Source organism: Pleurodeles waltl, chromosome 5 (assembly GCF_031143425.1).
Source record: "Pleurodeles waltl isolate 20211129_DDA chromosome 5, aPleWal1.hap1.20221129, whole genome shotgun sequence".
NCBI classification, from domain to species: domain Eukaryota; kingdom Metazoa; phylum Chordata; class Amphibia; order Caudata; family Salamandridae; genus Pleurodeles; species Pleurodeles waltl.
Window position 1 is genome coordinate 92,282,165 of NC_090444.1, and position 288,358 is coordinate 92,570,522.

The 288,358-nt window shown below is 46.5% G+C and overlaps 1 protein-coding gene across 1 annotated transcript; it reads left to right on the forward strand.

Moving 5' to 3' along the window:
* The first annotated feature begins 45,544 nt into the window (after positions 1 to 45,544).
* Positions 45,545 to 188,648, forward strand: LOC138295402 (fucolectin-like). Its single transcript, XM_069233670.1, has 4 exons — positions 45,545 to 45,628; positions 50,713 to 50,780; positions 163,492 to 163,795; positions 188,193 to 188,648. The coding sequence occupies exons 2-4, from the start codon at positions 50,714 to 50,716 to the stop codon at positions 188,353 to 188,355; spliced, it is 534 nt and encodes a 177-aa protein (XP_069089771.1). The 5' UTR covers positions 45,545 to 45,628; position 50,713; the 3' UTR covers positions 188,356 to 188,648.
* Positions 188,649 to 288,358: the final 99,710 nt, after the last annotated feature.

Sequence of the window (288,358 nt, forward strand, 5' to 3'; positions counted from 1 at the left end):
GCTGACACCTCCCCTGGCAGCACATTAAGCGCAAGTTAGTTCCTGTCCCCACCCTGATGAGATTTAATTTAGGAAACATCCGGTAGACGAAGCAGAAAGGAGACAGAAGTTGGGGAGAGCAAGGGGGTGGGGTGAGAGAGAGCGAGACAGAGAAAAAGATATGGGGAAATAGATAAAAGGGAGATAGAAAGAGAGAGGCAAAGAGACGAAGGTGTCAGCTTCCATGAGCCAGTGGTCCACTGCCCCATCTACATAGGCCACATGTACGAACACATTTTCCCATTGACACAGAATAGCACAAACCCTTTGATACATCTGGCCTTTTACATTCTTTTAATTAGGGTGACCTGTGTGAGACATCAAATAGCAAACAGGGCTCAGAAGAGGGTTCTGTATATTCAGTAAAATAATGCCACTTGAAATATTAACTTTAAAAAAATGCGGTCTAAAAAAAAACATGCTCAACACATATTTTTATGTGAAAAATATAAAAGCAAAGAACAGGCAAAGCGGACATTTGCAATGTGCCCTACCTCTGGGGGGGCCTCCTTGTAAAGTGGTCAGCTACTGTGCATTTTGTTACTCATTCTTTGTGAATCAGAGCCTGGATAGACAGGACAGTAACCAACGGTGCCTGTTTAGGGGCCAGGGTCTTGAGAGAGCGTAGCTTATATAATCTATATTAACATGAAATGTTTATGAATTAATGTGTGATGCTGCCGCATAGAAACCATAATAATGGTGATTTTGCATAGACGTACTCTTGAATAGTGACCACGATGAGTGGCCACCAATGTATACGCGAACTAATAATGATAATCAAAATGTTTTAATTACGTTTAAATAAGTCTATACTAACATTTGCGTTATTAAATCTGAATTGAAAACCTCATAGGCCTTAAGTTAGCATGAGCCGAAGCTTAGCTGCCTGGCTCTCATATTAAATGTATTTTTCTATTTTCCAGTGTGCTGACTCACAAGGGGCCATGACCCTGTTTATTCTTTTTCCTTCAACTTGGAAGATGAATGTAACCATGTTAGATCCGTTCTCACCATCTCCCCTCGTCCACAGACTGGGGGGGTCATTCCGACTCACTGCTGCCCGCCTGGCGGGAACCGCCATTTGGCCGCCACGCGGCCAAAATAGCGCTGCCCCCATTCTAACCTTCCCGCTGGGCCGGCGGGCGCTAACCATGTTAGCGCCCGCCGGCCCAGCGGGAAGGAGGCCTGCAACACAGAAGCCGGCTCCGAATGGAGCAGTTGCACCCGTCGCGCTTTTCACTGTCTGCTAAGCAGACAGTGAAAAGCTTCATGGGGCCCTGTTAGGGGGCCCCTGGACACCCGTTCCCACCAGCCTCTTCCTGGCGGTGACAACCGCCAGAAACAGGCTGGCGGTAAGGGGGTCAGAATCCCCAGGGCAGCGCTGCTTGCAGCGCTGCCCTGGCGGATTCGCCCAGCCGGGGGAAAACCGGCGAGAAACCGCCGGCCCCGGTTTTCTGACCGCGGCGGTAATGGTCTTGGAAGCATCGCCAGCCTGTTGGCGGTGCTTCCGTCATTCGTGGCCCTGGCGGTCTTGGACCGCCAGGGTCAGAATGACCCCCTAAATGTTAAAAGTGAATTGAAACAATGTAGATTATTGTAATGTACAAGGTCATTCAAAACGGTGAAGACAATGGAACTGCTGACCAAAAGATGTGCAAAGAATTACAGAAGGATGAAATCACACCGGACGTGCCACCTCTGAAGACGTCAATTACGAAGACCAATCAAAGACTTGTAAAATAATATGGGGTGAAGAGTTAGATTACCTAATGTACTTTCTGATAGGTTAAAGATAGTGGGGTATAGCAACTGTCCATTGGAATTTGGGGGGAATGTAAAACGAAAAAGGGATAAAAACCCATGTCACGTGGAGTCATTTAGAATTAGGTAGGGAATGCTATTGATTTTATCCAGAAACTCTGTCACTCTGTTTGGTGACTTGGTGGGTTACTTAAAACCATCCTCGCCCTTAGATTGCTCATTTTGGGCCTGATGTAGCAAGCCTTTTGCGCCTCGCAAACTGCGAAAAACACAAGGTGCAAAAGGCCTTACGCGATGCAGAGTCACATTTTGCGATTCGGTACTAACTCACAAAATGTGATTCCGACTCGCAAATAGGAAGGGGTGTTCCCTTCCTATTTGTGACTGCATCGCGATGTTGAGTTGCTTTGTGACCGCAAAAGCGGTCGCAAACCAACTCGCAGTTACCATCCACTTCAAGTGGATGGAAACTCATTCGCAAAAGGGAAGGGGTCCCCATGGGACCCCTTCCCCTTTGTGAATGCCACAAAAAAGTATTTTTCAGAGCAGGCAGTGGTCCTATGGACCACTGCCTACTCTGAAAAAACCGAAACTAAATGGTTTCGGTATTTTTTCTTTTTGCAGCTCGTTTTCCTTTAAGGAAAACGGGCTGCAAATAGAAAAAAAAAACTGCATTATTTAAAAGCAGTCACAGACATGGTGGTCTGCTGTCTCCAGCAGGCCACCATCCCTGTGAGTGCCTAGACTCGCCTCATAAATATGAATGATAGCATTCATATATGTCTGAGACACCTTTCTGCATTTCATTTTGCGAGTTGCAAATTGCGAGTCGTTAGTACTCGCAATTTGCAACTCGCAAAATGAAACCTACCTACATCTGGCCCTTTGTACTTTACCTCCTTATGAGGAAAGTGCCCTTTTGCCCCAGAGCCGAATTCTGACTGATGGCGATTTGACTGATGTCCTGAAGACGAAGACTGAACCTTTGCGCTGACCCAATCCTTGGAGGGTAATTATGGCAATGCAATTGTAATGCTTGCTTTTCCTTTCTAGGTACCATCTACTTGCTTTTGACAGAGACCTTAGCTAGATGTTTTCCAAATTGGTGTTCTAAATTGTTTTGCATGAAGCCCAACATGCGAATGCTAATCAGTGGTTAGGACAGGGGTTCATCAAACTGACGCAAATAGACAAACGACCGAGATTATGTTTTGTTGAACTGACGCGTTATTGACACTCTGCTAAATTGATCTATATTCACGCCGTGTTATGTTCTGATGTTTCTGATTCTCGCTTTAATGAAAGCTTATCAAAGTTGCCATATCGTGACTATGCTATTATGTTTCTTGGTGTTGAGGTTAACGCATTTGCTATTAGATTGTAATTAATAGGGAATAAAACTCATAAAATTCTACTAAACATGGTGTGGTTATTCATGGTTGAAAGGTCATGGCAGCATCTTTGAACTGATTAATGATTTTGACTAAAGTGAAATGCATTGTCGTGATAAATATTGATGCCATTATTGATGTATTGATTGATATATTGATTAGCTATCTCGTCCTGAGGTGTCTCTCAACTGGGTCAAAAGATTCATTGGCCTAAAACGAGTCCTGATGTGTAATAAAATATCATAAAGGGACGCGTTATCAGTCTCAAGCAACAACCAAAGCACTGACATTGGCAGAATGTGGGGAGATTTTACAGATGACAATTTATTTTGCAGAATTTTTTATTATCAACTACACGTGATGATATTGGAAATTGTGCCTTGTAACCCTTTAGCTGCTGATGCTTTTCCTCCTTTCACATGGCCTCCCATTTGATCAGTTCCTGACGCGGGCACGTGGTCCAGACACAATAGATGGGAACTGTTTTTATTGAGGAAAGTGTAGGAACTTCGGGTGGTAAGAATTGTGTAGACCCCGCAGTTTGTGGAAGTGTCTCTCATAGAAATATGAGGAAAATAGGAGATTTGAGCCAAAGTTTGTGGTTTGCAGAGCATTGTAGGTAAGAATAGTTAGGGCCTGATTACGAGTGGTTCGGTTAATTCATAAACACATATTTATGCACTGGTTGGAATTACGAGTTTAGTTTTATTTAACACCTCTGATGATTATTAGATGTGTTAAATAACTCAGCATTTGTTACATTTTGGCAGGTCAAACCTGCTGATATTTAATGGGGGAGAAGTATACATTATTTGCCTCATCATGTGGATTTTGGTGCATTGAAAAACAAAATCCACATGCTACTCCCCAGAAACCTGTAAGAGGTGCTATTTATTGCACCTGATAAATAACAAACCCTGTGGTACCAGGTATGATAAATAGCACCTATCTTTTAATCAGGCCCTTAGTGGGATCCATGCAAGTCATACCACTTTTGACTCCCCTGGGTAGCTAGCTTTCATAAATATCTGGGTTTAGTAGAGTTCCCGGGCTGCCAGGTGAACCTAAGCCTCAATAGTACAGCTGCCCGCCACCACTTCTTTTTCGTAACATTTTATTTTCCCTGGGGCATAATAGCTTTTTGTCCCAAGAGGGGAATATTGGAGTGAACATCCCCTACCTCCACTTAGTGGGAGCAGAAAAACTGTTGCTTCCCTTCTGATATAGGAGCATGGCATAACGCTTGTATAGGACACTCCACCACTTATTTTTGAGGGATTTTATCTCCCTGTGTCTGGTGGCTTTCTCCCTTCCTGTCTAATGGGGAGGGGAATGGGGATTACCCCCACATTTGCCCCCTGGGGGCAGAAAGACATTTGTGCCTAGGGGGGAGTTCTGGTATTTGACAACCTGCACATGCCCGATGATGGTCTTCTCCAGGTGTTGGAAACCGAAAAGGTCTAATGTGGTAATTCACACTGGCTGAGGCAGGGGTTACGGTTAGTTTGAGCAGAACTAAGGGGATATTGTATGTGGAAGGTCATAGGCTGCCTTAATAGCTCAAGAATAAAGGTTAGAAATTATAGCTAATGAGCACCATTTGCCAAAATGATGCCCTCATGGTGCTGAGGATTGTTTAAGAGCATTGTTTTTAGCTGGGGCCACAGTCTTGCATGTTCTTATGTCCATTGCCCTGGGTTTCAGGTCTTCCGGTCTGTCCCCAGGGCCCTGTTTGTGTCCCTTTGTCTTCTGGTCCCAGTTTTGGTGCCTTTATACGTCTTAGTGTCCCTGTCGGTGACCCAGTGTCGCTATAGCCCATTTCCCTATGCCACTTTCTAAATATCAGTGGCAGTCACAATTTCAGTCTGTCAGTGTCCCTATCTCAGTGTACAAATTGTAATATTCATGCATTAGTGTCAGTGTCCCAATCTCTATGATTCATTTTGCCAGTTTCAGTGCCACTGTGCCAGCGATCAAGTGCCACATGTGGGTTGATATTAATACTTTCTTATGTAGATCATAGGTAAACATATTATTCATCCTTGTATAGTTGTGGGTCAGTGTCACTGCTACACTGATAATTTTTTGATCTGTTGCCCTGCTGCTTGAGTGAGAAGGACGGAGCCTGTATTTTGAACCGAGGACCACCAGAGTGACTCCAAGCATTAGTTGCCTGGCCTCCTGAATAGATCCTCAGGAACAGAACAGACTCCAACAACCTTGCACCCAGCACCTGGACTCTGTCAGCTGTGAGTCAACTGCTCCCCATTGATGCCACCCCACTCCCGGGTCCTTGGAAGTGGGCCTGAAGGTGCTCTGCCAGCCCTTCTGTGGTCTCAGCAAAAACCAACACAGACCAATGCATTGCCTTGCCAAACTCCACACTGGAACCACTGTGTGAAGCATCTCTGACACAGGACTTCGCATCGCAAGCCCATCGTCAACCGCATCCTCAGCGACAACACAGGACTCTGCATAGCAATGCCCACAGCTTCTACAGAGCCAGCCGGTGCACTACGCATATTTTTCACAAGATTTGCATCGCAAGTCCCCTGTCGACGGCAAACTTGACAATGACGCAGGACCTCTCATTGTCTCGCTGCGCAATTCATCTTCAACACAGAATCTTGCAATGCTCCACAACCAGGATTTAAGGTACTCTTGTTAAGCAGAACTAACGTGGTCCCTGGATCGAACTCGCGCTCCATCGTCGTTCTAACTTTGCTCCAGTCAGACATGACCTGATAGCCACACTTGGGGCTTTGTGGTGTTAGGCACTGTTTTCACTTAGATTACACATCTCCAGTTTTATGATTGGATTTTTGTCATTTTGGGTCCCAAATAACTTATTAAATTGACTCTATTTTTCTAAATTGATCTGGGAGTTTTCTTGTGTTTTCATTTTATTACTGTTTGAAAGGCTGCATAAATTCTTTACACATTGCCACTAAGTTAGCCTGACTGCTGTGTGCAAAGCTACCAGGGGGTTCACCACAGATTAATTTGGGGTTTGCTTGTGACTTTGCTATGACAAAAAATTGAGGTTGCTACTTGAGTAGGGTTCCTCCAAAGAAGCAGTAACCCAATTTGGTACACAGAGGTGTCACTAGACTATGGAGCATTCGGTATTTGATGTGTGGTGCCACTCTGAAGCAGTGATTAAGCTATCCAGTGGCTACTTCTGAACCCCAGAGCCCATGATATGCACAAATAGGAAGATGTTGACTATCATTGTGATATTTTCTGAACTTCAGGCCCATCCAGGAGGTAAAACATAGTTTACTTGGTAGTATGCTTTAGGAAGCACAGAACCCACAGTAGTGGGTCTGCGTGGCCCATCCATCTGTCAACTTATACCTACTCATGTAAAACCTTTTGATGAACAGAACGCACAGCAGTAGATCTGTGAGGGTCAAAGAGATGTAAAGTTATGATTACCATAGCAATGCTTGTGAGACATGAAGTAACTCTACAATGAGGTCTTTACCAAGTGGTAAGCTTACATAGGTGTATTTACAGCTTTTACATCAAGTATTATTACATCGCATGTCAATACATCACCGCCAAGAGAACTGCCTTCAAAGACCGAATCAACAACAACGCACACAGCCACAAGGAGCTCTTCAAAGTCGCGAAGGAACTCTCCAATCCCAGCTCCAATGCCACCGACATCCCACCATCCCAAGACCTCTGCGACTCCCTAGCCTCCTACTTCCACCGCATGATTGCAGACATCAACAACAGATTCAGCACCCAGACCCCCCCAGCAACCACCAACACCACAGATTCACCTCTGACCAACCTCCTGCTCTCCTGGACCCCCATCAACGACAACGACACCATCGAAACCATGAACACTGGCTCTCCATCTGACCCATGCCCTCACCACATTCTCAACAAAGCAATCTCCGTTATTGCATCCCAACTATGGAAGATCATCAACAGCTCCTTCGAGTCTGCCACCTTCCCGGAGAGCTGGAAACACGCTGAGATCAACGCCCTCCTCAAAAAACCCAAGGAGGACCCAAAGGACCTCAAGAACTTCCGGCCTATCTCCCTGCTCCCCTTCCTGGCAAAAGTCATTGAGAAGGCTGTCAATAGACAACTAACCCGCATCCTCGAGGAGAACTGTACCCTGGACCCTTCCCAATCTGGATTGTGCAGCAACCACAATACCGAACCTGCCCTCATCATCGCCACCGACGACATCAGAACCATCCTGGACAATGGCTAAACCACGGTCCTCATCCTCCTGGACCTCTCGCCAGCATTCAACACAGTCTGCCATTACACCCTACGCTCACGCCTCAGCAATGCAGGAATCTGCAGCAGAGCCCTGGACTGGGTCACCTCCTATCTCACCGGCAGAACCCAGAGAGTCTGCCTCCCCCCTTTTCATTTGGAGGCCACCAAAATCATCTGCGGCGTACACCAGGGCTTGTCCCTCAGCCCAACACTCTTCAACGTCTACATTGGCCCCGCTTGCTAACATCGCCCAATCCCACAACCTCAACATCATCTCATACGCCGACGACACCCAGCTGATCCTCTCCCTCACCAAGGACTCTGCCAAGACCTACCTCCACGAAGGAATGAAGGCCATCGCCGAATGGATGAACAGCAGCTAACTCAAACTCAATTCCGACAAGACGGAAGTCCTCATCTTTGGCTCCACTCCTTCCGCATGGGATGACTCCTGGTGGCCTGCCCCTGTCAGAGCCGCTTTGACTCACACCGACCACGCACGTAACCTAGGATTCATCTTGGACTCCTCATTATCCAAGACCCAGCAAGTCAACGCCATCTCCTCCTCCTGCTTCAACACACTCCGCATGCTCCGAAAGATCTACAAATGGATACCCACCAAAACCAGAAGAACAGTCACCCAACCCCTCGTAAGCAGCAAACTGGACTATGGCAATGCCCTCTATGCAACTCCAGAAGAGGCTGCAACACATCCAGAATGCCTCCGCACGCCTCATTCTGGACATCCCCGCCACTGCCACATCACAGACTGCCTGAGAAACCTTCACTGGATCCCAGTCAACAAGAGAATCACATTCAAACTTCTCAACCACGCTCACAAAGCACTGCACAACACGGCTCTCCTTCTACACCCTGACCAGACATCTCCTCTCCGCCGACCTCGCCCTCACAATCGTCCCACATGTCCGCAGAACTACAACCAGCGGTAGATCATTCTCGTACCTTGCCGCCAAAACATGGAACACTCTTCCCACCCGCCTGCATTAGACCAAAGACCTCCTTACCTTCAGGAAACTTCTCAAAATGTGGCTGTTCGAGCAGTAGCAGGACATCCCTCCTTCCCCCCCCCTCAGCGCCTTGAGACCCTCACGGGTGAGTAGTGCACTTTACAACTTCTTGATTGATTGATTGATTATAATTATAAGAACATATACAATAAAAAATTGTACAATTATGCTTATTTAATATTAGTTTATGGGGAATTTTAGAAAAGATTAGTGTATTAATTGTTGCTACTTTAGAAAATAACAATATATGTTTAAGAAGTACTAACATAGTTCACAAAAGTTTAATGACTAGTCCATAATTATCAACAATTTAAAAAAAAAATATTTTTAGTTTTGAAATATAATTTAGAAAACTAATTCCTGAGGGAGTTTTAGACACGTTGTGTAGGAAAGTGCCCTTTATGGCATGGTTACTCCCCCTCCACTTTTTGCCTTGTATTGATGCTGACTTGTCTAAGAGTATGCTGGGATCCTGCTAGTCAGTGTTCTCTCCCTAAACTGTACCACTATTCCCACAATTGGCACACCTCTGGCACACAGCTAAGTCCCTTGTAAAAGGAAACAGTGGTCCCCAGTGCTCTGTGACAAGGGAGGGTTCCTAAAGGCTGCAGCATGTATTGTGCCACCCTAAGGGACCCCTCACCAAGCACATGCACGCTGCCATTGGAGATTGTGTGTGCTGGTGAGGAGAAAAAGGTAAAGAGAACATGGCATCCCTTGCAGGGTGCAATGCCCGCAAACCACTGCCTGTGGCATAGGTAAGTTACCCCTCTAGCAGGCCTTACAGCCATAAGGCAGGATGCACTATACCAGAGGTGAGGGCATAGCTGCATCAGCAATATGCCCCTACAGTGTCTGAGTCCATTCTTAGACAATGTAAGTGCAGTGTGGCCATATTAAGTTCATGGGCTGGGAGTTTGTCATTACGAACTCCACAGCTCCATGATGGCTTCACTGAAGGCTGGGAAGTTTGGTATCAAACTTCTCAGCAAAATAAACCCCCACTAATGCCAGTGTTGGATTTATCGTACAATGCACCCAGAGGTCAACTTAGAGATGCTCCTTGTACTTTGGTGCACGTCTGACAAGTCTGTGACAGCCTGCCACTAAAAGACAAGTTTCGGACCCCATGAGGTGACAGCCTTTGTGCTCTCTGGAGTCAGAAACAAAGCCTGCTCTGGGTGGAGGTGCTTCACACCTCTCCCATGCAGGAACTGCAACACTGGGTGGTGAGCCTCAAAGGATCAGTACTCTTGTTACAGTGCCCTATGCCATTCCAACTAGTGGAGATGCTGGCCCCCGGACGAAGCCCCACTTTTGGTGGCAAGTCCGGCGGCAAAAGTAGGAAAAAAAGAGGGAGTGACCACTCCAGCTAGGACCACCCCTAAGGTGTCTAGAGCTGAAGTGACCCCCCTCCCTGCAGATTCCTCCATCTTGGTTTGGAGGACAGGTACCAATAGGGTTAGGAATGTGCCCCCTCCCCAAAGGGAGTGGACACAGAAAGGGTGTGGCTATCATCAGGGACAGTAGCCATTGGCTACTGCCCTCTGAGCCCTGTAACGCCCCTAACCCAAGGATTTAAGGGCACCCCTGAACATAACTCACCAGATTCCTGGAAACTTCATGAAGAAACAAAGAAAGAAAAAAGAAGAAAGACTTCTAAGCCAACCCCAGCAGAGAAGACGCCAGACACCAACTGACTTGGTCCCAGCCCTACCGGTCTGTATGCAGCTTCACAGACGCCTGCGCCAAAAAGGCGACGCAGCCTGCAGGACCTGCGACCGCTACAAACCCCCAGAGGACTGTCTGCCTAGCAGGGGGCCAAGAACTCCAGAGGACAGCAGCCCTGTCCACAAGAAACTCCAAGAAGGACTCCAGAGCCACGCAGGACCTGCAAGTCCTGCCCTCTCTGCACCCAACACCCACAGCCTGTGTCTAGGTCTCCCACTGGTCCAGAGCAGGTCCCCATGTGATTCTGACCTTGTGTCCACTCTGGGTTGACCCCTCTCCTGGGCAACACAATGATGCCTGCAGCATGAAACCTGAGGACCCCCCTGACTGCAACTGGATCTGACGAGGATTCCAGATGCCTAAATGTACCCCTGCACCAGCAGCCTCCAGGCTTTGGTGAATCCGACCGACGGTCCAGCGACATTCAGCAGGAAGCCCTCCTCCTTGTCCAACCTGTGGTTTTCCTGAACCTGCCTGCAGCATCTTATGTGACCCCAAGGATCCCCCTATTGGAAGCATTGGGTGCCCAGTCTTGTGTTTCTACACCCTGTACCCGGCCGCCCCTGTGCTGCTGAGGGTGTGTGAGTGGTGCCTACCTGTGGCCCCCTCACCCTAGTGCTCACCTAAATCTCCCAGGTCTGCTCTCCTAAGATGCAGGTACTTACCTGCCAGCAAGCACCCCCAGTCCTCATAGGATTCCATTACAAACCTGATGCCAACTCTGACCTCTGTACACAACCAGCCTCGAGTTGCTGGTGGTGCCCTTTTGCGGTCAACATAAACTTCGACTAATGGACATCCTAACCTCCAAAGTTTAAAGTCGTAAGTTGAGTACTTACCTGTTTTCTGTGCTAACACCCCCCCACCCAATGGACTCCTATGAAAAATTTCACTGGGCCAACTTTTGAAATAGAAAATTGCTACTTATTGTAAACTGTTTTATCTGCTAAAACCAAACAAAGTACATTTGATACATATGCTTAATACCTACTTACAACTGTACTTACCTCCAATAAAGTTCTTCTAGTTCATGTGATAAAGTATCAAAATATATTTTTGCTACATAAAACAGTTGCCCTTGAGTTAGTCATTGAGTGTGTGCCTCATTTCGTGACTGTGTGTGTGTACAACAAATGCTTTGAGCTACCCTCTGATAATCCTAACTGTTCGACCACACTACCACAAAGGAGCGCATTAGTATTATCTACTTTAGCCTTTGTTAAGCCTTGGGGACCCTCTGGACTCTGTGCACACTATGGCCCTCATTTTGACATTGGCGGGCGGCCTCTGCTGCTCGCCAATACCATCCCGCCATCAGGCCGCCTGTGCGGCCTGAACCCAGCTGGCACTATTAGGGCTTCCCCGCTGGGCCGGGCAGCTGGCTCCTAATTGAGCTGTGGCAATGTGGCGGTGCAGCGGGTGCAGCAGCACCCTTCGCGCATTCTACTGCCCGTAATTGGGGCAGTGGAATGCGCGATGGGGCCCATTGGGGCCCCATGAGGCCCCCATTCTGCCAGCCTACACCGCCATGGACAGGCTGGCGGATGAGGATTCGTAATCCCCAGTGCAGCGCTGCTTGGCGGTGTCAGTGGTTTGACTGTGGCGGCTCTGCCACTGTCATAATGTCCCCTCGGACCACCACTCTGGCGGCTGTCTGACCGCGTCCATGACCCCCCTTATCTCCTATTGATATAGTATATACAGAGCCAGCTTTCTACTTGTTGTTTTTCAAAAAATGTTAAATAAGTAATGTTGGACTTTTTTGCTTATGCAGGGTCATCCTCAATCTTTTTGCCTCCTGCCTCCTATTTTTTCTGACCTGTTGCTGTTGGCTTTTGAACTCTGAGCACTTTACCACTGCTAACAAGTGCTAAAGTGCATATGCTCTCTGTGTGAATTGTATGTAATTGGTTTATCCATGATTGGCATATTTGTTTTACTGTTAAGTCCCTAGTAAAGTGCACTAGAGGTGCCTAGGGCCTGTAAATCAAATGTTACTAGTGGGCCTAATTTTTGACGCCCATTCGGCGCAAACAGAGTATAAATATGCACCTGAGTACTTACCAAAATGAAATGCATGGCTTAGTGTCAGACACCAAGCCACACACAATGACTGAAACATGATTGAGGTGACTGATAGCTATGTGGACTGACAAGTTATTTCTGAGTCTCTCAAGCATGTCATGCAACAGGCAGCATGCATGTATTGTAATGGCTTGTATGATATACTACATAAGTGTCTGGGAAAAGCTAGGATGGTAGCACCAATACAACATTGATTTGACAACCAAATTATGCATGTGTAAGACAGTGAGGGGCAGCCATGATTGTGCCATTATCAATTTCCTAATCTAGGGGGAGTGCAATGACAGCAACTTTAAAAAATATGCAAGTCTCATTACTTACCAACCCAAAGAAATGGTGTAAGATAACCTGTTTTGGGATGTGTAATCATGCACATGCAGCGTGTCACATATATTGCTGAAGAATGTCTTGAGTAGCTGATGTGATACCATTGCCAACCTGACAACTACTTGGCCATAGGGGAGACACATAGGGGGTCATTTCAACCTTGGTGGTCTTTTCCCAAGACCGCCAAGGGACCGCCGTGCTGAAGACCGCGAGTGCCAGCGGTTTTCCGCTCGGCGAATTATGACTGCTGGCAGCCCTCTGTCCTTTTCCAGACAGAGAGCTGCCAGCAGCCATACTGGCGGTCGGCGGGGAAGTGGAGGTTGCTCCACCTCCACTGCCCGTCAACAGAAAGTTACGTGATTCGGCGTGGCGGTGTTCTGTTGACGGGGTGCTGGTGGCGGAGCAGCCCCCATGAATCCCGTCCCCTCCCGAACGATCAAAGGACCAGGTAAGTTGATCGTCCGTTAGGGGAGGGTTGTGGGGGGGGTTGTGTGTTGTGTGCGTGCATGGGGGGTGTGTGTGTGAGTATGAAGAGGGGGTGTGTGAGTGTGTGTATGCATGCAGGGGGTGTAGTGTGTTTGGAAATGTGTGCGTGTCTGCCTGTATGTATGTCTGTATGGATGTGTGCGTGTATGTCTGAATGTGGGTGTGTGTGTATGACTGTGTGTGTGTCTGTTGGCATGTTTGTTCGTGTGTGTGCGGGTATGTGTGTTGGTGGTGTCTGCATGCGTGTCGGGTGTGTGTCTGTGTAGTGATGTCAGGGTTAGGAGTGGGGAGAGGGGTCCTGCCACCTTTGGTGGGTAGCAGGGGGGTGGTGGGTGTTGGGGAAGGACTCGGGGTGGGGTGGGGGGGTGGGGGAGACCCCTATCAGTGCCAGGGAAGGGAGTCCCTGGCACTGATAGTGCTTACCGCCATGGATTTCATGGCGGTTCCAAACCCCTATGAAATCCATGGAGGTCAGCCGGGTCATGATGCAGGCGGTTTTGTGACGGCCGCCGGGTTGGAGACCCAAGTCTCCAGCCCAGCAGTCGTCTCCGCCCTGGCGGTCGGTTCAGAGAAGTGGCGGATGACCATGGCGATAACCGCCATGGTCATAATTCCAATATTTTTACCGCCAGCCTGTTGGCTGTAAGACCGCCACTTCTCCACCAACCACCAGGGTTGTAATGAGGGCCATAGTCACACATGTAAATAACTACTGGTTGCAAACCCAAAGGCATGTGTCTAACCTCACCTGTTCAGACATGATACCACCCAGACAGTTAATCATGATGGAGACCATATAGTGGTAAACAACTAGATTTAATAATACAACCAATCGATCAGTGGTTTTTAAAGCATCGCTAGTCACCCGTAGTGTCTAAAGGTGGTGTGTGTGGGTATGCTTCTCAATCGAAGAGCCAGGTCTTGAAGTCCTCTTTGAACTGCTTCAGGGATGTGATCTGCCTGAGCTTGAGAAGTAGCGTGTTCCATGTCCGAGCTGCGAGGTAGGAGAAAGATCTTCCTCCTGCTATGCTTTTCCAGATCTTGGGAACGGCTGCGAGGGCAAGCTGGGAAGAACGGAGATGTCTGTTGGGTACGTAGAAGGCGAGGCAGTGGTTGAGGTATGCCGGTCCTATGTTGTGTAGTGCCTTGAAGGTGTGAATCAGGGGTTTGTATGTGATGCGCTTGTTGACTTGGAGCCAGTGTAGGTCTCTGAGGTGGGAGGAGATATGGCTGTGTCGGGGATGTCCAGGATCCATCTGGCTGCTGAATTCTGCATTCTTTGTAGTCTTGATTGTAGTTTCTTGGTGATGCCGGCATAGAGTGCATTGGCGTAGTCTAGTTTGCTAGTGACAATTGTGTGGGTGACTGTCTTCTTCGTGTCAGAGTGTATCCACTTGTATAACTTTCAGAGGATTCAGAGGGTGTGGAAGCATGACGATGAGGCGGCATTGACTTAGCAGGTCATGGACAGAGAGGAGTCCAGGATGATGCCCAGATTGCATGCATGGTCCGTGGCAGCGGGGGCATTTCCCAGTGCAGTGGGCCACTGGTAGTCTTTCCAGGTGGAAGGGGTGGAGCTGATTATTAGGATCTCAGTCTTGTCTGAGTTGAATTTGAGGCAGCTGGCTTCCATCCTGCCGGTGAATGGTCTCATGCTGTTGTGGAAATTTCTCTTGGCCTTTGCAGAGTCATCACACAGGGAGAGGATCAGTTGAGTATAGTCGGTCTAGAGGACTATGTTTAGTCTGTGTTGTTTGATCTTGGCTCTCGGGCCATGTAGATGTTGAAAAGTGCTGGGCTGAGTGATGATCCTTGGAGCACTCCGCAGCATGTGTCTTTGGGTTCTGATGTAAATGGCGGTAGTCTGACACGTTGTGTTCTTCCCGTGAGGAAGGACCTGATCCAATCCAGTGCTTTATCTCAGATGCCGGCGTCGTGTAGTCGGGCACAGAGGGTGGAGTAGGAGATGGTGTCTCACGCAGCGGAGGGGTCGAGGAGGATGAGTGCGGCCTTGCCTCCGTGGTCAAGTATGATTCATATGTCATTGGTGGCTGCTAGGAATGCTGTTTCGGTGCTGTGGTTGCTTTTGAACCTGGATTGGGATGGGTCTAGGATTTGGTGTGTCTCGAGTAATTCATCTAAAAATCACTACTCACTAACTTACCTACACTAATCTAACCTAACCTATACTATCTTATCAAACCTTAACCCTACAGCTAACTTATCTTATCTTCTACTATACATGTAAAGGCACATGATAAACATCACCCTCCAACCCCCTGAACCACTTAGCTGTTGGGCCTTTTACCCCCCAGTGCTGAGCACTTTGTTTTGGCTATTTGGGGTAGATTGCACTTAGGACCCCCTAACGTTTAATCCACATAAGTTATCCATGCCAAATTGTGCCCTTTTTTTCCTTCCAACATTCTGGTGATTGTAAATGTACCCTGAGTTTGGAGGAGACCAAGAAATTAGCCAAAATACAGCGAAAACTTTTTTTTTTTTTAAAGTGGTAAGAAGTGCGGCAGAAGAAAGCATCTGTTTTTTTTCCTGCAAATGGCATCAACAAAGAGTTTGCAGTGCTATAATCACCATCTTCCCGGCTTTCGGAAACAGGCAGACTTGAATCGAAAAACCAAATTTTTCAATGCAGTTTTGGAATTTTACTGGGACATACCCCATTTTTACTATTTCTGTGCTGTTACCCTCTTTCCAACTAGTGAAAGAAATGGGTTTGAAACCAATGGTAGATCCCGGACAGCTAAATAGTTCTGAAAAGTAGACAAAATTATGAATCCACTAAAGGGTCATTTGTATAGATCCTACACTATTTCCTTATAGAAAGTGGCAGTTAAAAGAAAGAAATATTGAAAATGAGTTGAAAAAAACTGCCATTTCTGTCAATGTTTTCTTCCATAGCTTTTTGGAACTATGGGAGATTTTTTAACACAATATACTGTTACGTCTGCTGGACCCTTCTGTTTTCGGGGATACATAGGGCTTGTAGGTTCATCAAGAATCCAAGGTACCCAGACCTAAATGAGCTGCACCTTGCAATGACTTTTCATTGTACACCGGGTATACAGCAATGCATTTGGTAAAATTGAAAGAGTAAAAAATAGGTATCAAGTAAACCAATCTATTTCCGAAATGGGCACAGGATAAGGAGTTTAGAAGCAGTGCTTATTTTGCACATCTCTGAATTCGGGGGTCCCCATATTAACGTGAATTACAGGGCATTTCTCAAAATGACTTCTTTCTTACACACTGTCTTACATTTGGAAGGCAAAAATGTAGAGAAAGATATGTTTTTTTCTATTCTGTATTTCCCAGAGTCTCCCTATAAAAATGGTGCCTCACTTGTGTGGATAGGCCTAGTGCTCGCGACAGGAAACGCCCCGAAATGCAACATGGACATCACATTTTTCTATTGAAAACTGACGTGTTTTTTTAAAGTGCCTAGCTGTGGATTTTGGGCTGTAGCTCAGCCGGCACCTAAGGAAACCTACCAAACCTGTACATTTGTGGAAATTAGACACCTAGGGGAATCCAGGAAGGGGGGACTTGCAGGGCTCTCACTGGGTTTTGTCACCCAGAATCCTTTGCAAATCTCAAAATTTGGCTAACAAAACATGTTTTCCTCACATTTCGGTGCTGCAAAGTTCTGGGTTCTGAAGGGAGCCACAAACTTCCCTCCACCCAGCATTTCCCCAAGTCTCCCAATAAAAATGGTACCTCACTTGTGTGGGTAGGCCTAGTGCCCACGACAGCAAATGCGTGTTTTTTTGCAAAGTGCCTTGCTGTGGATTTTGGCCTCTAGCTCAGCCAGCACCTAGGGAAACCTACCAAACCTGTACATTTTTAGAAAGGTAGATATCTAGGGGAATCCAGGATGGAGTGACTTATGGGGCTCTCATACTCAGAATCCTTTGCAAACCTCAAAATTGAGCTAAACGACACTCTTTCCTCACATTTCAGCGTGGCAAAGTTCTGGAATCTGAGGGGAGCCACAAACTTCCTTCCACCCAGCATTCCCCCATGTCTCCCAGTGAAAATGGCACCTCACTTGTGTGGGTAGACCTAGTGCTCGCAACAGTAAATGTCCCAAAACACAATGTGTACACATCACATCTTTCCAATGAAAACGGATGTGTTTTTTGCAAAGTGCCTAGCTGTGGAAAAATGTTACCTCACTTGTGTGGGTAGGCCTAGTGCCCGCAGTAGGAAATGCCCAAATGTACTGTGGCGATAATGATAACTGAGGTGAGTGCACTAATTAGTCCGAGGAATCTGGAACCATTTAGGGAAACCTACCAAACACAGGCATTTCTAAAAAATTGACACCGAGGGGAGTTCACGGAAGTGTGGCTTGTGTGTATTCCCTAGAGTTTTTTGTACCCAAAATGCCCTGCAAAGGGGAAATGCTGAATAAAAACAGGATTTTTTCTTGCTTTTCTGTGAAGTAAACCACAGGAATATGCATGGATCCACAAACATTTAACCACCTAGTGTTCCCCAACTAGTACCGATAAAAATGCTACCCCACTGGTGTGCCTGGTCCTAGTGCCAATGACAGGAATGGATCACACAAGGGTCAATGGTAATCCTTGCATGAGGGCTACTGTTGACCCTGGAGCGATCCATTCCTGACGCGAGCACTAAGCACAGGAACACAATTGGGGCTGTATTTTTATCAGGCCGCTGAGCCCAGGAGCAAAGACATAGGTGACAGTCTTACAAAACCAGGCTGCTTTGTGATAAGTAATTTTGATGTCTCCACAACACGTTTTGGGCACTTCACTGTAGTGGTCACTTTGCCACCCACAAAAGTGAGGCAATGATTTTCTCTGGAGACTCAGGGGAACGCTGGGTGGTAGAAAGTCAAGGAAATACATAATACTTCCTGTGGTTGTCTGACTATAAACAACATACGCATTGTATGTTGCCATCTGGAGCAGGTGGGTAGACAGTTTTACTTACCAAGTGCGAGTTTTAGGACATGCATTGTATGGTTGAAGAACCAGTCATTCTTGTCCACTCCACCCATGTACTTATTGTAATCAAGTATACTGGTGGGCATGGGGACTTATACTTCAGCCATCTGACCCCAAACCGTGATGGGGGAAGTGCTCTCATCATGAATTGTACTGAGCACGTATGCCTATCCGAGAACTTGACTGCAAGCAATTTTTTGGAATACAACGCAGTACTCTGGGATTTCTGGAGCTTCTTACAAACAAGCTCCTGCAGGAATCCTTTGTGGTTACAACAAACTGTACTGCAGGGCTCAGTGCAAGCTTTGTAGAGCTCACTGACCAGCTCTACTCCTGTATAGAAATTGTCCACATAAAGGTTATAACTTTTGTGAAGGAGTGTCTTCACAAGCTCCCATACAATCTTCCCTGTGACCCCTAACATAGGAGGGCAACCTACAGTGCTTAGCGTGGAGTCCTTCCCTGTATACACTCTCAAGCTCTACATATACCCAGAAGAGCTCTCACACAGCATGTACAGCTTAATGTCATAGCAAGCTCTTTTGCTCGCAATGTACTGTCTAAACAGCAGCCTCCCTTTGTACAGGATCAAGGCCTCATTGATTGCTATATTCTTTCCAGGAGTATAGATCTCTGGAAATCTGGCAGACAAATGTTCTACGACAGGCCGAAATCTGAACAACCTGTCATGGTCTGGATTGTCCCAGGGCAATGCAGCAGAATTGTCATTGAAATGTAGCATGCACTGCAATAGCAAAAAACTATCTCTGCTCATGTACGGTGCGAAGATGGGTGTTACCCAAACCGTGTGAGTTGTCCAGTAGGACTGAAAGGTGGGTTCCTGCACTAACCCCATTTTGAGCGTAAGGCCCAAAAATATCTTCAACCCCGCCAGCGAAGTGGGAGTTCACTGGTATGCCCTAGCGTGGGGCCCTAGAGTGCCTCAATGCTCCCTTAGAAATTGTTTGGCACGCAAATTTGTTTGCTGCACAATTTGCTGAAAGAAGTCAACATCCAAAAAGAGATGGACATAGTCAACTGGCAAAAAGTTGGCTGCATCAAATTTACATCCAGCGTCACCAGTAAAAGGTAGAAGTTGGGGCTGAACTATTTCGGCGGGCTGGCAAGAGAGCATGCTCCCTGTGCTTGCCGGCGCACACACCTGCTTTCTGGGTTGGGCTAACCCGCTGTTGTCCCACTGTACAGACTGTGCTTGTGAAGGGCCAGTCCGATTGTCCTTATCGTCTCCCTCAGAATCACTGGAACAAGTGTCGTCAGATGGGACTCAGTCGACTGAAAAATGACCCCCAAATTCTGCTCTATTGTCCTCTCCCTCAGATGCTGTCTCAGTATCTGCTGCCTCAGTCTCTGATCCTGCCTCAGAGCTGTCCTCCATAACCCGAGTTAGGGCTTGAGCAGCAGTCATCCAACGAGATGCCATACCTGCTACTGGCTAAACTTTCTCTCTAGAAAGGGTCACAAAATTGTTGGTGGGTGTGTGTTTGTGATGTGTGATGTGTGCAAAAGTAAATGTCAGTCACCTTACCTTTGCTGCTTCTCTCAATCAGCAGATTAACGGAAAGACACAGAAAAAAACAAAAAAACACACTATTACTTCCCCTTGCCACATAGCCATCATCAGAGCCTTTAGCACTGGTGGTGCCCAGTGTGACAGTCATTTTTGGCGCTCCCGTCCCATGACCGCCTCCTTGTATTCCCTCATTACCACCCAGTAAAAGTGCCCTTTATCTCTCCACAGCCCCCTCGCACATCCATTTCATTTGTTTTAAAGCACATGGCTGGCTTTACTAATCCAAACAACTACTCCTATATAATACAGGTTTGTTCTCTGCAGCAGACATATAAACCTTCTTTGCTACTTTATGACGTCAAACCTGCCACTAGACAAAAGTCCAATCACTTTCTCTAGCAGGAACATAATCACAAGTGTTATCTTAACATTTTTATTGTTGCCTGATGTTGCAGCCTATTTTTCTTATTTCCCCTCATTTTGTTTTATTATTTATTTGCATTTTTTGTTGTCTCTGTTACCATGTAGATGTCACCTTCTTTGGTAACAATGTCAATTGTTCCATGTGTATTTCTTGTTATTGATGAATAAAGGATTGAGCCATTCAAAATACCAGAGCTTGGATATTATTAATTAACCTGCAAAAGTTATGAGTGAAAGGTCAGATATGCCAGTTGTTTTCCCCTTTAGCACTTTAACACCTTAAAGGAGGCCGTTTCCCTTTTGACAAAGCAAAGTGAGTTCCTTGACAGTCCGTTTTAGCCACTCCAAGATGGCCGATCCTTTTTTAGGTTCTTTCTTCGGCCTTTTCAAATTAATCGTTAAACTGACGCGCCGCATTTCCTTAAGCGCTGAGACACTTAGCGCGGCTTAGTAAGTGTGGATTTGAGGTTCGCCAGCCGCGCGATTCCCCACGGCTACATGAGGAGAATTAATAGAAAAGCACCGGGCGGACTCTGCGCGCAGATTCGCGGCACGCTAGAGCTAGAGGACTTTATATAATCCATTATGACAGTAAATACGGGGCATGACCAGTTTTGAACGCTGGGTATAGACAAGCTCTGGCTAGCCCCTTTGATTTCAGTTGTTCATTTCACTTTAGTTGTTTACACTTTATTCAATCTCAGTCGTTTACCTTACTTGAGTGGTGCCTAGCAATATGGTTGTTTGTTATATCCCTATGTTTAGGTTTTCCTCGGATGAGGAACTTCACGACTGCCATAAATTCTAGAAACAGTGAAAGTAAACGACGCTTTGACCCAGCGTCCAAGTATTTTCACTTTCATAATCTGTTGAGCATGTTTGAGGGGACCGTGAGTGATGATTTGAGATCCTGTTAAGCACCCCGTACACAGCATGGCTATGCAGACTTACACGTCTAGGGATTTAGTTTGTCACATACTTTGCACCGGATGGCCAACTGTTTGGCATTTTAAGTATTTTTTAGTGCTTGAAGTCTATTTTGTATACTTTGGTTTATCATTAGGCAACATTGTCCCTTGGTCTCAGACTCTTTTGGTGGCCGTCCATGTGGAAATGCCCACCAGGACCCTGATGCTTTCTCCCAGTTGTAACGACGGCCCAACTTCCGGTAGGCGTGTAGCAGTCTCTTCTTTTTTCAAAGGCCCGCTTCTGTTCTGCGTTCATGGAGGGTGATTAAACATGAAGGGAGCATGTTATTGAAATGTGTGTTAGGCAGAGGAAGAGAAAGTATTCAAAAGGAACAGCATCCTCAGATGACACACATTGGCCAATACAACTCACAATACTATTCTGAAGGCCAAAGACAATACACATCTGCATCACAACCATCTTCTACACATTCTTCATGTTCAAAACTTGTAACATCTCCTAAGTACTAGGCAAACAAGGTTGGTCACACTCATCATGCTGGATAGCTCATGAATGTCCCTCTGCACACATCAGTTACCTAAGAACCATAGGAATGTACCACACTCATCAGAACAAGGCCTGCAACTCATATGTGGACTCAAAAACTATGGTGCTTCTCCACAAGGCCCTTGAGCCAATGGTGCACACTGTTTCCCATATAAAAAGGGATGCACCGACAGCGCAATTGCCTTGTGAGGAATCCCCTATGTTCATGATCAGGCAAGGGCATGTGTCTGGGCACACTGCTACATTGATTCTACATGTGACATGTATTGTATGTGAGAATGTAAGGTCGATTACTCCAATATCCACTCAACTCACTACATGATGAGCTGTGCCGCAACAACATGCATAGTCCTAATGCAACTTGATATGTCACACTATGCTGCTCAGTGACTGTATATTTGGCAATAAATTCAGGTCAGCGTGTTACACAACAAAATTCAGCAACACTATCTCATATGTGGGTGCATGCATGCCCCACATCTTATCAGCACAGTGATCTTGCAAACAGCACTGGGTGATCCAGCTCATTGTGTGGAGCTGTTTGCATTACATCATAGGACATACTCAGGACCTTAACTTTTTGAAAATGTAGTGAGTTAATGCATGCCTCATAAGGATGTTGTATGGAGATCCCTGATGTTATATGCGCATGTCAAGATCTAAGAGGATAACATGAGTTTTTTATGTTGCTACATCAAACATAGAGTATGGGGTATAACAAACATGTGTGTGCCAGTCAAAGTCAGTGTTCACATGTAGTATGATGATCCTTGGCCTGGCTATCAGAAGTACTTACTTAGGAGCCACTTGCACTGCCGGTGTGTCACTTTTCATAGGAGAAAATGTGAAGCACTGGCGGCGCAAGCGGCACTGTGATGAGCCCCTTAGTGAACTATTCACAGGGTCCCTATTTCTTACATGCCCTGCGTTGCTGTGTGCTACGTGTGACACACAGAGCTGACTAATGTACTGTGACCAACGTATTAGCACCGTACATACATGTTGTTAAACCAGCACTTCAAGCACGTCTTGACTCACAGTACTGAGTTTGTCTGCATATATACCTATTTCAACAATCACAAGGCCTTTGCAGCATACAAAGGCAGCAATGCATCATGTTGTACTCCACATAATCTACATGACATCCGACACACTGTCAATATCCAAGGATAGATAATGGCGTCCAAATTGTCACACATGTTAATTGGACATGCCATTGAACACATTATACAACATCACATACAATCCTTGAATTACACATTAGACATACAGGATGACACTATCAGGTAGTATCGGGGTCCGCAAAGCTTTCTACCTTACTAACAGTGTATGGAGTGGGTCCACCTGCGAGACATGATATGAGACTTAGTACTGCAAAGGTTTCACTATGGACAACATGGACAAGGACATGGACCATGGACAAAAGTTACACATCACACATGTCGTTTGGATGGACTTAGGAGAGTCCATTTTGGAATATTCAAGTGAGTTCTAGCACATGTCTATTTGACAAGCATTGGAATGCCAAGCAAACATGTTCAGATATGTACTTGAATAATACATACTTGTCTCTGTTACACTGGTAACATTTCCTAGAGGACAGTCCACTGACACATTTTCATAAACATAGCACATTGTTGTATCACTCTGCACATGCATGAATCATGGCACACTCATCCATTACTACCTATACTCATGCGTCATGTTTTCCATCACATGTAGATGACCATGCAACATTCCACATTGAGCAAGCACTTGATGGACATAGACAGTTGCGCCTGGTAGCCATGTACCCTTGCACCATGACACATGTGATTTGGCTTTGTGGCACTTTAAACACAGGGAATAAAGACAGGAATATGCCACATCTTCTGACTGATGGTGCATTGCTGCCCTTCTCATGAATGCATGTTGGTGCAGACACATAACTTGCAATTCTGGTCTTTGTCATGACCTGGTGAAGTTACTCCTTGTAGGAGGCTGGACTGGCTTGTAGTGAGTACCAAGGGGTACTTGCACCTTGTACCAGGCCCAGTTATCCCTTATTAGTGTATAGGGTGTCTAGCAGCTTAGGCTGATAGATAATGGTAGCTTAGCAGAGCAGCTTAGGCTGAACTAGGAGACGTGTGAAGCTACTACAGTACCACTTAGTGTCATATGCACAATATCATAAGAAAACACAATACACAGTTATACTAAAAATAAAGGTACTTTATTTTTATGACAATATGCCAAAGTATCTTAGAGTGTACCCTCAGTGAGAGGATAGGAAATATACACAAGATATATATACACAATAGCAAAAATATGCAGTATAGTCTTAGAAAACAGTGCAAACAATGTATAGTTACAATAGGATGCAATGGGGAAACATAGGGATAGGGGCAACACAAACCATATACTCCAAAAGTGGAATGCGAACCACGAATGGACCCCAAACCTATGTGACCTTGTAGAGGGTCGCTGGGACTATTAGAAAATAGTGAGAGTTAGAAAAATAACCCTCCCCAAGACCCTGAAAAGTGAGTGCAAAGTGCACTAAAGTTCCCCTAAGGACAAAGAAGTCGTGTTAGAGGAATAATGCAGGAAAGACACAAACCAGCAATGCAACCACTGTGGATTTCCAATCTAGGGTACCTGTGGAACAAGGGGACCAAGTCCAAAAGTCACAAGCAAGTCGGAGATGGGCAGATGCCCAGGAAATGCCAGCTGCGGGTGCAAAGAAGCTTCTACTGGACAGAAGAAGCTGAGGTTTCTGCAGGAACGAAAAGGGCTAGAGACTTCCCCTTTGGTGGACGGATCCCTCTCGCCGTGGAGAGTCGTGCAGAAGTGTTTTCCCGCCGAAAGAACGCCAACAAGCCTTGCTAGCTGCAAATCGTGCGGTTAGCGTTTTTGGACGCTGCTGAGGCCCAGGAGGGACCAGGAGGTCGCAAATTGGACCAGCAGAGAGAGGGGACGTCGAGCAAGACAAGGAGCCCTCTCTGAAGCCGGTAGCACCCGGAGAAGTGCCAGAAACAGGCACTACGAGGATGCGTGAAATGGTGCTCGCCGAAGTTGCACAAAGGAGTCCCACGTCGCCGGAGACCAACTTAGAAAGTCGTGCAATGCAGGTTAGAGTGCCGTGGACCCAGGCTTGGCTGTGCACAAAGGATTTCCGCCGGAAGTGCACAGGGGCCGGAGTAGCTGCAAAGTCGCGGTTCCCAGGAATGCAGCCCAGCGAGGTGAGGCAAGGACTTACCTCCACCAAACTTGGACTGAAGAGTCACTGGACTGTGGGGGTCACTTGGACAGAGTCGCTGGATTCGAGGGACCTCGCTCGTCGTGCTGAGAGGAGACCCAAGGGACCGGTAATGCAGCTTTTTGGTGCCTGCGGTTGCAGGGGGAAGATTCCGTCGACCCACGGGAGATTTCTTCGGAGCTTCTGGTGCAGAGAGGAGGCAGACTACCCCCACAGCATGCACAAGCAGGAAAACAGTCGAGAAGGCGGCAGGATCAGCGTTACAGAGTTGCAGTAGTCGTCTTTGCTACTATGTTGCAGGTTTGCAGGCTTCCAGCGCGGTCAGCAGTCGATTCCTTATCAGAAGGTGAAGAGAGAGATGCAGAGGAACTCGGATGAGCTCTTGCATTCGTTATCTAAAGTTTCCCCAGAGACAGAGACCCTAAATAGCCAGAAAAGAGGGTTTGGCTACCTAGGAGAGAGGATAGGCTACTAACACCTGAAGGAGCCTATCAGAAGGAGTCTCTGACGTCACCTGGTGGCACTGGCCACTCAGAGCAGTCCAGTGTGCCAGCAGCACCTCTGTTTCCAAGATGGCAGAGGTCTGGAGCACACTGGAGGAGCTCTGGACACCTCCCAGGGGAGGTGCAGGTCAGGGGAGTGGTCACTCCCCTTTCCTTTGTCCAGTTTCGCGCCAGAGCAGGGCTAAGGGGTCCCCTGAACCGGTGTAGACTGGCTTATGCAGAATTGGGCACATCTGTGCCCAACAAAGCATTTCCAGAGGCTGGGGGAGGCTACTCCTCCCCTGCCTTCACACCATTTTCCAAAGGGAGAGGGTGTCACACCCTCTCTCAGAGGAAGTTCTTTGTTCTGCCATCCTGGGCCAGGCCTGGCTGGACCCCAGGAGGGCAGATGCCTGTCTGAGGAGTTGGCAGCAGCAGCAGCTGCAGTGAAACCCCAGGAAGGGCAGTTTGGCAGTACCAGGGTCTGTGCTACAGACCACTGGGATCATGGGATTGTGCCAACTATGCCAGGATGGCATAGAGGGGGCAATTCCATGATCTTAGAAATGTTACATGGCCATATTCGGAGTTACCATTGTGAAGCTACATATAGGTAGTGACCTATATGTAGTGCACGCGTGTAATGGTGTCCCCGCACTCACAAAGTTCAGGGAATTGGCTCTGAACAATGTGGGGGCACCTTGGCTAGTGCCAGGGTGCCCTCACACTAAGTAACTTTGCACCTAACCTTTACCAGGTAAAGGTTAGACATATAGGTGACTTATAAGTTACTTAAGTGCAGTGTAAAATGGCTGTGAAATAACGTGAACGTTATTTCACTCAGGCTGCAGTGGCAGGCCTGTGTAAGAATTGTCAGAGCTCCCTATGGGTGGCAAAAGAAATGCTGCAGCCCATAGGGATCTCCTGGAACCCCAATACCCTGGGTACCTTAGTACCATATACTAGAGAATTATAAGGGTGTTCCAGTAAGCCAATGTAAATTGGTAAAAATGGTCACTAGCCTGTTAGTGACAATTTGGAAAGAAATGAGAGAGCATAACCACTGAGGTTCTGGTTAGCAGAGCCTCAGTGAGACAGTTAGGCACTACACAGGGAACACATACATATAGGCCACAAACTTATGAGCACTGGGGTCCTGACTAGCAGGGTCCCAGTGACACATAACAAACATACTGAAAACATAGGGTTTTCACTATGAGCACTGGGCCCTGGCTAGCAGGATCCCAGTGAGACAGTGAAAACACCCTGACATACACTCACAAACAGGCCAAAAGTGGGGGTAACAAGGCTAGAAAGAGGCTACTTTCTCACACTCCTATTGACTACATTCATGCAAATGCAACATTTCAATAAGAAACATATGAGCTGTACTTATTAACAGTTCTGCCAATCTCTATTCGCAGGTGATCCAGGAGGTCCTGTTCCTGGGAAATCAGGTCTGCCCACCAGTGCTTGAGCTGGTGGTCGGTCCGCACAACATCAAAGATTCTGGTCAACACCCTGCCCCACCCCAGCTTCTGTGCCTTCGTACTGTACCGCTGTATCACACACCCACCCATGGCCACTATATTTGGAAGGTAGTGGCAGACCAGCCAAATGTACCCACCCAGTTCCTCTGCACTTATCTTCCTATCCCTTCAATTTCCCTGACATTTTCCACCCAAAATCCAGTGCAAAAAAGAACTCAACTAAGCTAACAAACTTAACTACCCCAAAAATAAATACTCAACAATACATAGCAAATCACAGGACAAAATGACAACACTGCAAAACAGCAGCAGACTGCACAAAAGACTCAAGAACCATCACTCCTCGCACCAGCACCATACAACCTCTCCCATGCACAGAACAAAAAGACTGTAAAGGAAAAGTAAAAGTAACTCCACTCTACCATGTGTTCAACAAGAAAGTGCTATTGCATTACTTCCCGGGCAAATGCATCACGTTTTGATGTAATGCATAATTTGTTTTGATGCATGATGGCCCTGCGTGTTTCTTGGAGGATGGCTGACAGGGCATAACATATGAAATGTTGATGCACAGGTCCGAAGCATCATTTTGTTAAAAGGCATTTGCTGTAATTACCACATGTGTTTTTTTTTGTTTTTTTTCCCCAAGCGGTGAAATGTGTTTCTTTAGGTAAGTTGGTTTGTGGGAGGAGTGATATTTAGTGCAAATGTACATGTTTTTGACACAAAGTCCCACATGCATGTATCCACAGCTGCACAATGTGTGTACTGTGAGTGTACATATGTGAGGAAACTTTCATTCTTGGTCTTACACAATGCAGTTCGTACATGTCCACTGTTTCACCACACAGATTCTGAAAGCTGGCCCATGTGTGAAACATGTTCATGCACATGTTACCCTTGCCAACAGTATAACTGGGGATGCTGGGGATGTAGATAGGTATATGATTAGCTGACACAGATCTATGTAGGTGCATGTGTGTGACAACATATGGTGTGTACCAAGGGCTTGACATCATGATGTAATGCACATTGTTTAAAATCCAGTTTCCCATGCATGCAAATTTCTGGATATTTTGGAGTGACGTGTCATTCTTGGAATTCATGTGAAATGTTAGTGGATGGACTGTGTTCATCATGTGTGATTAGTAATGCCTACTACAGTGGTGTCTTCAGGGATGTAACTTCTACAAACTTTGGAATCATTTATGTGTAAATGGGCACCATTGTAGCAAAATACTTTACTCATAGCAATGGTTAACATATTTCCCTATGTAGATACATGTGCAATATATCTAAAAGTTAAGAATTGTTCATTCTCAAACAGCATGCCATATGTTGCCTGATTTCAGCTGTAAATGCGCTACATTACAGGCCCCACAAAGGCTGGCCCACGTAGAGTGGACATGTGGGCATTACTGTAGTGTGAATTTTGTTATCACATACACTTTGACTGCACAATTACTCACCATGTAGTTTTGCACGACTTCCCTTTTACGACACAAGGTGCATGACAACGCTGCTGTAATACAGGGATGGCAGGCGACTCATCATTGCACCAGTGGCATTTTCAACACCCCCACAGCCCCATTGGTGCGGGTGTTGGCCCAAGATTAAGGTTGCCCCCCTCAGCACAGATCACTGTGCACATACGGCAGGCCCTTGGCTATGTACAGAGTGGATGGAGCCACCTCTGGGGAATTTGTGCGATTGGGTCTTTCATCCTCAAGTGACATATTAGCACTGCAGTGCACAGTCAAGCCAAGAAATCCAACAACACCCGAAGTCCCCTGCCCCATTATCTGCAGGGGACCTACAGGGTGTTGCTGTCAGCCTTGCCCTATTACTAGGACTTGTGTTATCATTTTTTCAGAATTAGCATGACTACGTTTATTTTGTGATATTTGATCCTTCTATGCGTTGTTAGATAATTGGTAGATATTGGAACAGGGGCATGTCTGTAGACCCAGGGTACAAATGGTGTCCGTTGCCAGTCAGTCACACTTGTTTATGCTGGTCAAGCACATAGGTGTAGTTGATGGAAATGTGACTGGGATATTTACTATCCTACACAATGTGTGTGAATATGTGCCTGGACTGACATGTCTCCAATGTGTTTTTGGTACAGTGATTTTGGACAATGTGTGATCATTCACACACATTGAAGCCAGACTGTCTGAGGCAGGCTTCTAGGTGTACGTTGCTGGCACAGTTTGTGAAGATTTTCCTTGTTACTCTTCTACCTTATCCTCACTGTCCAATCCTTCATGCACAAAATGGTACTTTATACTTGTGAAATTTACAAAACGTTATTGCTTCTTCTACAGGTTAAGCAATATGTGCCATACCATTTGCATTGTTTGCAATATGGGATGGCTGAGCCCTAGACTTCCCTCTACCCCAGCCACAGCACTTGTGTGTTGTCCAAGTTACCTCCACATATTGGCTTGCAAAGGTATGTATAGGAGTGTCTCAGCTTTCCTTCCACATTTGTTTGTTTGACATGAGCACTCACACAGAGCTTCATTCACCATTCATTGTCGCATGCACTTCAAGTGTGTTTGGATTGTGTTAATACTACTGACAGCTATGAGTAGACCATGCATGTCTCAATATGTCTGCCCCCTTACTCACATGTCCAGTTTGTCAAGGCTTTGTGGATTGATTTGACATTGCTTGACATTAATGCAAGATGCCAATTGTATAGAGCCAGGCAGGCCAAGACATTCAGGTATTTTTTCTCTGTATTTAACTCTCCGTTAGTCATGCATGTGAGTGCCACTGAGGGGTATGTTGTAAGTTGCCAAGTGTGATTGTGACATTCAGACATTTATTTTTAACATAGCAGACAATGACCTACTATTGTTGTTACTGACTAGTCTTGTCCTACCTAGGCTAAACACCTGAACAGCAGTAATCGCATATTTTATGTGCGTGGCTGCTGTCAAATGTCTACCAGACACACTTGTGTGATACGTGTGTTGCAACGTAGAAGAGTTCAACAACAGCCTATGCATACATTTCACACACACACATTCATTTATCTGTGCAATGTGCGTAGTTGTTTCCTTTTCCTAAATGTGTTCCTATTTGTTTTCCAGTTGTTGTGGCATAGTCGTGCATTCCGAGATGTGGAGTTCATAAAGTAAGCAAAAGTGAAAAAAAATACTCCAAGACAAATCTGTGCCCAAGGGATTTATTTGCAAATTTGTTCTCTGTGATAATTTAAGTATAGTCTCTAAATGAAGAAGTTGTGCACAATAGTGTCCCTTCTGCATGCTCCAGCAGCAGTATTTTGTATTTCCCCATCCACCACTTATGCATCATTGTCATCATGTTCCTCCCTGGGGACCTCGACCTGTTTCTCCCAAGGCACACTGGTGCGTACACAGATGTTGCGCAAAATTGCACATAGTAGTATGATTTTGCACAAAGGGGTGGGGCATATAGTAGTCTTCCACCAGATAGATCTAGGCACCTGAACTTTGGGCTAGGCTGGGCTGCAATCATAACACCAATAACATTGTCATATTTTACAATATTTCAGTTTTTTTAAGGACATTCTGTACCATCAGGGATTTGTTGTTATATGTGGTAATAGTTCAAGAATTATCTTCCACATTGTCAGTTCTGCCAACCTCCTCAAATAACACATACTCATGTAGCTTTTCAGATGCCAACTTTTGTCCGACTCAATAACCCATGGGGGGTATACCCGTTCTAGGAATCTCTTAGTCATTACTGTTAGCTCTGCTTTAAAGACTTAAGTGGAACTGCAATGTTTTCTGGCAGGAAGCATTTCCCCCTGGGGCATGCCCCATTTCAAAGGTTGAGGATGGCTACTGCATGCATGTGAACGAGTATTCCTTGATGTCTTTTTGCAAAGGAGTTTAGTTTCTCAATTATCTTAATTTACAGTCACTTGTACTTCAAGGAAAGTAATCTGTTTGGCGCTGATATGACAGGTACGTTTTAAATTGGCTTTGTTCTGATTCAGTGTACAAACAAATTCACATGCTGAAGCTGTGGTACCTCTCCAAATTACAAACAAGTCATGAATATATATATGAGCCACAAAATGACTCTACCCATATTTTCATGATGTTGAGGTACATTAATTAAAACTTGTATCTTCCCCATGCCCTGCTCATACCCTTTTATATTAGATTACTTATATCATGTTAAATTATAGCTTTTATAACAAGACTCCTGATATCTCAAATTACATCATTTTGTGAGAACAGCGTGCATGGTAGAGTGCCAAGTTATAGTTAATGTAGTGTGGCTATCAAGTGCACAACACTGTGTATGGAGGTGCACAAGTTATAGTATGCTTCAACTGGGGCACAAATCGTAACTGTAAGTTATTACTATAACTTTAGAATTTCTAATGTTTGTGTAGTTGAAGTTTGTTTTCTCCAGAAAGAACAAATTGTTTCCCTAACCATAACATAGCCTGAACCTTTGCTTTTTCATTGAACTTAAACAGTTTTTAAATAAAAATGTGCTTGAAATCGTAAAGTTGAGTGTTGTGGAGTGGAGTGTTGTGAAATGGAATTTCGTCAAATGCACAGTCGCCGAGTGGAGTGTCGAGGATTAGAGTGTTGAATAGTGCCACGTAGTGGCGTAGAGTGTTGTATATTGGAGTGGCATAGAGTGGAGTAGAGTGCCGTAGAGTTAAGTGTCATTGTTTGAAGTATCATAAAGAATCAAGGAGAGTGTCACAGTCATGGAGAATAGTGTTGTAGATAGGAGAGTTGTATAGTGGGAGGATATAGAGTGGTTTGTCATACAGTGAAGTCGAATTTTGTAGAGTGAAGTGATATGCAGTGTTGTAAAGTGACGTGGCATAGAGTGGTATCGAGTGGGGCGGGGTAGAGTGGAGTAGTGCATCATACAGTAGAGTTGATTAAAGTGACGTGGATTGGCATAGATAGAGTTTCACAGATTTTCAGAGTTTGGAATAGAGCGTCGCAGAGTGCCACAGAATAGAGTAGAATATCGTAGAGTGGAGTGGCATGTAGTGGAGTAGAGTGTGATAGAGTGGAGAGGCATTTAGGGGGTCATATCAACCCTGGCGGACGGTGTTAAAGCTGCGGAAATACCGCAAACAGGCCGGCGAAAATAAAAATGGAATTACGACCCTGGGGGTAACCGCCAACAAAGACAGCCACTTTAACACACCGCCCGCCACGGCGGTACAGACAAACACCCTGGCGGTCACCGCCAACAGACAGACGGAAGACAATGTACCGCCCACAGTATCATAACCTACCAATCCGCCACCTTTTCCGGGGCAGATTCTCCGTGGATAAAAACACGGCGGAAACAGCTTTTGCTATGGGAAAACGCTCACCTTAACACACTCCACGAGGAACGACGACTCCATGGAGCCGGAACTCCAAATCCTACCTGCCCTTGTCTTTCTGCTCCTCTACGAACAACAGCGATGTAGGCGCAGAACATACCGGTGAGTACTGCATCTACGACACGGGGGGGAGGCAAAAGTTAGGGGGACACCCACTAAACACCCCCACCCTCGCATATCACAACATACACACCAATGCAGTCAAAAATATCATATTAACAACCCACAATTCCCCCGGAAGAATGCAAAGACAAAGCGAATTGCAGTCAAACATTGTAATGTGCCAATATACATGTCATATAAAAGTATACAGAATAATATCTCGAAATCTGTCATAATTATATATACAATACAAGAAGTAGTGCAGATATGTACACAACAATGTCCGTGCACCAACAGTCCAAAAATGCATGGGTGAGGCCCACAATAGATACCTGACCAAAATCCAAGAGAACACTGCCGGGGCATCAGATAGAAACACTACAGGAACCTCAGGGGGAAGAGAAGGGGGGGCACCTCAGCCACATGAATGCAAAGCCAGATCCACGACGGGCTCCATGCCCATTGATGTATCCTGGGGAGTGCAAAGCCACAGTCTCACAAGTCTTTGCAGTGGGTGGTTTGCCCACTGGACCATCCTGGGGAGTGCAAAGCCACAGTCTCAAAAGTCTTTACAGTGGGTGGGTTGCCCACTGTACCATCCTGGGGAGTGCAAAGCCACAGTCTCAAAAGTCTTTACAGTGGGTGGGTTGCCCACTGTACCATCCTGGGGAGTGCAAAGCCACATTCTTAAAAGTCTTTACAGTGGGTGGTTTGCCCACTGTACCATCCTGGGGAGTGCAAAGCCACAGTCTCAAAAGTCTTTACAGTGGGTGGTTTGCCCACTGTACCATCCTGGGGAGTGCAAAGCCACATTATCGCAAGTAGATGCAGTTCTCAACTGGTACTGGGTGGGACTGGTGCCCAGACTGGATGAGTCTCCCCGTGAAAGTTCCTGTCCTGTCACTGTCCCAGCTGCACATGGGATAAGGATGCCTGATGTGGCGGCCTATTCATACCCACACGGTGTTTGCCCTGTTCAGCGGTCTTCACCATGGCGGTCTTTGCCCTGTTCAGCGGTCTTCACCATGGCGGTCTTGGCCTTGTTCAGCGGTGCTTTGACATGGCAGTCTTTGCCCTGTTCAGCGGTCTTCACCATGGCGGTCTTTGCCCTGTTCAGCGGTCTTCACCATGGCGGTCTTGGCCTTGTTCAGTGGTGCTTTGACATGGCAGTCTTTGCCCTGTTCAGCGGTCTTCACCTTGGCGGTCTTGGCCTTGTTCAGCGGTGCTTTGACATGGCGGTCTATGGACTGTTCAGCGGTGCTCTGACATGGCGGTTCGGATACTGACATTGGTGTGTGGCATGACGAACTCCACACTGGACATTGGTGTGTGGCATGACAAACTCCACACTGGACATTGGTGTGTGGCATGAAGAACTCCACACTGGACATTGGTGTGTGGCATGACGAACTCCACACTGGACATTGGTGTGTCATGACAAACTCCACACTGGACATTGGTGTGTGGTATGACGTTCCATCATCGCCCAGCGGGGCTGTGGGATCCTGGTCCCTCCTGGGCACTGACTCCGGCGGTGGTCTCTGGACCAGTAACGATACTTGGGCCCTCCTGGGCACTGACTCTGGCGGTGGTCTCCTGACCAGTAACGATACTTGGGCCCTCCTGGGCAATGACTCCGGCGGTGGTCTCCTGACCAGTAACGATACTTGGGCCCTCCTGGGCAATGACTCCGGCGGTGGTCTCCGGACCAGTAACGAGGGTGCTGGCGGTTGTGTCTGGACCGCCGGAAATGATGGCGCACATCTCCGCCGTGACACTCACAACAGGCTGGGCAGACTTCCTCAGGACCTTCCCCACCTTCTTTGGAGTTACAGCTGACTCACCAATCGCCTTCAAACCCATTTCAGTTGTTGTCCCACCAGGAGTCTTGACACGGTCCCGTCGTCCACTCTCCAATTTCAGAGCCTTTACAGGGGGTGGGCTGCCAGTGCCTTGGCTCCGGGTCCTACTGCCTGCCCTTGTAGACGGTGCACTCCAAAAACCTGGAACACGCACCACTGGCACTGGAGGCTTTTTGGCTGAGGCGCTACGACGGGACTGATGAACTGGAGGGGGGGTGGGGGCAAACAGGCCAATTTGACAGAGGGACAGTTTCTGATGGACACTGGGATGGGTAGCTGGAGGGGCTCTGGGAGTGGAGGTAGAGGAGGTGGTTGTAGGAGGTGTCACTTTAGCTGTTTTGGGTGCAGGTGCAGGTACTGGAGGCTGTCGTGAGGTGGATGGATGTTGGGTGAGTGATTGCCGGCGTGTGGGTACTTTGGGAGGGGGCGTCACAGACACACTGGGAGAGGACACAGGGGACGTGTAAATGGCAGTGGAGGTGGTGAGTGCAGGTGAGCGGCTTGTGGTGCTGGGTGTCCTGGTGCGAGTCCTAGTGCCTGTAGATGTGGTGACAGTGGATGTTGCTGTGTCTTTATGGGTGTGATGCTTGTGTGAGTGCCTATGTTTGATTGAGCTACTTTTGGGTGTTGACTTGTGTGCCTGCTGGTCTGTAGGTGTGCTTGGGATGGGCTGGGGTACAGGGGATTGGGTCTGGGTGGAGGAAGTTGGAGGGGGGAGGCTGGACACAGGGACAACGGCTGCCATCAGTGCTGAGGCCAGAGATTGCAGGGTTCGCTGAAGGACAGCCTGACCAGAATGAAGGCCTTCCAGGAATGCATTACCATGTTGCAACGCCCTTTCTACACCCTGGATGGCATTCACAATGGTAGACTGCCCAACAGTGAGTGACCTGAGGAGGTCAATGGCCCCCTCACTGAGGGCAGCAGGGGTGACTGGGGCAGGGCCTGAGGTGCCTCGGGCAAAGGTGATGCCCACCCTCCTGGGTGAGCGGGCACAGGGCGAACGCTGAGGGGCTGCTGGGAGGGCGGTGCTGGTAGGGGAGGTGTCAGCTGTACCTGTAGAAGTGGGGCGCACAGATGGTGCCGCCACCACATGGGAGCTCCCATCGGCGGACAAGTCCGTGTCGCTGGTTGGTGATCCTGTGGCCGACGTGAAGCTCCCCTCGCCCTCCGTCCCACTGGTGCATTCAGAGTCTGTGGTGTGTCCCTCCATGGCCATGTGGGATGCAGCTCCCTCGTGCTCCGGTGCCACTGTACCTCCGCCTGATGATGCTGATGTACAAAAGGACAGGGAGAGCAGGAAAAGGGGGGAGACAGAAGAAAGAGAGTTTTAGTGCATGGCATACCGCTACCGTTGGCGGACAAGACAGACGCAGCAGCCCCATGCATTACGCCGTGCTCCTGCCCTCTGCACATGCAGGCCCGTATTTATACTCCGTTTGCGCCGAATTAGCGTCGTTTTTTTCGACGCAAATTCGGCGCAAAACTAACGCCATATTTATACTTTGGCGTTAGACGCGTCTAGCGCCAAAGTATGGGCAAATAGCGTCATTTTTTTGCGTGAACGCCTTCCTTGCGTTAATGAGATGCAAGGAAGGCGTTCCCGTCTAAAAAAATGACGGCGACGCAAATGCGTCGTATTTATACTCCCGGGCAAAAATCACGCCCGGGAGGTGGCGGGTCAAAAAACCCCGCATTTGCGCCACTATTTAACGCCTGCGTCAGGGTAGGCGTTAAGGGGCCTGTGTGCTCAAAATGAGCCCACAGGTGCCCTCCCCTGCCCCCAGGGACCCCCCCTGCCACCCCTGCCCACCCCAGGAGGACACCCAAGGATGGAGGGACCCACCCCAGGGACATTCAGGTAAGTTCAGGTAAGTATAATTTTTTATATTTTTTAATTTTTTTTGGGTGGCATAGGGGGGCCTTATTTGTGCCCCCCTACATGCCACTATGCCCAATGACCATGCCCAGGGGACATAAGTCCCCTGGGTATGGCCATTGGGCAAGGGGGCATGACTCCTGTCTTTACTAAGACAGGAGTCATTTAAATGGCGTCTGGGCGTCGAAAATAATGGCGCAAATCGGGTTGAGGCGATTTTTTTGCCTCAACCTGACTTGCCCCATTTTAAGACGCCCTAACGCCATTTTCCCCCTACGCCGGCGCTGCCTGGTGTACGTGGTTTTTTTCCACGCACACCAGGCAGCGCCGGTCTGCTAGCGCCGGCTAACGCCATTCCATAAATACGGCGCCCGCATGGCGCTTCAGAATGGCGTTAGACGGCGCTAAATTTTCTGACGCTAAACTGCGTTAGCGCAGTTTAGCGTCAAAAAGTATAAATATGGGCCGCAATTTCTGGGATATGGCCTACATGGCAATGGTAGAAATCAGCGCACATGGATGGCAAAGGGGCAACTATACATCAACTTGCCTCTGTTCTGATCTGGGGTAGGGTCCCACATGGCCTAGGGACACCCACAGCCCACCTCCCCACCCAGACACCTCCACTGCACGCAAAGTCCACAGAATGAGGTTGTACTCACCCCCTTGTGTCTGCTGTGATGTCCTTAAGCGCCCATCCAACTCCGGGTAGGCCACCGCCAGGATCCGGAACATCAGGGGGGTCATGGTGCGACAGGCACCCCTCCCATGTTGGGAGGCCATCCCCAGCTGAGCCTCAGACGTCTTCTTGCTGCAGCGGCGAATGTCCTCCCATCTCTTACGGCAGTGGGTGCCCCGTCTCTGGTGGGCCCCCAGGGTCCGGACTTCCTTGGCGATGGCACGCCAAATGTCCCTCTTCTGGTGGGCGCTGACCTACATGACATGCACAAGGAAAGAGGAACAGTCATTACCTACTGCACTGTCAATGTGAGTGGCCCCCTCCCAACTCTGTCCATGTGGCCCATTCATCCCCATGCATAACTGTTCTATGTACTCTGCCCCCTTCCCTCTTCCACCCAGCCCTCTCCACCCAGGCCTAGCCCATACAACGTGCTCCCTCAGCACTAACCTGTTGGTCTGGAGGACCGTCGAGTAGCGTGGACTGGGGGAGGACCCCATCCACAAGTTTCTCCAACTCCTGTGCAGTGAAGGCAGGGGCCCTTTCCCCAGACGCAGAAGCCATCGTCGCTTCCAGACCGAGGTCACAGCAGCACTAGCAGTGTAGGTCCTCTCCTGTCAAAGGTCAGGTATCTAGTGATTGAAGAGATAGAAAATGGTGGTGACGTCCGCGCACCTGTTCATTGGCTCCTGGGACCCATAGGGTCCAATGTTAACCAATGCAGCATTGCGCTGCGCTCTACGACCGCCTACCGCGACGGTGTCCAACGCTAGCGCAGTTACCCCACAATCCCATTGTCCCAGTTTAGAGGTCAGGCAGCCGCCATTTCAGGGGCCCACATGGCTTCATTTACTACTGCGTCACACATACCGAGGCCTACACTCCAAACAGTTCCCGGATGGGTTAATTGTCTGTTGTAGTCTTGTGTGTGACTGTGGGTACATACCTGGAGGAATGCTGACAGTTTCTTCGCTGTTGTCCTTCTTAGGCACCGACAGTTGGGACATATTGAAAGATGGCGGAATCCGCCGGTGTACCGACCGCTGGTGGACCTGTTGACAATGGAAGAGAGACATTTGATCGTGACCTACCGGTTCGACCGTGCCACAATCCAGGAACTATGTACCCAGTTGGAGCCAGACCTGATGTCACCAATCCACCATCCGACTGGAATCCCCCCTGACGTGCAGGTGCTGTCAGTGCTCCATTTCCTTTCAAGTGGCTCTTTTCAGACAACAGTGGCCATGGCATCAGGGATGTCCTAGCCTATGTTTTTCAACGTGTTGCCCAGAGTGTTGTCTGCCCTGCTGAAACACGTAAGGAGATACATCATATTCCCTCAGGTGGAGGATTTGCCTACAGTGAAAGGTGACTTCTATGCCCTTGGACATATCCCCAACGTCATAGGTGCCATTGATGGGACCCATGTAGCTCTGGTCCCCCCCGCAGGAGTGAACAGGTGTACAGGAACAGGAAGAGTTATCATTCCATGAATGTCCAGATGGTCTGTTTGGCAGACCAGTACATCTCCCAGGTAAATGCTATGTTCCCTGGCTCAGTGCATGACGCCTACATCCTGCGGAATAGCAGCATCCCTGATATGATGGGTCAACTCCAGAGGCACCGTGTATGGCTATTGGGGGACTCTGGTTACCCCAACCTGTCCTGGCTATTGACCCCAGTGAGGAATCCCAGGACCAGGGCAGAGGAACAGTACAATGAGGCCCATGGGCGAACTAGGAGGGTGATCGAACGCACCTTCGGCCTCCTGAAGGCGAGGTTCAGGTGCCTCCATATGACAGGTGGGTCCCTATTCTACTCACCGAAGAAGGTGTGCGACATCATCATCGCCTGCTCCATGCTCCATAATTTGGCATTGCGACGGCAGGTGCCTTTTCTGCAGGAGGATGATCCAGATGACGGTGTTGTAGCAGCGGTGGAGCCTGTGGTCAGTGATGAGGATGAAGCTGATGAAGAAGAAAACGACAACAGGGAGTCAGTCATACAGCAATATTTCCAGTGAGACACAGGTGAGTACATTTTCATGTTTAACATAATATTAACTTTCACAATTCTACCTCTATCCTGTACCTACATTTCACTCACTATTTGTTAACTGAGTTGTCCCCTTCCATTTCAGTTTCACTAATGTGGTAACCTACGTGCCAACAGCTTGCACCCTTGAAAGGCTTGTGATGTGTGACATTGGTATGTTGGCCTTCCAATGGGTAACCATTTTTGACACTGTAATTGACAATACAAACTTCAAAGTCATTGACTGACTCAAGTTTTATTAGTGTTTCAAGGGTGTTTATTTAAGTGCTTAACAATGAAGGGGAGTTGTGAAATGGGGATGGGTTATGGTGGAAGAATGTCCATGGCAGAGTCCAGTCTATTAGTCTCACAGGTACATTGCACATCTGCCCATTGTAAGTGGAGCTGGGGCAGTTCCGATTTGGACAGGGTAACAAAGTGGTACAGTGGGGGGACAATCAGGGTGGTCTTATTTCCTGGCGGGGGTCTTGCCATCTTGCGCTGTCCTGTTCCTGGATCTCAGGGACCGCTTGCGTGGTGGTTGTCCGTCTGCAGGGGGTGGGGTGCTGGTGTGTTGGTCCTGTGGCGGGGCGTCCTTTCCACTAGCGCTGGCAGAGGTGGTGGGCATTTCATCGTCCTGGCTAGTGTCAGGGGCCCCTTGGAGTGCCACGGTGTCCCTCAAGGTCTTTTGAATGTCCGTCAGCACCCCTACAATGGTGCCCAGGGCGGAGCCGATGGTCCTGAGCTCCTCCCTGAACCCCAAATACTGCTCCTCCTGCATACGCAGGGTCTCCTGCAACTTGCCCAGTACCGTTGCCATCATCTCCTGGGAGTGGTGGTATGCTCCCATGATGGAGGAGAGGGCCTCGTGGAGAGTAGGTTCCCTTGGCCTGTCCTCCCTCTGTCGCACAGCAGCTCTCCCAGTTCCCCTGTGTTCCAGTGCCTCCGTCCCCTGGACCGTGTGCCCACTACCACTGCCCCCAGGTCCCTGTTGTTGTTGGGGTGTTGGGTTAGCCTGGGTGCCCTGTAGTGGTGGACACACCGCTGATTGACCTGTCCTGGGTAGGGAGGTATGGACCCGCTGGGTGGGTGCTGTGCTGGTGTTCCCAGAGGGTGGAAGATCGGTGTTGGGCTGTGGCTGGGCAAGGGGAACCGACTGTCCTGAGGCCCACGATGGTCCGGGCTGGTCATCAAGATCCAGTGGACTGCTGCGTGGATTCGTGGGTCGTAATAGCATGGGCGTGTTTCTGTTGGCGTGGAGGTGGAGGATTTGTTTCCGCATGTTTATCGCTGACCTTTGGTGTGGCGGAGTTGTGTGGGTGTCTGAATTTCGGCGGATTCCGTGATGTGTGTCATAATAGCTGTGGCGGAATTCCGTGGCCGCGGCGGTGTGTTGGCGGTCTTCTGCACGCCGGTAAACGCCTTATACCGCCAATGTTGTAATGACCCCCTTAGTGTCATAGACTGGAGAAGAGTGTGTAAAGTGGATTGTCATAAAGTGTCATTGAGTAGAGAGTCATAGAGTGGAGGGGCATAGAGAGGAATATAGCGTTACAAAATGGAGTGGCATGGAAAGTTGTAAAAGGGGGGCATGGCTTGGTCGGCCAAGATGGCGGGTGCAAGATAGCTGAGCTGCGCGGCAAGACCCTGACTTCAGTCTCCTGACCAGCAACGGGCGGAAGATGGGTAGCTGCATCGCGGCGAGCAGGAGTGTGGAGCCTAGCGGGAGCTGGTGGTGCTGAAAAGGCAGCAAAAGGAACCGCCGGGGGCCACAGCATCGTGCGGCCTACACACAGGCGATGGGACCCGGGCGGGCCCAGTGTAAACCTGACAATTGGCAAAGGGAGGAATGAAGTGGCTGGCACTGTTTTGACCTGAATGGAGGTGAGATGTTGCTGGAGCGTGGCGTAGCGAATTGCGCAAATTGGCCTGGGCACACTGGGGACTGCCAGACTTCCCCCGCGCTGTTGCCACTGGTGTTAAAGGAATACAGAAGGCCACCAGTGCTGAAGCTGAGACGAGAGCGAGGGGCCCTCGCCCCTGTTTGCCTCCTCTTCCTCCCTAATAACTACCTGGACTAGCTTTTGAGGCAACCGGCGGCCCTGTGTGCACGTGGTGCAACCGTCATGGGCTGCTGGCCCTGATATGGAAATTGGTGGCACTGGGGAAACCGCATCGGAGGTGCACATGGAATAGGGCCCAGTGTGGGCCCTGGAGTAATGACTGGACCCGAAACCGGCGAAGGTCAGTAATGAAACGGCTGGCACTCATGTGACCCGTATGGAGGTGAGATGTTGCTGAAGTGAGGAGACAGATTGCGCGTGTTGGCCAGGGCACACAGGTGACACCAAGATTTCCCCTGCGCTATCGCCATCGGCAGTAAAGGAATACAGAAGGCCACTGGTGCTGAAACTGAGGCGGTAGCAGGGGGCCCTCACTCCTGTTTGGCCCCTCCTCATCCCTAACAACTACCGGGAATGGTTTTGAGGTAGTTGGGGGCCTTGTGCCCACGTGGGGCCGCCTTCCCGGGCCCGCCGGCCTTGCTATGGAAACTGCCCACACTGGGGGAACCGCATTGGAGGTGCACACGAAATAGGCCCTAATGCAGCCCCTGGAGCAGTGACTGAACCCGAAACCACACAACAGCCAGGTGCAGTAATCAGCCCCCCTAGCTACCGCCTTTTGTCACCCTGGAAGGTCTGCTTGTGTTGCTGCTCGCTCGCTGCAATTCACGCACCATACACGCAAGCTAGCGCCCCTGTGATCATGACTGTCAGAACGGAATGCTCTGGTGGCCACAGGGGCCTGAAGCCAAGCCGTCAGGACCCGGGGGCTGAAGGGATGGGCCGCCTACGCTCTGAAACAGGGACCAAGCAGTCAGCGCCAAAGACTGGGGCCTTGGACTCTGATGGCCACAAGCTAGATGCGGTGCTGGCAGCGGTGGAACGCATAGGAACCTCGCTGGATCAGGCTCCAACCTCGCTGGAGAGCAAAATCAACAAGGTAGCTAGTGATCTTACCCTGCTTCATGCCGACCATTGTAAATTAGCATAAAAACTCCTCTCCCTGGAAGGCCAGCTAGACACCTTCATGCAAGTGGTATTGGACAGGCTGGAAACTCTGGAGCGCTGTGCAAAGGACGCTGAGGGGTGCTGCAGGAGAAACAATATCCATGTCGTGGGCCTTCCGGAGGGTGTGGAGGGTACAGACGCAGTCACCAACGCTATGAATTGGCTTCAAGAACTGGTCCCAGCGGGATCGCTAACACCCTTCTTCTCAGTAGGATGCGCCCATCGGGTCCCAACAAGGGCCAGACCACCGGGTGCCGGCCCAAGTCCTTTCCTTACATGGCTGCTGCACTTAGCAGACAGAGACATAATTCTGCAAGAGGTGAGATCACTCCTGATACTCCAGGTTGATAATGCACAGGTTATAATGTTCCCGGATGACACCATTGCCGTGCAAAAACAACGGGCCTCCTTCCTGGTGGTGAAACGCAAACTCCACACTTTCCACCTAACATCCTCCCTTCTCTTCCCCGTGAAGCTGCAAGTGGTGACCAGCAAAAAGACTCACTTCTTTACCACCCCAGAAGATGTCTGGGAGTGGCTGGAGTCGAACTACCTGAGCAGCCAAAAAAAGGCAAAGGAGGAGGGGACCGCACAAGGAGACTCACAACTCCACAGGCACAGAAACCACATAAGACGTGAGGCCTTCCCCCTGGATGCCAACCATGCCCCAGACCTTGAACAGATCATACGGGAACGTCAGAAGGCGCTGCAGAATGAGGCGGGTATCAGTGACCCACTGGCTACTTCTGACGCAGAACCAGAACTAGTTGACTCTGACCTTGAGAACAGTTCTTTTGCCAAAATGCTCTCTGATACTGGCTCCTCTGCCCCCCCCTGCGGTGACACCACAGATGGCAGACAGTATCATTTGAGCTACTGTAGCCGTCAAATATAGAAAACTCAACCCACCAGTAGTCACGTGATACTGTTATATAACACGACTTAAGGGCTGTGTTACATCGTATATTGTACTTGTCTCCACACAGACTAGTTGGCTCATCTCCTATATCTCTCAATGTGGTGTGCTGCTCTCCTCCCTTGACTGGAAAGCTGAGGTGGTTCTCCGCACAGTTAGCTTGGTCCTACATTGTACACTGTGCTGCACGCCCATCTGCCACCCATGATTGTATCATGTCCGGGGCCTCTGCCCCCAAAGCTCCCTAACCACTGCTTCACACCCTTTTGTTTGCGGATTGGTAATGCCAGATAGACAAGTTACATAGTTTGGGCGGATACTGGTTGTCCTGCTCTGATGGTATTTCACATTATTGTTTCAAGCCGCGCACGTTTGGTTTTGATTGGAGCCCGAGTCCCTTTCGCCCTCATCCCCCCACCTGCCCCCCACCCGGCAGCCAGATAGAGTTAGCCCTCCCCGTGACCTGGATCCTGGAGAATCACCCACCCAGTGACAAATATAACCTCTACCAACATTCTGACATGGAATGTGCGCAGCATACACACGCCAGCACACAGATATTCCATATACTCATATCTTAAGAGACACTTGATTCAAATAGCGCTCTTGCTGGAAACCCACATCACACAGCCAATTTACAATTAATGCTGAATCTTTACCTTGGAACAATGCTACATAACAAGGCTGTTTACTGTGAAGACATTTGTGATAACTTGTGAATCAGATGCGTCGGCTGCTCCCAGCAGTCATGTATGTACACTTAGCTGACCCCCATGGTACCATAAGTTGCTTTAATATGCAGGTTTTCCTTTCCTTTACATGATTGTACTGCAACTTTGAATATAGTAAAGCAATAAAAAAGATTCAAGCAAAAAAAATGGAGAGTCGTAAAGTGCAGTGGAGTGACATAGAGGGGAGTGTCATAAAGTGGCGTGTCATAGAATGATGTGATATAGAGTGTCATGGAATAGAGTGTCATGGTGTAGAATGTCATGGCATACAGTGGCATGGCGTAGAGTATTGTGCCGTGCAGTGGAGTGACGTTCGGTGGAGTAGCATACAGTGGCAGTGAGAACAAGGTAAAAGAAAGGAGAATGCACTCAAAAAATGGGGGAAAAAGCAAGGAGAAGGCATACAAAAAACAGGGACAAAAACAAGAAGAAAGCAGTGACAACTAGGGAAAGGTAAGGAGAAGGCACTCAAAAAACAGGGGAAAAGGCAAGGAGAGGACAGGAGCAAGAGTGATGCAGCAGCACAGGGAGAGCTGGGCATGGGACCTACGGCTGGGACATATGTGTCAAGGGAGCAATCAGTATAAGCAATTGTCAGTTGAAAAAGCCAGAATCTGTTAGTTTCAGGGCCTCATTACGAGTTTGGCGGAGGGGATTATACACAAATGTGGCGGATATCCCATCCACCGTATTACAAGTTCCAAACTCGTAATGAGGCCCTTAGTGTCTATAAAGCTGAGTAAGCACTTAAGATGGGTATGCAAAATACAGTTCACCCCTTCCCTGATCTAAGCATGACAGAAGAAGATTTCTAGACAACCGCTGCACTCTGCTGGTTTTCCCTGTTCTGGGAGAGGATCCAGCATATTGGCTGTCCCCATCATAGCACACTCCATACACAAAGAACAGAAAGTGAACGTGAGTTATATGCACACTTTATAAAAGCCTCTACTCTACTCTACTCTTCTCTAGCTGCAGCAGACAAATACCATCTGAAGTTCATACACAGTGGCCAAATTTTCAGATTACTTATGTGTGGTATTTACATGTTTCTAGTGCACTTATGTGCGACATTTAAGTGTTGTATGTACGACACTATGAGTGTCACTTAAAGTTGCATATTTTCCTTGGTTTAAACCTCAGTTTATTTAATCAAATTAACTAGTAAGCCACAGCAATGACATCTAGTAAAGAACAGTGTAGGGAATCTCTGACATCACCAGTAAAGACAGCAGGGAATCCCTATGAACAGAGATCTAACCTATCAGCGCACAGCAACCCCTAGCAGAGGAGAAAACCCCTCATATTTAATTGAAGTCAGTTACCGAGAAGTAGAAAGTTTTATAGAATGACTTCAAAGACTTATGAGGTGTGCACCATGGTAACCGAATGGGCCCATCTAATTTGTGACAGCAGACAGCCTGTGTTCTTTAAGTTTTAATTATGATTCCCACTGTAACGGCATTTTTTCTTACATTTCCGTATGTAGGTGTCCATATTTATATTTCGCTAATTTTATGTGTATTTATCCGTATTTATTTTGGGTTTTGTGAAAAATAAAGCTGAAAGTAACATATGACCACATGTATTTAACTGATAAATGTACATTCTTACTCGAATTCCTGCCAGTGTCGGTGATTTCAACAAACACAGGTGATAAATCAAGACTCTTATATGAACAAATGCAAAGTTTATTATCAATCTTGCGTATCTATTTCTTTTTAAGCCTCGTTACTAAAATGCCTTTCTTTTTTAACCCCTTACTTGTCACCTGTGCGTGTCACAAGCCAGCCATGAATCCTCACACTGAAACAGACTGCGAACAAGGAAATGTCACTCACAAGCAAACTGAAAATTCGGCAGCTGTCTTATCTCGGATTTTACAATGTTGACATTCTCCATTTGAGCGGGACACACCCCTGCCCATCGGTGTTCGAATGACTTCTTATCACCAAGGCTCAAGAAGCAACTATAGGTGTCACCACCACCAGCCCAAATAATGAACTTATTTATATAGGTGTAGGAGGAAGTTGGAACTAAGTAAATGGTTTCTTCGAAAAGTAATATTTGGAAATTAACCACAAGCAAATGTTTGTCCTGATGCTCTTGTGCAACAGCCGGTTAAGTGTTATAGCACATCAGCATAGGAGCTGACAGCTCATTGGCTGCTGGAGGGTACTTAGACCTGCGCTCTGTCTGGGGTGACAGCAAAGTCCGATTCAAGAAACCCCAGGAGCCAGACACTTCAAAGCACAGGTAAGAGACTGGACATAGCAGGAATTGTTGAAATGTGTAGATATGCAATAGGCAACATCACTGATGCTTCACAAAAAGGTAGTGCAAGCCCAAGAGTAAATTTGGTGGGTCTTAAATGTCACTTTTGTTCTGCATTTCTACACATTTATATTTATTACTGATTCCTGCAGCACTGTATGCTGAAGCACGTAGCAAAACAAGCATTTGCAATTCAATAGGTCTTTTGTGAGAGTTAGAGCTATTTGCGTAGTAAATGACAAATGTCTTTTACCTATGTGTTTTGGTTTGGAGTGTAGCGGATGTATGCTAGGTGCCACAGCAACCCTCCCAGGCCTGTCGCCGCAGGAGAAAGACACAACAATGCTGCCATCTTGAGAATGCCTTTCCTACAGACTGGCTGTGATACCCTATACATGCAATCCTTTCTAGTGTGTTTACCTAAACTTTTACAGCACCAAACAAGCCACAAAGAGGCACATTTGTGACATTTAACCCAGCGAATGAGGGTGTCAAAAGAAAGAAAAGGGGACAGCCGTATATTTCTGTGTGTTAAACTTTTAAAGAAATTATTCCTCTACATTGGCAATACCAGCCTAACTTTTAAAAACATTGACTTTATACAAAGATAATAACAGAAGAGGCAGCTAGATATTTTTTTCTATGAAGCTTGAGGCTGTAAAGTGCTTGGGTCTGGAGTCAATACTCCTTTTCCACCATTTCGGAGACAGCACCTTTAGCCATCTTCTTGCCTAGAACTAACCTATGTGCTCCGGTGGTTACCATGTGCTATTGCTTAATGTTAAACGCTACTCCAGTCAGTTGGTTAATGCTCCCATTGCAGAGGTCTTGACAGAACAAGAATGTCACAGATTACAATCCCAACATAACTTGTTCCCCTCTTAATCTCTGCAAGGTTGATGCTAATGAATTATAGTGATTTTGTGAAGAATGGCACCTGCTTTGCAGCGCTATGAAATGGCAGAACCTGCATTTCCACACGCTATATAAAAAAAACAACAAAAAAAACGAGTTATTCCCAGACTGCCCCAACACGCACCAAACAAAGAACTTTAGAGCTAGGGAACAAAGTTCAAGTCTCAGCACTGGTTCAACATCCTGTGATTCTGGGCAAATCACCTATTCTACCCTTGCTACCAAAAATGAATATGTTCTTGTGTAATGTAACCGGTGCTCATGTAAAGCCCTGTAATACCTTTGTGTCAAGTTCGCGATATACAAAACTGCAATTCGTGCTATACAAAACTGCAAAAAAATAAATAAATAACGATGCTCTCCAATACCTTCGCACTACATAAAACTGCAAAACAATTAGTAAAAAGACAAAAGGGCAAAGTGGCGAGGCAAAAGAAACAAATAGTGCCTCATACAAAATTTTATGGCCAACCGTGCAATCATCCATGTAACAGGGTCAGTCTAAAGCCCACAGAATGGATTACATGTCGAGAAGAGTAGCGCTTGCGCGCTGCTATACTCTACAAAAATGACCTAACAGGGTACAATAAATAGGTGTAAAGACTAGAAAAGTACATGAAAAGAATGAAAACAAGCATTGGCAATGCCAACAGGTGTCGCCCACAATATGTATATTAACCAACATTATGCCAGTGCAGGCATCACAGCAATGGTGGATTTCTTTTGTTTTCGTATGAATACTAGAGTGCTTGTTTGTTTTATTAGATTGTTTTCGTTAATTTATGAATTTGTTCTTTGCTGCTGTTACAATAGTGAAAGGCTTGTTTGTAATATTTGTCACGCGAAAACCTACCTACTCATTCACACAGAACAAAACAAATAAAATTTGTTGCAATGTACACGCAAATCTTTTTCATTGATGTTAAGAGCTCAGTGTCTGGACTTCTGTCTGATCTCAACATGTTCCCATTGGCATTGCTCTAAAAAAGCACTTACCACAACCAGAGCACTTGCTACTGGTCACAGGACCCCGCAGTGCACACCAGATGGCCCCCTGATTTGGAAATAAAGTGCACACTATGTAGGCATCTGCAGCACGTCCCCATCCATCCCTCCAACATGACTCCCATTTTAATCACATCATCTACAGCCTCAAAGGGCCACCCTCATGTCACCTGTTTGTGTCCGCATCACAGTTTCCGCCTCCAGGCCATTAATTCACTCTGTCTCCGGCCGAATCCTGGCTGTGCCTCACCAAACTCTCTGCAACCGCCGTAGCTGCAAAATGTACCTCTTTAAGGCCCATATTTATACTCGGTTTGCGCTGAATTCACTGAATTTTCTTTTCTTCCGCTAATTCAGCGCAAAACTAACTCCATATTTATACTTTGGTGTGTTTTCTGGACGTGAAAACCTACCTTGCACCAATGAGATGCAAGGTAGGCGTTCCTGTCCAGAAAAGGACGATATGGCCTTAGCGCCATATTTATCCCCCGTGCTAAAATCCAGCACGTGGGATGGGGACTTAAATAATAGTGCTGAGCTTGCTCATATTTAATTAAAGTCAGTTACTGAGAAGTAGAAAGTTTCATAGAATGACTTCAAAGACTTATGAAGTGTGCACCATGGTCACCAAATCGACCCATCTAATTTGTGACAGCAGGTAGCCTGGCTTGGGGCCCCCTGCATGGTGCTGGCCTCAACGGCCATGCCCAGGGCACATTCATCCCCTGGGCATGGGCATGGCCTTTGGGGTGGTGGGCATGGCTCCTGTCTTCACTAAGACAGGAGCCATGTCCATGGGGGTTGTGTGCCAGAAAATGGTGCTACACTGCTTAGAGGCATTTGTTTTGCCTCTAAACAGTGTAGCGCCATAATTTGGAGCACAAGCTCTGGTTTCCCCTACGCCTCCCCCACCCTGTTAGCGTCCTTTACAAGGATGCTAACAGGGCATAAGCGCCGGCTAGTGCCATTCCATAAATATGGCGCCTGGCCGGAGTCTTGGAATGGCGCTAGCCGGTGCTATACTTTCTCACGCAAAACTGCGCTAACACAGCTTTGCGTGAAAAATAATAAATATGGGCCTCAGTACCACGGCCCATATTTATACTTGGTTTGTGCTGAATTCGCATATTTTTTTTTACGCTAATTCAGCGCAAACATAACTCCATATTTATACTTTGGCGCTAGAAACGTTTTGGATGTGAAAACCTAACTTGCGTCAATGAGATGCAATGTAAGCGTTCCTGTCCAGAAAAGGACGATATGGTTTTAGTGCCATATTTATCCCCCTGTGCTAAAATACAGCACGGGGTGATGGGGGCCTTAAATAATGGTGCTAAGCTTGCTTAGAGCCATTATTTAACACCTGGGTATGGGCAGGCGTTAGGGGACCTGTAGGCATATTTCCATGGTCAGAGACCATGGAAAGAGCCCACAGGTGCCTTTCCTGGCCCCAGGCGCACCACCACACACCCACCCCCACCCCCCCACACCAGAGGGACACCACAGGATGGGGGACTCATCCCAGGTAAGTCCTGGTAAGTATTTGTTTTTTCAAGCTCGGGGGGCCCTGGTTTGGGGCCCCCTGCATGGTGATGGCCCCAATGGCCATACCCAGGGGACATTTGTCCCCTGGGCATGGCCATTGGGTTAGTGGGCATGGCTCCTGTCTTTACTAAGACAGGAGCCATATCCATGAGGGTTGTGTGCCAGAAAATGGTGCTACACTGCTTAGAGGCATTTTTTGCCTCTAAACAGTGTAGCGCCATATTTGGTGCACAAGCTCCGGTTTCCCCTACACCTCCCCCACCCTGTTAGCCTCCTTTAGAAGGAGGCTAACAGGGCATTAGCGCCAGCTAGTGCCATCCCATAAATATGGCGCTCGGCCGGCGTCTTGGAATGGCGCTAGCCGGCGCTATACTTTTTCGCGCAAAACTGCGCTAATGCAGTTTTGCGCGAAAAAGTATAAATATGAGCCCACATTGGCAAACAGTGCCTTCCAGTGCATGCTCTGCAGGATAACCAGCGTCCACAGTGTGCCATGCAGGTCTGCACACACAAGTACTGCCCAAGCCTTGCCGTGTCTCTGTGACTGCTACTTGAGCCTCAGAGTCATGCAGCAATGTACACCCAGACAGCCCAGGTGAGGTGGCAATGCACACCCAGGCAGCCCAGGTATGGGTGTCAATGCACACCCAGGCAATCCAGGTATAGGTGTCAATGAACACCCAGACTGCCCAGGTATGGGTGACAATGGACACCCAGACAGCCCAGGTGTGGGTGTCAATGCACACCCAGGCAATCCAGGTATGGGTGCCAATGGACACCCAAACAGCCCAGCTATGGTTGACAATGGACACCCAGACAGCCCAGGTATGTGTGGCAATGCACACCCAGGTAGCCCAGGGATGGGTGGCAATGCACACCCAGACAGCCCAGGCATGGGTGGCAATGCAGCCTACATAGCTGTGCATCGTGGGCATCACACTAGAAGAAAGACGTCTGTACTATACAAACACCGGTTACATGGAATAGCCTGAACATTGGCCTATAACTGGCCTGCCCTAGCATTTCCAGATCCTAGAGAAGGCATCCCTGCCGGACTAGCAACCAAACTTAGCTCAGGCATAAAAGTTCAGGGTTAAGGAAAACGCCGCATCAGCCTTGGCTCGGATGGAAGGCACACTGACCACCTCAGATGACTTTGTTTATCTTTCTGGGAATTGTTTGCTATCTTTGGCAAAGTTTTTTAAATAAATGCTTGTATAAGAAGTGACCTTTAACACACTAGTGGTCTTTTCATCCATGAGACTTGTCAAACGAAGACAAACATAATTTGGGTTATTACAACTTTGGTGGAGGTGTTAATCCGTCCCAAAAGTGACGTTAAAGTGACTGATATACCACCAGCCGTATTACGAGTCCATTATATCCTATGGAACTCGTAATACGGCTGGTGGTATATCCGTCACTTTACCGTCACTTTTGGGACGGATTAACACCTCCTCCAAAGTTGTAATAACCCCCAATATGTTGTTATTTTCTTTTGCGCAATGTATTTCTGAGGTTCCCCAAAAACAAAATGCTGCACTGTGTCTAACTACTTTATGTGATAGAGGTTATGAAAAATGTTGCATTTCTGTTGGCAGGATGAAAACTGTGCTCCAGACCGCCCTCACCTGCATGATGCTGGTTATCTGTGCCTCTGGGTACTCAGGTAATATGCAAATCATTTAAAAGTTCAAATCTGTGTTTGGAATATAGGATATATTATTTATTTACCGTATTTGATCTGAAATTCAGTTTATATATTATCATTTCCCAAAGTGGCTGAGTCACCCATTCTTAATCTACAGTCAATTCAGTGCAAATATGATCTTCCCAGTTGGGATCCCAGACATGGAAACAGATGTAGAATATGGATGCTGTACCTATGCAGACATCTCCCTCTTTAACTATGCCCCTTTAAAAATACATTATACCTCCAATTACTAAAAACCTATACCCCTCACATTTTAACACCTGGTTTAATCTCAGTGCTCATTTACTTCAACCTGCTCATTAGGAAAGAATTAATATTCAACAGCTCCTGTTTCAACAAAATGTTATCCAGGAGTGGCTCACTTTCCTGTTGAATACCAAATGTTAGCCCTGTAGTTGTACTATAGCATCCTCTGAAAGCAATTTCAGTTTGACAGCTTTGATTACATCTAGATGACGGTCAAGTGTGTCACACTTTTGTCATAAATACAGAATGTTAGTGCTCTAGTTGCTCAATAGAGCTGTATGATGAAGCTGCAGTTGGTCACTGGAGAGCTAACAGAATGCTCCTGGGGTTGAAGTAAATATTTCAGTCTTGATGGCAGAATGTTTTACTGACAAGGATGTGGAAGATATTTGAGAACTCCTATAAAATGTTCCCTCACTTTAGCTTTCTAGAGCACTAACCATAATTTTCATGACAAACCATGACAAAAAGAACCCCTCATTTTATTCATTTCTGAAGGAAATTAAATAGGTTTTACAGATTTGTCTTCATCAAGATGGCATTCAGGCATGCCACATGTTTGTTACAAAAACCGAATGTCAGCTATCAGTTGCTCACCACAACACTGTGGGAAAAGTACAGCACTGGAGAGTCGATTGTCATTCAGCTGCTGCTGTTTGAAGTACATGTTTTACTCAAAATATCAGAATGTATTCTCTTGTTTGAGGAAGACAGCATGAACATATAGGAAATATGCTCTAATTTTAGCTTCAGGAACCTTTTCCATAACCCCTATGACAAAAAACAGTTTTCTGTCAAACATGGTATATCCAATCGCATACAATGTTGTCCATGTTGTGGCCAATCAATCAGTATTGACTAGTCACCTTTAAATTGGTCTATCAAAGCCTGCCCGGAGACCAACAGTCCAGATAAACCTACATTTTTCAACACAACTGAAGCCCTTCTTTAAACTCTCATTCCTCAACAATGACTGAATGGATTTACAACATATCAGAAAACGCACACTTTGTGACTAAACTCACAAATATGGCTATAACTGGTAAACAGATTCATGCTAAACCTTGGCATGAAAGTTGATGTTTCCTCCAAAAGCTTGCTTTTTGTGATTTGTTGTAAATCTTTTAAGTAGTCGTTGACATTATTGATTGAAAAATGTGCTGCATAGGCTTGACGTGATTTAGGGGGTCATTATGAACACCGGTGGTTCCGACCGCCATATAATACACACAGGGAGGGCCACCTGTGGCGGCCAACCGCCACTACCAGGCTACCGCCGAAAGGCAGCCTGATGATGGCGGAATACATTATCCGACAGGGCATATGTACCCTGTGTCCCCCAGCCTTTCCATGGTGGGTTACCCCGCCAGGGAAAGGCTGGCGGAAGGGGTGCTCCGGGGATCCTCTGGGGGCCCCTGCACTGCCCATGCATTTGGCATGGGCAGTGCCGGGCCCCCGTGCAGTGCCCCGTCGTGCAGGTCACTGCCCGATTTACGGGCAGTAATCTGCGCGTCGGGTTCTGCTGCACCCGCCACACTGAGGCATTGACAATGGCTCCATGTGGACCCAAGGGTAGGTCGCTCCCCCTGCCGCTGCAGCTCCTCCAGGTTCCTGAGTTCCTGAGACCCACCTCACAGTAAGTACCCCCCCCTCCCAGCCCCTCGCTCTGCCCCGCGCTACTCACCCTCTCTCCTGCTTCTTTTCTTCTTTTCTTCTTCTCTGTTCTTCTGTTCTTCCTCCTCGCTCCTCATCTGTAATCTTCTTCTGTACTCTTCTTTCCCCCGTCTTCACTCTTCTTCTCTTCTTCCTCATCTTCTTCTGTGGTCTTCTGCCCTCTGTTCTTCGTTTTTCTGTATCTTCTTCTGTGTTCTTCTGTGTTCTTCTGGTCTTCTTTTCTTCTCTCCTTCCGGTCTTCTGATCTTCCTTTCTTCTCTCCTTCCGGTCTTCTGTTCTTCTGTTCTTCTTGTCTTCTGTTCTTCTTGTCTTCTGTTCTTCTTGTCTTCGGCTCTTCTGCCTCCTCCGTCCTCTTCTCCCCGTGCCTGCCCTCCTGCTCCTGCCTCATCCCCCTCCCCCACTTGCATCCCCCTCTCTATCTCTCCTATCTAACCCGTTCACTATCTACCTCCCTCACTCCTCCTATCTACCTATCTCTCTATCTCTCTATCCCACTATCTAACTCCCTCACTCTCCACCTCCTCCTATCTTCCTATCTATCGATTTCCCTATCTATTTTCTCTATCTATTTCTCTATCTCTCCCCCCCTCCCTCACCCCCTCTATTACCTATCTTCCTATCCTCTCACGCTACCTCTCACCCTCACCCACCTCTACAACCCCCCCTCCCCTATCTTCTCAACCCTACTCCTATCTTTCTCCCTTATCTCCTAAACCTCCTAACACTCACCCCCCTCCACCCTTAAGCCCCCCTCCCCCAGCTCTTCTCACTCTACCTGTCCCCCCCTCCCTTGCGCTTTCCCGCCGCGACCTCCTGCACGCCCCCGCCCCCCAGCTCCCATTCGCCCCCACCTGACCCCTCCCCCCCTCCTACCTCATATGGCGGCCGCTGTGCGACTGCGCGCAGTGGGCGCGCCACTGGCGCGCCGGAGGTGCGCCAGAGGCAAGCCCGTCTGCGCCCGTCCGCGCCTCGCCCGCGCCCAGCGCCACGACCCCTGGTCCCCAGCTCTCCCAAGCCCCGCTGACCCGCTACGACCCCACCACCCTCCACGCCCTCAACCCAGGACGCTCCAACACCTGCTTCCAAGCTCACCCCAAACGCACCCATGGACCCTTCGCCTGCAACTCCTGCAAACGCACCTTCCACCACGCAACAACCACGACCACAAGCCCACGCGCCATCAACCACCTCAAGTGCATCCTAGTCAACGCTCGCTCCGTCCACAAACACGCCATTGAACTCTGGGACCTCCTGGACTCCATAGCACCGGACGTCGCCTTCATCACGGAGACCTGGATGAACGCCTCCTCGACCCCTGACATCGCCACTGCCATCCCCGAAGGCTACAAGATCTCCAGAAAAGACCGCACCAACCAGGTAGGAGGAGGTATCGCCATCGTCTTCAAAGACTCCATCAGCGTCACCACCTCCACCGAAGACACCCCTCTCGCCGCTGAACACCTGCATTTTCAGATTCGCACCGATCCGAGGACCACCCTCAGAGGATCCCTCGTCTACTGTCCTCCCGGGCCACGCGCCCCTTTCAGCGACGCCATCGCCGACTTCATCTCCCCGCACGCCCTCGCCTCGCCGGACTACATCCTTCTAGGTGACCTCAACTTCCATCTGGAACAAAACAACGACCCCAACACCACCACCCTGCTCGCCAACCTCGCCAACCTCGGCCTCAAACAACTGGTGAACACCGCCACCCACATCGCCGGACACACGCTTGACCCCATCTTCTCCGCCAGCAAACACGTCTTCTTCAGCCACGCCTCCGCCCTACACTGGACCGACCACAGCTGCGTCCACTTCACATTCCGACGCGAGACCCACCACCTCCGCACCCAACCCATCCCTCGTCGACAGTGGAACAAGATCCCCGAAGAGCAACTCTTCTCCGCACTCGCCGCCAACCAACCCACCCTCACCGCCGACCCCAACGACGCAGCCCTCAACCTCACAAACTGGATCTCCAACTGCGCAGACATCCTTGCTCCCCTCAAACGCACGCATCGACAGACCAACACCAAAAAACCTCTCTGGTTCTCTGACACCCTCAAAGAATCAAAGAAAACTTGTCGCGCCCTTGAGAAAACCTGGCGCAAGGAACGCACCGCTGACAACATGACCGCCCTCAAGAACGCTACCCGCGAACACCACCACCTGATCCGCGCTGCCAAAAGGAACTTTTTCACCGACAGACTGGACAAAAACAGACACAACAGCAGAGAACTCTTCAGCATCGTCAAGGAGTTCTCCAACCCCAGCGCCAACGCCGTCACGCCCTCACAGGATCTGTGCGAATCCCTCGCCACTTTCTTCCATCGCAAGATTAGCGACCTCCACGACAGCTTCGGACACCAGACCCAACCATACACCACCGAACCGGCATCCACGGCCATCACCCTCAACAACTGGTCCCACATCAACACGGAAGAAACCAAATTCATCATGAACTCTATCCACTCCGGCGCCCCTTCGGACCCCTGCCCGCACTTCATCTTTAACAAAGCCGACGACATCATCGCCCCGCACCTCCAGACCGTCATCAACTCTTCTTTTTCTTCTGCTACCTTCCCCGAATGCTGGAAACACGCCGAAGTCAACGCCCTACTAAAGAAACCTACGGCTGACCCAAGCGACCTAAAAAACTTCCGCCCCATCTCTCTTCTGCCTTTCCCAGCCAAAGTAATAGAGAAGACCGTCAACAAACAGCTGACCACCTTCCTGGAAGACAACAACCTGCTCGACCCCTCACAAACCGGATTCCGAGCCAACCACAGCACTGAAACCGCCCTCATCTCAGTCACTGACGACATCAGAACCCTGATGGACAACGGTGAAACAGTCGCCCTCATTCTGCTCGACCTCTCGGCTGCCTTTGACACCGTCTGTCACCGCACCCTAATCACCCGCCTCCGCTCCACCGGGATCCAAGGCCAGGCCCTGGACTGGATCGCCTCCTTCCTCTCAAACCGTTCCCAAAGAGTTTACCTCCCTCTGTTTCGCTCAGAACCCACCGAGATCATCTGCGGGGTACCCCAAGGCTCATCACTCAGCCCGACACTCTTCAATGTCTACATGAGCCCCCTCGCCAACATCGTACGCAAGCACGACATCATCATCACCTCCTACGCCGACGACACCCAACTTATACTCTCCCTCACCAAGGACCCCGCCAGCGCCAAGACCAACCTACAAGAGGGTATGAAGGACGTCGCAGATTGGATGAGGCTCAGCCGCCTAAAGCTGAACTCTGAAAAAACGGAAGTCCTCATCCTCGGCAACACCCCGTCCGCCTGGGACGACTCCTGGTGGCCCACGGCCCTCGGCACCGCACCGACCCCCACAGACCACGCCCGCAACCTCGGCTTCATCTTGGACCCTCTTCTCACCATGACCAAGCAAGTCAACGCCGTGTCCTCCGCCTGCTTCCCCACCCTCCGCATGCTCCGCAAGATCTTCCGCTGGATCCCCGCCGACACCAGAAAAACCGTGACCCACGCCCTCGTCACGAGCCGCCTGGACTACGGCAACACCCTCTACGCCAGGACCACAGCCAAACTCCAAAATCGCCTGCAACGCATTCAAAACGCCTCGGCCCGCCTCATCCTCGACATACCCCGCAGCAGCCACATCTCCGCACACCTGAGACACCTGCATTGGCTCCCTGTCAGCAAAAGGATCACCTTCCGACTTCTCACCCACGCACACAAAGCCCTCTACGACAAGGGACCGGAATACCTCAACAGACGCCTCAGCTTCTACGTCCCCACCCGCCTCCTCCGCTCCTCTGGCCTCGCACTCGCTGCTGTCCCTCGCATCCGCCGCTCCACGGCAGGTGGGAGATCTTTCTCCTTCCTGGCGGCCAAGACCTGGAACTCCCTCCCCACCAGCCTCAGGACTACCCAGGACCACTCCGCTTTCCGGAGACTCCTAAAGACCTGGCTGTTCGAACAGCGATAACCCCCCCCCCTTTTTCCCCTGGCGCCTTGAGACCCGCACGGGTGAGTAGCGCGCTTTATAAATGTTAATGATTTGATTTGATTTGATTTGAGTCAGCAATGTCCTGGCCCAGCAGAATGTTCTTTATGCGGCCCGCAGGGTCTCAAGGGGGCTGGCGGTCTATGGACAGACCGCCAGCATGAACATGGTGGTAAACACCGCCGTGTTCATAATGACCCCCTAAGTCTTTTTCATATCTTGTCAGTGAAAAGGTAGTTGATTATTGGCTTTTCAGCGCCTTGAGACCCTATGGGTGATTAGCTGGGCTTTACAAATCCTTGATTGATTGGCTTATAATTTGTGCACCGCTTCATGAAGATACATGAAATTTGGCAATTATTTTGTAAGTAAAAATTACTCTTGGTGTTTTCAGATTTATGTAGATCCATCAAGGAAGGCCCAAGTAAAAAAAGGGTCAGCAAAAACACGCTTTTTGCTAATAACTTTGCCATGGTTTGATGCATCTGCACACAATTTGGCAGAAGCCTGAATATATATATATATATTTTTATTGATATATCAGATTTTGTCAGTCGATCAAGTGAGAGGTGAAATTAAAGGGTAGGTGATCCAAATAGTTCTGTTGCTCCTACCTTTCACACTGTGTAATGAGTGTGCATTACAAGGCCAGCTCTGGGGCGGTGTGACTGGTGCCACTGCAACGGGTGCTGACTTTGGCTGGGGGTGCCCTATTTGCAGGTATATTATGGTTTTAAAAGCACCTGCTGTGGCGTTCATTGTCTCAAGCAATTTTCAGGCAACAATAAATATGTCAAGGTAACTCTGGTGATTATTGTTCTGACTGGAGAGAGATCTGAGTTTTCTGTAGTCGAAGTTTTAAGGTAGCACAGAGGGTTAATATGCCTACTGCAAAGGACCTGTATGATGCAGATCACAAAGTGCAAACAATGCAAATAGGTCAGTGGGTTACTACATTTGTCAGAGAGGTCCTTTTGTTACTTGCAGTTCTTAAGTTAAAACCCTAATATAGAACAGTAGGCTAGTAACTGTCATCAGAGAAATGCTTTATACTGCAATGTATAGATTAGAGTGTTGTGATTTTCCCCCAGTCTTTCATTATCCTAATGTTGCAAAGAGGGTTAATTTGGGTCAAATTAATTGCTATTATTAAAGAGAACACCCTACCATGGTGTTACATTTTAAATTCAGAGTTTGTATGTCTCCAGACCATGCTTAAACTAATCAGCCCACCAGTATGGATGACATGTGACTCCTACACCTTGTAGTCCCCTGTTTTATGTAACATTTCTTCTACACTGATTTACACACATATAATTGATTGTCTCTGTTTAATGTGTGGGCAATGTAAAGTGCTCTGACACCATACACTGTTAAGTGACTTTATAAAATTAATTAAAAGTATCTGAGAGAGAGAGTGGTTATGGAGACTTGAGGGACACTGTTAAAGAGTGGCAGTGAGGGAAATTGTGACAAAGATGGTAGTTGGGGGGCACAAACAAACACCGTCGCATAGGGCCCAGGCCAGCCTTGGTATATCAAATGTGGCTGGCAGTTTGCATGTTACATCCAATGCAGGTATGTCAGGTTTTAATCAGATCCAATGGGGAGACAAAGTTGAAGGGGGAGGGAACAAAACATTTTTGAGTTAGTAATAGCTAAGTAACTAAAATGTAGTCAAACTAGTTAAAAGTTAGTTATGCATCAGCAAACACAAACCTGAAAAAGCCCTGAAATATGCCCTGAATGGTGTGCAGCACACAATGCATTCCTCCTGCCATTCTTGGTACACTATGGGGGTCATTACAACCCTGGCGGACGGTGTTAAAGCTGCGGAAATACCGCAAACAGGCCGGCGGACAAAAAAAGGGAATTATGACCCTGGCGGAAACCGCCAACAAAGACAGCCCCTTTAACACTTCGCCAGCCACGGAGGGACAGACAAGCAGCGCGGCGGTCACCGCCAACAGACAGGCGGGAGACAATGTACAGCTTTTGCTATGGGAAAACGCTCACCTGAACAAATCCCACGAGGAACGAGGACTCCATGGAGCCGGAACTCCAAATACTCCCTGCCCTTGTGTTTCTGCTCCTCTATGACCAACAGCTACGTAGGCGCCGAAGACAACGGTGAGTACTGCACCTACGACACGGGGAGGGGGAGGCAAAAGTTAGGGGGACACCCACCAAACACCCCCACCCTCGCATATTACAACATACACACCAATGCATTCACAAAAAATCACAGGAACAACCCACAATCCCCCTGGAAGAATGAAAACACAAAGCGAAATTCGGTCAAACAATGTAATGTGCCAATATACATGTCATACAAAAATATACAGATATATATTTGAAAATCAGTCATAATTATATACAATACGAGAAGTAGTGCAGATATGTACATAACAATGTCCATCAGTCCAAAAATGCATGGACGAGGCCCACAAACGATACCTGACCACAATCGGAGAGAACACTGCCGGGGCATCAGATAGAAATACTACAGGCACCTCAGGGGGAAGGGAAGGAGGGGCACCTCAGCCGGATTACTGCAAAGCCAGATCCACGACGGGGCTCCATGCACATTTATGCCATCCAGGGGAGTGCAAAGCCACAGTCTCTCGTCTCTACAGTGGGTGGTTTGCCCACTGTGCCATCCTGGGGAGTGCAAAGCCACAGTCTCTCAAGTCTCTACAGTGGGTGGGTTGCCCACTGTGCCATCCTGGGGAGTGCAAAGCCACAGTCTCTCAAGTCTCCACAGTGGGTGGTTTGCCCACTGTGCCATCCTGGGGGGTGCAAAGCCACAGTCTCTCAAGTCTATACAGTGGGTGGGTTGCCCACTGTGCCATCCTGGGGAGTGCAAAGCCACAGTCTCTCAAGTCTCTACAGTGGGTGGGTTGCCCACTGTGCCATCCTGGGGAGTGCAAAGCCACAGTCTCTCAAGTCTCCACAGTGGGTGGTTTGCCCACTGTGCCATCCTGGGGAGTGCAAAGCCACAGTCTCTCAAGTCTCTACAGTGGGTGGTTTGCCCACTGTGCCATCCTGGGGAGTGCAAAGCCACAGTCTCTCAAGTTGATGAAGGTCTCTACTGGTACTGGGGGGGACTGGTGCCCAGACTGGATGAGTCTCCCCGTGAAAGGTCGTGTCCTGTCACTGTCCCAGCTGCACATGGGATAAGGATGCCTGATGTGGCGGTCCATTCATTCCTACCCGGTGCTTGCCCTGTTCAGCGGTGCTTTGCCATGGCGGTCTTTGCCCTGTTCAGCGGTGCTTTGCCATGGCGGTCTTTGCCCTGTTCAGCGGTGCTTTGACATGGCGGTTCTGGACTGTTCAGCGGTGCTTTGACATGGCGGTTCAGGACTGTTCAGCTGTGCTTTGCCATGGCGGTCTTTGCCCTGTTCAGCGGTGCTTTGACATGGCGGTTCCGGACTATTCAGCGGTGCTTTGCCATGGCGGTCTTTGCCCTGTTCAGCGGTGCTTTGACATGGCGGTTCTGGACTGTTCAGCGGTGCTTTGCCATGGCAGTCTTTGCCCTGTTCAGCGGTGCTTTGCCATCGCGGTCTTTGCCCTGTTCAGCGGTGCTTTGACATGGCGGTTCTGATAAGGACATTGGTGTGTGGTATGACGTTCTCTACACTGGACATTGGTGTGTGGCATGACGTTCTCTACACTGGACATTGGTGTGTGGCATGACGTCTTCTACACTGGACATTGGTGTGTGGCATGACGTTCTCTACACTGGACATTGGTGTGTGGCATGACGTTCCATCATTGCCCAGCGGGGCTGTGGCAGCCGGGGCCCTCCAGGGCACTGACTCCGGCAGTGGCGGCGGTCTCCTGACCAGTGACGATACTTGGGCCCTCCTGGGCACTGACTCCGGCGGTGGTCTCCTGACCAGTGACGATACTTGTGCCCTCCTGGGCTGTGACTCTGGCGGTGGTCTCCTGACCAGTGACTATACTTGGGCCCTCCTGGGCTATCTCCGGCGGTGGTCTCCTGACCAGTGACGATACTTGGGCACTCCTGGGCACTGACTCCGGCGGTGGCGGTGGTCTCCTGACCAGTGACGATACTTGGGCCCTCCTGGGCTGTGACTCTGGCGGTGGCGGTGGTCTCCTGACCAGTGATGATACTTGGGCCCTCCTGGGCTGTGACTCTGGCGGTGGTCTCCTGACCAGTGACGATACTTGTGCCCTCCTGGGCTGTGACTCTGGCGGTGGTCTCTGGACCAGTGACGACGGTGCTGGCGGTTGTGTCTCGACCGCCGGAAATGATGGCGCACTTCTCCACCGTGACACTCACAACAGGCTGGGCAGACTTCCTCTGGCCCTTCCCCACCTTTGGTGGAGTCACAGCTGACTCTCCAATCCCCTTGGAGCCCATGTCAGTTGTTTTCCCACCAGGAGTCTTAACACGGTCCCGTCGTCCACTCTCCAAATTTAGAGCCTTTACAGGGGGTGGGCTGCCAGTGCCTTGGCTCCGGGTCCTACTGCCTGCCCTGGTGGCTGGTGCACTCCACAAACCTTGAACAGGCACCACTGGTATTGGAGGCCTTTTGGCTGAGGCGCTACAACGGGACTGATGAATTGGAGGGGGGGATGGGGGCAAAAAGGTCAACTTTACAGAGGGACAGTTTCTTTTTTTAAATCTGTTTATTAAGCTTAATACAAAACAGGGTACAAGAATAGCAGTACAGTACATAAGGCTTGGTGAGAGAATGCCCAGCTTCCCACTCCATATGCTTTTCTTAACGTTTGTACATTACGCTGTACAACATAGCTGTATTTTAGTGTACTGGCTTTCAATTAACATTATATAACAAGTAACACTTGACATAAAGGTTATTATTCTTAAATATGTATGTTAGCGTCAAATATAATATTGAGAGCGTATGACTATGTAGGCATTAAGGGCTTCATTACTATGTATGCGCTGTGGTGTAGGGAGCTGACAGTTGCAGGGGGCGTCTGGCGGGAAAATAAGTTATGGGTTAGGCATGGCGTTACAGCAGGATGAGACTGTTTTCAGCAAACTTGATTATTATGGTTAATTTTAGTAATAGCGTGTCCCCGGAGTATTAAAGGGATTTTCTCATGGTGGATATTTGTCATCTCTGGATTCAATTCTGACTACAAAAAGGTCCCAGCTTTCAGTCCCGCCTTGTGCCTGACCTCTATTTTGTAATTGCCTTAGTGTTTGAGATTCCGCCAGTGCGTAATCGTGCAGGTCTCGCAGCCAGAGGGAATGAGAAGGGGCATTTGGGGCCTTCCAATGTGTAGCTATTAGGCGTTTATATGTCACAAACGCCAGATCCACAAACTTGTGGATATGTTTATCTCCTTTTGTGCGGTGACGTATGTTAAGCAAGCAAGATACTGGAGTAGGGGTTAATAGCAGGTCTACCACGTCTGCGGTTGTAGCAACAACGCGGTTCCAGCTAGTGTTAATTGCATGGCATTCCCAGACCATATGGTAGAAAGTTGCTGCGGGGGTAGCGCATCTCGGACATATGGAATTAGCGCCTGGGTATATTTTATGAATACGAGCTGGGGAGAGATATGCTTGATGCACATAATTGAATTGCGTGTATCTTAATCTGGAGTTGCGAGATACAAACTTAATCGAACTAAGGGCTGTGTCCCAGGATTTTTGTGCAATTGGTGCAGGAAGGACGGTGTCCCAGCGGTGCTTGACCTGGGTAAGGGCCTTGCATCTACCTGCTAGAAGTATTTTATATAGTTTGGTAACAGCGCGTTTTGCCTCACCCATAGAGAGTATTGTAGTAAGCAGGGGAGATTCTTTTGGTTCGTTGTGACCGCAGCCCCATATGTGACGTAGAAGATTAGTTATGGCATTGTATGTCAGAAAGGCACCCGGTTTCATTACCTCCGTAGCAACCAAGTCTGTAAACCTGATTGCACTGGAGTCATAGTAAAAATCTCCCACATTCAGGGTATTAACCGCTCGTACGTCATGATGAGAGGTTAGGGCCTGGATACCTGGTAGCTGTGGCAGTGGGAGCAGGGGAGAATAAGGGAGGGGCTGCCCTTTGCCCTGTACGTATCTCTTCCAGCAGTGTCTGGCCGAGTCCAGTAAGGGAGTATTATGTTGTAGATGAGAGGGGCCCGTTAGTAAACATGTTAATGTCGGTGTTGGGGTTGTGTAAGCCCTAATAGCTGTGGACTCTGTATTGGATGGTTCATTGAGCCATTTAGTGACCCACTGAAGTTGGGCTGCTGCATAATACAGCTCAAGGTTCGGCATGCCCAGGCCCCCCTCTTCTTGTGGATAGTGTGTGGTAGTTAGAGCTACTCTGCGTCTGTCTCTGCCCCAGAGCAAGTCAGTTAACAGGGAATGCGCTTTGTGGAAAAACGAACGCGGCAAGATCACCGGAAGTGCGGAGAAATAATATAAAAATCTCGGTAATATTAGCATCTTGACTATTGCTGTCCGGCCCATTGGCGATAGAGGTAAGGAACTCCAAAATATCAAGGAGCCTCGGGTGGAGCGAAGCAGCCTGTCTATGTTACCTTCCCTTAGATCTGACATAGAGTGATATACTTGAACACCCAGATATTTGAAGGTCTGGTGTGTCCATGGTAGTTGATGCATGGGGAGAGACGCTCGCTGTACAGAGGGCAAACAAGTAAGAGGGAAGATACAGGATTTAGACCAATTCACATGTAAGCCAGAGACAAGAGCAAACATATTCAGTATGCGCATTATCCCGGGAAGGGAGATAAAATGATTGCGCAAGTATATCAGGGCATCATCTGCGTACAATGATATTATGTGATATGTGTCAAACTCCAGTATGCCCCATCTTTGTGCGCATCCCCTGAGCTTAATTGCGAGTGGTTCCATAGCTATTGCGAAAAGCAATGGAGAAAGCGGGCAGCCCTGCCTGGTTCCTCTATTTACAGGAAAGGCTTCCGACACTACCTGACCGGTTTTAACTCGGGCTATTGGTTTAGAATATAGTGTAGCAATCCAGTTGATAAAGCCACTCTGGAAGCCGAACGCCTTGAGGGTGCGGAATAAATATTCCCAACCTAGTGTGTCGAACACCTTCTCTATATCTAGTGACACGGTCACACTATTTGGGTCAGTGGTATTTTGCATGATACGGATTAGGCGCCTTATGTTAAGAAAGGTGTTTCTACCCGGGATAAACCCCGACTGGTCAGGGTGTATTAAGTGCGGCAAATGGGGGAGCAATCTATTTGCTAGGATTTTCCCGAGGAGTTTGCAATCCGAGTTCAAAAGAGAGAGTGGTCTGTATGATCTAACATCCAGTGGATCTCGTCCCGGTTTTGGTAGGACCACTATTAATGCTTCCCTCATAGAGTCTGGTAATTGTTTTCTATTTCGTGCTTCATTAAACACCTCTAGTAAGGGTTGCAGTAGATGAGTGCTTTGTGAGTTATAGTATTCTAGTGGTAGACCATCTGTGCCAGGGGTCTTGCCGCGCGCCATCTGGGAGAGGGCCAAGCGAAGCTCCTCAGTAGTAATGGGGCCGTCTAGCATGTCAGCATTATTGACAATATTTGAATTTTGAGGGATCTGAGCTAGAAATTCAGCCAGTTGTTATTCTGCAGGGGGGATAGAGGATTGGTATAACGAGTGATAATACGTGTAAAAGGCCTTGTTAATATCAGCTTGAGTGTTAACCACTATTCCTGTTTGTAATTTGATAGCCCCTATCGGCAACGATTGCGGAGATTGACGCACCAGCCACGCCAGCAGTTTGCCCGATCTGTCCCCCTCGGCGTGTTGTCTCGTTTTGAAGTGTCTGTAGTCATGCTTGCTAAGACTGTCATCCGTTTCTCTGTATTTTGCTTTCAGTGAGATTAGTGTTTCTAGTGGGGTATTATTTGTTGAGACTTCGATCTCCGCCCTATGTATTTCGGATTCTAATTTTAATAACTCTGTGGTCAGCATTTTCTTAATGCCCACAGATGCTGCCAGGCAATGCCCTCTAATTACTACTTTATGGGCATCCCACTCAGTTGCTCGGGTTGATGTTGTGTTTCTATTTAGAGAGAAATAGGACGACAGAATTAAAAGGGGGGTCAGTCAGGGCGTCTGGCTGCAGGCGCCATGTTGGAATACGGGCATGTATGTGGCCCCAGAGCAATGTTGGGTAGTGTGGGTTGTGGTCTGATAGAGTACGGGCTAGGTAGCCAGATGTAGCTACCTTTGGGATTATGTTAGGTGTAGCGAAGAACATATCTAACCTGGTGTGAAGTTTGTGCACTGGTGAATAGAAAGAGTACTCACGTAGTGTGGGATGAAAAGTTCTCCAGATTTCGCTTAGCCTATTATTAGATGCCCAATCTGCCAGGTCAAGCGATGCTCGTTTAGCCGGGGCGTGAGTTAATGGAGGGGTAGAACTGTCTTTCAAGATATCTAGAACGCAGTTAAAGTCCCCGCCCCATATGGCATCTGTTGCGGGGTCGCTGAGCATGCTGCTACCCAGTGCCTTGAGGAAGTCTTGTTGATTTGTATTAGGAGTGTATAATGTTATCAGGGCTAGGGGGACTCCATCTAAAGTACCCTCCAGTACCACGTACCGCCCGTTTGGGTCACATTGCGTGCGGGACATAGTGTATGGAACCCCGGGGGCTATCCAGATTATCGCTCCTCTAGCATATGTTGAGAAGATGGTCCCGTATAATTGGCCTTTCCATTTTGTTTTGGTATATGCCAGCGAGGACTCAACTAGATGGGTTTCTTGCAGCATCGCTATGTGTATCTGGTGCCTCCTGAGGTATGTATAAATCCGTTGCCTTTTGCTTGCGGATGCCATGCCCTTTACATTCCATGTGAGAATTTTATAGTGTGTGGTATAGCGCTGATTTTGGGATGCCATGGAATTTAAGTGAGTCAATATGGGGGGATACCGCCTGTGGCTGCGTAAACCTGAATTTCTTTGTCCTTAGAAACGCATACTTGTCAATTAGCCTCCTAGTCACTGGAGTGTGTGGCCTGCCTCTTAGGTGTATATTGTGTTGTGACGCTCTGTAAATAGTACATGTCAATACATATAACAATAAAACATTACATTCAACTACAACTATAAAATCTACTATACTTAGCAGCAGTTGCAATAATAACAGGAAGGAAACAAAACTTGTCGAATTAGGGTAACGGTCCATATGGAGCGGGGAGTTATCCAAGACTGCAGGTGGATGAGTGTCTTAGACCCGGCCCATTTTGCGCATGTTGGTATCCTTGCCGAGCAGGAGCGGCAGCAAGCCGACCACACGAGTTAGGGAAAGTAATTTTGTGATGACAAACTACGGAAGTATCTAGACAGGAGTAGCGGATGAGGCGATCACCTATCTACAGGGGAAAAGATTTAACAAATGTCATCTGCTGTACGTGGAGTAAGGCTGGGGCCGCGGGCAGACTCCGCCGAGTCGGAGTTTAACTCTGGGTCAGGATCTGTTTCTGATTGTCCAGATAAGGATGTCGGTGATGCGTTGGCAAATCGCAATGTAGACTGTAGCAATAGCGATCGTTCAACTCGCGATTGTTCAGGAGTAGGTTTGTTATCATGTTTACTGCGAGGTCTGCGTTTATCCCTTGGAGGTAGGCTTTTATCATTGGGTGATAGTGGGTCAGCTAGACCTTTTGCGTGAAGCCATGTCCATGCGTCTTCAGGCGTAGAGAAGAATAGAGTGCGGGTATTGTCTTGTATGCGAAGTTTAGCGGGGAACAATAAGGAGTACTTGATATTGTGCTCTCTCAAACGCTCCTTGACCCGGTAGAATGAGTTTAGTTTTTTTTGTACCTCTACTGTAAAATCCGGGTAGGCGGTTATTTCAGTGTTCTCAAAGTGCATTGGGCCTGCTTTTCGGAATAGTTGCAGTATAAGGTCTCTATCACGGTAGTTCAGTAATTTTGCTATGAGGGGACGTGGATATGCTCCCGGTGGTGGAGGTCTGCCCGGGACCCTGTGGGCGCGCTCTATGGAAAAGAACTTTGGGACATTATTTTTCAATACCGATTCCGTCAGCCATTTTTCGATAAAGAGTTCTGTGCTGGGGCCCTCGACGCGCTCCGGAAATCCCACGAACCGGATGTTATTTCGACGTGATCTGCCTTCGGCTTCCTCGGCTCTGCGTTTAAGTGTCTCAACTTCTGTCTTTATAGCACCCAGCTGTGACTTAACCTCACGCATAGATGGCGTGAGGTGCGACGAGTCTTTTTCCAGCTCAGCGACCCTTTCCACCAGCGCCTGTTGGTCCGTGCGGAGCAAATTAACATCTTCTGTGATTGAGCCAATCTTCGCCTCCAAGGTTGTTTTGGTCTCGAGTATGGCTTGTAGCACTTTTTCGAATTGTGCTGAGTGCGTTTGCAATGTCCCTTCCATTTTCTGAAGGGCTTGATATGTGTCTGAGGCCCCGGAAGATAGGGGCGGCGTAGCAGAATCCATGGTTCCAGGGGGCGCTCGTGGAGTCTTTGGTTTTCCCATTAGGTGTTTTTTGTGCAATGCTGTTGTTGGTCTTTGGATTTAACGTTGCGTTGCTTGATTTTATCGCATTGGCTAGGTGCTTTAATGCTGATAGCGTGATTAAAATGGTGCTGAAAGGTTTAGCTGCGCTTCAGCGCTTGAGGATGTCAGGCGGTCCGCTCTTTTCCTACCTCACACTTACTGGTAGGCGCCTCTTGGGTCAGTCACTTCTACAGTTTATTGCTAGTTGTGTTCCTGTTAATGTCTTACATTGTAGTAATATTATCTTTTCTCAGGTCTTCCAACTTGGCTTAACTTTTCTTTGTTTGCCTCTAGTGTGATGGGGTGTTTTGTTCCCTTGTGGCTACAGCCGCTGGTGGTTAAATCCTGGGCTAGCCTTTCAATTGTCCTTATTTCTATATGACTGGTAGCCTCCTGGTTATCGCCCTGGTTAAATGATAGCCCACAAGTTTTTTGGAGGAGTACAGGAGAGTTATGTAGTGCCTGTGCAGCCGTCGTATCCACTGCCGGCCGCAGTATCAATGGAGCGAGGCCCCCGAGGCGAAGCAATAGCGCAAACGAGCCGCCACTTACCGCCTACGGGGATCCCTGATACTCCGCACGATCGCGGCTCCAACCGCACCTCCTTTTTAGTGCAGTCAGCGCTCGGTCTCCGCCCAGCGCGGTCGCGTGGCGGCAATGGCCGCTCCGAGCGTTCCACAAATCAGCAGCGAGCCGAGCGCCCCAAGCGCCGGAGGCTCTCCGAGAGCATATCACCATATCCTAGGGCCTCCGACAGTGGCAGGATCTGGGGCAGAGAGAGCCGGTAATTCCGCTTTTGCTCACCACGAGCCCTGCTTTCTGCCTCTCGCTCCTCGCCGAGGGCTGAGGGGAGGCTCAGGCCACCAGCTCCTGCGTGGAGGCCGATCGCGGCGGGCCCGCAGCACCCGCGCGTCCGTGACCCCCGGCAGTGCCAGTAATCTGTGAACTAGCCGGCCAAGACCCCCGTCTCCGCTCAATGCGGTCGCGTGGCAGTAATGGCCGCTCCGAGCGCCCCGCAGAACAGAAGCGAGCCCAGCGCCCCAGGCAGCTCACTCGCCGCTCCGCTCGCCGCCGCTCCGCCACGCTGGTTTCGCGGCTGGGGGGGATGGTTCTCGACCCCACAGCGGGTCAAGGGTCTTTGTAGAGGATTATTATTTTAGGCCGGGTCGGAGCTGCGATTTATGCGTCCGACCCGGTCGCCATCTTGGACACGCCCCACAGAGGGACAGTTTCTGACGAACACTGGGATGGGTAGCTGGAGGGGGTCTGGGAGTGGAGGAAGAGGAGGTGGTTGTCGGAGGTGTCACTTTAGCTGGTTTGGGTGCAGGTGCAGGTACTGGAGGCTGTCGTGAGGTGGATGGATGTTGGGTGAGTGATTGCCGGCGTTTGTGTACTTTGGGAGGGGGCGTCACAGACACACTGGGAGAGGACACAGGGGACATGTAAATGGCAGTGGAGGTGGTGAGTGCAGGTGAGCGGCTTGTGGTGCTGGGTGTCCTGGTGCGATTCATGGTGCCTGTAGATGTAGTGCATGCAGGTGTGTGTGTAGACGAGACTGGGAGGGAGGAGGGAGAAGAGGAGCAGGGGGACACAGTGGAGGCAGTGGATGTTGCTGTGTCTGTATGTGGGTGAGGCTTGCGTGAGTGCCTGTGGTGTGTGTGGTGCCTATGTTTGCTTGAGCTACTTGTGTGTGTTGACTTGTGTGCATGCTGGTCTGTAGGTGTGCTTGGGATGGGCTGGGGTATAGGAGATTGGGTCTGGGTGGAGGAAGTTGGAGGGGGGAGGCTAGACACAGGGACAATGGCTGCCATCAGTGCTGAGGCCAGAGATTGCAGGGTTCGCTGAAGGACAGCCTGACCAGAATGAATGCCCTTCAGGAATGCACCCTGGATGGCATTCACAATGGTAGACTGCCCAACAGTGAGTGACCTGAGGAGGTCAATGGCCTCCTCACTGAGGGCAGCAGGGGTGACTGGGGCAGGGCCTGAGGTGCCCGGGGCGAAGGTGATGCCCACCCTCCTGGGTCAGCGGGCACGGGGTGAACGCGGAGGGGCTGCTGGGAGGGCGGGGCTGGTAGGGGAGGTGGCAGCTGTACCTGTCGAGGTGGGGGGCACAGATGGTGCCGCCACCACAAGGGAGCCCCCATCGTCGAACGAGTCCGTGTCGCTGCTTGGTGATCCGGTGGCCGACGTGAAGCTCCCCTCGCCCTCCGTCCCACTGGTGCATTCAGAGTCCGTGGTGTGGCCCTCCATGGCCATGTGGAATGCAGCTCCCTCGTGCTCCGGTGCCACTGTACCTCCACCTGTTGATGCTGATGTACAAAAGGACAGGGAGAGCAGAAAAAGGGGGGGAGACAGAAGAAACAGAGTTTTAGTGCATGGCATACTGCTACCGTTGGCGGACAAGACAAACGCAGCAGCCCCCTGCATTAAGCAGTGCTCCTGCCCTCTGCACATGCAATTTCTGGGATATGGCCTATATGGCAATGGTGGACATCTGCGCACATGGATGCCACAGGGGCAACTATACCTCGACTTGGCACTCTGCTGAGGTGGGGTAGAGTGCCACATGGCCTACATTACGGAGGGGCCTTGCCTACCTAACTCGTCCTGGCCTAGGGACACCCACAGCCGACCTCGTCCACCCAGACACCTCCACTGCACGCAAAGTCCACAGAATGAGAGTGTACTCACCCCCTTGTGTCTGCTGTGATGCCCTCAAGCGCCCATCCAACTCCGGTTAGGCCAGGATCCGGAACATCAGGGAGGTCATGGTGCGACGGGCACCCCTCCCCAGCTGAGCCTCTGCCGTCTTCTTGCTGCTCCCATCTCTTCCGGCAGTGAGTGCCCCGTCTCTGGTGGGCCCCCAGGGTCCGGACCTCCTTGGTGATGGCACGCCAGATGTCCCTCTTCTGGTGGGCGCTGACCTACATGACATGCACAAGGGAAGAGGAACAGTCATTACCAACTGCACCGTCGTTGTGAGTGGCCCCCTCCCTACTCTGGCCATTTGGCCCATTCATTCACATGCATTAATGTTGTATGAACTCTGCCCCCTTCCCTCTTCCAACCAGTCCTCTCCACCCAGGCCTAGCCCATACAACGTGCTCCCTGTGTACTAACCTGTTGGTCTAGAGGACCGTAGAGTAGCGTGTACTGGGGGAGGACCCCGTCTATGTTTCTCCAACTCCTGTGCAGTGAAGGCAGGGGCCCTTTCCCCAGACGCAGCAGCCATCGTCGCTTCCAGACCGAGGTCACAGCAGCACTTGTAGTGTAGGTCCTCTCCTGTCGAAGGTCAGGTATCTAGTGATTGAACAGATAGAAAATTTCGGCGACGTCCGCGGCAGTGACGTCTGCGGCGGTGCGCATCATCACCGCCAGCGCACCTGTTCATTGGCTCCTGGGACCCATAGGGTCCAATGTTAACCAATGCAGCATTGCGCCGCAGTCTACGACCGCCTACCGCGACGGTGTGCAACGCCAGCGCAGTTACTCCACAATCCCATTGTCCCAGTTTAGAGGTCAGGCAGCCGCCATTTCAGGGGCCCACATGGCTTCATTTACTAATGTGTCACACATAGCTAGGCCTACACTCAACACACATACAGGAAGGGTTTTGTGAGTGGTGTAGTCTTGTGTGTAACTGTGGGTACATACCTGGAGGAATAATGACTGGTTCTTCGCTGTTGTCCTTCGTAGGCACCGTCAGCTGGGACATATGAGAAGATGGCGGAATCCTCCGGTGTACCGACTGCTGGTGGACCTGTTGACAATGGAAGAGAGACATGTCATCGTAACCTACCGGCTTGACCGTGCCACAATCCAGGAACTATGTACCCAGTTGGAGCCAGACCTGATGTCACCAATCCGCCATCCGACTGGAATCCCCCCTGACGTGCAGGTGCTGTCAGTGCTCCATTTCCTTGCAAGTGGCTCTTTTCAGACAACTGGGGCCATGGCATCATTGATGTCCCAGCCTATGTTTTCCAACGTGTTGTCCAGAGTGTTGGCTGCCCTGCTGAAACACTTAAGGAGATACATCATTTTCCCTGAGGTGGAGGATTTGCCTACAGTGAAAGGTGACTTCTATGCCCTTGGACATATCCCCAACATCATAGGTGCCATTGATGGGACCCATGTAGCTCTGGTCCCCCCCCACAGGAGTGAACAGGTGTACAGGAACAGGAAGAGTTATCATTCAATGAATGTCCAGATGGTCTGTTTGGCAGACCAGTACATCTCCCAGGTTAATGCTATGTTCCCTGGCTCAGTGCATGACGCCTACATCCTGCGGAATAGCAGCATCCCTGATATGATGGGTCAACTCCAGAGGCACCGTGTATGGCTATTGGGGGACTCTGGTTACCCCAGCCTGTCCTGGCTATTGACCCCAGTGAGGAATCCCAGGACCAGGGCAGAGGAACGGTACAATGAGGCCCGTGGGCGGACTAGGAGGGTGATCGAACGCACCTTCGGCCTCCTGAAGGCCAGGTTCAGGTGCCTCCATATGACAGGTGGATCCCTATTCTACTCACCGAAGAAGGTGTGCGACATCATCATCGCCTGCTCCATGCTCCATAATTTGGCTTTGCAACGCCAGGTGCCTTTTCTGCAGGAGGATGATCCCGATGACGGTGTTGTAGCAGCTGTGGACAGTGATGAGGATGAAGCTGAGGAAGAAGACAACGACAACAGGGGGTCAGTCATACAGCAATATTTCCAGTGAGACACAGGTGAGAGCATTTTCATTTTTAGCATTACATTAACTTTCACACGTCTACCTCTATCCTGTTTCTCGATTTAAATCATTATTTGGTAACTGAGTTGTACCCTTCCATTATGGTTTCACAGGTGTGGTTACCTACGTGTCAACTGCTTGCATCCTTCAAGGGCTTGTGATGTGTGACATAGGTATGTTAGCTTTACAATGGTAAACCCATTATGACACTGTCATTGATAATACATATTTACTAAATCACAGACTGACTCCAGATTGTTTTGTGTTTCAAGGGTGTTTATTGAAGTGCTCATGGGAGGGGGTTGTAAAATGAGGACGGGTGATGGCGGAGGAATGTCCATGGCAGAGTCCAGTCTATTAGTCTCACAGGTGCACTGCCCATCTGGGCATAGGAAGTGGAGCTGGTGCAGTTTAAGTATGGACAGGGTAACAAAGTGGGACAGTGGGAGGACAATCAGGGTGGTCTCATTTCCTGGCGGGGGTCTTGCCATCTTGCTCTGTCCTGTTCCTGGATCTCAGGGACCGCTTGCGTGGTGGTTGTCCGTCTGCAGGGGGTGGCGTGCTGGTGTGTTGGTCCTGTGGCGGGGCGTCCTGTCCACTAGCACCGGCGGAGGTGGTGGACAGTTCATCATCCTGGCTAGTGTCAGGGGCCCCTTGGAGTGCCACGGTGTCCCTCAAGGTCTGCTGTATGTCCTTCAGCACCCCTACGATGGTGCTCAGGGCGGAGCTGATGGTCCTGAGCTCCTCCCTGAACCCCAAATACAGTTCGTCCTGCAGGAGCAGGGTCTCCTGCAACTTGTCCAGGACCATCGCCATCGTCTCCTGGGAGTGGTGGTATGCTCCCATGATGGAGGAGAGGGCCTCGTGGAGAGTGGGTTCCCTTGGCCTGTCCGCCCCCTGTCGCACAGCAGCCCTCCCAGTTCCACTGTGTTCCTGTGCCTCCGTCCCCTGGACTGTGTGCCCACTACTACTGCCCCCAGGTCCCTGTTGTTGTTGGGGTGGTGGGTTACCCTAGGTGCCCTGTAGTGCTGTGTAGTGGTGGACACACCGCTGATTGACCTGTCCTGGGTACGGAGGTTTGGGCCCACTGGGTGGGTGCTGTGCTGGTGTTACCAGAGGGTGGAAGGTCGGTGTTGGGCTGTGTCTGTGCAAGGGGTACCGACTGACCCGAGGCCCATGATGGTCCGGGCTGGTCATCAGGATCCAGTAGGGCAGAGCTGCTCTCGTCACTGTGGGCCTCTTCTGGGGGTGGAGTGGTGTTGTCTGGACCCTCTGGTGTGGTGACGGTCCTTCGGCTTCCTGCAGGGGCATTAGAGCATGATTATTGCATGTGGGTGTGTAATGGTGTGCAATGGGTGGGTGTTTGTGTACCCCAGTGCAAGCATTCCTGTGTGTGGGGTTGTGTGGTGATGGTTGGGGGGGTGTACTGGGTATGTGCAGTGGGCATGCTTTAGTGAGGGGTGTCCATGCTTAGTTGTGTCATGCAGGGCTTGGTGTTGGGATGGGTGGTTTGTGTCATGGGTACATTAGTGAGGAGTTGTAGTGATAGGGGAGTGGGTGAGGGAGGGGGTGTGTGATAGCATGCAGGTAGGGTGGGGGGTATGATAGTTAAGAATTGACTTACCAGTGTCCCATCCTCCACCGACTCCTGCGAGGCCCTCAGGATGCAAGATGGTCAAGACTTGCTCCTCCCATGTTGTTAGTTGTGGGGGAGGAGGTGGGGGTTCGCCGCCAGTCCGCTGTACCGCGATGTTGTGCCTGGAGACCGTTGAACGCACCTTCCCACCTTCCTGATGTCCTCCCTATTTCTTGGGTGCTGTCTCACGGCGTTGACCCTGTCCACTATTCTGCGCCATAACTCCATCTTCCTGGCTATTGATGTGTGCTGTACCTGTGAGCCAAATAGCTGTGGCTCTACCTGGACGATTTCCTCCACCATGACCCTGAGCTCCTCCTCGGAGAAGCGGGGGTGTCTTTGGCGTGACATGGGGTGGTGTGGGTGATGTGTGGGGTGGTGTATGTGGTGATGGTTGTGGTGAGTGTAGTGGTATGTGGTATTTTGTGCGTGGATGTTATGTGGGTGATGGTGTTGTGTGCCTCTGTGTAGTGGTGTTGTCTATTCTGTGCTCTCTCTCTGTCGCCTTCGTCTAGAATTTTTTGTCGTAGGGGTTTGTGGGTGATGTGGGTGTGTGTTTTATATTGTATTGGGTGTGTGGGAGTGTTGTTTGTATGTGTATCAGGTGTGTGTATTTGGAATTGTCCAATGTGGCGGTGTTTTGTATGTGTGTGTGTATTTTGAGCGCAGCGGTGTGTACCGCCAATGGAATACCGCGGTTGAAAGACCTCCGCGTCGATTCGTAGGTCGTGATAGCATGGGCGTGTTTCTGTTGGCGTGGAGGTGGAGGATTTGTTTCCGTCAGTTTATCACTGACCTTTGGTGTGGAGGTGTTGTGTGGGTGTCTGAATTTCGGCGGATTCCAAGATGTGTGTCATAATAGCTGTGGCGGAATACCGCCGCCGTGTATTGGCGGTCTTCTGCACGGCGGTAAGCGCCTTTTACCGCCAATGTTGTAATGACCCCGTATGTACGTAAAAAAAAGAAGTTGTCTACAAAGAGCAAAGCATGACGGGGGGTGAGTTAATGGTATGTGTTACACCTTGAATGTCATAATGAGCAAATGTCAGGGTTTTTTTGGTTTTGTATTCACTGAACCATAACTACATTTTAAGTGTGGGTAAATAGTAAAGCAAGGGTTGGTCTGCAGCCAGGCCCTGCAACCAACCCACCATGGTCAGTCAACACTCACTGTGCAGGGCCTCTGTTTTTCCAGATTCTCTAAAATGGGTGAGATCACTCCCATCCTCAATAGTCAGTCCTTGGCCTTAGCCTTTTACCTAATTTAAGACCCACCTACAACTTACCCTGGCTGGGGAAACCTGTTGAGTGCTGTGTCTCAAAACAACTAATTAAATAATGATCACACATTCTAATCATTCCTTAACTAAACATCTGTAACACTATTTGCTCAGAATCTCTTTATTAACATTTTACATTCTTACATCAGTGTTGTATTGATAAGAACGGATCGCTGCTTACAGATGCATGTTATCAGCAATGCAATCAATGAAACAGCGCTTTAAAAAAACATATAAGAAGATTAGTACCATCTCTAGTAGATGAGGAAGAGGAGAGTTCCTTGGTACATCAACATGCTGTTTATGGGAGTATAGTAAAGTCCTTTGTGGGAGACTTTGTGCAGCGCTCTGGTGTACTTGCGCGTCTAAGTGAAAAGTGGGTATATGGGATGTGGGTGAAACAAACAGGGGAAAGGTAGTAACTGACAAGGGGCCTTAGGTCTCCAGTGAGTGCCCGGGGGGGGGGGCACTAGGGGAAAGGCCATGGCCCAAAACAATGTGAGTGCTACAGGAAAACGGGTTGTTTGTTACTAGTCTGATGAATCTAACAGATGTAAAGCTCACAGCCTGAGGGGTTGAAAAAATAAGTATTCTAGACGGGACATGTAATCAATGAGAGGCTCAGAAATGTTTTGTCAGTGAAGGTCAATTTGTGTGTCATCTGTTCCATGGCCATGGTGTGCCAAAACTGTGTGAACCAGAATGCCATCGGAGGAGTGGTGGGGGATTTCCAGGCTCAGGCTATGAGCTGTTTGGCCGCTTTGGTCATGCGACTTATAAGGAAGCAGTCTTCATGTGTCATTTGTGCCAATGAGGCAGGGCGTATCCCCGGTATGATTGTGTGATAGTCTGCTGGTAGGGGTAGCCCGGAGTGCCCTTGATATGACTCAGAATCTCCTTCCAGAAAATGGTAAGAGAAGGGCATGTCCACCAAACATGATGGATATTGCCCTCTTGTGTACCGCTACACCAAGACAATGGGGTGGCCTTAGGACAGATGGCATGTAAGTGGGTGGGAGTGTAGTACCGTTGAAGCATAATCTTGTATGTTGTGCCATGTTAGCGATAGCTACTCTGGATGTGTGGAATGTCCCTCCATAACTGTTCCTACTGTTGTTGTGTGATATCTGGAGAATCGTCCAGAGTCCATTTCCACTGATATGGGTGGTAAGGTATGAGGCGTGATTGCTGAAGGACTTCATATGTTTTCGACACCAGGGCATGGGTGCCATTGAAGCTTCTGACAAGTGTCTCAAAAGGAGTGAGGGAACGGGCAACTGCCAGTTTAATGGGGGGGTGGAAAGCACAGTGCTGTAATTGGGAATACTGGTGACCGGCAGAATCAGGGAGGTGAAATTCAGCTTTACACTGGCTGCACAACTTAATAGTCTCACCTTGGAATAGGTCTTGAAGGATCTTGCATTCGCACCGCAATCAATCCAGGAAAGAGTGCTGGGGAGGGCCGGTGTGCAATCAGGGTTAAGGGCAATGGAAGTGTTCGGAGAAGGAAATCTGGTCAGGCCCAGAGTTGTGACTAGTTTGTCCCACATCTCTGGCACTGTGCATGTAGGGGTAGCTATATAGGCGCTGCAAGAGTGGAGCTGTCTCGAGAGACGCTCAAGATCCCAGAGCGGGCAGCAGACAACAGCCCTATCCATGTGTGTCCAGTGTTTTTCGCTCTCGAGCACCACCCACTCAGAGAGGTAGCGCAGGTGTGCCACCCAGTAATAGACCTGTAAGTTGGGACTGGCAAGGATGCCCAGATTTTTGGGGAGCATAAGTAGTGCAATGGATACCGGGGGGTTCCTTACCCTCCAGATGAAGGAGCATATATCGCCCTGCATCTGTTTGATATCATCGGAGGTGATAGGGGTGGGCAGTGATTGGAAGAGGTAAAGTAATCGTGGAAGGATATTCATCTTTATGAGATTAATGCATCCTAGCCATGAGATTTGGAGAGGCCGCCACCATCAAACATCAACTAGTAGTGGCCTGCAGTATTGTGACCAGTTGACTTTAGTTCATGTAGCCAAAGAGTTTGTGATGGTGAGGCTTAAATATTGTATGGAGTGGGGGAACCATTGGAAGGGGGTAAGTGCATGTGGACTCAGAGTAAGATTAGGTGCTTGGGATATGGATAGATTGATTTTGTAACCAGATATCTGCTCGTACAGTTGGAGAGCATTGACCACTGCAGGGAGGGGAGTGTCCAGTTCCGTCAGAGCGAGGACGAGGTGATCGGCATAAAGGAGAACTTTGTGTTCTTGTCCACCAAAATGGATTCCCTTAATGTCAGAGGACTGTCAAAGATAGATAGCAAGTGGTACAACTGCGAGGCCGAATAGCAAGGGGGACAAGGGGTACCCCTGTCATGTACCTTGTGAGAATAGGAAGGATCGGGTAGTCTGGCCTTTAACTCGAATGGAAGTGGTGGGTGCTGTATATGAGGCCATGATCCTACTGATCATGATGGGCCCCAGTCCCGCTTTCTGCAGGATAGACTTCAGGAAGGTTCAACTCACCCTGCCGAAAAAGAAGGCAGGGAGGGCATGTCTGTGTACCTTTTCAACTTGGTGGGCTAGTCGCCAGACATTGTCCGAACCTTGTCTGTTGTGTATAAAGCCGACCTGGTCAGGGTTGATTAGACCAGGCAGAAAGTACTCCAAATGATTAGCCAATATTTTGGAGTAGAGTTTAGCATCTGTGTTTAATAAAGCAATCGGGTGGTAAGAGGAACAAAGCGTGGGATCTTTACCGGGCTTGGGGATAAGAGTGATGTTGGCATTGGACATGATCAGTGTAAGGCCCGTGGTGTGCGTGAAGGAATTGTAAAGTTTAAGCAACTGGTCTTGGAGATGTGGTATAAATATTATGTAGAAAGACAGTGTAAGGCCTTCTGGGCTGGGTGGTTTGCCCTTAGGAAGGGCTTTTGGGCTTTGTGGAGTTGTGCATCAGAAATCAGTTCTTCCAAGTCTTCAATCAGACTGGGGGTCAGTGTCTTCCAGTGGCAGGTCAGGAGGTAAGAATCTATTGCAGTTTGGTCTTCCCCTCCTGAGGGGTAGATGTGCTGGTGAAAGGCCAGGAAAGCGTCTTGTTTGTCTGGTTCCTGGATAGCCCACCGAGTTCTCTATCTTGTCTTTAGCTATGTGAGATCTTGCATGTTTTTGGCGTAACCTGCTTGCTAGGAGGGTGCCCACCTTGCCTCCCCCTCGTAGTATCTCCGCAGAATTGCGAGCTGAAGCTTCACGTGCCGCATAGGATGTTGTTTATCGGAGCGTTCTAAAGTGAGGATGTCTTCTGTGAGTTTTGCCTCAAACAGGAGAGCCTCTCAAGCTCTAGCTATGGTGATAGAGAAGATCACACCTCATATAGTGGCCTTAAATCCATCCCAAAGAGTATGAGGGGGAGTATCGGGAAGGGAGTTGAGCCTGAAGTATTTGGTAGTGGCATCCCGTATTACCAATATGTCTATTGGATCTCGCAGAAGCTGGGAGGGAGAGATGCCAGAGTGGGGGTGCGTGAACTCTGTCCATAGGGGGGTCCAATACATTTCTACATGTGCATGGTCTGATTTAGAGATGTTGAAAATCCAGGCAGAGGTTAAGGTGGTTAAAAGGGATGGAGTAATAAAGAGGTAAGGCGGGAATATGAGAGGTGCGCATGTGAGTCGAAGGAGTAATCCTTCATGTCTGGGTGTAAGTAGCGCCAGGGTTTGACTAGGCCTGAATCAGAAAGTTCCTTGGTCTTAGTGTCTGTCTAGGCCAGTGCTGGTGCAGGTATTTGGGGTGTGTCATGCGATGGAGTCAGATTTGAGCAGGTGTGTTTCCTGCAAGAATATTATGTCTGGTTTATGCTGTAAAGGGTAATGCCAAACCTGTAGCTGCTTACCGGGGGAGTTTAGACCTCAAACATTGAAAGACTGTAACTTAGATCATGTGTGCTGCTCATGAGGGGAGTGCAGGGTACTGCCCATGTAAGAAGAAGGCCGCTGACTTATCAGAGGTGGATATTTGTGAAAAGGGCTCAAGTGCATTCCGGTGGTCGCTTGTGGGGGATGTAAGAGCAGGTTGGAGACCTGGCAGGAAGGATTCTGGGGTAGAACAGCTAGGGGGGAAATACAAGGGGCCAAAAGGCCCAACCAACTGAATCGATCCATAAAAGGTCAGTATGTCCCGACCTGGTAGGGGAATGGCCTCAATGGAGATAAAGATAAGCAAAAAAAAGGGGGGAGGCTGGGGGCAGCACCAAATCACTCAGTATAAATTGTGCACATTCTAGGGTATTAGGTGGTAAAAATACATATAATATCCTATGAATTATGAAGGTCCAAGCCCCAGGCCGAGGGCCAAGCAAAGGATACAAGTGATGTATAACTCAGCAGGAGCCGGACCCAATGTCTGACGGGCAAAGCACAAGCCTCACCATTCAGATCTCCTCTTCAGGAGGCTCCATCTTCAGCTTCTGGAGGTGTGCAATAATCTTGGCTTTTGCCGTGTGGGAAGACTGGGCGAAAATGCGTTTGCGATTGTGGTTGCGCCTCGGGACTATGCGCCATTGGGGTTGCCAGACATCAGATTCCGTGAAAGAGGGAGATGAGGTGTGTCTGCTGGAGGGATCACCTGGTAATCCCAGGACTGTCCTAGCTTCTGTTAGGGAGTGGGTGATGCATTGCTTTCCAATCCATATGAATAGGAGGCTGAAGCGGTGGAGCCATTGGTATTTAGTATTTTGGATTCACAAGTACTCAGTCACAGGCTTGCAATCTCTCCTTCTCTTCAGAGTCAGTGGGGGGAGGTCTTGATAAATCTGAACTGTGTTCCCTCAGAATATTAAGTCAGTTTCCCCCCCTTGCAGACTTGAGTATTGCCTCCTTATCCTGGAAATAGTGAACCCTGGTAATGATGTCAGGTCTCCCAGCCTCCGATGCTACTCTATGTTCCCTATCCAAAACTATGGGTTCCCTTTCCATTTGTGCCTCTAATGGACCCCAAAAGGTCTCTATTGAAAGACATGATATCTTCTCCCTCTGCACCTCACGGAATGCCTCTGATATGTAGATTGTTACAGCGGCCCCTATTTTCCAAGTCTTCTTGTTTAGTCTGAAGTTTGATATGTTGTTCCTACAGTGTGTTGAATTGTCGCCAGAGCTCTTCCCGGTCTTCTGCTCAAGAGTCCACGGTGCAATCCAGGGCTTCCACTCTCTTTCCCACTGTTTTCACATCCATGCATAGGTCGTTAAGGCAACTTTTAAAGTCCGTTTTCAAGGAGCCAATTTCCTGACATATGTCACTTTTCCATGTAGGCTTGTGTGATGGAAAGATCAGGAGGGGTCAATGCCGTCTGACCAGCGGGTTTCCCCTTTCCACTCATGTCGGCCAGCGGAGTTTTATCCCAAAGGGAGACTACCAACCTATCTCTAGTGGTTTTGCCCCGTACATAATAAGCAAGATCATAGCCTGTTGAATTTAAGAGGTTTTAGTCTCCTGGAGGCAGGCTGCAGGGGGCTGCTGTGTCCCAGGAGTAAGCGGTAGGAGTGATCAGCCTGGCCGTATAGGATTTGCGTGAGTGTTTGTGTCTCTCACAATGGAGTCTAACGCCACGCCAGCTAACCGCTGGCACCTGCAGTGCTTTCTGTTCAACTGACAGAGTTCAAAGGAATGTGATGGGTGTCTCTCTGCGGGGAGCCTCCTCTACCAATGGGGGGGAGGTCCAGTTCTTGAAAAAAGACCCTGGGGCCCGCACGATCCCATCAGAGTGGGAGGGGTAGGCCTGTTGCATCTCAGCAGTGAGCACCTCTGCATATGTTGCCACTTCAGCCACGGAGGCGGCACAGTGACTGCGCCAGGAGTCTCATTCTGCTGGTATGGAAGTCTGGAGTAAAGGCGGGAGTGCACTACTCAATCTAGTTCCCAGTAGATGTACACGTCCCAGGCCCAGTGTTCATTTGGGGGGACAGTCAAGATGTCGGCCACAACTGCTAAGGCTGTATTTTCTGGGCCCCCAGGTCCCAAGTGTGCAGCAGGTCTCACACAGTTGTTGTGATGCGGCCGAAGTCTCAATGTGCCATCACAGGGGGGAGTCACAACGAATAGCCCAGTGTACCCTCAACCCCACAAATTCTAGATGGGGAGGCTGGGCAATGGGAATCACGTCCCCAATCCTCACCAGCAATGCTATCTGCCTCCACAGCTGCTGAGGCCCCTCCAGGCAGCACAGGTCAAAAATGGCACTGATGGTTCTCTCAGGTCTCTCTGGGCCTGAGCCACAATCCTCTCTGACCCCAGGCGCGGTGTATAATTCTTACTGGGCCTGGGGCACGGCCGGCACCGCGATGAGTAGTGGGAGAGGGGAGGTCGCCAGTTCCGGCACAGTGCCCCTCCCAATCTGGACCTGGAGAGAGCGCAGGGATCGGAGCTCGGACAATCTGCGTCCTTCTCCATTCCCAGCCAAGCCACACCCTGTAACACTATTTGGACTAGTGGTAATCAGTCTTCCGTCTCTCCTTTCAAGGCTGTTATCCATAGTATGACCAGACAGAAGCGTGATAAAAATGTTCACACTTGTCCCCACTGAAGGAGGCCATAATTAAATGTTTGCCCTTCAACCTCTGATATCGACAGCCAAGTCTGCACCCTACTAGAAAATGCCATAGTTTTAAAATGTAAAAACCAAGCCTGGTCAGAGTTATGATAGCCAAAGGTACATTTGACCACGTTGCCCCAATTTCGAATACCTTATTCTAGATTTCAATTGAAGCCAGAATTAAATTTAAAATCTAACACTTAAATTTGTCTACCTGGGAAATTCAGTTAGCTTGTAAACTGCTGACTATCTCTTGGTACACCCTCAGGATAGAAGACAAGCAATATTTAGAAACTGAGACCCAGTTCTTTACTGGTGCAGGAAGCATCCTCTGCAGGTCCTTCCCTCCGCAGCTAAGAACCAAATCAAACCTTTCAAACAATATCTTCTCATCTTCACATGAACATGTTATAAGGCATACATATCCTATGTCAAATTCTGACCTAGCCATGTTTCTGTACTCATTAAGTGTAACCTTTTTATTTGCTAACTTTTTTCAACTGTAAGCATCTTTCTTGTTCTGCGCCAAGGGCTCTACTGCCTTTTAACGCTCTACTGACTCTCAGTATTGGTATAGTAAAAAAAAATATATGTGAAAATGACATAGATGATTGACTAAAGTGCATTGTGGCAGCTTTAAGGTGCTTATATTGCTTCACCAGCATACATACCACTGCATGACACTAATGCCAGTCAGTAACTCCAGCAGCAGCTGAAAAGCATACATTTCAAAAAATTAACTGCTTGCCTACAAGCTATAGGATGACTTACAGAAAATTGTAGGTTGTTTTTATTTAAAAAAAAGGGATAGCCTTATACTGAAATTTGTAGGGTATACATGAACCCTGTCCTCATTTATTTACAGGAATTGGGAGCAGGCACTTTTCACATATTGTGTAGGGGATAGATATTCCAGAGGTCTGCCCATGCCACAAGGAGAGCCATGCATATGCCCATACCCAACCACAATCTACTTATTTTTTGTTTTCTGGCACAACCCAAAGACCACCCGAGACACCAATGGAGGTCACCTGATGCTAGACACCAGAATCTAAAACTGAAGCAGACAGAAATGAGATGTAAGGTCTATGACTTTGTTTTTATAAGGATGCAATAAGAGACTGTTAGACCTGTCAGTCTTAGTGTGGTCTTCCGCCAAGCATTTTACCTACTTACCCCCAATTTTTGCTAGAGTGTTTGCTTTCGCTGGCTTTAGGACCCCAAGTACTTTACCATTGCTAACCAGTGCTAACGTGCTTGTGCTCACTCCCCTAAACATGGTTTAAATGGCATATACCTGATTGGCATATGTAATTTACATATAGGACCCATATAGAGTGGTATACCATATACCCAGGGCCCGTATATTAAATGCTACCAGTGGGCATGCAGCACTTATTGTGACACCCACTTAAGTAGCACTTCATAACATGTCCCAAGTCTGCCATTGCAGCCTGAATGCAGTGTTCCACTGCCATGTTGACTTGGCATTTAAACCCTTCTTGCCAAGCCTTAAACACCCCTTTTATTGCATATACGTCACATATAACATGGGCAGGGTGCTGTGTTATTGAAAGGCTGGACATATACTTTTAAGTTCTATATGTCTTGGCAGTGAAAAATTATCACATTCGTTTTTTACTACTGTGAGGTCTACCCCTCCCATAGGATACCACTGGGGTTTAATTGTTATATTTAATAAGCTGTAATTCTTATGAGAGAAGGTAGCTATGTCATGTTTGGTACATATGGAATTGTAATGATGAAACCCCCTTTAATTGTAAGGTTGGATTTTTCAATACAACTTTGAAAATTAGAAAGTTGGCATTTTCCAGTCCTTAGCCCTTTGTGCCTGCAGCCTATCTTGGCACCAAAAGAAAAAACTTGACTTGTGAGGGATGGATGAAACTACGTAATCTGTCAACAATAATCATTCAATTATTATTGGACATTGTTATTCATTTAACCACATACATCACTTACACTACTTACTATTGTGAGGCCTACTCCTCCCATAGGATAACATATGGGATTCCTTATGACATTTAATAAGCTGTAATTCCTATGAGAGAAGGTAGGTATATCATGTTTGGTACCTATGGAAATGTAATGAAAAATTATTCTTAATGGTGAAGTCAGATTTTTCATTACAATTTTTAAAATGACACTTTTAGAAAGTTGACATTTTCCTGCCCTAGGCCTGTAGACTGTCTTGGGTCACAGGACTGGGTGTAGCTACCACCTAAACTTTGTGAATTCCTCCCAGGCAGTCACACAATAGAGGAATTAAGTGTCCCTCACTGGGCCAGAGCTGTGCAGAGCCCCACTTATACCTGAATAGACCATGTCCTGTACCCACACAAAAGGCTTAAATACCCTGTATTTTCACTGCTGCCAGCTTGGAGCCAGGGCACGGGAGTCAGGGAATTCCATGCATTTCAAAGAACCTTTCCAGAAGCTTGTCCTACCTTCCAGGAGAATATCACCTAGGTATAAAAACAGGACCTTCACTACTAGAACTGCAGAATGACTCTCAGAGGACTGTCTGCTGCTGTGACCTGCTGTGCACTTTGCCAGAGTGCTGCTGTACCTGGAAGGACTGCTTAGGTGCCTGGAGCTCCCGTGAACCCTCTGAGGCCAGCCCTGCTGTTGAGCCCTGTAACTATGCCTGCACCTAGGACTGCCAGAAATGACTCCAAGGGCTAGTTTGTTAGCCTTCTGTTCAGAGCCACAGGTACATAACAGGCTTCCACAAACTTGAACGTGCACCTGGACCCAGCCTGCATGAGTTCTTAACCCCCAAGAGGTATCCCTTCCACTTCTGGACTCTTGGTTGTTGTATTAAATGCTCCCAGGTGGCAATTTTCTTAAACTGAGAACTTAGACAAAATTAGGCCAAAAATGCTCTGAGAATGAGGAGAAGGCTAGGACCAACCTGCTCGCCTATCTGCCAGAGGTGCATCGCCAATCAGACTGACCACAACTTCCCCCGCTACCTTCTTCTCTGCAGCAGCAAATCCATTTCAGCAGACCTTTGCAAAAAGAGTATCTGACCTTTTGGAACTCTCTTCATCTATAGCCTTCTGCTTCATACTCCTGAAGATTTTCAACATCTACTTTGGTGACTAAGAGTGAAGGTATAAATCTTCACCCCGACATTCCCTCCTCAAACACTCCTGCAGCCTTGCCCAGCTGGACTTCTATACTCTCAGACACTTTTCTTCAGAATTTTTTCCAAGTCCGAACTTAAGCGCTGAGAGGGGCCAATCCACTTCTTGTATCTGAACCAGGCTCCATCGCAATCGGCCTTAACTTTAGACTTTGACACGGCCTTCCATGATCGGATATCTGTGGTTGATGCTTTGATCTTTTAGGAGCTAAATTTCACTTAACAACTTTAAAGATTCATTACTCCAGTTCAACTGATTGGATTTTTGTTGCTGTGGTGTCCAATAATTTATTAAAATCTACTTTATCTTTCTTTCTAAATTTGTTTGGGGTTTTTATTGTGTTGTATTTTCACTTTAATACTGTTTGTGTGCTGCATAAATACTTTGCACATTGCCTTCAAGTTAAGCCTGACTGCTTTTTGAGCAAGCTACCCAGGTTTAAACACAGTTTAATTTAATGACTTTTTGTGGTTCACCCTGGAAGGGATTGTGGCTGTTGCTTGACCAGGATTTACACTCCAGTCAGCCAACCACCCAATTTCTCACAGAAGTGGTGAAAAACATTTTCCCCCCAGTATTTATGTTCAGTTTACAGTGCCATGCCTATCTCAATAGTAGCACAAGGAAGAGTAAGCGAGATGAGGAGGCAGCAGGAAATACCCATTTCCTCCACAGCTGGTTTTAAAATTAAACAATAACTAATGGGGAGAATCTATTATTTAGTGAGTAAAAGCTTTCAAACCCCAAAAGTCAGTTTAATATATGGAATTTATAGTCTAGCTTTTAACATTGTGCAGCTCACTTTCAGTATGTTTTGGCCTTTTTTTAATGTTTCTTTGCTCTGCAACTTCCATTTCCATCTCACGTAGCTTATCCAACAGACTTATCATATCCCACAGGACCTAAAGATACAGGACAGTGCTTCTTGTGGCTCTGCTAAACCCTAGGATGTTGATTGGTACTCTCCCGCTCCTTAGATGATCAGAACCTCATGCTGACCTTCAACTCTTAGGGGGTTGTGAGATTAAGCAGTCAACATTTAGGGCCTGATTACGACTTTGGCGGAGGGGATTACTCTGTCCCAAATGTGACGAATATCCCACCAGCCATTTTGCACATTTCATAGGACATAATGGAACTTGAAATACTGGCCCAGCGGGAAACAGCCCACAACATTAAGGCTGGCTCGTAATCGAGCTGGCGGCAATGTTGCGGTGCATACGGTGCAACAGCACCCGTCTCGCTCTTCACTGTCTGCTTAGCAGTGAAAAGTGTGACGGGGCTGTCCATGGGTACAACCGCAATGTAAAAGTTGGCAGAGAGGGGCATTTTAATCCCCAGAGTGGCGCTGCATGCAGTGCTGCCCTGGCAGAATAAGACCGTCAGAACCGCCAGTCCCTCCAGTGGAGGGAAACTGGTGGTGCTGGTGGTCCGACCGTGGCCGGACCACCACGGTCATAATGTGGCGGTCTGACCGTCGCCAAAGCGGTCAGGCCACCGCTTTCGCAGACTGCCACTGCGAGTCTGGTGGTCCTAGGACCGACAGACTCGTAGTGAGGGCAATAATATTTGAAAAAAACAATTAAATGGTATGACACCTAAAACAAGCTTCCCGGACTGAGATATGAACTCTCGGTAGGAACCTCCTACTATTAACAATATGTACCTACTAACAACTCTCAGCTCTCAAAACATTGGCACTCATTATGAGTCTGGAGGTCCCAGGACAGCCAGACTTGCGGCGGCGGTCAGACCATCACATTATGACGTGGCAGTCCGGCCACAGTCGGACCGCCAGTTTCCTTCCACTGGAGGGACTGCAGTCCTGGCGGTCCTAATCCACCAGGGTAGCACTGCATGCAGCGCCGCCCTGGAGATTACGACTCCCCTCTCCGCTAGCATTTACATGGTGGTTGGACCACCATATAAAAGCTGGCAGAGACGGGGTGCAAGGGGCCCTTATGGACAGCTTTGTTGCACTTTTCACCGTCTGCCTAGCAGACAGTAAAAATCATGACGGATGCTGTTGCACCCTACGCACCGCAACATTTCCGCTGGCTCGATTACGAGCCGGCATCAATGTTGTGGGCTGTGTCACACTGGGCCAGCGTGTGACCCAGCGGGAAACTCGTAATAGGGGCTGCAGGAAGGTCACCGCACTGGCAGTGATCTGAACAAGGGAGTTTGCCAGGCAGCCTTTCCTGCCTGCCAAACCCGTAATGAGGGCCATTATCTCTCAGCCAGCCTGCATGTCTAATCACACAAAATCTTCATTGGGAAACCACAGACAATTTCATCACCTCATCCGTCGTCTAATCCAGCATTCTCGTGTCTTAGACTTCAAAAAGTAGGACAAAGTTTCCTCCAGGACTTTGAATGAAACACTGCTCATTCTTCTTGGCAACATAAAGGTTGAATATCCCATTGAACCTATTCAGACCAAAGTCAACATTGTCAATCTGTTCTTCACAAATATCAAGACTTCTTAATGACACTGGATATTTCAGACCACCCACTCTCCCAATGTTCACGCCACAACATTAACTACCCTGTGCATAACCTTTGCAGGTAGTACATACCAGCACTAATTTCTGGGGATCAGGACTTATTTTGTATTAACAATTGACCCTGAGTAAGGGGGGGAAATGCAGAATATGGAGAAAAAAAGAAGGAAAAGAAAAACAGAAAACAGTAACAAAGGGAAAAAGCAGGAATAGAAAAAAGCCTGCAAAAGTGGGAGAAAGAGATAGGAAGTGTACATTTGGTATAGGAATAGGCCATGAGTTTAGATCAAAACTGTTGGCATTCTGCAATGTTGTGGTGGGCTCCTAAGAAATGCTTTTAGTCTCTGCGCTTATTTTTTACAAATTAAGCACTTCAACCACTTGCAACCATTAATCAGACCCCACCAAATGAAATAATTCTCCCCCTTCATGGATTTTCACATGAGCATTCCCTAGCAGGAACTCAAGCAATCACCCTGGTAATGAAAGTTGACATCAACTCCATCCTGTACTTAGTCAAACTCATCCTGAAAGTCAACACTGATACCGACATCCCCCTAAGATTTTTGCCATAAAAACAAAGTATTCCACATTTTAATGCGCCTAAGAACCTACGGTCAACAACTGAGATACAAGCATTAGCTGAAAGGGAGAGAGTATCTTGCATAAAGGAAAAAAAGAACAATATGAGAAAGTGTATGAAAGATACAGACAGAATGAACAAATAGAGGGAACTAGGAGAGTGGATAACAAGATGAGGATGTTAGAATAAAACAGAACAGAAAAAAATAAAATAATGAGCAAAGGGGGAGGAAAAGGGAAGGATGAAAGAAATAAGGGAAAAATACAAAAAAACATGAGTCAGAGGAAGAAATAAACAAGAAAAGACAAAGGAGTGGGTTGCAAGGATCAGAGCTTAAGCAAAGAAGTGGGAAGGAGTGGGAGAGAATGAAAATATGTAGAAAATAGAAATGAAAGGACTCAACAGTAGTGCAATGAAAGAGCAAACAAAGAAAGAATGTGCGTAGTGATGCTTGAACCAGTTTGGATATGTTTAAATCTAGACTCAAGAGAGACAGCTAGTAATGAAGGGGATGGAGAAGCTTGAAATATCAAGGTTAAGAAACTGATGTAGGAATTCAAACAAACAGAGATAGAGATTGAAGCAACATGATATTATTAATAATTGGTGTGGAAATTCAGGCCTTATGCTGACCCTTTTTAGCATCTTTGGACATGCTAACATTACAGTGGCATACCTTGGCCCTCCATGTCCTAGCGTGCTTATACTAATTGTTATCAGGGCCTGGGCACAAAGTAGCCCTTCATAGGATTTATGAGCATTTAAGACATATGGTGGTGCAGGCAGTAAAAAATATCATATGTATGAAAGTGTTGGCTGTTCAATATGTATTTGTGTATATTTTGGCCTTCACCAATCCTTTACCGGTATGTGCACACAACTTTTTGTTTTGCTATGTGTACATAAATAATTCCATTGCTGTGTTGGCCAATGGAAAGTGGTCATTTAAGTAAGTTCACATTAGAGCAAAATAAATACCCTACAAGAAGTTACCTGGTAAATATCACAAATGATAATCCAATATATTTCATCAAACCAAATTCACCAGCAAGTCTTATTCTATTAATTATGGTGTAAATTAGTTTGGGTCTGAGAAGACTATAGCTGTCTAGGCATGAGAAATCAAAAGTTATTCTTTCAGTATCAAATGTTAGCTATTGTGTTTTCTTAAAATGTGTATCTTCTATAACTACACCCACCATTCTTGAGGAGTGAGTAACAGAATAGGAACGGTCACTCATGCCCTCCTTTGGGAAAGAGTATGAAGTGACCCGTTCAACAAGGTGCAATCAATATGTAGCTGCACTGTGCATTAATAATGTAGCATTTGAAAACTGGAACTATTCTAAGTAGCACCAAACATTTACATTACAAAGAAAACAACTATAAGCACACATACATTGAATTGAACAGGTGAAACAGCTTAATCTCTACAACACTCATGCTACCCCTGTGTGCTACATCAAAATGGAGATGGGAGGCTCACGTCAAAATAACACAAAATAATTATTCATATGTTATATTTAAACCTTTGATTTCTTTAGAGCAGGTGTGCCATGCCGACACCATAGAAACGGCATATTAGAGACTATAGCAGTATTAGTCCCCTTTAGACTGGACCTGCGCTGATTGCACAGATGGTAATCTTTCAGCAGCTTTAGGGTTAGCACTTGTGTCAACTACTAAGGTCCATTCTTTTTTAGTCACTTTCACTGTTTTTGCAGGTATGTCTTTTATGGCTTCTATACATTTGCTGGCCTGTATTGCGATTAGTTGTTACTGGATGATTGTGTTACTGTCTACATATTTTGTGACTGGTTGTAGAAAAAATATCATTACTTTTACAAATTTGCATCAACTTATGCAAAGTTATCGCCATGAGAGTTCATTAGGTCTTTTTTCATTGTAACTGTCTGTGAATTAAACAATGTATTAACTTCATCAGGAGACACTCCTTGTCTGTATTTTGCACTAATTTGTCTTGACTCACCAAAACATTGACTACATTAAGCCCTTTGCCCATTTGATCCTCTATACCCTTTTTAATCCTATGATTCATTACAAACAGTTGACTCTTCCTATCTGCTCTGCCCAGCTAACCAGTGCCACCCATTGCACCTCTCTGACTGTTTCTACCCTTTGTAAAACCTGGATCCCTAAGCTTCTTCACATCTCTTTCACCTTTCTGCCTTGTTTCACTGATGTCATCCACTTCACCTTGTAGACTGTCTACAGTTTGAACAATGTCTTTAGTTTCACAAATGTCAACATTCTTTACAGGGTGCATCTTGCACTATCTGCAGTTTTCCAGTATCAATACTCTGGCAGGATTATTTCATTCTCAAGGTCTACAACATCCTGTACATTCCGAAGAATTATGGTACTTGCCAAAATATCCTCCTATGGCTTTGAATGTCATATTGACTATTCTGTTCAGGAACAGATTTAAAAAATGTTGGAATCAAAGCTTTGAAAATGGAAACACTTCTACAGAGAAGACTGCAGCAAAGCAAGAGAATTAGGAGGTTCCTTTTATCATTGAAATTATGGTTGGTGCTTTAGAAAGCTAAAATGAGAACACATTATCTATGAGTTCTCAAATATATTCCTCATTCATGTGAGACATGAATTCCAGTTTAGATACAAATGAGCATCTGTAGACTTGTGGTACAGATCAGTTATAATTTACGCCAAAGCTGTAAAAAACAATATGTAGGCCAAACACTGAATGACCCCCGTACACGATTCAGGAACCACAAATCAGCAATAATAACAAGAAACGTGACCAGCCTGTAGCCAATCATTTTAACCTGGTGGACCATTTACTATCAGATTTGAAGATTTTCCCTGTGGAACATGTCTTAAAGGAAGAACTACTGGACATCAGAGAAAACTTCTGGATGTACAGTTTAAAATCACTGCATCCAGATGGACTGAACATCACTGACAATACCACTTGATTTCTGCATATCTGAAGAGTTCTCAGGACTGCAATGATTCCACATTCCAATTGGAATCTTCACTCATGATGCTTTTTGAAAATCTAGCAGTGTCAGCGGTGCAGCCACTAAGCAAACCATCTTGTACTACTTGAGGCCGAAACATTGTAGTGGAAATATATTTTTGTTCTTTGTTTAGACCATCTGTTTGAGTCACTTCTTCCTTGGATATATATATATATATATATATATATATATATATATATATATATATATATACATATATATATATGTGGATAGATAGGTAGATAGATATAATTCACTTAAAAAAAGAAAGGTTACTGGGGCATTATAGTTAGGTTCTGAATTTACTCACACAAAACCATAGAAATTAATCAGTTAGAATTATGTCAAGTAACTATAACTCACACCCTAAGGTAACTATAACTCGCACTCCCACCATGGACAGTTTTTTCTTCAATAATTTGACTAGTAATGTTTCATTTATAATTTTGTTATAGAAGTTGTCATGAGTGATGTAGCATCTGGAGTAACTAGCACTGTATGGCGAGGGCGTGAGTTATAGTTACCTTAGGGCTCGAGTTATAGTTACTTGAAAGACCTCTAACTATAACAGCTGAATTTCTATGGTTCTGTGCAAATAAATTCAGACCTAACTACAACTATAAAACTTTGTTTTTTTAAGTGAATTTCGTCTTTTTTTCATTCTATTCCCTAACTATAACATCCCTGTAACCTTGGGTTTTTTCAGTGAATGTCTGTTATTTTTAATGTAAACTAACTTTAATGACTATTGATAGCCCGTCAGCCCTTAATAAGTATACTTACAAGGTAACGCGTATAGGTCGATGAACCTTTTGATTCGCATGGAGTATCCTAGCTATGATGTGACCAATGTTCTCAGTAATCAAGGCACAAAATTCAATAACCATTAGCCAAATTATTAATCAATAATTAATAAAAGCAATAAGCATTTCACCATGACTTTTCAGCCATGAATAACCACACTTCAGTATACGTTTTAGTAATTTTAAGTTCTCTTTTATTACAATACTAAGTCAGAGATTAATTCAAACTCAATTCAATTAAGTACGAACAGCATTAATTAGTTATAAGACGCCAAAAAGATGCCAAAAACATAGTCTAATCAAAGCTTGCATCATGGTACACTCTTGAGCATTAGCCCAAATCAATAAAAGCATCAACTTCAACATCTCAATCCTGTCTATCAAATTCAGCAAGACAGTCCATCAATCATTTGTCTCTGTGGTATGTCATCCGTCATGTAAGGAACCCTCATCTTACCCAGATTAGCATCAGTATGTGGGACTACATGCAAAACAATTTAGAAACAAGAATTTAGGAAACATCTATCTAAAGAATATTATTAAGACAGCGCAGTTGGTACCTAGAAGAAAAGGCCCAAAAATACAATTCAGTCAATTGTCATATCTACCTATCCACGGTATGGGTCAGCAACAGAGTCAGTCTTCGTCCTTAGGTCATCAGTCGATCAGCATCACATAAGGCTCTCGGTCATAGAATATGAGTCCAATGACAGAATCTCGAGTCACCTCAGCAGTCCTCCCCTAACATCTGGAGTCTTTTCCCTCTGTCACGTTGTTATATCAAAGTCACCCAGACTATCCCCCAATTTCCAATTTGTCAATTAATTGTACGTTATGACTCTTCCTAATAATGTCCATATACCAAATCTATGAATTCTAATATTTCACAGTTCAAATGTCGTTGATTGGTTCACTTTACAATGTTCTTATCATCCGGCTCGTCAGGTATCAAAAATGTTGCATCTTCTTCTCCAGTCAGTGTCTTCATTGTTCGAGTCCTGGGAAAGTACATCTCATACATGTTATACATAAAACGATAAAAAATTTGTAACTTCATCTCCTGTTCATCGATTCCCATAGAAATCTTCGACTAAGCATTTTATTAAACAATGAGCAGTCCATGGGTAGTTCATTTTGTCAGCATTTTACGTTGAACGTTAAGAAATACAGCTTCTGCATGAGGCCTGGCAAGATTAGGCCAAGACACTCACTAAGTTAAGGCCTACAGTAAGTGAAGAACATAGATTATAACTCTCAATATGACATATTACTACATTACTTGAATACATTTTTAATATTTCATGTATGTTAATCACTCATTTAGTACATTTCGTGAATACTGTTGGCCATTCTCCAAGGTCACAAATTTCAAACGTGTGCATTATTTTTCTACGGTATTTTATTTTCTACCAAATTCATTATTCAAAATTCATAAACATTCATTAATAATTTTTAATTAAGACATTTGCGTTAACACTATACATTAATCCAACCACTGCCGCACACGTCCTTCTGCCGTGCGAGGTGGAGTTTGGCCGTTTGGCCAGGCCTGCAGCCAGACCCTGCAGCCAACCCCTATTAACCACCTAATCCTGCGCTTCGCACAGCCTTTAGCTGTGCACAGTGGAGGTTGGCCACTGCGGCCAGCCCCCTATAATCATCCAACCCTGTGTCGTTTCTTGCCTTCTGTCTCTGCCTTTCCGCACATTTGCTGCTTTCTGTTTCTGCCTCTCGGCCCATTTCTTACCCACTGTTTGTGCCTTTCTGGTTATTTCTTGTCCTCTCTTTATGCCTCTCTGCCCGTTTTCTGGTAATTTCTTGTCCTCTGTTTGTGTCTCTCTAGGCAATTTCTGCTCATTTCTTGCCCTCTGTGCGTGCCTTTCTGCTTGTTTCTTCCCTCTATTTGTGCCCTTCCGCTCATTTTATGCTTGTTTGCCGCCCTCTGTTTCTGCCTTTCTGCTCATTTCTTGCTTTCTGTCCGTTTCTTGCCCTCTGATGTAGCACCTCTGCCCATTTTCTGTTTGTTTCATGCTCTCTGCGCGTTTTTGCTTGTTTCTTGCCCTGTTCGTGCCTTTCTGCTCATTGTGCGTCTGTGACTGGATTAACATATAGCAATGAAAATTACTTTCTGTTAAAAAAAAATAACAATACACAAAAAAAAAACAAAGGTTACAGGGGTGTTATAGTTAGGTTCTGAATGTACTCGTAAAAACCATGGAAATTCAGTTGTTATAGTTACAGGTATTTCAAGTCACTACACCAAATTTGGCAGAAAGCTAGGTTTTGGTACGCTTGCTTTTTTGGTGTAAATCCGTTCAGTAGTTTTTGAGAAATTTAGGGAAGTTCACATTTGTATAACTCTGGCCACAAAGTATTAGCGAACAAAGATGAGTTTGTGCAGGGAAATGCTCTCTTTGGCTGCCAACATTTCAAACCAGAAAGTGTTGAAAGCCATCTTGGGATTCGGCTTCAGCCGAGTCCCAGTAAAAGAGTAAAAAACAAAAAAGAAGAGGGGCCAGGATAGGGACACCCTGACCCATAAACTATGGTGCTAAGCATTTTTTAAACTATTTTTTTTTGCCACAAATTTGCGATATTCGTAAATTCATGGCAAAAAAAAACAAAAAAACAAGTGCATGATTTTTGATGGGCACCCAGGAGAGCCAGGTCCTGGGGGCATTTTTAATTGTGTGTGGGGAGGCCCTTCTGGTCCCCTCACCACCCAAGGGACCACCACCTCCCTGGGACAATGTCTAAATATGATGTAGAGGACCGCACCCCCCCCCCCACAGCCCCAGGGATCACCACCTCCCCAGGGCTTTAATAATAATACATGCGGGGGCACGTGGCCTCCGATCCCTGGGGACCTCCTCCTTCCTGGGGCAATCGATAAATATGGTGAGGGTGCGGTGCCTGCCCTCCTTCACAGCCCATGGACCACCACCTCCTGGGGGCTTTAATTTTATATATGTGGAGGGCCCATGGCCCCCCTGCTCCCCGGGGGACCGCCACCTCTCCAGGGCTGTGTTAATTATAATATACAAGGGGCACCGAAGCCACTCACGCTGCCCAAGGACCACCACCTCCTGAGGGCAAACATTTAAAAAAACAAAGGGGGCCTCCGGGGCTATGTCCTGGTTGGAACCTCTGATGACCCTGGGGACGTCATGATTGATGAAATATGTGAGGTCATGATCAGTACAATACGGGGTCAAAGTTATAGTTAGCTGAGGAAACTATTACTGCTGAATTTAATTGGTTTTGTAGGTGTAAAATGTGACTCTAACTATAAGGTCCGTGTAACCGTTGTTTTTTCAGTGAATGGTAAGTTTAAAAAAAATTCTATTTCCTAACTATAAAGTCCTTGTAACTTTGACATTTTTCAGTGAATTTCTATGTTTTTTTAAGTCTGTTTACTAACTATAACGTCTCTCTAACCTTTGTTTTTTCTAGTGAATCTCTATGGTTTTTTAAATTATATTTCCTTACTGTAACGTCCCTGTAACCTTTGTTTTTTTCAGTAAATTTGTAAGTTTTTTGAATGTGTACTAGTTTGAATTTCATACATATATATAGGCTATAGGGCTGGTCTCTGTGGGTGTGAGAACAGCTGTGAGAGGGTGTCTGTGGGTGTGAGTGCCTGTGTGAGTGTGAGAGTATGTGTGAGAGAATTGGTGTGTGTGTGTGTGTGTGTGTGTGTGTAATGTGAGAATGTCTTCTTTTTTCAGATGTGTGAAAAACGTAGAGGAGGAGCAGTCTTCTTTATAGCAAATCTAAAAAAAATTTGAATGGAATATTTATTATAGTATTTTAGTATGTTGCTGTACTAGCATATATTAATATGATTAGTTCAATAGTGAATTTCTTTTTTTAGTGCTTTTTCATTTAATTGTGTCATTGTGAAAGTGGTGTTCTTTGTGATTAATCGTGACGTTGGCATATTTTTTAAAAGTTTCAAGTAGTTGTATACAGACTCCCTACTCAATCTGTGACAAAAGCAGTTTATTATCTAGATATGGAAAATGTTGATTGTGGTTTTTGTTTAACTGAAAAAGGTGTGTTTGCTTTGGTTTGTCATAGGTTGTTGGGTTCATCATAATTAATCGCGATGATAGAGTGTTTTAGGTGAGTTGTAATTAGCAACTTCTTACTCAAAATTTGACACGATTAGTTTAATAATTTGGTTTAGAAAATGTTGTTTGTAGGTCTTATTTAAAAAATAAACTTGTCCATGGTATGGCATTTTTAATCGTGATGTTGTCACTCAATATGCTGTTCGCGAATAATAGCGACGTTAGCAAGTTTTTGAAAAGTGGAACTACTTCTAAACTGATTTTATATGTAATCTTATATATCAGTATTTTATTATAGTGGTGTAATAATAGTGTGAATTCTTTCTTTTTTGTTAAATCGCGACAACATCGCTTGTCGGGGATACGTCATTATTAGTGACAGTCACATGATCTCAAAATGTAGAGCTTTGCTTGGACATCACTGAATTCAGTTATATTCTAAGGAAGACCAGAGGTTGTATTCAGACCTTCACGAAAGATGATAGCCAAAATAGTATTTATTTTTCCTGAAAATGATACTTGACCAGCTTTGAAGTTCCTAATTTCAGTTTGTAATTTGGAACCATCTGGTCTGCATCGCTGCAGCATTATAATAATATATTTCCCTGTTTCTCTTAGAAAAAATGTAGAGGCAAGGGTGGTCATTATAACCCTGGCGGACGGTGTTAAAGCGGCGGTAATACCGCAAACAGGCCGGCGGACAAAAAAAGGGAATCATGACCCTGGGGGAAACCGGCAACAAAGACAGCCACTTTAACACACCGCCCGCCACGGCGGTACAGACAAGCAGCGCGGCGGTCACCGCCAACAAACAGGCGGAAGACAATGTACCGCCCATAGTATTACAACCCGCCAATCCGCCACCTTTTCCGGGGCGGATTCACCGTGGATAAAAACACGGCGGAAACAGTTGCTGCAATGGGAAAACGCTCACCTGAACACATCCCACGAGGAACGAGGACTCCATGGAGCTGGAACTACAAATACTCCCTGTGCTTGTCTTTCTGCTCCTCTACGACCACCATCTACGTAGGCGCCGAAGACAACGGTGAGTACTGCACCCACGACATGGGGGAGGGTGGAGGCAAAAGTTAGGGGGACACCCACGAAACCCCCCCACCCTCGCATATTACAACATAAACACCAATGCATTTCCAAACATCACAGTAACAACCCACAATCCCCCTGGATGAATGCAAAGACAAAGCGAAATACGTTCAAACATTGTAATGTTGCAATAAACAAGTCTTACAAAAATATAAAGATATATACGAAAATCTGGCAGAAATATATACAGTACGAGAAGTAGTGCACATCAATGTCCGTGCACCACTAGTCCAAAAATGCATGGGCGAGGCCCACAAAAGATACCTGACCACAATCGGAGAGAACACTGCCGGGGCATCAGATAGAAATACTACAGGCACCTCAGGGGGAAGGGAAAGGGGGACACCTCAGCCGGATGACTGCAAAGCCAGATCCACGACGGGGCTCCATGCTCACTGTTCAATCCTGGGGAGTGCAAAGCCACAATCTCTCAAGTCTCTACAGTGGGTGGCTTGCCCCCTGTTCAATCCTGGGGAGTGCAAAGCCACAGTCTCTCAAGTCTCTACAGTGGGTGGCTTGCTTGCCCACTGTGCCATCCTGGGGAGTGCAAAGCCACAGTCTCTCAAGTCTCTACAGTGGGTGGCTTGCCCACTGTGCCATCCTGGGGAGTGCAAAGCCTCAATTTCGCAAGTAGATAACATCCGCCAGTGGCTCATGAGGGGAACTGGTGCCCAGACTGGATTAGTCTCCCCGTGAAAGTTCCTGTCCCGTCAGTGTCCCAGCTGCACATGGGATAAGGATGCTTGATGTGGCGGTCTATTCATTCTTACCCGGTGCATGCCCCGTTCAGCGGTCTTCACCATGGCGGTCATTGCCCTTTTCAGCGGTGCTTTGCCATGGCGGTGCTTGCCCTGTTCAGCGGTCTTCACCATGGCGGTTCGGGACTGTTCAGCGGTGCTTTGCCATGGCGGTTCTGGTACGGACATTGGTCTGTGGCATGACGTTCCCTAGACTGGGCATTGGTGTGTGGAATGACGTTCCCTAGACTGGGCATTGGTGTGTGGCATGACGTTCCCTCATAGCCCACCTGGGCTGTGGCAGCCGGGGCACTCCTGGGTACTGACTCCGGCGGTGGTCTCCTGACTAGTGACGATACTTGGGCCCTCCTGGGCTATGACTCCGGCGGTGGTCTCCTGACCAGTGACGATACTTGGGCCCTCCTGGGCTATGACTCCGGCGGTGGTCTCCTGACCAGTGACGATACTTGGGCCGTCCTGGGCACTGACTCCGGCGGTGGCGGTGGTCTCCTGACCAGTGACGATACTTGGGCCCTCCTGGCCACTGACTCCGGCGGTGGTCTCCTGACCAGTGACGATACTTGGGCCCTCCTGGGCACTGACTCCGGCAGTGGCGGTGGTCTCCTGACCAGTGACGATACTTGGGCCCTCCTGGGCACTGACTCTGGCGGTGGTCTCCTGACCAGTGACGACGGTGCTGGCGGTTGGGTCTCGACCGCCGGGAATGATGGCGCCCTTCTCCGCCGTGATACTCACAACAGGCTGGGCAGACTTCCTCTGGCCCTTCCCCACCTTTGGTGGAGTCACAGCTGACTCTCCAATCCCCTTGGAACCCATGTGAATTGTTTTCCCACCAGGAGTCTTCACACGGTCCCGTCGTCCACTCTCCAATTTCAGACTCTTTACAGGGGGTGGGCTGCCAGTGCCTTGGCTCCGGGCAGACTGCCTGCCCTGGTGGCCGGTCCACTCCACATACCTTGAACAGGCACCACTTGCATTGGAGGCTTTTTGGCTGAGGCGCTACGACGGGACTGATGAATTGGAGGGGGGGGTGGGGGCAAAAAGGTCAACTTTACAGAGGGACAGTTTCTGACGAACACTGGGATGGGTAGTTGGAGGGGGCCTGGGAGTGGAGGAAGAGGAGGTGGTTGTAGGAGGTGTCACTTTAGGTGTTTTGGGTGCAGGCACTGGAGGCTGTCGTGAGGTGGATGGATGTTGGGTGTGTGATTGCCGGCGTTTGTGTACTTTGGGAGGGGGCGTCACAGACACACTGGGAGAGGACACAGGGGACGTGTAAATGGCAGTGGAGGTGGTGAGTGCAGGTGAGCGGCTTGTGGTGCTGGGTGTCCTCGTGCGATTCCTGGTGCATGCAGGTGTGTGTGTAGACGAGACTGGGAGGGAGAAGAGGAGGATGGGGACACAGTGGAGGCAGTGGATGTTGCTGTGTCTGTATGTGGGTAAGGCTTGCGTGAGTGCCTGTGGGTTGTGTGGTGCCTATGTTTGCTTGAGCTACTTGTGTGTGCTGACTTGTGTGCATGCTGGTCTGTAGGTGTGCTTGGGATGGGCTGGGGTACAGGGGATTGGGTCTGGGTGGAGGAGGTTGGAGGGGGGAGCTAGACACAGGGACAATGGCTGCCATCAGTGCTGAGGCCAGAGATTGCAGGGTTCGCTGAAGGACAGCCTGACCAGAATGAATGCCCTCCAGGAATGCATTACTGTGTTGCAACTCTAGTTCTACACCCTGGATGGCATTCACAATGGTAGACTGCCCAACAGTGACTGACCTGAGGAGGTCAATGGCCTCCTCACTGAGGGAAGCAGGGGTGAATGGGGCAGGGCCTGAGGTGCCTGGGGCGAAGGTGATGCCCACCCTCCTGGGTGAGCGGGCACGGGGCGAACGCTGAGGGGCTGCTGGGAGGGCGGTGCTGGTAGGGGAGGTGGCGGCTGTACCTGTAGAAGGGGGGCGCACAGATGGTGCCGCCACCACAAGGGAGCCCCCATCGGCGGACGAGTCCGTGTCGCTGCTTGGTGATCCGGTGGCCGACGTGAAGCTCCCCTCGCCCTCCATCCCACTGGTGCATTCTGAGTCCGTGGTGTGGCCCTCCATGGCCATGTGGGATGCAGCTCCCTCGTGATCCGGTGCCACTGTACCTCCGCCTGATGATGCTGATGCACAAAAGAACAGGGAAAGCAGAAAAAGGGGGGGGGACAGAAGAAAGACAGGTTGAGTGCATGGCATACCGCTACCGTTGGCGGACAAGACAGACACAGCAGCCCCCTGCATTACGCCATGCTCCTGGCCTCTGCATATGCAATTTCTGGGATATGGCCTACATGGCAATGGTGGACATCTGCACACATGGATGCCACAGGGGCAACTATACCTCGACTTGGCACTCTACTGAGGTGGGGTAGAGTGCCACATGGGCTGTATTACAGAGGGGCCTAGTCTTCGTGTTTCTGGCTGGCCTAGGTACACCCACAGGCCTCCTCCCCCACCCAGACCCCTGTACTGCGCTCACACTCCGCAGAATGAGGTTGTACTCACCCCCTTGTGTCTGCTGTGATGCCCTCAAGCGCCCATCCAACTCCGGGTAGGCCACCGCCAGGATCCGGAACATCAGGGGGGTCATGGTGCGACAGGCAGCCCTCCCACGTTGGGAGGCCATCCCCAGCTGAGCCTCCGCCGTCTTCTTGCTGCAGCGGCGAATGTCCTCCCATATTTTCCGGCAGTGGGTGCCCCGTCTCTGGTGGGCCCCCAGGGTACGGACCTCCTTGGCGATGGCACACCAAATGTCCCTCTTCTGGTAGGCGCTGACCTACATGACATGCACAAATGGAAGAGGAACAGTCATTACCAACTGCACCGTCGATGTGAGTGGCCCCCTCCCTACTCTAGCCATGTGGCCCATTCATTCACATGCATTAATGTTCTATGAACTCTGCCCCCTTCCCTCTTCCAACCAGCCCTCTCCACCCAGGCCTAGCCCATACAACGTGCTCCCTGTGTACTAATCTGTTGGTCTGGAGGAACGTAGAGTAGGGTGTACTGGGGGAGGACCCCGTCTACCAGTTTCTTCAACTCCTGAGCAGTGAAGGCAGGGGCCCGTTCCCCAGACGCAGCAGCCATCGTCGCTTCCAGACCAAGGTCACAGCAGCACTTGCAGTGTAGGTCCTCTCCTGTCGAAGGTCAGGTATCTAGTGATTCAACAGATAGAAAATGGCGGTGACGTCCGCGGCGGTGCGCATCATCACCGCCGGCGCACCTGTTCATTGGCTCCTGGGAGACATTAGCAAAACAAAATGATGATGGACGGAGTGCTGACAATGCAAACACTCACCCCCAGTCACAGATCTGGGTTTAATCCATCGTTTTTTTGCTGCCCATGCCATTCCAGTTTGGACCCAGCCATATGCAAATCAGTCTTGACCCTGTTCCCAATGAAACCCCGAAACCGGTCCCAGGATGCTTGTTTCCGGTCCAGGGAGAACCTGGCCTGGCAGTTCGGGCTGGACTGTTCCCATGAGGAACAGGGTCAAGACTGATTTGCATATGGCTGGGTTCAAACTGGGGTGGCATGGTGAGCAAAATAACGGATGGATTAAACCCAGATCTGTGACTGGGGGTGAATGTTTGATTGGTTCCGCATTCCGTCCATCCAGTTACGCTATCCCACAGCGTTTATATTTTGCTTTGCATTGGCTCCTGGGACCCATAGGGTCCAATGTTAACCAATGCAGCATTGCGCCGCGGTCTACGACCGCCTACCGCCACGGTGCGCAACGCCAGCACTGTTACCCCACAATCCCATTGTCCCAGTTTAGAGGTCAGGCAGCCGCCATTTCAGGGGCCCACATGGCTTCATTTACCTCTGCGTCACACATAGCTAGGCCTATACTCAACACACATACAGGAAGGGTTTTGTGATTGGTGTAGTCTTGTGTGTAACTGTGGGTACATACCTGGATGAAAAATGACTGATTCGTCGCTGTTGTCCTTCGTAGGCACCGTCAGCTGGGACATGTGAGAAGATGGCGGAATCCTCCGGTGTACCGACCGCTGGTGGACCTGTTGACAATGGAAGAGCGACATTTAATCGTCACCTACAGGTTTGACCGTGCCACAATCCAGGAACTATGTACCCAGTTGGAGCCAGACCTGATGTCACCAATCCGCCATCCTACTGGAATCCCCCCTGACGTGCAGGTGCTGTCAGTGCTCCATTTCCTTGCAAGTGGGTCATTCCAGACAACAGTGGCTATGGCATCAGGGATGTCCCAGCCTATGAACTTGTTGTCCAGAGTGTTGTCTGCCCTGCTGAAACACGTAAGGATATACATCATTTTTCCTGAGGTGGAAGATTTGCCTACAGTTAAAGGTGACTTCTATGCCCTTGGACATATCCCCAACGTCATAGGTGCCATTGATGGGACCCATGTTGCTCTGGTCCCCCCCCCCCACAGGAGTGAACAGGTGTACAGGAACCGGAAGAGTTTTCATTCCATGAATGTACAGATGGTATGTTTGGCAGACCAGTACATCTCGCAGGTAAATGCTATGTTCCCTGGCGCAGTGCATGATGCCTACATCCTGCGGAATAGCAGCATCCCTGATATGATGGCTCAACTCCAGAGGCACCGTGTGTGGCTATTGAGGGACTCTGGTTACCCCAACCTGTCATGGCTATTGACCCCAGTGAGGAATCCCAGGACCAGGGCAGAGGAACGCTACAATGAGGCCCATGGGCGGAATAGGAGGGTGATCGAACGCACCTTCGGCCTCCTGAAGGCCAGGTTCAGGTGCCTCCATATGACAGGTGGTTCCCTATTCTACTCACCGAAGAAGGTGTGCGAGATCATCATCCCCTGCTCGATGCTTCATAATTTGGCTTTGCGACGCCGGGTGCCTTTTCTGCAGGAGGATGGTCCAGATGACGGTGTTGTGGCAGCTGTGGAGCCTGTGTACAGTGATGAGGAGGAAGCTGAGGAAGAAGACAACAACAACAGCGAGTCAGTCATACAGCAATATTTCCAGTGAGACACAGGTGAGAACATTTGAATTTTTACCATTACATTAACTTTCACACGTCTACCTCTATCCTGACTGTCGAGTTCAAGCAGTATTTGGTAACTGAGTTGTACCTTTCCATTACGGTTTCACAGGTGTGGTTACCAACGTGTGTCATCTGCTTGCATCCTTCAAAGACTTGTGATGTGTGACATAGGTATGTTGGCTTTACAATGGGAAACACATTATGACTCTGTCATTAATTACACATATTTACAATCTCACAGACTGACTCCAGATTGTTTTGTGTTTCAAGGGTGTTTATTGAAGTGCTCAGAAATGGGAGGGGGTTGTAATATGAGGATGGGTGATGGTGGAGGAATGTCCATGGCAGAGTCCAGTCTATTAGTCTCACAGGTGCACTGCCCATCTGGGCATAGGAAGTGGATCTGGGGCAGTTCATGTATGGACAGGGTAACAAAGTGGGTCAGTGGGGGGACAATCAAGGTGGTCTCATTTCCTGGCGGGGGTCTTGCCATCTTTCTCTGTCCTGTTCCTGGCTCTCAGGGACCGCTTGCGTGGTGGTTGTCCGTCTGCAGGTGGTGGGGTGCTGGTGTGGTGGTCCTGTGGCGGGGCGTCCTGTCCACTAGCGTTGGTGGAGGTGGTGGGCAGTTCATCGTCCATGCTAATGTCAGGGGCCCCTTGGAGTGCCACGGTGTCCCTCAAGGTGTTCTATATGTCCTTCAGCACCCCTACGATGGTGCCCAGGGTGGAGCTGATGGTCCTGAGCTCCTCCCTGAACCCCAAATACTGTTCCTCCTGCAGGCGCTGGGTCTCCTGAAACTTGGCCAGGACCGTGGCCATCGTCTCCTGGGAGTGGTGGTATGCTCCCATGATGGAGGTGAGGGAATCGTGGAGAGTGGGTTCCCTTGGCCTGTCCGCCCCCTGTCGCACAGCAGCCCTTCCAGTTCCCCTGTGTTCCTGTGCCTCCGTCCCCAGGACCGTGTGCCCACTACCACTGCCCCCAGGTCCCTGTTGTTGTTGGGGTGGTGGGTTCTCCTGTGTTCCCTGTAGTGGTGGACACACCGCTGATTGACCTGTCCTGGATAGGGAGGTATGGGCCCGCTGGGTGGGTGCTGTGCTGGTGTTACCAGAGGGTGGAAGGTCAGTGTTGGGCTGTGCCTGTGCAAGGGGAACCGACTGTCCCGAGGCCCACAATGGTCCGGGCTGGTCATCTGGATCCAGTAGGGCAGAGCTGCTATCATCACTTCTGGGGGTGGAGTGGTGTTGTCTGGACCCTCTGGTGTGGTGACGGTCCTTCGGGTTCCTGCAGGGGCATAAGAGCATAATTAATGCATTTGTGTGTGTGATGGTGTGCAATGGGTGGGTGTATGTGTACCCCAGTGCAGGCATTCCTGTGTGGGGGCTTGTGTGATGATGGTTTGGGGGTGTTCTGGGTATGTGCAGTGGGCATGCTTTAGTGAGGGGTGACCATGCTTAGTTGTGTCATGCAGGGCTTGGTGTTGGGATGTGTGGTTTGTGTTATTAGTACATTAGTGAGGAGGTGGAGTGATAAGGGAGGGGGTGAGGGTGGGGGTGTGTTATAGCATGCAGGTAGGGTGGGGGATATGATAGTTAAGATTTGACTTACCAGTGTCCCATCCACCACCAACTCCTCCGAGGCCCTCTGCATGCATGATGGTCAAGACTTGCTCCTCCCATGTTGTTAGTTGTGGTGGAGGAGGTGGGGGTCCGCTGCCAGTCCACTGAACCGCGATGTTGTGTCTGCAGACCGTTGAACGCACCTTCCCCTGTAGGTCGTTCCACCTCTTCCTGATGTCCTCCCTATTTCTTGGGTGCTGTCCCACAGCGTTGACCCTGTCCACGATTCTGCGCCATAGCTCCATCTTCCTGGCTATGGAGGTGTGCTGTACCTGTGAGCCAAATAGCTGTGGCTCTACCCGGATGATTTCCTCCACCATGACCCTGAGCTCCTCCTCGGAGAAGCGGGGGTGTCTTTGGCGTGCCATGGGGTGGTGTGTGTGATGTGTGGGGTGGTGTGAGTGTTGATGTGTGTGGTGATGTGTAGTGGTGTGTGGTGTTTTGTGCGTGGATGTGGTGTGGGTGATGGTGTTGTGTGCCTCTTTATGGTGGTGTTGTCTTGGCTGTGCTGTCTCTCTGGCCTTCGTCCGTGAATTTTGGTCGTAGGCGTTTGTGGGTGATGTGGGTGTGTGTTTTATATTGTATTGGGTGTGTGGGAGTGGTGTTTGTATGTGTATCAGGTGTGTGTATTTGGAATTGTCCAATGTGGCAGTGTTTTGGAGATGTGTGTGTATTTTGAGCGCGGCGGTGTATACCGCCAATGGAATACCGCGGTTGAAAGACCGCCGCGTGGATTCGTGGGTCGTGATAGCATGGGCGTGTTTCTGTTGGCGTGGAGGTGGAGGTGGAGGTTTTGTATTCGCCACTTTAACACTGACCTTTGGTGTGGCGGAGTTGTGTGGGTGTCTGTATTTCGGCGGATTCCGAGATGTGTGTCATAATAGCTGTGGCGGACTACCGCCACCGCCGCGGTGTATTGGCGGTCTTCTGCACGGCGGTAAGCGCCTTTTACCGCCAATATTGTAATGACCCCCAAGGTCTGATTTACAGTTTGGACAGCTCATATTTTGGTAAGCATTTCTACACAACTTCTCAAAAGGCACACTTTTACAATCTGGTAACAGTAAGTACAGAAATTGTTCAGAGTCGATGTCAGTGGTAGCGGTATAAGAGCAGTCTTCACACTCATTGGTCAATTTGCAACTGAGTCCAAAAAGATCACTAATATTTAGTGCAGCTTCTTCTAAAACTCCAAGCATCACCATAATAAATGCCTAGGCATCTTGCTGAGTATTCAGAGTAAATATCATAGATCCAGTACATATGTCTAGAAGATTTCGAATTCCTGAAGCAGAATGTGTTACAGTTCTGTTATTCGTTAAACGTGGATCAAAATATGTAGAGCAGAACACATTCTCTTATCTAAGTTTTGTTCAATGTGGTTTACACTGTGGGGTAAATTAAAGAGTACATTGAGAATGTCATTGGTGTATCTGTTGACTCCTGAACTGTTTTCTAACTGGCATCCAACATTTTCACTATCATTTTCCAGTTTTCTTCTCTTGGCACTGTCTGTGTTCTCCTTCTGTTGTTTCTTTTCTTCAGCGTTCGTGGACTGTTTTGTAATATTCCGCTTTGTCATAAACAGAGTACTGCCCTAAATGAGGAGTGTAAAGATTTATTATACTCTTGTACACAGATTACTTCAGCACTAACCTTGCTTTCGTCAAAGTTAATAACAAGCATGTTGGCTAGGGTATGCATCTAAGCCAGACAGAACCCACCCACTCTAGTCAGGGCGAGGGAGTTACACACCCAAGATAACTCCTGCTCACCCCCTTGGTAGCTTGGCATGAGCAGTCAGATCTATCCCAGAGGCAATGTGTAAAGCGTTTCTACAACACACACTACATACGTGACGCACTATCCCCACTACAAAGGAAACACAGCACCAAGTTATATAAAAATAAACTATATTGTACACAACATCATTAGATCAAACACAACATGTCAGAACTACCCTGCTACCCAAGCAGTTGTCAGAACGTTACACAGTACCATTACCCTGCAGCAATCAGCAGTAGTCACATATAACACACAGGTTACTCATTATTCTGCAACACAAGCAGTAGTCAGGAAAAACATTACCACAATAATGCACATGTCAAAAGATCCTCATAAATTCCCATACCAGGAACTTTAGGAAACACATGGCAAGTCATAAATACAGATCAGAATAAATGTCGAAAACAAGAACATTAGCAAGCATATGGCACATCATAAAAAGAAAACAGGTTAGCATAATATTTCCAGACTGCCCTTAAAAGGAATATTAGAAATATATATGGCAAGTAGGAAACTTATCCACCTAAAGGCCCCAAAGGAATATGTTGCCACTCAAAGTACCTGTTTCTTTATGTTGTAGGCACGTCCAGTGCCACAAGGAAAAAAAGGGGGCTCCCGGCACTCCATGCCAAAACAGGGGCCATTTTATTGTTGGAGGAAGGGGGTAAAGCATGCACCTCCTCCATTTTTATACAGGGGCCCCTCCTGGGTGGGGCAAAGTGATAACAAAAAGGGGCCAAACGGTGTGGGGTCCTCTGATGAGGTTTCCGCTCTGCCAGCGACTCCCTTGGGCCAAAGGAAGGGGCCCAGCATTGCGGAGGGCCTCTGATGAGGCTTCCGACCTGCCCGTGGCTCCTATACAACTGTGGGGGCCTCATCCCCACTCAGACGCACCTGACGTGGTGTGAGATCCAAAGAGCAGACCGCCCGGGCCGCAGTGGTGAACAGGCCGAAGACAGTGTCTGTTGGTGCCCTGGGGGCACTCCTCTGAGCATGCTTAACCCCGGGGGCACCGCTAGGAGCGCACTCGCTCCAGACTTCACTCTGTAGTGCCCCAGGGGCACAGGACACAGCACGCTTTCAATGCGCTCGTGTTTTGTAAACGCCTGGGTCGCGACGGTGATTCCTGCACTCCGACAAATGCTTCGCAAAGCCTATAAAAAGAAAGAGCCCCCCAGGTGCTGTACCAAATAAAGTGAGGTGTTCTCCAGGTGCCAAGGCAGCAGGCAGAGAGCTTCTCCAGGAGCTATATTCACCAAAAAGAAAGCATCCTTTCCAGGCATTATGCAGGCAGTTGCAGAGATCAGGGGCCACAGCACCCGGCCCGTGGGGAAACAGTGGTGGAGCACACGGCGGTAGGGCCCAGCAACAGGCCAGCACAAACGGGATGCAGACAGTGGCAGTTCCTTCAAATGACCTTGCAGGTCACAAGTCAGCACAGCAGCAGCAGTCCAAGGCGGTTCCTGGTGAGTCCCTCTAACAGCAATCTGTGTCCAGTTACAAGCATGTTCAAGTGTCCAGAGTGTCTCTCTTTCATGGGGAAAACCCCTGTACTTATACTCAGTTTTGCAAAGATTTAACAAAGAGGGGGATTGGAGGTTCCAGCCAGTTACAACTGGTTCTGGGAGTGTCCCCTCTCTCCTCCAGCACAGGCTCCAGACATCAGTTGGGGGTAAACAAGCCCTTTGTGTGAGGCCAGGGCACAGCCTTTACAGATGCCCGGCCTCCCCTTCTCTCACCCCATTCAAAATGCAGATGCACCTCTGGGACACCTCCACCCTCCCTGTGTACAGGCTGTCTGAAAAGTATACACAAAGCCCAGCTGTCACTCTGCCCAGACGTGGATTAGAGTCAAGCTGCAAAACACCAGAATCATAAGCACAGAGAAATGCTCACTTTCTAGAAGTGGCATTTCTATAATGGTAATAAGAAATCCACCTACACCAGTAAGCAGCATTTCTCACTACCTTTACAACCATACCAGACATGCCTATGCTACCCCTCATAAATTAGACAATACCCCCTACATATAAGGCAGGGCATTTCCAATGCAATCCTCTAAGAAGGCAGCACTCACAACCGTGAGAAACCAAATAGGCTGTTTGTCACTACCAGGACAGGCCATGCAACCAGGCACATGTCATGCCTTCTACATACATAGCACCCTGCCCATTGGGATAGCTAGGGCCTACCTTGGGGGTGACTTACATGTAGTAAAAGAGGAGTTCTGGGCCAGGGAAGAAAATTTAGATGCCAGGTCCCTGTGGCAGTAAACTGTGCTAGCAGCCCTGAGACGGGTTTGAAAGACTACTTCTGTGTGTCGCGCAAGCAGCCCTGCAGGCCCACTAGTAGCATTTAATTTACAGGCCTAGGGCATAGAGAAACCACTGTACAAGGGACTTATATATAAATTAAATATGCCAATTAGGTGTAAGCCAATCATACCAGTTTTACAAGGGAGAGCACCTGCACTTTAGCACTGATCAGCAGCTCAGAGTCCTAGACCCAACAGCAAGAGGCCAGAAAAAAATAGGAGGAAGGCAGCAAAAAGTCTGGGGATGGACCCGCAAAAAGGGCCAGGTCCAACAGTGACAATGCTATATTTGACATTCCTTATATAAAAACAGAGCTTCCAATGTTAACTAAAGCTGCATCTAAACGTAGACATTGTGATTTATGGATTCCTACTGCATATGCTAATGACAGAGGAAACTGTTGTTTTCAAATGTAAATGTCTTTTACAAGTAGAAACCGTACGACACATTGGCCAATCTTCTTCTTAACATCAACTAACTGATCAAATTTTATAGGCAAGTATTGTACCTCATTTCTATTTGTAAAGTTAATAAAATCAACAATTTTCCCATTGCACCATTTGCTAAGCCTTCCTCAACATTTAAATTGCACCGCAGAATAACTCGACAGTTCTTATAGACACATGTTTTTGATACTGATTTGATACTGATTTTTCCAGAGAATCCAATTTTGTTTGTAGTTTATCTGAGAGCAATATTCTAACTCCTTGATGTTCCATTTTATCAATAGCTGTTAATTCCAAAATTTCTTCTTTCTCCAGTTGAAGTAACTTTTCATTCAAGTTTGAACACTCTTGAAGGGTTGGTAGTAAACAAACTATAGGCTTTTGTTGAACATTAGTTCTGCTGTAGTTACTGTAGATGAGATGAGAGTCTTGAATAGGCGACTTTGTAAAGCATGTTCCCCCTCTTTTGTAAGAACTCCTACTCTAATATCTTTTAGTATGTGCCATGTTCTGTATCTGATGCTTGACACATATTTTTAACTAATTCTTTGTACTCAAGGTTTAGCCAGATGTTCAGATCGCCAATACTTCTTAGGGAATTCCTTGTTTTATTATGCAGAAGAGTTTTGAAAATGGGTTGTCCTTTTACAGGGGTAGGTTTGAGTAGGTCACCAGAGATAATTAGATGTTTTCTTACAACTTGCTGCATCCTTAAGTGTATTAAAGCAAGCATTGTGTTTGATACCATGCTTAATTCATCAATGATAAGAAGAGTCATCTTTTTGAATACTCTTGATACTTCATGGCACGCATCACCAGATAACTTCTAATACTCAAGTTTATTGTCATGTTCTACAGGGAGCATTAAAAGCCAATGCAGAGTAATACCTTTAATGTTATGTGCAGTTGATGGTGCTGTCACAACACATGACAAATTTGTATCAGTAGTTTGTTGTAACTGGTGGGAACTTTAATTAAGAAACTTTTTCCAGTACCATCTTGTCCACAAATATACAGTAATGTTGGTTTATATGTTGAACAGTCAAATTGTTTTTTATCATGAAGGAATCCATGTTCAATTTTTGTTTTAACTTCATTGAAAACATATTTTTGTTCATTATTTAGTTGTTCGAGTAAGTGTTCTAAATTCACAGTTTCGTCTCTTGCTTCGTTCATTGCTATGGCTACTTCATTTTGAATAACTGGTTCTCCAAGAGGATCTTGAATTGCTTGTGGAGAACTTTGACTTCTATATGAACTGTCCTTAGCTATTTCAGCTGCAATAGTTTCTTCTTGTCCAATCTCATTTTGCAACATCTGTAAGTATATTGGAAACACAGAGCACTGAAAGGTATCTTTTACAGCATTGAATGAGTCTTTGTAACAGTTGTATGTCCAACTAGGTCTGATTAATTTCTCCGTGGTTTGGATAGTTGTAAAAGTGCCAAGTAGAAAAATTATTTTCTGTATGAAGTTTGGCAACTCAGCTTCCTGCGATTAATTAGGTTTCCTTTGTTGTGTCTTACCAGACAACCATCACATCAGGTAACTCAAAATCTTCCTTCTTAAATGTTTTCTGTAACATTACTTCTATATGTGTAATGCTGCAGTACCTTGTGGGCGTGTCCAGCCTCATGTTTTCTATATATATTTTTTTTAAAGGTGACACGTATAGGATAATCATCAATTACCCTTAGAGGTCGACACAAATCGTAGGACTCAGATAGGAGTGTGATAACATCCTAAACAACATTAAACAATAACCAAAACTAAATTCAAGTAAATAACATTTGAATATGGAGACATTAATTTGCATGCACCATGACCAATTTGGCCAGGAATCACCACACCAGTTTAATATAGTTCAAACATTTATTACCATAAATTAACAACACTAAAGTGACGTAAATCATACAAAGAACCAAATGATACAAGTACAAGAACAATAGTGGCTGACCCAAGCGAATGATAAATCTTATTCTACTGAGTAATTGTATTATCAGACATTCAAGAATAACAACACAGAATATCAGCAAGAGAATGTGGTATGTAGAAACTGAAAAGTGACCACAGATGAATCAATTAACAATGAATTTCAAATAGTAAAATTAGGGACATGACATCCTTAACTATCTTACGAATTAGACACACATATTGGGACATGCATGCAAAAAGAAAAAAACAGACAAATATTCATTTGGAAAACTTCTAGCTAGGGCACTACCAAAATAGTGGTTGGATTTCTAAAAGACCGAAAACATAAAAACCTGCAAAGAATAAATGCACATTTTATACCTCTCCTTAATGTATTGGATTAGCAAGCACCAAAGTCTTCATCTATAGAGCATCTTCAGTCTTCACTTGAACAGGACATGAACAGGGAAAAGAGTACAGTAACGTTTGGCCTCATTGTATCTGAACCATTAATAGCAGAAAGTTAAAGACACAGCACATAATTTCACAAGCTTAGAAAGAAAGAATCTTAGCTTACATCACCTAAACTTTGCTATATTAAAACCCTAGAAAGCAGCTAACTAGTATGCTGTTGGTCAGTCTATAGGGTGGTTTAGGTCAGAACCAATTAGCTTGACTCCATGTTTCAGAAGTATCTATTCCTCATTTTCTCCATTCACGATTCAACAATCTTCTCTCACTGCAGTCACCAGTTTCTGCAATAGAATACAATTGTTGCAGGTTAAAGATGAGCTCTGAAAATCATTGTTCAGGGTACACATTATCTCATGCCAGGAAGGACAAGACTAAACAAATGTTACAACAGAGGAACATAACTTTTCCACAATATGTGAGCTACACAGGATACTGAAAATCTATTTTACTAAACATTTGAAATATTGTGTGAGGTCAACAAGTGCAAACAATGAACATTGAGCTTCTAGTAACTGCTGAAACAGAAAAACCTTGCACAAGCCTTTCAAAACATAGATTTAGCTTTTGGCCTCTTCGTGTAGGCCCACATGCAATAAAACATTTAGGGGCAGATTTGTGGAAAGTGGTGCTGCACCTAGTGCAGAGCCACTTTTCTTACGCCCCTTGTGCCATGTGTGTGCCATATTTAATACACAGTGCACCATGGTGGTAGTTAGGGAACTAGCATCAGCATTTTTTAAGCTAGTTTGGTGCTTTGCAGGATTGGCGTAAAAAATTCTGATGCTAATCCTGCAAAGCACCTAGAGGCACATTGAAACCAATGGAAGCCTCCTTTTAACGCCTGCTCTGAGCAGGCGTTAAAAATGCCAAAAAAAATGATGCAAAGATTTCTTTGCGCCATTTTTTCAGCCCCTCTAACGGGCGAAGGCCCCCTTTACAAACCTCATGCATGGCCGGGCATAATGTAGTGCAAAGCATTATAAAGTGGTACAATGCATGCATTGCGCCACTTTGTAAATATGGCACTGTGATTTTGGCCTAGTTGGGCCACATTAGCATAAAAAAATGACACTAATGTGGCACAAGGAGGCGCTAGGGGCTCTTAAATATGCCCCTTAATTTCACGTTTAATACAAATAATCATTTAATTCATTTACATTAGTGATCCTTTTAATTATTATTAACATATTATGAAACATTTCTACATTAATCCTTATTAATTCTTACTTAACATGTATTGTTTATGGTGTCCACCACCTTTGCCACTTTACGCATTGCACATTTTAAACACACATTTATTTAAAAATAGGCCTTGAATACACATTTTGCTCTTTTAATTAGTACTTTAATTCTTCAAAATTGAATTAATTAACTAGCTCTCTAACAATCCCTCCTCTGACAACTATATGTGTTGTCCCAAAATTATACTCTTTAATACTTGCATTAATTTATTAGCTTGTCATAATTTTGTTTCTCTGAAATATTTTTTATTTTTTGTTTTTTTCGCGTTTTCATAAAATCATGAAAGTATTTATTTCTCATCTTTTCAAGTTTAATTTCTTCCCTCCTCTGTTAATTTTTCATCCTTTGTCTTTTAATCAGTATAATCAGTATGTATAATTTGTAAAGTCCTATTATTCAGATGACACATACAACCACAATTAATAATGGTTTCAAAACAATTCCCACAATCCCTTAACAAAGATTACCCAGCCAATTTTTCTACTTTGATGAACTTTATCCCACATTTTCCCAAACCCTTGATTCCGTCATGTCTTTTAAATCAGAATTTGAATCAGTCAGGTTCTTAATAAAATTTCAAATTTCTTTACTATTGTCAGGTATATATGTGCTGCAATGTTTCGCTTTCAGCGTTGGACAGACTCTGCCTTCCTTTGCTAAAAGGATATCTAACGCAAGGAGGTTCTGGAGAACCATTGAAACGGACCGCAGCCATTTCAGTATCCATTAGGATAACAGCACCAGAAAAATCAGTCAACACGTTATCTACAATAGTAGACAACTTTCTAATTTTTAAAGCATTCAGAACAACTCCTACAGAAGGAATAATTGCTCCAAATATATCTCCAAATATTTCAGAATAACTTGATCTTTTAGATCTTGATCTTTGTATTTCATTTGTGTCATGTGTGTCATCTATGTTGTCAATCTGATAAATCTTTGGGAATACAAATTCCAAGTAAAAAGTCCCATACCATCCCCTTGGGAGATGATAATAAGCATTCTTTCCACAGATGTAATAAGCCCCAAGAATCTCATGATTTTGTCCATTCAGCATATAATCCCATTTATTCTTAAACAGAAATACATGTCTGCATTAACTCTTTCCCACAAACTTAGTATCAGTTCTTGATTGAGATCTATATATACAAAGCTTTCCTACATGCTGAAAATCTAAAGCAAGCTTCCCTTGTGTAAGTGTTTCACTATAAGCATGATACTTTTTACATGTTCTCTTCACTGACCCCTTTTCTATTAGTGTGGGTTCAAAGAACCCTCCAACAATATCAATATTTCTTTCCTTAGCTATGTTACTCAAATGTTTATTAATCAGAACAAAAGAAAACACATCATAATTTGAAAAGAAATATTGAATATATTATTAATTATAAAGCCTTGTTAGCAAAAGACTGCAACTAATTCTGTATGTTAGTGGCAAGCTATGATAAGTAATTCCTTCTTGCACTGATGAAGGAATCTGTGTGCACACATAACACTCTCTCACATCCATTGTTTCTACATATTCATACAATGAGCAATAGAAAATATTAGTGAAATATCTCCTTGTGAATTATCAAAGTGTAAATATTTCTCATCCCTGTTAAATTTCTCTAACTTCGAAAGTATAGTAGAAGGAAGAGGGAATGTAACTATCTTCAGCTTTATTATGAATGCTCATACTCACAATTAATAATAAACATATCAACACACATACAATACTCATTCCAACACAGATGCAATTACAACACTCACACAATTCCTTACATTTATGATCTTAATCCATAGTCTGTAAAGAATCAGAAAGTTGAAGAAAAAGACAAAATATTTTACTATGTATGCAGCCAAAAATCAAAAATAATCTTCAGGCTTCTTTGCAGTTATTTACAACAGCTTTCAGACATCACAAGAACTTTTGTCAAAAATCAGTTTATCTTGTCAAAATCAGCTTTAGCAGCTTGACAAGAATCAGGTTTTAAAAAGAAAGTCTCTTAAAGTTCATTCAGTAGATCATAGTTTGATGATCATTAATTATAACTTGCAGCACATAATGTCTCTCTTGTTCATTTGGCACGGTCATTTCAAAATTGAGTTCAAAATCAATTTCAAATTCCAAAATATTAATCTGGAATTTCACAATCAAAACAAAAGGATGAAAATCCACGTTGCCACTCATCTGTTGTAAAGTACACCCATTCAGGACCTGAGTATCTTTGACTTGTAACCCTTTTTCTCTTTGATCTCTGATTCACACTTATTTCACTTTCACTCAGATCTTCATCTGCATTTGCTCTTGTCACTGCTTCTTGCTCTTCATTTTTTTGTTGACACTACATCTGGAACCTTTTCACTTATTTGCAGTTCGGGCCATTTAAACCCTTTCAGTTTTCTTTGACAGTGCTGATTGCAAAACTGGACTCAACTCTTCTCAATTTGACAGGATTTCAACTTTGGCTTAATGTACCTGCACCCTTAGCTAATTCAAGACACGTCAAATCTGACTTTGGTTCAACTCAACTCCATTCTCCGCTAGTTCAGGAAACGTGATTTGTTTAAATGGATTTTCCCAATCGTCTGCTTCTGGAAGAGTCCTCATTTGACTTGACTGTTCTGTTATGTCTGCTGATGCTTGAGCAATCTGAGGGACCCTTATTTCATTTCTCAGAGGTGTGTTTACCTCGTCTCTTAGAGAAGTACCTGGATCTTCACCAGTTTGCACTATCTCTGCTATTTCAGCTTCAGTTTCGACAGTCTCTCTTCTTGCACCTTGAGAATCTATAGCAGTTGTTGGTATTCTCAACAACTCATTTTCTTCATCATGCAGAGGATAGGGCACTTTTTGACTGCGGCTAGCATGGATCCAGTTTTTGATTCAAGCACACTTCACAGCAGTCATCATAACCAGAATAACCTGGTAGGGACCCTTCCACCTAGGCTCCAGTCAAGATTTTCTCACATGTTTTTTCACGGTTACCCAATCACCAGCTCACAGACTGTGACACTGGTCTTCTGATGGCGGCATTGATGTAGATTCAACCCGATGAGAGAAAGAGCGAACCACATCAGCTAGGCTTTTGCAGTCATTCAGCACCATGTCATCTGTTATGTTAACAAGGGCATTTGCAGGAACAGCCGGCCATCTCATTGCTCTACCCATGAGGATTTCATGGGGATAAAGCCCAGTGCATCTGGCCACTTCAAATTCGTTGATGTACACATCTTTGCAAGTCGTGATTTGAAAGTGCCATTCATTTGCTCTACCAATCCAGAAGCTTCAGGACGATAGTTACAGTGCCATTTCTGCTCAATGTTTAAGGCTGAACATAGTACTTTAATCACCTCATTACTAAAATGACTTCCTCTATCTGATTCTAAAAAGACAGGAAACCAGAAACGCAGAATTAACTCCCTAAGTAAAAGCTTTGTTACTGTGAGACTATCATTCCTATGTGTATGGTAAGCTTCAATCCAGTGACTAAAAATGCACACCATCACCAACAAATGTCTCAAACCAACACACACAGGCATCTCAAAGAAGTTCATCTGCATTCTGTTAAATGGACCTCCTGCTCTGCCTGTGTGGCTCAGATTAACAACCGTTCTTTTCCCCACGTTCATTTGTTGGCAAGAAACACATCTGTGACAAATTGCTTCAGCATTCTGTCCAAATTTCAGATTGGACCAGGACTGTTTGAATGTTCGAATCATTGCATCTCTGCCAATGTGTGCCTGACCATGATAGTATCTTGCTATTTCTGTCAGTAGACAGTTCAGCAAAGCCACTTGTCCTTCATTTGAAACCCAAATTTCATCGTTTGCTCTCTGAAAACATTTCAGTTTTATCCAGCTTTCCTTTTCATCTTCAGGAACATTCTCTTGCAAACATTTGATTTCCTCCCAAGTGTCAATCACTGTTAACAAATAATTTAGATTTACTTCATCAACATTTGTTTCTCCAATTAAATTTTTCCATTCCTCATTAAAAGAAATGCAGTTCAACTACCAAAATCTTGTGACCTGATCTGCATATGCATTACCCATCGCAACAAAATTATTTGATCTCTGATGTGCACTGTTCTTGACCACAACAATTTTACGAGGTAACTGTAGGGCTTGCAACAAATCATGAATTCTATTATCATTTCTAATTGGTGAGCCAGAAGAGGTCATGAAACCTCTCTGTGACCACAACTGCCCAAAGTTGTGCACTACTTCAAATCCATACTGGCTGTCTGTAAAAATTGTAACTTTAAGTTGCCCTAGTAAGAGCCACCAATTCAGCCACTTATGCCGAGAATACTCCTTGTACCCATGAAGCTTCAAGTACTCCAGAAATTGTGCACACAGCATATCCAGATGTCAGCATTCCTGCATTGTCTCTTAAACAGGAACCATAAACTAAATGATCTGGTCATTCTTTTTCAACATGGTATCCTGAATGTCAGGTCTGGGTTTCGTGCACAATTCAGTAACTTCCAGGCAGTCATGTTCAACTTCTTTCAGTTTTTCATTTTCAACATTTTCAATTGGTAACATGGTTGCTGGGGTAAGTGCAGTACACCTCTCCAGAGTTACATTGGGAAACCTAAAATTAAAAGCTCATAATGGGTAAGGCAAGCATTTGTCAAGTATTGGGTCTTTGTTCGGGTAAGTAAAACCTCACCAGAATGTGGGACAAGGACTGTTAATGGATGTCCCATCACAATACCCTCACATTGAGTAATGCTGGTACCAATCGCAGCCACATTCTTTAGGCAGCTGGGCAAAGCTGTAGCCACAGGATTCAAAGTAGCAGAAAAATGAGCTACTGGACAATTTACACCTTCATGTCCCTCGGTCAAAACTGAAAGCGACATCCATCACGCTCATGACAAAACAACAAGAATGGTTTTGTGTAATCAGGCATTCTCAAAGCAGGTGCTCTACACAGACTCTCTCTCAACTCCAAAAAAGCTTTCATATAAGCTTCATCAAATGGGACAGGATCAATTAAGTCTCTTTGAGTCAATCTTTGCAATGGCTTTGAAATAACTGAAACATTTGAAATTCCCTGCCCTACAGAAACTCAGTATTCCCGAAAACATTGTAACATCTCTCTGTGTAACTGGAGGATTTATCTGCAAAATGGCAGTAACTTTCTCTCTGGAAACTTTCCTTGCACTTTTCTCAATCTGGTGACCCAAATGTTTCACTTCTTTCTGAGAATACTGTAATTTCGCTGGGGACACTTTGGGGGTCACTACAACCCCGGTGGTCCCGGCCGGCTGTTGTGGTAGTACCGCCAACAGGCTGTCGGTGTCCACTAGGCGTATTATGGCCATGGCGCATTCGCCACTGTCATACCACCGGTACCACCAGACTACCGCCAGGTGTTCGTAATCCGCCAGGGCAGCGCTGCCCTGGGGATTATGAGTCCCCATCCGCCAGCCTGTCCATGGAGGTAAACACGCCATGGAAAGGCTGGTGGTAAGGGAGATGCGGGGTGCCCCGGGGCCCCTGCACTGCCCATGCACTTGGCATGGGCAGTGCAGGGGCCCCCAGGCACAACCCCATCGTGCATTTCACTGCCCGAATTATGGGCAGTGAAATGCGCAACGGGTGCTGCTGCACCCGCTGCACATCAACAATGCCGCCTGCTCTATTATGAGCCAGCTTCAATGTTGATATGTCTTTTCCACAGGGCCAGCGGGCAGAAACGCTGTTTCCGTCCGTTGGCCACGCGGAAAAGTCATAATAGGGTGCCACGCATACCACCAGCACTGGTGGTATTGTGGTGCTCGCGGCTTTGGCAGTCTTTAGGAAAGACCGCCGATGTCATAATGACCCCCTTTATGTCCATTTTCACCCAAATGATTCAATAAGGCAACTGTATCTTGCCTACACCCTTCCTTTGTCTTTGGAACAATCAAAAGATCATCACTGTATTGAAACAATGTCAGTGATTTCAAATTCTTTTTCAAGACCTGATTAAAAATCAAAGGTGATTTTGAAAAGCCTTGTTGAATTCTACACAAAGCATACACACGATTACAGAATTTAAAGCATAAAAGAAATTGGCTATCCACAATCAGAGACACTGAGAAAATTGCTTGTGACAAGTCCACCACCGTGAACCATTGTGTCTCACATGCTATCTGAAACAAAATCACTGCTGGATTTGGCACTACAGGACAACATTTGAACACTATGGCCCTCATTACAAGTTTGGCGGGTGGCGTAGGCCGCCCCGTAACTTGTACCACCACGTGACCGCCATTGCAGCCAGAACACCGCCAGCCCTATTACAAGTTCACCGCAGGGCCAGTGAGCGGAAGGAGCATTTCTGCCCGCGGGCCCTGTGGTGAACAGGGCCTTAACATTGACACCGGCTCATAATTGAGCCGGTGGCAATGTGGCAGTGCTGCGGGTGCAGCAGCACCCATCATGCTTTCCACTGCCTGCAATTCGGGCAGTGGAAAGCACGACGGGGCTGTCCATGGGGGTCCCTGCACTGCACATACCAAGTGCGTGGGGAGTGCAGGGGGCCCGTGATGCCCCCATTCCGCCAGCCTTTTCATGGCGGTCCACTGGCAGCGCCACCCTGGCGGATTACAGCCGCCTAGACCGCCAGGCTTTTGATTGGCAGCAACCCAGCGGTGTCGACAGTCGGACTGTGGCAGCCACGGTTGTAATGTGGCGGTCAGACTGCCACGACCAAGGGGTCCGACTGACACTGTGAGTCTGGTGATCTTAAGACCGCCAGACTCGTAATGAGGGCCTATGTCATTGATTTTCCTCAAATCTTGAACAATTCTGAATTTCCCAATCGATTTTTAAAACCCATATTTGGAAAATTAAATGGGCTGTTCAGCACTTCCTTCACAACGCCCTGTTTCACAAAATCTGCAATTACCAGAGTAACTCCTTCAAAGACATCTGGTGCCATATGATATTGTGGTGTCTGCGAAAAGACTACACCAGGATTAACTGTGACTTTAACTGGTTCAACTCTTTTTATCAAACCAATGTCTCTTCCTGGAAGATCCCAAACCTTTAGAATAACTGTTCCTTGAAGGTCAACTGGCAAATCTAGTACTGCAAGTGCAGGATAGAAACTAATCAAAGGAAGCTCTTCATTGATTTAATTACCACACTCGACTGGTACTGGCATAGATGCATCATCTTCACTTTTTGTCTGGATCGCAATCCCATCATTTGTAGAGGTAAACAAACAATTTGTTTTGCACAGCAAGTCTCTTCCTAGTAAAGGAACTGGACTTGAGTTACAGACTACAAGTTTGCGTAAGCCTTCAAAATTTCTAATTTTAACAGGAATCGGTTCAGTAATTGGATTAGTCAGGAATTGATTTGCAAACCCCACAATCTGTAGTGCTGTCCAAGAAAGTCTAATAGTTGAGCCTGTACCTCCTGTATCAACTAGAAATGAAATAAAATGACTCAAGACTCTCCCAGAAACATAAGTACCCTTTTGATCCACCTCTAATAAAGCTGCTAAGACACATTCTTCTTCATCCGAACTTTCCCTCATCAACTCATCATTCGATTCATCATTCGATTCATCCTCACTGTGAAGAGTGAATTGTGGCACTGTTTGATTATTTTGACTTTGGATTCATTTTTGACCTGTGTTCTGCTGAGGAAGCATCCTCCGCTGCTGTTGTGCCATTGGAGCTTGAATTTGACTGTGAAGTTGTGGGATAGAATAAATCCATTAATGGGCCTGTTCTGTCAAAAGTTTGAGTTTGGCTTGTCAGAGACATAATTACAGCAGATGCATTTAGTCTCTACATTTCTACATTTCTGTTGAAAATATTATGTACATTATTCTCATTGTTTACCTGAGCATACCATGGTACAACAGGACCAATCGTGACAGGAACTGACAATGCCTCTGGACTTGAAGTAACATTCTGATTTCTTGAGTAAATTACTCTAGAACCCTGACCTGTAAGTACCGAGTGATTTGAATTTGACTGCATTACTGTTACAGGTGAAAACCTCTGCTGTGCTTGCACTAGAGTCACCATCGAATTAGGTGTAGACTCCATCAAAATTATTACTGGACTTTGAACATTCTGCAGTATCTGTTGTGGTATCTGTGGTGCTACTGGTACTGTAATACGCAGTGCAGAGCTTAGAACTAGAACAGTAGGATAAACTATAGGCTCTACTATAGCCTGAATCATAGGTGTCTGAGTAACAGAAATAGTAGGAAATAGTAGGAACAATAATTGCAAATTGTACTTCACTTTGTATTACTACAGCTGGGGACTGTGAAACCTGTACTTGTTGTGTTGGTGCTGATGTATTTGAACTAGTACTTAAACTTAATTCTTGCAGTGGATATGGTGGAGGGCAACTTCTCAATAACTGCATTATAAATTTATCATTGTCTGAATCATCATCCTAAGTCAATGATTTTCTATTTTCATCTGATTTTGATTCCTCATCAGAAGAATATTTGCTCTTTTTCTTTGTCTTCTGTCTGACACTGGTCTCTTTCTCTTGTGTAACTGCAGGAAACATTCCAATTCCCGGTAAGGTTTCTGTTCTCAAAACTTTTTGCTCACTATCCTACCTTGCCTTTAACAAAGTCTTCTCAGATTTTCTCATTCTCCACACAAATTTTAATTACTATTGCTGTCTGGCCACTAACTCCCAAATAGCTAAAGCCTCAAATTGTGCTGGTCTCAGAGGAAGTTTTAATTTATACAGCACTCTCCTCAAACCCTCTAAAATTTTCATATTAAATGTTCTGTTGGCAGGAAACAACTCTAAGCTCCCTTCTTTGTCAGTAATTCTGCACCTTTGTTTTAACCACATACATGCTGAAGCACCTTTCTCTTCAATTACGATATATGCTGGTGTACCTTCCAGGGGACAAATTTCTCCTACTCAGACTGGAATAAAAGCATCACCCCTAAGCGCACTCGCCAATGCTTTGAAATGTTTTCTTTTTACTTTATTCAGTCTTAAAACTACAATTTTAATTCAAAACAGGAAGCAATTCAATCCCGAAATCCTTTCTGCTTGCCTCTCTCAACCAATAACCCTTCACGGTTGTCCACCAATCCTTTTGCAGCTACTTTTCACCAACCAACCAATCCCAGTCATCCCAGTATTCCCAATCTGATAAATCTTTGGGAATACAAATTCCAAGTAAAAAGTCCCATACCATCCCCTTGGGAGATGATAATAAGCATTCTTTCCACAGATGTAATAAGCCCCAAGAATCTCATGATTTTGTCCATTCAGCATATAATCCCATTTATTCTTAAACAGAAATACATGTCTGCATTAACTCTTTCCCACAAACTTAGTATCAGTTCTTGATTGAGATCTATATATACAAAGCTTTCCTACATGCTGAAAATCTAAAGCAAGCTTCCCTTGTGTAAGTGTTTCACTATAAGCATGATACTTTTTACATGTTCTCTTCACTGACCCCTTTTCTATTAGTGTGGGTTCAAAGAACCCTCCAACAATATCAATATTTCTTTCCTTAGCTATGTTACTCAAATGTTTATTAATCAGAACAAAAGAAAACACATCATAATTTGAAAAGAAATATTGAATATATTATTAATTATAAAGCCTTGTTAGCAAAAGACTGCAACTAATTCTGTATGTTAGTGGCAAGCTATGATAAGTAATTCCTTCTTGCACTGATGAAGGAATCTGTGTGCACACATAACACTCTCTCACATCCATTGTTTCTACATATTCATACAATGAGCAATAGAAAATATTAGTGAAATATCTCCTTGTGAATTATCAAAGTGTAAATATTTCTCATCCCTGTTAAATTTCTCTAACTTCGAAAGTATAGTAGAAGGAAGAGGGAATGTAACTATCTTCAGCTTTATTATGAATGCTCATACTCACAATTAATAATAAACATATCAACACACATACAATACTCATTCCAACACAGATGCAATTACAACACTCACACAATTCCTTACATTTATGATCTTAATCCATAGTCTGTAAAGAATCAGAAAGTTGAAGAAAAAGACAAAATATTTTACTATGTATGCAGCCAAAAATCAAAAATAATCTTCAGGCTTCTTTGCAGTTATTTACAACAGCTTTCAGACATCACAAGAACTTTTGTCAAAAATCAGTTTATCTTGTCAAAATCAGCTTTAGCAGCTTGACAAGAATCAGGTTTTAAAAAGAAAGTCTCTTAAAGTTCATTCAGTAGATCATAGTTTGATGATCATTAATTATAACTTGCAGCACATAATGTCTCTCTTGTTCATTTGGCACGGTCATTTCAAAATTGAGTTCAAAATCAATTTCAAATTCCAAAATATTAATCTGGAATTTCACAATCAAAACAAAAGGATGAAAATCCACGTTGCCACTCATCTGTTGTAAAGTACACCCATTCAGGACCTGAGTATCTTTGACTTGTAACCCTTTTTCTCTTTGATCTCTGATTCACACTTATTTCACTTTCACTCAGATCTTCATCTGCATTTGCTCTTGTCACTGCTTCTTGCTCTTCATTTTTTTGTTGACACTACATCTGGAACCTTTTCACTTATTTGCAGTTCGGGCCATTTAAACCCTTTCAGTTTTCTTTGACAGTGCTGATTGCAAAACTGGACTCAACTCTTCTCAATTTGACAGGATTTCAACTTTGGCTTAATGTACCTGCACCCTTAGCTAATTCAAGACACGTCAAATCTGACTTTGGTTCAACTCAACTCCATTCTCCGCTAGTTCAGGAAACGTGATTTGTTTAAATGGATTTTCCCAATCGTCTGCTTCTGGAAGAGTCCTCATTTGACTTGACTGTTCTGTTATGTCTGCTGATGCTTGAGCAATCTGAGGGACCCTTATTTCATTTCTCAGAGGTGTGTTTACCTCGTCTCTTAGAGAAGTACCTGGATCTTCACCAGTTTGCACTATCTCTGCTATTTCAGCTTCAGTTTCGACAGTCTCTCTTCTTGCACCTTGAGAATCTATAGCAGTTGTTGGTATTCTCAACAACTCATTTTCTTCATCATGCAGAGGATAGGGCACTTTTTGACTGCGGCTAGCATGGATCCAGTTTTTGATTCAAGCACACTTCACAGCAGTCATCATAACCAGAATAACCTGGTAGGGACCCTTCCACCTAGGCTCCAGTCAAGATTTTCTCACATGTTTTTTCACGGTTACCCAATCACCAGCTCACAGACTGTGACACTGGTCTTCTGATGGCGGCATTGATGTAGATTCAACCCGATGAGAGAAAGAGCGAACCACATCAGCTAGGCTTTTGCAGTCATTCAGCACCATGTCATCTGTTATGTTAACAAGGGCATTTGCAGGAACAGCCGGCCATCTCATTGCTCTACCCATGAGGATTTCATGGGGATAAAGCCCAGTGCATCTGGCCACTTCAAATTCGTTGATGTACACATCTTTGCAAGTCGTGATTTGAAAGTGCCATTCATTTGCTCTACCAATCCAGAAGCTTCAGGACGATAGTTACAGTGCCATTTCTGCTCAATGTTTAAGGCTGAACATAGTACTTTAATCACCTCATTATTAAAATGACTTCCTCTATCTGATTCTAAAAAGACAGGAAACCAGAAACGCAGAATTAACTCCCTAAGTAAAAGCTTTGTTACTGTGAGACTATCATTCCTATGTGTATGGTAAGCTTCAATCCAGTGACTAAAAATGCACACCATCACCAACAAATGTCTCAAACCAACACACACAGGCATCTCAAAGAAGTTCATCTGCATTCTGTTAAATGGACCTCCTGCTCTGCCTGTGTGGCTCAGATTAACAACCGTTCTTTTCCCCACGTTCATTTGTTGGCAAGAAACACATCTGTGACAAATTGCTTCAGCATTCTGTCCAAATTTCAGATTGGACCAGGACTGTTTGAATGTTCGAATCATTGCATCTCTGCCAATGTGTGCCTGACCATGATAGTATCTTGCTATTTCTGTCAGTAGACAGTTCAGCAAAGCCACTTGTCCTTCATTTGAAACCCAAATTTCATCGTTTGCTCTCTGAAAACATTTCAGTTTTATCCAGCTTTCCTTTTCATCTTCAGGAACATTCTCTTGCAAACATTTGATTTCCTCCCAAGTGTCAATCACTGTTAACAAATAATTTAGATTTACTTCATCAACATTTGTTTCTCCAATTAAATTTTTCCATTCCTCATTAAAAGAAATGCAGTTCAACTACCAAAATCTTGTGACCTGATCTGCATATGCATTACCCATCGCAACAAAATTATTTGATCTCTGATGTGCACTGTTCTTGACCACAACAATTTTACGAGGTAACTGTAGGGCTTGCAACAAATCATGAATTCTATTATCATTTCTAATTGGTGAGCCAGAAGAGGTCATGAAACCTCTCTGTGACCACAACTGCCCAAAGTTGTGCACTACTTCAAATCCATACTGGCTGTCTGTAAAAATTGTAACTTTAAGTTGCCCTAGTAAGAGCCACCAATTCAGCCACTTATGCCGAGAATACTCCTTGTACCCATGAAGCTTCAAGTACTCCAGAAATTGTGCACACAGCATATCCAGATGTCAGCATTCCTGCATTGTCTCTTAAACAGGAACCATAAACTAAATGATCTGGTCATTCTTTTTCAACATGGTATCCTGAATGTCAGGTCTGGGTTTCGTGCACAATTCAGTAACTTCCAGGCAGTCATGTTCAACTTCTTTCAGTTTTTCATTTTCAACATTTTCAATTGGTAACATGGTTGCTGGGGTAAGTGCAGTACACCTCTCCAGAGTTACATTGGGAAACCTAAAATTAAAAGCTCATAATGGGTAAGGCAAGCATTTGTCAAGTATTGGGTCTTTGTTCGGGTAAGTAAAACCTCACCAGAATGTGGGACAAGGACTGTTAATGGATGTCCCATCACAATACCCTCACATTGAGTAATGCTGGTACCAATCGCAGCCACATTCTTTAGGCAGCTGGGCAAAGCTGTAGCCACAGGATTCAAAGTAGCAGAAAAATGAGCTACTGGACAATTTACACCTTCATGTCCCTCGGTCAAAACTGAAAGCGACATCCATCACGCTCATGACAAAACAACAAGAATGGTTTTGTGTAATCAGGCATTCTCAAAGCAGGTGCTCTACACAGACTCTCTCTCAACTCCAAAAAAGCTTTCATATAAGCTTCATCAAATGGGACAGGATCAATTAAGTCTCTTTGAGTCAATCTTTGCAATGGCTTTGAAATAACTGAAACATTTGAAATTCCCTGCCCTACAGAAACTCAGTATTCCCGAAAACATTGTAACATCTCTCTGTGTAACTGGAGGATTTATCTGCAAAATGGCAGTAACTTTCTCTCTGGAAACTTTCCTTGCACTTTTCTCAATCTGGTGACCCAAATGTTTCACTTCTTTCTGAGAATACTGTAATTTCGCTGGGGACACTTTGGGGGTCACTACAACCCCGGTGGTCCCGGCCAGCTGTTGTGGTAGTACCGCCAACAGGCTGTCGGTGTCCACTAGGCGTATTATGGCCATGGCGCATTCGCCACTGTCATACCACCGGTACCACCAGACTACCGCCAGGTGTTCGTAATCCGCCAGGGCAGCGCTGCCCTGGGGATTATGAGTCCCCATCCGCCAGCCTGTCCATGGAGGTAAACACGCCATGGAAAGGCTGGTGGTAAGGGAGATGCGGGGTGCCCCGGGGCCCCTGCACTGCCCATGCACTTGGCATGGGCAGTGCAGGGGCCCCCAGGCACAACCCCATCGTGCATTTCACTGCCCGAATTATGGGCAGTGAAATGCGCAACGGGTGCTGCTGCACCCGCTGCACATCAACAATGCCGCCTGCTCTATTATGAGCCAGCTTCAATGTTGATATGTCTTTTCCACAGGGCCAGCGGGCAGAAACGCTGTTTCCGTCCGTTGGCCACGCGGAAAAGTCATAATAGGGTGCCACGCATACCACCAGCACTGGTGGTATTGTGGTGCTCGCGGCTTTGGCAGTCTTTAGGAAAGACCGCCGATGTCATAATGACCCCCTTTATGTCCATTTTCACCCAAATGATTCAATAAGGCAACTGTATCTTGCCTACACCCTTCCTTTGTCTTTGGAACAATCAAAAGATCATCACTGTATTGAAACAATGTCAGTGATTTCAAATTCTTTTTCAAGACCTGATTAAAAATCAAAGGTGATTTTGAAAAGCCTTGTTGAATTCTACACAAAGCATACACACGATTACAGAATTTAAAGCATAAAAGAAATTGGCTATCCACAATCAGAGACACTGAGAAAATTGCTTGTGACAAGTCCACCACCGTGAACCATTGTGTCTCACATGCTATCTGAAACAAAATCACTGCTGGATTTGGCACTACAGGACAACATTTGAACACTATGGCCCTCATTACAAGTTTGGCGGGTGGCGTAGGCCGCCCCGTAACTTGTACCACCACGTGACCGCCATTGCAGCCAGAACACCGCCAGCCCTATTACAAGTTCACCGCAGGGCCAGTGAGCGGAAGGAGCATTTCTGCCCGCGGGCCCTGTGGTGAACAGGGCCTTAACATTGACACCGGCTCATAATTGAGCCGGTGGCAATGTGGCAGTGCTGCGGGTGCAGCAGCACCCATCATGCTTTCCACTGCCTGCAATTCGGGCAGTGGAAAGCACGACGGGGCTGTCCATGGGGGTCCCTGCACTGCACATACCAAGTGCGTGGGGAGTGCAGGGGGCCCGTGATGCCCCCATTCCGCCAGCCTTTTCATGGCGGTCCACTGGCAGCGCCACCCTGGCGGATTACAGCCGCCTAGACCGCCAGGCTTTTGATTGGCAGCAACCCAGCGGTGTCGACAGTCGGACTGTGGCAGCCACGGTTGTAATGTGGCGGTCAGACTGCCACGACCAAGGGGTCCGACTGACACTGTGAGTCTGGTGATCTTAAGACCGCCAGACTCGTAATGAGGGCCTATGTCATTGATTTTCCTCAAATCTTGAACAATTCTGAATTTCCCAATCGATTTTTAAAACCCATATTTGGAAAATTAAATGGGCTGTTCAGCACTTCCTTCACAACGCCCTGTTTCACAAAATCTGCAATTACCAGAGTAACTCCTTCAAAGACATCTGGTGCCATATGATATTGTGGTGTCTGCGAAAAGACTACACCAGGATTAACTGTGACTTTAACTGGTTCAACTCTTTTTATCAAACCAATGTCTCTTCCTGGAAGATCCCAAACCTTTAGAATAACTGTTCCTTGAAGGTCAACTGGCAAATCTAGTACTGCAAGTGCAGGATAGAAACTAATCAAAGGAAGCTCTTCATTGATTTAATTACCACACTCGACTGGTACTGGCATAGATGCATCATCTTCACTTTTTGTCTGGATCGCAATCCCATCATTTGTAGAGGTAAACAAACAATTTGTTTTGCACAGCAAGTCTCTTCCTAGTAAAGGAACTGGACTTGAGTTACAGACTACAAGTTTGCGTAAGCCTTCAAAATTTCTAATTTTAACAGGAATCGGTTCAGTAATTGGATTAGTCAGGAATTGATTTGCAAACCCCACAATCTGTAGTGCTGTCCAAGAAAGTCTAATAGTTGAGCCTGTACCTCCTGTATCAACTAGAAATTAAATAAAATGACTCAAGACTCTCCCAGAAACATAAGTACCCTTTTGATCCACCTCTAATAAAGCTGCTAAGACACATTCTTCTTCATCCGAACTTTCCCTCATCAACTCATCATTCGATTCATCATTCGATTCATCCTCACTGTGAAGAGTGAATTGTGGCACTGTTTGATTATTTTGACTTTGGATTCATTTTTGACCTGTGTTCTGCTGAGGAAGCATCCTCCGCTGCTGTTGTGCCATTGGAGCTTGAATTTGACTGTGAAGTTGTGGGATAGAATAAATCCATTAATGGGCCTGTTCTGTCAAAAGTTTGAGTTTGGCTTGTCAGAGACATAATTACAGCAGATGCATTTAGTCTCTACATTTCTACATTTCTGTTGAAAATATTATGTACATTATTCTCATTGTTTACCTGAGCATACCATGGTACAACAGGACCAATCGTGACAGGAACTGACAATGCCTCTGGACTTGAAGTAACATTCTGATTTCTTGAGTAAATTACTCTAGAACCCTGACCTGTAAGTACCGAGTGATTTGAATTTGACTGCATTACTGTTACAGGTGAAAACCTCTGCTGTGCTTGCACTAGAGTCACCATCGAATTAGGTGTAGACTCCATCAAAATTATTACTGGACTTTGAACATTCTGCAGTATCTGTTGTGGTATCTGTGGTGCTACTGGTACTGTAATACGCAGTGCAGAGCTTAGAACTAGAACAGTAGGATAAACTATAGGCTCTACTATAGCCTGAATCATAGGTGTCTGAGTAACAGAAATAGTAGGAAATAGTAGGAACAATAATTGCAAATTGTACTTCACTTTGTATTACTACAGCTGGGGACTGTGAAACCTGTACTTGTTGTGTTGGTGCTGATGTATTTGAACTAGTACTTAAACTTAATTCTTGCAGTGGATATGGTGGAGGGCAACTTCTCAATAACTGCATTATAAATTTATCATTGTCTGAATCATCATCCTAAGTCAATGATTTTCTATTTTCATCTGATTTTGATTCCTCATCAGAAGAATATTTGCTCTTTTTCTTTGTCTTCTGTCTGACACTGGTCTCTTTCTCTTGTGTAACTGCAGGAAACATTCCAATTCCCGGTAAGGTTTCTGTTCTCAAAACTTTTTGCTCACTATCCTACCTTGCCTTTAACAAAGTCTTCTCAGATTTTCTCATTCTCCACACAAATTTTAATTACTATTGCTGTCTGGCCACTAACTCCCAAATAGCTAAAGCCTCAAATTGTGCTGGTCTCAGAGGAAGTTTTAATTTATACAGCACTCTCCTCAAACCCTCTAAAATTTTCATATTAAATGTTCTGTTGGCAGGAAACAACTCTAAGCTCCCTTCTTTGTCAGTAATTCTGCACCTTTGTTTTAACCACATACATGCTGAAGCACCTTTCTCTTCAATTACGATATATGCTGGTGTACCTTCCAGGGGACAAATTTATCCTACTCAGACTGGAATAAAAGCATCACCCCTAAGCGCACTCGCCAATGCTTTGAAATGTTTTCTTTTTACTTTATTCGGTCTTAAAACTACAATTTTAATTCAAAACAGGAAGCAATTCAATCCCGAAATCCTTTCTGCTTGCCTCTCTCAACCAATAACCCTTCACGGTTGTCCACCAATCCTTTTGCAGCTACTTTTCACCAACCAACCAATCCCAGTGCGACCCAATGACCTCACACAGTTGCTGATAAAGTCTTGCGGGCTTGTCTCTCCAAAACTGATTTACTCAAAGCTAAATGCAAAATATTGCAAGCACTAAGAAGATCAACACACCAACGTGTCTGCTTACTACAAGTAGGGAACAAAATCACTTTCAGAAGCTTCCCAATTTTTGGATTGTGGCTTTTAGGTCTGACAACTACTCATTCTATTTTAGCTTTCTCTGATTTGCAAGTAAAATTCGACCAGCAAATTCTACTCTTGACTAATATCAGATCCTCCTTGTGCATGCAGGAATCACTAATACTGTCAAACTAACACTCTTATAACACACCCACTCTAGGAATACTATTTGTCAACCACACCCCATTGACCACACAAAGCAGGCAAATTGCACAAAAACAATAACCAAGTGTCTTCTACAATTGTACAATACTCCGGAGTCTTAGACCACGCAGGGTCCGTATACCAACAACCACGTGGGCAATTTTTTAGCACAAAGCTCCACACCCAATTGAAGTACGACGACTACCCTAAATACACCCTTAAAGTACGACAACTCTCTAACAAGCTATGTTGGAGTATGCAAATGGTGCAAGCGCAAACCCTAACTCAAACACAAATCAAATTAGGAACACTGGGAACGTCTCTAAACAAGCCTCAGCAAAATTAATTTACATCCCAAAAAGCATTGGCAAAACCAAATTTCAATTTTTTTAATTTTCAACAAGCACTGGTAAAACTAAATCTCCCAATTCTTTCTAAATGACATATAACTATTAAAAACAAGACGTTTCCCCCCTAATGATACGAAACCATCCTCTGCTACCAATTTCAGTGGGCGTGGCCAGTCTTATATTTCTTATATATTTATTTTATAAGGTGACACGTATAGGGTAGTCATCGATTACCTTTAAAGGTCAATACGAATCTTTGGACTCAGATAGGAGTGTGATAACGTCCTAAACAACATTAAACAATAACCAAAACTAAATTTAAGCAAATAACATTTGAATATGGAGACATTAATTTCCATGCACCATGACCAATATGGCCAGGAATCCCCACACCAGTTTAATATAGTTCAAACATTTATTACCCTAAATTAACAACACAAAAGTCACGTAAATCATAAGAAGAACCAAATGATACAAGTACAAGAACAACACTGGCTGACCAAAGTAAACAAAAAACCTTACTCTACTGAGTAATTGTATTATCAGACGTCCAAGAATAACAACACAGAATATCAGCAAGAAAATATGGTATATAGAAACTGAATACATTTTGTTAACACAGGCGAATACAATAACAATATCATTTCAAATATTCAAATTAGGGACATTCTATCCTTAACTATCTTACATTTAGACACGCATGTTGGGACATACATGCAAATAGAAAAAATATAATGGACTGGAATCAGCAAGCAACAAACTCTTCATCAATTGGGCATCTTCAGACTTCACTCAAACAGGACATGAACAGGGAAAACAGTTCAGTGATGTTTTGCCTTATTGTATCCGAACTTTTAATATCAGAAAGCTAAAGAAACAGCACATACTTTCACAAGCTTCTTACATCACCTAGATTTTGCTATATTCAAACCCTAGATAGCAACTAACTAGAATGCCATTGGTCAGTCTATGGGACGGTTTAGGTCAGAACCATTTAGCTTCATTCCATGTTTCAGAAGTATCTTTTCTTCATGTTCTTTCACTGCAGTCACCAGTTTCCATAATCGAATGCAATTGTTGCAGGTTATACATGAGCCCTGAAAATCATTGTTCAGGGTACACATCATCTCACCCCAGGAAGGACAAGACTAAACAAATGTTACAACAAGGAACACAACTTTTCCACACTGTGTGAGCTACACAGGATATTGAAAATCTATTTCACTAAACATTTGAAATATTATGTGAGGTCAACAAGTGAAAAGAATGAACAGTGACCTTCTAGTTACTACTGAAATGGAAAAACAGTGCACAAGCTTTTCAAAATGTAGATTTAGCTTTAGGCATCTGCGTGTAGCCCCACATTTAATAACAGTCATATGTCCAACTAGTTCTGATTCATTTCTCCATGGTTTGAATAGTTGTAAAAGTGCCAAGTAGAAAACTTATTTGTGCCTGGGGTTTATCAACTCAGCTTCCCGTGATTAATTTGGTTTCCTTTGTTGTGTCTTACCAGACAACCATCACATCCAGTAACTCGAAATCTACCTTCTTCAGTGTTTTCTGTGATATTGCTTCTATATGTGTAATGCTGTAGTACCTCATACAGACACATATTTTCAAGATGGTGACTTCTTTTTGGGTAGTATGTATCCAGCATGTTAGACTTCAAAATGTCTCTCCTCTCTGGATCCAGTTCTGCAAGATATTCTATTGCTGGGAAAAATGTTAATATTCTATTATGGCTACTGGCAAGGCCTAAACTTACAATTCCTCTAGACTTGGTGAACAACCTTGCTGAGCTCAACATATTTGCATATTCATAAGAACCAATTTCTCTATTTGAAAGCATTTTCAAACTAAAACTGTACAATTTTTTTGTGAAACTCTTCTCTGCTGATATCTCTTCCCGCATCTCTTTCATTTCTGTCTTCTCTGCCTTTGTTATGTAAGAAGTGACGTAGCGAGCTACAACAATTGAATTATCAGCAACAAATTGAATGTCCATATTTGCAATAATAATAATAAAAATATATTTTGACGCTTCTGTTCTTTTGATGTTGTAGGTGTTTTTTGTGATCTCCTTTTAAAGGTGTGTCTCACTGCAGACAAGAAGCTTTGTAGAAATCCAAAGTGACATGGTGTATAAAATGTTCCTTTTGATTTGTACTTCCTATGACAATATGTGTTACACCTGTTATTTTGAAATCAAAGTACTTGTTGCTTGAGTCCCTTCTAAGCATTTCATTTGGGATGGCACTTATCACATATTGTTCTATAAAAGACAACACAGATTGAGCAGTGCCTGTTCCAAACTTTCGAGCATCCTTTACCCATAACAGCCTATTAATATGTGGAGCACCTCTAGCTTGGTACTATTTGCTGCGCCGTAAGAAATCAGTGACTTCACCAACAGATGGATGAGTTTTGTTACAAATGAAATCCATCATTGCCTGGAAACGATGGTTAAAATATCAGTGTACATTGGCAGGATCCATTGAACAGAGTTCTCCTCCTGTTTTCAAATGGATATCTTTTATGTTGGGGTTTGCCTCGCATTAAAATTCAAGAAGGTCCTCAAATGCACATTCAGGTCAACTGAGTATCAAAACCCAAATAGGTGGCCCTAGATTCCTTAACATGCATTTTAATTCATCAGGAAATTGTATTTAAGATGTTCATCTTTTCCTTGAACTTTATCACAAGATTCCTTTGCTGTGAGATCCTGAAGGTTTACTCCTGTTTTTAGAATGTGATTTACTGCATATGATAAGCCAGACAGGACTCTCTCAAATACTAGGCAAAATATATAAGGAAGTATCTGCCAAAATCTAGGATCCTCTGAATAAAGTCTGGTAGATCTGTATTCAGCTGCAGGTATTTGTATAGGGCGGTCATTATACCTACCGCCAACTCCAGTAGGAAACAGATGTGGAAAACAATATGCTTCCAAGCTTTTCTCCCACACACTTAGTAGAGCTCCTTTTACTTATTTCATTTGAAATAGCTCAATAGCATTCCCATTATTTTCTTTAGAACGTAGAGGATGTATTCTGTAGTGTTCATAAATTACCTCAGTTCTTGTTTGACAATCTTTTCAATTTGGCCTCTGGACAAATCTGTACTGTCGCCTATATTTGAAATATCGTGAAAAGAATTTACAATGTAATAGTAAATGTTATTCTGTACCAGATCTAATGTTGCTTTCTTCACTTTGCTCACATCTGTTAACTCTAGCCATATGTTTTTACTCTTTGCAGGCAGACCATTGACTAGAATCACAAGTCCTTTTTCAAAATCTCTTTCCACACCAACAGTTTAAATATTCTCCTTAAAATCCAATTGCAAATAAACAACTCTACCTTTCAGACCTTTCTGCAGGTAACTTTCCTGTTTTGGGCTCCATTTGCACTGTTGATTGGAATGAATGTACAAATTATACAGGCATAGACTCCTAAACATTCAAGTCTTGCAGTTATTGTGGAATAGAAATACGTTCTAACTTGTTATTTACTGCTCTAATTTATTATAACAGTACTTACATGTAACTTGTCATTGGCAACAATCAAAGCGTTCTTCTACAAATAAATTATCTGCAAAATCTCACCATTTGTCACTGTTATCTTCTTCAGTTTTGGAAGATACATTAACTTAACAAGTTTGAGTTTTATAGAGAGTGTGTCTACAGCATTTGCAAATACAGTCTGGTTTCTCTGAACAGACTGTTTTGAACTTTGTAATTTCTTCACTAAACTTACCCAGAGTATTAAATGTCTCCTGGTTTCATGTGTTCATTCTATGACCTGCTCTTCAGGTCCAAACAAACAGAACTGCACATCATCACTAATCCTTTCAAATTCTGCCACTGTCCCATAAAAAAGAACTCCATTCAATTCCCCTAAACATACATAGTGCTGGGGTCTTTACGTGGTGAAGCCTTCTAACTAGAGTGCACATTTCCGTGTGGTGTACAGCCAACATTCTAAAATGATGAAAAGTGCTTTGGCACACTTTCCTTGATAAACATGCTAGTGAATGTCCCTGTAGATTTGTCTACATTCTTACTTTGCATGGGTCTAGACTTTGTTGAACTGCGATTGTCTGCTTAAGACTTTTACATGGCAACTTCTGTAAAAACTCTCTCACTATGTCAACTGATTGCTGCCGAACAGTACAAATACTTCTACACTGCCACTTTTATACAGAAGCCTTTCTACGCTTTCCTTGCACTTCTTCAGCAATAACTTCTTCAATATTTCTAGGTACCACTACCTCTTTCTCAATAGCAGCACTGTCTTTCATCTCATAACAGTGTCCATGTTCATCAACTGCACGCACTAGTCTGTTCTCTTTCAAGTAGCTTTTTTCATTAAAGAAAGGCTCACCACTAGAAGTATGTATCTATTCCTCAATAAAAACTTGGCAAAAGTTAGTTCGATTAATAAGTTGTTTCCTTAGGCTTTTTTCTTATCTAGAGTTTTCATTCTGTTCAAAATCAAAATACATAGTTTCCTCTTCAGTACAAATGCCTTATCAACAATAGTCTCAACATGTTCCTTTTGTCTAATAGCTTCCGTCCCTCCTTTTATACTTCTTCATACTTCTCATTAGATTCTTGATCACTCTGCTATGGAACATCCTCACTCTTACTTCTTTGAACTGGTGCTGCCTTTTAGTTAAAATCTTCAGTTATTTGGAGGATTTTTTATTTCTAATATCATAAACGTTCACTCCTTTCTTAGTAGATCTCAACCTTTCTTTTTTATGGTCTTCATTTTGATGTTCTTCAAGAAGATTGCTTAATATTTTAAGAAATGCTTTTGTTCTCTTACCATCAGCTAATTTTTCTCTCACTAGATTTTCAACATTTTGCTCCTTTTTGTTTCTCAGTTCTAAGGACGTAGTATTTCTGCTTTTCCTTCTTCTTTCATTCACTTTTTGATGGCACTGCAAATCTGTCTAGCTGAGTAGAATCGTACACCTGAAAACTAATAAAAAAGCACATTTCATTTCTATTTACTTGTATATTAGATATTTTTAGCAGTTCAGTGTGATATAAAAAAATTTCTTATTGTACTACACCATATATACTGTATGTACCATATCACTGTAGTGCTTTTTCTCTTATTTAGTTTCTAAGCACTAACATAACACAACAGAAATGCACTTCTGAGGTCAAAGAAGACTTTTATTGTTGTTAATTCTTCCCCAACCACAATATTTATGAATGACGAATTAGTAGCTTTCAAGTCCGCGTTAATCAAACAAAATATATGTTTGCAATATACACAGCAGGTTATATTGATAAGATATTGAATGCAAAGCAAAACAAATACTTCACCGTGTGGGAACTATCTACAGCTTCATCTTTCTAAGGTCTGCAAGCTGATGACCCCTGTCAGCCGCGAGAAAGAGAGATTCATCTACCCACACGGGATTGCTGGCAGCCTGCGCCAAGCTCCAGCACGAGGTCCGGCAGATTCGAATCTGACTCTCTGCAGCCTGTTACATTCGTTACAAAGGTGTGCCCCCTCCTCTCAGACCTGGGAAACTGAGCAAGCCTTTTTGAGACTGGCCAGGTCTCCAAGACTACTCCTGTTCCCAAGCTCAAGCAGAGAGAACAACACCCATGTACTCTCTCTTATCATGTCTAGTCTACTGTGAGAACAAAACATCTTGGTTCATCTTGTGCAAAAACACAGCTTGGAAAAATACAGCTTGGATTCTCAACTGCAATGTCTAACTCCACGTTAAAGGCAATAGGCAGCTAACCTAAGTATCAAATGCAATGTCATGTTAAAGGCAATAGGCAGCTAACCTAAATATCAAATGCAATGTCTAGTGTCATGTCAAAGCCAATAAGCATCTAAGCTGAATACAAAATGCAATGTCTTATATCATGTCAAAGCCCATAGGCAGCTGAGCTGAATACAAAATGCAATGTATAATATCATGTCAAAGCCAATAGGCAGTTAAGCTGAATATAAAATGCAATATATAATATCATGTCAAAGCCCATAGGCAGCTGAGCTGAATATAAAATGCAATGTATAATATCATGTCAAAGCCAATAGGCAGCTAAGCTGAATACAAAATGCAATATATAATATCATGTCAAAGCCAATAGGCAGCGGAGCTGAATACAAAGTGTAACATATGATATCATGTCAAAGCCAATAGGCAGAATATCTAATAGCATGTCAAAGTCAATAGGCAGCTAAACTGAATACATCATGTCAAAGCCAATAGGAATGCAATGTCAAAGCCAATAGGCGGCTAGACTGGATACAGCATGTCAAAGCCAATAGGCAGAATACAGAATGTAATGGCTAATGCAATGTCAAAGCCCATAGGCGGCTAAACTGAATACAGAAAGCAATGGCTAATGCCATGTCAAAGCCCATAGGCGGCTAAACTAAACAAAACATACCATGTGCTACTGGTGAACATTGAGCAACTAATATGCGCAGTGGTGAAACACAAAGTCATTGGTCAAAACAAAATTTAACAAATGGCAGTACAATCACATAGAAATCTTACTTCTAGGAAAATATATTTTTAAGATTTTAAACACAGTCCCTCACCTAATTCGGTAGCTGGTTATACAACATACAGTGATTTGACAATGCTACATCTCAATCGTTATTGAACCATAATTATTATTTATACATGCACTATTTGCATATTTATGTGAATGAATGTACATGTCCACCTTTAATAGTACTATGACATATTTAGCAGTCTGCAAGTGCACAGCTAACTTTCTAAAACCCCAAAATACCTCAGCATGCTTTATGGCAAACATGGAGCATATCAGAGAAGTGAGATATTTGCACTAAGAAATAAGTTTCAGACATCACAACTGTACTTTTACAGGCCAGTTTCAGTGGCCAGTAACAGAACAGAGACAGGGTCTGCTCCACTAGGCTTCACCCTTTTGAAAAGTAGTATTTGTCTGGATAGAAAAGAATACTATGAGTTTGAGACTTGGCAAACGGGTTTTTCATGGGGGCACAGCACCCACAGGCCATGTAATGCTAGGCCTCACCCAGACTTAAAGCAGTATTTGTCTAGATAGAGGCCACCATTGCGTCACTGCTTGCCAATATATGACAGTGAATGTATGTGTTCATCTGTACTAGTGCCATGGGATTTTTTGGTACATCTGTATGGCTCGGTAAATGTATATGTAACTAACTGAAAATTCAGTGTTAGAATATACAGGGGTAGGTACGTGTGTGTGCAAATCACTTTGATAGTTTGATAGTGAATGTAGAAGTGTCTCTGTCAGTTTGGCTGCACCAAAGACATAGAACTTCAGGTTTCAAAACTTGGTGAGTGGTATACTATATGTACTTCTTGGCTTAGAAGCCTGCAAGTGCCTGAGTATGCTTTTAAAACTAAAGAGTAGACTTCATAATGACTTAAGCACAATGTAGCATGCTTGATGACATACTCCATGTCACAGAGATAAGTTATTTGTATTAAAACGTGAGTTTGAGAGCTGACAAAGGAGTTTTATAGGTCAACTTTAGTGAGGCAGTAAGAGAGCATACACAGGCTCTACACTACTAGGCCTCAAGCATGATTAAAGCAGTATTTGTGTGGAGATGTTACAAGATTGTATTGGTACTTCCTATTTGTCTGAGTGAATATGGGTGTCTGTTGGTAGTACCGCTATGATATGTTTTACTTCATCTGCGGGTATGTTAGTGCATGTTTTAGTACCTGTGTGGCTCTGTAAATGTGTACAAATACCTTAGTGCCTCTATCAGTGCATACAGTGCTATTTCAGTGTGTCTGCAATTGGGTTTAATAGTGCTCCATATATAAGTAGTTTGTGAATGAATGTAGAAGCCTCTCTGTTGCTCTGTGACTGGCTGAGCTATAAGTTCCATGCTTTGGAAACATAACTATCAGTTGTTTGGTGAGTTCTACACTCCTTGTGGCGCTTAGCTTAGGTTTTTTTTTAAGTGCATGACTAAGGCCCTCATTACAACCCTGGCGGTTGGTAATAAAGCAGCAGTAATACCGCCAACAGGCCGGCAGTAAAAAAAACGGAAACATGACCACGGCGGAAACCGCTCAGACAGACAGCCACTTTAACACACCGACCGTCACAGCGGTAGCAACAAGCACCAGGGCGGAAACTGCCAACAGCCAGGTGGAAGACAATGTACCGCCCACACTATTATGACACACCTATCCACCACCTTTTCTGGGGTGGTACCAACGACATCAAAAGCACGGCAGAAACATAACATAGAAGTCAAAGGACTCACCTCTGGAAACTCAGGGAACAGCCACGACCCCATGGAGCCCGAGTTGCACATATTTCCCATGCTCGTCTACCTTTTCCTGCATTACGAACACCAATGCTGGCGAAGAGGACCACGGTGAGTACTGTCACCTAGCACACAAGGGAGGGGGAGGAAAAAGAAAGTGACACACACACACGCAACACGCAACACCCCCACCCCCAACACCATACTCACAACCAGATACAGTAACATTACATATCCACCTCGTACCCCTCAGGAATAATGCAAGGACAAAATGATTGGAAGAAAGTGAGTGTAATACGATAAAATAACATGAAGATGTGCATCAGAATACAAACGTATACACATATTTACCAATGGAGGGACAATGCCCAGTCCTCAATGTCCGTGGGCCACAGGACCACATCACATAGGCCAAGGCCCCACCTCACTCCTGCAACAACACGGAGAGAACACTGCAGGGGCATCAGGTCGAAAATACACAGGCACCTCAGGGGGAACAGGGAAGGGGGGGCACCTCAGCCGGAAGATGGTACAACACCATTGGTCCTGGAGGTGCTACATGTCCATCACTCTGTCCTGGGTAGTGCAAGGCCACAGTCTCTCAAGTGTGTGGTTTGCCCACTGCTTGGTCCTGGGGAGTGCAAGGCCACAGTCTCTCAAGTGGGTGACTTGCCTCTCTCTAGTGGGTGACTTGCCCACTGACTCTGGAGGGGGCAACATGCCCTGTGCTTGGTCCTGGGGAGTGCAAGGCCACAGTCTCTCAAGTGGGTGGTTTGCCCACTGCTTGGTCCTGGGGAGTGCAAGGCCACAGTCTCTCAAGTGGGTGACTTGCCCACTGGCTCTGGAGGGGGCAACATGCCCTGTGCTTGGTCCTGGTGAGTGCAAGGCCGCAGTCTCTCTAGTGAATGGCTTCTCCACTGGTTCTGGAGGGGGCATTGTGCCCAGTGTGCTTCATCCTGGGAAGGATGGGGTGAATGGATGGCTTCTCCACTGGTTCTGGAGGGGGCATTGTGCCCTGTGATGCAGATCTTGGGGAGTGCAAGGTCACAGTTTCTCACCTGGATGTCAGACCCACGGGATTTGCAGGGGCTAGGACGCACAACAGCCCATGGAGGCAGGACTACACACTGTCCGCCGGCGGTGACGGCTGCTCAGTGGTGGCAGTGGCGGGGCTGGTGTCGGTGCTGGCAGTGGTGGGGGGAGGCTCCAGTCCTTCTCCTGCAGCCTCGGACGGCTGCCCACTGGGGCTGCTGCTGCTGGCAGTGGTGCTGGTGGCAGTGCTGGTGGTGGTGCTGGCAGTGGTGGGGGGAGGCTCCAGCCCATTCCCTGCAGCCTCGGACGGCTGCCCTCTGTGGCTGCTGCTGCTGGCAGTGGTGCTGGTGGCGGTGCTGGTGGCAGTGCTAGCAGTTGTGGGGGAAGGCTTCAGCCACCAGCCCACTGGGGCTGCTGCTGCTGGCAGTGGTTCTGGTGGTGGTGCTAGCAGTGGTGGGGGGAGACTCCAGCCCATTCCCTGCAGCCTCGGATGGCTGAACTACCATGGTTGGTGGTGGGGGCTCCGAATGAGTCCCAGCAACAGGCCTCCAGTACTTCCTGCCTACTGGTGCAGGCCCCTTGCCCTTCCTGTCAGCAGCCGGGGATTGCCCCTTGCCCTTTCCTCCTGCAGCTGGTGGTGCCTCCATGCCCTTCCTAGTCGCAGCTGGTGGTGCCTTCTTGCCCTTCCTTGATGCACCTGGTGCAGGCACCCTGTCAGTGTTGCTGCCTGGTGCCCGGGATCCTCTCCTACCTGCAGCAGCTGTCGACACTACTCTGGCGTGGACTGGGTGGCTGAGGTGCTCGCCTGGGTTCTGACCACCCTGGCCCGACGAGAAGGACGGGGGGGAGTGGTAGGGAAGAGGTCAAGGGTGGAGAGTTAAAGCTTCTTAGGGACATCGGGGTGGGAAGAGGGTGAAGGTGTGGAAGTGGAGAAAGAGGAAGTGGTGTAGGAGGTGTCTGTCTGCTGTGTTTGGGTGCCAGTGCATGGATTGGATGCTGTTGTGAGGTGGATGGCTGTTGGGTGTCTCAGTGCCTGCGTTTGTGTACTTTGAGAGTAGGGGGCACAGACATAGTGGGAGGGGACACAGGGGACGTGTGCATGGATGTGGGGGTGGTGACTGCCAGTGAGGTGATAGCCGTGATGGTGGTAGTGGATGAGGATGTAGTGCATGCAGGTGTGAGTGTAGACACTACTGGGAGGGAGGTGGACGACAACGAGGATGGGGACACAATGGAGGCAGTGGATATTGGTATGTCTGCATCTGGGTGGTGTTTGTGTGAGTGCCTGTGGGATGATGTGTGGTGCTTGTGTTTGCCTGGACAACTCCTGTGTGCTGTCTTGTGTGCATGCTGGTTTGCCTGTGTGCTTGGGATAGGTTGGGGTTGAGGGGAATGGAATTGGGCAGAGGAGGGACAATGGCTGCCGTCAGGGAGGAGGCCAGAGCCTGGATTGATCTCTGTTGGGCCGCCATGCCAGAGTGAATGCCCTCCAGGAATGCATTTGTTTGTTTCAAATGGGCTGCCAGCCCCTGGATGGCATTCACAATGGTTGACTGCCCCACAGAGATGGTTCGCAGGAGGTCAATAGCCTCCTCACTCAGGGCAGCTGAGCTAACTGGGGCAGGGCCTGAGGTGCCTGGGGTGAAGGAGATGCCCACCCTATTGGGTGAGCGGGCACGGGAAACATGCTGAGAGGCTGCTTGGAGGGCGGTGCTGGTACGGGTGGTGCCAGCTGTACCTGTAGTTGGGGTGGGCACAGAGGTGTCCGCCACCACCAGGTAGCTTCCATCGGAGGAGGTATCACTGTCTGAACTATCCCCTCCAGTCTCCGCCGTGGTGCTCCCCTCGCCCTCCGTCCCACTGGTGCCCTCACTGTTGGTGGATTTGCCCTCCTGGGCCCTGTGGGATGCAGCTCTCCTCGTCGCCGGTGCCTCTGCTCCTCCGCTAGATGATGTTAATGCACATAAGGACAGGGTGACAAAACAAAAAGGGGGGGAAAGACAAAGGATACCCTTGGTCAATGGCGGCAACAAAACCACAGTTGGCGTACACGACACACACACAGGGAACAGCCTTACGCACTAGGCAATGCACTAACAGTCACAATGCTAGTCTCCAGCCCATGGACAGGGATACCTAACCCCAAATGCAGCATACCTGGGACCCACAGACACCTGCCCAGTAGTGGAGGCCTACTAGCTTGGTTGGAGGAGGTTGACATCAGAACCAGCCCAACATGGGCCCTACCCTGCACTGTCCGGCCTGGCCTAGAGGCACGCACAGGCCAACATCCCCCACCCGGATGCCACCCCACCACGTGCAAGTAGTATATTGGGGCACTGTACTCACCCCCTTGTGGCTGCTGTGATGCCCCCAAGCGCCCATCCAGCTCCAGATAGGCCATCACCAGTATGTGGGCCATCAGGGGGGTCAGGGTTCGACGGGCACCCCTTTGTTGTTGAGAGGCCATCCCCAGCTGGGCCCCTGCGGACTTCCATGCCCAGCGTCTCAGGTCCTCCCACCGTTTGCGACAGTGGGTGCTCCGCCTGCCATAGACCCCCAGGGTCTGCACGTCCTTGGCGATGGCACGCCAAATACCCTTTTTTTGATGGGTGCTGACCTGCAGAGAAATACACATAGGAAAGGGTATCAGTCAGACCATCCTGCCTGTTACACTCATGGCCCACCATAGCCCTCACATCCCCTTACGCACAGACATTGCCCACCATGCATGCAGCATGCTGCCCAGGGCCCTTCCACTAACCCCCCCACACGTGGCCCTCACACACAGCACTCCATGCATTCATGCCCCATGCATTGTGCTCACAGTGTACTCACCTGTTGGTCTGGAGGCCCATACAGCATTCAGTACTGGGGTAGGATCCCATCCACCAGTCTCTCCAACTCTGCAGCGGTGAAGGCAGGGGCCCTTTCCCCAGTGACACGAGCCATGGTCGGTTCCAGACACATGTCACAGCAGCACTTGCAGTGTAGGATCTCTCCTGTTGAAGGTCAGGTAGCAAGTGAGTGAACAGATAGAAAATGTTGGTTACCGCTGGCATACATCACCATTGGCCACTGTAACCCCAAAAGCCCAATGGTATCCAAAGAGGAGTTACACAGTGGTTCTCGACCGCCTCCCGCAACGGCGCACAACGTCAGCAGAATTACCTCATTTCCACATGTCCCCCCATGACAGGCGGATGCCATTTCAGGGGGGGCAGGCCATGGCACCTTACTGCGTCACAGTACACATAGGCACCATTTGGACCTATCCTATACAACAATATACCGTTACAGTCACAACATGCAATGCAGTGTAGTGTTTGGAAATATGGAATACTGACCAGCTGCTCACCGTTTGCCCCCTAGATTGCAACCGCTGCGGATGAATAGGAGATGGAGACTTCCCCCCGTGTACGGGCCACTGGTGGACTTGGCAACAATGGAGGACAGGCACATTATCCTCACCTATAGACTGGACAGGGCCACAATCACAGAGCTGTGTGCCCAATTGGAACCTGACTTTATATCTGCTATCCGTAGGCCCACTGGGATCCCCGCCCTTATGCAAGTCCTATCTGTGCTCCATATCCTGGCAACTGGCTCCTTCCAAGTGACAGTGGGCTTGGCAGCAGGAATGTCACAGCCAATGTTCTCAATAGTGCTGACCAGGGTGTTGTCTGCCCTGATTAAACACATGCACAGCTACATCGTTTTCCCCCAGGTAGAGGATTTGGCCAGAGTGAAAGCTGATTTCTATGCAATGGGACATATCCCCAACATAATTGGGGCTATTGATGGTACACATATTAAATTTGTCCCCCCCCCTCCGGAGAAATGAACAGGTGTTCAGAAATCGAAAGAGCTTTCACTCCATGAATGTGCAGATAGTGTGCCCGGCGGACCAGTACATCTCCCATGTCAATGCAAAGTATCCTGGGTCTGTGCATGACGCCTTTATCCTGAGGAATAGCAGCATCCCATATGTGATGGCTCAACTCCAGAGGCACCGGGTGTGGCTAATAGGTGAGCGCTTGGTTCCCAACCAGTGGATGTTGGTGTATGGGTATGGTGTAGGCCCTAAGGGTTAGTGTGTGGCTAACATTTGTCCCTCGATATTTGCAGGAGACTCTGGTTACCCCAGCCTCTCATGGCTACTGACCCCTGTGACGAATCCCAGGACAAGGGCAGAGTAACGTTACAATGAGGCACATGGGTGAACAAGAAGAATAATAGAAAGGATATTCGGCCTCCTGAAGGCCAGGTTTCGTTGCCTCCATCTAACAGGTGGATCCCTGTACTACTCACCCAGGAAGGTGTGCCAGATCATCGTGGCATGCTGTATGTTGCACAACTTTGCATTACTTAGCCAGGTGCCTTTTCTGCAGGAGGATGAGGCTGGAGATGGGCGTGTGGCAGCAGTCGACCCTGTGACAGTGATGATGAGGATGCAGAGGATGAGGATTAGGACAACAGAAGTGCAATAATAAGACAATTCTTTCAATGACACACAGGTAAGACACTGTAATTCACTTCACATTGACAGTTTTGTGTTTGACATTGTCACTGGCAGGCTGATTTTCCCACTTCTATGGCCACTCACTGTGCCCTTTGGCATTTCTATTTGCAGATATTTGTGCCCCACTATCGCTCCTGGTGTGTTGACTGCAGCCAACTACAGGTCATTCCTATGTATACATTACTGTACAGTTATATTGCAGTGCTTAAAGCTTGTTAAACGAATACCTGGTTAAATCATTTGATAGACTCCATACTTGTATTCATTCAAATGGTGTTTATTTAAGTGCTAATGATTAGAGGGGGATGTGCACTGGTCTGGGGTGAAGGTGGAGGAAAGTCCAGGATAGAGTCCAGTCTATTTGTAGCACAGGTGCATTGTCCAAGGGGGCATAGGAAGTAGAGCAATGGAAGTTCAAGGTTGACAGGGTGACAGAGTGGGACACAAGGGTGACAATCAGGAGAGTGGTATTTCCTGGCGGGGGTCTTGGCAATAGTCTCTGGCTTCTGCCTGGATCGCAGGGACCGTTTGCGGGGTGGTTCTCTTTCTGCAGGGGGTGGGGTGCTGATGGCCTGTTGTTCCTGTAGCGGGGAGTTGAATTACCAGAGTCCAGTCCTCTTCCTACTCTTGCCAGGCCCTCAGGATGCTTGATTGCCAAGACTTGCTCCTCCCATGTTGTTAGTTGTGGGGGAGGAGGTGGGGGTCCTATTTGGTGTCTTGCTGCTGTGGAACGCACCTTCCCCCGTTGGTCGTTCCACCTCTTCCTGTTGTCATCCGTTGTTCTGGGGTGCTGCCCCACGGCGTTGACCCTGTCCACGGTTCTTCGCCAAAGCTCCATCTTCCTAGCAATGGACATCTGCTGCACCTGTGATCCGAATAGCTGTGGCTCTCCCCGCATGATTTCCTCCACCATGACCCTTAGCTCCTCCTGAGAGAACCTGGGATGTCGTTACGGTGCCATGGGTGTAGTGTGAGTGGTGTGGGGTGCTGTGTTGGGGTGTGTGATGTAAGGTATGTGGATGGTATATAGGTGATGGTGGTGTGTGTCTGTGGTCTTGTCTGTGGTCTTGCTCTCTCTCTTGTGGCACTCATTTGTATTCGTAAAGGGTTGTGGGTAGTGTCGTTGTGTGTTTTATAGTGGTGTGAGTGTGTGGGTGTGGTGTGTGTATGTGTGTCAGGTGTGTGTAGTTTGAATTGTCCAATGTGGTGTTTTTTTGTATGTGTGTGTGTGTATTTTAAGTGCGGCGGTATGTACCGCCAATGGTTTAGCACCATTGAATGTCCGCTGCTGTGATTCGTGGGTCATAATGCTGTGGGTGTTGTTCTGCTGGCCTAACGGTGTGGGTTTTGCTACTGCCATTTTATCACTGACCTTTGGGCTGGCGGCCTTGTGTGTGTGGCTGTATAGTGACGGATTGCTATGTGTGGGTCATAATATGGGTGGCGGTAATCCGCTGCGGCGGCGGTATGTTGGCGGCAGTCAGCATGGCGGTAAGCAGTACTTCCTGCCAATGTCATAACGAGGGCCTAAGTTTATAAAAGTGAAAAATACACTAACCTCTTAACTACGATACACTATGCTTGACAGCATAACTACAGAATATCACAGAGGTGAGTTATTTGTTCTAAGACGTGAAATTGACACTTGACAAAGGCCTTACCAGACCAATTTTATTTAGGTAGTGAGAGAGCACACACAAGCTATCCACTACTAGGCCTCATCCATGATTATAGATGTATTTGTCTAAATACATGACAAGATTCTGTCAGTTCTTGCATCTATTTCTTAGTGAATGCAGACATCTGGCTGCATGTGAGTGCCTGTTTCAGTACCTATAAAGCTATGTAAATGTGTACATAAGTGCCTGAACAAATACCTTAGTGCCTCTGTTAGGGAAGGCAGACATATGTGAGTGTGTTTGCAATGGCATTTGATACTGTTGCATATATAAGTAATCCTTCAGTATGTGAGTGAATGTAGAAGTCTCTACTTTATCACTGGCTAGCACACAGTACTCATGCTTTGAAAACATGAATGTCAGTTCCTTGGTGAGTGGTATACTCTATGAAGTGCTTCCTTTATGGGTCTGCAAGTGCATGACTAAGTTTCTAAATCTGAAAAGTACTTTTGTTAATCACTGAAGCACTCACAACTATGTTTGATGGCATACCTACAGCATATCACAGAGTTAAGTTATTTGTACTAAAATGTGAGTTTGAGATTCCATTAGAGCTGAAATTACTAATGAGAATTGTATTTATTCTGTGTGGTGAATTTGCTTAGAAAATGTAATAATGTAGAATAAAATAACACACGCATTTGAAGGTGTGCCCACGTGAGTGGCTGCCAACGTTCACGAAGTGTACTTATTAACGGCTTATTAATATGAAATGATGAGCATATGTTTGAATAATGTAGTAATATGTCATATTAAGGGTTATGTATTATGTATTAGCTTTATTAATTGTAGGCCTTAACTTAATGAGGTCTTGGCCTAGTTACACGGCCTCATGTCAGGTTGCACTTTTCATAAACGCTTTTCATAAAATGGAGGCTAAAGGATTAAACTGTGTTTTTCCACTGTTTTGTTCATTTGTTCGTAGCTAAAGTTGATTCTTATGAGAAACTGCTTGCTAGTAGAAACTGTACCGCAAATACAACATTGTTTTAACATGGTGTGTAAAGGTGACCTTTCAGGAGCAAGACAAAGGTTCCACTGACTAGAGTATGAGATACATCAAAATTGATACCTGATGAGTCAGACGACGAGACACGAGAGAAGGAAAGACAATCATCAACATGTGAATGATGCATTAGTAAAATTATAGATTTAAAAAATGTGTTTTATTGGACTAAAGGTAAACACGCAAATCTCTGACCAATGAGAGTAGGGGAAGTAGTTTTTGGAATTCTAACTTAGCCGGATTGCACAAAGATGAGAGAGGCCATTCTCCCCATTTATTCGTGAGGTTTAAGCTATTAGCTATATTCTTTCGAACTGCTTAAAGAGACTTTGCCACTTCTGAACTTCAATGCTGAATCCTTGTTGATGACTGAACTGATGTCCTGATGATGAAGACTACCTGTGCTTGCCGATCCAATTGAGGATAGGTAGAAAATAAACTTTATTGATTTGCTATGTCTATTTGCTTTTGTTCTAGGTGCCAACTGCTATTTTGACCGAGCCATAGTTAGATGTTTTCCAAATTTGTGTGATGAAATTGTTTTGCTTGAAGCCCAAACATGCAATGCTAATCTGATGTTAGTAAGGGTGCTCACTGAGAAGGGTTAATCTTGCTAAATAACTACTGATGTCTTTTCTTTGCTGATCTTAAACGTATGCTATAGATCGTTTGTACGATTATTCTTGCTACTGATTTGCATTGTTGCCCTAGAATGTGCAATAGCTCAAGCTTTGATTAGATGTTCTATCGGTTTGGAGTGCCAGTATTGTTTTTTATATGTGTATCAGTTGATTTTGAGGTTGAGTTACATTATCTTTGCCTTGTTAAAATAGGGAAATAAAAATCCTAACTTATTCATGATCGTCAGGTCATGGTGTGTATAAATTACTGACTCCTATTCATTATTTCTGATGTTAATTGTTGTAAATATTGATTGCGGTAGGCTTTGATTGGTATTGGTACTGGATTTATGGTGGGAAAACCTCAAAGCAAGTCAAAAGGTCCGTCAGCCTAGCGCGTCTCCATAGTAAGTTTACTTATTAAGGTCTGATGCGCTAACAGAGATAGTAGCATAGATTCATGGTTTGTAAGAGCCCATCATAGATGCCCAGTACATGGCCTGCTTCCTTAAGCACTTACCGTGTAACTCAGAGATGCTAGCAGATAGGAGAGAATTTAGCCCCAGAGATTGCAAGGGAAAAATAAGAGGTGTTTCCAGAGACAATAATAGGGTTTTCTAGATTCAGTGATACAAAGTGAAAAGAAAATGTGTCCCCAAGTACCTCAAATGACTTTCACAGAATCTTGGAGCTTGTCAATGATTGTTTGAGGATGTTCTCGGCATTCTAGTGACAGTGTAAATGAAGTAGGTTTTGTGCTTGCACAGCTTATGCAAATTGCAGGTGAATTGTGATGTTTGTGAGGGTTTAGGGAGTTTGCGTACTCCAAATGAAGTTGTAGAAGGAGTGTGTGTACTCCAAAGTGTGAGAGTAAGGAAGTCATCGAACTCCACATGTGTGTGGCACTTTTTGCTAAAAAGTTGTCTATGTGGTTGTTAATATACGGACCCTGCGTGGTCTAAAAAGTGTATGAGACACACATTTTGTTGTAATTTGTCTAGTTTAATAGGTCTATCGGGTGTGGTCGACAATCCAGAGTGTGAGTCAAAGTGACTGAAATACATTTTCGACTGAGATCTGGCGAGTCCTATGTGCACCAGGACAGACCCACTGATCAGTTGAGAGTGAAATTTGCAGGTCCAATTTTACTTGCGAATGAGGGAAACTGAGAAAGAAGGAGTGGCTGTTAGAACGAAACGCCGTCAGTGAAAAATCTGTAAAGTTTCTGAAGCGATTGTGTTACCCTGTCTGTATTAAACAGACAAATTGGGTTTTGTTTTTATTTGGTGCTCGCAATAATTTTGCATTAGTTTGTGTGAATCTGAGTTTGGGAGGACAAGACGCAAACTTTGTCAGTCGCAGTACGTGTGAGTGTGACGTCATTGGAGCCGTGCTGGGATAGGTTGGTTAGAGAGAAGGGTCGTGCATAGATTCGGCAGCCGTCTGTGTAGTGTAATTGGTTGAGAAGGTGGGTGAAGAGAATTCTGGGATTAAACTTCACTTCCTACATTTCTACATAACATCGAGTCTAGGGGATATTGCTCAGCCAGAAGGTACACCAGCTTATATTGTAATTGAAGAACAGGGTGTCGTGCTATGTCTTTGGTTGAAACAATAGTTCAAAGTGACAGAAAAGGAAGGAATCTTGGCATTTCCTGCCCCATAACCTTTGGTCTGAGGAGCTTAGAGAATCTGAGGAGGGTACTGTATAATCTAAAATACCCTCCGAGACCAGCACAGTTTGAGGCGTTGACAATCTGGAAGTTGGTTGCCAGACAACAACTCCAAAATAAATTTGTGAAGAGGTTGAAAAAAGCAGAAAAAACACTAGCGGAAGGTAGATGGAACCATGCTCAGAAATTGTGGAGAGCTGAGACTTTACAGGGGATTAAAATGCTTCCAGCTATTACGGAGGACGATGGGTTAGAAGGGAGAAAAGCTACCAAGAAGACAAATAGGAGCCCTTCTGAGAGTAGGGAGCAGAGACCAAAGGAATCTAGGAGATCTTTGATATTTGAGGAAGAGTTACTGAGAAATTGTCCTCTGTCATATACAGAGGAAGAGAACGGTTCAAGTACTAGTGTAGATCCTTCAGCACTGACACAGGTCAATGCAGTAATGAGTCCAGTGCAGGTTAATCCAAGCATGACTCAGAGTCCAATGTAGAGCACTCTTATTGCACCTACTGCTCCGGTAACACCAGAACGGGTGCAACAGCCAAATGTCCCGAGGATTTTCCCTGTTGTACCTGTAGTGGAAACAGCCACAAATCTAGTAGTACCCACAGGACAGGTTTTCCTGAACCCTATGTTGGTTCAGCTAGAGCCAACTCCACTTTTGATGCCGCAAGTGCAGCCACAAATGATACTGAAGTATGTTCCGATAACAAGGACACAGACCGAGACAACTGTATTAATGGGACAGAATATGGGAACTGTACATCATCAAAACTTGAGTACCAGATCTAGCCCTGATGCTGTAGCTGTGCCTGTTACCACTGGTCCAGCCGTACCTCTGTACAAACCTGAGAAGATCAGAGCAAACGGACAGGGAGTCTCCGAGTCAGAATCTAATGAGGGGAGGACTTAACGAGAATGTCCAGGTAGTCTCTCCTGTGGGACAGACTTTTGATGGGTCTAGATCATTGTTAGACCATTGTCCGTTCGGAGTTCCTCCGGGTACTGTTATAGGGTCAGATGTCAGTCATAGTCTGAAGGTACTGATGCTGCAGCCCTCAAATACAGTGGTACAGCAGGTGCCCCAAACCCAGACTAGTAATGTTTCGCTGCAAGGTTTGACTGCCCAGCAATTCACTGAATGGTTATACAAGTTGAATACCTCACAAAGTTCCCCTAGGGAAGAGGAGTATCTGAACTACACAAGACTAGGGATGGAAGCGGGCGAGCTTATTGAAGGAACTTTGAGTGTGAACAGATGAGAATCTTACAAAGAAGCAGAGCTGAGATATTTTTGCCCAAAAATTACGAGGGAAGTGAGCAATGTGCATCCGAAGTTAGTAGACCTAGCGGAGAAGTACGACATAGAAATAGAAAAGACAAAGCATTTGAGGAGAAGTTACAGATTGGACTTTGATGCAAAGAATTTCGAACATATAGCATGTATGGAGTCCTTGGCTTCCTGAGCTGTCCTGTCTATCCTCTGCCATTCAATTTCTTTTGGTGAAATTCTTGTTTTCAAAAATTCAATCGCCTTATAGTAATATTTCATTACTTCACGAGACGGCGCGCCTGTAATCTGGTCTCTCTCTGGCTCTTTTGTTGGCCAATCAATACTCCTCTTACACTCCATCCACAGATCAGCTGGGACTACTATCTCTAATAAAGTGTTCAAGTCCTCCCGCAGGCACTTTGCAAGTTTCACAAACCGGTCTGTTCGCTGGTACCCATCTACTGGCTTCTCTCTCAACCTGGGATAATCGTTCGTAAAAGACAGAATGTCACTTCTGCTCCAAGAGACATGGACAAAATTCCCTCCTGGAATCTCTCTCACTGGTAGCATTTTTACTGGATCCTTGCTCTGTTGCACATTTTCAGTCAGAATCCCTATTTCTTTTGTCTCTTTTCTTCGCCCATCTGCCTTCCCACTTGTCTAAGGCTCTCCATACCTGGACATTTTGGAGCAACTCTTTAATGTGTGCCTTCGTTCCTGCAGATATGATGTGTTCAAAATCTTTGGTGTCAAAGTCTAATATGTAACTTCTCTTTAAATGTTTTGTCTTCTCCATATCAATGTCATACTACTCTGCTAGTTCTGCTAACCTTTGATGCACACTGCTCACTTCCCTCGTATTTTTCTGGCACAAATATCTCAGCTCTGCTTCTTTGTAAGACTATAACCTGTTCACACCCATAGTTCCCTCAATATACTCGCCCGCTTCCATCCCTAGTCTTGTGTAGTTCAGACACTCTGGTTCTCAAAGGGTACTGTTTGAGGTACTCTGTTTGTCTAACCATTCAGTTAATTGCTGGGCAGTCAAACCTTGCAGCGAAACATTACTGTTCTGGGCTTGAGGTGCCTGTTGTACCATTGCACTCGGGGGTTGCGGCGTCAGTATCTTCAGACTCTGACTGACATCTGTCCTTATACTAACAGTATCCGGAGGAACTCCGAACGGTCTGTGATCTAACAATGATCTAGACCCATCAAAGGTCTCTCCAACAGTAGAGGCTACTTGGACATTCTTTCTAAGTCCTCCCCTTATTAGATTCGGACTCAAGACTCCCTGTCCATTTGCAGTGATTCTCTCAAGTTTGTTCAAACGTACAGCTGGACCAATAGTTACAGGCACTGATAGAGCATCAGGGCTAGATCTTGTACTCAAGGTCTGCTGGGGTATAGTCTCCATATTCTGACTCATTAATACTGTCTCAGTCTGGGTCCCTGTTAGTGGAACATACTTCGCCATCATTCGTGGCTGCACTTGCGGCATCAAAAGTGGAGTTGACTCTGGTTGAACCAATGTCGGGTTCGGGAAAACCTGTCCTGTCAGTATTACTAAGTTAGTGGATGTTTCCACCACAGGTATATCAGGATAAATCCTCAAGACACTCGGCTGTAACACCCGTTCAGGTATTGCCGGACCAACAGGTGGAACTAAACTGCTCTGAATTGGGCTCTGAGTCATGCTCAGATTAACCTGCACTGGACTCACTGTTGCATTGTCCTGTGTTGGTGTTGAAGGATTTACAATAGTACTTGGACCGTTCCCTTTTTCAGTATATGGCGGAGGACAATTTTGCAGTAACTCCAAAACAAGGTCATCATCCTCCTCTGACTCTCCCTCAAATGTCAAAGATTTCCTAGGTTCCTTTTGTCCTCGTTCCCTACTCTCAGTGGGACTCTTATTCGTCTTCTTTGTAGCTTCTCTCCCTTCTGTCTCGTCATCCTGCCTGATTGCTGGAAACAACTTAATCCCCTGTAAAGTCTCCGTTCTCCACACTTTGTGAGCATGGACCCATCTAGCCTCTGCTAGTTTCTTTTCGACTCTTCTCATTCTTTTCTCAAATTTTTGTTGCGGTTGCTGTCTGGCTACTAACTCCCAAATTGCTAATGCCTCAAACTATGCTGGTCTTGGAGGGGTTTCAAATTATACAGTACCCTCCTCAAATTCTCTAAGACCCTCAAATTAAAAGTTCAGTGGGCATGAAATGCCAAGTTTCCGTCTTTTTCTGTTACCTTGTACCATTGTTTCAACCAAAGACATGGTGTGACACCCTGTTCTTCAATTACAATGTAAGCTGGTGTACCTTCTGGTGGTGCAATACCCCCTATACTCAATGTAATGTACATATCTCCTTTTAAAGCACTCTTTAAAGCTTTGAAAAATGTCACTTCTGTTACTTTTTGTTTATTCAAATCGAATCAGGAAGTGACTTTTATTCTCAGAATTCTCTTCACCCACCTTCCCGTCCAATTACGCTACACAGACGGCTTCCAAATACATGCGCGACCCTTCTCACTAACCAACATATCCCAGCGCGGCTCCAATGACGTCATACTTACACGTGCTGCAGCTGACAAAGTCTTGAGGCTTGTCCTCCCAAACTCAGACTCACACGAAACTAATGCAAAATTATTGCGAGCACCAACAAAAACAACACCCAATTTGCCCGTTTACTACAGGTAGGGTAACACAGTCGCTTCAGAAACTTTCCAGATTTTTCACTGACGGCATTTTGCTCTAACAGCTACTCCTTCTTTCTCAGTTTTCCTTATTCGCAAGCAAAATTCTACCAGCAAATTTCACTCTCAACTGATCAAAGGGTCTGTCCAGGTGCACATAGGACTGCCAAATCTCAGTCCAAAAATTATTTCACTCACTTTGACTCACACTCTGACCCATCAACCACGCCCGATTGACCTATTAAACCAGACAAATTACTACCAAACCAAGTGACTCATGCACTTTCCAATATACTCCGGAGTCTTAGAACCTGCAGGGTCCATTTAGCAACAACCACGTGGACAATTTTTGAGCGCAAAGCACCACACACATATGAAGTTTGACGACTTCCCTATTCTCACACTTCGGAGTACGCACACTCCTTCTACAACTCCATCTGGAGTACGCAAACTCCCTAAACCCTCACAAACATCACAATTCACCTGCGATTTACATTAGCTGTGCAAGCGCAAAACCTACTTCATTCACACTATCACTAGAATGCCGAGAACATCCTCAAACAATCATTGGCAAACTCCAAGATTCTGGGAAAGTCATTTCAGGTGCTTAGGGACACATTTTCTTTCCACTTTGTATCATTAAATTTAGAAAACCCTATTATCGTCTCTTGGGACGCTTCCTATTTCTCGTTTGCTAATCTCTAGGACCAAATACTTCACTACCTCTTTATGGACCATATGATGGGCTCTTAAGGAGACAAACCTGTACTGGGCATTTATGATGGGCTCTTAAGGAGACAAACCATCAATCTCTGCTACCATCTCTGTTAGCGCGTCTGACCTTAATAAGTAAACTTACAACGAGACGTGATAGGCCAACGACCATTTGACTCGCTTTGAGGTTTTCCCACCATAAATCCAGTACGAATACCAATTAAAAAATAACACATTCAATAATCACAACAATTAACATTGACAATAATCAATAGGAGTCAGTAATTTATACACACCATGACCTCGCGATCATGAATAATCACACCGTTAGGCAAAAGTTAGTATTTTTATTTGCCTATATTAACAATGCTAAGATAATGTAACTCAATCGCAAAATCAGTTGATACACATATAAGAACACGCCTGGCGGTCTGAATTGACAGAAAAATCTTAATCTAATCAGAGCTTGAGCTATTACACATTCTAAGGTCACAATGCATCTCAATAGGAGAAATAATTGCGCAAACGATATAACATACATTTAAGGTCAACAAAGAAAATACATCAGGTGTTATTTAGCAAGAATTCCCTCATCAGTGAGCATCCTAACTAACCTCAGATTAGCATTGCATGTTTGTACTTCATGCAAAATAATTTAGTCACAAGAATTTTGAAAACATCTAACTAGTGCTCCGTCAAAATAGCGGTTGATACCGAGAAACAAAAGCAAATAGTCTTAGCAACTCATTAAAGACAGTTCATACCTCTCCTCAAGTGGATCAGCAAGCAAGAACAGTCTTCGTCATCATGACATCAGTTTAGTCATCGGCATCAGGATTCATTGGAAATCTACTTGTCACAAAGCATGGAGATAAAGGCACCTAACAAGAAGCTAATGGCTTCTCAGTGCAGTCCTGCTAAGTCACATTTCCTAAATCTACTTCCCCTCCTCTCATTGGTCAGAGAATCGCTTGTTTACCTTTAGTCCAATAAAAATTTTTTCCAAATCTATAGTTTAACTAATGCATTGTTCACATATCGTTGATTGGCTTTCCTCCTCTTGGGTCTCATCGTCCGACTTGCCAGGTATCAATTTTTGTGTAACTTGTACTCCAGTCAGTAGAACCATTGTCTTACTTCTTGGAAGGTCACCTTTACTCATCAGGTTATTACAAAGTTGCAGTTACAGTACAGCGTCTTCTAGCAGACAGTTTCTCTTGATAATTAGCTTCAGCTACGAGCACATGAACAGAACAGTGGAAAATCACAGTTAATCCTCTAGCGTTCATTTTGTAAAAAGCATTTTAAAAAATGCAGCTTGACATGAGGCCGTGCAACTAGGCCAAGACCTCACTAACTTAAGGCCTACAATTAATAAAGCTAATACATAATGCATAACCCTTAATATGACATATTACTAGATTATTCAAACATAAGCTCATCATTTCATATTAATAAAACGTTAATAAGTACACTTCGTGAACGTTGACGGCCACTCACGTGGGCACATCTTCAAATGTGTGTATTATTTTATTCTACATTATTACATTTTCTAAGCAATCTCAACACACAGAATACATAAAATTCTCATTAGTGAATTCAGCTCTAACATGGGCTAACAATTTCATAAAGGGATTTTACAGGCCAACTGTAGTTAGGCACTTAGAAAGGACACACAGGCTCTTCACTAATAGGCCTCACCCATTATTAAAGCAGTATTTGTCTAAGTACATGACAAGATTATGCCAGCATCTGCCTATATGTCTCAATCAATGTAGGTTTCTAGTAGGAATAGTGGCATGATACTTTTTCAGTACATCGTTTACTATGCTAGTGCCTGTTTTAGTACCTGTACAGCTCTATAAATGTGTCCACAACTGGCTGAACAAATATGTTAGCACCTGTGTTAAAGAATACAGGGTATGTGAGTATGTCTGTAATTGCCTTTGACAGTGCTAAATATATATGTACTTTCTGAGTATCTGAGTGAATGTGGAAGTCTTTCTGTTGGTCTTTCAGTGGCTGAAACACAGGATCCATGCTTTGGAAAGTTGAAGTTTAGTTGCTTAGTAATTGGTATGCTGTATGTAGTGCTTGGCTTACAGGTCTGGAATAGCATGTTTAAGTTTGCAAAACTGAAAAGTACATTTCTTAATCACTTAACCACAATGGCTCATCCTTATTGGCATACCTACAGCATATCACAGAGGTGAGGCGTTTGCACTAAAACATGAGTTTGAGACCAGGCAAAGGGGTTTTACAGGCCAACCTTAGTTAAGCAGTGAGAGAGCACACAGCGGCTCTGCACTGCTAGGCCTCACATATTATTAAAGCAGTAGTTGTGTGCATAAATGAGAAGACTGTCTCAGTACTTCCCTATATATCTCAGTGAATCTAGGTGTTCATTTGTATTAGCACCTTGAGATGTTTTTGTACATGTACTGGGATGTGAGTGTCTGTTTTAGTACCAGTATTGCTCTCTAAATGTGTACATACGTTGTTGAACAAATACCTTAGTGCCTCTGTTAGGGAATACAGCACTATGTGAGTGTGTGTGCAATTGAGTTTTATACTGCTGCATTTAGTGAGTGCAATGCTCTGTCTAGTGCTTTGCTTAGAGGTCAAGAAATGCATACATTTCTAAAACTTAAACGTAAATTGCTTAATCACTTCAGCACAGTGCATCATGCTTCATGGCATAACTACAGCATATCAGAAGGGTACATTATTTGTACTAAAACGTGAGTATGAGACCTGAAAATCCATTTTACAGGCATACTTTAGTTATGCACTGAGAGAGGAAACACAGGCTCTACACTAGTATTCCTCATACATTATTAAACCAGTATTTCTCTACATACAAGACAAAATTGCATCTGTATTTGCCTAGATTTATAAGTGAAGGTACATGTCCACCTCTAGTCCTTCTATAAGATGTTTCAGTACATATACAGCTAGGTTAGTGCCTCTTTTAGCACCTCTATACCTCTGTAAATGTCTGCATAAGTATCTAAATAAATACATTAATACCTCTCTTTCTGAGTACAGCACTATGCCAGTGTTTGTCACATTCTGTTGCATACTGCTGCAGATATAAATACTTTCTGAGTATCTCACTGAAAGGAGGAATTTCTCTGTCAGCCTCTCACTGGCTCAGACACGTGATCCATGTTTGGGAAAGATGAATGTCAGTTCCTTGATCAGTGCTATACACTATGTATTACTTTCCTTAGAGATCTAGAAGAGCGTGTCTAAGTTTGTAAACTGAAAACTACGGGGCATATTTCCTTGCGTCATTTTTTACGGCACTTTTAACGCCTGCTCAGAGCAGGCATTAAAAGGAGGCTTCCATTATTTATAATGGGCCCCTATGTGCTCTCCAGGAGTAGCCCCAATATTTAGGCACTACTTCTGCAGAGTAGCATCATTAAAACTGAGCCTATTGCCCCTACCCTGCGCCATGGTGCACCTTATCCTAGATACAGCGCACACATGGTGGCGGTAGGGAGGCGCTAAGGGGGCGCAAGGAACGTGGCACTGCGCTAGTTGCAGCGCCACTTTACTTAAATATGCCCCTACATTTGTTAATCACTAAAGCACAATGAGCAATTCTTGTTGGCATACATGCAGAATTTCACAGAGTTCTGGTATTTCTACTAAAATGTGAGTTTGACTTCTGAGAAAACGATTTTACAGCCTAAATTTACTTATCCACTGAGAGAAGATATACAGTATTTGCACTACTACACCCCACACATGATTAAAGCAGTATTTGTCTAAACAGATGGCAATATTTTCTCAGTCCTATATATATATATATATTTATCAGTGAGTATATACATGTCCACCTATAGTAGCACCTCAAATGTTTCAGTGCATCTCCTACTATGTGAGTGTCTCTTTTATTACATCTATGACTCTACAAGTATACAAAACAAACTCAATATATTCCTCTGTCCCTGTATTACAGAATACAAGAATATACTTCATATATCTCTACTGCACATGTTCTTCCCTTTCAATATTGAGTCTCAATACGTCTTCTCTAAAATCGAATAACTAAAACTACAAGTCCCAGAATTCCAAGCTACACATTGCTCGTGAGCAGCACATTATGTATAGACATATAAAACTTACACATCTTCCAATACATTGTTAAGAATAAATTTATCCTTTAGCCAACTGTTTTTTCTACAATTAGACTATGCAGTAAAGCTCAACATATATAATATGCAGTTCCATGGGACACCTTATGTACCAACTTCTCACACTTACTCTGCTCCTAAGAAAAATGGTATCTTAGTTACCTATTAATAAATATATAGAACTCTTCAAACTACCATACATAGATGGTCTCAGCTGCTTTTAAAACATCTCTATATGTTTCATACTCTCTGTTGACAATCTCAAATTCACATATGCATTTTTAATGAATTTTCTTTTTTCAAAATTAAAATTTGTTCACATACCTGAAAATTGAGTACGTTGATAAAATAATTTTTTCTGCTCTTTTCAGATATATTTAACACTCTCAGGAATTGTCAAGACTAAACATAAGAATGTGTGAGCACTCTTACACATAGGAACCATAAATGGCAACCTTTTCAACTTTACACTGTCTGATAATGCAGATAACAACAAATAAGAGCATATCTTTCATTTTTCAGTTATGCAACAACACTTCTCTGTTTTTTCAACAGCCAAAAAAAAAATCGACTTACTAATCCTTTGAAACTAACTCACCTGCACCATGACAATACCCAATCCAAACTATGTATTTTTTCAAACTTAGCAGCACACTTCCATTTTAACTGCATGTCATTTTCAACAGTGGCTCATTCAGCTCCAGCCTTCTCCCGTCTGCTTCTTCTGCTTCACTTCACAATGGTTAGAGTGTGAATTGTTGGGCACAGCTATGTATTTTGGGGTAAGGAGGCTGCTAGAAAGAGTAGAATTGACAAGGATACGGGTTTGTCTAATGTGCACATTAAGTGGAGTGGCGGGAACAGTTAAAGTGCCATCAATTTCTGCCTTTTGTTAGGAGCATTAGAGGTTACAAGCCCCCTGACCTCATGAGTGGGCACTGTGGTGGTAATGACCTTGGCAAACTGACTGGGGTAGGAGTGGAAATCTTAATGAAATATACCTTGGCACGATTAATGAGACTTTTCCCTCACCCTGTCTTGGTATTCTCCAACATATGCCAAACACAGAAATGGAACTGGTGTAGCCAATTCTGCCCACAGATTGACAAAACCAGGAAACATGTTAATATAGCTGTTTCTGCATTTCTCAGGGACCATAAGATGGGATGTGTACACAACAACAACATACACTTTAACATGACTGGCATATATAGAAGTGATGGTGTGCACTTTACAGATGAAGACAACAGAGTTTTTATTTCAAACCTGAAACTGCATCCAGTCTTATATGTAACTTTCTCACACTAACAATGAACACAAAGGCCCTTCTTAGGCCACCCTATTGCCCAAAATTATTGTTCATTTTTTTATATGAAAATGTTTTCTTACAATTTTTTGCATATTCCTGACAACGTTGAGATGATCGTGACATAGTCGCGAAAACACATAAATAAAAGCAAGCTTTCACCAATGGACACCAACCCATTCATAATTCATATCTTTATATATATATATGTGTGCCTGCATCAGGGATGGACCGATTCCCTGTTACTAATTTCCAGCAAATGACAAACAAGTGAAACGCGGCACTTCCAGGATATCATAATCTCCTTTTTAATTATTAGTGTATCAAACACCCAACACCGACGCGTTTCGACCAACAAGGTCTTGATCACAGTTAGTGAGTACATCATTCATTTCTTTTTTATATAGTTTCCCACCCTGTGCCATTATGTGGCATTGTGGGATATGTAGTGCCAAGGAATAATAAAAGAAAATAAACAAATAACAAAATCAAATCCAAGTGTGTGCCTAACTTAAAACTGTTCCTAAAACAACAGAAACAACATCTTTCAGCGACTTTTATACAAATAGTTATCAATGATTCATATAATTTCGATGTTGTCAAAACACAGATTTGGAGCCATGGTCTCATTAGTGGTACTTTCCAAATGTGTACATATATATTCTCATAATTTCACCCAACTATCTTTATTACAAAATCTGAATCAATATCCTACACAGGAACTGCATTTTTGGGTATAGTACCCTATTGTTATCAATATCTTGCACATATGTCAAAGTATCCATATAAAGAGTTTCTTTTCAGGACATAGCCTTTCACTATACTCCTATCCCATTTCTATAAATGACAACACAGTTCTTCATCCCCATTGATCCCATTAGGGATCTTGTTTTTTAATCTGATAATGAATCTTGATTCTAGTCGTCTCAATTGCTGGACTCTGTCTCCCCCTCTCTCATGTTTTTTTCTATGGTAGCTATACCAAAATATAGCTGGCTGCATCATGGACCCATTGTCTCCCAAGTCAGTCAGAAATGAAGTAGGACCAAGAGAAAACCACAGAACCACCACCTGTGATGCAGAGCCTTTCGATGTACGCGAGACAGCAGACCCCTCTAGCCAGTCCATGTTGTCTTGAGGTGCCTGCCGGGGCAGGGGGGTGACTCCACTCCAAGGGAGATACCTTCATGCTTCCAGGTGCAAACAGAGTCCTTGTGATTCTGGAGGATGCCCAGCCTTGGATGTTGCAGAATTCTTGCAGGAGCCGGAGACACAATGTTGCAGTGGGAGCCCTCCCACCAGAAGCAGTCTTGTTTCAGTTCCAAAGCAGACCAGCAGCGGTTTTGGAGGTGAGGAGCAGAAGATGTCTTGCAGAGTTTTCTTTGTACAGTCTTGCTCGATGAATCCGTTGACCCTTAAATAACCCTGCACTTTCTGCGGTGAACACCTATCAGAGGAGGCCAGGGATGTCATCTACCTGGTCTAATCAGTCAGATGCTCCCAGGGACCTCTGCACATCTTGTTTCCAAGATGGCAGAATCACCAGCCATGTAGCAAAGGTCTGTGCACATCCCTAGGGGCGGAGCCAGACAGGAGGCTGGTCACTCCCCTGGCCTTTGTGTGGTTTCATGCCAGAGCGGGAACCAAGGGTTTATGCAAGGAGGATACCAAATGTGCTCTTCAAAGCAGTCTGGTGGTGCTCACGGGCCACCCCACCCCAGCCCAGACACCTAGTTCTAAAGGAGAGGAGGTCACACCTCCCTCCTACAGGAAATCTTTTGTGCTGTCTTCAACTGCTCGAGCTGGCTCAGCAGCAGGAGGGCAAAACAGTGTCTGTGGGTCTGCTGCAGCGCAGGCCGGCAGGCAGACCCGGGAAGGCTGTACAGGCAGATCTGGGGGATCCTCTAATGAACCCCCAGGGTACATGGCATCATGCAACTGTAATCAGTGTGGTTGCATGATTCCAACATGATTGCATGATTCCAACATGTTTGATACCAAACATGCCTAGGTCCGGAGAAGCCATTATCTAGTTGGACTACTCTTGCTGGCCAGTGTTCACTACATACCTCAAAATGGCTTCCCCACACTTACAAAGCCTAGCAAATGGAATCTGGGGTTTGTAGGGGCACCTGTGCTCATGCGGAGGTGCCTTCTCACTCTGGACCCTGCGCATGGGGCTTAAGGGCCTGCCATTGGGGTAATTTGCAGTGTCCAGGTGCAGTGACCTGGATATAAGGCAGGGCTTATATTCAAAGTGAAAGGGTGCATTCACCATTTCACACAGGCTGAATGTCAGGCCTGCAGACACAGTTTGCATGAGTTCCCATAGATAGCATAATACATGCTGCAGCCCATGGGAGACCCCTGGTGTAAAAATGCCCTGGGTACCGTCTACTAGGGACTTACATAGGTGTCCCAGTATGCCAATTGTGGAGTAAAATGGTACCAAGCAACCACGTTTAGAGGGAAGAGCACAGACACTGGGTTCCTGGTTAGCAGGGTCCCAGTGAACTACAGTCTAAACATACTGACACTATGCTAGAAAGATGGCACTTTCTTACAGTGCCCAATTTACAAGTCACACACTTGATTATATCAATGCCAGCCCTTGTTGGATCTTGGATAGTCTCAGTGAAGGTGCCCCTGTATTCGTCACGGTGGCTAGTAATATTCCACTGGCCATATCCCATAAGACGTGCATGGATCTTCTCTAAAAGCAGACAGCATTCAAACTGTCACAGGAAAATGCTAATTTGCTGAATGCATTAATGTGCTTCAACATTTTGTCTAGAGGCGCAGTATTGAACACTTTGAGACTTACCTTGATGATGGAAGCCTAAGCCGTCAGGTTCCCAGGAGTTTAGTGCTAGGTCAAAAGGCTGGATCTCTTTCGGTGGGTCCCTGATGTCTAGCTACTGGGTGACTTGCTGGCAAAGTTGAGCATGGCATAGACCCAGTCACCTAGTTAGCATGTTGATTACTGAGATCAAAAACAGAGACAGCTGGTGAAACAGGAATTCATCAAGGAAATTCATGGATGAACTTAATGGGCATCTTTAGCAAAGTGTAGGATAGAACATATATATTTATATGATAACCTCATTAAAAGGCAGTAAAGGCTATGAAAAAGCAGATCCAGGCTGCAAAATGTTTGTCAAAAGATTTGCCTTAGGTTATATAGTAGTACGTTCTAGATCCACCACTTCAGCTGCTCTACAGACTATTGGTGTGAAAGATGCAGTCTTCTCAGTCACGGGCAGTGGGGGGCACTGATAAGGAGTCAAACTTTGTCCCAGAGGAAGCATCTAGGACACTGGCATCCTGCAAATATATCCATAGGCCAGAATTAGTGGTGTATTCAGAGGGGAGCAAATTGGCCACCTTCTTATTGTAATCTTTGTTAGGTAATCTCATACTGAGACATAGATCTGGCATGGGTTGATAACAGCTCCAGATGTCTGAGCCATATGCAGTGCGGGTGCTGATGGAGTCAGGGCAGGCACCAGGGCAGTATGAACTATCAGGTCTGCCAGTGCAGGAGTGAAGGCACAGACCTGTACTGTCAGGGAGATGCATTGGGGGCCAACCTGATCAGTCATCAATGGAGTTGGGCCTAAATGGCAGGAGTGTACCTGCGGACCCTAACTCTTTGGGGCACTAAGGAGCCGGAATCATATGGCTTCCTTTATGGCCTCCATTTGGGTAAGAGTCAACAGGAATATGCTCAAAACAGGCTCAGAATCAGACAATGGCAGCAGAGTTGGGTCCTTGGAATGCTGATTGTGCAACTCCTCCAGTGGGAGAGGCAGAAAACAGATGTGTCCCACTTGCACTTATTGCATTTGAGGTGCAACTTGCCTATCAACTTTGTCTTTCTGAAGATGCCAACCTGGAGCGAGACAGGGAGGTAGAGAGGGTCCACTGACTACCCTACTTGTGTTCACTCAGACCCAAGAAACCACATGCAGATATTATGTGGATCTGTGACCAGCACCTGTTTTCTCCAGTCACAGTTTAGCTTGCTAACACTCTGTCTTTATGATCAAAATGAAGTGTATATTAAAACTGCTGCAACCATGCTTGACAGTACTTTCCAAAGGCAATTTTACCAAGTGAATTTACTGTAGACCCTGGAATGATAGCAAACAGTTTTCAAAATATTTTTAATAAATATATTTTACATGTCATTTTAAAAATGTGCAGCAGCCACATCTGGCTATGTCCTCACTCAATATTGTCTCTTCTTGCAGATACAAATGTGGCTTTGAGAGGTCGAGCTACCCAGTCAAGTGTCCTTGTAGGTCAGTGGGAAAATATTGGTTACCTTGGATCGGCAAGCAACGCCATTGACGGAAATCCAGATCCTACTTTTTTGCATGGCTCCTGCTCCCATACAAATCGTGAATTTGGCCCCTGGTGGAGGCTTGATATGTTAGACGAGTACCAAGTGAATAGTGTTTCAATAACCAATAGAAATCAATTCCCCGAATGGCTGAATGGAGCGGAAATTCGCATCGGGAACTCCCTGGCAAATAACGGAAATAACAACCCAAGGTATGTTGAAGCTATATTTGATATTCATTACTGGAAGTTGATCAAATGAATCACCGGAACTGACACAGCCCATGTGTAGGCTTCCTGGAGTTGTAGGCATTTTTAACACACAGACTGAGCTGATTAGTGTGCTGCTTTGGAGTAATTAGTTGAGCTTAGGAAACAATTTACATAATCCTTCTCGTGGATCACATTGCATCAAGTGTGTAAAGTATGACTGTTTATGGGCATCTGCAGACCTGACAACTTGCACACAAGATTGGCCATGTTTAGGAGGGGGTGTGGCTTTGGAGGGGCCTGGGCTTTTGATGAGAATGTCCTGAGAGGACCTTATGCCCTGTCCCCTTCCCCTTTCGACCTCCTCCTTCCACCAGAAAAACCAGAACAAAAGTGTTTTGAGGCTGCTAGTGATATCCTGGGGTGTTTTAACACGCCTTAATGGATATCACCAGATTGCAGCCTCAAAAGACGAGCTGAAAATTCACTCTCTGCAGTGGTTTCTAGCTCACCTGGCCTGCCACTGTGTGATTTCGGCTCCTCACTGGGTGAAGGGAGCCAAAATCTTATGACATTCGGTGGAGTGTATGAATTGGCAGGTCTGCATCTGATTAAAGGTGGCATAACCTTGTGCATTGGTTCAGAACATAACATCCTCTACAAACGTGACAAAAAAAGATAATGAATTGATTATCACTGGACACTCGAAACACATGGGTAGACAGAATTCAGATCAAAACCAGAATGATTTTGTTCCCCAGGTGCAGTGGAACACAAATCCGAAGAGTATGCAAAGTTTGCAAAATCAAGGGCAGTTCCATACAAATATACCTATAAGTCCAGTGTTGCAGTAATAAATGAGAAACAAGATGCTTTATAGTTCAGGATATCAACAGAATGCATTGATTTGGAGTAATGAGTTCCCTCAGATTTCAACAGAGACAAATTCCCAATGACGGTGCCTGAGGGGGAAGAGGATTGCCAGAGACCAGAGGTGCCCATATGTAGATGGTGAGGTGAGCGGCCATCCGTTTAATTTCTGATCAATACTGGTGCTACCTGCTCTACAGTTCTTCTGTGGAGGTTCCAAACTTAATGAACTTAACAAGTCTAGGTTGTAGGCATTTTCAACAAACAGATTAATTTTAATATTGCATCAGATATTCTAGTCAAAATAAAGCCAATGGAAAACAGTAATCAATTCATATTTTGTGACTCCAGTCCTGTTAACTTACTGGCAGATACTTTCTGGTTTACTGCATATCAGAAGAAATCACAATTGAAGCAAAACATGAAGATTCAGAGGGTGATGTACATGTAAACATAATGGATATTCCGTCTCAACGTCGACTGAATATCCTTACACCAGCATAATGATCTGCCCGTCCAATTTAAATGTGGGTAGGCTATTAGTATAACCACAGTAGAAACTACTCTGTCTACCCCATGTAACACCTCTCCAACAACCAAAAGGAGAAAGGGCAGTCAGAGGTTGACCTGTTTGTTTTCCCATCTACTTTAGATAGTTGGACATGCAGGTCAGTGTTCACTGCCCTTCACCACCAGCAAAGCCCAGACAGTAAAAGGCCCTTGTTTGGAGTCCAATCCCACAGGGGTATATTGAAAGGCCTTAAATTTTTACTCAGATCCTAAAGAAAGATTTGGAAGATTAACAGGCATACTGTACTCAGTCTTAGTTCATTATATTGAGGACCTGTTAGTGGCATCAAGGACAAAAGAAGACTGGAAACTAGAAACAGTTGCACTCCTGAATCACCTTGCTGACAGTTGTCACAAGGTGTCACCCACAAAGATGCAGTATTTCAAAAGAGAAGTGATTTACCTTGGTCATCTCATTGTGAAGGGGGCAAGGATAGTCCTGATTGTGTGTGACAATTCATACAGACAACCAGTATAGATATGAAGTGGTACTCGATTTTGGACAGCTATGATTACAAGGGAGCTTTACAACACCCTCTGGTACTCCCATCCGGAAATGCCCCTATATTCTTGATCTGTTGATACAATCGAGCAACTTAACTAAATAGCACTGATGTATTCAAATGTACAGCACACCAAGTTGGTAATGACATAGGCACTATGGATAGTAATTATGCTGATTCAGTGGCTATGTACTGTGCCCTTGAAAATACAACTGTGAGAATAAATTAACAAACTCCAGTACAAAAATTAAAACAACATGTAACCAGTGTAAGAACTGCTGAGTATGCAAATAATGTCAATTGTTTTTTTAATCTAATAAAAACCACATTAAGTGAATTGAGAATCTCTAGAAGGAGGTACCAGAGCACAAAAGGAAGAAACAGATATCGACTGGTTGTAAGAGAAATGTCAATGATTTATGGTCACTCCTGATCACCAATATGCACTTGCAGACACCATGCTACATTCAATGGCATGTTATCAACATGGCCATGTAGGAAATGATGCAATGACCAGGACATTCAAAAAGCACTGGTACAACACCAAATTCACAAGTGTAGCAGAAGATTTGTGCCAGAGTTGTGTTACTTGCCAGAGGAACCATCGGGGGAAAAACATTAGCTGCCATGAGTTACATAGGCAAATCTGAAAGCCCATTTACTAGACTTCAAGGAGACTCATATAAATTACTGTAATGGGTTTGTTCTCATGATTGTCTGCTTGCTCTCCAAATCGGTTGAGGCTTACCCAACAAGAGAAGCAACAGTATGAAAGTGGCCAAACCCTTATTGTAGGAGGTAATGCCACAATCCGGCATGCCAACTTCCATGTAGACAGTTTGTGGACCTCAATTTAGGAAAGAGATCATAAAGTTATCATGTAAAGCACTTCAAAATTAACTAAAATATCACTGAAGTTATCATCCCTAATCATAATGAATAATGGATAAGATGAATGGCAGCATCAAAAGTAAGTTGGCCAAAGTGTGTACCCTGACACATTTTAAGTAGCCTGATGCTCTTCCTCATGATCTCATGAGTATTAAAAGGACTTCAAATAAAAAGACTGGTCTATCACCCCACAAAGTTCTGATGGGCAGATCTATGGGAGTGGCATACATCTCTTCAGCAGCACTTGTATCAATAACTGATAATATCATATTAGATTATTGCAAAGGTATGAATGATGTGGTAAAATCGATCTCAATGTAAATTTGACAACAGCACTGAAAAAACAAACTCAGTATTGCCCACCACAACCGGGAGACTGGATTCTGATGAAGAAGCATGTTTGCTGAAGCTGCCTGGAACCAAGAGAAGGAGCTAAATCAAGCTGTTTTTGTGAAGTGTGATGGAATTCCACTTTGGATCCACTCTGCTCACACAAGAAGAGTGAAGACAGAGGATAAAGAAGTGGTGAGAACAACCACTGATTTACTAAGTCAAACTCAGGTTTGATCATGAGGGAGGAGAAATGAATCTTGAAACTATGAAGTTGTTGATGCTTATGAGAGTAAAGATCCTGGAGAAAGTACTAGTAGCCAATTTCAATTTGAGGATAATAGTGAAGAACTGTTGCAAAGTCATGAGCAGCAAGAAGAAACCCTCTCGGTTCCCTTTCATGAAAACCTCCAGCTGAAAATGTGATTCTCAAGAACCCCCAAGGAAAATGAGAAATTCATAGTGAGTCGCGTTACTGATGCTAATGAAAGTACAAGTCCAACTGTGGGTGAACAAGATTCAGCAGTAGTACGTGTGAGGAAAGAAAAGTTGAGAGAGTACATTGAGGGGACAAATGGCCTAAAACAGCAAAGAAACCTTGCAAATGAAGACATTGAGAGAAAGAAAGATCAGAATCAATCAGGGGCAAACAAGAAACAAAAAAATTGATTCTGAGAATAGCGATAGTAAAGTTGTTGCTCAGAGACCAACAAGAAAAAGAGTCTCAAGTGGGCATATCTAGAATATGTGTGGGCATATCCAGCATCTCTGACTGATTGGAAAAAAGTAGAATTAGATGTGAAAAATTACAATCCAACCAACTGTTGCCAATTCATCTTTGAAAATGTTCTAGAAGAAGAAGAACCATCTTGAATTTTTGCAAATCCTGAAATTTTGAAACTAAGATTTGGAACTCTACAAGAAAAACATTATTTTGTCTCTTACTAAAGTTTCCAGATGAAAAAATAGAATCTTGAATATATGGACTAACCAAATGAACTGAAAAAAAAGATCTTTGAATCCTGGTGATTTTTAATTATTGCTTGAAAAAGAAGATGCAAACAAGATTTATTATTGTTAGAATAAAATCTTGAAGCTGATTTGTGCGTAGTGAACTCTTAATTATTGTTTTTGACCTCAGTAGAAATAGCATACAGCAAGTGCTGTAAAATTGTTAGTATGATTTCACTATAGTTATAATAATAATTTTAACTGGCTTACTGTTGTGTCTAATTTCTCTGGTTGGATATGTTTCATCACAAGTTGAATTAACTACAGTTTATAATGAAGTTGGTTATAACTCACTGACACATAGGGAAAGATTGTAGAGTAAATATAAAAATAACATTTCTGCAAACGTATTGAAAGAACATATAGAAATCATGGGGGTGGGAATTGCTTTGAGTGTACCTTTCTTTCATCTTCTGCAGCTGAAGGATCAGTGCATTATTAACTGCCAATGTCTTATAGTTTGTCATCAAATGTTTTTGTTAATATGCTTAATAAGCAAGAGTTTAAGTATTTAAACCCAGTTGCAGAAAGTAACCAGGATATTAAAATTACTAAAGGAGAATGTGTACTGTTTGAATAAAGATGAGCACAAATATGTTGAGGAATATAATGAAAGGGTAGTGAAAACTTTAAAAGATTGGAAAGATGAAAAGAACAGATTAAGGCTGAAGAAAAATTTAGAACTTCAAGTTTACTTCCAAGATTTAAGTTAAGTCACTAAGGTTTGTGGAAAAGAGCAAGTATGAAAGACTTTATGTTGTTAGTGGTGATTTTTTAATTGGCGAATGTTAGAAATGGGGTCTCTGGTTGGCAGTCAGTTTGCACTCTGTCGAAGCACAGACCCTCAAACTAGTCAGCGTAATGGAGATACACACTTGGATAAACCTTGCTCACCTCCTTGGTAGCTTGGCACAAGCAGTCAGGCTTATTTCAAAAGCAATGTGTAAAGTATTTGTACCAACACACATAGTAATACAGTAAAAACACTACAAAATGGACACCACACCAGTTTAGAAGAATGGGCAATATTTATCTAAATCAAACAAGACCAAAACAACAAATATCCAACATACACAAGTAAAGTTATGAATTTTCAAATATTAAACTCAAAATAGTGCTTAGAAGCACAAATGCTGCAGGAAATTGGTGTTATCATGGTGCCTAACAAAGTCGTTCCCAACAATGCGACACCAACGGCACCAGTCACGGAGTCACACGGACTCCCAGGTACAGTACCTTGTGAGAAGTGAGAAAACAAGCCGGTGCACAGAGTCGGGGAGCTAGACGTCGCTGGATCCGAGGCGGCATCGGTTCCGATGCTGCAGAGCAGAGAAGCAAAGGCATCGGTGAGAGGTGTCGGGTCCTTGCTGCTAAGTGGTGGAGGTGAGGCGGCATTGGTGCGAGGTGTCAGTCTCTTACCTTCTGACGGGGTCGATGTCCAGCGGTTCAAGATGCTATGGGGTGACCTCAAGGTGTTGCAATCACGCAACAGGGCTCAAAGTGCTGCGGAAAAGTTGGGTGTCACGAATGTCAGTGATACGACACTCTGAGATCACGGGACGTCAGTGGCTGTTGCGACATTGGGCATGAGATGTTGGTGGGCTTATCGCGTCTCAGCTAGGACCAAGGCTTCAGGTGCAGGTGGTGTTGCGGGTTCTGGGGAGAGCCATCCATACCATGTCATGGTACACAGCAAGGGCCAGTCTCTGCCCTCTCTAAAGCAGAAGTAGCAACTGCAGGTCAACCCAGCAAAGCACACACAGCAAAGAGGCAGTACTGCTCCTCCAGCTATTCTCCTTGGCAGAGGTACCTCTTGATCTAGACGTGTTCTAGAAATCTGGGATTTTGGGTTCACTACTTATACCCCTTTCTGCCTTTGAAGTTGGCAAACTTCAAAGGAAAGTCTCTGTTGTTCACCAGATCCTGCTTTGCCCAAGTCTGGCTCCAGACTCACACCAGAGGGTTGGAGACTGCATTGTGTGAGGCCCATTCCGGTGTGTCTGTTAGCGCATCAGACCTTAATAAGTAAACTTACTAGGGAGATGCAATAGTGCAACTGACCTTTTGACTCATTTCGAGGTTCTCCCACCATAAATCCAGTACCAATACCAATTAAAGCTTACAACAATCAATAATCACAACAATTAATATTAGAAATAATCATTAGGAGTCAGAAATGTATACACACCATGATCTCACGATCATGAATAATCACACCTTTAAGTAAAAGTTAGTATTTTTATTCCCCTATATTAACAACGCTAAGATAATATAACTCAATCTCAGAATCGACTGATGAACATCTAAGAACAATACTGGCGGTCCGAAGTGACAAAAAAATCTTAATCTAATCAAAGCTTGGGCTACTACACATTCTAAGGTTACAATGCAAATTAATAGCAAAAATAATTGTGCAAACGATATAGCATACACTTAAGGTTTGCAAAGAAAAGAAGTCAGTGGTTATTTAAGAAGATTACCGTCATTAGTGAACACCCTAACTAACATCAGATTAGCATAGCATGTTTGGGCTTCATGCAAAACAATTTAGTCACACAAATTTGGAAAACTTCTAACTAAGGCTGTGTCAAATAACTGCTGGTACCTTGAAATAAAAGCAAATAGACATGGCCACTCAATAAAGTCAATTTTATACCTTTCCTCAATTGGAGTGGCAAGCAAAAGAAGTCTTCGTCATCAGGACATCAGTTCCATAATCGGCATGAGGATTCAGCATCGAAGTTTGGAAGTAGTTAAGTCTCTTCAAGCAGCTCTTTAAGCAGTTTGAAAAAATATATCTAATAGCTTAACTCTCACAAGATCACAAGAAAATAGGGAGAATGGCCTCTAGCAAGAAGCTAATGGGCCATTTCTTCTCGGTGCAGTCCCGCTAAGTTAGATTTCCTACAACTACTTCCCTTACTCTCATTAGTCAGAAAATCGCACGTTTACCTTTAGTCCAATAAAACGAATTCTTCAAATCTATAATTTTACTAATGCATAGTTCACATGTCGCTGATTGGCTTTCCTTCTCTTGCGTCTCATCGTCTGACTCGTCAGGTATCAATTTTGATGTATCTTGTACTCCAGTCAGTGGAACCATTGTCTTGCTCCTGGGAAGGTCACCTTTAACATCTTGTTAAAACAATGTTGCATCTGCGGTACAGTCTCTACTAGCAAGCAGTTTCTTATGAGAAGTTAATCTAAGCTACGAGCACATGAACAAAACAGTGGAAAAACACAGTTATTCATTTAGCGTCCATTTTGTGAAAAGAGTTTAAGTTCAGGTTTAAGAAACAATGCAGCTTGACATGAGGCTGTGCAACTAGGCCAAGACCTCGCCAAGTTAAGGCCTACAATTAATAAAGCTAATACATAATGCATAACCCTTAATATGACATATTACTACATTATTCAAACATAAGCTCATCATTACATATTAATAAGCTGTTAATACGTACACTTCATGAACGTTGACGGACACTCACGTGGGCACATCTTCAAATGCATGCGTTACTTCATTCTACATTATTGCATTTTATAAGCAAATTCAGTACACAGAATACATAAAAATTCTCATTAGTATGTTCAGCTCTAACAATCCCTCCTCTGATGACTAAATATGTCATCACATTAAACCATTACCCACAAATTTTTGCTTTAGCTAAAATTCTGTTTCATCTCTTCTCAATAATTCCATTTCCCTCCTGGGTGTTCCCTCCTCTGATCATTATTCCTTTTATTCAATTTCATTAACCTACACAATTTACACATTCACCATATTCCAATTATGCAAATTACCATAATCAATATCCCCTGTATTATTTTCAATAGGATCCCTTTTCCAGTGTTGCTGAGCCAATTACCCACTGAAGCAAATCCTTTATCCTTTCTCCCACACACCTGGTTCTTTCAATTCCTTCAAATCAACACTTTCTTTAATCAGGTTAGTAAGTAAGCTCCTAATTTCCTTACTATTATCAGGTATAAACAAACAACAATGCTTTGAATTAAGCATTTTGCAAACTCTGCCGTCTTTTGCTAAAAGAAAGTCTAACGCAAGGAGGTTCTGAAGAGTCATAGATCTCACCGCAGCCATTTCTGCATCCATTAGGATCATGGCTCCTGAAAAATTTATCAGCATGTTATCCACAATAGTAGACAACTTTTGTATCTTTATAGAATTCATAACAACTCCCACTGAAGGAATTATTGCTCCAAATGCATCTACCGCTATACAAGAAGAAGATTCTCTCTTCTTTCGATTGTGATGTAATTCAGTCAATTTCGGTAATCCTTTTAAGTTCTCAAGCTGGAATATCTTTGGGAACACTATTCCCAAGTAATATGTGTCATATCATCCTCTTGGAAGACGGTAATAAGCTTAGGTCCACAATTGTAATATATACCAGGAATTGCTGGGTCCTGTCCATTCAACATAAATGTCCATTTACTCTGAAGCAAAAACACATGCCTACACTCACTCGTTCCCACAAACAGAGTGTCAGTTCTAGATTTAGGTCAATATATGCAAAGCTTTCCTACGTGTTGCGCATCTAAAGCTAACTTCCCTTGCGTTTTTATTTCACTAAAAGCATAATCATTTTTAAAAGTCCTCTTTTCTAAGCCTTTCTCTAATTTCTCCTTCAATGCTTTCCTTCCATCATCTGTCTGATCTAAGAAACTTTTCTCCAAAGGTGTAAGCAAGCATGTTAAGTTGTTTCTGTGCGCATAAGCCATGCCAAATGTTAGTGTTGGTTCAAAGAAACCCCTTACTAAAACTATATCGTTATCCTTAGCTATTTTACTCAGGTATCTTATGATAGGGACAAAAGAAAACACCAAGGGCCAGATGTAGCAAAGGTTTTTACCCATTCTGTGTCTATGGGAAAAAGTGTTCGTACATATGGCCCCAAATCATGGTTGGAATAGAAATACTGTATGTACTCCTGGTTATAGAATCTTGTTAGTAACAGGCTACAACTTATCCCATATGTTACCGACAGACTATGATAAGAAACTCATTCCTCGACTGATAAAGGAATCTGCGTACACACAAAACAATTCCTCACATTCATTGTTTCAACATACTCACTCAATAAGCGATAGAAGACATTTGTAGAAAGTTCTAATTGTGGAGTGTCTACGTGCAGATACTTCTCATCTAGCTTAAACTTCTCTATAGCTGTTAATGCAGTAGTTGTCTCCAAAGCTACAGTGTGCTTAGTATTCCTTTTATTCAGAACAGCCATCCCCACAATTAATACCACGCATAATATCACACACACAATAGCCAAACCAACGCTCATGTATTTACAACACCTGTCCTTCCTACTCTGCTGTCTAATGTTATTCATGATCTGTAAAGAATCAGAAAGTAGAAAAGAAAAATATAGAACTAATGCAGCAAAAAACAAAAAAACAAACATCTTCTTTCAGCAGTTATTTACAGCTTTCAGTTCACTCCCAGGATCCTTTTCCCAAAATTGGTAAGGTTGTCAAAATTGGTTTAGCAGCTTGTCAAATCAGGTTGTCTTATCACATCAGGTTTTCAAAGTCTTTTTCCAGCATTTTCACAGTTTCTTTCCCCTCGTACTTTTCTCAGATTTTCTCAACAGTTCAGTTTATCAGCTTCCAAAATATTGACCTGGGGTATCTTGATCAAAACAAAAGGACAAAAATTCTCTTTGCCATTTACTTGTTGTTACATACACCCATTCAGGACCTACGTATCTCCGATTTGCTATCCTCTTTCTTTTCAGCCTTTGATCTCCATTCAGTTCTCCTTCACTTAGACCTTCTTTCCTGGTCGTGTCTACCTCTTCCTCGATTGTTGTCACACCGACCTCGTCTCTTTTCTTCGCTTGTGATTCTGGCCACTTATCTCCTTTCAACAGTCCTCTGGTCAATATACTTCTCAGTGTTGACCTCAAAACTTCTCCGTGCTCTGCAGGATTTTTCCTTGACAAACCTATGACTAGGTCAAGAGGAGTCAGACCACAGTGGCTTTGATCCGCCTCAACTCCTTCCCAATCAGTGTCTGTCAATTGCCCTATTTGTCTTCTTTTCCCTTCATCTGCTTTTGGGAAAGCCCTTCTCTGACTAGGCTCTCCTGCTGTCTCAATTGGTATTTGTTCACCGTTTCTCTCCTGTAGGTCTTCTCTTTCGCCTCTCACAGGAGTGACTGAACCATTCTTGTTCTGCTCAAATCTGGTCTCAGTTCCTCTTTCTTCTCCTTGCGACTTGTCTTGTCGTTGTTGGTATTCTCAACAACTCTTCTTCATCATCCAAAGGCCATGCCACCTTTTTCGTGTGGCTGGCGTGGATCCAGTTTGGTATTCCAGTGCACTTTACAGCTGTGGTAGTAGTCAGAACTACCTGGAATGGACCTTTCCAGCGAGGCTCCAGACACGTCTTCCTTACGTGTTTTCGGACCACAACCCAGTCACCGGCTCTCAAGTTGTGTCCTGGGTCATGGATCGGTGGCAGTGTGGTGGCTCCCACCTGCTGAGAGAAAGAGCAAGCCACATCAGACAGGCCTTTGCAGTAGTCCAATACCATATCATATGTAATGCTCACAAGCACATTTGCAGGCACTGCTGGCAACCTCATTGCTCTGCCCATTAGGATTTCGTGAGGCGACAATCTTGTCTTCCTGTCGGGGTGTTTCTTATTGTCATCAGTACTAACGGGAGTGCATCAGGCCATTTCAAATTTGTTGATGCACACATCTTGGCCATCCTCGATTTTCGGGTACCATTTATCTGTTCCACTAGTCCTGAGACTTTGGGGCGGTAACTACAATGCAACTTCTGTTCAGTGCTCAATGCTGCACACAGTAATTTAATTACTTCATTGTTGAAGTGACGTCCCCATTCTGATCCTAAAGAGATCGGAAACCCAAAACTTGGTATCAATTCTCTAAGCAGTAGTTTTGCTACTGTGAGGCTGTCATTTCTATGTGTAGGATTCGCTTCAATCCAGTGACTAAAGATGCAGACAATCACCAACACATATCTCAAACCTCCACACACAGACATTTCAATAAAATCCATTTGCATTCTGCTGAATGGACCTCCTGCTCTTCCAAAGTGGCTCAAAATAACCGCAGTCCCTTTCCCTGCGTTCATCTGTTGGCAAATGGCGCAACGATGGCAAACTGCTTCAGCAACTTGTCTAAACCTTGGATTGAACCAATCATGTTTGAAAAGTCTAATCATTGCATCCCTCCCAACATGTGCTTGGCCATGATAATATCTAGCCATTTGAGACAATAGACTGTTTGGCAAGACCAATAGACCTTCTTCTGAAACCCACAATTCATCCTGTCACAGTACGCATTTCATTTAGCTCCATGATTTCTTCTCTTCTTTGTCAACGTTATTTTGCAATGTTTCCAATTCTTCTAATGTGTCTATTACTTTCAGTGTAAAATGTGAACATGGTTCTCCTTTAGGTAACAGTTCCCACTTTTCTTTGAATGATATACAGTTCAATACCCAAAACCTTGCGACTTGACCTGCATATCTATTTCCCATTGGCACAAAGTCTTGGGATCTCAGATGTGCACTGCATTTCACCACGGCAATCTTTTCAGGCATTTGGATAGCTCGCAACAGATCTCAAATTCTCCCTCCATTTCTTACCGGTGAACCAAGAGAGGTCATGGAACCGCTATGTGACCACAGCTGGCCAAAATCATGGACTATTCCAAATCCATGCTGGCTATTCATATAAATGGTAAATTTAAGCTGAACATGACACGCTCTAGTAAGGGGTACCAGTTCCACTACTTGAGCAGAATACACTACTTGAAGCCAAGACACTTCCAGGATACCAGTGATTGTGCATACAGCATATCCAGCTCTCAGTGACCCCTCATTGTCTTTTAGACAGGAACCATCAACAAATATAATTTGGTCATTTTCTTCCAATTGAGTATCTCTAATATCAGGTCTCGGTTTCATGCACAGATCTGTTACCTCAAGACAATCATGCTCAATGTCTTCCAAATTTTGAATTTCAAAATTTTCACTCAGAAGTAAAATTGCTGTATTCAACACTGTACATCTTTTCAATTACACATTGGGTGACCCCAAAATATTTGTCTCATATCTGGTCAATCTTGCATCTGTCGAGTACTAGGTTTTGGTTCTGGTAAGTAATATTTCGATTGAGTGAGGGACAATTACTGTCACACAATACCTTCACATTGAGTGAGGCTCTGTCCAACTGCTGCAACTCCACGGAAACAGCTTGGTAAGGCTGCTGCAACTGGGTTCAAAGTAGTTGAAAAATATGCCACTGGGTGGGTTACACCTCCATGGACCTGCGTCAAGACATACAAAGAACACGCATCACGCTCATGACAGAACAACGTGAAAGATTTGGTATAATCAGGCATACCCAGAGGCGAAGCCTTGCACAGACTCTCTCTCAACTCAGAAAAAGCTTTCTTGCAAGCCTGGTCTAACACTAACGGATCAGTAACCTCCTTATGGGTCAGTTTTTGCAATGGCTTGGAAATGACTGAAAAATTGGGAATCCATTGGCGACAATAGCCTACCATCCCTAAACACATCCTGACATCTCTCTGAGTGGTTGGGGGCTTCATTTGCAAAATTGTTGTAATCCTCTCTTGGGATATTTTCCATGGCCCCTTCTCAATCTGGTGACCCAAGAATTTCACCTCTTTCTGACAGTACTGTAGTTTTAGTGGGAACACTTTATAACCATTATTTCCCAAATGGTTCAGCAAGGCGGTTGTGTCAAACTTGCACTCGTCCTTTGTTTTGGATGCAATCAGCAGATCATCAATGTACTGCACCAATGTCGATTGGAAAGGTAATTTTAACAACTCCAGATTCTTTTTCAAGATCTGATTGAATATGGAAGGTAATTTAGAAAACCCTTGAGTAATTCAACACCAATAGTATACTTTGTCCAAAAATTTAAAACAAAAGAGAAATGACTGTCTTCATGAAGAGGCACCGAAAAGAATCCCTGTGTGAAGTCGATGACTGTGAACCATTCAGCATCGCATGGGATCTGAAACAGAATCACAGCTGGATTTGGTACTGCTGGGGAACATTTGGCCCCAATATCTTTTATTTTTCTCAGGTCTTGGATAATTCAAACTTTCCCACTTTTATTGGTGAGTTATACGGGCTGCTTAACACTTCTTTCAAAACCCCTTGGCTTACAAATTCTGAAAATATGTAAGTTACCTCCGTAAGGACATCCTGTGGCATGTTATACTGGGGAATCTGGGGGAAAACTGCATTCGGTTTTACAGGAACCTTAACTGGCTCAACTCCCTTTATCAGACCTATCTCTTTTCCTGTCAGATCCCACACCTTCTCTTTGAACATTTTCTGCAAGTCAGTAGGAAGCTCCTTCACTGAGAACACTGGAAATAAATAAATCAGGGGGTATTCTTCATTTATTGTCTCACAGTTTCTGGAGCTGGATCATCCTCATCATCACTATTCGTCTGTATCTCGATTCCATCATTTGAGCAAGTAATCAAGCACCTGGTTTTACACAGCAAGTCTCTTCCCAGTAGGGATACCAGACTTGAATCACAGACTACAAATTTATGCAATCCTTTAAAGTTGCCAATTTTGACTCTTACTGGTTCTGTTATGGGATTGGTCAGATTCTGATTCGCTACTCCCACAATCTGGACTGTTTTTCCTGAAAGGGGCAAGTTTGGAACCTCTGCAGTTCTTACTGTGGAGCATGTAGCTCCTGTGTCAACCAAAAATGAAACTCAGTGACCCATTGCTTTTCCCCTAACGAAGCTGCGGGCACGCATTCTCCCTCATCTGAACTCTCATTCACCCAATCATCGTTTATTCCAATCTCACTGTGTAACGGGAATTGGTGAACTCTATTTTTACTCTGGTTACCCTTCTGACCTGTGACCTGGTGAGGAAGCATCGCTTGCTGCTATTCCATTGGGACTTGAGGTATTAGCATTTGCTGTCTAGGTACCATTTGAACCTGCTGTTGTATCGCCTGCAACTGTGTCAATGGTACACGTGGCATTTGTACTTGTTGCATGGGCTGGAAATTTTTGCAATTGATTAGCTCTCAATTTTGGCCCTCTCACATTTTGAAATGAGCTGATGTCATTTGTTTGCTGAACAGCACCTTCCTGCACCATCATCGGACACTCTCGCTTCCAGTGACCGACCGCTCCACAAGCGTGACAAGGCAACAATATCTTCATTCCTTGCACATCATTCTGAACCACTACAGTATTCAGATCGGGACTACGATTTCCGTTACCCATTCCTCCGCGACCTCTGCCTCGCATCTGATTTTGAAAAAACACATTTCCCTGCTGCTGCTGTTGTTGTGAAAAATGTCCCTGCATCCCTGTCTGCGCTGCTTTAATTTGCATCACCATTGCCTTTTCCTTCAATTTCCTTTGCTTCAAGTTGATCTCGTCACTACAATACTTTCCATGCTGCAACACTTCATCAATCGGCTTTGCCTGGCAGCCAATCAAATAGTTCTTAATCATCTGGCTAATTTCAGGTCTCAATCCTTCCACAAACCTGAACACAAAATGAATCATGTCTTTCGGCTTTATCGTTTCTGTACTACTGTAATGCTTAAAAGCCTGCAACAATCTCTCATAATACCCATGTATGGACTCTTTGGCTTCCTGAGCTGTCCTGTCTATTCACTGCCAATCAATATTTTTAGGTGAAAGTCTTGTTTTCAAAAATTCAATTGCCTTGTAATAGTACTTCATTACTTCAGGAGACTGTGGCCGGATCTCTCTCTGGCTCCTTTGTCAGCCAGTCAATACTCCTCTCACACTCCGTCCACAGGTCAACTGGGACTACTATCTCTAATAGTGTGTTCAAATCCTCCCACAGACACTTTGAAAGCTTCACAAATCTGTCTGTTTGCTGGAACCATTCTACTGGCTTCTCTCTCGACCTGGGGAAATCATTTGTAAATGACAGAATGTCACTTGTGCTCCAAGGGACATGGGCAATATCCCGCCTGGAATCTCTCTCATTGGTAGCATTTTTACTGGGTCCTTACTCTGTTGCACATTTGCAGTCAGTTCTACGGAATACCTTTTTCTTTTGTCTCTTTTCTTTGCCCATCTGCCTTACCACTTGTCTAAGGCTCTCCATACCTGGACATTTTGGAGCAACTCTTTAATGTGTGCCCTCATTCCTGCAGATCTCATGTGAGCAAAGTCCTTTGCGTCAAAGTCCAATCTGTAACTTCTCTTCAAATGTTTTGTCTTTTCTATCTCAATGTCGTACTTCTCCGCTAGGTCTGCTGACGTCTGATGCACAATGCTCACTTCCCTCGTAATTTTCTGGCACAAATATCTCAGCTCTGCTCCTGTGTAAAACTCTAATCTCTTCACACTCAAAGTTCCTTCAACGAGCTCACCCGCTTCCATCCCTAGTCTCGTGTAGTTCAGACACTCCTCTTCCCTAGGGGAACAGTGTGAGGTACTCAGCTTGTCTAACCATTCAGTCAATTGCCGGGCAGTCAAACCTTCCAGCGAAACATTACTAGTCTGGTTTTGGGGCACCTGTTGTACCAATGTACTCAAGGGTTGCGACGTCAATACCTTCAGACTCCGACTGACATTCAACCCTATAACAGTATCCGGAGAAACTCCGAACGGACTGTGGTCTAACAATGATCTAGACCCATCAAAAGTTTGTCCCACAGGAGAGACTATTTGGACATTCTCGTTTAGGGCCTCATGTGCAAATATTTGGATTTACGATTTCCTAATTGCGATTCAATGCTAATCGCAATTAGGGAATCACAAATCCAAATATAAGAAACTCCACTGGGTTTCTTTTGCAATTTCCGGTGGGTCGCAAATACACCTGCCTCATTAATTGTAAATTAGGCAGGTCGCAATTTGCGACCCAAAGGGAATCGCAAAAATCACAGGGATGGTGGCCTGCTGGTGTCAGCAGACCATTATGTCTGTGATTGCTTTTAAATAAAGCAATGTTTTTTTTTTAATGCAGCCTGTTTTCCTTAAAGGAAAACAGGCTGCGTTTAAAAAGAAAGAAAAGAAAAGTTTCATTTTCATTTTGTAAAGAGTAGGCAGCGGTCAGTGGGACCACTGCCTGCTCTTCAAGAATGTTTTTGCATGCATTCACAAAGGGGAAGGAGTCCCTTAGGGACCCCTTCCCCTTTGCGAAGGGCTTAGCACCAATTTGAAATTGGTGCTAACTGCGATTGTTTTGCGACCCCATTCACGGTCACAAAACAATCATACATACCATTTAGATTCAGTATTAGGAAGCGACGCCCTGAACACGCCCCTTCCTAATACCGAATCGCAAAACCCCAAATTGCGATATGGTAACAAGTTACTGAATCGCAGTTTGAGCTTTGTACATCCCAAAAAGCATTTTTCTAGTCGCAAACGGGCCGATTCTGCAAATCAGCCCGTTTGCGACTAGAAAAAAAGCTTTGTACATGAGGCCCTAAGTCCTCCCCTCTTTAGATTCTGACTCGGGACTCCCTGTCCAGTTACACTGATTTTCTCAGGTTTGTACAAAGGTACGGCTGGACCACTAATAACTGGCACAGATACAGCATCTAGGCCAGATCTGGTACTCAAGGGCTGCTGGTGTACAGTCCCCATATTCTGACTCATTAATACAGACGTCTCAGTCTGTGTCCCTGTTATCGGAACATACTTCGGTATCATTTGTGGCTGCACTTGCAGCATTAAAAGTGGTACATCAGGATAAATTCTCAGGGCATTTGGCTATGACACCCGTTCTGGTGTTGCCGGAGCAATAGGTGCCATAAAACTGCTCTGCATCTGGCTCCGAGTCATGCGCGGATTAACCTGCACTGGACTCACTGTTGCATTGACCTGTGTTGGTGCTGAAGGGTCTACACTAGTACTTGGACCGGTCCGTTCTCTTCCTCTGTGTAGGAGGCTGGCCTGGCTTATAGTGGGTACCCTATGGTACTTACACCTTGTGCCAGGTCCAGTTATCCCTTATTAGTAGTGTTCTAGCAGCTTAGGCTGATAGAGGTAGCTATAGCAGAGCAGCTAAGGCTGAACTAAGAGACATGCAAAGCTCCTACTATACCACTTATATCATATAGCACTATATCATAAGAATCACAATACTCAGAGTTACTAAAAATAAATTTAATTAAGTCAAATAAAAATACAATTTATTTTATTGACAATGTGTCAGAAATATCTCAGAGGATATACTCCCTTAGGAGGTAAGTAAAATACACAAAATATACACACAAACCAAAATCAGGTAAGTAAACATTTAGAAAAGTAGTGCAAACACTGTAGGACACAATAGAATGCAATAGGAGACAATAGGCCTAGGGGCAACACAAACCATATACTCCAAAAGTCGAATGCGAACCACGAATGGACCCCAGGCCTAGTGCAGTGTGTAGAGGGTCACTGGGAGTGTAAGAAAACACTAAGGGTGTCCAAGATACCCCACCCCAAGACCCTGAAAAGCAGGAGTGAAGTTACCCTACTATCCCAGAAAGACAGTAAAGTCGAGATAGGGGATTCTGCAAAGGAAACAACTGACTGAGAAGCACTAAAGACGAATTCCTGGACCTGAGGACCTGTAAAGGAAGGGGACCAAGTCCAAGAGTCACGCAAGTGTCCGGGGGGGCAGGAGCCCACTAAACCCCGGATGAAGGTGCAAAAGGGCTGCCTCTGGGTGGAAGAAGCCAAAGATTCAGCAATAATGGAAGGTGCCAGGAACATCTCCTTTGGTCAGAAGATGTCCCATGCCGTGCTGGAGGATGCAGAGTTGTTTCCACGCAGAAAGACCACAAACAAGCCTTGCTAGCAGCAAGAGTGCGGTTAAAGATAATGGGTGCTGCCCGGGCCCAGGAAGGACCAGTAGGTCACCCCTTGAAGGAGGAGACAGAGAGGGCACTCAGCAACAGCGAGAGCCCAAGCAGAAGCAGGCAGCACCCACAGAAGCACTTGAACAGGCATTCAAGAAATCTGAGCACGGCGGTTGTCTCAACACAACAAAAGAGGGTTCCACAAAGCCGATGGTCAACTCAGCGCATTGGGCAATGCAGGACGGAGTGCTGAGGACCTGGGCTGTGCTGTGGATGAAGGAATCCTTGCAAAAGTGCACAGAAGCCCTAGCAGCTGCAGATCACGCAGTACACAGGATTACTGTCTGGCGTAGGGAGGCAAGGACTTACCTCAACCAAATTTGGACAGAAGGACCACTGGACTGTCAGGGTCACTTGGATCCAGCTCCTGTGTTCCACGGACCACGCTTGTCAAGATGAGAGGGGACCCAGAGGACCTGTGATGCAGAAGTTTGGTGCCTGCATTAGCAGGGGGAAGATTCTGTCGACCCACAGGAGATTTCTTCTTGGCTTCCAGTGCAGGGTGAAGGCAGACAGCCCTCAGAGCATGCACCACCAGGAAACAGTCCAGAAAGCCGGCAGGATTAGGCACTACAATGTTGCTGGTAGTCGTCTTGCTACTTCGTTGCGGTTTTGCAGGCGTCCTGAAGCAGTCAGCGGTCGATCCTTGGAAGAAGTCGAAGAGGGAGATGCAGAGGAACTCTGGTGAGCTCTTGCATTCATTATCTGACAAGAAACCCACAGGAGAGACCCTAAATAGCCCTTAGAGGAGGATTGGCTACCTAACCAGGTAAGAGCCTATCAGGAAGGGTCTCTGACGTCACCTGCTGGTACTGGCCACTCAGAGGTCTCCATTGTGTCCTCACAACTCTGCATTCAAGATGGCAGCGGTCTGGGACACACTGTACGAGCTCTGGACACCACCCCTGGGGTGGTGATGGACAGGGGAGTGCTCACTCCCCTTTCCTTTGTCCAGTATCGCACCAGAGCAGGGGCTGGGGGATCCCTGAACTGGTGTAGACTGGCTTATGCAAGGAGGGCACCATCTGTGCCCTTCAAAGCATTTCCAGAGGCTGGGGGAGGCTACTCCTCCCCAGCCCTTAACACCTATTTCCAAAGGGAGAGGGTGTAACACCCTCTCTCAGAGGAAATCCTTTGTTCTGCCTTCCTGGGACTGGGCTGCCCATTCCCCAGCAGGGCAGAAACCTGTCTGAGGGTTGGCAGCAGCGGTAGCTGCAGAGAAAACCCCAGAGAGCTAGTTTGGCAGTACCCGGGATCCATGCTGGAGCCCAGGGGATGCATGGGATTGGCACCCCAATACCAGATTTGGCGTGGGGGGACAATTCCATGATCTTAGACATGCTACATGGCCATGTTCGGAGTTGCCATTGTGAAGCTACACATAGGTATTGACCTATATGTAGTTCACAATGTAAATGTAAAAATGTAAATTTGCACTTGTATAGCGCACTACTCACCCGTTAGGGTCTCAAGGCGCTGTACTCATACCGCTATGGAACCCCTCCTGGCTTTTCCCTGTGAGGTGCCCACTCTTGGGCACCCCCAGGGTGAAGCCAGGCATCCAAGCGCTGTTGGGGCCGTTGTGGAGATTAAGCAAGCTATTGCCCAGAGTTGCAGAGTGGGACCCATGAATTAGATTAGGCACCGAGGCGAGAATTATCTGGTCAAGGGGAATTGAGCCCAAGACCTGCCGAAGTGGGACTTGAACCCTGGTCTTGAGCCAGATCTCTGCTTCAGGGAGCCACACTTCTCCCCTGAGGTGTCCCCGCAATGGTGTCCCCGCACTCACAAAGTCCGGGGAAATTGCCCTGAACAATGTGGGGGCACCTTGGCTAGTGCCAGGGTGCCCTCACACTTAGTAACTTTGCACCTAACCTTCACTAAGTGAGGGTTAGACATACAGGTGACCTATAAGTTACTTAAGTGCAGAGTAAAATGGCTGTGAAATAACGTGGACGTTATTTCACTCAGGTTGCAGTGGCAGTCCTGTGTAAGAATTGTCTGAGCTCCATATGGGTGGCAAAAGAAATGCTGCAGCCCATAGGGATCTCCTGGAACCCCAATACCCTGGGCACCTAGGTACCATATACTAGGGATTTATAAGGGTGTTCCAGTGTGCCAATCAGAATTGGTGAAAATAGTCACTAGCCTGCAGTGACAATTTTAAAAGCAGAGAGAGCATAAACACTGAGGTTCTGGTTAGCAGAGCCTCAGTGATACACTTAGGCACCACACAGGGAATACATATAGGCCACAAACTATGAGCACTGGGGTCCTGGCTAGCAGGATCCCAGTGACACAGGCAAAAACAAACTGACACACAAGTAAAAATGGGGGTAACATGCCAGGCAAGATGGTACTTTCCTACACTCTGTATATGGCGGAGGACAATTTCTCAGTAACTGGAAAATAAAGTCATCATCCTCGTCTACTCTTCCTCAAATTTCAAAGATCTCCTAGATTCCTTTGGTCTCCTTTCCCTACTCTCAGGGGGGGCTCCTATTTGTATTCTTGGTAGCTTTTCTCCCTTCTGTCTCGTCATCCTGCGCAATTGCTGGAAACATTTTAATACCCTGTAAAGTCTCAGCTCTCCATAATTTCTGAGCATGGTCCCATCTCGCTGACGCTAGTGCCTTTTCTACTTTTCTCATTCTCTTTTCAAATTTCTGTTGCAGTTGCTGTCTGGCTACTAACTTCCAAATTGCCAATGCCTCAAACTGTGGTGGTCTCAAAGGGGTTTTAGATCATATAGTACACTCCTCAGATTCTCTAGGTTCCTCAAACTAAAAGTTCCTTTGGCAGAAAACACCAAGTTTCAGTCCTTTTCTGTTACTTTGCACCATTGTTGCAACCAAAGACATGACGTGACAGCCTGTTCTTCAAATACAATGTAAGCTGGTGTACCTTCTGGCAGTGCAATATCCCCTAAACTCGATGTAATGTATGTATCTCCCCTTAAAGCACTCTTTAAAGCTTTGAAATTTTTCATTTCTGAGACTTTCGTTAATCAAATCGAACCAGGAAGTAACTTTTAATTCCAGAATTCTCTTCACCCACCTTCTCAACCAATTACGCTACGCAGACGTCTGCTGAATCCGTGCGCGACCCTTCTCCCTAGCCAACCTATCCCAGTGCGGCTCCAATGATGTCACACGAACTGCGGCTGACAAAGTCTTGCGGCTTGTCCTCCCAAACTCAGACTCACACAAAACTAATGCAAAATTTATTGCGAGCACCAACAAAAACAACACCCAATTTGTCAGTTTACTACAGGTAGGGTAACACGATTGCTTCAGAAACCTTACAGATTTTTCACTGACTGCGTTTCGCTCTAACAGCTACACTTTTTTTCTCAGTTTCCCTCATTCGCAAGTAAAATTCGGCCTGCAAATTTCACTCTCAACTCGTCAAGGGGTATGTCCTGGTGCACATAGGAGTCGCCAAATCTCAATCGAAAATTTCCTTCACTCACTTTGACTCACTCTCCGACTTGTCGACCACGTCTGATCGACCTATTAAACCAGACAAATTACAACAAAAACCAAGTGTCTCATACACTTTTCAATATACTCCAGAGACTTAGATCACATGGGGGCCGTATACCAATAACCATGTGGACAATTTTTGGGCACAAAGTGCCACACACATGTGAAGTTCGAGGACATCCCTACTCTCACACTCCTTGTACAACTTCATTTGGCGCACGCAAACTCTCTTAATCCTCACAGACATCACAATTCACCTGCAATTTGGATAAGCTGTGCAATAGTGAAACCTACTTACCTCACACATTCACACTGTCACTAGAAGATTCTGGGAAAGTCATTGTATCATTTAACTTAGAAAACCCTATTATTGTCTCTGGGAACACCTCTTATTTCTCGCTCGCAATCTCTGGGACCAGATACTCTAGTATCTACCTCTGGGTCATATGGTAAACTCTTTAGGAAACAAACCACGTACTGGGTATTTATTATGGGCTCTTAAGGAGACAAACCATGTACTGGGGATCTATGATGGGCTCTTAAGGGGACAAACCATCACTCTCTGCTATCATGTCTGTTACAAGGGAGACGCGATAGGCCGACGGACCTTTTGACTCGCTTCGAGGTTTTCTTACCATAAATCCAGCACCAATACCAATTAAAGCTTACCACAATCAATGATCACAACAAATAACATTAGAAATAATCAATAGGAGCCAGTAATTCATACACCCCATGATCTCACGATCATGAATACTCAAACCTTTGTGTAAAAGTAAGTATTGTTATTTCCCTATATTAACATTGCTAAGATAATATAACTCAATCTCAAAATCAACTGATACACATATAAGAACAATACTGGTGGTCCAAAGCGACTGAAAAATCTTAATCTAATCAAAGCTTGGGCTATTACACATTCTAAGGTTACAATACAAATCAATAGCAAGAATAATTACGCAATGATATAGCATACATTTAAGGTTAGAAAAGAAAACACATCAGTTGTTATTTAGCAAGATTACCCTCATCAGTGAACACCCTAACTAACATCAGATTAGAATCACATGTTTGAGCTTCATGCAAAACAATTTAGTCACACAAATTTAGAAAACATCTAACTAAGGCTCTGTCAAATAACGGTTGGTACCTGAAAACAAAAGCAAATAGACATAGCAACTCAATAAAGTCAATTTTATACCTATCCTCAATTGGATAGCAAAAGTAGTCTTCGTCATCAGGACATTAGTTCAGTCATCGGCATCAGGGTTCAGCATCGAAGTTCAGAAGTGGCAAAGTCTCTTTAAGCAGTTCAAAAGAATATCGCTAATAGCTTAACTCTCACGAAGGAAATAGGGAGAATGGCCTCTAGCAAGAAGCTAATGGTGAATGGCCCGTTTCTCCTCGGTGCAGTCCTGCTAAGTCAGATATCCTACAACTACTTCCTTTACTCTCATTGGTCAGAGAATCGCACGTTTACCTTTAGTCCAATAAAACTAACTAACGAACCAATACAGTGCAAGTATCACAGAGAATCATAGATTTTAAAAACAAGTTGTTTCCTTAAAAATTCAGATTAATTTAACAACAGTTTCTAATAAAGTGTTCTTGTACTCGTGATTTAGCCTAGTGACAGTATTAGCAACGCAGCATCCCTCTGGCATGCGGCAGCGCTTGGTACTCCAGGTTTCGATTTGGGTATAAAATTGGCTGAGCTTCTGACTTATGTTGAGCTCCTGGCTGCTCCATGCCAGATCTAATGAGATATACATCCCCAAATATTCAAAATGAGAGGCAAGCCATAGACGGCAGCTCCCAGAGTTAGCCAGGTTGATTGTTGGGCCGCTAGCTGGGAAAAGAACCAAATTCTCCCAATTGATCATGAGGCTAGAGTCTTCTCTGTAGATTTTTAAGATGTGCATGAGAGGGGGATGGTACAGTCTGAATGTCCCATTCAGTGCTTAATTTGTAAATAAAAAGGTGCTGGTGCCCAAAGCCCTCCTCTTACACACGCGGCTGCTGCAATTGAATGTGTGAACAAGGAATCCTGAGGCGCGTAATCCTGAAGCCATCTCAGGCCTCTTCAATCCATGTAAAGCAACTCCCTGCCCCTTCAGCTCACTCTTGCAGCTTTCTTCTATCTCCCTTTGTGACGCTTTTTCGTTTTTCCCTTCCTACGTCTTTCCCATATGTGTATTTTGCTCGCAGCAAATGCTTGAGGCAGAAGAATAAGCTAATGTGGCTTTAGAATGGCGTTAGGGTCTCTTAAATATGCCCCTTTGTTTTTCAAAAACTAACTCTAAAAGTAGGAGGGTGTTTTCGAAAAATAAATAACGAATGACCCCCTCGCAAGGCTTTCCCTGGTGGTGATGGGGAGAAAAAAAGCCCAGCAGACTATCCATCCTAAATAAGGCAGGCAGTGTCACGCCCTTACTCCGATGCCAAATAGCAAGGGTGATGGTGGACAGCCCCCTCTTGGTCCACCCTACACCATCAAGAATCCAATATAGTTTTGTCAGTGTGCCCACGGGCTGTTGTGTCAATATACAACAGTTGGATTGAAACTATCAAACAGTCCATCATCTCCTTCAGAAATGACGGTAAATAGTTTTGATTAGGGTAATAAAATGCCTTGAAAGACATAGGATAAGCATCTAAAGTTGGCTGACCCGTTCCTTCCCTGGATAAACCCATTCCGGTCTGGGTGGTACCAGTTTGTGCAGTATTGTTAGGAGTCTCTTGGCAATAATGTTGTGAAATGGAGAAATCTATAGTATTTCTATTTTCAGCATGGTTTCAGCTTTGTGTTTTCATTTTTCTGCTTAGATGTGCTGTCATTGCCAATGCTGGTTCCGGGGAAACAAGGACATTGCAGTGCCACGGAATGAAAGGCCGATACCTGAACGTCGTGATACCAGGAAAAACGGCATTTCTCACATTCGCTGAAGTTCAGGTTTTGGGAGACCTTGTAATGGGCCATGCTGGTTGAGGAACACAACTAATGACATTGAGTTTTGAACGTTCAGATTGTTAATGTCAAATTAAAAGATGTATCTTTGCTCTCCAGTGATTCATTGGAATTCTAACTCCGGTAATCAATGTTTGATCCAGAAGTAGCTGTTAAGTTGATCTCATCTTATTAAACTATTTTCTTACATTTGTCATTCGTCAAAGAATATGCTAAACATATTTACAAAAGCCATTTCTGTAAAAAAGAAAATGAAGATTTCTCTAAAATTAAATAATAATGATGTAATTAAATAAATATGTGCTTGTAATCAATTTGCATGTAATGCAGGTATATGGTGAGAAGGGAAATCGATTGTAAGGAGACTGCCTGAAAACATTAGAAAAGGCCTGTCAATTGTACATATAATCGGGTTTTTTAAGCACAGTAAAGTTATTGCTTGTTTAGTTAGCTCATCATAGCACCGGGCAAATGAAATCACAAAGAAAATGATGCGTGTGAATTTTCTTTCAAGGACTAAAGGTTCTTCAAGACCTTAATTTCTTGAACTTTGATAAACCTGCAGGGAGGCAAGACCCCAAAAGGCAGAACATTCTTCACTTTTTTGTGTTCTGGCTTGACAATGCAGCTATCACCAGACAATTGTGTGAGAATCTCCAGAAACGGGGCTTTGGCTCTGCCCACATACTGAGAGCCGAGCATACATGTTTGGGTGGGGCGCGGTTCCACAAAAAAAGTGCTTTCCCGACATACACCTGTGATCATTTTGTTTACTTAGCCAGCTGCTTGAGCTTGAACTTTCAAAGGCACACACACAACACTGTAATGCTATTAAAGTGTCTTTGTTATAATTCATTTATGGTGTTTCTTCTGGCAGCAGCACACCTAGGGGCACCGCAGTCAATACCTTGTACGGATTTGTGGTCCGGCTTCACAGTGTGTCAGCTGACCTTATGTGATCAACAAAAAGGAGCTTTCAGAGTCCTACTGACAGAGTAGCTTAGGCTCCACCCACATGTTAGTCTCCATGAGAATAAGATGTCATTGGGCCAGATGTATGTGGTTCTTCTATAAAGCCTGCAAGTGTTGCACTTTTTTGGCTTGTGACAATGTTTATACTCAATGCAGCAGGACTGTGTTGGTAATGGTGATATGCTAATGATCATGGCTATAGGCCTGATATGTTTATCATGAAATCTTATGATAAAGACACTAGGTCTGACATATTTATTGTGTAAAGCATATGTTATAGCAGATAGACATTTAGGGCCTGATTACGAGTTTGGTGGAAAGGTTCCGGTGTCACTTTTTGCAGAGACCCCTGCTACAGTGTCGATGGTGGGAAAGCCAAAGGTGGGTCTGGGTGGCAGTCCCACCAAGCTTTCCACCGTCCAGATAATGATCTCCCTTTCTGTAGAGTTTTTCCTGGAGGGGCACTGCCATGTAAAAGTCAGTAGAAAGAGAGGTGAAAACTCACCTATTTCGGGGTCCCACTTCGGAGTCTCTGTCAGACCCCATTGTCCAGGTCCCTACTGTGCTGCTGCCACCTGACAATGACGCTCTGCAACCCTGTTGTCACCAGAATCGAAGGTAGGCTTCATTGTCACTTCTCCAATGTAATGCATGATAGGAGTTTGTCATATTTAACGACTAACAAAAAATACAGTGCACATGAATAAATATACAGTATGACACATATACAACATATATAGGTGTTTTCTGATATACACACTGTTAGAAATTGAGGTCTCTATTTGGCAGAGGTATGCACTCTATCCAAGCAGGGACCACAATAATAGTCACGGTAAGTCACAACACAATCCAAATTATCCTGTGCTCACCCTGTCGTACCTTGGCACAGAGCAGGCAGGCTTAACTTGGAACGCAATGTGTAAAGTATTGATGCAGTAAATCATACAGTAACAAAGTAAAAACACCACAAAAAGTACTCCACACCAGTTTAGAAAAATAGATAATATTTATCTGAATAAAATAAGATAAGAACGAAAAAAATCCAATATGCCCAGTTGGGATATTTTAACGCCCAGGGACTATGCGTTGAAAATCTTTGACGTGCTGGTAGAAGGAGCAGGCGCTGCGTTGATCTGGTAGTTGATGCAGCAATTTTTCCACCGTGAGGCAGGCGTTGCATTGATTTCTGCAGGCATTGCGCTGCTTTCCTGATGCACGGGGATTTTCTTCTCCGAGGTGGTCTTTGTGGCCCTGAGACTTCAACAAAAAGAGACAAGCTCAAGCCAAGCCCTTGGAGAGAACGTTTGAGGAAGGCAGAGTCCAGCAGGCAGCAGGGCAACAAGCAGGGCAGCAGTCCTTCTCAGCAAAGCAGTCCAGATGAGTCCTTTGGGCAGCCAGGCAGTTCCTCTGTCAGATTCCAGGTGTAGATCGAGAAGTGTCTGATTTGGTCGGGTCAGAGATCCAGTATATCTACACCCAAAAGTGCCTTTGAAGTGGGGGAAACTTCGAAGAGTGGTTTTGAAGTACACAAGTTCCCCTTTCAGCCCAGTCCTGTCTACCAAGGATCCACGTAGAAGGTTATCAGTCCTTTGTGTGAGAGCAGGGCACTGACCTTTGGAGAGTAAGTGAGAGCCCCTCCACCCTTCCTGCCCAGAGAGACCCATTCAGTATACAGATGAATGCAGATGTGACTGAGTGCCCTGTGTTTATGGCTGTCTGGGTGGAATGCACAAGGTGAGCTGTCAACCAGCACAGACCAGACGTGGATTGGAGACAGGCTGTAAGACACAGATGTCAGTAAGTGCAGAGAAATGCCCACTTTCTAAAAGTGGCCTTTTGCTGGATTAGCATCGGTCTGAATGCATCGTGGGCAAGCTGAAGGACAAGCAATTAAAGTGATTTATACTTCAGTGCAGCAAGTTGAGGAGTGTTTCTTTCCCTACTCGAATCATGACACCCCTGTTTTGGTGGTAAGCCATTCCCAAAATGGCAGTTCCTTCTGACCAGTTATGTTTTGGTGTTCTGTGTCCTGAAGAGAACCCATCAATCCAGTGGGTTCGAAATGCGTCGACAATAGGGAGCAGCGGTGAGCGCTATTCAAGAAGATTAGGCCTTCAGGGAGAATTCAAAGCATTATCTTGTAATGCACATCATTCCTGTTTGAGCGACCACAAAGACTTACAATTAGCGCCTCTGCGCCTTTCTGTTCTTTAAGGAGGAGCCTTAAAAGTTTTTTGCAAATGAGTTAGGCTCTGAGTTCCCTCTCTTTCAAGTTGGTGCAGAACCTGAATTTTAGGTTGATTTTTGTGTCATTTTTTGTTCTTGAATTTGTACTATTGATGTAAGTAATGTTTATGTGAGGTAATTGCTCACTTTTGTATTTGTTCTTCTGTGGGAGATAAATGTTATTCAATTGAAATGTTATGTATTAGTGCTAGGGAGAGTTAATTGGTTCTCATTGTAAGTAATAACTTTTTCCAGGTTAATCAGTGTTGGCTCTTGTTTCTTTTGTGCACTTTCTAAAAGTGGCATTTCTAAAATAGTAATATTAAATCCAACTTCACTAGTAAGCAGGATTTTCTATTACCATTCTGCCCCTACTAAACATGTTAGGGCTACTCCTTCTCTATCAGAATCTACCACTTAAATGTATATGGTAGCAGTTCTAATGCTAGTCTATGAGAGGGACAGGCCTTACAGTAGTGGAAAGCAAATTTGAGAGTATTTCACTACCAGGACATGTTAAACACATAAGTACATTTCCTGCCTTTTATGTACATAGCACCCCGCCGTAATGGTTACCTAGGGCCTACCTTAGTGGCGACATATATGGAGAAAAAGGGGAGTTTACGGCTTGGCAAGTAGTTTTAAATACTAAGTCGAAGTGGCAGTGAAACTGCACCACACATGGTTAACGGGGTACTTATGTGGGTGACACAATCAGTGCTACAGGCCCACTAGTTGTATTTAATTTACAGGCCTTGGGCACATGTACTGCACTTTACAAGGGACTTATGGGTAAATTAAATATGCAATCCAATTGGGTAGGAACCAATGTTACCATGTTTAGGGGAGAGAACACATGCACTTTAGCACTGGTCAGCAGTGGTAAAGTGTGCAGAGTCCTAAAACCAGCAAAAACAGTGTCAGAAAAATTGAGGGAGGTAGGGCAAAAAGTTGGGGGATGACCACCCTAAGGATGTCCATTCTAACATTTGTCCCCGAGCTGAAAGTGTGAGTGCTACCCAAGCCCTTGGGAGCTCTCATCACAAAGGCAGAAGAATCTAGAGAGACCAACAGCATTGGCGTGGTTAGTCCCCAGGCGATGCTCCACCTGAAGGAAGATGGACTACCTCAAGAGTTTAGGATTTTCACCCCTCATCTGCATGAGTCATCTGAGGAGCCTGTGGTCTGTCTGAGCCTGGAAGTGAGTCCCAAACAGGTATGGTCTCAGGTTCTTCTGTGCCCAGACCACAGCAAAAGCTTCTCTTTCAATGGCACTGCACATCTGTTCCTGTGGAAGTAACCTCCTGCGAATGAAGGCTACTGGTTGGTCTAGGCCCTACTCATTCAGCTGTGCTAAGACTGCCCTTATGCCATGCTTTGAAGCATCTGTCTGCACTATAAATTCCTTGGAGTAACCTGGGGCCCTGGGCACAGGTGCTGTGCATATGGCTTCCTTGAGGGAATCAAAGGCTCTCTGACAAGCCTCTGTCCAGATCACCAACCTGGGCTGCTTCTTAGAAGTCAGCTCTGTTAATGAGGCAACATTAATGCCATATGGCATAACAAATCTTCTGTAGTAATCCGTGAGGCTTAGGAAGGCTCTCACTTCAGTGTGGGTTTTAGGTGGTTGCCAAGCTGTGATTGTTTCAATCTTGGCTTGAAGGGGCTGCACCTTGCCACCACCTACCAGGTGTCCCATATACACCACGGAACCCTGCCCAATATGGTACTTACTGGCCTTGATTGTCAGTCCTGCCTGTTGCAGGGCCTGGAGACCTCTTAGAGGAGAAGCAGATGTTCCTCCCAGCTGGCACTATAGACTGCAATGTTGTCTAAGTAGGTGGCACAGAATGCCTCTTTTTCAGCCAGGACCCTGTTAACCAGCCGTTGGAAGGAAGCAGGGGCATTCTTCAAGCCACAGGGCATCACCTGGAATTGGTAATGTCCCTCAGGGGTTGGAATGCTGACCTCTCTTTTGCTCCCTCAGTCAAGTCGATCTGACAGTACTCTGATGTTAAATCAGAGGTACTGAGGAATTTGGCAGCGCCTAGCCTGTCAATGAGTTCATCAGCTCTGGGTGTGTGTCAGTCTTGGTGACGGAATTGAGATCTCAGTATTCCACATAGAACCGAAGTTTGAGTTTGGTGCCCAGTGGGGCAGCCTTTGGTAACAATACCTCTGTGCTGGACAAGGGACTGTTATATGTTTCAATCACCCCTAAAGCCAGCAACTTTGCAACTTCCTCCTTGATGCTGGCCTTCAACCTGTCTGACAACCTGTACATTTTGTTCTTTACAGGGGGACTGTCATATGTGTCAATGCCATGGATGCACAGATGTGTGAGTCCAGGGATGAGGGAGAATGGTGAGGCAAACTGTCCCAGCAACAGGGAGCAGCCACCACCTCTGCTCTAGGGTCAGGGTGTGAGAGAGGTTGACACCCAGCACTGACTTATCACTTTCCTGTGCAGAGAAGAGGTCAGGGAGAGGTTCACTCACCTTCTCCACACCCTCATCTGTCACAAGGAGCATGCTGACTTCAGACTTCTCAAAGAGAGGCTTTAGTCTGTTGACATGGAGCACTCTTAGGGGGTTTCTAGGGGTCTGGAGGTCCACTAAGTAAGTAGCCTATCCCTTATGCTCCTTTATTTCGCATGGGCCAGTCCAACGATCCTGGAGAGCTTTGGGCTATACTGGCCCCATGACCAATACTTTGTCGCCAAGTTGAAACTCCACCAGAGGGGCCTTCTGGTCTTTCCAGCGTTTCGTCACCTCTTGACTGGCCTCAAGGTTGCTTTTGGCCTTTTTCTAGAAGTGGTGCATCTGGTTGCAGAGGGCCAACATGTAGCTGACCACATCCTGGGGGGAGGGTTCTAAGAGCTTTCTCACACCCCTCCATGACAATGCTTAGAGGCCCCCTAACAGGGTAGCCATAGAGAAGTTCAAAGGGACGGAACCCTACCTGTTAGACCTGGCATCCTAGGCGTTGTCTCCCCTGTCTTTTTTGCCTCTGCTCCCATGTTTTGACTGTGAGCTGGACTCTGTTTTTGCTGCTTTTGGTATTCTGGGAACTTTACCACTGCTGACAAGTGCTAAAGTGCAAGTACTCTGTAAAATGTATGTGTAATTGGCTTTTCCATGATTGGCATATTTGATTTACTAGTAAGTCCCTAGTACAGTGCACTAGAGGTGCCCAGGGCCTGTAAATCAAATGCTACTATTGGGCCTGAGGCACTGGTTGTGCCAACCACATGAGTAGCTCTGTAAACATGGCTTAGACTTGGCACTGCAGTGTCTGTGTGTGCAGTTTTAAACTGCCATTCGACCTGGCAAGTGTACCCCTTTGCCAGGCCCAAACCTTCCCTTTTCATATATGTAAGGCATCCCTTAGGTAGGCCCTAGGTAGCACCATGGGCAGGGTGCAGTGTATGTTAAAGGTGGGACATGTACTGATGTGTTTTACACGTCCTAACAGTGAAATTCTGCCAAATTTGGTTTTCACCAAGGCCTATCTTTCTCATAGGTTAACATGTGGGCTGCGTTTAAATATCTTTTAAGTGTAGTTTCCCATTGGGAGCAATTAGAACTATGGAGTTTGGTTCCCCTGAAATCACAATTTAAAAACACATCCTTTGGTAAATTAGTTTTTTAAATTGCAGTTTGAAAATGCCACATTTAGAAAGTGGGCATTTTCTCACTTAAACCATTTTGTGACTCTGCCTGCTTGTGTATTCCCTGTCTGAGTCAGACTGACAGTTGGGCTGTTTGTGAATCCCCTCTAGACAGTGACACATAGGGAGCTGGGGTGTAACCTGCATATCATGGTGGGCCATCTGAGCTAGAGTGAAGGGAGGAGTGGTCACTTACACCTGAATGGGTTGTGCCTACCCTCACACAATGCAGTCTCCAACCCCCTGGTGTGAGTCTGGAGCCACCCCTGAACAAGGCAGGATCTTGTGAACAACAGAGACTTTCCTTTGATGTTTGCATACTTCAAAGGCAGAAAGGGGTATAAATAGTGGACTGAAAACCCCTGATTGTTAGATTACTTCTGGAATCAAGAGGAACCTCTGCCAAGGAGAAGAGCTAAAGAGCTGGAGGAGGAGTACTGCACCTCCGCCTGTGACTGTGCTTTGCTGGGTTGGCCTGCAATTGCTGCTTCTATCTGAAAGAGGACAAAGACTGGACTTTGTGGTGTATTCCTGCTTGTGAAGAATCTCCAAAGGCTTGGATTGATCTTGCCCCATTTTTTTAAGTCTCAGGGCCATCAAAGACTTCCTCTGCCACCACCTGGACTCTCTGCTGAGACTCCTGCCAAGTGGTGCCCTATCCAGTCCCTGGGCCCTTAACAGGTGAAGTTGCCAGAAAAAGGACTGAAATCTACGTACAGAACACTGTGAAGGGAGAATTTTGACGCACCACCTGCAACGTGGCTGAAAAACAATGCGCCACCTGCTTCGCGGCTAAAATGAACACTCCACCTGCATTACAGCTGGGAGATCGATGCATCGGGACTGAAGAAACAACACAACACCCGCTTGCAGTTGCTGAAAATGGTGCAAGCCACATGCAGATCGGTTTTCCAACACCGTACGGCCAGATTTCTCACGCATCATTGCTGGGCATCAAAAATCAATGCTAGTCGGCATAGATCCGAGGTGCCCGTCCGGAAATTGATGCATTGCTCTCTTGCGGAAGAGAAAAATGACACATAGTCGACCCGAGTGGAGAAGAAATGACGCACTGCCTCACTAGCGCATAAGGAATCAACGCATCACTGACATTTCCGATGCACGGTAGCCCGTGCGGCCTTATTTTTGACACAAACCAGGTACTTTGTGTAAAATCAACATTTCCATTGTTTTCTATGGAGTAAGACTCTTATTCTTTTGAAAATCCATATCTTCAATTGTTTGTGTTGGATTTTAGTCGTTTTGGTCTTGTTTGATTTAGATAAATATTGGCTATTTTTCTAAACTGGTGTGGTGTCCATTTTGCAGTGTTTTTCCTGTATTACTGTGTGTGTTGGTACAAATACTTTACATATTGCGTTTGAAATAACCCTGACTGCTTGTGCCACGCTACCAAGAGAGTGAGCAAGGGTTGTCTTAGGAGTGTAACTCCCTTGCCCTGACTAGAGTGAGGGTCCCTGCTTGGACAGAGTGCATACTGACGTCCAACCAGAGACCCCATTTCTAACATTGGTGATCAGTGGTGAGGATTGGACTTGTACTTGTACTTGACATACAGTGATTAAGTGTACACTACTGTTTTCAGTGTAGACCATTACATGACCACATACTACTTGTTTTTGCTTTTCCTCTTTTTGGACTTTGAACTTCTCTTGGGAACTCTCTGTTCTTTTTGAAACTTTGCCCTTTTGAGTGAACCTTACCAACGTGTCTCAATCTGGGGATGCACCAGTTGTGTCTACAAAGGCTGTTTTTGAGTTGGAGAAACTGGAGGAGTACACCGTGGCACAACTTAAGCAATTATGTACGGATCTTGCCTGCCCAATCAAGAGCTCCACCAAGAAGGAGGAGCTGCAAAAGGCATTGAGGGCCGGGGTGGCAGCCAAGGACGTTGGGAGGCACACAGAGGAGGAAGAGGAGGGTGAGGAGGTGCAGAGTGTTCATAATGTGGTAATGGATGTGCCTGTTCTGCCTGGGGGAAGGTCTCCAGGGCAGGTAGCAGTGTGTCATCCAAGGGTCTGACTCCTGAAGAGTTGCAGGACAGACAGGCAGAGAGGATGCACCAGTTACAATTGGAGAAGCTTAAAATGGAGATGGAAGAAAGAAGGTTGGCCATAGAGGAGAAAAATATGCTATTGGCTTATGAGCTCAGTTTAAGGGAGCTGGATCAGAGAAGCCAGTCTAGCAGAGATGGGGGAAGCAGTACGTCAGTGCAGCCTGATAGGAGGGTGTACATCCCCAAGGACTTAGTAAAGGATTACAAGAGGGAGGATGACATGTATCTGTGGTTTAAGGGGTATGAGTCAGCTCTTCACATGAACATGGTCCCTGAAGCACATTGGGGGGCTGGCCTGTGGAAGCACTTTGAGGTAGAGAGGAGGGACACTCTGATATCCTTAGGGGATCCTCAGGGACTCACCTACTCTATCATGAAGGATACCCTACTCATAATATATGGTCTCACCCCTGAGCAGTACAAGGACACGTTTAAGTCCTACAGAAAGAAGGAATCTCAAACCTGGTTTGAATGTGTTGACTCTATTTGCAGACCACTGGATGGTTGGGTGAAGGGCAGCAAGGTGACAACTTTTGAGGGGCTGTCCAATTTGATTACTTGGGAGCATTTGTTCAGTCTTTGTTTGCCAGAGCTGTGCCAGCACCTGATTGACAGCAAGCTGACTGACCCCAGAAAGCTTGCGCAGGAAGCAGACTGGTGGGAGAGCACCAGGGACCAGAAGACATATGGGGAGACCATGCCAAGGAAGGTGGGGGGGTAAGGGTAAACTGGGGGAGTTCTCTAAAGGGAACCAACCTAGTTCCCACAGTAAAGATTCCCAGCCCCCAGTTGAAAAGAAACCATGGATCTCTACAGGGGAACCTGCAGAGAAGGGTCCCCGCAAGAGCTATGCATGTGATCAAGTGGGTCACATGAGGGGGGATCCCAAATGTCCCAAGGTGACACAAGCACCCACTGGTGCTCGGTCACTGGGTTTGGCCAGTGTAGCTCTTGGGGAGGAGTTGGTTCCAGGTGGGTGGGAGCCAGCTGAGATGACCCTTTTCTCACTAGGGGACAGTGCGATGGTCAAGAGGACCCTTGTGCCTGAGAAGACTAAAATGTACAGGCAATGGGTTACTATCAATGGACAGGGGGTGGAGGCTCTGAGAGACACAGGAGCCAGTGTGACTACTGTGAGAAGTCACCTGGTGTCTGAAGAGCAGGTAGTTCCCCATGCACTTCACCAAGTAGTTGCAGTAGACAACTCTGAGCGCCTATGCAAAGTGGCGCAGGTTCCCTTTGAGAGGGGGGCGGTCTCAGGTTCCCTGAAGGTAGCTGTGAGTCCATCCATGCCTGTAGATTGTCTACTTGGCAATGACCTAGAGGATTCCCCTTGGAAGGAGGTGGAACACAGGTCTCACTTGGAGATGTTTGGTCTGCCTGGGTGGGTGTGTGTGTCTACCTGGTCAATGCAGCCCGTCAGGGTGATCAGGAGACCCTGGAGCCTGAAAGAGTGGCCCAGTGGTCTGCCAGAAGGAGGAAGGGCAAAGGGCATGGGAAACCGTGCTCTAGAAGTTCCCACGGTCTGAGAGGAGGTTGAACCTCAGGGGGATGCCCCAGAGCCAACAGGGGAATAGGTCGCTGAGCTGGGGGAGGTCCCAGAGCTGATTCAGTGGCAGCAGGAAGGGGACCCCACAAGGGAAGCATTATGTGAGGCACAGAAGACACACCCTACTGTGGAGGGTTTCCGGCATCAGGCTGCAGACCAGGTGTCTGGGTCACATCTGATTTATTGGGAGGATGGCCTCCTCTATAGCGAGCCTGAGGTTGCTAAACCCGTGTTCCGGTGGTACCCCAGTGCTTCACAGCCTTCCTACTGGGTCTCGTTCATGATGTGCCTTTGGCTGGACATTTGGGGCAGGACATGCGTTTGAGAGGCTCGTCACCCACGTTTACTGGCCCCAAATGCACAGGCACTCTGATACATATTGTAGGTCTTGCCAAACTTGTCAGGCAAGTGGCAAGAGTTGGGGGAAATGTAAGGCTCCCCTCCAACCTTTTCCTGTTATCAGCACCCCCTTTGAAAGGGTGGGTATTGACATTGTGGGACCTCTGGATCCCAGGACAGCAGTGGCAACAGGTTTATCCTGGTCTTGGTGGACCATGCAACCCGGTACCTAGAAGCTATACCTCTGAGGTCAATCTCAGCCCCTGTGATGGGCTGAGCACTGATGGGGGTTTTTACCCTCATAGGGTTCCCCAAGGAGGTGGTATCTGATAGGGGTACCAATGTCATATCTACTTATATGAAGTCTCTGTGGAAGGAGTGTGGGGGGCATATATCACCCCCAAGGAAATGGTCTGGTTTGGAGATTCAACCGCACCTTGAAAGGCATGATCATGGGCCTGTCAGAGCCCTTGAGGCATAAGTGGGACGTCCTCTTTCCAAGCCTTCTGTTTGCTTACAGGGAGGTGCCTCAAAAGGGACTTGGTTTTAGCTCCTTTAAATTGTTATATGGACACCCTGAGAGAGGACCTCTGAGTCTGGTTAGGGAAGGCTTGGAGGTTTAGAGAAGGCCTCCAATAAGCCCTCCCAGGATGTATTTAGCTACATGCTGGCTTTTAGGAACCAGACAGCCCACTTCAGGAAACTCGCACAGGAGAACCTGGAAGCAAGTCAGGAAGACATGAAACACCAGTATGACCAGAATGCTACTCTGGTTGAGGGTCAGCCTGGCCTGAAAGTGTGGGGGATGGCCCCAGTGGAGCCTAGGGCTGGACTGGGTATTTTGAGGTGGTGGATCACAAGAGTGATATCACCTACCTGGTGAACTTGCAGACTCCCACGAACCCTTTGAGGGTCCTGCATGTGAGCCGCTTCAAACCTCACGTTGAGAGGGCTGAGTTGACAAAGCTCCTAGCAACAGATGATGGGGTGGAGGAAAAGAGTGAGCCTCTTTCTGACCTCCTAGCTGCTAAGGAGAGAGATGGGTCTGTGGAGGGTGTGAACCTCTCCCCATCCATGACCCCAGAGCAACAGAGGGACTGTCAGCAGGTGTTGGGACACTTTGCCTCATTCTTTTCCTTAGTCCCAGGGGTCACTCATTTGTGTACACATGATGTGGACACTGGCAACAGTCCACCTGTAAAACACAAGACTTACAGGGTGTAGGAGGCTGGCCTTGTTTGTAGTGGGTAACTAAGGTGCTTACACCTTATACCAGGTCCAGTTATTCCTTATTAGTGAAATGTAGGAAGTATCCAGAAGCCAGGCCTAACTAGGAGACATGCAAAGCTCATGCAATATCACTGTAGTCACACAGCACTCACACACATGAAAGAAAATACTCAGTGGTATACAAATAAAGGTACTTTATTTTAGTGTCACAAATGCCAAAAATACCATAGAGACGATACTCCCTTAGGAGGTAAGTAAAACACAATATATATACACTAGTATGCAGAATGAGTTGCAAAAACAGTTAGAAAACAGTGCAAGTAGTTAAAATAACAATAGTTAGAAATAGGCCTATGGGGAACACAAACCATATGCTAAGAAAGTGGAATGCAAAAGTCGGGTTCTCACCTAGGCAAGTGTAGTGTGTGTCGAGGGGCGCTTAGAGTATTAGAAAACACCAAATGTAAGTAATAGAACCCACCCCAGAGCCCAGGAAAGCACGAGTAAATCACAGTAACTTTCCTAGAACACACAAGAACAAGAGAAAGAAGATTATGCAAGAACCCGATGAGACTGCAAGACACCAACAACGGATTCCAGGACCTGAAGACCTGCGGAAGAAGGGGACCAAGTCCAAGAAGCACTGAAGAGTCCAGGAAGAACAGGAGACCCTGCTGACCCAGATGTAGGTGCAAAAAAAGAACAACCGGTGAGGAAACAAAGTCAGTTCTGCACCCAAGAAGACAGATGTGGGTTCCTGGTTGGTGCAGATGATGTCCCACACCGGATGGATGATTGGAGTCTGGTTTGCGTCACTGGATTCCGCCAACAAGCCTTGGTGGTTGGAGGAAAATAGGCACTGCCCGGTACCAGGAAGGATCAGGTGGACTCTACCCAGGAAGAGGAGCCAGAGGAGGCTCTCAGCGTCTCAGAGAGCCCAAGAGACCAGGCAGTGCACACAGGAGGCCCACAGCACGGGGACAAAGGAGGTGCAAAAGGAGGCCCACCCAGCACTACAACAAAGGCTCTCACGCTGCCAGAGAACGACTCAGGAAGACGCAAGAAGGAGTGCTGGGGGCCAGAGCAGCACTGTGCATGAAGAACTTCGTGGAAGGATGCCAACAAGCTTTGGCAACTGCAAAACACGTGGTGCACATGGGTACTGTCTTGCGTGGGGAGGAAGGCTCTTACCTCCACCAAAGTTGGACATTAGGACGCCAGGACCGTCAGGACCACTTCAGTCCACCACCCGTGATGCTGGATCCACGTACTTCATCAGGAGAGGGGACCCACGTGATCGGTCGTTGCTGCAGAGAGGTGCCTGCTGAAGCAGGGGAGTGAGTCCTGCACTTCAAGGGAGATTCGTTCTAGGCTTCTGGTGCAGGCTGAAGACAGGCTGTTCTCTGAGGATGCACAACTGGGAAAGTTGCTGGCAGGAGCTGAAGATACAATTTTGCAGAAGGCTTCTTTGTATCTTTGTTGCAGTTTGTAGAGTTCCTGAAGGCCCTGTAGCAAGTTTGTCGGTAAGAAGGTGAAGTAAAGGTTGAAGAGGATTCCTGCTGGAGTCTTGCAATCCAAATCTGAAGAAACACCCAAAGGAGAGACCCTAAATAGCCCTGAAAGGGGGATTGGTCAGCTACACAGGAAAGCACCTATCAGGGTAGGGCTCTGACGTCACCTGCTGGCACTGGCCACTCAGATGCTCCCAGAGTTCCCTGCCAACTTGGAATCCAAGATAGAAAAACCCAGGGACCCTCTGGAGGAGCTCTGAGCATCACCCTTGGAGTGGTGATGGACAGGGGAGTGGTCAGTCCCCTTTCCTTTGTCCAGTTTTGCGATTGGGGATCCGATCCCTAAACCGGTGTAGACTGGATTATGAAAGGAGGGCACCATCTGTGCTCTTCAAAGCATTTCCAGAGGCTCTGGGAGGCTACCCCTCCCATGCCTGTAACACCTATTTCCAAAGGTAGAGGGTGTTACACCCCTCTCCTAAAGGAAATCCTTTGTTCTGCCTTCCTGGGCCTGAGCTTCTGAAGCAACAGGAGGGCAGAAACATGTCTGAGGGGTGGCAGCAGCTGGGGCTGCCTGGAAAACCCCAGAAGACTTGTCTGGCAGTACTGGGGGTCCTCTAAGGAGCCCCCAGAGTGCATGGAATATTACAACCAATGCTTGCAAAAGCCTTGGGGTATGATTCCAACATGTTTGATACCAAACATGGCCATATTCGGAGTTACCATGGTGAAGCGGGACATAGGTGGTGACCTGTGTCCAGTGCACAGGTAAATTGGCGTCCCTGCACTCACAAAGTCCGGGAAATGGTCCTCGAGGTCGTGGGTGCACCTCTGCTAGTGCAGGGGTGCCCTCACAAACAGGTACTCTGCACCCAGCCTTCAGAGCTGGAAGGCCTGCAATAAGGGTGACTTATAAGTGACCTGGTGCAGTGTAAATGGCAGTGAAAGGGTGCATGCATCATTTCACACAGGCTGCAATGGCAGTCCTGCAGAAGCCTCTGCATGGGCTCCCTATGGGGGGCAAAAGATATGCTGCAGCCCATAGGGATCCCCTGCAAACCCAATGCCCTGGGTACCTAAGTACCATGTACTAGGGACTTATAAGGGGTGACCAGTATGCCAATTTTGAATGAAATACTGTGTTACCAGTATGCAGTGACAATATTTAGCAGTATCCCAATGAACACAGTCAAACACACTGACATCAGGCAGCAAATGGGGTTAACATGCCAAAAAGAGGGTACTTTCCTACACAGGGTTACTGACAAGGTCAGGGCTAACAAGGATGAAGTGTCCAAGATGTTAGCATTAGGGGTTATTGAGTCTTCCATTAGCCCTTGGGCCAGCCCTGTGGTCTTCTTCCCAAAGGCTGCTGCTCTGGGTGCCACTCCAGATCTCAGGTGTTGTGTGGATTACCATGGAGTCAGTGCGGCCACAAAGACTGACGTACACCCATCCCCCGAGCTGATGAGCTCATTGATTGGTTAGTGGCTGCCAAATATCTCAGCACATTTGACTTAACGTCTGGAACACCTTCCTGCACGAAAACAATCTTAATTGTCGATTGGCTCTTTAAAGAGCAATAAACGAGGAGAAATGAAAGCATTTATCCTCGTTGCGCCATGCTAACGCCATCCCTGAGGTGGCGTTAGATTTTGGCGCTGCCTCAGGTTTACGAAAACTCATAAATCTGGGGCAGCGTCAAAATGCAATGGGTGTTGCTGTGGCACACCCACAGCAACCCCCATTGGACGCCCCTTCCACGCAAAGTGTTGCATGTGACTGGCCGTATTTAGAAAGTGGCATAAATCCACTAGAAGTGACGCTTCAGTGGCGCTAAGGGCTCTTAAATATGTCCCAAAATCTGTGCCTTTTTCAAGATGGTTATCTTCCCAATATTTGCTGTCTGAAGTTCCCAATCCAAGACAGTGTCAACTTCTTTTTCTGTGATGTCCCTTGCATTGACTATATAAAGAGGTTTCATCTTGAAAGACCCAACGCAACACATTTCTTCCCTCATTTTTTGCCATGTTCTTCAACCATTTTGGAACTTTTTTCTGGTTTTTGCTCTGTTTTCCTGCAGCTGGATTTCTTATTTGGACTCACTAGTTCTAGAGATCTTATGTCTGACTCTTTCTCCACAGGTGGATTTGGTGCCTTGCTTATCAACCTTTGCATCTTCCTTTTTCTGAAATTAAGACTCACCAAAACTGCCAATGATGCTTTTTAATGTGTTGTTTTGGTCCTAAATTATATCTTCTTATTGCGATTCTGACATATTTCATGTGTCTATTGAGTGCAGGGTGGCACTGTGGCTATTTCAGAGCCTTAGGGTGCATATTTAAATAGATACAAATGCAGGATGTCATGATGAAACTGACATTTTTTAACCGTGCTGATGTTGATTAAACTCACCGTCAGTTCAAGGGTGTAGCTTCGGTGGCATTTGAGGTGTTACACCCCCACATAAATGTATTTTCTTATAAATAGTTGGGTGCAGGTGCTTTCAGTCAGCAATTGTGAGATGTCAGATTTTAGCAGGAATTTTTACATACTCACAGACAAAAAACGCCCACACACACTCACTCTCACTGTCTGTTTTGAAAGATCTTAAAATGTTATTGGTTGTTTTACAGAATATTGGGCTACATGTACGCAGCATTTTGCACATGGCAAACAGCGAATCGGGCCGTTTGCGACATGCAAAATGCACTTTGGCATGTTCAAACCCATTTTTGTGATTCGGTAAACCATTTACCGAATCGCAAAAAGGGATTGCGAAGGGGTGTTCCCTTCCTAATTGCGAGTCGCAGTCCCATGTATGATTGTTTTGTGACCACGAATGCGGTCGCAAAATAATCACAGTTACCACGAGTGTCACACTGGTGCTAACCCATTCGCAAACAGGAACGGGTGCCAATGGGACCCCTTCCCCTTTGTGAATGGCAGTAAAAACATTTTTTCAGAGCAGGCAGTGGTCAGCTCTGATGTACCAGTTTCCTTGAGTCGCCCTGCGCTCCCCTAACGTCAGCATGGTAGCACTGTATTTATAATACAGCACACAATGGTCATGTTAGGACAATAGCATTGAATTTTTGGACGCTATTGTGGCGCTTTGCTGGACTAGCACCAAAACGTTTGACGCTAGTCCAGCAAAGCTGAATGACACTCATTGAAATAGTCTAGCATTATTTTAACACCTGTCCTGGGCCGGCATAAAAAAATTACACTAAAATAGCACAGTGAAATCTTGTACATTTCACAGAACCATTTTTTTGGGCCTCCCTGCGGGGGAACGACCCCCCCTTACATACATTATACCTGCCACAGGTATAATATAGCGCAAGGGGTTATAAAGTGGTGTAATGCTAGCACTGCGCCACTTTGTAAATATGGCGCAGGGTGGGGGCCTGCTTAGCCCCACCTTAGGTTAAAAGAATGATGCTAGGGAGGCACAAGGTGAAGCAAGGGGCATGTAAATATGCCCCTTAGTTGGGAACAATGGTCAAATATTATGATGGATAGTAGTGAATATTGCCTATGAGGAAAATACAGCCCTGGGTGGAGTCAAAAGGCAACAGAGAGGGAGGGGAATACAAGAAACACCCAATAATCCCAGAAGAAAAGGAGTGCCTCAATATTTTTCCTCATATACTTACATGATATTGTTTTCCTTCTGCTCCTGCCGTTATCATTGACAGGCAGATTGGCTACATTTAAGTACATTATACAACAAGACGAAGGGGCAGTGGAAAGGGAGAGGAAATGCGCATTGGTAGGAAAACTAAGGGAGAAAACACAATGGGCTTATGTTGCACAGTGTCAATGACACTATTTGCGATTCGCAAGGTGGTCGCAAATGCCCTACCTCGTGAATATTCATGAGGTAGGTCGCGATTTGCAACTCCCTTGGGAATGGCTGCCCTCACAGGGATGGTGGCCTGCTGGGGACAGCAGACCACCATGTCTGTAACTGCTTTTAAATACAGCAGTTTTTTAGGGTCGAGCACGCAAGCACTCTGGCCCCTTTTGTAATCTCTCTGTGGGCTTTTAACCAAGCCCACGTCACGCCCCTCACTTTCATTGGTTTGTGGGCTTGCCTGATTTGATTTGTGAAAGGCATACATACGTCATGCCCTTTCCGGTGTTTAGCCCTCCACCAGCGCACCAGCCAACTACTGAAAACATATGAGGTTTCTTGTTTTCTGAATGGTTTCAGGACTCATTTTTCTTTTTCTTTTCTGCACAGCGCAATCTCGCTGGGTTTTAAACAGCGCTCATTTTAATGTTTTTTTTTTTTTACATTTCCCTCATCCCCATCTACATCCCTGCCCATCCTCACCTTAAGATTTGTGGCGGATGCCGCTGCACATGTGCATTGCCACGCATCCTCCAGTCTACAACGTTAATGGGTCTAACTTGAGCAAACATGTTTCTGATGATGCATTGTAAGTTCTCCGTTCATGTGAAGAAAAATGTGCAGTGCGGTCCTTGTAGATGGCTGGTGTCATTCAAACATTGCATTTGTGCTGTATAGCGCTTAGATCTAGCGCTATGTTCAACATTGTCATTGGCGCTACGAAGTGCATCCAGCGATCTGCAAAACAAATAAACAAGATGCTGATGCGAGAGTGATCCCAGCTGGCACGTTACCGCGGTATGTCCTCAGCTGGCACCTTCCTGTCCTCAGATGGCACCTTACTCTTCTGAGCTGGTAAAAGTGCGGAGTCCACCGGCCAGGCTCTCAGAGTTCAGCGTGGAATCCCTTATTGTCACTGAGATGGCGCCAATGTCCGTATCCCTTCCGGGAACTTAACTCTGACACTTCAGCTTATCATGGAGGGAAAGACAAGCACCATGTGCTCCTGCACAGTGAGTTCCTGTCTGGACATGGGAGGACAGCGCGGTCTAACATTTTTGTGGCCATTGTACATGAACTGGAGAACACATGCCTCCTGGAGTTACCACTGTTGCACTGTTTCTAAGCTCTCTCAGTTTCGACAAAGATAAAACTGCGCCAGCGAACTCCTGATTTCATAAATGCCCGGCGGAAGCATGTCCAATGGCACCTTGAGACAGTCCTGGCATTTTTTTCAAGCGCGTCTTGCACACAAGAAATTGTGTTTTTTTTTTATATTGATTGTATGGCAGGCCTGGTTCCAAGATTTGAGAGCTGGGACGGCCATGAAGAAGCATGGGTGGGCCTTAAAGATGAATGAGCTGGTCCAGAGACTCCCAGATGTGTGTGAGCTGGATTTGCTACCCACAGCCACTTTATGTCTACTAGTTTAGACTGTATATTTCTACAGGTTTATAATTACAGGCTTGATCTTTTTTGCTCTCTCCACTTCACTCTCCTTTCTCTCCATCTCACCTTCCTTTTTCCCAACATCACCCTCCTTTCTCTTCACTTCACCCTCTCTCTACCTCATTCACCTATTGTATGAGGCTGGCCTGGCTTATAGTGGGTACCAATGGTACTTACACCTTGTGCCAGGTCCAGTTATCCCTTATTAGTAGAGTGTAGTAGTGCCCTAGCAGCTTAAGCTGATAGAGGTAGCTATAGCAGAGCAGCCAAGGCTGAACTAGGAGATATGCAAAGCTCGTGCAATACCACTTATATCATATAGGTACTATATCATAAGAAAGACAATATTCATAGTTACTAAAAATAAAGGTACTTTATTTTAGTGACAATGTGCCAAAAGTATCTCAATGGATATAGTCCCTTAGGAGGTAAGTAACATACACAAAATATACACAACAAATCAAATCAGGTAAGTAAAACAGTCAGAAAGTAGTGCAAACACTGTAGAATAAAATAGGATGCAATAGGCCTAGGGGCAACATAAACCATATACTAAGAAAGTGTCATGCGAACCACAAATGGACCCCTAGGCTAGTGTAGTGTGTGGAGGGTCACTGGGAGTGTAAGAAAACACTAAGAGTGTCCAAGATACCCCATCCCAAGACCCTGGAACGTAGGAGTAAAGTACTACAATTTCACCAGAAACACACTAAAGTCGTGATAAAGGATTTTTCAAGGACCACAACAGACTGCAAAGCACTGCAGATGGATTCCTGGACCTGAAGACCTGCAAAAGAAGGAGACCAAGTCCAAGAGTCGCTAAATTGTCCAGGGGGGGCAGGAGCCCACTAAACCCCAGATGAAGGTGCAAAATGGTTGACTCCGGTTGGAAGAAGCTTCAGGTTTTGCAACAACAAAAGGAGCTAGGAAGTTCTTCTTCATGCAAAGGATGTCCCACGGCGTGCTGGAGGATGCAGAGTTGTTTCCTTGGAAAAATACCGCAAACAAGCCTTGCTGGCTGCAAGAGTCGCGGTTGGAGAAAAAGGGTACTGCCTGGGCCCATGAAGGACCAGGATATTGCCACTTGGGACTTGTACAGTTGGACCACTGGACAGTCTGGGTCACTTGAGTCCACCACCTGTGTTCCAGAGGCCATGCTTGTCAGGATGTGAGGGGACCCAGAGTACCGGTGAAGCTGAAGTCTGGTGCCTGCTGAAGCAGGGGGAAGATTCCGTCGACCCACAGGAGATTTCTTCATGGCTTCCAGTGTAGGGTGAAGGCAGGGAGCCCCCAGAGCATGCACCACCAGGAAACAGTCGAGAAAGCCGGCAGGATAAGGTGCTACCATGTTGCTGGTAGTCTTCTGGCTACTTTGTTGCTCTTTTGCAGGCGTCCTAGAGCAGTCAGCGGTCGATCCTTGGCAGAAGTCGAAGAGGGAAGTGCAGAGGAACTCTGGTAAGCTCTTGCATTCGTTATCTGAAGAATACCCCAGAGGAGAGACCCTAAATAGCCAGAAAAGGAGGTTTGGCTACCAAGAAAGGAGGTTTGGCTACCAAGAGAGGTAAGAACCTATCAGAGGGGGTCTATGACGTCACCTGCTGGTACTGGCCACTCAGAGCAGTCCAGTGTGCCCCCAACACCTCTGAATCCAAGATGGCAGAGGTCTGGGACACACTGGAGGAGCTCTGGGCACCTCCCCTGGGAGGTACTGGTCAGGGGAGTGGTCACTCCCCTTTCCTTTGTTCAGTTTTGTGCCAGAGCAGGGCTGGGGGATCCCTGAACCGGTGTAGACTGGCTTATGCAAAGATGGGAACCATCTGTACCCATCAAAGCATTTCCAGAGGCTGGGGGAGGCTACTCCTCCCCAGCCCTTCACATGTATTTCCAAAGGGAGAGGGTGTAACACCCTCTCTCAGAGGAAATCCTTTGTTCTGCCTTCCTGGGCTGCCCAAACCCTAGGAGGGCAGAATCCTGTCTGAGGGGTTGCCAGCAGTAGCAGCTGCAGTGGAAACCCCGGAAAGGCAGTTTGGCAGCACCCGGGTTCTGGGCTAGAGACCCGGGGGATCATGGAATTCTCCCCCCAATACCAGAATGGTATTGGGGGGACAATTCCATGATCTTAGACATGTTACATGGCCATGTTCGGAGTTACCATTGTGACGCCATACATAGGTAGTGACCTATGTATAGTGCACGTGTGTACTGATGTCCCCGCACTCCCAAAGTTCGGGGAATTTGCCCTGAACGATGTGGGGGCACCTTGGCTAGTGCCAGGGTGCCCACACACTAAGTTACTTGGCACCCAACCTTCACCAAGTGAGGGTTAGACATATAGGTGACTTATAAGTTACTTATGTGCAGTGGAAAATGGCTGTGAAATAACGTGGACGTTATTTCACTCAGGCTGCAGTGGCAGTCCTGTGTAAGAATTGTCTGAGCTCCCTTTGGGTGGCAAAAGAAATGCTGCAGCCCATAGGGATCCCCTGGAACCCCAATACCCTGGGAGCCTAGGCACCATATACAAGGGAATTATATGGGTGTGCCAGTGTGCCAATGGGAATTGGTAAAATTAGTCACTAGCGTGCAGGGACAATTTTAGAAAGCAGAGAGAGCAAAAACACTGAGGTTCTGGTTAGCAGAGCCTCAGTGATACAGTTAGGTACCACACAGGGAACACATACAGGGCATTTATTATGAGCACTGGGGTCCTGCCTAGCAGGATCCCAGTGACACAAAGGCAAAAACAAACATACACACAGTGAAAATGGGGGTAACATGCCAGGCAAGATGGTACTTTCCTACAGTCAACATTCCAATGTTCTTTGTTCACAGCAACAGCTGTTAACAAAGGCCTCAAGGAGCCCGAGGGGATTTCAATCCCCTCGGGCTCAGTGAGGACTTTGTTTTATTTATTATTGGATTTCTAGGGGGGACTTGAGTTCCACTGGGTAGGGATGCTATAGTTGGGGTGTTGGTATTGGCTAATTGCATTTAATCGACAACAAACCCACTTAAGCCACCCCCTTGAAGCAAAAAGTCAGATAGCTCATGCAGATTTTTCTTTTGGAAACTTTATGTGACCTGATTTTGATAACAATTTAGTTGGAAAATGGGTCAAGGGCAGGTAAGTACCTACCCTTAGAAATAGGCCACTAACCTCCACTTAGGTCCAGTTAGGTCTCAGTAAATTAAACCCAGCTCAACCCTTGGTAGCTTGGCAACGAGCGACAAAGTTTAACTTAGGAGACAAAGCGTAAAGCATTCAAATATCACAAAACAGTAATTAAATAAAACACAGGAAACAGTTTAAAAATTGAAAATCAATTTATAATAATAGGAAATAATTTTAGCTTTAAAATAACACCAAAACTAATAAAATCGGATAAGGGGAACCGGAGATATGAATTTTTAAAGAATGATTGCTTTCTAGCGCATAGAAACAAAAAGTGGCAATCTGGTCATCTGGTTGCACCTTAACCGGGGCAAAGTCAAAGTTTAAGGCCAACCGCAATGGAGTCCGGCTCGGCTACAGCCCGCCGGAGGCCTCGGTCAAAAGTTTACCTTAGGACTTAGTCGTTTTTCTGGAGATTTTCTTCAGCGGGACGAACCTCCCAGTCCAATCCGACCTCCTAGAACTCTTCCTCAGATACGTGTTGGGGGAGCCCTTAGTAGAGATTTTTACCTTCGGACTTAGTCATTTTTCGAGGTGAAAATCCTTCGACCGGGGCAAACCTGAATCTTGATCCGACGTCCCTGGAGCCCTCTTCCGATATGCTGTCTGGGAGGTCCCGGTCAACTTCCTACGTTCAGACTTAGGGGGTCATTCTGACCCTGGCGGTCTTGGACCGCCAGGGTCACGAATGACGGAAGCACCGCCAACAGGCTGGCGGTGCTTCAACAGCCATTCTGACCGCGGCGGTAAAGCCGCGATCGTCCCGCCGGGGCCGGCGGTTTCCCGCCGTTTTTGCCCCGGCTGGGAGAATCCGCCAGGGCAGCGCTGCAAGCAGCGCTGCCCTGGGGATTCTGACCCCCTTACCGCCAGCCTGTTTCTGGCGGTTTTCACCGCCAGGAAGAGGCTGGCGGTAAGGGGTGTCCTGGGGCCCCTGGGGGCCCCTGCACTGCCCATGCCACTGGCATGGGCAGTGCAGGGGCCCCCTAACAGGGCCCCGGCCAGCTTTTCACTGTGTGCCTAGCAGACAGTGAAAAGCGCGACGGGTGCAACTGCACCCGTCGCACGGCCGCAACACCGCCGGCTCCATTCGGAGCCGGCTCCTGTGTTGCGGCCCTCATTCCCGCTGGGCCGGCGGGCGCTAACTTGGTTAGTGCCCGCCGGCCCAGCGGGAATGTTGGAATGGGGGCAGCGGTATTTTGGCCGCATGACGGCCAATTGGCGGTTCCCGCCTGGCGGGCGGCGGTACCCCCTTAGTCTCTTTTTTGGAGATTTTCTTCAGCAGAACGAACCTGCAAGTTAGGCCGGGTCGTGGTTGAGGCAAGCCGGCTAGAGTTGCTGCGGCGGGTCGGTCCGTTTATGGAGCTTTTTTCCAAAGGTTCTCCAAACTTCTGGATCTTCTTCCAGATGTTCTTTTAAGGTTCTTTTGAGGTCCACAGTCCACCCCAAGATTCCAGAAGCTCTGAGATGCTCCTTGAGGGTGCGGACTACAACTCCTAGAATGCACCTGGCATAAACTCCTTTTTGGCCACTGGACAGTGGTCAGCTGGTTGGTTTCTTCAGGAGTTGGTGCAGGGGACTCTGGTTAGCAAGTCTTCACCTGTAGCAAACAGGGAGTCCCTCCTTGAACCAGTTGAAGCCAGGCAAAGTCCTTCTTGTGGTGAAGCCCAAGTGTGCAGCTGGTGCAGTCCTTCAGAGTGCAGTGTCCAGGTGCAGGTCAGGGGTCCAGCAGGGCAGTCCTTCTTCTTCTGTAGTTCTTCCTGGTAGGGATCTGGTAGGGAACTGAGGTGTGGGCGCAGGTCTGCCAGTTTTATCCTTGCTCCTGGGTGAAAAGCAGGGGGGTCCTGGTTCTCCAATCAGGGGCAGGGTCCTTCCCCCTGTGATGACCACTTCATGGGAAGTGTGGCAAAAATCAATCAGAGGGAGCAACGTTCCTCAAAAATCCATCATGGCTGAAAGTGATTTTTGGAGGTTACATCTGGCTTAGCCCACCCACTGGTGTGGCTAAAAATCCTAAACACACCCCTCTACTGCCCTCTCCTAATCTAATCAAGGGGACACCTAATTGTCTGGGTTTGCAGGATGTGAGGGTGTTACTGGGTTGCTCCAAATGTCCTTCCCTGCCTTTGAAGACCAGTTTGGCAGCCCTCCCCCCTTCCTGCTTCTCCATCTTCTGAGAGAAGATCTCCTCCCCATGCACATCTCTGCGTTGAGCCAGGCCACTTCACACCTCATCAAGGCAGCCTGGACAGGCTATCCTCTGAGGATGCAGTTTGTCGAGTTCCTGGAGGGTCCAGATGTAGTTTCTTCAGTGAAAAGGTGAAGTAAAGGATGCAGAGAATTCTTACTGGAGTCTTGCAATCTGAATCTGAAGAACCACCCATGAGAGAGATCCTAAATAGCCCTGAAAGGGGGATTGGTCAACTAAACAAGTAAGCACCTATCAGGGGAGGGCTCTGACATCACCTGCTGGCACTGGCCACTCATATGCTCCCTGAGTGCCCTGCCAACTTAGAATCCAATTTGGCAAAACCCAGGGACCCTCTGGAGGAGCTCTGAGCACCACCCCTGGGGTGGTGATGGACAGGGGAGTGGTCACTCCCCTTTCCTTTGTCCAGTTTTGCGCCAGAGCAGGGATTGGGGGTCCCTGAACTGGTGTAGACTGGATCATGGAAGGAGGGCACCAAATGTGCCCTTCAAAGCATTTCCAGAGGCCTGGGGAGGCTACCCCACCGAAGCCTGTAACACCTATTTCCAAAGGGAGAGGGTGTAACACTCCTCGCCCACAGGAAATCCTTTGTTCTGCCTTCCTGGGCTTGAGCTGCTCAAGAAACAGGAGGACAGAAACCTGTCTGAGAGGTGGCAGCAGCTGGGGATGCCTGGAAAACCTCAGAAGGCTGTAATGGCAATACTGGGGGTCCCCTGAGGAGCCCCCCAGAGTGCATGGAATCATACAACCAATGCTTGCAAAAGCATTGGGGTATGATTCCAACATGTTTGATACCAAACATGCATATGTTTTGAGTTTCCATTATGTAGCTGGACATATATAGTGACCTATGTCCAGTACACGCGTAAAATTTCATCCCCACACTCACGAAGTCCAGGAAAATGGTTGTGGGCGTTTCCGGGAAAAAGGCTAGTGTAGAGGTGCCCTCACACACAGGTACTCTGCACCCTGCCCTCAGGGCTGAAGGGCCTGCTATAGGGGTGACTTATAAGTGGCCTGGTGCATGCACCTTTTCACGCAGTCCTGCAGAAGCCTTTGCATGGGCTCCTTATGGGTGGCAAACAAAATGCTGCAGCCCATAGGGATCCCCTGGAACCATATTCTAGGGATTTATAAGGGAGCACGAGTATGCCAATTGTGGGCGAAATACTGGGTTACCAGTATGCAGTGACAACATTTAGAGGAGAGACAGAATAATCACTGGAGTCTTGGTTAGCAGGATCCCAGTGAACACAGTCAAGCACACTGACATCAGGCAGAAAATGGGGGTAACCATGGCAAAAAGAGGGTACTTTCTGACATGACCCCCCACCCCCAAAAAATAGGGACAATAAGGCTAACCTTTCCCAGATGAGTCTTCATTGTCTGAGTGGAAATATCTGGAGAGTCCATCTGCAATGGAGTGGTTACTCCCAGGTCTATGTTCCACTGTAAAGTCCATCCCTGTAGTGAAATGGAGCACCTCAACAATTAAGGGGTTTCTCCTTCATTTGCCTGAGCCATAAGAGAGGTTTGTGGTCTATCTGAACAATGAAGTGAGTCCCAAAGAGATATGGTCTCAACTTCTTCAAGACCCAGACCACAGCAAAGTCCTCCCCCTCTATGGCTGACCAACACCTTTCTCCAGGGGCCAACCTTCCGTTGATAAAACCTACAGATTGATCCTGGCCATGGGTATTCAGTTGTGATACAACTGACCCAACCCCTACATCCGAAGCATTGGTCTGAACTATAAACTTCTTGGAATAGTTTGGGCTTTTTAAAGACAGGTGTAGTGCATATAGCCTGCTTTAGCTCTTCAAAAGCTTTCTGACAGCTAGCTATCCATAACACCTTCTTAGGCATTTTCTTTGAGGTAAGGTCATTAAGAGGGGCAGCAATGGAGCCATAGTTCTCAATGAACCTCCTGTAATACCCAGTGAGACCAAGAAAGGCTCTGTCCTGGGTCTGTGTTGTAGGGGGAGCACAGTCTAAAATAGTATTGATCTTCCCCTGTAGTGGTTCAGTCTGTTCTCCACCTACCAGGTGTCACAGATAAACCCCCTTCCCCTGCCCTATCTGGCACTCTGAGGCCTTGATAGTGAGGCCTGCTTTCTGCAGGGCCTCCAAAACTTTCCACAGGTGGACAAGGTGGTCATCCCAAGTGGAGCTAAAGACAGCAATATCATCAAGATATGCTGCACTGAAAGCTTCCAGACCTTGGAGGACTGTATTCACCAACCTCTGAAAAGTGGCAGGTGCATTCTTCAAACTAATGGGCCTAACAGTAAACTGATAATGCCTTCCAATGGTAGAGAACGCTGTCTAAAAGGTTTAGCATCTTCTGATAGTTTGATCTGCCAATACCCTGCAGTCAAATCAAAAGTACTGAGATCCTTGGCAGATGCCAGGGTATCAATAAGCTCTTCTGCCCTGGGTATAGAGTGAGCATCTGTCTTTGTGGCTTGATTGAGCCCTCTGTAATGTACACAGAACCTCATCTCCATTTTCCCATTTTGAGAGTGAAGTTTGGGTACAAGCACCATTGGGCGGGCCCAGGGGCTATCAGAATGCTCAATCACTCTTAAGTCAACCATTTTCTGAACTTCAGATTTAATGCAGTCTCTCACATGGTTAGGCTGTCTATAAATCTTACTTTTGATGAGTAAATAGTCTCCAATATCAATGGTGTGCTAACACCATGTAGTCTGACCAGGTGTCAGAGAAAAAGCTCAGAAAATTGACCCAAGAGGTTCCTGCAGTCTCCTTCTGAGCCTCAGTAAGGCAGTCTGCTAGGATAACTCCTTCCACTGAGCCATCAGCTGCAGTGTTGCAGAAGAGATCAGGGAGAAGGTCAGTCTCATCTTCCTGTCCCTCATCAGTGGCCATGAGCAGGGTTTAATCAGCCCTGTCATAGTAGGGTTTCAAGCGGTTCCATGAAATACTCTAGGAGGACTTCTAGGAGTGCCCAGGTCAACTAAATAAGTGACCTCACCCTTCTTTTCCACTATGATGTGTAGTCCACTTCATTTTTATTGGAGTGCTCTGGGTGCAACAGGCTCCAGGACCCACACCTTCTGTCCTGGCTGGTACACTGTCAGGATAGCCTTCTGGTCATACCATTGTTTCTGTAACGTTTGGCTGGCCTGAAGGTTTTTGGTGGCCTTTTTCATGTACTCAGCCATTCTTCATCTTGGGCCAAGCACATAATCCACTATATCTTGTTCAGGGGGCTTCAAGGGTTGCTCCCACCCCTCTTTCACGAGAGCTAATGGACCCCTAGGTCCCTTCCTCCAGAGAGACCCAGGAATCTTGCTTCTTCAGTAAAGTCAGTGAAATGGTGTCGCTTGTTATTGAGTTCAAATGCTATACCGAAGGGGTATGTATATCTATATTTTGTACACTTAGATTTCAGGTCCTCTGTGATTGGTCAAAACTGTATTCTGAGGGATAACGTTTCTAGAGTAACATCTTAATATTGAGAGCAGGCCTCCCCTTGAAAAGAGATGAAATCACGCTTCCGGGCCTCCTGAAGGATCAATTGATTTACCTTAAATTAAATTACTTTGGCCAACACATCCCTGGTACGCTTTCCCTCCCCGGGGTTATGGATACCGATCCTGTGCACTCGTTCCAGATGCACCTCTGAGTGGCCATCGCCTAAAATAGTAGAGAAGAGGCATACTATGAAGGCCTCAAGGTCAGTTCCTTCACTTCCTTCTTGCAGTCCTCTCACCCATAAGTTGTGCCAATGTGATTGATTCTCCGGATCTACGCATTTGAAAAGGGCAGAGGTCAGTCAAGCATGGAGAGAGGCCATTCCTCTGGACAAAGGCTGTAACCTGCCCTCCAGTTCCTGAGATTCCAACTCCAGATCTAAGGTGCGAGTCCCCACTGAGTCCACATCAGATTGCAGGGCGACGAGGCTGGCATTAATTTCTGATTTAAAAGAGTCAAAGGAGGCTTTCATGTCTGCCTTTTGAACTCCCTCAGTGAAGATAGGAGATCCCTTTTCATCAGCGCTATAGTTTCTTCTGTTGAGTGCGTTGTGTTATCCAGTCTGGTTTCAGCTGGGGAGAAATAACTGGAGGCTCTCCTAGTTGGGGTTTCTTGTGTAACATAGAGACTTGTGAAACACTTCCTGTAAGAGTAAGAATAGCTGCACAGGACTGCTTTTCGGAGTGTCGCACCACGGTGTGAGGGTGTCCACCAATGGAGCATATATTGTATGCAAAACTTCTGGGGCAGTAACTGGTGCTGCGTACCTTATGCAAACTTTACAGGGGCAAGTGTACAATCATGTGTTTCATTCATGGCTCTTTACTTCCAAACGTGTGGCACTCAGCCAAAGGGATTTAAATAAGCACCTTTCCCAGAGGTTGGGCACGATGTGAGGGCCCTGTCTTCAACCCCTCATGGCAGGTCTCATCCACTTTCTCACCTACAGATAAGAGCCAGCTGGCAGTCATCGCAGGGATGAGAAAGAGCTTATGAGGGGAGATCAGCTTTTCTTTCGTTGCTGCTTCGGGGTCTCCGCACGGTCGGCCGAGGTTCCATGTGTTGGCAGGCACCATTTTAAAGTCAGGCATTGGCAAAAGTAGCTTCAGTATCCTCCCGCCGGGCACTCCCTAGTGCAAAGCCCCAAGGTAATTCCTCCCACGGAGAAGCTGATCAGGTAAGTGCCCCCTGCTCACCTCCAAGTGTGGTTCCTCCTCTTCATTCCTAGGCCTAGCAGGCCCATTGTTCCACTCCACTGCATCGCCAGGAGGAAGGGCCTCAGTTATCGACCTGTCCCGCTGCAGTTCATCACCATATGATCTTCACCAGGTCTCCAGCCAGGCTCTTGCAGGTCATCGATGATCGTCAACACCTCCAACCCCCAGGATTTGCAAGGGCCCGGTGCTTCAGCCAAGGAGTTCCAGCTCAGCCTCCATCTTGTCCCGGGTTGCCACAGTAACACTTTTCTGGGAGGTTTAACTCCATTACCCGGGGCTCCACTCTGACCTCCAATATTCCTGCTAGCCTATATTGCCAGAGGGGTGGGCGATGGTAGCAGATGGCATTGCTTTGCAGGGATTTGAGAGGAGCCTCAGTGGATCACATCCACACTGCTATGATGGTTGGCCACGCCCCCTAAGTTTGTTTTTCATTACTATTGAGGCCTATTCCTCCCATTGAATAATATTGAGGATTTCTATTTTCATTTAATAAGTTTTAATTTGCAATTAGGAGCAGGTAATTATGTCATGTTGGGTGTCTTTGGAGCTGTAATAATAAGCCTCTCGCTCCACGCACCGCGGCACGAGCCGAACATTCGGCTCGGGACGCGGCTGCAATCTGCCGCGGCAGGACGTGCAGCGCCCCTGCCATTACATATTTTAATCATGGCCCCAAATTGGGCATGGGGCTTCGACAAGTTACCGGCGCGACGCGCCCCTGCTGGTTCTTGCCTCCCTCCACACACAAACTCTCCCCCACTTACCTTATGCTTCCTTTTTCTTCTTTTCTGCTTTCCTTGTTTCTCCCTGTATTCATGCCCTTCTTTAGTTGCCATGACCCTTTTTCCTTCCCAGCATGCCTTCCTTTTCCCTGCATGCCTTTGCAACCTTTTTTAACATGGTGACTTTTCTATAGGTTTCTATGTTATATTCCCAACCCAATATGGTGTCTTTTACTTCCTGTTGGTCACTTCCTGTTCTCTGGGTATATAAGGTGTGTGATTCCTGTTCTCTTTGCGCTGCAACACTTCCTTTGGGTGGTGATCTTTGCTCCTGTTTCTTCTGCGTCAGTTATATTTTTTCCTTAGCCTGCCCCAGCTTTTTTCATTGTCATTTTGTCTTTTGTTCAGATTTACTTTTTACTTTTTGTTTTTGTTCCAGGAGTTCCTGCTTAGAAGTTTTTTTTCCCTTTTGTTTTTTTTTTCCCTCTGGGACTCCTTCTGGAGGGCAATGACTGCCTTTGGCGTTCCCTCCGTCAGCAGCACCCTGGCTGCCAGAAAGGGTCACCCCTACTTGGGTTAAGGCAGAACCTATAGGAACCAAGACCTTGCTGCATTTCCAGTGGGCCACAGACATAGACAAGTAGTTTGTGACAAAGCCCTATTTAATGGCAAAGTCTGTTTTTTATTACAATTTCAAAATTGCTGCTTTTAGAAAGTTGCCATTTTTCTGCTCTTATCTCTTTTGTGCCTGCAGCCTGGCCTGGGCACATGACTGGGTGTAACTGGCAGTTAGATGTTGTGATTTATTCTCCCAGACAGTCACACAATTAAGGAATTAGGTGTGCCTGGAAGGGCCATCTGCTGGCAGGATGAGGGGCAGAGTTGGGTGTGGGCACAGCCCTACTTTCAACTGAATAGGGAATCATCTGCCTTCACACAAGGGACCTAACACCTCCACATTGTCACTGCAGCCAACTTGGAGGCAAGGCTGGATAGTCAGGAAATTCCATAAACTTCAAATCCACTGTCTAGAAGCTTCTTCCACTTTCCAGAAGGAGAGCACCAGCGTATAAAAAAGGACCTCTTCAATATACATCTGGACCTGTGAATATGATGCCAGGGAGAAGTACTGCCACTCTGCTGAGCTGCTGCTCTGAAGGACTCCTGCCCTGATGAAATGTTGCTTGCTGCCCCTTTGCATGGGAGAGGAGAACTGGATCTACATCTATAACTTGAAGCCAAGACCATCAGAGTGACTCCAAGAGCTAGACTGCTGGCTTCCTGATCTGAGCCTCAGGGACATAAGGCTCCCCCCTCAACATCCTGCACCAGAAAGTGGACCTAGCTAAGTGAGCTCCTAACCCCCAAGTGGTGCCTTCAGGTCCTCGACCCTTCGGGCCAGATGTAGCAAAGGGTTTTTCCCATTCTGTGTCAATGGGAAAATGTGTTCGTACATATGGCCCCTAGTGTGGCTCAGAGTGCTGTATTTAAGTTTTTTGCCTCTTTGAGACCACGAACTGGCCCGTTTGCACCAGGACTTCGCCTCCTGTGCTGTGATTCAGCACTTAGCTTGAGCAGTTACCTCTTTGCACTACTGCTCCGGCAACGGCTGTCCGCAATGCCTGGCTTCTATTTTCACTACTCTAGCAGCCTTCAGCGACACTCTCCCAACTCCTCGTGGCCCCCTTCAGTAGGAACGGGACTCTTGGTGCAGACTTGAGAAGGTAAACTGCAGCGGGCCTAATCTAGTGACTGTAACCAACACGGGCTCAATTGTAGTCGGCCTGAACTTGTGCTTTTGACCGTGTGCAGCACAAGTTGATATCCACAGTTGGTGCTTTGTGCTTTTTGGCAATGTTTTCACTACAGACTTTAAAAATTCATAACTCCTGTTCTACTGATTGGCTTTATGTAATTTTAGTGTCAAATAATGTATTCAATTTGCCCTATCTTTCTAAATTGGTGTGGGGTTTGTCTTGTTTTGTGTTTTCACTTTATTGCAGTTTTTTTGGGCTCCATAAATACTTCACACATTGCCTCTAAGTTAAGTGTTATGGCTCTGATGTAGAACCTTCTATATAGAACCTTATCTTCACCTTTCCAGTGGTGCGTTCCAGCTCTGGTCAGGTGGCAAGAGCTGGGATCGACTGCAGGAGTGCTGTGTGTTGTCCATTATATTAAAGGATTCAAGTTTTTTTCTACCTGTTGTCTCTTGCTTTGTGTTGTTCCCCACAACATGTTTTGGAGACGAGGGGAACTCTACCCCTGGATGTACGGACAGCACCAGTATAACCATCTACTATTGGCTTGCTGAGTGAGCAGTAGGTTTTTTTTATACATGCACTACTGCAAAAACGCTCACACCCTTGTTGGGATTTTGGATATTTGCTGAGGCCCAACGTGTGGGGTGTGAGGCCGGAAAGAAGATCATAGCATCTAGTGGCTCACCCTACTGAACGTGTGGGCAGGTGAGCGGTCATGCATTAAAGTTGAGGACGCCATGCACCTCAGTTCTGAGGCTCGAAGGTTAGTTTAGCTGCTGCACCTCAGCGTATGTCGCTGTTAACTGTGTCTGCAAATCGCTTCCCATTTACTCGCCGTACGTAATTGTCAACCATACACCTCATCTCTTAAACATGCAAGCGGCAAGTGTGGACGGAAGGCACAATGCCGCATGCAGTTGTTGTGTCTCACCTCGCGCTGTGCTTGGCAATATTTAAAGATCAGCATCTACTTCTCTTCGTGATGCTGCCCTCCGTGTTCTACAAGCTCTATTTCCTTCTGAAATGGACGCACTCCAAACTCTCAAAATACAAGCTCAACCTGAAGTTGAAAGGACGCCTAACGATGTGCGGCAGCCATCTTTTGAGCATCTGATTGGCCTACATCCTCCTTCGGCGACAGGTACGCCTTCTGCAGAAATTATCCGTCAAATCTGAAGTCCCTGTCAGCAAAAGGCACACCATCTTCTGGATATTGACTGTGCCTGCCTCACTGGTTAGGTTAAAGCAAGTCAAAGGACACCAATATTATTTGATTTTTACTTTGCATCAAAATTGCCTACCAAATTGAGAATGGACTTTACACTACCATGCAAAATCCAAATATTCCCACACTTTTTCTGGCTGAGCCGGGAGTAGAAAAATATAAGTAGAAGCAAGGGTATAAACATTTCTACAGCCATTAATGGAGACATGTTTAACCCAAGAAGGAAATGAGCATTACTTTATGACTGTTTAGGCACAGAAGGGCAACGGGTATTTGATCATTTGCCTGCGGTCAATCAACCACCCAATACAGAATGGCGTGCCTACATTGAAGCTCTCAATAGACTTAGCAATCATTTTGAGGACGAAACCAGTATAATTGTGGAGCACCACAGACTCTTCACCAGAAGACAGTCACAATTCGAGTCTAATGATGCTTTCCTGGCCGAACTAAGAATCCTGGCTTTGACATCTGAGTCTGATGGCAATTTAGACAAATATTTTAGAGGTCAGATTGTAGTCAATTGCCACTGTCGCAATCGCAACCTTCACGAAAAATTAGGGGTAATGAGGGGTCGGTTGAGGATTCAAAAGAGCTGAATAAGGACAAAGAACAGATGATTACAGAACAGGTGAATGTGGTAATTGCTAAACCCAAGCTAAACACCAGTGCAGCAAAGGACAACAGTAAAGGAGGAAAACGTGTAATAATTCTAACATATGCTTCAGATGTGGATCCAGTACTCATTTTACTATTGTCAAAGGTCATCCTCCTGTCAGAAAAACATACTTAAAATGCAAAATGGTGGGATATTTTGAGAGGATGTGTAAGAATGTTCAGAAACTGGCATTTATCAAGGATGAGGAAATCCCAGGAAATCACATTGAATCAGTGGAAGATTTGGATACCCGGGTCGTAATGTCCATCAAAATGGTAGAGACAAGTCAGAAATCTCCCAAGGGTGGTTACCTGTTTGTGACATTGGCAAAATAAAAATAGTTGTTACAGTGGATTCAAGGTCGCCAATCACCAACATACCTGATGACTTTTATTAGTCGGAATGGGGGTCAGTCTAGTTGTCACCGTCGGACATACGCACTGTAGCATTTGGTGGGCATAGAATTTATTTGATGGGTCACGTCTCAGAAACTTTCATTTCAAGACAGGGCCATCACTACAAAAATATAGGTTGCGAAAAAAGGTGACAACATCCTTGATTGATAAGATCGGGTGCATTTGGAATGGTTTCGAAGCTGGGCACCGACTGTCCCATTTCTTTAGTTGATCTTGTCACACATTTAGAGCCAATGGCAAGGTTGTTAGATAGACACAAGTCACTTGTCTGGGGTGATATCTTTCCAAGAATGGAAAGAGTGTGCTAATCGTGACAGTTGTCAACCTATGTTAAAGAAATCATTTATCATTGGGGGTTGGCCATATGAATTGAATATGAGTGATGAATTTAAAGCTTATTTCAAGATTAAGGACAAGTTATGTATAGAAGGTGAGTTGATTTTGAAGAAAGTCTGTTGATTCCCCCAATTACCCCAAAAACTCGGTTGGTAGGACTGGAATACCGGGGCCACATGGGCATGATGGGCATAAGGAAAAGGGTACGCAGTTTTAACTGGTGGGCTGGTATGGACAACAAAATTGATGTGTTGGTAGATAAGTGCAGTTGTTGTGGTCAGGCTGACAAACCTTTGCGGGTTTGTAAAATTTCCCTATGCCGAGTCAGGTTCCAAAAGGGCCCATTGGAAAAGTTGGGCATGGACTTTGTGAGACCCATGTACGATCCTCCTGCAAACATGAGATATGGTTTGGTAGTTGTAGATTACTTTTCAAAATGGGTGAAATGCAAGTTTTTGAGGGAACCTAAAACAATGGATGTCATTGAGTTCCTCTCTACCCTGTTCAGAAGATACATTTTTCCCCAAGTGTTGATTACCAACAATGGAGTGGAATTTAAGTCAATTGCCATGCAAACGTTTGTCAGTTGCCATGGTATCAAACATCTTTCTGTTGCTCTATACAGTCTACAAGGGAATGGAATGGTGGAAAAAGTCACCAGTCAAAAGAGTGGCTTTGGCTTCTGGCGAGTAGGTGTTGAAGTCAGTACAGGTTATTGAGCTACATGAACATGCCACACTCTTACACAGGGGCGTCCCCGTTTGTGTTATTAAGGGGCAGGCACTCCTCTTGTGATTTGTCACCAGCTTGGGTTTTAGACAAAACAGATTCTAGCAAGAAAGTACCTGTTAGAGGTGCGTGGCAGAACCACCCGCATGGTGGCCGCTGTCTCCTGTGTCTCCTTGTCGTCTCGGAGACAGTTTACAGAGCCTTGTCTCAGTCTGCAATCCCTGTTGAACGAAGTGAGCGGCGTTGGTATGTGAGTTTCAGAAAAGCAGGTATTTTATAATTTTGGACAATTGTTTAGCCTAGAAACACTCTTATTTCTCCTGCATTGTTTTCCCTCTTGCTAGGAAGTCGCGGCCACCATTTTTTTACAGTATTGGAGCGTGTTTCTAGCTCCCACGCCACCTAATAAATATTTTAACATTTCAACATTAGGTCTCTGTACGGGGCCTCTACCAAATGCATTTGTGTTTACCCCAGGAAAGGACTATTGCCTCATTTATATTATTATATGGCTGGCTCTATGTGTGTGTGATAACTGCAGTGTTTTAAAGGATATAAGGCACACAGACACGGCTTTCTTCATTTGATCTTCTTCTCAGCAATAGCATTATGATATTCTCATTTTTAAATACAGTTTGAGTCCCACAGTTGTGTGTTCTCTCTTCAACTCTCTTTCTGATCCTTGGGTAGCTAACATGACACTCTCCTTCTTTTGAGCCCTGCAAATAGTTCTTTACATATTCAACGATGGACTCTACTTCATCCTCCAGCCAAAAGGTTGAGTCTTCATCATGCCTCTTATGTTCAAACACTTCACAAACACTTCAAATAAAAGGTGAAAGAACAATCCAATCTCGCCAACAAAATCTTCACTACAGGTTTGCATTTTGTTTCCATTTGTTGGTAAGTCCTTCTAATTTCCCTTATTTTGTAGCCTTCACTTATTTTTTCAACTGTTGTCTTATTCATATTTATTGTTATCTGTCTCGGTTGTCTTACATTATATGTTTAGATTACCTTATTGAGTTGAAGATTTATATTTATTACGTTCTGGTCATCCTATAGTTATATGACAAATAATCTTTGTGTTGTGTCCTGAAACGTTAAAGGTCTACATAACCCAATTAAGAAGCAGAGAGTGCCTATACACTTATCTCGATTATATTGTAAGATTGCTTTTTACAAGAAACTTATCTTACAGACAAAAACATTAATTCATTAAGGAGGCATTGGGTGGACAAAGCATTCTGTTCCCCCTCGAGACCAAACAAAAATGGGAATGTGAGATTGCTTCTTAAGTCACTTTCTTTGACAGATGAGAAGAAGGAAAAGATGAGGAGGGTAGATGGCTTCTCCTCCATCTCACTATATATTATACTCCAATTTCCCTTCTTAATGTACATAGCCCTACTGGCTTGGACATATCATTTTGGGAACAAGTGTCAAATACTCTATGGTCCTGTTCTAACACAAACTTTCTGGTGGGGGGATTTTAACCAAATTATTGATCTCTTTACTGATAGAAAATCTCTAGCCAGGTACATCCCCAACAAAATAAAAAAATATTTAAAACATGATTCACTCCAGGGGGCAGATAAACTCTTCAAGGGTTTACAACCCCAACAATCTGGAGTATACCTTTAACTCTCCTGCACATCAATCTAAAGCTAGGATAGACTACATTTTCCTTACACCTGACTTAATCTCCACATTAGCACATGCTGAATTTGGTTCTATACTAATATCAGACGACACACCAGTTCTTGGTGAATTACAAATCTTGCCTGAAACCTCTAGATTAAATAAATGGTGCTACAGCAACAGCCTCTTGAAGGATAAAACTTTTGAGGAAAAGTTTGAATTATTTTTGAAAGACTATTTGGACTTCAACACTACTCATGATTTTCCATTTCATATTATTTGGGATGCCTTCAAGGCAATGGTTAGAGGCTATAGTATTGACTATGTTGACTATGTTGCAGCCAAAAAGAAAAATGCTCTCAAGGAATCCTCACTCTTACTTTCCTCTATCAACCAACTTGAGCATGAATATTACTTACGCGACAGACTACCTTCTGTCGACGCAGATGGAGGTTCAGCCACCATTCATCTGAATAAGGCAGTCGGAAATCGTTCAGCTTGATGAAGTACTTGAAACTGCCACAATGGAAATCCTGTCAAGATGTAAATCGGGCCCCAAGTCCAAACGTAGAAATCTTCACTCCAACTTTGTCCAGCTGCTCCACGGTGATAACGCCTCCTCCTCGGACACAGTCGGCTGCCTTCCCCCACCCAACTTTACTTTCTTGGACATTTTTCTTTGAAATTTCTTCTAAGTTTGAGGGCAAGAGGAAGTCGTGCCCAATCCACTTTCTGTATCTGAATGCACTCCATCATGGTCAGACATAAACTTTGACCTTGCACTGGTCTCGTACAACTAGAGGTCCGCAGTTACTGCTTACATCTTTTACAATTTAAACTTTATAAATTCATTACTCCGATTCTACTGATTAGACCTTTTTAATGTTGGTGTCAAACAATTAGCTAGAATTTACTGTTTAAAAAAAAAAAAAATGTGGGATTTTTCTTGTGTTGTGTTTTCACTCTGTTACTGTTTAAGGGCTGCATAACTGCTCTAAATATTATCTCTAAGTTAAGCCTGACTGTGTTTGTGCCAAGATACCAGAAGATTAAGCACAGGTTAATTTAATGGCTTTTTTTGTAATACACTCTGACAGGGATGGTGGCTGTTGGTTGAGAATGACTCACATCCCCCTCAACTAACAACCCAATGTCTAACAGTACTCAGGGTTCCTTTACTCCACAAATAGCCCCACTAAATATTGTGGATGACCTAGGGCCTGATTTAAATCTTGGCAGGAGTACCGCCATCCTGCCGTCGCAGCCGTCCCAAGTATTCCGTCAAACTGACAGTCTTCTGACCGTCGTATTTAGATGTACTGCAGTTGAGCCCCTGACGTCCGCGACCAAGTGTAATCCGATGGGGCAGTGGACTGCTATGCTGGCTAATAGTACTCCATCGCTGTCAGGCTGGCCGTTTCCCACCAACTATATTTAGATGTCATCATTGTACTAGTGTTGTTGTGGCAGTTGTTTGATGACTGAGGGTGGTGTCCCACTGAGTATATGTGTTGATACAGGTGTGTTTTATGTAAAGTATGAAACAACTCATATCAACACATATAGTCAACACAAGTTCAGGAAAATAATATTTTACATTTATGTTAACTAATGGGTCCCAAGCCAATGTGGAGTGACCATCCTACCTGCACATCTACCATGGAGTAGTCACATTCAAGTCCGGCAACAACAGGTTTGGTGTCCTTCGTGGTCAAGTTGCAGCAGCAATGGCAGCTGTTCTCCAGTCGTCCTCCAGCCAAAAAGGTAAGAGGAAAAAGGGGAAAAGGTAGGTTTTCACTCCTTTTCCTTCTAAACTGCTAACTCAAGTGTGGAGGTACCCCCGCCATAGTCATAACACTGGTGTCACATCATCTATATAAAGAAAACAAATTTGCTGCTTCTCTTCGTTGACTCTTGTAGGTATATTTGAAATTCATTTGATGTAAATTAAATTGGGATTTAAAAGGAACTTGTTTTATGCTAATAGTTAGAGAGAAATAAAACAAAAATAAAAGGGGAAGCACACTCAAAGCAATGGAGAAGAGGAAAAAAGAGGAGTTTTCAAATCTTGGGAAGTCAATTTGACTCAACAATGAGGAGCAGGAATCAGTGACTGAAGTTAAAAGATTTTCAATCCAATATAAAGACATGACAAAAATATATTAAAAAAATATAGCACTACAGCTGGCAAGCTGAACTATCACAATGGATTCATTCTTAGCAGAATTAGATACAAAACAGTAATAGCCACTGCAGTGAAGAAAATGAGAATTAGAAATAGGTGTTCCTTAAAGAAAGTTTGATTGTCTCTCCTAAACATGGATTTATTCTAAGGTAGTCTAATCAGAGCTCTAATTTAGGAAGGAGGTTAGTTTGAAAGGAATCTTAGTGAAATTTGGAAATGCAAGGTGGTGTCAGTATAGTGAAGACTTCAGTAGAAGTCTTCTACAATTAAAATAAGTGTTTATCATGAATCAGCACACTTGCAAGAATAAATGGAAACAGAGAGGTCGGTACCCCTCAAAGTCCAGACTATCTGCTCCTACGTCTGACTGAGTGAAAATTAATTAAATCAAACAGAAACTTCAGCAACATTTGTATCTTTTCCTACCCCTCCAGGAACCAATATATTCATTTCTTGTGGTGCAGTTGTAACATCCCACAGAAACGTAGGAAGTTACTGCAACCTTGAACATCTTTTGTTCCTGGTACATGCTGAATAGGAGGCTTCATGTGCTTATGTGCTTATTAGGTTTCTCTTCTCAGGCCTAACTATCAGTAAAACTAGTACATATAACAATACTCCTTTCTCTAGCTAATGAAATTATGAGAACGCTCCTACCAAGGAACAATCATGCTGACGAAGCAAAATATATTTAAAAACTAAGGCCTTTATTCAGGCTACCTTTAACAAACATTTAGGGCCTCATTACGACCCTGGCGGACGGCGGTACACTGGCGGTAACACTGCCAACAGCTTGCGGTGTTCCGCCAGTGTATTATGACTGTGGCACATTAGCCACGGCCATACCGCCGGCCCCTCCACTTGAACGCCAGGCTTCCGCAAGGCGGTCATAATCCCCAGGGGGTTGTACGACGGAATGCCGACTGACAAAACAACGGGTGCCTAAACAACGAGGTCGGAACACTGACCTCGTTGTTACTACTAATGCCTTTACCACGAATGCCGTAACAGCGATATTTCGTTGTAAAGGCATTCCTGGTAAAGTCATTAGTAACAGGCACCCATTGATCCTGCATGCCTCAACCCACCCCACCCAACCCCACCCCAAAACCTAAAGTCCCAGACCCCCCACCCCCTCCCCAAAACGAAAAATGCCCCACCCCCCCAACCCCACCCCAAAACCTAAAACCCCCGACCCCCCACCCCTCCCCAAAACCAAAAACGCCCCACCCCCCAACCCCACCCCAAAACCTAAAACCCCGACCCCCAACCCCCTCCCCAAAACCTAAAACGCCCCACCCCCCCAAACCCACCCCAAAACCTAAAACCCCAACCCCCCACCCCCTCCCCAAAACCTAAAACGCCCCACCCTCCCAACCCCACCCCAAAACCTAAAACCCCGACCCCCCACCCCTCCCCAAAACCAAAAACACCCCACCCCCCCAACCCCACCCCAAAACCTAAAACCCGACCCCCCTCCTCAAAAACAAAAACGCCCCACCACCCCAAAACCTAAAACCCCGACCCCCGCCCCCTCCCCAAAACCAAAAACGCCCCACCCCCCCAACCCCACCCCAAAACCTAAAACCCCCGACCCCCTCCCCAAAACCTAAAAACCCCACTTACCTGAGTCGTCGCCTCGTCATCTGCGTCGTCCTCCTCAGCCGACTCCCTTGTTTGTACCTTAACCATGCATGTTCGTTGTTCAGGACATGCGTGGTTAAGGTACAAAATAACGAAGTCGTGGTTAAAGAAAGCGTTGTTCCGCTTTCGTTAACCAGGACTTCGTTATAAAAAAGTCGGCATAAAGGATGTTTCCCTCCCCAGGGCAGTGCTGCCATGGGGATTATGAGTCCCCAACCGCCAGCCAGTCCATGGCGGTAAACGTGACTCGGGGTACCCCTGGGGGCCCCTGCACTGCCCATGCACGTGGTATGGGCAGTGCAGGGGCCCCCAGGCACAGCCCCACCGCGCATTTCACTGCCCGATGCTCACTTGTATCATTTATCATACAGACTGTGGGCACAGGGAGTACCATATACTAGAACAATTAGAGTGAAGTTACGGTTGTCATCACTGATAACATCAGGGATCTCATCAATGATGTCATTTAACATGTCATGCATGACGTCACAGGTAAGGTCATAAGCAGCGCATGATGAAGGTGCAAGTTATGACTAGTTTACCTAACCGTAACCGGCAAATGTCAGTGTTTTTTAGGTTTTATAATGTAAACATCACTTTAACTGTGTTTTTTCAGTGTATATATGCTCCTAACCTAAAACCTCTACTGTGGGCCCATCTCCACAAAGGCTTCTTAAGAGACCTGGTGACAGCCCCCTTTAGTCTTCGGTTTGCCACTCCTTGACATACAGCTTTTACTGAGTCACAGCCCAGCACTCTGTGATGCCACTACACAGTAGCTTCTGGCTGGCCCTGCAACAAAATGCACTCAACGCTCACAGAGACATGATTTCAGTCCAGAGGTACACAGCAAGAATATACAAATCAGGAATCTGACTTGAATTCACACTCAGGGTAAAGCAAAGTTCACTTGCAGCTGGATTCTACCACTGCCAGCCACCTTTATGACAGACAAGGAGACAGCATGCTTTCTAGGTGCTATATATTTAAAGCTTGGTCATCGACCTCAACTATCCCAGGAAACAGATGGAAGACAAGCTTCTTATACAAGGATCTAAAGCCAATAAAACCAGAGACATCTTAAGGCATGGGCAAAGTGGGCTCTGACCCAGGCTCCCAGCCTTTTAGGGCCTCCACCTGATAGAGCCAGCTCTTTTCTGCAGAGAGCCTTGCCCTAATGACCTCTCATATTTTTTAAACAGATTACTTTTCATTTAGTTGTTTATGTAGGTGATACGTGAGAGTCTATTAAAAACATTTTGGAAAGAAAATGTGTTTATATTTCATGCAACACCCATAAAAAAGTTTCTTTTAGATCAAAATCGGACCTCTCAAATGAGCATTGAAAGAGTGTCACAGAAAAGATTTGCAGTCATATTAGTGAGCAGCTGCTGTGTTACAATATCGAAAACACACATCACTATCTCTGAATATTAGAGGTAAACACATTTAGAATTTGGAGGAGTGTGGCTGTGTCCCCTATAACCTGGGCCAGGAGGCAATGAGAGAGCTGAAGTTGGATTATTAAACTCAAAGCTGTTGCGAACAAGTGCCCCCGATGTATTTTGTATTAATAATTAACATTAATCTAGCATAATCACAGTTGCTGTGTATTGATTCAAGGTGTACCAGAACCCACTCTTCACTAGATTGAACCCTTGAGTATGTATCTGGTGTTATCTCAGACTTTAAGTAGTAGTTCTTGAAGAGCTTGTTCTGGGATTATTGGCACTTACATCCACATATGATCTGTTGACAGGTTATTCATCTCCAACAAATGTTTGGTCTTTAGGACAATACTCAGGGCCTTATTACGAGGCTGCCGGTCTTAAGACCGCCAGCCTCGCGATGGTGGTCAAACCACCGCAGACAAGGTGGTCTGACCGCCCCATTATGACCGTGGCGGAGCCATCACGGTCAACCGCCGACACCGCCAGGCTGCAGCCAGCCTGCAGCCTGGCAGTCCCGGCGGTTGTAATGTGTCAGGGCAGTGCTGCAAGCAGCTCTGCCCAGGGGATTATGAGTCCCCATCCACCAGCATTTCCATGGCGGTAAACACTGCCATGGAAAGGCTGGAGGAATGGGGGTTTTGGGGGCCCTTGCACTGCCCATGTACTTGGCATGGGCAGTGCAGAGGCCCCCATGCACAGCTCCATCATGCATTTCACTGGCCGAATTACAGGCAGTGAAATGTGTGATGGGTGCTACTGCACCGGACGCACCACAACATTGCCGCCGGCTCAATTCCGAGCCTTCGTCAATGTTGTGGTGAGTGTACCGCTGTGACCATTGGCATGGGCACGCCAGGGGCCCCCAGGGGCCCCGCGGCACCCCCTACCGCCATCCTGTTCATGGCGGGTTTCCCGCCATGAACAGGATGGCGGTAGGGGCTGTCAGAATCCTCATGGCGGCGGAGCGCGCTCCGCCACCATGAAGGATTCCCCCGAGCAGCGGTAAATCGGCGGGAGCCCGCCGACTTGCCGCTTCTGACCGCGGCTGAACCGCCGCGGTCAGAATGCTCGTGGGAGCACCGCCAGCCTGTTGGCGGTGCTCCCGTGGTCGGTGGCCCTGGCGGCCACCGGCCGCCAGGGTCAGAATGACCCCCTTAGTCTTTATCTTCAGGTCATCAATCGATCAGCATTGCATCTGGCTCTCAAGAGCTTGAGCCCAATGACAGAATCTCGAATTTCTTCTCCCCAATATCGCATCAATTTCGGAATAAGGTCTGAAGATTTTTCCCTCTATCACGACCAAAGTTACCCAGATTATCCCCCAATTCCTAATTGGTCAGTTAATCTCCAGTTATGACTCTATCCAATAATTTCAGTTCTTCAAATTTATAAATTCTAATATTACTCAGTTCTCAAGGTGTCGATTGGTTCACTGTGTGATGTCCTCATCATCCGGCTCATCAGGTATCAAAAATGTTGCATCTTCTTCTCCAGTCGATGTCTCCATTGTTCGAGTCCTGGGAAAGTACATCTCATCTGCTTTACACAGTCCTTGATACATTTATGATTCCATCATCTCCTGTCCGTCGGTTAACGCATAGGATTTTTGCTGAGCAGTTTTCATTAAACAATAAGCAGTTCAGGGTCCGTTCAGCACATTAGCTTCTCTACATAGCACTAATAATTCAGCTTCTGCATGAGGCCTGGCAAAGGTAGGCCACAACTTAGGCTAAGTTAACTCTACAATAGAATGCAAAACATAGATTATACATCTCAATATGACATACTACTACATTGTTTTAATACATTTTCTATATTTCATACATGTTATTCATTTTATTAGTACATTTGTGATCTTGGTGACCACTCTCCGAGGGCACATTTTCAAACGTGCACATTATTTTTCCATGTTCATTACTCAAACTACTCATTAAAAATGTATAATTAGTACATCTGCGTCCTCACCTTATAAGCTTGCACAGAAATTGCACCAATCCTGTGGACATTAAGTGGCATATGTGGGCTGTAGTGTGTATTTATACCAACAACAAGAATGGCAAAAATGTATGGCTGCAAGAACCACAATTGTGCTCTCACTGGGTCGTAACTTAAAAGCACTGCAGAGACACAAGGTCAGGGGAAAGTATCTTAGCTAAAAAGAGGAAAAGCTTTTATCCAATAGGTCTCACATTTGTGAGAGTTAGAGCTATTGGAGTTGTAAATGACAATGGGGGTCGTTATGACCCCAGCGGTGAGTGTTAATGTGGTGGTAGTACCGCCAACAGGCTGGCGGTACATGCCGCCACATTATGAGAAAGGCAGCCAACCCGCCACTTCTCCACTCATACCGCCATGGTGGTATCAGCCGCTAGGCTGGAGATATCAATCTCCAGCCCAGCAGCTGGCACAGTACCGCTGGTGGCATTATGAGCCTGCCTACCACAATGGTTTTCGTGGTGTTAGCAAAGCCACGAAAACTATGGCAGTAGGCCCTACCAATGACAGGGAATTCCTTCCCTGTCACCGGTAGGGGGCTCCCCCACCCCCCAACACACACCTGACACCCCCTCCATCTAAAGCCCCCGACACCCCCATACACACACTAGCCCCCCACCCCCTGACATTCACGTACACCCCCTTCCCCGATCCAAACACACACACCCCCACCCGATCCAAACACACACACCCAATAAACGCATACACCCATAGACACGCACCACGCATGCACCCAATCACTCACACTGGCATACACGCATTCACTCACACGCATACAACCACGCAAACAACACAACACACACAGATGCATTCACACACTTACTCACACATTCATGCACACACTCAGACACACACACACACAACACCCCCCTCCCCTGTCGGAAGCCCGACTTACCTTGAGCGAGGAGGTCCTCCGGCAGGGAACAGGAAGGGGCACTGCTACCGCCAGTAGCGCCCCACCAGCAGAACACCGCCAGGCCATATTATTTATCATAATACAGCTGGCAGCGTTCTACTGGTGTGGGGTTGCTGGTGGTTGCAGCGCCACCTTTCCACAGTCCACCTCCATGAACACTGCCGGATTTCTGCCATTCTAGTGGCGGAAGTCCGGCAGTGCTTATAATATGGTAGACGGATGGTAGCCATGGTGGAGATATTTTGGCGCTCGTCACTGCGGCGATAGGCGGTTTTTAATGCCAATGTCAAAACAACCACCAATGTCTTTTACCTATGTGTTTTGGTTTGGAGTGCAGTGGATGTATGCCAGGTGCCACAGCAACCCTCCCAGGCCTGTCGCCACAAGAGAGAGGACACAAAAAGGCTGCCATCTTGTGAGTGTTTTGCCTCATTCCTACAGTTTGTTTACCTAAACATTTTTTTAGCATCAAACAAGCCACCTTTGTGGTATTTAACCCAGAGAATGAGGGGGTCAAAGGAGTGAGAAGCAAAGAAAAGTGGGAAGCCATATATTTCTGTGTGTTAAACTTTTAAAGGAATTATTCCTCTACATTGGCAACACCAGCCTAACTTTTAAAAACATTGACTATATACAAAGATAATAACATAAGAGGCAGCTTAACTGAACAGGAGGCTTCAAATGTGTGCAGATTGGTGAAAAATAGCTTCAGTGGTAGATGGGCCAACAGGATAGGTTACAGAGGTACGACCTCTGTGATCTTGGGTCAGTTTTTTAAATGGAAATACAAAAGGGCTGGTACTCAGTATTCATTTAAAGCACTGCCTTGCATTACTAGTCTTATGACAGCCCTCGGCTCAAGACTGGACTCTGTAGAACAGATATGTGTACCTGAATCTTCTGGGCCTTGACAGTGCCTTTTCATGCATTTATTTGTGCACTGGCTGATGGTTTTGAAGTCAGAATTATCTCTGTTGGGTTGGCTACTCAAAATTTGAAGTCTTGGCCTTGCCATCTGGACCACTCAGAGTCGAGTGGGAAGCCTGGGTTCAGACAATAGTGTTTTTTCTCCTAGACTAGTGGTGTCCAGTGGGGCTCCTACAGGGCTGGTTCATTGGCATTTTCTTGGGCTATGAAAAGTATTCAAATATATTTTGGGGGGAAATCCAAGGTAGGTCCAGGACCATGTCAAAGTTTCTTGATACCCACATAAAATAAGTTATGTAAAAATAAATTATATGGAACTTATTTACACAGTGGTTACCCTGCTAGCTTGGAATCAATCCTGCCTCTTTGTTGTCTTATACAAAAAAATACTTCAGTCACAACAACACATTTGGGTTACATAAGTATAAGCAGTGGCTGGTCCTGGTGGTCACAGTTTGTGAAACAGTTCTCCTGTTTAAAACATCTCCTGCCCATGGAGCCTTTACTGTTACTGTCCAAGATTGACTTTGAGATGTAGTTCTGGGGGTGTGTACCCATATAAATAAATACCCATATATTCCTATAGACACCGGGAGGTGTGGAGAAGCACTGAGTGAAACACCAGTAGAAGCAGGCGGGAGAAAAGGCCACTTGATAGGGTCAGAAAGATATTTTCTTGACAATGATTTTCCATATACTTGGTAACCACAGAAATCAGAAATAATGCATATAGTTTACATCAAATGATACATGGGAACTTAGTGGAGTGGATACATGAAGCCTTCGGTTGGAAGGAAGGAGAGCAGGTTAAATATTACTGGACTGTGACAGTGCATGGATCATTAAACACTGGAATCCAGAGGGTGATGGGGAAGAGCTCTGTACCTGTGACAGTGGGGGTTATTCGAGGTGGTGCCTCTTCAAACAGGAAGCAGCGTTATTCGAGCACTGTTTTAGACAGCTCTTCCGGGAGTGGTATCTGCAAGTTTGCAGTAGCTGTGAGGGGACTGTCATCAAAGCATGACACCAGAGAATATTGACAGGAGGAAGTGATAGGGTTTGCTCTACTTTTGTGCCCTGTGATATGCTGCTCCTATCACTGTGGCACACTTTGTGTTAGCTTCTTTGCGCTACAGGATTAGGAAAATGGCTGCCTCTACCAACTGAACTCTATTCGAAGAAGCTGTTCTGCTTTCCTACTTATCTCATATCAGAGCTTACAGAACATCTCTGGAATGCACTTCTGAGTTCAAAGAAGACCTTTATTATTGTTAATTCTCCCCACCCACAAGTTCTTGCGAGACGAATTAATAGATTTCAAGCACAAAGTAGTCGCAGCAAGAAAACAAAATATATCACAGTACTTCTCAGTTGCAATGTACACAGCAGATATATATTATATGATTATAGTAGCAAAGCATAAAAGTCAAAATTCATCACCGTATGAGCAAGTAGGACCTATTTTCAGCTTCATCTTTCTGGGGTCTGCAAGTTGATGACTCCGGTCAACTGCGAGAAAGAGATTATCTACCCACACGGGAGACTGGCAACTGACATCTAGTTCCAGCCTGAAGTCAAGCAGATTCGAATCTAACTCACTGTAGCCCAGAGTCATCCTTACAAAAGCGTGCCCCCTCCTCTCAGACTCGGGAAAACTACGCAAGCCTTTGGAGACTGGCCAGATCTCCTAGACTTCTCCTATTCCCAAGGCTGAGCAGAAAGGAAAACACCAAATGTACTCTTTCTTATCAGGTCTAGTCTGGTGTGAAGAAAACAGCTTGGTTCATCTTGTGGAAAAACATAGCTTGGAAGAATACAGACATCTGCGATGTTTCAACTGCATTGTCTAACTCCACGTTAAAGCCAATAGGCAGCTAACCTAAATATCAAATGTAATGTCTAATGTCATGTCAAAGCCAATAGGCAGCTAACCTAAATATCAAATGTAATATCTAATATCATGTCAAAGCCAATAGGCAGCTGAGCTGAATACAAAATGTAATGTCTAATGCCATGTCAAAGCCAATAGGCGGCTAGGCTGAACAAAACATACTGGCCCTCATTCTGACCCTGGCGGTCTTTGACCGCCAGGGCGGAGGACCGCGGGAGCACCGCCGACAGGCCGGCGGTGCTCCAATGGGGATTCCGACCGCGGCGGTAAAGCCGCGGTCGGACCGGCACCACTGGCGGGGTCCCGCCAGTGTACCGCGGCCCCATTGAATCCTCCGCGGCGGCGCAGCTTGCTGCACCACCGCGGGGATTCCGACCCCCCCTACCGCCATCCAGATCCCGGCGGTCGGACCGCCGAGATCCGGATGGCGGTAGGGGGGGTCGCGGGGCCCCTGGGGGCCCCTGCAGTGCCCATGCCACTGGCATGGGCATTGCAGGGGCCCCCGTAAGAGGGCCCCTACATGTATTTCACTGTCTGCTGCGCAGACAGTGAAATACGCGACGGGTGCAACTGCACCCGTCGCACAGCTTCCACTCCGCCGGCTCGATTCCGAGCCGGCTTCATCGTGGAAGCCTCTTTCCCGCTGGGCTGGCTGGCGGTCTGAAGGCGACCGCCCGCCAGCCCAGCGGGAAAGTCAGAATTACCGCCGCGGTCTTTCGACCGCGGAACGGTAACCTGACGGCGGGACTTTGGCGGGCGGCCTCCGCCGCCCGCCAAGGTCAGAATGAGGGCCACAATGTGCTACTAGTGAGCACTGAGCAACTAATATGCGCAGTGGTGAAACACAAAGTCATTGGTCAAATACAATTAATAGCATCACATTCCACCCTATGACCAATTAATTTTTGTTTCACATATCTCTTGTTTCAAAAAAAAAAAAAAAAAACATCAGCACAAAAAAAAACATTATCAGCAAGTCAGATTTGAATGATAAAAGCAATCACTGTAAAGCAATGGAAGTGGTTTAAAATATTGATCTCATAACCTTTCACATCAGATACATCTACACAGAAAAGACTGAAACTTTTATACTCTGATTGAATAGTGTCTCTTAAATAGCAATTTGATGTAGCATGAGTTCTACTCATGTAAAGGTGCACGGTCCACCTGAAAGGTTTGCTGGAAGGTAAGTGAAAGTCAGAGTTCCACACGAAAAAACACAGACAGTTAACTGTTAAGGTTGCTTAGTTCCAGTGGAAGAATGCAATCAAACAAGTTGAACTTGAACTGAAGGCGCCATTTGCGCAAAATGGATCCATGGTGCTTGCACTTTACTCAGTCAGGTTCAGGTTGGGGGTTCGGTCCCTTCCCCGACCCCACACGCACACACCCGAAGGGAGACCACACAGCACACTCAGGGACAGTGGCGAAACATGGTAGGATCTGCAAAAGAAAAAAGTATGACTTTTCTTGCAAATAACATTTGTCATCTGAAATGTGCCCTTCTTCTTCCTTTCTCTATTTTATAATCAGCAGGACGTTTTTGGGGCCCTTTGTTATATTTTCTGCAGGTTCTGGAGGGTCACTTGGGGCTTTAACCCACACCTCAGCACAGAGGTTTTTATCTGCTGCACCACAGCTTCCCTTTTCTTGCACTGTCAGAAGGGCTGGGGCAGACTCCTTCTTTACCAAACCTCCATTCACTGCATTTTTGACAAGATGGGCCATTCTGTCTCCAATTTGTATGAATGAATCAGATTATTTTCTAGTTATCAGCATAATTTTGATTTCTCCTTGGTAATCTGCAGCAATCATTCCCCCTAAAACATGATCAATTTGCCATATCTGTCCTGGTAACTTTCCTCTCCCCAACTGCTCTATGACTGCTTGTGGGACAGATTTCTCTTGTGCGTGCTGCACAGTTTTTTAATAAAATCTAGGGGAATGTGCATCCCTCTCATCTCTGCCCACCTGTAAGTGGCTTTTTCTCCCAGCTGTTCACATTTCTGGTGCACCCACTTAGCCATCCCCACTAAGTCAGAATTCTGGGTGAACACTTCTCTCTCTGAATTTTTCTCTTTAACATCTGCAAGGGAATTGAACCAGTTATGTACAAGCCATGTGGAAAACCAAACGGCTAAACCATTGGCAGTGAACCAAGAATCATTGTAAAAATGACACATCTCACGCAGCTCTTGCTTTAAAGTCTGACACACATTGTACAACACAGTTCCTTCTACTGTGATAGAAAACAAAATTTCAGTCAATGAATCATTAGTCAAACAAACATGCTTTTTATCTTCAGGGGACACGAATTCCCCTAGAAATGGTACTCTAGCCCTGTCTTGCAGGTACCAGATCCAGTGTATGATCCCAGCTAGGGGCACTCTTTTCTTCCCCTGTTCCTGATTTACATGTAAATCAGTGTTTCCCTCTTGCACTGCGCAGAAACCTAAAGTCTGCGTTATTTCATTTGCCAAATCACAAGAGCGCAGCTGAGGGCTATTCTGTTTCCAAAAATCAAACAAGCAAATGAAACTCGGTGTCTCTTGCTTAGTGCAAACAGTAAGAAACTCTAAAATCTTTCATTTTACTTGCACATTTTGCAACTGTACCTCGTAAATCACATTCTGAGCTCTGTTCTCCGTGTTTTCAGTTAAGGAATGCACTTCCACTGCCAAAAAACCTGGCTCACACAGAGGCTCAGACTGGCTCACAGCTGTCTTAACCCCCTCATTACTGGAATGGGAAAAGACAGATTCTTCTAAAACAGCAGTTTTATAACTTCCAGCATTATCTTGCATTAATGTATTCTGGATAATTTGCTCACGTAAATTCTTATTTTCATGTTCTAACTGCCTACATCTCTCCTGCATTTTTCTGTAAGCAGATAAAAGTATCCAAACCCTTCTGTTAAAAACAAAAGGAACATCATTGTTTCTAAAAGGCACATTTTCTAAATATGCTTTATCACAGCAAGAAAACATGTTTCTCACAGCACCATCAGGCAGTTTAACTACACATGCATTTTCAAACATGGTCTGCCGTGCTTCTGTAATTCTCCAAACAACAAAAAACAATTACACTTTTAAATTGTGCACGTAGAAATCTATAATTCGACTTTCAAGACTGGCGGCTACGTCAAAATGTTCTGCTTTCCTACTTATCTCATATCAGAGCTTACAGAACCTCTCTGGAATGCACTTCTGAGTTCAAAGAAGACCTTTATTGTTGTTAATTCTCCCCACCCACAAGTTCTTGAGAGACCAATTAATAGATTTCAATCACAAAGTAGTTGCAGCAAGAAAACAAAATATATCACAGTACTTCTCAGTTGCAATGTACACAGCAGATATATATTATATGATTATAGTAGCAAAGCATAAAAGTCAAAATTAATCACCGTATGAGCAAGTAGGACCTATCTTCAGCTTCATCTTTCTGGGGTCTGCAAGTTGATCACTCCGGTCAACTGCGAGAAAGAGATTATCTACCCACACGGGAGACTGGCAACTGACGTCTAGTTCCAGCCTGAAGTCAAGCAGATTCGAATCTAACTCACTGTAGCCCAGAGTCATCCTCACAAAAGCGTGCCCCCTCCTCTCAGACTCGGGAAAACTACGCAAGCCTTTGGAGACTGGCCAGATCTCCTAGACTTCTCCTATTCCTAAGGCTGAGCAGAAAGGAAAACACCAAATGTACTCTCTCTTATCAGGTCTATTCTGGTGTGAAGAAAACAGCTTGGTTCATCTTGTGGAAAAACATAGCTTGGAAGAATACAGACATCTGCGATGTTTCAACTGCATTGTCTAACTCCATGTTAAAGCCAATAGGCAGCTAACCTAAATATCAAATGTAATGTCTAATGTCATGACAAAGCCAATAGGCAGCTAACCTAAATATCAAATGTAATGTCTAATATCATGTCAAAGCCAATAGGCAGCTGAGCTGAATACAGAATGTAATGTCTAATGCCATGTCAAAGCCAATAGGTGGCTAGGCTGAACAAAACATACAATGTGCTACTAGTGAGCACTGAGCAACTAATATGCGCAGTGGTGAAACACAAAGTCATTGGTCAAATACAATTAATAGCATCGCAGAAGTCCAATTTACATTTAAAGGCTAGATGTTTTTTGCTATCAAGCTTGAGGCCGTGAAGTGCTTGGGTCTGGAGTCACAACTCCTTTTCCACCATTTTTGAGACAACACCCTTCACCATCTTCTTACCTAGAACTAACCTATGTGCTTGGTTGGTGACCCTCCTGAGGTTATCAAGAGCACGTGATATGGTCTAGTGTTAAGCTTTACTCGGGTCAGTTGGTTAATGCACCCACTGCAGAGGTCATGACTGAACGACAATGTCATAGAATACCTTCCTGACATAGCTTTTTCACCTCTTTATCTCTGCAATGTTGATGCAAATGAGTCATAGCGATTTTGTTAAGAATGTCACCGGCTTTGCAGCAGTATGAAATGGCAGGACCTGTATTACCAAGCTCTATATTAAAAAAAAAGAGTTATTCCCAGACTGCCCCAACATGCACCAGGAAATAAACCCTAGAGGAGAGGATGTGGCATAAGGGCCAGAGTTGCTGACTTTGGAGCTGAGGAACACGACTCGAGTCTCAGCACCGGCTCAACATCCTGTGATTCTGGACAAATCACTTAGGTGGTCATTACAACATTGGCGGTAAAAGCCGCTTACCGCAGTGCAGAAGACCGCCAACATACCGCCACGGCCGCGGGATTCCGCCACAGCTATTATGACCCACATCTCGAAATCCGACAAAATTCAGACACCCACACAAGTCCGCCACACCAAAGGTCAGTGATAAACTGGCGAAAACAAAACCTCCACCGTCACGCCAACAGAAATACGCCCACGCTATCACGACCCACGAATCCACGCAGCGGTCTTTCAACCGCGGTATTCCGTTGGCGGTACACACCGCTGCACTCAAAATACACACACATATACAAAACACAGCCACATTGGACAATTCAAAATACACACACTTGATACACATACACACACCACTCCCACACACCCATTACAATATAAAACACACACCCACATCACCCACAAACCCCTACGACCAATATTACAGAGAGAAGGCCAGAGAGAGACACCACCATCCACAAACTAGCATCCACAGGCACTCAACTCAACACCATCACCCACACAACTTCCACGCACAAAACACCACACACCACTACATATCACCACACTTATCACCACACACACCACCCCACACATCACCTAAACCACCCCATGGCACGGCAAAGACACCCCAGGTTCTCGGAGGAGGAGCTCAGGGTCATGGTGGAGGAAATCGTCTGGGTAGAGCCACAGCTATTTGGAGCACAGGTGCAGCACACCTCAATTGCAAGGAAGATGGAGCTATGGCGAAGAATAGTCGACAGGGTCAACGCAGTGGGACAACACCCAAGAAATCGGGACAACATCAGGAAGAGGTGGAACGACCTATGGGGGAAGGTGCATTCCGTGGTCTCAAGACACCACCTGGCAGTTCAGCGGACTGGCGGCGGACCCCCACCTCCTCCCCCACAACTAACAACATGGGAGGAGCAGGTCTTGGCGATTCTGCATCCTGAGGGCCTCGCAGGAGTCGGTGGAGGAATGGACTCTGGTAAGTCAAATCTTTACTACTATATCCCCCACCCTTCCTGCATGCCATCACAAACTCCTACCCGTACCCTCACCCTCATCACTCCACCACCTCACATATACCCCACTATCACAAACCACCCATCCCAACACCAAGCCCTGCATGCAACCCCAACACATGGACACCCATCACTAAAGCATGCTCACTGCACATACCCATACAAGCCCCTAAACCATCATCACATAAGTCCCCACATAGGAATGCAAGCACTGGGGTACACCGGTCACCCACCCATTGCCCACCATGACACACACAGATGCAATAATTAAGCTTTTACACCCCTGCAGGACCACTACCCAACGTCACCAGACAGGAGGGTCCAGACATCTCCACCTCACCCACAGTGATGACAGCAGCTCTGTCCAACTGGATCCAGATGACCAGCCCGGACCATCGTGGGCCTCGGGACAGTCGGTTCCCCTCGCACAGGCACAGGCCACCACAGACCTTCCACCCTCTGGTAACACCAGCACAGCACCCACCCAGCGGGCCCATACCTCCATCCCCAGGACACGTCAATCAGCTGTGTGTCCACCACTACAGGGAACCCAGGATAACCCACCACCCCAACAACAACAGGGACCTGGGGGCAGTGGCAGTGGGCACACGGTCCAGGGGACGGAGGCCCAGGAACACAGGGGAACTGGGAGGGCTGCTGTGCATCGGGGCGGACAGGCCAAGGGAACCCACTCTCCACGAGGCCCTCTCCTCCATCATGGGAGCATACCTCCACTCCCAGGAGACGATGGCAACGGTCCTGGCCAAGTTTCAGGAGACCCAGCGCATGCAGGAGGAACAGTATTTGGGGTTCAGGGAGGAACTCAGAACCATCAGCTCCGCCCTGGGCACCATCGTAGGGGTGCTGAAGGAAATACTCAACACCAGGAGGGACACTGTGGCACTCCAAGGGGCCCCTGACGCTAGCATGGGTGATGAACTGCCCACCACCTCCGCCGGTGGTAGTGGACAGGAGGCACCGCCACAGGACGACCACACCAGCACCCCACCCCCTGCAGATGGAGAACCACCCCGCAAGCGGTCCCTGAGATCCAGGAACAAGACAGAGCACGATGCCAAGACCCCCGCCAAGAAATGAGACCACCCTGATTGTCAACCCACTGTCCCACTTTGTCACCCTGTCCATATTGGAACTGCCCCAGCTCCACTTCCTATGCCCATATGGGCAATGCACCTATGAGACAAATAGACTGGACTCTGCCATGGACACTCCTCCGCCATCACCCCTCACCATTTATCTTCCCCCTCCAATATTTTGTATGTAAATAAACACACCTAAAGCACCAAAAGATCTGGAGTCTGTCTGTGATTTTGAAATAGTGTATTTGCAATTACAGTGACAAAATTTCCAGGAAATAGTAATGTCAACATACCTATGTCACACTGCTCTAGTCCATGAGGAATCTAAGCAGATGACACACGTTGGAACCCACACCTGTGAAACTGTAAGGGAAAGTGACAACTCAGTGACCATAAACTGGGTGAACTCGACAGACAGGATAGAGGTAGAAGTTGAAAAGTACTTATAGTAGGCAGGAATGTATTCTCACCTGTGTTTCACTGGAAATATTGCTGGATGACTGAGTCCCTGTTGTCAATGTCTTCTTCCTCTGCTTCCTCCTCATCACTGTCCACAGGCTCCACAGCTGCCACAACACTGCCATCTGGACCATCCTCCTGCACAAAAGGCACCTGTCGTCGCAAAGCCAAATTATGAAGCATACAGCAGGCCACGATGATCTGACACACCTTCTTTGGTGAGTAGAATAGGGATCCACCTGTCATATGGAGGCACCTAAACCTGGCCTTCAGGAGGCCGAAGGTGCGTTTGATCACCCTCCTAGTCCGCCCGTGGGCCTCATTGTAGCGTTCCTCTGCCCTGGTCCTGGGATTCCTCACTGGGGTCAGTAGCCATGACAGGTTGGGGTAACCAGAGTCCCCTAATAGCCACACCCGGTGCCTCTGTATTTGACCCATCACATAAGGGATGCTGCTATTCCGCATGATATAGGCGTCATGCACTGAGCCAGGGAACATGGCATTCACATGGGAGATGTACTGATTTGCCAAACATGCCATCTGCACATTCATGGAATGATAACTCTTCCCGTTCCTGTACACCTGTTCACTCCTGTAGGGGGGGGGAACCAAGGCTACATGGGTCCCATCAATGGCACCTATGATGTTGGGGATATTTCCAAGGGCATAGAAGTCACCTTTCACTATAGGCAAGTCTTCCACCTGAGGGAAAACGATGTAGCTCCGCATGTGTTTCAGCAGGGCAGACAACACTCTGGACAACACGTTGGAAAACATCGGCTGGGACATCCCTGATGCCATGGCCACTGTTGTTTGAAATGACCCACTTGCAAGGAAATGGAGCACTGATAGCACCTGCACTTGAGGGGGGATTCCTGTGGGATGGCGGATTGCTGACATCAGGTCTGGCTCCATCTGGGTACACAGTTCCTGGATTGTGGCACGGTCAAACCTATAGGTGATGATCAAATGTCTTTCCTCCATTGTCGACAGGTCCACCAGCGGTCGGTACACTGGAGGATTCCGCCATCTCCTCACATGTCCCAGCGGACGGTGCCTATGAAGGACAACAGCGAGCACAGAGTCAAACAACTCAGAGGTATGTACCCACAGTCTGCACAGAACACCAATCATACACAAAATCTGGCCTGTATGTGTGTTGAGAGTAGGCCTAGGTATGTGTGACGCAGTTGGTAACTAGGCCATGTGGGCCCCTGAAATGGCGGCTGCCTGACCTCTAAAGCGGGACAATGGGATGTGGGGTAACTGCGCTGGCGTTGTACACCGTCGCGGTAGGCGGTCGAAGACCTCGGCGCAATGCTGCATTGGTTAACATTGGACCCTATGGGTCCCAGGAGCCAATGATGATGTACGCCGGCGGTGATGGTACGCACCGCCGCGGACGTGACCGCCATTTTCTAACTGTTTAATCACTCGATACCTGATCTTCGACAGGAGAGGACCTACACGGCAAGTGCTGCTGTGACCTCGGTCTCGAAGAGACAATGGCTCGTGCGTCTGGGGAAAGGGCCCCTGCCTTCACTGCAGAGGAGTTGGAGAAGCTCGTCGACGGGGTCCTCCCCCAGTACACGCTACTCTACGGTCCTCCAGACCAACAGGTAAGTACACAGGGAGCATGTTGTATGGGCTATGCCTGTGTGGAGAGGGCTGGTTGTAAGAAGGAAGGGGGCAGAGTTCTGCGTGCATGAAAGACGGTGAATGCATGTGCCACATGGCAAGGGTAGGGATGGGGGTCACTCACTTTGACGGTGCAGTTGGTAATGACTTCTCTTCTTCCCCTGTACATTTCATGTAGGTCAGCGCCCACCAGAAGAAGGATATTTGGCATGCCATCGCCAAGGATGTCCGGACCCTGGGGGTCCACCACAGATGGACCACCTACTGCCGGAAGAGATGGGAGGACATTCGCCGCTGGAGCAAGAAGATGGCGGAGGCTCAGCTGGGGATGGCCTCCCAACGTGGGAGGGGTGCCCGTCAAACCATGACCCCCCTGATGTTCCGGATCCTGGCGGTGGCCTACCCTGAGTTGGATGGGCGCTTGAGGGCATCACAGCAGACACAAGGGGGTGAGTACACTATCATTCAGCTGATTTTGCGCGCAGTGAAGGTGTCTGGGTGGGGGAGGAGGGCTGTGGGTTCCCCTAGGCCAGGGCAAGTTCCGTAGGCTAGGCCCATTCGTAAGGCATGGCCCTGTGGCCCCCCACCCCACCTCTGTAGAGTGCCAAGTACAGCTATTCATGCCCCAGGGTCATCTATGTGTGCAGATGTCGTCCATAGCCTTGTAGGCCATTTCCCAGGAATTGCACTGTAGAGCCAAACAGCGTGGCGTAGTGCAGGGGGCTGCTGTGTCTGTATTGTCCGCCAACGGTGGCGGTAAGCCATGCACTCAACCTGTCTTTCTTCTGTTCCCTCCCCCCTTTTTTGGCGGTCTCCCTGTTCTTGTGTGCATTAGCATCATCAGGCGGAGGTACAGTGGCACCGGAGCGCGAGGGAGCTGCATCCCACATGGGCATGGAGGCCCACACTACGGACTCTGAATACACCAGTGGGACGGAGGGCGAGGGGAGCACCACGGCGGTCACAGGATCTGCAACAGTGACACGGACTCGTCCTCCGATGGGAGCTCCCTTGTGCTGGCGGCAACATCTGTGCCCCCCACTTCAACAGGTACAGCTGCCACCCCCCCTACAGCACTGCCCTCCCAGCAGCCCCTCAGCCTTCGCCCCATGCCCGCTCATATTACCGGTGTAATTGTATTTCATTGTTTTGCACTTTGTTTATTTGTAACATGTTATTTGGTTTCTTCCGGCCGCCCCTGCTCCATCAATGGGACTGCTTGGAATGTTGGAATGACAGTTGGTGAAGGAGCAGATCAGGAGTGGCTGGGGTTTCCTTTTCTTCGTTGAGAATTATTCTTCAATAAATACGGATTACTGTTTTCCTGATTTCCTGCATTGAAATTACTTCATTTTTGGCGACGAGTTTTCAGTTTGGAGGACCACGTGTCAGATTTTATTCCACCGGTACATGGAAACTCCAGCACTGACCTTTATTGACTTTATTCGGGCTCCCTATGTGTCAATTACTTGCACAAGGAAGTGTAAGTTAATTTATTTATTTTCTCCCTAAGCAGCTGGCATTGTACCAAGAGAGCTTTCACAGGCCTTCTTTGGCTGCCTGCCAACGTTTGACTCTCGGCTCGACACTAGTTGCTAGGCAACACTTCCTGTCTCTCTCTCCTGGCTGCTTGCCAAAGTTTCTCCGGCACAGAAATGGATTGCCTTGTGTATTTTGTTTGGCTGCTTGCCAAGGATTAGCTCAGAGTGTCTTTCAACCTGTTGCTAGGCAACTATTGAGCCTTTTTGTTTAATTACCAAGTGATGTTTTGAAGGATTGATTTTTGTATACAATCTGCAGTTTTTTTTTTTTGCTTAATTGTTTATTTAAGCATTTAAAACTTTTTGAAGAAAGGTTTTCTTATTTTACCTGGTTCTGCTACAAAATATTTTTTTTTCTCGTTCTATACATTTTTTTAGAATTATTGGTAAAGAGGCATATATGTTGTATTCTATTCAAAGGAATCTTAGTGGGCTGCTTAGCAACTGGGAGGAAACTGGAATGTTATGATTAGATTGTAAGGCAGGCAGTTGTTGATAAGACCTGCCAGGGTTGGATGTGTATTTCTTATCTGAAGAATAAAGAAGAAAAAGAAGCATCTGTGGTGCAGCAATTTCTTTACCAAGATAGGATATTTCGGTTCTAAAAAACTTACACTTCTCCTTTTTTAAAGTTATCCCCTTGTTTCGGAAAATGTTAAGCACACTCCTGACAGATGTTCTATGCTGTTCAAGAGTATCTGAAAAAACAAGAACATCGTCCTGATGAATGGGTTATTAGGTGATTTGCCTTTTGTGAAATTTTTTCAGGACGATGTTCTTGTTTTTTCAGATACTCTTGAACAGCATAGAACATCTGTCAGGAGTGTGCTTAACATTTTCCGAAACAAGGGGATAACTTTAAAAAAGGAGAAGTGTAAGTTTTTTAGAACCGAAATCTCCTATCTTGGTCACATGATTTCTGCGGAAGGAGTAAAGCCTAAAGAGGAGTTAGTTCATGCCATTATAAAGCTAGCAGCACCTGAAAGTAAATCTGATGTACAGTCCTTTTTGGGTATGGTGGAATTTTATGCTAAGTTCATTCCTGATTTGGCTAAAAGAACTTGTGCTATTAGGAGTTTACTTAAGAACCGATCTGAATTTAACTGGGACTCTGAGTGTCAGAGAGAATTTGAAGATTTAAAGATGGGTTTGTCTTCAGCTCAATCTCTTAATAGTTTCCAACCAGATCTACCTTGCTCAATTACCACGGATGCATCTGAGAAAGGATTAGGATGTGTTTTAAGACAGTTTAATGAGGACAAAATCAATACTCTTGCATTTGCGTCTCGTAGTTTACGTGGGGCGGAGTGTAAATATTCGACTATCGAAAAAGAGGCTTTAGCAATTTTCTGGGCTGTAAGAAAATTTAAACAATTTCTGTGGGGAGTCAAGTTTGAAGTATGCACTGATCACAAACCTCTACGTGAGATCTTTGAGAAAAAGGGGTTGGATAATGTTTCGGGTCGCATTTGTAAGTGGATTGTTGGATTACAGGATTACCATTTTGATGTGAAGTATGTTCCGGGGTGTGAAAACAAAGCAGCGGACTGTTTATCTAGAATGAAGAATGTTGATTGGGATGGTTATGACTCTGATGATTCCTGGTGGGTTGATGAGGATGTTAAGGTATGTGCTGTCACTGACGGGTGTGTTACGGAGGATGAATGGTTACAAGGAATGGAGGATGATGCAAATCTTTCCCGTGTCAGAGATTTACTTTTGGATGGACAGGCCTTAAATAAAAATGAGAATATGAGTGAGAATTATAGTAAAATTTGGCATGAATTGTCCATTCAGAATGGGATAGTATTGAGAGGAGAAAGGTTAATTCCCCCGTGTAATTTGCGTGAGCGCATCATGGATTTTGCCCATAGTGGTCATCATGGGATTTGTAAAACTAAAGAAAGACTGAGAGGAGTATACTGGTGGCCGGGTATGGACTTAAATATTGAAAGAAAAGTACGTGATTGTGTGGAGTGTAATGTTGCAGATAAGTCGTTGAAAGTTAGAACTCAACCTATGATACTCAAGAAAGCTCCTAACGAAGTGTGGGACTCAGTATCTATTGATATCTTAGGACCATTGAACTATAAATCACATTCAAAATTTGTTGTAGTGCTTATGGATGAGCTTTCTAGGTGGCCAGAGATCATGATCTCTTCAGAAGTGTCCTCTTTGACTGTGGTAGAATTTCTCACAGATGTTTTTAGTAAAGAAGGTAATCCCAGGTCCATTTTGACTGAAAATGGGGTTCAATTCACATCTAAACTTATGCGTGAGTTTTTGAGTAAAAGAGGGATTCTGCATAGAAAGAGTGCCTTGTACCATCCTGAGACAAATGGGATAGTGGAACGTTTCAACAGGACATTAAAGGAGACCATTCAGTTGGCAACTCAATTGGGGTGTGATTGGGAATTCATGATTAAGAAGAAGGTTGAGGAATATAGGTTCACGCCACACACTAGCACGGGTCAATCCCCGTTTGTCATGTTCAAGAAACGTATACCACATACTATGGTGTATCCTCTGTGGGTTAAAGTTTATACTAAGGAACAACTCAATTATGAAGGTAGGAGGGATTCAGCAAGGAGCAAACATTTGTCTTGTCAGGAGAAAAGAAAACAAGTGTATGATTTGAGAAAATCTGTAAAAGAGTTACATATTGGAGTGGGTGATTTCGTAAAGGTCAAGTTACCTGGGAAAATTACAGGAGGGCAATCTCATTTTAGTAGAGTTTTTAAGGTTATTGAAGTCTACAGTGGTGCTGTTAAATTGGATGATGGTCGTGTGTGGAATCTCAATAGAATTGTCAAAGTCAAGTAATGTAAATGGGTATATATTTACTTTTCTGGAAGAGGAAGGTGGTGTGGTATTGTGTTAAGAATAACTAAAGAAAAAATAACTTTCATGTATTTAAAATGTATCATATTACCGGTGTAATTGCATTTCATTGTTTTGCACTTTGTTTATTTGTAACATGTTATTTGGTTTCTTCCGGCCGCCCCTGCTCCATCAATGGGACTGTTTGGAATGTTGGAATGACAGTTGGTGAAGGAGCAGAGCAGGAGTGGCTGGGGTTTCCTTTTCTTCGTTGAGAATTATTCTTCAATAAATACGGATTACTGTTTTCCTGGTTTCCTGCATTGAAATTACTTCACTCTGCCTATCCCAAGCACACCATCAGACCAGCCTGCACACACCTAACCACACAAGGGAAGCTCAGGCAAACATAAGCACCACACATCCCACAGGCACTCACGCAAGCATCACACACATGCAGACACACCAACATCCACTGCCTCCACTGTGTCCCCCTCCTCCTCGTCTCCCTCCTCCCTCCCAGTCTCGTCTACACTCACACCTGCATGAACTACCACTACAGCCACTACGTCCCACACCAGCACACCCACCACCACACCCCGCTCACGTGCACTCACCACCCCCACTACCATTTGCACGTCCCCTGTGTCCTCTCCCAGTGTATCTGTGACGCCCCCTCCCAAAGATACACAAACGCAGGCACACAACCACCCGACAGCCTCCAGCGCATGCACCTGCACCCAAATCCACAAAAGTTACACCTCCTACAACCACCACCTCTTCCTCCACTCCCAAACCCCCTCCAGCTACCCGTTCCAGTGTGTCCAAACAACTTTTCCTGTCCCCATTTAACCTATTTCCCACCACCCCCCTCCAACTCATAGGTCCCGTACTAGCACCTCAGCCAAAAAATCTCCAGGACCAGTGGTGCCTGTTGTTACAGGTATGTGGAGTGCACCGGCCACCAGGCCAACCAGTCTGTCACGGAGCCACAGCACAGCCAGTCCCCCCCCCCGTGAAGCACCAGAAGTTGGACAGTGCCCTGCGGGAGAGGGGGAAGACTCCAGCCAGCCAGGAGGCCACCGCCAGCCCCATCGTCGCTGGCCAGGAGGCCACCGCCAGCCCCATCGTCGCTGCCCAGGAGGGCCCGCAAGCCACAGCCCAGCTGCCCAGGAGGGCCCCACAAGCCACAGCCCAGCTGCCCAGGAGGGTCCCGCAAGCCACAGCCCAGCTGCCCAGGAGGGCCCCGCAAGCCACAGCCCAGCTGCCCAGGAGGGCCCCGCAAGCCACAGCCCAGCTGCCCAGGAGTGCCCCACAAGCCACAGCCCAGCTGCCCAGGAGGGCCCCGCAAGCCACAGCCCAGCTGCCCAGGAGGGCCCCACAAGCCACAGCCCAGCTGCCCAGGAGGGCCCTGCAAGCCACAGCCCAGCTGACCCATGAAGGACCGCCAGCCACAGCCCAGCTGGGCAATGACGGACCGCCAGGGCAAGGATCGCTGAACAGGGCAAAGACTGCCATGGCAAGCACCGCTGAACAGGGCAAGCACCGCTGAACAGGGCCAAGACCGCCATGGCAAGCACCGCTGAACAGGGCAGGCACCGCTGAACAGGGCAAAGACCGCCATGCCAAGCACCGCTGAACAGGGCAAGCACCGCTGAACAGGTCAGAGACTGCCAACTCAAGCACCGCTGAACAGGGCAAAGACCGCCATGGCAAGCACCACTAGCCCATTAGCGGCAGGGGCAGTGACGCAACTGGGACCGTCACGGGGTGAGTGCTGCACTCTAGGCATCAGTCCCCCTCCAGAACCAGTGGAGACATGCATCCACTCCGTCTGTCCTGCACAGGATGAAGCACTCTGGGCACCAGTCCCCCTCCAGAACCAGTGGAGACTGTTATCCACTTGAGAGACTGTGGCTTTGCACTCCCCAGGATGCAGCAGTGGGCAAACCACCCACTGTAGAGACTTGAGAGACTGTGGCTTTGCATTCCCCAGTATGGTACAGTGGGCAAACCATCCACTGTAGAGACTTGAGAGACTGTGGCTTTGCACTCCCCAGGATGGTACAGTGGGCAAACCACCCACTGTAGAGACTTGAGAGACTGTGGCTTTACACTCCCCAGGATGCAGCAGTGGGCAAACCACCCACTGTAGAGACTTGAGAGACTGTGGCTTAGCAATCCCCAGGATATGGCAGTGGGCAACCCACCACTTGTGAGACTTGAGAGACTGTGGCTTTGCACTCCCCAGGATTGATCAGTGGGCATTGTGCCCCCTCGTGGATCTGGTGTCGTGCACTCATCCGGCTGAGGTGCCCCCCCTACCCTTCCCCCTGAGGTGCCTGTTGTATTTCTATCTGATGCCCCTGCAGTGTTCTCTCTGTCATGTTCGGGTATCTTGTGTGGGCCTCGCCCACGCATTTTGGGCCCAGTGGTCCACGGACTATGAATAATGCAAAACCTGGACTACTAATCGTGGTATATATTTTGTTTATAGTGTATATATATATGTATATTTTTGCTTACTGATTTTTGATATATTACAATAGTTACACTCATTTCCTTTTGTCTTTGCATTCTTCCGGGGGGGTTGGGTTGTGTTACTGTAATGTATAGATATGCATTGGTGTGTGTGTTGTAGTGGGTGAGGGTCGGGGTGGGGGTTGGGGTGTTGAGTGTGTGTGTCCCTGTTTTTTGCCTCCCCTATGTCATAGGTGCAGTACTCACCGTGGTCTTCTCCGCCGGCATTGGTGCTCCTCGTAGAAGAGCAGGAAGACTAGCGCTGGGAGAATATGAAGTTCAGGCTCCATGCTGTCCTCCTTCCTCGTGGAGTGTGTAGAGGTGAGCGTTTTTCATTCGAAATGCCTGTTTCCGCCGTGTTTTTATCCGCGGTGAATCCGCCCCGGAAAAGGTGGCGGATTGGCCTTTCATAATAGTGTGGGCGGTACATTGTCTCCTGCCTGTCTGTTGGCGGTGACCGCCGCGCTGTTTGTCTGTACCGCCGTGGCGGTCTGAGTATTAAAGTGGCTCTATTTGTTGGCGGTTTCTGCCACGGTCGTAATTGCAAAATTTTTACCGCCGGCCTGTTGGCGGTCTTACCGCCACTTTAACACCGTCCGCCAGGGTTGTAATGACCCCCTTAATCTTTCCTTGCTACCAAAAATGAATGCGTTCTTGTGTAATGTAACTGGTGCTCATGTAAAGCGCTGTAATACCTTTGTATTGAGTTCACTCACACTGAACTCTATTTGAAGAGGCACAATTTACATCCAAAGGCTAGATGTTTTTTGCTTTCAAGCTGGAGGCTGTAAAGTCCTTGGGTCTGGCTTCACAACTCCTCTTATACCATTTTGGAGACAACACCGTTTGCCATGTTCTTCCCTAAAACTAATCTATGTGCTTGGTTGGTGACCCTCCTGAGGTTGTCAAGAGCACGTGCTATGGTCTAGTGTTAAGCTTTACTCAGGTCAGTTGGCTAATGCACCCACTGCAGATTTCATGACTGAGCGACAATGTCACAGAACACAATCCTGACATAGCTTTTTCACCTCTTCATCTCTGCAATGTCGATGCAAATGAATCATAGCGATTTTGTTAAGAATGTCACCGGCTTTTCAGCACTATGAAATGGCAGAACCTGTATTAACAAGAGCTATATGAAAAAAGATGAGTTATTCCCAGACAGCCCCAATACGCACCAGGAACAAAACCCTAGGGGAGAGGATGTGGCATAAGGGCCAGAGCTGCCGACTTTGGACCTGAGGAACACGGCTCGAGTCTCGGCGCTGGCCTGTGATTCTGGACAAAACACTTAGGGGGTGATTCTAACCCTGGCGGTCGGTGATAAAGCGGCGGCCAACCCGCCAACAGGCTGGCGGTCCAAAAAATTGAATTCTGACCCTGGCGGGAACCGCCAACACAGCCCGCCACATTAACACTCCGCCCGCCACGGCGGTACAGACAAACAGCGCGGCGGTCACCGCCAACAGGCAGGCGGCAGACAATGTACCGCCCACAGTATCATAACTCACCAATCCGCCACCTTTTCCGGGGCGGCAGCCCCGCTGATAAAAACACAGCGGAAACAGACTACGAACGGGAAAACGCTCACCTCTACGCACTCCACGAGGAAGGAGGACAGCATGGAACCCGAATTAAACATCCTACCTGCTCTCGTCTACCTGCTCATCTACCACGAGTACGAACGCCGGCGCAGACGACAACGGTGAGTACTGCACCTACGACACACGGGAGGGGGGAGGAGGAAAGCTTACGGCACACACATATGCGACCCCCACCCCCCCAAACTATGTACACACCAATGCAGAGCAACAAGTCACAGTGACACCACCCAAACCCCCCTGAAAAATGCAAAGACATAATTAAATTGTGAATAAAAATGTATGTACAAAATAGTCTCTGAAAAGTATTGGTCAACTAGCCAAAAAATCAATATCAAAATAATTCTATATACAGTGCAATGGATAACCAAGGCAATTAGTCCTGCACATCAAAAGAAAATCGAAGTGTCCGTGGGCCAAAGTGTAACAACACAAGGGCAAAGCCCACACAGGAGACCTGAGTCCTTTGGAGAGAACACTGCAGGGGCATCTGATGAAAAAAATACAGGCACCTCAGGGGGAAGGGAAGGGGGGGGCACCACAGCCACATGAGTCCACGACGCCAGATCCACGAAGGGGCCACCATGCCTACTGTGCCATCCTGGAGAGTGCAAAGCCACAGTCTCTCAAGTCTCTACAGTAGGCGGGTTGCCCACTGTTCCATCCTGGGGAGTGCAAAGCCACAGTCCATCAGGTGGATTACAGTCTCCACTGGTCAAGGAGGAGGCATGGTGGGCACAGTGAACCGTTAACGGTGCATGCAGGAAGGGCCCAGCGGAGTGGTGCTTGAGACGGCGGTGCCCAGCGGAGCGGTGCTTGAGCCGGCGGGGCCCAGCGGAGCGGTGCTTGACAGGAAGGGCCCAGCGGAGCGGTGCTTGACAGGAAGGGCCCAGCGGAGCGGTGCTTGAGACGGCGGTGCCCAGCGGAGCGGTGCTTGAGCCGGCGGGGCCCAGCGGAGCGGTGCTTGACAGGAAGGGCCCAGCGGAGCGGTGCTTGACAGGAAGGGCCCAGCGGAGCAGTGCTTGAGACGGCAGTGCCCAGCGGAGCGGTGCTTGAGCCGGCGGGTCCCAGCGGAGCGGTGCTTGAGCCGGCGGGGCCCAGCGGAGCGGTGCATGACAGGAAGGGCCCAGCGTAGCGGTGCTTGAGACGGCGGTGCCCAGCGGAGCGGTGCTTGAGCCGGCGGGGCCCAGCGGAGCGGTGCTTGACAGGAAGGGCCCAGCGGAGCGGTGCTTGACAGGAAGGGCCCAGCGGAGCGGTGCTTGAGATGAAGGCCCCAGCGGAGCGGTGCTTGAGATGAAGGCCCCAGCGGAGCGGTGCATGAGATGAAGGGCCCAGCGGAGCGGTGCTTGACATGAAGGGCCCAGCGGAGCGGTGCTTGAGATGAAGGGCCCAGCGGAGCGGTGCTTGACAGGAAGGGCCCAGCGGAGCGGTGCTTGACAGGAAGGGCCCAGCGGAGCGGTGCTTGAGACGGCGGTGCCCAGCGAAGCGGTGCTTGAGCCGGCGGGGCCCAGCGGAGCGGTGCTTGACAGGAAGGGCCCAGCGGAGCGGTGCTTGACAGGAAGGGCCCAGTGGAGCGGTGCTTGACAGGAAGGGCCCAGCGGAGCGGTGCTTGAGACAGCGGTGCCCAGCGGAGCGGTGCCTGAGCCGGCGGGGCCCAGCGGAGCGGTGCTTGACAGGAAGGGCCCAGCGGAGCGGTGCTTGACAGGAAGGGCCCAGCGGACCGGTGCTTGAGATGAAGGCCCCAGCGGAGCAGTGCTTGGGATGAAGGCCCCAGCGGAGCGGTGCATGAGATGAAGGGCCCAGCGGAGCGGTGCTTGAGATGAAGGGCCCAGCGGAGCGGTGCTTGAGATGAAGGGCCCAGCGGAGCAGTGCTTGACAGGAAGGGCCCAGCGGAGCGGTGCTTGAGACGGCGGGGCCCTGCGGAGCGGTGCTTGACATGAAGGGCCCTGTTCAGCGGTGCTCTTCTGCACGGCGGGGCCCTGTTCAGCGGTGCTCTTCTGCACGGCGGGGCCCTGTTCAGCGGTGCTCTTCTGCACGGCGGGGCCCTGTTCAGCGGTGCGCTTCTGCACGGCGGGGCCCTCTTCATCGGTGCTCTTCTGCACGGCGGGGCCCTGTTCAGCGGTGCTCTTCTGCACGGCGGGGCCCTCTTCAGCGGTGCTCGCCCAGTAAGTCAAGGGAGCCAGACCTGGCCTGGACTCCCTGCTCAGTCGCCCTCCGACCGTGCTGTTGCTGGACCCTTCGGTGACGGAGTCCTGGGCCCTTTGGTGTCCTCCCTAACACCCGGGATGGGGCTTGTGGGGCCCTCCTGCTCCGCGCTCCTGCTGGCTGACTTCTCCGCCGTGCTGCCCTTTCGCTCCTTAGATGGGGCTCTCAGGCCCTTGCCTCCCCTAGATGTTGTGGCTGGTGAAGTGGGCGAACTTTGCTCCTTGGGGGCAGCCGTGTCAGTCCTCTCACGGCGGCCCTTTAGTTTCCTGGTCCTCTTGCCTGGGGGGGGGCTGGCTGTCCCCTTGCTGCTGATTGAAGTGTCACTGCTGGCAAAGGGTGGACTCCAGAACCCATGCACCACAGTGACACTTGAAGCTGGGCTGGTGGTGGCTGAGGTGCTCTTGGGACTCTTTGCAGATGGAGGGGGTGGGTCAGGGGAGGGAAAGAGGTTAAGATTAGCGAGGAAAAGTTTTTTAGGACCAAGGTAAAGGGTAGGACAAGTGGTGATGGGAGTGGAGGAAGAGGATGTGGTTGTAGGAGAGTCAGGTGTGCTGTCTTTGGGTGCAGGTGCTTGTGCTGGAGTCTGTCGTGAGGTGGATGGCTGTTGGGTGGGTGTCTGCCTGCGTTTGTGTGTCTTGGAAGAGGGGGTGACAGACACAGTGGGAGAGGACACAGGGGACGTGTAAATGGTAGTGGGGGTGGTGACTGCACGTGTGCGGACTGTACTGGAGGGTGTGCTGGTGATGGAAGCACTGGCTGATGGTGGTGTGCATGCAAGTGTGAGTGTAGACGTCACAGGGAGGGAGGAGGGAGACGAGGAGGAGGGGGACACAGAGGTGGTAGTGACTGTTGGAATGTCTGCATCTGGGTGTTGCTTGCGTGAATGCTTGTGGGTTCTGTGGTGCTTGTGTCTGGATGAGCTGCCCTTGGGTGTTGAGGTGTGTGCAGGCTGGTCTGATGGTGTGGATGGGATAGGCTGAGGAACAGGAGACAGAGACAGGGTGGAGGCAGTCAGAAGAGGGAGGCTGGAAACAGGGACAATGGCTGCCGTCAGTGCTGAGGCCAGAGCATTGAACGATCGTTGATGGGCAGCCTGACCCGAATGAATGCCCTCCAGGTAGGCATTGGTCCGATGCACCTCCCTTTCTACCCCCTGGATGGCATTCAAAAGGGTAGTCTGCCCAACAATGATGGTCTGAAGGAGGTCAATGACCTCCTCACTGAGGGCAGCAGGGGTGACAGGGGCAGGGGCTGAGGTGCCTGGGGCGAAGGAGACGCCCGCCTTCCTGGGCGAGCGGGCACGGAGCGTAGGCTGAGGGGCTGCTGGGAGGGCGGGGCTGGTGCGCTGGGTGGCGGCTGTACCTGTAGAGGCGGGGGGCCCGGATGTTGCCGCCACCGCTAGGGAGCTCACATCCGAAGATGTGTCGGTGTCGCTGGTTTCACCACCGGTCCCCGTTGTAGTGCTCCCCTCGCCCTCCGGATCACTGGTGCCCTCGGTGTCTGTTCCTGGGCCCACCGGAGCCTTGTGACTTGCAGCTCCCTCGTGCTCCGATGCCAATTCTCCTCCGCCTGATGATGCTAATGCACACATGCACAAGAAGATGAAGAAGAGGGGTGGGGGGAGAAAAACGAAGACCAGGTTGAGTGCATGCAATGTCAACACCGTTGGCGGAGAGGACAGACACAGGAGCCTCATGCACTAAGCCGCGCATTTGGGGTACACTACTCAGTACTTCTGACTAGGACAACAGGTCTAGAGACGACAAACGCGCACATGTGTGATGCTGGACCATCGATAGCTGTACTTGTCACCCTACAGAGGTGGGGGCCGGGAGCACAGGGCCATGCCTAAAGGAGAGGACTACACTACAGAAAGCGCCCTGGCCTAATGTCACCCACAGCCCTCCTCCCCCACCCAGACGCCTCCACTGCGCAGAGAGATAGCAGAATGTGCTGATACTCACCCCCTTGTGTCTGCTGTGATGTCCTCAAGCGCCCATCCAAATCAGGGTAGGCCACCGCCAGGATCCGGGACATCAGGGGGGTCAGGGTACGACTGGCACCCCTCCTAGGTTGGGAGGCCATCCCCAGCAGTGACTCCGCGGTCTTCCTGGTCCCGCGGCGGATGTCCTCCCACCTCTTGCGGCAGTGGGTGCCCCGTCTGACGTGGACCCCCAGGGCCCGGACTTCCTTGGCGATGGCACGCCAAATGTCCACTTTCTGATGGGCGCTGACCTATTTGACATGTACAGGGTGGGAAGGAAAAAATCATCAATTTTCTGCATGTTAGATGTGATTGGCCCCCCCTCCCCAACCTTGCCATATGGCACCTGCTCTCATCTGTCGTGCGTTGCACTCCTCATTCGCCCCCCACCCCACCAACTTACATCCACCCCACTCCACACAGGCATAGCCCTTTCAATGTGCACCCAGTGTACTTACCTGTTGGTCTGGAGGACCGTAGAGTAACGCATACTGGGGGAGGACCCCATCCACAAGTTTCTCCAACTCCTCAGACGTGAAGGCAGGGGCCCTTTCCCCAGTCGCAGCAGCCATTGTCACTTCCAGACCGAGGTCACAGCAGCACTTGCAGTATAGGTCCTCTCCTGTGGATGATCAGGTCTCGAGTGATTAAGCAGATAGAAAATGGCAGTCACGCCCGCGGCGGTGCGTACCGCGGCGGTGCGTACCGCGACCGCCGGCGCACCTCGTCATTGGCTCCTGAAACCCATAGGCTTCAATGTTAGCCAATGCAGCTTCGTATAGCGGTCTTCGACCGCCTACCGCCACGGTGTGCCACGCCAGCGCATTGACCTCACATCCCATTGTCCCACTTCACAGGTCAGGCAGCCGCCATTTCAAGGGCCCACATGGCATAATTTGTACTGCGTCACACAGGCCTAGGCCTTGCATTGCCACACATACACGCCTTTCAATACATAGATAATCGTGTGCTCGGCATGCTGTGGTGTACGTACCTGTGATTTGCTTGACTCTGTGCTCCATGTTGTCCTTCCTAGGCACCGTCCGCTGGGACTTGCGAGGAGAAGGATGAATCCTCGCGTGTACCGACCGCTGGTGGACCTGTCGACAATGGAAGAACGCCATATCATACTACGATACCGACTTGACCGAGCCACTATACATGAACTGTGTGCCCAGCTGGAGCCAGCCCTGATGTCCCCCATCCGCCAACCCACAGGAATTCCCCCTCTAGTGCAGGTTCTGTCAGTCCTCCATTTTTTGGCAAGTGGCTCATTCCAGACAACAGTGGCCATGTCATCTGGAATGTCTCAGCCTATGTTTTCAAAAATGTTGTCTAGAGTGTTGTCTGCCCTGACGAAACACATGCGGAGCTACATTGTATTCCCTGAGGAGGTTGATTTGGCCACTGTGAAGGGTGATTTTTATGCCCTTGGACATATCCCCAACATAATTGGTGCCATTGATGGGACCCATGTGGCTTTAGTACGCCCAAAAGACGATGAGCAGGTGTACAGAAACAGGAAAAGTTACCATTCTATGAACGTCCGGGTGGTCTGTTTGGCTGACCAGTACATCTCCCATGTGAATGCCAAGTTCCCTGGGTCAGTGCATGACGCGTATGTGATGCGTAATAGCAGCATCCCTTATGTTATGGAACAGCTACAGAGACAACGTGTGTGGCTAATTGGTGACTCTGGTTACCCCAACCTGCCTTGGCTATTGACCCCAGTGAGGAATCCCCGGACCAGGGCAGAGGAACGGTACAATGAGGCCCATGGGCGAACTAGGAGGATCATAGAAAGAACCTTTGGCCTCCTGAAGGCCAGGTTTAGGTGCCTGCATATGACAGGGGGATCCCTGATGTACTCACCAAAGAAGGTGTGCCAGATCATCATGGCCTGCTGTATGCTTCACAATCTGGCATTGCGATGTCAGGTGCCTTTCCTGCAGGAGGATGGTCCAGATGGTGGTGTTGAAGCAGCTGTGGAGCCTGCGGAGAGTGAAGAGGAGGAAGACGAAGAGGACGACCCAGACAACAGGGACAGAGTTATCCAACAGTATTTTCAGTAGCACACAGGTAAGAATCACCCACGCCATTTAACATTTACTGAAAGCCCCCTGCATCTTTACTTTGTGTATTTCCCCCCAGTTCATTTATACTGATGTTTGATTTTCCCTTCCCTTTTCAGTGCTGTATGACCCACTGCGTGACTTCTGCTTGGTTAGCCCATGGACTAATGCTTATTGACATCGGTATGTTGTCATCACAAAAATAACAGAACATTATTGATCAGTAATGTGTTATACATTTGTAAATAATACAGGCTGACTCCTGAATGATTTCAGTGCAATGATTGATTTATTTTTAGTGCTAGATATTGGTACATGATATTAAAACGGTGATGGGTGAGGGTGGAGTTATGTCCATGGCAGAGCCCAGTTCTCATTTTCACAGGTGCATTTTCCATATGCCTGTGGAAGGATGGAGCAGGGGCAGTTCAAGGTTGGACAGGGTGACACTGTGGGACAGTGGGATGACATCAGGGGGTATCTTATGCTGACGGGGGTCTTGGCATCCTACTCTGTCTTCCTGTGAGATCTCAGGTTCCTCTTGCGGGGTGGTTGTTCTTCAGCAGGAGGTGGGGTTCTGGTGGGCCGTCGTTCTGTGGGGGCCTCCTGACCACTAGCGCCGGCGGAGGTGGTAGGCTGTTCCTGGCTAGTGACAGGGGCCCTTTGTGGTGCCACATGGTCCTGCAATGTGGTTTCTATCCGGTTGAGGGCCTGGACTATGGTCCCCATAGCGGTAGCGATGTTCCTGAGTTCATTGCTGAACCCCATGTACCGTTCCTCCTGCTGTGCCTGGATCTCGGTGAACCTGGCCAGTACCGTCGCCATCGTCTCCTGGGAGTGATGGTATGCTCCCATGATGGTGGTGAGGGCCTCTTGGTGAGTGGGTTCCCTGGGCCTGTCCTCCCCCCCCCTGTCGCACAGCAGCCCTCCCAGTTGCCCTGTTTCCCCGGGCCTCTGTCCCCTGGACGGTGTGCCCACTACCACTGCCCCCAGGTCCCTGTTGTTGTTGGGGTGTTGGGTCAGCCTGGGTGCCCTATAGTGGCGGACACACCGCTGATTGACGCGTCCGCGAGACAGAGGCATGGGCCCGCTGGGTGGGAGCTGTGCTGGTGTTCCCAGAGGGGGTTGGGTCTGCTGTGGCCTGTGTCTGTGTGTGGGGAACCGACTGTCCAGAGGTCCCCGATGGTCCGGGCTGGTCATCAGGTTCTAGGTCTACAGAGCTGTTGTCCTCGCTGGGGGCCTGTTCTGGGGGTGGGATGGACAAATCTGGACCCTCCGTGGCGGTGTGTTGGCGTTCGGGCCCTGCAGGGGTAAAGGAGTATGGTTATTGTTTCTGTGTGTGCCATGGCGTGCATTTTGAGTGCCCTTGTCCCCCAGTGCTGGCATTCCCTTGTGGGAGGTGTTGTGAGGGTGGTGGGGGCTGGGGGGGGTGTATGGGTATGTGCAATGGTCATGCTTTGGTGGTGGCTGTCTATGGTTTGTGTTGGCATTCAGGGGTTGGTGTTGTTTAGGGTGGGTTGTGCTGGTGAGACATTGGCAGGGAGGTTGTGTGCTGGGGGGTTGAGATTGGGGGTGAGGGGAGGGGGGTTGGCATGCTGGTGGTTGGGGGGGGTGAAGTAGTTGAGATTCGACTTACCAGATTCCATTCCTCCGTGTACTCCAGCGAGGCCATCAGGAATGAGGATGTTTACTACCTCTTGCTCCCATGCTGTGAATTGGGGTGGAGTGGGTGGGGGTCCGCCGCCAGTCTTCTGCACCGCGATGTTGTGTCGCGACACCATCGAGCGCACCTTCCCCCGTAGGTCGTTCCATCGCTTTCTGATATCTTCCCGATTTCTGGGATGCTGTCCCACAGCGTTGACCCTGTCTACGATCCTTTGCCATAGCTCAGCCTTCCTTGCTATAGTGGTGTGCTGCACCTGTGTGCCGAAGAGCTGGGGCTGAACCCTTACAATTTCCTCCACCATGACCCTGAGTTCTTGGTCCGAGAACCTGGGGTGTCTTTGGGGTGCCATGGGGTGGTGTGGATGAGGTGTGGGGTGGTGTTTGTGGTGATGTGCGTGGTGATATGTGGTGATGTGTGCGTAAATGTGGTGTGGGTGATGAAGTTGGGTTCCTGTGTGTGTTGGGGTTTTCGATTGCTGTGCTCGCTCTCTCTATCTCTATCTCTATCGCCTTCTCTCCGATTTCCAACTAGTGGGGGTTTGTGGGTGATGTGGGTGTGTGTTTTATAGTTGATTGGATGTGTGGGAGTGTTGTTTGTATGTGTGTCAGGTGTGTGTATTTCAAATTGTCCAATGTGGCTGTGTTTTGGAGCTGTGTGTGTATTTTGAGCGCGGCGGTGTGTACCGCCAATGGAATACCGCGGTTGAAAGACCGCCGCGTGGATTCGTGGGTCAGAATGGCATGGGCGTGTTTGTGTTGGCGTGACGGTGGAGGTTTGGTCATCTCCAGTTTTCCGCGGCCCGCTGATGAGGCGGCCTTCCTTGGATGTCGGGTTTTTGGCGGTTTCACAGTTGGTGGTCAGAATGACCGTGGCGGTTTACCGCGGCCGCGGCGGTAGAATGGCGGACTTCTGACCGGCGGTAAGGGCCTTTTACCGCCGAGGTCAGAATGACCCCCTTAATCTCCCCTTGCTACCAAAACTGAATGCATTCCTGTGTAATGTAACCGGTGCTCATGTAAAGTGCTGTAATATCTTTGTATTGGGCTCGTTCACACTGAACTCTATTTGAAGAGGCACAATTTACATCCAAAGGCTAGATATTTTTTGCTATCAAGCTTGAGGCTGTGAAATCCTTGGGTCTGGAGTCACAACTCCTCTTCCACCATTTTGGAGACAACAACGTTTGCCATGTTCTTGCCTAGAACTAACCTATGTGCTTGGTTGGTGACCCTACAGAGGTTATCAAGAGCACCTGCTACTGCCTAGTGTTAAGCTCTACTCAAGTCAGTTGGTTAATACACCCACTGCAGAGGTCTTGATAGAACGAGAATGTTACAGATTACATCCTGATATAGCTTTTTTACCTCTCCATCTCTGCAAGGTCAATGCAAATTAATTATAGTGATTTTCTTAAGAATGGCACCTGCTTTGCAGCGTTATGAAATGGCAGAACATGTATTACCAAGCACTATAAAAAAAGATCCTGCATACATCACAAAGAAACAGCAAGATGCATCAAGCCAAGGAAGATGACGAAGCAACATACCTCCATCAGCGTTAACAAGCGACAGCACGAGGAGGGTGATTGGGTGTTGGAACAAGGAAGAATATGGCATGGGGGAGTGCGATTTAAGTGCTATGGAGCAGTAGGGTGCGTGTACAGTGCCCCTGAGCTCAGCATTGTAAGCACATTGACTCACAGAAGCAGGAAACCAAGAAAAAAAGTCCCCCAAAGAACAGACAAACATGACAAAGCGTAATTATACAGTAGTTAGTTCATGCTCTCAAAGAGAATAAGGAGGGACAAAGAGGCATGACTGACCACTAGCAAGCAGGGTTTTTTTAAATGACACTGAAATGAACAAATGAAATGGCTTTAAGCCCACAGAAGTAAGTATACTGAAAGTATACAAGAGGCAGTATGCTTACGCTTGACCTAAAAATGTGGAATACTACATATTTGGACTAGTATGTTTCAAGGTGAATGATTGTCCAGAAGCTGTTTTCACTGTGTAGGTAAAACTACATTTTCCTGGATCAGGTCTAGTGGTAAATAAGATCCTTATTTTACATCTCTGTCTTGGCAAATACCATAGAATTAATTTAAAGTTATTTTCTACTTAATTTCATTAATCTAATTAAGTATTTTTTTGTGGAAACTGCACTTTCTGCTGCCTGAAAGAAACCTGGTTTATAACCAGTTTACTACTCAGTCCTACTCCAGACACTCAACGCACATTCCTGACTGGGAGTTTACAACTCTGCTCCCAGAAGACAATGGCTTGGCTCCTGGTGCAGGAATGCAAGGATATTGTTCACGACAAGCCACTTAACAGGCATTAGCTGCCTACAAACGGGACAGGAAGGGATAGCAGAACAAAGGATAACTTTATCACATCTTCTTTTGACTTGGTGATGGCAAGTGGGGATGGAAAGGACAGCTTCATTCATTCCCAGCACAATCTAGACTTTCTGGCTCCAGCCTCAGCAGGAGGTAAACAGTTCTGTGGGCTAACAAAGAGAAAATACCTCATCTGTGGTACTACAGATCCTGAGCCCTCCAATGGAAGAATGGATTTAGCGTTTCTGGGAATTTTATTCAGTAAACCAAATAGCAAGTGCTGACGAGAAGAGAGGGATGTTGTGAGAAACAGCATTGGGTGAAGGAATTCTCCAATCACTGGCTATTGTACGGAATAAGACGGACACCTCCTTGGAGTAGTGAGAACAGTGAACCTGAAAGATGTGTTTTCTAAAGTTTTGGCCAACTACCTGAGAATCCTTCATAATCTTCATTTGCCAGAGATCATATAAATTCTTACAATAAGTTATCAGTGCTGCTACCCACCAACATAAAGAAGAAAGTGGATCGCTCTACTGCCCATTTTCCAGGTGGAGGCAGTGAAGACAAACTGCATGGCAAGCGGGCTCAGCCCACAACAAACACTCGCCAGCAGATGTGGCTGCTGAAATCCTGAGTCCAGGCTGGCAGAGGAGGTAGTACACTGAAGCATGGCAATGCCAGAAGAGGAGAGACACCCGGCTGAAACAGAGCCGAGGCACAGATGGTGATCAGACGCAATGAGTATGAGTGATGAGAAGCTCTACGTGGAAGAAACCCCTGATTTAAGTTGCGCTGAGTGAGCAACTGCAATGGGACACAGACAACAAGGGGCGAGTGAGTGCTAGAGGCAGGAATGGCACATAAAAGCTCACTGAAGGAATACAATGCATATTAAAAAAAAGTCTAATGTATACAGGCTGCGGCAGCGACATTGCACGAGCCGACAGGCCTGTAATAGGCCTAGAGATATAATCACTAAAGGGTGACTCAATAGAGGCCCACATGGAGCAAACTTTCAACATAAGCCCCGAACCCCAATGATAAAGTGTGAGAGCTTGACCACTCACCTGAAAGACAGGTTGTATGCAGGGGCGATGACTGTTCCACCAACCTTTCAGTACACCTCTCGGCACTGCCAACATAATACGGGAGTCCTGGCAAGTGTCCCCAAAAGGGTGGTGGGGTTGGATATGAGAGAGAGATAGAGAGAAAGAAGAAAGATAGAGGGCTCATTATGACCCTGGCGGTTACCAGACTGCCAGGGTCACGATCGCGGTCGGACCGCCGCCAAAGTGGCGGCCCGACTGCGACATTACGATTGTGGCGAAAGCGCCACTGTCAGAACGCCGGTACCGACAGGTTGCCGCCAGTTGACAACCTGGAGGTCTTGGTGGTTGTAATTTGCGAGGGCAGCGCTGGGTATTATGAGTCCCTTTTCCACCAACCTTTGCATGGCGGTAGCCCTGACATGCGAAGGCTGGCGGAAAGGGGTGCCGGGGCCCCATGGGAGCCCCTGCACTCCAATGTATTTGGCCCCCATTGCGCTTTCCACTGCCCGAATTATGGGCAGTGGAAAGTGCAAAAGGTGCTGCTGCGCCTGCCGCACCACCACATTGGCGGCAGTTTGATTACGAGCCGGCATCAATGTTGCGGCCCTGCGGTGAACTCCTAATAGAGCCGACGGTGTTGAGGGCACTCTTGTACAGTATTTATGCACACAGTCTATTATCTCAGATAATCACCTGTCACTCAACACATTCCTCGCACTTCCTCTCTACTGAATTGGGCTTACAGAAATGCTGCATCATTGCCTGGATCTTCTCTCTGTCTCACTCTGCTTATGGTAATTACTCTTGGTGTAGTTGTTCACACTGAAAACTTATAACACACAACAAAAAACTCTTTCCACAAAGGAATAAATGTACACTGATTTATGAAGTCAAGTGAAAACATGCGTTTTCTGTTTTTGAGGAATCACTAATATCAATTCTAGACAGTACTAAAAGAGTTTCTGCAAAATGAGGATCGTTATCATAACAAGCATCACGTACGTAATTAGCAAAGTCACACACGTATGAAGGTTGTTCATCTCACAACACTCTCTTTGCGTGCCAATGTCTTTTCTGATTTTAGATTTAATCAACAAGACAGGGTATGAATGCATGATAAATGTCAAAGCTTTAAGCGTTTCCGTACAATTTCTCAAGCAGCCTCAAAACTTTTGTTCATTCTTGACAATAAAGTCATTCAGTCACAAGAAGAAGTTCTTAATCACAAAGAAAAAAAATTCGATCAACAGAGCGCGCGTCCTTCACTTAGCTTGTGTAAACAGCTGCTGGCGCTTAGAGGCTGAAGAAGTTGTCTCCTCTCTCGTTGCCCAGCAACGATACAGAAGCTTTGCAGGGAATTCCCAGGACCAGGCTCTAAATGTCAGCTTCAAGAAGAACTGGAACAAAGCCAAGTGCTGACTAATATATGTGAGGCTTTTTTATAGTCTGTGGAGGAATGAATCATGAGTCATGATTAGCACATGGCTCTTGAAAACACAAGAGTGCTGCCTAACAATCAGAGAAGGCAGCTGTCCAACAACATGCAGAGGCTCAGATGTTGCTCAGTAACCAAGTGGATGCTCCAAAGAACCTTGTGGAGGTTGAATAAACAAGCCTTGTTAAAATCAAGCAACAATGGGTAAACAAGCCTTGGTAAAACCACGGTGTACATACTTTTCAATCTACAAAGGCAACAAGCTTTGGCCAAATCAACAGCTACGGTAAACATTACACCTTACTATAACTTCCCCAACTGAACATGATCAAGCCAACAACATGGTGGTAGTTGATTACACACAATACAAGAAGCAGATAAAGGTGAGGGAATCACAACAAAAAGTCTGCAAGTCCAGAAGCAACATTTATCAATGATACTAGAACAATCGTAACTGACACAGGTGATATCCTAGAGCAAAGACACTGATGGCTAATATTGGAATTTGAAAGACACAAAGGAGAGCAAAAAATAATCAAATAACAGGCAGAAGAACTCAATAGCGCAACACAATAGGAAAAAGAAGTGGGAGAGAGGTTTCCCTTCTTCCCTGGATCACTCGCCCCCAACCTCTGCACAGCTATTACTCGCCAATGATGCCTCCTGAATAATAAAGCATAGACAGCAGCTCCCAACAAGAAAGAGAACGACTTCCCTAATCATAGGTAAATATAAAGCAATGCAAGGAACGTACCAATATAAAATTGATAAATATGCGAAAGGTAAGCATCAACTCCCTGACACTGAAAGAATTAGATCAATCCACAGCAATAGGCATACAAACACTCTAACTTCAGCTGATCAAAAAAAGGTGATTTGCGGAGCAAATCAAATATCATGCAAGGAGCTAGAATTCAAAATAGAAGATCCTAAACTTTTTTAATGCTCCCAAAATGGTATGGCACTCTATACATGAAAGACAATGCCTTCAGCCAAGAACAACCAATGAAAGCGCCCTAAAAAACAATTGTAGGAGCTCAATGGGGAAAAAATGACCCAAAAGACAGCAATCAAGGAAAATACATAATACCAAATCAGGGTCAGTGTAACTGTCAGAATCACAAAGAAAATGCAGGTCCTCTGACTCTGCAATCAAAGATGTAAGGAGTTGAGTGGAGACAATATGTTGCGGGCTTTGTTATGGCGCGTGCTATGGCTCGTGCATTGTTGTATTTTGTATGCCATTCTGTATTCCTACAATGTTGGGGGGATTCTGGACAGGTTGAAGGATGCTGGTTCCGGACTGTAAGGATCGCATTGCCCTGGCTCTGTACCTGAGGAATAAAGTACTTTCAATTACAAATTGCCTGGAGTATTTACTACACAGTCTCATAGTGAGGACTCTCAGTGCAGATACCATCGCATAATAGTATTAAGAAGATCTCAAGAACATGGGTAAAACTGACGGACTGATTGCACATTCAAAATACTATGCTGGTCATTGTGACATTGGTGGTCTTTTCTGAAGACCGCCGTGGTGACGGCTGCCAACAGACCGCCGTGGAGGCAGAAATCGACCCACCAGATAATGATACACAAACACAAAACTGACAGAAACCAGCCACAAAAACAATTCCGCCAGAACCAACGGAGGTAAAAAAAACTGTTGGACCCACCACGCTCCCTGCTACGCCAGCAATACACCTCCCTCCAAATTATGGACCATGAATCACCACAGCGGACACTCAACGGCGATCAGCCATTGGCGGTGCAGACGCCACAGTAGAATTGGGCACCCAACACCAACAGAAGCCAACATTAGCCAGATTGAAAAACTCACACCTGACACATATACACATACCGTACACACCCACCAACAGCACTATAAAATACACCCCCACGCAACCCACAATCCTTTGCAAACATGAAAAACTAACTACACCTTGCCAGCAAAAGATAATACAAAAACTGCACACACAAACCACAGCCACCTACCCAACTTTCACGCATCACACACCATACCCCAACACCTATCACACTCTGCACAACACACACACTACATCCACCACACAATAGGCATGTCCCACAGAAGAATCCACGTTTCACAGATAAGGAGTTGCGAGTGATGGTGGAGGAAATCGTCAGGGTAGAGCCACAGCTGTTCAGTGCACAGGTCAAGCAGATATCCATTGCCAGGAAGATGGAGCTATGGTGGAGGATCGTGGACAGTGTGAACTCCGTGGGAACATATACACGAACAAGGGAGGACATTCACAAGACGTGGAACGACCTATGGTTGAAGGTGCATGCAGTGGCCTCCAGACACCAAGTAGCCATCATGAAGACTGGCAGTGGAGCACCACCTTCTCCCCCACAGTTGACAGCATGGGAGGAGAAAGTCTTGGAAATCCTGCATCCTGAGGGCCTCACTGGAGTCACTGGGGGGCTGGACACTGGTAAGTCACCATTTCTACACTATCACCACCGATACCTGCTTGGCAAGTCACCCCCTCACCCTGACTCCCTTCACCCCACTCAATCCCATACAGTCAACCACCCCAACAACCACCCTCAATTGTGTACCCCTGCATACCCTATCCACTGCAAGCACACCCCTCCCAGCTCTGCATGCACACACAACAGCAATGCCTGGTCAGCATGTAGTACTACCAATCCCACACTCCACCAGCATACACTTACCAAAGGTGGGAGGACAACACCCAACCCATAGGGAAAGCGAAAAATGCTGAATACGTGACAGGCAATGACTAACAAATCTTTCACATGTTGCCAGGTACCCCAGCCAATGTTAGCAGCGAGCATGTGCCATGGCAACCCAGTCCCCCTACCAGAAGATGCCCTCAGTGATAACAGCAACTCTGGATGTCCTGATCTGGATGATCTCCCAGGCCCATCTGGCACCACTGGTCAGTCAGCTTCCACATCCCACACACAGCCCACCACAGGGCCCTCCCATCTGACTACAATACCACAGCAGGCACCCAAACCTCTGTCCCCAGGACACGTCGATCACTTGTGTGCCCACCTATACAGAGACCCAAGTCGACACCACACAGTCAAGACGATGAAGGTCCTGATGTAAGTGGGAGTGGGCACACCATTCAGGGGACACAGACACCGGGGGCCAGGCCCAGTGGGAGGTCAGCTGTGTGCCGGGGGAGGCCCAACCCAAGGAACTGACTGCCCAGGAGGCACTCACACATGTCCTGGGGGCCTACCAACAATCCCAGGACAGGGTAGGCCAGGTGATTACCATCTTGCAGGAGAACCAGTGGCTGCAGGGGGTACACCACAGGAGGTCATGCAGCAGTTGCAGGGCTTAAATACCAACATGGCCTCCATTGCGGGGGTGCTGGGTGACATGGCTAACACGATGGATGAGTACACAGAACAGCAGCGGGCCCCTTCCACTAGCCAGTCTACTCACCAGCCAACAACATCTGCTGCAGCTAGTCAACAGGAGGATCTGCCACTTCACTCACAGGCCACCAGCACCCCTCCCCCTGCAGTAGGTGAACCGCCCGCAAATGTTCCCTGTGACCCAGACAGACACCAGAGACTGTTGCCAAGACCCAAACCACCACCAGGAAATGAGCCCCTCCTGAATGTCTCCCTTTGTGTGCCACTGAGACACCTTGTTCACTTTGAACTGCCATTGCTCCTTTTCTCCTGTGCAACAAACCAACTGGGCCACTACACTGAAGTTTGCATCCACCATCACCCCACTCTATTGCACTATCCCATCCTTTTTATCACTTCAATAAACACCCTTGAATACAACTGAGGTTTCTATGCTTTATCATACAACAATATGCAATGTCTTAAACTGGATTATCCGGTGCAAATGTCCTGTAATGTGTGAATCCATCCAACAAATGTGTGTGTAAGCAGTCTGTAGTCATTGCATCAGTACACAGTTGTGACCAGACCAACATCTGCAAAAAGGGAAAGCATAATCACAGTCAATTGAGAAGTAAAAGTAGTGCTTGGCACAACACAGCAGCCACCAAGAGTAGTACAGTCTTACCTGAGTGTCAGTGGAAGTAGTGCCGTATCATAAGTGTCCTGTTGTCCACATCCTCCTCCTCCTCCTCCTCATCACTGTCTTCAGTGTCCTCTGCAGCCACAGGTGCATTGTCTCCCCCCTCCTCCTGCAGGTAGGGCACATGGCATCTGAGTGCCAAATTGTGCAGCATGTAGCAAGCCACCACTATCTGGCAGACCTTCTTAGGGGCTTAGAATAGGGATCCGCCAGTTACATGGAGGCACCGGAATCTGGCTTTCAGTAGCCCAAATGTACGTTCAATAACCCTCCTGGTACGCCCATGTGCTTCATTGTACCAAATTTCTGCCACTGTCCTCAGATTCCTCAGTGGTGTTGACAACCAGGACATGTTTGGGTGGCCAGAGTCACCTGGAGGTAGTGAGGGACAGACATTACTCATGCACAATGACACAGAATACAACAGTGACATACATTGGGTGAAGACCCAAGCTCACCTATGAACCACACTCTCTACCTCTGTAGTCGTGCCATCACCTGTGGGACGCTGCTATTCCTAAACACATAGGTATCATGCACAGATCCAGGAAACTTGGCAGTGACGTGGGAGATGTATTGATCAGCAATGCACACCATCTGGACATTTATAGGGTGTGGATCTACTCATTTGGCCTGGGAGGGACCAAGGCAATATGGGTCCCATCAATGGCCCCAATCACATGTGGTATGTGTCCCATGGCATAGAATCCAGCCTTCACAGTGGGCATATCTTCACTCTGGGAGAATGAGATGTAGCTGCTCATGTGTTTTATTTAGCAAGGCAGCCAAAACTCTTCCAAGCACATTCAAAAACAGTGGCTTGGACATTCCTGCAGCCAAGCCCCCAGTCACCTGGAAGGAACCACTTGTCAGGAAGTGGAGCACTGACAGTACCTGTACTGCCGGGGGTATTACTGTAGTGCTACAGACAGCAGGAACCAGATCTGGCTCCAATTGTTGACACAGTTCAGTAATTGTGGCCTGTCCAGACGATAGGTGACAATGATGTGCCATTCCTCCAGTGTAGCCAAGTCCACTAGGGGGTCTGTACGTGGGTGCTTGCCTCCTCCGCCTCCACAGTGGTAGATATTTAAGTAAACCTAACATGAGATGTGTGTGACTACAGGAAGGATGGACACACAATATCACAGTACACAGAGCATGTAGGTATGTAACAGTCTGGAATTGTCGTGGTGTGTACCATCGGTACCTATGACGCACATTCAATTGTCCGCCATGAGTACCAGCATTAGCAATTTACAACCGCCTCTCCTGTATGGAGGGACAGGTGGAAGTGACCTCACTCCGCCAGCGTTTGGCGTCATGGCAGAAGGCGGTCTGCACCGCCGTGCAACTCCTCATTGGTTAACATGGAGGTCTATGGAGCACAGGAGCCAATGATAATCAACGTCAGCGGTGACAGTGTTCACTGCCGCAGACGTGACCCTCATTTTCTCTGTCCCACTTCACTTGATTCCTGACTCTCTACAGATCAACACCTCCACTGCGTGTGCTGCTGTGTCCTGTGTCTGGAACCCGCCATGGCCCGTGCTACAGGGGAAAGGGCTCCAGCCTCCACATCGAAGGAGTTGGAGAAGCTTGTGAATGGGGTTCCTCCCTTATATTGGCAGTTGTATGGGCCTCCAGACCACCAGGTGAGTACCTTATAGGTACGTTGTATGCAACATGGCTGCATGAAGATGTATGTGTGTGCTGGCAGTGTGTCATTTGGGGAGTGTATTTTTGCTGCATGCAATGTGTTTGCAGAGGGATGAGTCATGTGAGGGCTTGATGTGGGATCTATGTAGTATGTAAGCCATTTCTGTTACAGAATGGAGTGTTGAGTTCATGGTGTCCATTTGTCTGTGTTCCCTATGCAGGTCCGCGCCCATCAGAAGAAAGGGAAGGATGTTTGGACCCTGGGGGTCCATAGCCGGCAGAGCACCCACTGCAGGAAACGGTGGGAGGACCTGAGACGCTGGGCCCGGAAGACCGCGGAGGCCTAGCTGGGGATGGCCTCACAACGAGGGAGAGTTGGCCGTCGGACCCTGACCCCCCTAATATATGGCGGTGGCCAATCCTGAGTTGGATGGGCACTTGAGAGCAGCACAGCAACCACAAGGGAGTGAGTACAGACTGTGGGGTATAATTTATTTGTTGCCTGCCATGAGGTTTGGGTGCACATTTCTAGTTAGTGCTGGTGTATCTAATCTAGTGGAGTCCTGCTTAGCAATGTAGGATGGTATGTATAATTGGTATTGGCAAGTAGCTGGCATACCATGGCAGACATGGCTTAGATGTGCCGATGTGCAGATGGGTTCATTTCTGCTGTTGTTCCCAGGTAATGGTTTGGCATTGTGGTTCATACTGCATATTGTTTGTCCCAGTGAGTGATGTGTATGCCATATATGTTGTTGTTGCTGTAAGTGACTCTGTGCTCCCTTACTTTCTCCCCGTTCTCTCTCCTTTTCTCATCCTGTCCTTGTGTGCATTAGCATCATCTGGAGAAGGAGCAGGGGCACCGGCGAGTGGGGGAGCTGAAGCCCACAGGACCCAGGAGGCAGAGTCCACCAACGCCGAGGGGACCAGTGGGTTTGAGGGCGAGGGGAGCACCACAGGGAAGACAGGAGCTACAACATCTGGCTCAGATTCCTCCTCCGATGGAAGCTCCCTGGTGGTGGCAGACCCCTCTGGGATCACCAGCTACAACATCTTCTGCCACCCCTGTACCAGCAATGCCCTCCAAGCAGCCCCCCACCCAGTTGCCTGTGCCCACTCACCTAGGAGGGTTGGCGTCTCCCTGTCCCAGGCACCTCAGGCCCTACCCCAGTCAGCCCTGCTGCCTTCACTGAGGAGGCTATTGACCTCCTTAGATCCATTTCTGTATGGCAGTCAACCATAGTGAATGCCATCCAGGGGCTGGCATTCGAGATGCAGCAATGCAATGCCTACCTGGGGGCCATTCACAGTGGCTTGGCTGCCCTACACAGATCGTTACAGGCTCTGGCCTCCTCTTTGATGGCAGCCAGTGTCCCTGGTTCTTCCTCCCCCCTCCAACCACCTGTTCCCAGTCCCAAAGCCCTCTCCCCTCACCCACTCCACACACACAATCAGACCAGCATGCACCCAAGACAACAGACAGGACTCGCACAGACACCACACTTCACTCCACAAGCACACACACAGCTAACACACAAAAGCACATGCAACAACAGCCACTGCTTCCACTGTCTCCCCCTCCTCCTCCCTCACAGTCACATCAACACTCACACCTGCAAGTACTGCATCTTCAGTCCCAGATCCTGCCACGTGTACAGCCTTGCCCACAGTCACCACAACAGCAGACATGCAGACTAGCACCCCATTGACCACATGCAGTCACTACCACCACCATCACAATCTCGTGCAGCACACCCACCTCACTTGCAGACACCACCACAACATACATAAACACATCCTGTTTTTCCTCCCCCACCCTGTCTGCCCCCCCTCCAAAGACACATAAATGCTCCCATTCAGATACTCAACAGCCATCCACTTCACACACGCACACTGAACATGCACCTGCATCCAGTCCGGCACACCTATCAATCAATCAGGAATTTGTAAAGCGCACTACTCACCCGTGAGGGTCTCAAGGCACCTACTCCTACAACAATCACTCCCTCTACCTCCATTCCCAAACCTCCTCCCACAACCCGCCCCATTGGACCTAAGAAACCTTTCCTTTCCCACCTTGACCTCTTCCCTCCTCCTACCCCCCCATCCTGCCCCTCAAAGGAAGCTCCCTCTCCCCCAGCCCAGTACCTCCAGCTCTCAGTCCACTCATGTCCCTCCCCCTGCAGCTACACCTGCCACTAAGGGGCACAAGAGTGGCAATCCTACCCCCTGCTCCAAGCCAACACCTCCGCTCCCTAAGCAACGGAGCAAGGACCCACCCCCTCCCAAACCCATGTCCAAGGACCCTCCTCCCAAGAAAACCCCCACCACCCCGTCCCTGAGGTGCCTGCCTACCATCAGCATGATGCCCCTGCCCAGTGGAGTAACTTGGGCTGTCAGGAGTCATGTTGGGCCTTGGGCGTTGCCCTATGTCTTTTCACTAACATTGGACTGGCCAATGGCCCTTTCTGTCTGTATGTGTGTGTGTGTGTGTGTGTGTGTATATACATATATATATATTTTTTTTATTTTATTGAGGTCGCTGTTCCCACGTAATTACAGTGGTTGGACCAAAGGTATGTGTCCTGGCTTTCTTTTCTCCTGGCTTATGTTGTTGTTGAATGTCTCTCCAGATAGTTCTCGGTGTGTGATATGTGTCTATGTTGTGTGTTGTGCATGTGGCTGTGTCACTCTCCCCGCCTTCCCTTGTGTGCTAGGTGGCTGTACTCACCGTTGTCATCGGCGTTGCTGCTCCTGGACTGCCATCACATTGTACAGCATCGGCAGGACTTCCAGTTTGGGTTGCGGCCGCGGACTCCACTGTGTCTCTAGAGGTGAGTGTCTCCTTTATATGATTCGTTTCCACCAGGCTTTTGGTGGCGGTGGTCCTGCCCCAGAAATCCTGGCGGCCTCCTCTGTCATAATATGGTGTGCGGGGTGTGGTGTTCTGCCAGCCTGAAGATGGCAACTGCCGTGGTCAGTGGACGGACCGCACTGGTGGTTCGAGTGGTACTTTAGCTGTCTATGGGAGGGATCACTGCCATGGTCATAATTTGCCAGTCTTCACCGCCAGCCTGGCGATGGGCCTACTGCGGTGGCGGTCAGCTGACCGCCAATGTCATAATGACCACATATGTTTGATGTTATTGAAGGGCTTTAGGGTGGTCAAACCGGTGCGGCCGCACTATGCACTGATCTGGAGGTGGGACACTGACCTCACAGAGGGCGCTGTGTTTAGCAATAACATACGATTTTGAAGCACATGCTGCAGAGTTCCTTGTGCTTCCAGCTATCAGGCAGCAATAAAAATGTCAAGAAAACTCTTGTGATGAATGTTCCTGGCAGAGACAGAGATCGGAGTTTTGTCTATTAGCAGTTTTTCTAGCCATAAAGTAGTGCAGAGGGTTAATATGCCTTCTGCAAAGTACAGATCTGTATTGTATATGGATAGCTGAGTGGATGAGCCAGCTTTTACCTGCGCTTTAAAACAAATTAAATGTATTTGAAAGAGGTGCGATGGAGAGATGGGGGGCACTTTTGCCAGGTGGTAGTAAGGGAATCCGAGGAGGACGTTGAGGTGTTCCAGCCCTCAAATGGTAGGCCCACAGGCTCTCTACAGAGGAATTCATGTGGGCAGGGTAGTGGCGGGGGCACCAAAAAAGATTGTCACACCACCGGCACTAAAGTCAGTCATGTCGAATGAATTCGTTTTAGGGCCCTACATTAAGCACTGAGCGGTAGTTGTTAAACTTAAACCCGAGTGTGAGAGTTGTGCAGTGCTCATGCCTGTGTGACAGAGATGTGCACATCCTAATATCCCAGCATCCCAGCCAGAGACTGTCAGCAGCTGGCTCTTATCCTGAGATCACTCATGGGAAGTAAACATGGAGCTGCTCCATGCCGCTTGTAGTGTAGCATCAGCTTTTTGGCAACACCATGTAAAATGCCCGAAGGAGGGGAGAAGTTAGAATCTCCTCCGCTGGCATAACTGCGTTTGGTTCATTCTGATGTCTGTGTCAGAAAGTTAATAAATCTGAGCCTGGAAACGGATTTGGTTCAGCTCCGGAAATGACATTGTACCAATCACTGTGTCCGCATTTTATTTAAGCTTAGCACGTCACCACAACGCAACAGAAGGAGGCTGCACAGACCCTCTGCGTGTGCACCTCCTTGTACCACTCACTGCAATACAGGAGCTGCCCAGGCACGTACGCCCAATGCAGAAGCCTTCCACCTGCCATCAATCAATCAATCAATCAAAAAACATTATAGAGCGTGCTACTCACCCGTGAGGGTCTCAAGGCGCTTGGGGGAGGGGGGTGCACAGAGTGTCACTGTTCTAACAACCATGTCTTGAGGTTCTTTCTGAAGAGAAGGAGGTCTTCGGTTTTGCCATCCTGCTCCCTCTGTGGTGGACCCAGCACCGTGTGGGCAACCTGCCTGTGTCTAGGCAATTGTTGAGAGCAAGTGGCCAGGCGCAGCTCTGAAACCATCCTGTATGCACTCAGCCTGACAAGGCTGTGTATCCGGCCCTTCCTTACCTGGCTCGAGTGGTAGCGCTCTCCCACCACCTTCTTGAGGGGAGGCCCCACCCCTGCCCTCAGCGCGGCCGATCCAGCGTGCCTGCTATGCCCATTTTCACAGGGCCGCATCAGAAGTCTAGCTTCTGCTTCCTCATACAGTGTGACTGGGCTGGGCATAAAGAAGGACTGCTTCAAGACAGATGAGCACTGCATTGCTGTAAACCCTACGCTGCTGCCAGACCACACATCAGACTCCAGTGGGCCCCACTGCCGGGAGACAATACCATCAACTTGCACTCCTGGCCTGCTCACTTTGTACTGAGGACACTTTTGGTTCTCTTGTCGTGCCCATCCGGCCACACAATCTGAAGCAAAGGAGGCCCAAGACACTGAGGAGTACATCTGCCTGGTGCTCAATAGAGCAATCCCATGTCCCATCTTCGATGTGGTGGAAGCCACCAAACATGACGACAGTCTGCAAATTGCTATAGAATCAACGTTGTCAGGAGACTGGTGGTCTCTCAGCTCCCAGTCTGCATAGCACACTGAAGAAGCTCCAAATCTTTGGTCAGAGGCGGTTCTACCTGCAAAGCAACCAGACAACCAGAACCCCTCGCCCCTGACATCACTGAAGAAGGCCCTACTGCTCCATGGTGATAAATCACTGCAAATTTTGGGAGCCTCCCAGATGTATGCTCATCCTAATAGAGGATTTCTCTAAGTACCCCAAAGTGGAAATTGTGCCGACCACCATCGGAAATCATCCCAAAAACTGAAAAAATATGGTCACCCATGATCTGTTTGTGGAGATTCACACTGACAACGGCCCTCCCTTCTGTGGCCACGAGTGGTGCGAGTATCTGCAGTCTCGAAATATGAAACATTGCTGCATAACACCTCAGTGGCCTCAAACCACCAAGAGGGTAGAATGTTTTGTAACAACACAGAGGAAAGGCATCCGTATTGCTGTTGCTGAGGCCAGGAATGTAGAGACTGCTATCAACAATTTTTTACAGGAATAACTAACACCCCACTCCACCAAGGGCATCGCCCCTCGTAAGCTGTGTTTTGGATGAATCTTGACATACAAAAAAGGAGAAAAAAAATGCATATTAAGGATACCCATGTGTGTCAACCTACCTAATCAACCAAATCACTGTAACTCCCAATGTGCTCACAACAATAAATATGCCTCACAAAGACTGTGTGCAAAACAATGTACCCTCTGTGTTGGAGAGAGAGTGCTAGTCAAAGATCGCTATTCATGCAGAAAATTCTGACTGCCTTTTGATGCTGCCCCTTGGACAATTGTTGAAGTTAAAGGCCCCATGGTAACTACCAGGAGAGAGGCTGAAACTGTTACCTGGATCTCTCTGTTCAAAAAGGCACCATGGCCACCAGACAACAATACACTAGATCTAGATGTGATGGATGATGTGCCCATGGAAGATCACATGACTTAGAGGAAAGTGTAGACAGAGTTGCCAGTGGCCTCCCAGTGGCTGAGAGGTTACCCCTGATGCAGTCAGGTGCGTTCCTGCCCAACATAGTACTCTTTTCAAGTGATCTGACCCAAGCGGCAGACAGGCTCCCTGACACGAGTTAGGCCATTCAAGTGTCCATCCCTAGGAGTGGCTGAGGAAACGATATCACCCAAGACCCAACCTTGATCCTTCCTGGCGTTATGCAGACTTTCTGGTCGACTGAAGGTCGCCAGCCTGAGCTATTAGTCCAGAAATCATACATGTATCCATGCCAGTTCGCAGATCCTATTTTTGAACTTGTTTAATTCTATGTTTGCTTTGTGTTTTTTCTTCATTTTGTTTTGTTTTTCAATCTTATGGTAAAGAAAGAATGTAGTGTTGCGTCAGCATTTTGGCAACACCATGTAAAGGGCCTGTAGGAGGGGAGAAGTTCAAACCTCCCCCTTGGGCGTAACTGCAGTTCATTCTGACATCCGTTGTTAAGTTCCAAAGCACAAGTCATACTAATCACTGTGTCATTTTTTATTTAAGTTCAGTGCTTCACCACAGCACAACACCCCTCTTCCCATCCTGTGGCTTTTTCCCTGTGGCATAGCCCTCACCGAGGTATTGCCAAGTACCTTTCTTTGCGCTGTCTTGTCTGCACTTATTGTCAAGTTGCTTAGCAGTTACGAATGCATCTCTGCTCACTTCCTATATTCAGCCTGGCTTCCTTGTGGCCTCCGGCATTTTCAGGCTGTTGGATTCCTCAGGAGTGGTCAGGAAGCCTGCGTACTTCCTTTCCTCATCTTCTTATAGGCAGCCAGTGACAAGAGGTACCATAGCAGTATGTTATGAAGCTTGCCTGGAGAGGAGCAGCAGTACACAGAACATGGCAGGTGAGCTGTTCGAGAAATAGAGCATGTGAGGCGAAAAAGGGTCATGGTCAGGTAGGGTATGGGGAACTCTTGTTTTATACTGATAAGCTGGTTGTGGAAAGATGGTTAACTAGCTGGTTGGCTGCACGTCAGGTTTTCTCTCTTCACATGATTAGCAGTAGCTCTCAAGTCAAAACCTTCCTTTTTGATAATTCTAAGTCACCCCTCAGGAATGCCTTAATAGCTCACAAGGCAGGGTGCCAAATATTAAAAAGAAGGACATTTCTTTGTGATTTACATGTCTGTCACTGTGTTGGACCTGGCCTTTTTTTGCAGGGTCATCCCCAATCTTTTTGCCTCCTTCCTTCTATTTTTTCTAACCTGTTTTTGTTGGCTTTAGGACTCTGGGCACTTTACCACTGTTAACCAGTGCTGAAGTGCATATGGTCTCTGTGTAAATTGTATTGGTAAGTTTTTTTTATCCATGATTGGCATATTTGACTTACTGGTAAGTCCCTACTAAAGTGCACTAGAGGTGCCTAGTGCCTGTACATCAAAAGCTACTAGTGGGCCTGCAGCACTGATTGTGCCACCTACATGAATAGCCCTGTAAACATGGCTCAGACCTGCCACTGCAGTGTCTGTGTGTGCAGTCTTGCACTACCAATTCAACCCAGCAAGTGTACCCACTTGCCAGCCCTGAACCTTTCCTTTTTATACATGTACGGCAGCCCTAAGGCAGGCCCTAGGTAGCCCCATGGGCAGGGGGCAGTGTATGTTAAAGGTGGGACATGTACTGATGTGTTTTACATGTCAGTGAAATACTGCTAAATTAGGTTTTCACTGTTGCAAGGCCTATCTCTCTCATAGGTTAACACCGGGTCTGCCTTTAAATATTATTAAAGTGCAGATTCCCTTTGCTTTGAGAGCAGATAGAAATATGGAGTTTGGGGTCTCTGAACTCACAATTTAAAAATACATATTTTAGTGAAGTTGTTTTTTAGATTGTTAGTTTGAAAATGCCACTTTTAGAAATTAGGCAATTTCTTGCTTAAACCATTCTGTGACTCTGCCTGTTTGTGGATTAACTGTCTGGGTCAGTTTGACAGTTGGGCTGTTGTAAATCCCCTCTAGACAGTGAGGCAAAGGAGCTGGGGTGTAGCCTGCATATCCTGATGAGCCATCTGTGCTACAGTGTGGGGGAGGAGTGGTCACTTACATCTGAATGGGTTGTGCCTGCCCTCCCACAATGCAATCTCCAACCCCCTGCAATGTGTCTGGGGCCTGGCCTGGGCAAGGCAGGATCTTGCAAACAAGAGAGACTTCCCTTTGAAGTTTACCAGACTTCAAAGCCAGAAAGGGGTATACGTATTGGACCCCAAACACATGAAAATTAGATCACTTCTGGAACCAAGAAGAAGAGCTGAAGAGAAGTGAAACCCCTGCCTGTGACTGTGCTTTATTGGGCTATTCTGCAGTTGCTGCTTCTGCCTATGAAAGGGGACAAAGATTGGACTTTGTGGTATATTCCTGCTTGTGAAGAAATCTCCAAGGGCTTAACTGAGGTTGCCTCCTGTTTTGAAGTCTTAGGGCCATCAAAGACTTAATCTGCCAGCACCTGAACTCTCTGCTAAGTCTCCTGCCTTGCCAAGTGGTGCCCTATCCAGTCCCTGGCCCCTTGAAAGGTGAAGTTGGCAGACCAAGAGCTGAAAATCAACGCACAGAACGCCATGGGAAGACATTTCTGACGCACCTTCTGCAATGTGGCTAATAAATGACGAGCCGCTAGCTTAACGGCTAAAATCAACACCCGACCTGCATCGCGGCTGGGAGATTGATGCATCGCAGCTGGAGAAATGACACGCAAGACTTGCTTGTGGCTTCTGATAACGAAGAAAACCCCACGCAGCACAGTTTTCTAACACCATGTGACTGGATTTTCCACGCATCGCCCCTGGGCATCAAAGTCAATCCGACTCTGTGCGGATCCGGTGTGCTCCATCTGGAAATAGACGAATCTCTCTCTTGTGAGGAAGAAAAATAACGTATCACCAAACCGACCTGAGAAGAAATGATGCACGGCCTCCCTTGCGAGGAAGGAATTGACGCTTAGCTGCCTTTTTCGCCACCCGCTTGCCCATGCAGCTTTAATTTTTACGCTAACCAGGTACTTTGTGTAAAATCAGCATTTCCATTGTTTTCTATAGAGTAAGACTCTTATTCTTTTGAAAATTCAGATTTTAACTTGTGTATGTTGGATTTTTGTTGTTTTGGTCTTGTTTGATTTAGATAAATATTGCCTATTTTTTCTAAACTGTTGTGATGTCCATTTTGGAGTATTTTCACTGTATTACTGTGTGTGTTGGTATACATACTTTACACATTGCTTCTGAGATAAGCCTGACTGCTCGTGCCAAGCTACCAAGGGGGAAAGCAGGGGTTATCTAAGTGTGTTTCTCCATTGCCCTGACCATAGTGAGGGTCCTTGCTTGGACAGGTGGTAACCTGACTGCCAACCAAAGACCCCATTTCTCACAACTTACATGGAGTTTCACTAACCGAACCTCTAAGTGCTAACTTTCATTTGGGACCAATCAAAAAGAGTTTTCTCATAGTTTCACTCTTTCTCTAGTCAAGATTGCTGATTTAAGGATGACAGTGCTTATGTTTGTAAGCGACTAAGCCAATCCTACAACAAGTCGCAACTGTCGTCCCAACCCCCCCTTCTCACAGGCAGCACCTCACCAAAAACCCAAACAGTAAAAGATGATTCGTGGCAGCCTTTACGCATGGACTCAACTGTATGACATCTCAGTGAGTCTTGTGGTTAAACGGAGAGTACCCCTTTCTCACATGAACAACTTGTCTCAATCAAACACAGGCAGTGAAGGAGATGCAGTAAAGTTTTCAATAGGTTTTATTAACAAAACTGCAATTTACTATAAGTTGCATGGGCTGCAATGATTAGGATAATAAACAATGCAAGAAACAGAATTGTGAAAACGAGAGTCATTAATACGAAGTTCCCCACCATCTTGCAATAGCATGAAATGACAAAAGATATGAAATATGTCCTAATACCCTAATATGATGAACCTGATCTCTAACTTAAAGAGAGCTAGGTGTGATAAACCTAATCTGCCAATGCCATGTCCATGAGAGAAGCCCCCCAACCCTTGTTACCTTGGAATGAGGTCTCTAGCTCAGACTCTGTAGGGACACGAAGGCTGGGTCAGCATCAAGGTGACGTGCAGCATCGATAGCAGTGATAGAATCTGGTCGGAATCCCTCTGACTATCTGTCTAAGTGAGGTGCATTTATACAGATCTGCTCGTACCCCTGATGTAGGTCTGTTCCCAAACAATAGATAACAAGACATACTTGGGATGGCAATTTATATCAATAATTCCCTCGAAGGTGTGAAGAGGGAAAGTACCTAATGTGAATACCTACAGTTTGTTTATCTTTGTCACTAGATATTGAGGCCTTATCGCAGTGGTACTGATAACGTGAAACTAAAGCATTGGCCTAACTCGAAACAATGCAGCCATCTTGGAAACAGATTATCAAATAATTGAGGTAAAATAGCAAGCTAAGTAGGGTAAAAGTCACTAGGTAACAGGAACACGGGTCCGCAAGCCAGAAGGCTAAGCTAACTCCTGTCTCCCATTAAAACAAGATAGGATTTACTACAGTATCTCAAGGTATCAAATTAATTGTTACATTAAACCTGACTAATTGCTGAAGTCAGATTTAAAATAACTTTTCATATATATGTGACTTTAGAAAGCTACTACTTTCTTGCCCTAGAGTTCTGGTAGCCATTACTGATTAACTACAACAGTAGTCAACTGAGGCAGTCTGTTGCCCTCCTACCAGGAGGTGTAAAGTGCTCCAAGGAAGGGGAACAAAGGGTCTGCTTTGGCCCAAGGGTGGGGGCCACAGGTGGCCCAGCTTAAAATGGGTACTGTCTCTGAAAGGCAAATGCAAGTCACACTACAGCTTGCCTGCTCCTTTATGTAGGTGGGCAGGCTGTCATATCCTACACAGTGGGGTGCCCCCAGCTCTGACCAGGGGAAGTAGGGTCCCAACATTTTGGATCTGAGCAGACAGATATACTGTGGGTTTGTTTAGCACCAACCCCACTGGAAGTATCAGAGTGGGTAGGGTTGCCCTGTTGCCATTGTAGCCACATTGGCTGGGGAGTCCTCCCCACCCACAAAGTTGAAACTGGCATAAAAGTGGCACCCCTTGCTTCCAGCCTCAGAACACTGCAGGAGTTGGAAAGAACAGAAGAAGGACTGCACCTACTGAACCTGTGAAGCTCAGCAAGAAGGCTGTACCAAGGAAGGCTACACCTCTGCACCTACTGAACCAGACAGAACTTCAGAAAGAGAAAGGTCTGCGCTCCTGCTATTGATTTTGTAGCATGAGACTCCATCTGCTGAAATCCTTGGTACAAGTGGGACCTGCCACCACTTGTGCCAAGTATTTTAGGGACACAAAAGCTAAAGAAGCGTGCCCCTGCATAGTATATATATATATCTGACCAGTAGCCACTACACTTGCCCTGGACCCTGCTGGCGTAGCCTGTGAGAGAGAGTCCCAGCCCACACGTGGTGCCTCTCCGGTCCTGGAACATTGGCTGGTGCTATAATGTGTTATTTCTACCTACATAACTGCAACTTGCAAGTCAAAGGCAACAGTAAATGTTTTTTGGGCACAGAGTCCGAGGCACCGACAACCGCTACTTGCTGGTTCTTGGGTAGCCTCGAACACCATCAACAACCAGGGCTCTTCACTGGATGGCTAGACTTCGCCTTTTTTGTCTATGTCAAGCCCAATGTCAGCCTCAAGCTGCAGATTCACTGTCAACCTCACTGTCTACATAAATTAAAATTTTAAAGTTCTAAGTCCTAAGCTAAAAATACTATTAGTAAGCAATGATTGGGCATGGAGATTAACACTATTATCGAAAAATATTACCCAGTTAATAATACCACAATTATATTTATTAGCCAACTGGTCAGAATATAATGAGATAAGTAGAACTCATATCACAGTTCAATCCTTCTTTGTTTTCATCATCAATAATCATTCTCTAATTACAGACACAAAAAATCATTAAATTTCACAGTCCATAATTATTTAATATATTTATGTACACCTGTGTCTGTGTATGGCACCTGTGACAGATCGAACAGTATAAAGGCAACGGAGAGGTATGGAATTGATTAGGTAGATGATTTATTCTAAATCATTGGTAGAAATAACGTGTTATAACAGAGGTGGTTGGTCTCCCCGCACTTGTAGTCTTGTTCGTCTGCTTCCCCGGATTGGTGTTTTCTTCTAATTGTTATTGTTGTCTTTTCAGGTGGTGTGCTGGCTTGCCCTCTCAGGTGGATCCAGGACGATACCGGAAACAGAAGGTCAAAACGCTTGGGTAAGTATGGGGTCTTATAATAGGGTTTTTTCTCTCTCTCTAACATGGACTGGGGAAAAGGTAAAGACACAGGGAGGGGGTTGGTGTTCGTGAGGAGTTGGGGACATGAATGTGAGCATAAACTAATATTGGTGAGGTAAAGGTGCCACACAAGTGCTGGTCGAGGTGCCCTTTTTAATCCTCCCTTTCCACCCCTCCTCTATACCCCCTCCCCAGTCCCTTTTTTAGTGGTGTCCTTTTTCTGTGTCCACAAGGACCGTACCTTGGTTAGCCACGACCCTCCAGGGTCGTGGCTGGCGTTGTAGCGATCCTCCTGCTGCTCTCTCCTTCCAGGGGCTTTCCGCTCGATCTCCTCGGGGTCTTCAGGCTTTCCCCGTTCTTCCGTCTTCGTTAGTTTTCCGCTTTGGTGCTCTTGCTCGCTGGTTGTTTCCTCCGGTCTCCTGCTCTCCGTTTCCCAGGCGGGGTCTCTCTCTGGTTGCGGCGTATCCCCCTTTTCACTATTGCCGTGCCGGGAAACCATAACGGTTTCCCTGGCAACGGCATTCGTCCAGCCTCGCTCTCGTCGCGTTTCCCCAACAACGGGGAGACGCGGAAATGACGTATCGGCATCGTCCGATACGTCACTGGGAGCGCTCTGTGCCGGGAACGCCCGGTCACACACCTCTCCCCATGAACGGTCCTGTTCAAGGACCGCAGTAGAGTCCAGGAACCTAGACAAATAATCAGCCGGGGCCTGTTGGGGTCCTGGTATGTGACGGACCTGAAAGGAAAATGGTTGGAGTTCAAGGAACCATCTCAAAATCCGGGAATTTGTATCCTTATGAGCGGACAACCAGGTGAGGGGAGCATGATCCGTAAACAGTATAAAAGGTCGACCTAAAAGGTAATATTGTAAAGTCTCCACGGCCCATTTAATGGCCAAACATTCTTTTTCGATGGTAGGATAGTGGCGTTCTCGAGGAAACAGCTTCCTACTGACATACACTATTGGGTGATCCCTACCTTCTCCATCGGGTTGGGTTAGCACTCCCCCCAAACCCACATCAGAGGCATCTGTGTATATATGGAAGGGTTTTGAGAAATCTGGGCACCGTAGTATTGGGTCCCTAGTCAGACAGGACTTCAGTTGTTCAAAGCTCGCCTTCTGTTGCTCCGAAAAAGGGGCTAACCGATTAGGATGGGATTTAGACAGAAGATCTGTGAGGGGGGCGGCTAGGGTGGAATAGTCGGGTATGAACCGTCGATAGTAGCCCACCAATCCTAGGAATGAGCGCAAATCTTTTTTTGTTGTAGGGTTAGGTGCATTCAGAATGGCGTCTACTTTCTTAGTTTGAGGTTGTAGGCTCCCCTGACTGATTTTGTATCCTAAGTATGAGATGTCAGACTGTCCTATAACGCATTTTTTTGGGTTGGCGGTTAAGCCAGCGTTTGCAAGAGTGTGAAATATCTGTTGCAAATGTATTAGATGGTCATCCCAGGTTTCACTAAAGATAACTACGTCATCTAGGTAAGCTGCTGTAAACGTTTGAAAAGGATTTAGGAGCCTATCCATTAACCGTTGGAATGTAGCCGGGGCTCCATGCAGTCCGAACGGTAACACGGTGAAATGATAAAGACCGGACTGAGTGGCAAAAGCCGTTTTCTCCTTATCCTCTAGGGCTAATGGAATTTGCCAATATCCTTTAGTCAAATCTAGTGTGGACATATATTTTGCCTTTCCCAGTTTTTCTAGTACGTCATCCACTCTAGGCATGGGATATGTGTCGAACATGGAATTTTTGTTAAGCTTCCGGAAGTCAATACAGAATCGAATAGTACCATCAGGTTTTGGTACTAGAACAACTGGGGAGCACCAGGGACTAGTAGAAGGCTCTATCACTCCTAGTTCTAACATTTTCTGGATTTCATCCTCCATAATCTGTCTTCTTGCCTCGGGGATACGATACGGCCGTAACCTAACAATTTTACCCGGTGTAGTCCTTATTTTATGGGTTAACATGGGGGATTTACCTGGCACTTCTGAAAAGAACTTTCTGAAGGGTTTTAGTAAGCTATATACCTGTTCCTTTTCTGATTTCGTTAAGGTTTCGTTTACTGCGGGTAGCCCCTCCCCCTCATTGTGTTCGGTTGGGCAGAATTCAATATGCCCGTGTTTGCTAGGACATAGGAATCGGCCCATTGCTTCGACAGAGTGGGAGTTGTTTGGTTCTTCCCATTTTTTAAAGAGATGTATATGATAAATTTGGGTTTTCTGGGGAGCGTTCGAGATTTCAACTAGGTAAGTGACCGGAGAAACGGCTCGTAAAACCTTATAGGGACCCTGCCATTTGGCCACCAGTTTTTGTTCAGACGTGGGACGCATAATTAGTACTCGATCTCCGGGTTGTAAAACCCTTAACTTACTTCCTCGGTCATAATACTGTTTTTGGTTTTGTTGAGCTCGTTCCATATTTACTCTGACTGTTTCCCATAAATCATGTAGTTGAGAACGTAAGTTGTGGGCATATTCTAATAAGGGTCTTCCCCCTTCCTCCTCCTCTTCTTCCCATGTTTCAATGGCCATGTCCAAAAGGGACCGTGGCTGTCTTCCGAACACGAGTTCAAAAGGGCTATGGCCTGTTGAGGTCTGTTCATGAGTTCGTATGGCGTATAATACTAATGGTAACTTCTGATCCCAGTCTCTCCCAGACTCCTCCACTACTTTCCTCAGTAGGGTTTTTATTGTTCGGTTGTACCTTTCCACCAGTCCATCCGTCTGTGGATGGTACACCGAAGTTCGAATGTGGGAAATACCTAATGTCTTACACACCTGCTTCATAAGTGTAGACATAAAAGGGGTTCCCTGATCAGTGAGTATTTCATGCGGAAATCCAACTCGAGAAAAGACATTTATCATAGCTTGGGCAACTGTTTTGGTTGTCATACTTTTTAGAGGAACGGCCTCGGGGTATCGAGTGGCATAATCAATCATAACTAAGATATACGTGTGACCATTAGTCGAGGGTACCACAGGACCAATCAGGTCCATTCCCACCCTACTAAAAGGGATGTCTATGATGGGTAGGGGCATTAGAGGTGCTTTCTTAAGTCTACCTGGTTCAATAAGTTGGCACCTGGGACATTGGGAACAATATTTGCGTATGTGGGCGAAAACTCCCGGCCAATAAAACTGCCGAAGGAGGTACTCTTCGTTTTTTTCCCTCCCATAATGACCCCCACCCGGTTGACAATGAGCCAAAGTGAGAACATGTTCTCTATAATGCTCGGGCACTAATAATTGGTGTTTATGGTCCCCTGTACGAGTGGTGGTTACCCTGTATAAAAGGTTTTTCTTAATTAAGAAGTAGGGACCCACCTCCTCGGTTTCTTCTGATTTAGCAGACTTCCAAGCTTGGGCAAGAGAAGGATCTTCTCTCTGTCGCTGGGGAAAACTGACAGGTACCTCATGTGTTTCGGCAACAAGACCTGGGTTTTGTCCTGATCCCTCTCTTCCCTGATGATTCGCTTTTTCTGCCCGCTTCTCTCTACGTGACAATTTCCTACGGGTTATGGGACCTTCAATATCGCTGTCAGAAAAGGGAGCTTCCCCCCACCAGTCCTGTGTCCATTTGGGTTTTCTGACGTGATCCAGGAGTTCTTGGAAATGTTCATAATCCGTCCCGATGATACATTCCTCGATCAGATCGGTCATTAGCCCCATAGGTAGGACATCCCGGTAATTTCTCCACTCCACTGTTAGATCATGTAAGGGGTATTGCTCTTTGTCCCCGTGACTACAGCAAATATTCACCCAACGCTCTACTTCCTTGTCTGCTATGTTTACAAGATCATTCCTCACTACGGATTGGCTACACCCGGAATCAATAAGAGCCCATACCGCTCGTCCATTGATGTTCAGGGTATGTTTATACTTCAGGTTACCTCGGCCTGTACACAGTACCCGTCGCCGGGTTACTCCGATCTCCATTGGCTCACTACTATCCTGTTTCCTTGGACACATGCGGGCGATGTGTCCCCATTCCCCACAGTTGTAACATTGGGGTCCAGTTACTGGTGGATGGTCGATTAGCCTGCGAGGAACGGGTTCGTCGGGGAGGGCTCTGGGAGTGCTTTTAGGGTTAGATAGCCCTGGTTTTATGCTGGGTCGGGTTGGTATACTCCGTACATCCACCAAGCGGTGATAGGCACATGCTAGATCGATTGCCATGTCCGTATTCACTTTTGGATGTTGACGAATCCAATGTTTTGTAGCCGTAGGCAAGGCATCTAGATATTGTTCTAGAACGATTGTTTAGATCACTTCTTCTCTACTACTCCCGGAAGGACCCAACCACTTCAAAGCCAAATCCTTTACACGATAGTAAAAGGTTCGGGGGTCTTCATTCGGTCCCCA

Excerpts from the sequence above, each read along its gene's own strand:
- LOC138295402 (XM_069233670.1), top strand. The coding sequence starts at position 50,714 with ATGAAAACTGTGCTCCAGACCGCCCTCACCTGCATGATGCTGGTTATC. Across the intron at positions 50,781-163,491 it reads CTGTGCCTCTGGGTACTCAG|ATACAAATGTGGCTTTGAGA; the intron begins GTAATATGCAAA and ends CTCTTCTTGCAG. Across the intron at positions 163,796-188,192 it reads AACGGAAATAACAACCCAAG|ATGTGCTGTCATTGCCAATG; the intron begins GTATGTTGAAGC and ends TTTTCTGCTTAG.